Source organism: Monodelphis domestica, chromosome 5 (assembly GCF_027887165.1).
Source record: "Monodelphis domestica isolate mMonDom1 chromosome 5, mMonDom1.pri, whole genome shotgun sequence".
Taxonomy (NCBI): Eukaryota; Metazoa; Chordata; class Mammalia; order Didelphimorphia; family Didelphidae; genus Monodelphis; species Monodelphis domestica.
The window spans coordinates 62,390,994-62,679,351 of record NC_077231.1 but is presented as its reverse complement, the minus strand read 5'-3'; the positions used below and the strand labels follow the sequence as shown (position 1 = coordinate 62,679,351).

At 37.1% G+C, this 288,358-nt stretch overlaps 2 protein-coding genes and 1 pseudogene across 4 annotated transcripts; 1 reads left to right on the top strand and 2 right to left on the bottom strand.

The window, feature by feature from the left end:
• Positions 1 to 49,848: 49,848 nt before the first annotated feature.
• Positions 49,849 to 207,767, bottom strand: METTL25 (methyltransferase like 25). 2 transcript variants are annotated; one of them, XM_001364103.4, is made up of 12 exons: positions 207,503 to 207,767; positions 181,985 to 182,149; positions 173,507 to 173,613; positions 146,556 to 147,170; positions 144,745 to 144,892; positions 99,919 to 100,013; positions 87,210 to 87,239; positions 82,322 to 82,395; positions 67,673 to 67,766; positions 52,067 to 52,141; positions 51,370 to 51,441; positions 49,849 to 50,113 (listed from the first exon to the last, which is right to left on the bottom strand). In XM_001364103.4, exons 1-12 carry the CDS (start codon positions 207,765 to 207,767, stop codon positions 50,027 to 50,029), a joined length of 1,827 nt encoding a protein of 608 aa, XP_001364140.1. In that variant the 3' UTR covers positions 49,849 to 50,026. The 2 variants fall into 2 exon arrangements, 1 of the variants encoding a protein (XP_001364140.1); XR_472405.3 differs by lacking the exons at positions 49,849 to 50,113; positions 67,673 to 67,766 and having other exon boundaries at positions 51,369 to 51,441.
• Positions 127,708 to 129,902, bottom strand: LOC107650049 (actin, cytoplasmic 2-like; annotated as a pseudogene).
• Positions 207,521 to 217,556, top strand: CCDC59 (coiled-coil domain containing 59). 2 transcript variants are annotated; one of them, XM_007503108.3, is made up of 4 exons: positions 207,521 to 208,128; positions 211,011 to 211,233; positions 214,592 to 214,691; positions 217,358 to 217,556. In XM_007503108.3, exons 1-4 carry the CDS (start codon positions 207,951 to 207,953, stop codon positions 217,517 to 217,519), a joined length of 663 nt encoding a protein of 220 aa, XP_007503170.1. In that variant the 5' UTR covers positions 207,521 to 207,950; the 3' UTR covers positions 217,520 to 217,556. The 2 variants fall into 2 exon arrangements, with proteins under 2 accessions (XP_007503170.1, XP_007503171.1); XM_007503109.2 differs by having other exon boundaries at positions 211,011 to 211,301.
• Positions 217,557 to 288,358: the final 70,802 nt, after the last annotated feature.

Genomic DNA, 288,358 nt, shown 5'->3' with positions numbered 1-288,358 from the left:
ATCAATGCTTCCCACCTCTTGGCAGAGAAGTGTTGGACAAAAGGTATAGAATTAATTAAATATTTTCAGACATGGACAGTATACGGATTTGTTTGCTTAAATATATTTAATTACAAAAGAGGACATTTATTTGTCTGGGTAGGGGAGTTGTGCTGTAGAAATTGATTAGTAATAATAGTGATAAAAAAAGAAAAGAAAGAAGAAGTAGCAGCATAACACTTAAAATATGTAGAAGAGAGCAAAAGGAAGTTCAGAGGACAGTTTAGTTATGATTTTGTTAAGTTGACTAGATATAGGCTCAGGGTCTAGTAATCTGATTTTATTGATTATAGGGAACTCTTTAACAAGAAAACTATAAATGCAAGTTAGTTAATTTTCTGAATATTTTAGTGGTAGAGATTGGTCTAGAATACTGAGAGACTGAAATGCTTTGCTCAGGGTCAAACAGGCATTATTTAAGTTAGGCCTTCCTACGCCTTCCTAAATTTAAGACTAGTTCTCAAGTTATACCACTTTGCTTCATTACTATTCCTAAACACTTAAGAAAAACTGAACAAAGTAGAAGTTCAAAGTTTCATATATAATACTCTCTTTCTTGTTCTTTATGAAATATTAATGCTTGCTGATAATTAGATAATAATTAAAAAGAAAATTCTAATTAATTTATAAAAAAGATTCTAACAGTTTGGTGCTCTTCTAGCCTATCTGACTTTTCCTTCTCAACTTCTTTTGCTGGTTCACCATCTATATCTCATCTTTTGGTATGAGGGATGGTTGTCCCCTAAACTTTTGTTCTTGGCTCCCTTTTATTTTCGCTCTCTTCCAGTTCACTTGATCCCATCAGTTTCCAGAGCTACAGTTATTATCTCTACATCAGTGATTTCCAAATCTGAATATCTAGCCCTAAGCTCTCTATTGAACTCTTGTTCCATATCTCCATCTGCCTATTAGATATCCCCACCTGGACATCTGGCAGGCAACTCAAACTCAACATATCCAAAACTGAGCTCATATTCCACCCCAAACCCATTCTTCCTCCAAACTTCCTGTTTGCCCTTAGACTAGATTAGATCATTTCTAGGGAATCAGTCACAGCTGCAGTCAATCCTGGAAAGTGCCATGAACAAACCCAGCCTTTCCCCTTTCCTATGGTTAAATCCATGCTGCCAAGTAGCTCGAAGAAGATGAAAACTGATCACCAAAGCCAAACTGGTAATATCTGAGATCCAGAGTGACTAAAGGAATTTAGTTCCCACACAGGCAGGCCAGGAATTACTTATATTCAGCTCCCTAAGGTAAAGAAGCATCTCTAGTTTGTTATTGTTGTTCATTTATTTTAGTCATGTCCAACTCTTATTGATGTGACTCCATTTGGGAATTTGCTTGGCAAAGACACTGGAGTAATTTGCCATTTCTTTCTCCAGCTCCTTTACAGATGAGGAAACGGGCAAATAATGTTAAGTGACTTGTTCAGAGTCATACAGTTAGTAAGTGCCATATTTGAACTCAGGAACATGAATCCAAGCCCAGTACTAAGCTAAACCTCTACTTTACCAGTCTCTTGACTGGCTGAACCACAGCAATCAATATGGACTATAGCAATAATAGCAGAGCCATAGTCTTTATAATGGGGGCAAACATGAATTTTGCTTGCTTCTGGGAAGGTCACTGTTTGGGAAATATTCATTGAAGGGAGAGGCAGAGTGAATGGAAGAGAGGACCGAAGAAAATGTGGCCACTAGGTAGAGTTAGTTCCTATGTGATTGCCTCCAATTTTCATTACTTATTTTCTGACAAGGTGCTCAGTTCAGTTTCTGTACTGCTAAGTCTCCCTTTAAATTTGAGTTCCCTCTCACTAAAGACCCCTTGGTCTGCTCAAGGATGTTAGGGTCCTACCCAAAAGCAAAAAGAAATATTCCATCCAATCTTCTCATTCTCACTCCACTTTCTCTTCCTAGTTTAGGTTTGTCCCAAAAAATCAAGAAGTCACACTAACTTACATCCTGTCTTTAGAGAGGAAAAATAATGATGCTGTAGCTGCTAATGATGAGGATGGTGATAGGTAAATAACAAGTCACATTTTAAAGAAGTTAATGGTTTAGGTACCACTTAATAAACATTGCCTCTCGTGAGTCTCACAATAATCCTGCTAATGAAGTAGTCCAGATATTATTCCCATTTTACAGATGCAAAAACTGATATTTAGAGAGTTAAAGTGACTTTTCAAGGTGATGAATCTTGGAAATGGTTTGATCTTGGACTCCAACTCATGACCTTTGATTCTAAATGAAATGATCTCCCCTCCATATGGTGCTATCATTCTCGTTTCATAGAATCCATATAAAAATCCAAGACAATTCAGATTCTTGTTGGCTTGTTTTGGAGTTTAAAGAAATGACAGGACGAAAGATTTACATACACATGCATATTACATACATACATACATCCATATGTACCCCAGAAGGCTTGTTGCTTTGTGGTTAAGAAACCCTGAATGGTGCTACTGTGCCAAATATCATGATTTCCTCAGAAGGAATGTTTGCTTTGTTTGCTTTCAATCTAGAGGATGTACGTGGTTTAATAAGAACATTCTTTTATTTTCTTTTTAAAACAATGCTTTCCTTCCCCTCCTCCAGAAATGTTACAAGGACCATGTACATTTCTGTACCAAGTTGTTAAAGGCTCGTGCTCTCTTTACCTTTTTTTTTTTAAAGGATGTTTGGCTGACGGAATTCCACTGAATAAGCAGGCAGTTTTGCTTGAGAGAGGGAGGCATTTAATGGGGACTAACAAGCACATCAACCTTCAGGAAAATTTCTAGCTCAAAAACAAACATACAAACCCATCAACATGGCTTCAAGAAATTGAGAATACAAATAGCAACTCTAAAGATGCACAAGTATTCCTATAAATAGAACGGAATTAGATTTTCTATCCTACAACATGAGGACCCTTCCCAACTCCAATGTTCCTGTCTCCTAGACATGGATAATAGGTAGGTCTGTAGATAGATAGACAGACAGACATTTAGATAGGTGTGTGTGTGTGTGTGTGTGTGTGTGTGTGTGTGTGTGTGTGTGTGTGTGTGAAAAAGGGAGAGGAGGAGGAAGAGAAGGAGGAGAAGGAAAAGAAGAGGAGAAAGAAGATAGAAAGTAGCTTTAGAGGAGAAGGCATTAACAGAAGGGTCTCTACAGAGCTTGACACAGTGCCTAGAACACTCCATCAATATAGGCACTTCATCAATGCTTGTTGACCAATTCAGAGCTTAGAGAACTGGGAAAGGTCATTTCTAGAGAACTGCATTGGAACTGAATCTTGAAGGAAGTCATGGAGTCTAAAAGGTGGAAGTGAAGAGAAAGAATATCTGTCATAGTGGATAGTCAATGCAAAGGTGTAGAGATGGGAAATGGAGGGGTGGAAATGCATGAGGAACAGTAAGGAGACAATACAACTAAATTATAATGTATATAGAGGGGAGTGAGGAGTAAGAAGCCTGGAAAGAAAGCAAGACATAGAAAGAATCACAAAATGTAAAATAAATAATTTCGACTACATCAAATTAAAAAGCTTTTGTACAAACAAAACCAATGTAACTAAAATCAGAAGGGAAACAACAAATTGGGAAAAAACTTCATAGAAACCTCTGACAAAGGTTTAATTACTCAAATTTATAAAGAGCTAAATCAATTGTAAAAAAATCAAGCCATTCTCCAATTGATAAATGGGCAAGGGACATGAACAGGCAGTTCTCAGCCAAAGAAATCAAAACTATTAATAAGCACATGAAAAAGTGCTCTACATCTCTTATAGTCAGAGAGATGCAAATCAAAACAACTCTGAGGTATCACCTCACACCTAGCAGATTGGCTAACATGACAGCAAAGGAAAGTAATGAATGCTGGAGGGGATGTGGCAAAGTAGGGACACTAATTCATTGCTGGTGGAGTTGTGAACTGATCCAACCACTCTGGAGGGCAATTTGGAACTATGCCCAAAGGGCGACAAAAGACTGTCTGCCCTTTGATCCAGCCATAGCACTGCTGGGTCTGTACCCCAAAGAGATAATGGACAAAAAGACTTGTACAAAAATATTCATAGCTGCGCTCTTTGTTTTGGCCAAAAATTGGAAAACGAGGGGATGCCCATCAATTGGGGAATGGCTGAACAAATTGTGGTATATGTTGGTGATGGAATATTATTGTGCAAAAAGGAATAATAAAGTGGAGGAATTCCATGGAGACTGGAACGACCTCCAGGAAGTGATGCAGAGTGAAAGGAACAGAACCAGGAGAACATTGTACACAGAGACAAACACACTGTGGTATAATCAAACGTAATGGACTTCTCCATTAGTGGCGGTGTAATGTCCCTGAACAATCTGCAGGGATCTAGGAGAAAAAAAACACTATCCATAAGCAGAGGACAAACTGTGGGAGTAGAAACACCAAGGAAAAGCAACTGCCTGACTATGGAGGTTGAGGGGACATGACAGAGGAGAGACTCTAAACGAACACTCTAATGCAAATTAACAACATGGCAATGGGTTCGAATCAAGAACACATGTGATACCCAGTAGAATCACATGTCGGCTACGGGGGGTGAGGGGAGGAAAAGAAAATGATCTTTGTCTTTAATGAATAATGCATGGAAATGATCAAATAAAATACTATAAAATTAAAAAAAAGAAAAAAATTGTTTCTACATCTAATTGGTAAAATTAAATTCCATAATAAAAAAAATAAAATGAAAAAAAAAAGAAGCCTGGAAAGATAGGAAAAGTCTAGATCGTGAGACATGTCCAAGGACTAGAAACAATAGCGAACAAGTATTATGCTAGATCTGAGGGCTAGTGTAGATGAACTATCAGTACCAAATCTATAATTTTAATTTGGTATTCATTTGATCAACTTTTAGCACTAATGGAAAAGTACAGAAACCTTTCATGCCTTGGGGATATCCTCAGACTCACTTTACAATTTATAATTAATTACCTATCAATTGGGCGGCTAGGTGGCACAGTGGATAGCCTGGAGTCAAGAGGACCTGAGTTCAAATGCTGCCTCAGACACTTACTAGTTGTGTGGCACTAAGCAAGTCACTTAACTCTGTTTGACTCAGTTTCCTTCTATGTAAAAGGAGCTAGAGAAGGAAATGGTAAACACTCCAGTATTTTTGCCATGAAAACCCCAAATGGAGTGTTATAAGGAAGAGAGGATTTTTAACAAGAGAGGTGGTCTGCAGGGGACAGATGCAGGGGGATAAAGATTCTAGAATGTGGAACTAGGGTTTTGTCTGTCTATCTCTGGTTTCCTTTCCTGTAGTTGCTGATCTACCCTGATTTCCCATCCTACCTGCTGTCTTGCTGTTATCTGCTGTGTTTTCTGGTGATCCTGAACATCTGCCTATCTGACTGTAAGGCTAGGTCTGGACTCCTTTTGGATCCAGTACCTATCCTTGAGCCCTGCCTAACTGCCACTGGCCACCAACTCTAATACCATTGGAGGGGGGAGAGGGTTAGTGCAGATTTAGGTAGAGCAGGGACTGGGGTTTTCTTTAGGTCATAGAAGTGAGGATTAGTGTAGATAAAACTCTATGAACATTCCCTGTGAAGGAACAGGGAAATTTTAGTTAGTTGATATTAGTAATAAGGCCATCCTCATTCCCCTTTATCCTTTTCTTTTAGAACAAACACAACTTCCCTGTTATCAAGTAGTCTGTGTTTCTGTTGGCCTTCCCAATCTACAGTTATCCATCTGATATTGACCCAAGTCTATTCATCAGATCCCCTCCCCAATACCACCACCCTATTACAGGAGGCACAAAGGCTGACGTGATTGAAATGTCTGAATAACAAATAGCAAAACAGAAAGCAGAGGAACTCTCCACAGGTCTGTCACTTACCCGTCTGCTGAGGCTCTTTTCACCAGAGTATGACTGCTGGGTACACTACAGATTCTTGGAGCCACAGGTGAAAGCTAGGTGGCAGGTGGGCACCGAAGGGAGGAAAGGCACTCTGAAAAAAGATCTTGGCAAACTCACACTAAAGATATTAGTCTTCTCTGAACACTGTATATACCCTATGCAAATCAGTAAGTTGAAATCTATCTATGCAGATAGGTAAATACATAATCTAGAGAGTGTTTTGTAAAGGACCTTAGAGATCGTTGGGTACAGCCAGTTCTGCTGTATCACTTGTCTTGAAAATGTGAATTTGGCCCTACACAATACATATAGTAGAGAACATTTTGAGTATAGCAAGAATTTTGAGTTTGGTTCTATGGAATTTCTTCCTTGAGAAACAGGGAGAGACCAGAGAAAACTACGTCCCTTCATGACACCCCCTTCCTCCTCTTCCTCCTCATCAAAACATAAACACTAAAGAAACAAATTCCTTGGAATCTTTCCATCTGGTTTTCATAGAAATTTAATTCTCTCCTATTATGATGAGCTTGGTTTTCTTCTGGTCTCCTGAAAATTAATATAATTCTTAGTCTGGGGCAGGGTAGCCACAGATAAGGCTCCTAGAGGAAAACTACCTCATCTTTTGTACAGACTGCCATAAAACACTATTGCTTTGATCTATTTTCCTATTGAAAACTTCACTGTCTACCTTCAGCTGCACAAGCAACCATATTCCAAGAAACTCCATTAACCAGTAAAGTAGATTTCCTGAAGATTTTTTCCCCTGGCCATTGTTCTAAGGTATTTTCCCTCCTCTATATGACTTGGAGTCTTGGCAACTGGTAAGTTCGGTAGCTCTATGAATATCCATAATATTCAGAGATCCAAGAGGCTATAAATGCAGTGTTCATAGTAGAACACACTTCTGCACATCAGCAGTAGTGGGGTTGTCATTAACAGCAGAAGCAGCGGGGCCAATGATGCACAAAGCAATCCTGGGATTTTTCTCCTATTAAAGAATTTGATTCCAGCTCTTCTTCCCTGATACACATACATGTAACTAAAACTTATCAGGTAGAAATTACAAAGTAGGTCTCTGTACCGATAGAATGATTAAGCTTGTACAGGTCTTGGTGCATAAGGAGTTTTGTGGCTGAATCTCTATTTGTGAGTACTTGATTTCCTCTAAATCAGGACATTGAGAAGAACAAATGAGGTAGGTGTTATTATCTTGTTTGTAGGAGACTATAAAAAATAGACTCAAATACAGGACTACAATCCCCACAAGCCTTTGCTCCACTTCCCCAGAATGCCTTGTAATCTCACCTGGGCCAAGATCGAGAAGGTATTTAAGCTGATTCAAAGGCTTTTGAAGGTCTCTCGGGTTTGGACTTCCGTTTGGGGCAGGCCTGGTTTTTTTCATAATGTAGGATGAGGTTGTGTCTAGGCCACTCTATGGCCTGGACACGTGTTTCTTATCCTGTATTTTCTTTAATCCTTAATCTTCAATAAACCTCTAAAAAATATATAATACTCCTTGCAGAGAGAAACTAATTTCTACCTTGCCTCAGTCTCCCCATATTCCCTAAATTTTAATCTTTACAGTTTGGCGTAACCACTTTGGGAAAATGAAATATCTCAATCTTCTGATTTCTTTTCTGATCTTTAGTTCAACTTTTAATATCTAGTACCTAGAAAAAAAATTTTTTTTGAGCCATAACTCTCTGGCCAAGGTTTTCTACCCTTGCAAAGCTGCTACAGGCTCTGGACCTGTTGCGTTTGCTGCCCACCCCACCTGGCTCTGCCCCGTAGCTTCCTGCCTGCAGCCGTGATCGTCCTCACCTGGTACCTGGTCCTGGCCTTGCCCACCCCCACAGCCGCTCCAGCTCCTGCTCCTGGCCTCTCACTGGCCCACTGCCTGCCTATTTCTGCGCCCCAGACCCATGAGCGCAACCCCAGTTGGCTCATCACCCAGATCCTTGGGGCAGATCGCTCAGGACTCATTGCGACCAGCTGGTAACAGTATTGGCCACATGGTTGGAGGGGAGAGAGGAGAGGGAAAGGAGACCGGGCAATTTTCCCTTAGGCTAAGCCTCCATGTGGATGGGGGTATTGGCCACAGGGGTATCAGAGAGGAGAAAGAGAGAAAAGACTAGAGAGAAGAAACAGATCTTTTCAAACAGAAACCTAAAAAGCAATGGGTTTAAAAGGATACCTTTTGACTGTTCTGGTAATAGCATTAACTTCACCTGCGTGTCAGGGAGAAGATTCAACTAACTTTGAAGGGGAAAATGGGTGGCCCAGCAAACTGGGAACCAGGCCCAGAGACGGGAGGTCTCTAGTTAAAATCTGGCCTCAGATGCTTCCCAGCTATGGGGCCCTGGACGGGTCCCTTGAACCCCACAGCCTAGCCTTTACTACTCTACCTTCGGACAATAGACATTTAAATGGATAATTAAAAACAAACAAACAAAAAAAAACCCCACCCAAGGAACTTTAAAGACTAAAGGCTATATTCTAAGGCATTTCAGACTCCAATGGTTTATAAAAATCTCTGTATACTATTGCATTTTTTGTTTAAGGTTTAACTTTGTGATCTTAAGTTCATATATTACTGGATTCAATATTATTCTGCTTGAACTGAAGGTTGATTGAATTTATTTTGAATGTACTTAGTTTTAAAAATTCTGTTGTTTTCCCCCTATAACTGTGTTGAACAAATATTATTGTGAATAAGCCCATATATGAAAAAACAGCTTTTTTCTATTTTGCTGAGGATAGATGGACTTCAGAACTGGTTATAATTGTATTAACAACCTTGAAAAATTTAATGTGCTAAATACCTCAAATGATTTAAAGGGTTTTTTAAATATGATTTTTGTAATTTTTTTAACAATCTGGTTATTTTTGCCTGCCCTAAGGCCCATTAGCTGAAGTGAAATACATTTTATAACCCCCAACCTTCCCGCATTTCTAAATATGTGAATGGAAGTTGGGGCAGTTAATCTCAGGGCATTTGTACCCCTATAAGACTCCAAGAAAAAGGAGCACCCCTTTATTTATGCTCTTCAGCTCACTACTTTACTTGCACCAGAATGATATATAGATTTCTTGATTATGTTCTTAACCCTAGATGAGTTTTACTTTGTTTAAAAAAATATATGTTTATTACCAAGGTTGAAAGATTGCTATATTTGTAAATGTGACAAATATCCATCAATTCATAGGTTTTAAATGTCATACAGCAACTTATGTGAAATGTGAAAGTGTGTTTGTTTGCTATTGTAGTTAATTGGGCTAATGAGAATTCTGGGGATTTTGGTAACTACATAGTTGTACTACTGTATTTTTAAAAAATGAAAAAATTGTTAACCTTGTTCAATTCATTTGCCTTCTACTCACAGTGATCATGGCCAGATATTAAGAGGAAATGGATCTCATTTTTGGTGAGAAAGTCTTGTATTTTATATTTTCTTAACTGACACAGAGTGTCAATGATTATAAGCTATATTTTTGAATTTTTAAAACTCTTTTATTATATTTTTCTTGCATGTGCAATATACTTTTTCAGTTTTTTATTTTTCTCTCTTTTTTATATTTGAAGCACATGTCACCAGCATTAAGACTTTCTTTAACTTTTTGATTTTTCAGTAATATATGTTTAAAATATATTTGCTATAATGTCAATGCATGCCCCCAAAAGCTTGTGACTATAAAAATGATGCCACTAATTATTTAAAAAATTATGGGACTTTGTTTAATGATTCTGTCTGATTCCAGGACAAGAGATACACACAAGAGCCATTGCAAAGAGCCAAAGAAAACCCAATCCAGGATGGATTGATGCACTTATAGGCCAATACAAAGGTCTTGAACCTAGTGTGAAGACTCTAGGTCACTGTGTTTAACATGTTATTATGACATAGGCTTTCCTTGTGTCCACACTCACTCTGAAAATACTCACTGATGAGTATCCCCAAAACCTTGGCTCCTATAATCTGGTCCCCTTTTCTGCCTTTCATAGTGTGGTACCTTTCTGTAGTCCCGGCTACTGACTGGGTAAATGCATCATTACTTCGATCATTTTGATGGGGCCCTGATTCAAGGACCTGTTATACATTTATTTTTCTTTTACTTGGAATTTTTACACATAAGACTTTGATAGCCTATATTTTCATCCAGAAATTTTTCTTTTCTTTTTGATTTTTCTGATGTCTTTTTAATATCTCTTGCCAGTTGATTCATATACCTCAGCCATGCATCCCTAAGTGATCCCGGTTTTTTAATCACCCTCTTAATGGGGGGAATGTAAAAAAATATTATTATTTAAATTGCAAAGTTTAAATTCCTTTTGAGAAGTTTAGGTAAAGAAGATGCTACCTCTCTGAATCCAGAAATGAACTGTTGGAGAAGCCACTATGAAGAAGCCTCCAGACCACAGTTGCACAAAATTGAACTTTGGGTGTGGTTGATTGAACATTTATTTGTATCTGTACTTTCATGCCAAAGGGGACTGCCCCCTAACTGGCTTTTTGTCAATGCATTCAGCAATTATTGGTTTTATTCTTTTGTTTCTCTTATCCTCAAATTATTGTAATCTTTAAATTGATTATGTTTTCATGATCCTTTGGAAAAAAATTAATTTTTTTCAAATGATCAAACGGGGGGAATGTAAAAAATAGACTCGAAAACAGGACTACAATCCCCACGAGCCTTTGCTCCACTTCCCCAGAATGCCTTGTAATCTCACCTGGGCTGAGATCGAGAAGGTATTTAAGCTGATTCAAAGGCTTTTGAAGGTCTCTCGGGTTTGGACTTCCGTTTGGGGCAGGCCTGGTTTTTTTCATAATGTAGGATGAGGTTGTGTCTAGGCCACTCTATGGCCTGGACACGTGTTTCTTATCCTGTATTTTCTTTAATCCTTAATCTTCAATAAACCTCTAAAAAAATATAATACTCCTTGCAGAGAGAAACTAATTTCTACCTGCCTCAGTCTCCCCATCTCCCCTAAATTTTAATCTTTACAAGACTGAAGACATCTAATAGGTACCCTGCTGATCCGTGTCTATCTGTGAGTGGTAAGAAGGATGCAGAAGGCCAGTGAATCATTCAAGTTATCATGGATTTCTGCCTCCTAATAAGTGTTCCCAAAACACCTTTGACTAGATTTATGAGACTGTAGCTCTGAACCCCCCCCCCCCCACCTCTCCATCAGTGACAAGAAATTGAGGAAGAAGCAATAGAAAAAACTTCTGGTGCCAAGATGGTGGATTGAGGTAGCAACCCTACTAAACTCTCTCAAATCCTCCTCCAAACTTTATACCAAAGCCTTAAACCAAATTTTGGGGCAGTTTTCCAGACCAGAGCAGCTTGGAAGATCAGTCTGTCTCTCTGGAATATAAGAGAAGTGAAGCCTGAGCAGGCAGCAAGACCAGACTGCACCCATCAGGACAGACAAGACCCTAAACCTTCAGTAGTGAGTCCCCAACCTGAATGAAGTCTCCAGCAAGGCTAAACTCCTCTAAGTTGACCACCAGCAAAGCCCCGCCTCTAGGTGCTGATCAGCAGTGTGGCTCCATCCATGGAGCTGTACAGTAGGAAGGCTTTGCTCTCAATAAAAGCTAGCAGTGAAGTCTCCCACAAGTGCAAGGCAACAGTGAGGCCTCCCAACAGTGTAAGCCAGCAATGGTATCTGCTACTAATGTAAACCAATAGCTAAACCCCAAGGCCTGGTGCAAGCTAGCAGTAAAGCCCCAAAACTCTTCACAAGAAGTAAGAGACAACCCTCTCTCAAATTAAAAAGAACAGTCTCAATTTTATTATACACTAAAAAACAAACGCAAGCAAAATAAGCTGGTAAAAATGAACAAAAACCAAATATATATATATATATATATATATATATATATATATATATATCACTCTAAATAGTTACTATGGTGACAGGGAAACTCAAGATACAAACTCGAAATAGGACAAAATTGCTACAGGTGAAGTACTGTGAAACAAAAATGTTAATTTGTCTCAGGCCCCCATGATCTCATGGAAAAGCTCAAAAATTATGTCAAAAACAAAATAAGAGAGAATAATTAGGAAGAAAATGAGAATACTACAGGAAAACCATGAAAAAAATAAACAGATTACTTAAGGAAGCACAAAATATGGGAAGAGATATCCAGAAATTTGCTGAAGAAAACAACTTCTTAAAAAGTAGAATTGGCCAAATGGGAAAGAAGGCATACAAATTCATTGAAGAAAATAATTCTTCAAAAATTAGGATTAGGCAAGTGGAAAGTAATTGACTCCATGATGCTTCAAGAAACAATCAAATAAAATCAGAATAATGAAAAAAAAATAGAAGAAAATATGAAACTTCTTGCCAGAAAAACAACTGTGAAATAGATCAAAGAGAATTAAGAATTATTGGACTGTCTGAAAACCATGAGCAAAAAAATAACCTGGATATCATACTTCAAAAAATTATCAGAGAAAACTGTTCTAACATCCTAGAATGAGAAGTTAAAATAGATACTGAAATAAAACACCAATCACCTTCTGAAAGAGATCCCAAAAGGAAAATCCATAAATATTATAGCCAAATTCCAGAGCTCTCAGACTAAAGAAAAAATATTACAAGAAGCCAGAAACATTCAAATATCTTAGAGGATTACACAGGATTTAGCAGTTTCTACTTTAAAGAATCAGAGGGCTTGGAATACAATATTCTGGAAGGAAAAAGAGCTAGGATTAGAACCAAGAATCACCTACCTACCCAGCAAAACTCAGTATATCCTTCAAGGGGAAAATTGATATTTAATGAAATGGAGAATTTTCAAGAATTTCTAATGGAAGGAAGAACTACATAGAAAATCAATAATGAGTTGGGCACGCAACTAAGAAAACTAGAAAAATAAGAAATTTTAAATCCCCAATTAAACACAAAGTGGGAAATCCTGATTGAGATGAGCAAAATTGAAAGTAAGAAAACAAATGAACTAATAAATAAAACTAGAAGCTTATTTTATGAAAAAAATTAATAAAATAGATAAACCATTGGTTAATTTGAAAAAGAGGAAAGAAGAAAACCAAATTACAGGTATCAAAAATGAAAAGGGTAAATGCACCACCAATGAAGAGGAAATTAAAGCAATTATTAGGATCTATTTTACTTGATGTCAACAAATCTGGAAATCTAAGTGAAATGGATAAATATTTGCAATAATATTAATTGACCAAATTAAAAGAAGAGGAAATAGAATACTTTAAAAACCCCATTTTGGAAAAAGAAATTGAACAATCAACAAATTCCCTAAGAAAAAAAATCCCCAGGGCCAGATGGATTCACAATAAATTCTACTAAACATTTAAAGACCAATCAACCCCTGTACTATATAAATGTAACTGTGAAAATATGGTTTGCCAAGACTGTGAATTGCCAAAACTGTAAATGTTTTGGCCAAACTGTAAACATATTTTTTAGTGTCTTGATTTAAAATCTAAAATTAAGTGGCCGCCATGGGAAAATTCCCAAATATGAAAATACCCAAGTCAGCTGGGTTGGCCTAAGCCTGAGCCTAAGGGAGAGCGAGTCACTCTTTGTCACTCACCACAAGATAGTCTTTAAGCAAGCTCCAAACCTCTGAACTCCAACTCCAACTAACTTCCAATCCAAAAAACTCTATGAACTCCAACTAGTCCAAACTCTAATTAATCTCAATTTCAAACTCCCCTTCCTTTAAAGAAATTTTCTCTTGTGTCACTTCCCCTAAATTTTCACATCTACCAATCACAGTAGATGCTTTTTCCCAGAACTGCCCATTCTTAGTTCACATCTTCTTTTGTTCTCACCTTCTCTGGTTAGATAAAATCTACTGACTAATTCACACCTCTTTTGTTAAGCTTGCCTTTTGTAAGTTGCTTGACCTTTTAGGTACTAATTTAACCTTTATAGGTACTGACCACCTTTTTGAATTAGATCTAAAAATAGACCTAGCTTAAGGTTTTAGCTTCACTCTAAGTATGAGTTAGAGACTTTTTCATTGTTCAATCAGGAGTTTTCAACTTTATCTTCCCCTAAGGCACTGTCTGAGTAGGGTGGAGTAATTTTAAAAGTTCTCAATACATTCCTGATCAAGTACCTCCATTGTTAAAAATGGGGAATAGCTTAATCAAATCTTCTAAAGTACAGATTGAGCAGTTTTAAGATTCACATAAACTATGTGGCAAAATTTCTGGAGTCCTACCAAACTACTTTTACCCACAAATGTGGTACTTATACCTAACTTAGGATGAAACAAAAAACAGAGAAAGAAAACTATAGACTGCTTTTGCTAATTAATGCTGATAAATTTATTTAAAATAAAATACTGCCAAGGAAATTACATCAATATATCATAAGGATCATATTCTTTGACCAGGTGAAATTCATACCAGAAATTCAGAAATGTCTCAATATTAGGAAAATCACCTGCATAATTGACTACCTAAATAACAATACCAACAGGAATCATATGATTACTTCAATAGATGCAGGAAATGCTGTTGATAAAATACAACACCTATGCCTATTAAAAACACCAGAGAATATAGGAATTAATGGAGCTTTCCTTAAAATGATAAGTAGTATTTCTCTAAAACCATCAGCAAGCATTATCTGTAATGGAGAGAAACTAGATGATTTCCCAATAAGATCAAGGGTGAACAATGATGCACATTGTCAGCTCTATTATTTAACATTGTACTAGAAATGCTAGCAATAGCAATGAGAAAAAGAAATTGAAGGAATTATAAAAGGCAATGAAGAAACAAAACTCTCACTCCACAAATGATATAATAATGTACTTAGAGAATCCTGATAACTCAACTTAAAAACTAGTTAAAATAATGACCAACTTTAGCAATTTGAAGGATATAAAATAAAACTACATAAATAATTAGCATCTCTTTATATCACCAACAAAGCCCAGCATTGAGAATTGTAGATACTATAACCTACTTAGGTGTCTACCTGCCAAGAAAAACCTAGGAATATATGACCACAATTACAAAACACTTTTCACACAAATTATGTCATTTAAACAAATGGAAAAATATTAATTCCTCATGAGTAGGTCAAGCCGATGCAATAAAAATTACAATCCTACCTAAATTACTATACTTAATCAATGCCATACCAATTTAATTGCCCTAAAATTATCTTTATAGAGCTAGAAAAAGTAATAAAATTCATCTAGAAGAATAAAAGATCAAGAATACTAAGGGAAACAATGAAAAAATAATGGGAAAGGAGGTGACCTAGGAGTATCAGATGTTAAACTGTATTACAAAGCTAAAATCATCAAAACAATGTTATTAAGAAATTAGTGGTGGATTAATAATTAATAATCTACCTAATCCATAAGAGCAAATGAATATAGTTATTTAGTGTTTGATAAGCCCAAAGAAGTGATAAAAATAAGTTCAGAAAAACCTGGAAACATTTACATGAACTGATGCAGGGTGATGTGAGTAGAACTAGGAGAACATTGTACACAGAAATTGTAATGTTATATGATGAGCAATGGGAATGATTTAGCTCTTCTTAGCAATACAGTGATCTAAGACAATCCCCAAGGATTTAGGATGGAAAATGCCATCTGTCTCCAGAGATAGAAGTCAGATACAGTCAGATAGATAGAGTCAGAATACAGACTGAAGCATACTACATTTTGCTCTTTTTAAAAAATTATTATTTGAATTCTCTTCCACAAAATGACTAATATTGAAAAATGTTTTTACATCATTGTACATGTAAAATCTATATCTGATTGCTCACCATAGAGAGGAAAGGGAAGAGGAAGGAAGGAGAGGAACAGGGGGAAATGGACTTAGAATGAAAAAAAAAAGTTAAAGAATTTTTTTTTCATGTAATTGGGGGGGGGGGGAAGCAATAGAATCCAAAACCTCCTTCCCACCAGAAAAAAATTAAACTAAATGCCACCCCATCCCCTACTCTCACTCAGCCTTACCCAAGCATCTTGCATCTCTGTCTAGTCTAAGTGTATAAGAACTAGAGAATGATTAATTGATGGGATGGTAGTGAAGATTTCTTAAGGATAGGAGAGATGGGCATATTTGAAGGCAGTAGAGAAGGAGATTGTAAAAAAGAGATGGACCATTAAGGGAGAGGATAATTGAAGTGGTAATCTTTTGGAGATGAGAGAATGAAAGGGAAAACAGCCTCAGTTTTCTCAGTAAATTCAGGGCTAAGTTCCCTAAATGAGAAAGAGTGGTAAGGGGGATATAGGAAAACCTTGAGGGCATAGGGGGAGATTTGGAAAAGTTTTTTGGAACATGAGCTAGGAAATCAATTTGTTATTGTTGAATCATTTCAGTAGTGTCTGGCTCTTCATAACTCCATTTGGGTTTTCTTGGCAAAGATATTGGAGTGGTTTGCCATTTCCTTCTCCAGCTCATTTACTGATGAGTAAACTGAGGCAAACTGGTTTAAATGAGTTGCTAGTAAATTTCTGAGGCCAGATTGGAACTCAGGAAAGTGAGTCTTCCTGACTACAGGCGCAGCTCAGTATTTACTGTGCTATTAGCTGTCCTCAGGGGATCAATTAGGGAGGAATAAGGGGATTGTCTTGCTGCAGTGAGATACCAGCTGAACTTAGATAACATGGATTTTTAGTGTACATTTGCGTGACTTCCTCCAGTTCTGTTCAGCACCATCTGAGTAGGATTGTAGGACCCAGATGGTGGAAATAATCCAGGACTGGAGTCTGGCAAGCCAAGCCAAAAGCAAGGTAATTGGAGGGGATAGGGAGGAGTAAGAAGGCACTGCCAATAGTGATAATCAGGAAAGTTCTGAAATAGAAAAGACCTCCGAGGTGAGATTTGAAGCAAAGTTGGGATTCTAAGAGGTGGGTGCAAGCAATTCTAGGCATGGGAAATAGCTAGTAAAGGCTCGGAAATGATGATCCATGGAGTGGCATGTTTCAGAACAGCAAGAAGTCCAGTTTGGTTGGACTGCAGAAGATCTGAAGGAGCTTAGTGCTTAATAAGACCAAACGACATAACACGGGTGAAGTGCTTTGCAGTCTTAGAGCTCTATATTGATGCTATCTGTCATTTCTAAATATTCTCAACTGAGGCTTGTCCCCCAGGGGTCCTCCCTCTTGGACCTTAAGGCTCAATCATCTGCAAGGGTCAGGGCTATTCCCTGTTCCCCAGGGCTGACCCAAAGTGGCCTGATTGGAGGCAAAAGGGAATGCCTGAGGGTTTTTGAACAAAGAATTGACAAGATCAAATCTGTGCAAAAGGAGGATTATTCTGGTAGCTGTTTGAAGAATGGACTGTGGGGAGAGAGAATGCGGGAAGGAAGCTTCTGTAAGAAGCTAGTGCAGTAGGCTGGGAAGGTGATAATGAGCTTTCCGTTGAGATTGCCAATGGGAAAAGATTGGAGAGGAAGAGCAGGAACGATTTTGCAGAGTCCGCTCCAAACTCAATTAGTAGCTACAGGAGTGAATAGAAAGGAGAACGGGGACTCATCCACACTTTTTTCAAAGCTCCGAAGAGGTGCAAAGACGTCTCTATCCTAGCTTCAGGCACAGAAAGATGGGTGGGAGGAGACAGCAATAACACTTCAATGATCTCAGTATACTCTGCCACGTGAGAGAGAAAGTCTGTTTTGTAGCCTGAAAGAAAAGAAAAAGCTGGAGGCAGTTGGGTGGCTCCGTGGAATGAGAGCCAGGCCCAGAGACAGGAGGTCCTGGGTTCAAATTTGACCTCAGACACTTCCCAGCTGTGTGGCCCTGGGCAAGTCACTCAACTCTCATTGCCCAGTATTGATTCTAAGTCGGAAGGTGAGGGTTTAAAAAAAAAAAGAAAAGAAAAAGCTGTCTTAGAATGAGAAGGCTGCAATTTTCACGCCTCTTGGACTGCTGTTTATTATGCTTTCTTCTATTTCTAATGCTTATTACGTTAGAGGCGGAAGGGTTTGCCTTAGCTGGAACTTTAGCTTTTTTTCTGAGCAGAGGCGATTGCCGAGTACGGCAAGAGGACAGAGAGTGGAATCCCTACTCTCAGGGAAGCCTGCGCCTTTTGGACCATGTGGGGGTGCTTTTGTCGTTGTGGGGCTTTGTGCTAGGATTTTAGGGGGAGTCTCCCGCACGGCAGCCATGTCTGCTCTATTCTTCAGTGTACCTGCCTTCTTGCACCTTTTTCAGAATTCAGTTTACTCTCTTTCCTACACCTTAAATGAACCGAATCGGTGTTAGTCACAGCGCAGGGCTGCTTAGCCATCATTTGATTAGTGCGATGAACCTTTTGCTTAGATGTTTCCCTGAATTCTGGGTCCTCCCCACTTGGCAGTAAAGCCCTCTTGGGCTGCTCGCTGTCCATTGTCATAGCCATTGGCCCATTTCCTTGTGGGTAATCGGGACTGATTTCTGCCACAGCCCATTTTCCTGAGGTGAGCAGCTAAACTCAGAATTCCTATACATTTATTTCTAGATGGGCAATATATGCTGGCAGATTCCAAACCGCTGAAATGCTAATGTGAAATACTTTTCAAGAGAACTCATCAGGAATTTGCAATGGAAAGAAGAGGTAAAGCTCTCTATCTCCTGACTTGGACTTGCTTTTCAGCTGTCAGACACCCCCCAGAGTTATTAAAAGAGCCAATTTCCTTGCTCTTTTATCCATGATTTGTGGAAGTTGACAGCTTGGGTGTAAAGGCAATTTGAACTTCAGCCAAGCACTCTGATTTGTTGCCTGAGTAGATTTACTCTGTCTTGATTTCCTTGATAAATTCTGGGCAAAACTCGATACCAGCTGGCTTGACATCTTTATGAACATGAAAAGGTCCCCTGGGTTTGGGTGCAAAAGAAACCTGATTCAAGGGTAAATAAGAAAGATGGTGTACATCCGTATGCCAAAAGTCATAGGGGTTTATATATTTTTCTGGTAAAACATGATTTCTAGTCTAGTTCCTTTTGGGAACAAATGAATCATCAGTGAGCATTTATTAAACACCAACTATGTGCTAAGCACTATGAGATGTGGATTTGGGGAGGACTTGGAACTCCTTCTGTTGAGTAGATCACAACCCATCTATAGTATAGTTGATCACTGATTTAGAGCTCGAAGGGAGCTTAGGGGCCAACTAGTCCATTATCCTCATTTGACAGACCAGGAAACTGAGATCCAAAGAGGTTACACGACTTGTTCTAAGGGAACATGGGGATTTATTGGCAGAACTGGGACAGGAGTCAAGGTTTTCAGACTCCACATTCAGCACTACTTCCACACGTGTTGACTGCATCCAGGGTTAAGTGGCTTGCCTATTGAGCGTCAGAGACAGGACACAAACCCAAGTCTCCCTGCTTTTCCTGCGCAGATCTAACACTTTATGGAAGGCAACATGGCGCAACAGAAAGAATGCTGGCTTTGCAGTCAGAAGACCTGAGTTTGAATTCTAACATTGTTATTCATTTTCTCTTATCTTTGAAAATTCAAATAATGGAGGGTGGCTAGGTAGCTAAGTGGATTGAGAGCCAGGTCTAGAGACAGGAGGTCCTGGGTTCAAATCTGCCTCAGACACTTCTTAGCTGTGTGACTCTGGGCAAGTCACTTAACTGCTATTGTCCAGCCCTTACTACTCTTCTGCTTTGGAACCAATACACAGTATTGATTCTAAGATGTAAAGTTAGGCTTTAAAAAAGAAAATTCATATAACCTGTCTGGCTTTGTTTCCTCACTCTGAATGAACTAGGTGACCTGTCAAAGATACTGACAGTGTATGATCCTGTGACCCTATGCCAGGATGCCTCTTAAAATGAAGATATGGTTTATCATTTCCATAGTAAGAAAGACATTTTAGAAGGTATTAAAAATGTTATATTTGACTTTAAAAAATGAATGCTTTTCTATAGAATTAATCACATAATAATGGGAGCCAAATGCAAATGTTTCTTCTTTTATACTTCCAGGGGTCTTAGTTTTCTTAAAGATCCCTACCATTTATAAAATGACACAAATCATATCACTGATGTTTAAGGTGTTCCAAGAAATGATTACAATACTTTTTTTTTTTTGATCCCAAACTATGATTTTCATTGGTGGGGAGAACTGCCAGTGAGTCAATTCTGTGAACTAATGTGGAATAGCACATTTTTTTCCCATGTTTAGAATGACTCCAGTTCTAACTAGGTTGGTGATTTATGGTATATGGTCAAGTTTCTTCAGTTTATCTGAATAGGATTCTTATGCACTCAACTTTGAATGACTTAATGCATTTAATCTAAAGCTTATGATTAGTGAGACATGATCTCACCTTATTAAAGTGGATAGAGTAAAATGATGTGGGGCAGCTTCAAACCTTATATTTATACTCTTACTGATCAATCAACCAATTAAATCAACACATTTGAATAAATACTTTTTATTTCTCTATCAGTAACCTGATAGAGGGTCAGAATTTAAAAAGGATTGTGGTGGGGCCAGGAGCTCTCAGTTAGGTTAGAAAATAGGAATTTGCAGGAAGATACTGAGAACTTTTTAGTATTAAATGTCTTTCAACAGCACTTGGCAAATGGTTTATTTTGTTTTTAAAATGAGGATTGATACTGTGCATAACAATATTGTTCCTTTGAAAGAAGTTCTTTACTTAAAATTCAACTTATACCCTTAATGTCCAATCTTAGGAAATAGTCCCAGGCTGAATCTTCTCATTCATTACAGCTAAGATCCAACTGAAATATCCTTCATGTATAAAACAATAAAGTCAAATTTAAATAATCTATTTTTTTCAGAAATGATTACTATAAAATTAAGTTGCATCTGGAAGATTATTTATAATATTTATGGGATTCTTATCCCTGACCTAATTAGGTTAATCTTTGAGCAGTCCAGGGAAAACTGATCTTTCTTTACAAGTGTCTTTCGTGAACAGCTGCAAATGCACTCCAGATAAAAGGATAGTAATCCCCTTCAGACACACTGCAGGGATGCTTGCGGTATAGTCTATAGATATCTTCAACAAATGAAGCCTGATGGGTTTTTTGGCCCATTACAATTTTCATAGCAAAGGAACACTAAGAAGCTTTTGTTTGCCTTTAATACTTAGCAATGTTTAACCTCAAGGTAGAAGCCATTCTCCTGACATCAGTGGATAGATATATGGGAATCCTTTTATTTACCCAGGTAGCCGCAATTTTAACATTACACTGGGAACACTTTTCTGATGATCTCATTGAAAATAAAAGTAGATATCAAAATTCTTTGGGAAAAGCCCTGAAGAAAGAACTTTTTCTGACTACAGGATTTCAAATATTTGTACTATAAATAGTTGCATTCTTTTCATTCATATTTTTTTCTTTTCATTCTTCCACAAAATTTAAGGAAATGTTCTAAGATGTTCTAAGAAAGACTGGGTCTGAATCCTTTTATCAAACATTTACTAGCTGTGTGATCCTGGGTAGTCACTTATCCTCTTAGCTTCACTCTTATTATCTGTAAAATGGGGATAATAATAATAATAATAATAATAATAATCCCTCCCTTATAGGGTGATAGCTAGTCAATGAGATAATCTGTAAACCTGAAAATGTTATTTAAACATTAGCTGCAAGGATGAAGAAGATGATGATGATATCATAGTTCTTTTGTGGTAGTGAAAGCATTTACAAGTTTATGGCTCAAATGTGCTCTCCTGTGTTGGTGCTCAAATCCTTTTTCAAAAATGATTTCTTATGTAATCTGGATGGCTGTCAAGATCTGACTTTTCACAGTCAAATCTGGATTGCTTGTGGAAACATCAAGCCGGGCTCTGGAGCAGCAGTTGTTATACTTAGAATGTGTCTGCATTTCCTAGATTAAAACTGCTCTTTCCCTTGTTACCTGCTGTGGTCAGCCTGATCCTTCAGAGGGAGTGAAACCACACTTCCTTTTTGAAATCCAGCAGTGGAAAAAGGCAGCACACAAAACAAAACAAAACAGCAACAACAGCAAGAGTGCTCATTAAAAAGAGAACAAGGATGTGGGCCTTTTTCCTCGAGGATTTAAGTTTGTCTCATTCCTCCGTTTGGTCTTCCTCGCATGTTCGAAATTGCTTTTCGTGAAAATCAGAGACTTGCTCTGAAGCTACCAGAGCACCATGTTGTCCTTTTATAAAAATCAGTTGCTATCTGGAATTGTTTTATCTTTCCCTCAAAACACATTACTTGGGTAAGCTCGGCTTCATGGAACACCACATTGAAGATGGAGCCTCTAAGAGCCTTGCAGCAGTTATGCTGGGCTGTGGCCTCTCCTAGAGAGGAATTAACCAACTCCTGGTTAATCTCACTGGACAAAACATGAAGTTGGCTAATTAGCCGGCATGCCAGTAGATAACTCATTCCACCTTATTCCAATTATACATAGACCAAACAGGAAGGAATCTTAGTTTAGGATTTGTGCATTTCCCCCCTCAATTTTCAGTTGCTTGACCATAGCTTTCCTCACACAAGTAAGGGGGTCTTTCTCCCCCCGAAGACTTTAATACATGCTGCTTTGTTCTCCGTTGTATTGCGTTAACTCTATCAGACTGTGCTGTGCATTGGAAAGTTCTAATAAAAACAGTATGACTTTTTTTTTAAGCCTTACATTGACAGAACATCTGCAAACTTAATGAGGCAACCCATTGAGATAAAGACATCAACTAATAAATTCCCACACATGCAGCCAGTAGCATCGCTGGCCAAGTACAAGCCATCTGGGGAAGTTTGGAGAGTTTCAGCCAGTTTTGTCACAGGTTAAACAGAGCACATGTTCTTCACAGCAGACTTCTCCTCCAACAGGCCTCACTCATGAATACAAGCCATTGAGTCTGATTTTAAAAAAAGACCCCAAACATCCTGGTTCTGGAGGAAGGACATTGGGTAGTTCCTGGAGAAAATAGGGCGAAGGTAAATGATTCTAACACAGCTTGAGGTAGTAAGTAGCACAATAGCCTCGTGGACAATCTTTTCCCTAATTGTCATTGCCTCCGCTGTCAACTGAACTGTTTCATAGGAGTCTTGTCTGTGGAGAATGAACCTCTGGAGGGCAGGGACTTTCTTCCATCTCTTTTTATTTTCCCCTCAGCACCTAGCATAATACTTTGCACATACTTACAGCCTAATAAATATCTCCTGAATGACAGACTATATAATATTCACAGACATCCAGCCCCCAGTGTAAACTTTCATCACATTTCTCCAGGACTTTCACCATCAGCAGGCCTCCCTCCTCCCTCTCTCCTCCTTCTCCAGTCCATCCTTCCCCCACTTGGCAAATTGATGATGTGAAAACTAAGGAACTTTTAGTGTGGGAACTAACTCTGACTCCCATGGCAACTGCTCTCTCTGCCTCTACCCTGCCCCTACAACCCGCAGTAGGTCCTGAGGAGTTGCCTGACATACAGGTTAAAGTTCTGTATCAGAACTTTCCTGATTATCACTATTGGCAATGCCTTGGTCAGTAACCCCAGAGAAGAAGTTTTTCAGTTCATCTCCTCTGGCCAGGCTCCCAACTGCCTTTCCTGGGAACATTCTGTTTTGCAATGTTCACCTTGATTGGCAGGTCAGGTCCTTTACTTCGGTTTGCATGCTTGGCTTGGCTTGTAAATCCTCTCTTCCTTCATGCCTCTTCCACATTCCCCCCTTTTCTTCTATAAAAAAAAATGCACCTTGCATTTTTTAATGATACTTACTGTTATTATAATTCTATCTATCTATTCTTAACTCTGTACTATCTTAAATATTTTCTTACCCCCTTCCCGCATAACAAAATCCCAACTTATCTTAGCTATTCTATCTACCTAGATGCTGTAAAGATTAAAATTTAGGGGAGATTGAGGCAGGTAGAAATTAGTTTCTCTCTGTAAGGAGTATCATATTTTTAGAGGTTTATTAAAGGTTAAGGATTAAAGAAATGCAGAATAAGAAAGCACATGCCTAGACCAGAGAGGCCTAGACAAGATAACCTCACATCATGAAAGAGACGTGTCTGCTCCAAAATGGAAATCAAAAAGAGCCTGAGACTATTCACAACCAGGTTTAAATAACCCATCTCTCTCTCGGCCCAGGTGAGAATTCAGTGAAATTAGAGGGCATTCTGGGGAAGTGGAGCAAGGATTTCTGGGGATTGAAGTCTTGGATTTGAGTCTATTTTTACAATGCTAAGCTAAGAGTGGTATAGGAAAATGGTTTAGATAAGGGATTTACATGAACACGGTTTTTACACAACAAATCCTGTAAAGTTTTAAAATCATTTCAACAATATCACTAACATTGAGAATATGCAATTGTCCTATTTCCTATTATATGCATATATAATATTATATATTAAACCAAGAAAATTCTTCTAATACTAACAAATGCTAACCTACAATCATAATGCAATCTAACTTCTCTAGTTAAGAACATCTATGTCTACTTCCTTAAGACTTGAACAAATACACTAGACAGTCACTAATGTTAGTCATTAGAATGTATTAATAAATTAGTCTAAAAAAGTTAGCTTGTTAGTAACTTAGTATTTACATGTGTACATGGGTTGTACTTAGTACAGATCTACATATGTACATCATTCTACATTTCTGTGCAAACTCATGCAGAAAAGAAATATGTTAGTCTGTTTGAATTTTCCACAGAAAGTTTTATCAGTGTCTTTTTGTTATGCAACTATGTATGTTATTACCCATTCCATGAGATATCTTCCTAAAGTGTAATTCTATTTGGCATGTATATGCATATATGTGATGGTAACATGTATGATGTACTTTTACATAACTTCATGATCAAAAGTTCCAAAATTTCAAAGTTCCAAAATCCTTCCATGTCCTTTTATGCTGCTTGTAGAACTCTGTCTTCTTCTCTGGTCAGCATGCCACTCTACATGTTCCAGTCTTGATTGAAGATGTGTTCTTCAAATCAGGATCCACCGGAATAATCAGGAGCCGGGAACACATGAACATGTATGCAAGTTAGGATTTTACATGTGCATGCAGGTAAGAGTGAAATTTACATGTGCATGGAAGTAAGTTGAAATCTTCATGAATGTTAGTCAGAATTTATCAATCTTCATGTTTGCAAGTAAGATTTACATGTGTTCTCTTCATGCATGTGGGTAGGATTTGCATATGTACATCTTCATGAATGCAAGTAAGCTGTACATGTGTTTTTCATGGATGGGTGTGAGCATTATGCATAAGTTCTCAAGATTTTGTTAAGAATAGTAATTTGAATTTTGTTTCAAGGAGGTTTATCATATGGTTACTGTAATTGTTTCTTGGATAGTTACTGTACCTAGTTCTTGGAGATAGAATGTAGAAAATTATGCATTCATTTGCAATAACATTGTTTCTTACTGTTCAGTTACTGTGTGGCTGGCTGGCAGAGACAGTATAAAAATTATATATTCTTGTGGCTGCTACTCTTTAAAGGCATAGTTTTGTTTTGTTTTTGTTTTTTCTGTGTTGTTGGCTGCATATCTTACTGGAACTATACTTCAGAGGTGCTATCCTTTTATCCTTTTAGCATGTGCACTGCTCTCTTGTCTGTATTCTGGTGGCATGTACTCTCCTGTGCTTTCCTTTGTTTTCGGTAGGGACTGTTATTGCTTATAGATTATTTTCCTAGGACTACTCAATATTATGGGTGTGATGCAATTCCACATATGAAGCATGGAACCATCTCTTTGATCAACCTTTAGAGATGTTGGGGTTGTCATTACAACCGTTGTTGGTCCGATCCATCTAGGTTCTTTAGGAGATGCTCTATTAAAGTTCTTGACATATACCTTATCACCTGGTTTTATCTTATGCAACGAAAAATCTAGAGGTATCCTTTGCACAAGCAAACCTAGTTTCCTTAGTTCTTCAATCCTATGTTGTATCTGTTTTAAGTATTCATGAAGAACACATTACCCTCTTAACATGGACAAGTAAGGTGGCTTTACTGTCCTACCATGCCAAAGAGGCTGACCATATAGCATTTCAAAAGGTGATATATGTTGGTCAGTCCTAGGCCTGGTTCTAATGTTGAACAAAGCAAGAGGCAAAACATCTGTCCATTTTAAGTGTGTTTCTCACCAGAGTTTACCTATTTGTGTTTTCAATTCTTTGTTCATACGTTCAACCTGCCCAGAACTTCGGGGTTGATAAACTGAGGTATTTGCACTTAATCCCCAAGTTCTTGTAGATTTCTTGTAGAACCTGGGAAGTGAAGTGGGACCCCTTGTTTGAATCTAAGGTATTGGGAATGCCATGTCTTGGTATAATCTCCTTTAATAGAAATCTCACTACCGTGACAGTATCATTCTTCTTGAATGGACATGCTTCAACCCATCTAGTTAGTCTATCCACAATCACTAATGCATATTTGTATCCCTTGTCTTTAGGCATGTTGATATAATCAATTTGAATACACTGGAAAAAGCATATAGCTGAGTGGTCTGCCTCCTATGCTATACTCTTAAAATGTCCTTCATTAGATCTTCTGCATGTTTCACATGCCTGACAAGTTCTAATGGCATGTGTTGTAATTCCTGGTGCTGTCCAATACCTCTGTATGGTATCCAGAATCCCTTGTACTCTGTAATGTCCCTTTGCATGAATTATGGTGCATAGATGTTGATATAACTTTTTAGGGAGAATAGGTTTACCCCATTTAGCAACCCAGATGCCTTAGATCAGTTTAGCGCCTAGCTGCTCTTTCCATGACTGTATTTCTTCTCTGTCATAGGCTTCAGTTGAGATTATGCCTTTCGATCAGAGAGAAATTCAGCACATGGTGGGGACTGAACCTAGCAGCGTACTTCGATATTATGTCTGCTCTGTCATTCTCTAGGGATATTCTGTCCTTTCCATGAGTGTGTGCCTTACAATGGATTATGGCCACCTCTTTAGGAAAGTCTACAGCACTTATAATACGGTCTATCAGACTGCCATATGCAATTGGTTTCCCAGCTGAAGTTTATACCCTCTGTTTTTCCATATGTATGATGACCACTGCACAGTGGAGAAAGCGTAGTGTGAATCCAGAAAAAAATATTAGCTCTTTCCCCTCTAGCTAATTCTAGGGCCATGAGCAGAGCTTTGAGCTCGGTTCCTTGGGCTCTGACATGACTTGGCAATGATGCATGCCAAAGTGTTCTGTCATTGTCAACTACCACTGCCCCTGTGAATTTTCTCCCATCACAAACATAGGAGGATCCATCTGTGTATAATAACTCTATTTCTGGATCGATAAGAGGTATATCTTTAAGGAATTCATTTGGCCTATGCATAAGATCCACTATTTGATTACAATCATGCAATAATTCACCCATTGGCAAATCAGGAATCAGTCACTGGGTTCAATGGTGCACATCTATGAATTGTGATGTTATCATTGCCTAACAGAATGACTTCATACTGGAATATTCTTGCATCAGTGAATGAATGCATATTCTGCGACTGCAACAGTTTTTCAATTTGGTGTGCAGAATACACATGCAATTTACATCCCAGTACTATATCATAGGCCTTCTTGACCATTAGAGCTGTAGCTACTATGCTTCTGGGGCAATGCACCATGCCCTGTGCAACCGTGTCAAGGATAGAACTGTAAAACACAATAGCCCTCAGATTTAACCCAAAATACTGGGCTAACATTCCAGAAGCGGTGCCTTTTGCTTCATGGACATACAAGTGGATTTCTTTCTTATAATCTGGTATTGCCAAAGCTGGAGCTGATAGAATAGCTCTTTTCAACTGTGACAAACCATGTAAATGTTCTTTATTCAATTGTAATGGTTCTTTAATGTCTTTCTTTGTCAAATCAGTTAAGCACTTGGAAATAGGAGAATATCCCACTATATACTGCCTCGAGAAACCAGCAACTCCTAGAAAAGCTCTAAGTTCTTTCTTAGTTCTAGGGACATCTAGCTTCTGTATGTCTGCTATCCTTTTATTATTGATTTTCCTGGTGCCCCCCTCCAGGACAAATCCTAAATATTCCACTGTTGGAAGGACCCATTGAATCTTCTTTTTTGAAACTTTATGTCCCCTCTTATAAAGTTTTATCAATAATTTCTTCGAATCTTCCAGACAAGTTTTTGGGTCAGGAGATTCTAGCAACAAATCGTCCACGTAGGGTATCAATCTGCGACGTTTGAAAGTTATAGTAGCTTTGCAACAGTTGACAAAATATTGAAGCCAACTCACAACATCCTTGCACAAATCTAGTATAGCACAGCTGAGTTTGTCCCCATTGGAAAGCAAAAATATTTTGAGAATCAGGGTGCAACGGTATAGTAAAGTAAGCGTTACTCAGGTCTAACACTGTGTACCACCTAGCTTCTGCAGGTATCTGCATTATAATATCATTTGGGGATGGTGTTACAGTGTGTCTTTTCCTTATAAAATTATTCACAGCCCTCAAATCCACCACAAATATCCAGGCAGGAGTGCCATCCTCATTTAGCTTATTCTTTTTAATAGCTAAAATTGGGCTATTGTATTCATATACCTTAGGTCTCAATATACCTTGCTCAAGCAAACTATGTATGATAGGTGTTATCCCTTCTTTTGCTTCTCTACTCAATTTGTATTGCAGTATCTTAGGTGGTATTTCCTTCCCCAACCTCAATACTGACAGGAGTAATCGATTTAATCCGATCCACATCATTCTGATGTTTTGCAAACACCCCCTGTGGTATATCTGTGGGTATGTCTTACATAGAAGTCACAACTTGAATCTTTTCAGGTTCTTCTTCTAGTTGTTCTAAGTACAACAATGAATCGTGCTTCAGTGAATTCTTGGGTAGATGCAAATACATTTCCCCAGATTTTTCACATTGTAATGCTGCCTGAATCTTGCACAAAAAATCTCGTCCTTAAAGTCTGTCTGTGCACGATGGAATCAACAAGAAGGTATGATCTATGGTGAGAGGACCCAATTTAACTATAGTGCTTTTGAGCTCAGAGACCTGTTGAGTTTTTCCCGTTGCTCCAGCTACAGAAACCATACACCCTATGGTGGTATCCCCGGACATGTCTTTAGGACAGATTTTGAAGCAGCAGTATCTAAGAGAGCCTTGTAGTTTTTCTTTCCCACCTTAATCCATACATATGGTTCTGGCCTGTGTGTAGCTAAAGAGTTTATTGCCATCGAATTCCTACTCATGTCTTTGCTGCCCTCTGCCAGATGTATATGTAACCCAGTTAATTCTTTTTGATTTGATTCATTCCCTATGAAGTCTTCATTTGAGGCTATATTCCCTACTACATAGGAACCTGAACCTAAGTCACAGCAGTTACTTTAGCTAGATTCCCCTTTGCCCCTTAGAACGTTGGCTTCAAGCCTGTCTTTTGAATCCATGGTAGTTTTTTCCAGTTGGTAAGAATTCCATTCCATAACCCTCTTCAAATTTAACTGTCACTTTACCTCCATTACTTTGAATAGGATAATTATTTTCAAAAGTAATTTCAGCTTCATTTTCAGTCAATTTTTTATATCACTCATTGTTGGATGGAAGGTATCAGCTTCTGGATTCAAATTAGATGTATTTTCTAAGGGTACCTGTGTCATAAAGCTATTTACAGAATCAACTGAGTTTGGTGAGATTTCATGATACAAGTCTGTGAATGGTTTCAAAGCCTTTGTCTTTTCTTCTTTAGCAACAGTAACCTCTAAGGAATTGAAATTATGTGTCTCTGTATCTGTCACAAACTGTTGCTTGAGTCCTTGTGACTTTTTTTCTTTTGCATATTTCAATCCCATATCCCAATCTACATTGGAAAAATTTTCTAAGAAGGATTTGATTTCTCTACATTCTTTTCCTGTTTGGGTACTATATAGTTTTTTTTCCAAAATCTCTTATCTCAGTTGCAATTTCTGAGATAATTCCTTTTATTTCTATTTCTGTCTCTAATCTGTCTCTGCCTTTCACTTGCTTTAATGCATGTACTATCATTTACAGATTCACTTTCTTGCACTGAATTTTCACCATTTCCCAAGTTTTTCCCACTATTTTCAACTGCAGCCTCATCTTCACTATTTCTTCTATTTCCCAGTGTCACACTAAATATCTTATGGGTCTGACTTCATACCTCTTTCCTAACCATATCAGAGTACTTGGGCTTAGCTCCAGAGTTAATTGCATTTTGCATTTCATGCAAGTCTGGAGCTTGCTGTGAGGACTTTAATTTGCAATGTGAACAACAAGTAGAATTCTTGTACCTAGTTTTTGTTTATTCTGTGCATTCTTGTTATTACTAATCTCATATTTCTTCTTTAAAAAACATTTCTAATCAAGTGACCTTTCCTGTGACAAAAGAAACATTCCCTAGTTTCTCTCTGCACTGGTTTTTCCTTGTAACTAGGTTTCTTGTTACTATATATTGTATAAGTCCTAACCATGTTCAGTCTTTTGACTTCTTCAATCTCCTTGTCTTTAAGATGTTTCTCTGTCATTACTAACTTTTCCTTTAGGTCCTGAACTTGCTTACTTTATTCTGACTCATTCTCATGTAAGTAAGTCGATGCCTCACACAATTCTAACAGAGAGACTGAATCATACTTGGGGAAATAGTGTTTGAAAAAAGTTTTCAAATTAGGTGTGCAACCCCTGTAACATTTAAAATGGTGGAAGATATAAATTGTGATAGATATAAGAGTGGGTGAGTAAATTTGACCGCAGAAAATATGTTTCACTACAGTGTCTTGGTTTTTAAATCAAATATAAGGTGGTCGCCAGGGAATATATTCCCAATCACAAATATGCCCAAGTCAACTGGGTTTTATAGAGAAATTAATTAATAATACAATGAGTAATCAAAGAAAGAGAGAGAGAGAGAAAGTATAAGTATGAAGGGCCTTAAGCCAACATGGCCTAGACCTGAGTCTTAAGAGAGAATCAGTCAGTCAGTCTTTTATCACTCCCCACAAGATCTGTCTAAGCAAGGATTCTAGTGACACCAGGCCAGCTCCATCTCAGCTGACTTTACCAGAGAGAGCTCCAGCAAGACCTCCTTAGAGATTGTCCTCCAAGAGCTTCCCTTCTCCAGAGCCTCTCTCAAGAGATTCTTCCCAAGCGATCCTCATAAGCGATTTCTCCAAAAGGATTCCCCTTCTCAAGAGATTCTGCTTTTTCTTATATAGGGGTTTTTCTCCTATGTCACCTCCCCTAAGTCTTTACATCTACCAACCACTGTAGATGTTTTCCAAAGGACAACCCATTCTAAAAACACTGCTGGGTCAACTTAATCCCTTTAGTAAGTTTGAATCAGAAAAAACACTGGGGGGTCGACTAATCCCCTCAGTAAGTCTGAACCAGAGAAAACACAGCTGAGTCGACTAATCCCCTCAAGAGAAAACCTCTAAGTAAGTTTTCACCTCTTTGCTCCTGGCAAGTTTACAAGTTGCCCGACCTTTATAGGTACCTAGCATCCCATTGTATCAATTCTAAAAACAGGCATGGCTCAAAGAACTCCCTGCCTCATCATAAGCATGGGTCCAAGTACTTTCCTTGTTTAGCAAGGAATTTTCTCCCCTAAAGCAGTATTAAGTACGGGTGGAGTAGAGGTCCTCCCATTTCTGATCTTGCGAGTTCTCACAGTCAAAATGGGGAATGTTCCCAGTAGAGAATTGTTCCAATTGAGAATTCCCCATTGGGGAAAATTTTTAACATTCACAAGTCTGAGAAATTTCAAGATTTACACCCCTTAGAAATTGTCTATGGACGTGGCTAGCAAACTCCTCGCTATCAACTTCTAGATCTAAGATTGAATCTGCTATCTCTGACAGACGGTCTATGTATGTGGCAGGATGTTCTCCTTTACTCTGCAAGACCTTGTCAAACTTAGCTCATGCATTAGGTTTTGAACAGCATTGTTTTATGGCCTGTAGAAAATCCTCCCTGCATTTTCTTAGGTAGGACATGCAAGTAGGATTAGCAAAGTCCATATCTACCCTTTGTTCCACAGTTGGCCAGCTAGTTAAATTGCTATCCAAGAATTGCCTCTGTTCATGGGGGCTGAACAGTTCTGATAATAGGCACTCAACATCTTCAAAATCAGGATCAAAGATACTGAAAGCTCGTTTCAACTTCTGAAATTTGAAAGGATTTTCTACAAATTTTGGGAAACGACACTTTATGGATTCAAGTTCCTGTGTTGAGAATTGTCTATGGGCTTTGGAGTGTAATACACCTGCATTACTGGACAATTTAGTGACCTCTTTTAGTGGACCTAGTTTTTCAGGTTCACAGTCAAGCTTATTCTCATTGTCACCTTCATGTTCCTTAGGTACATTCTCTATTTGCCCATTGTCCTTGCCCACAACTTGATCTAGCCCTTTTCCCTTAATCAATTGCTCAAACACAGCCTTAATCATGCTTTCTATGTTGTTATCAACAGCCAATATCTTTTCTGCCTTAAGGGGAACTACAAATCTAAAGATCTTCTTAAGTTGGGTTAGAGTCTGCAGGACAGCCATAAAGTTCACATACACTTGACCCAGGACCTGTCAGAGTATAGGATGTTTGGAAAGGCAAATGCAAAACAGACTTTGTCACGTTGCCAATATAATCAATAGATTCCATTATCATATGGGTCATTCTACTATACAATATGTGGTAGATCCAAAAACAGGCTATGACAGTCACAATCACAACTCCACAAATAACTTGTCTAAACATTGTTCCTTTCTTTCTTTACTACTCTGCCTTTCAAAAGGATTGGGGGGTTCAGTCAAACTTTGAAGTGCCAATTGTAATAAAGAGATAATCTGCTGGAGCTATTTCTGGTTGCAGTAAATGGATACTCTGGCAGAATAGAGAGATGCTAGGAGAAATTGAGGAAGCCTAATTGAAATGGAGATACTGATATGTCTTCAGAGAGATAGAGAGAGAGAGAGATGCTGCTAGAGGGGTTACCTACTGATCGCTATTGATGACTAATAGTTCAAGGTATTTCCTACCCTTTCTCCTCCCTTCACCTCCCAGTTTCCACCCACACCCTTCTGCTTCCCCTTCCCCTCCCCTGGTCTTAGTCAGCCACCTTCTAAGTAACCCAGGGGAACCATGAGATTTCAGAGAAATATTCTTTACTCTTCTTCTCTCAAGTAAAGACATTTAATGGGAAAACAAAACAAGGATGGAAATTGAGGTGAGAGCAATGAGGTTGTCCCTAATCTATAATGAAGGTTATGAGGATTTGGGAAAATGTCAGTCCTGTCACAACTGTGACTCAGAGACAGTCAGAGAGATGGAGGACAACTGTTAAATCTTCTTTCTTCTTCCAATTACACAAAGCTACCAACAAAAGTTAATTTCTTCTCAGTCTAACTCCAGAAGCCCCCCACCCCCACCCCCAAGGGTCCTTCAGCCTGGAACAGAAGCTAACAGGGATCACTTCTCAGCTTCTTCCCCCTTGAACCAAAAGCCAAAGAAGTCTCTCCCCCAAATCAAGAGAAATAGTTCAAAGTTAGAAATCCCAGCTTCTTCTCCACCACTCTGTCAGAGCCACTCAGGTCACTCCCTTGGTCAGAAAAAAACCCAGAGAAGAAAATTTTCAGTTCATCTCCTCTGGCCAGGCTCCCAACTGCCTTTCCTGGGAACATTCTGTTTTGGAATGTTCACCTTGATTGGCAGATCAGGTCCTTTACTTTGGTTTGCATGCTTGGCTTGGCTTGTAAATCCTCTCTTCCTTCATGCCTCTTCCACAGGTGTGATTTGAAACTGAGCCTTCTCCATTCTGCTTTGCTTCCTTTCTCTCTACAAATTGATGTTTAAATGCATTGTCTATCCCTTAATCTGTACTCCCTTAAATTTAGTCCTAATATTATGGCCTCATCCATTCTTCTGTGGACTATTTTAATAATCTTATAGTTTGTTCTCCTGATTCAAGTCTCTCTCCTCTCTGCCTACCAAACTCATCTCTAAACACAGAGCCAAGGATGCCACTACTCTGATAAATCATTATTACCCCCCAAACCAAAAGTGTACACTTTCAATCCCTCCACATTCCACCTTTTTCTTTCCTTCTTTCCTCCCTCCCTCTTTCTTTTTCTTTCCTTCCTCCCTCTCCTTTCTGTTTCTTTCTTTTTTTCTCTACCTCCCTCTCTTCCTTCCTTCCTTCCTTCCTTCCTTCCTTCCTTCCTTCCTTCCTTCCTTCCTTCCTTCCTTCCTTCCTTCCTTCCTTCCTTCCTTCCTTCCTTCCTTCCTTCCTTCCTTCCTTCCTTCCTTCCTTCTTTCCTTCCTTCCTTCCTTCCTTCCTTTCCATCTTGGAATCAATACTCTGTACTGGTTCCAAGGCAGAAGAGCAGTAAGGGCTAGGCAATGGAGGTTAAGTGACTTGCCCAGGGCCACCCAGCTAGGAAGTGTCTGAGGTCTGATTTGAACCCAAGACCTCCCATCTCTAGGGCTGGTTCTCAATACACTGTCACCTAGCTTCCCCCTCCACCTAAATTTCCAGTCTTCTTTCATATTACTTCTCTTGAAAAACACTTTAGTCAAATTTGCCTGATAGCCATTCTCTACACATAATCCATCTCTAATTTCTTTATCTTTGTACACAGGGACTCCAGGTCTGGAATGCATGCCTTCCTTATCTTTGGAATTACTTCCTTATTTCTTGCAATTAATTCCTAGTTTCTTTGAAAGCAACTTTAGATGCTACTTCTCTTTTATTGCCACCCCCCTCAAGTCTCCCCTGCATTTTAAATATTTTATTTTGAAATTAATTTATATTACTTTGTAGATAGTGTGGAAGAATGTGTAAAACAGCACATTGTATAAGGTTGGAATCTTGCCTTATTGTGTATTTAATTCTGGGCAAGTCATTTAACCATTCTGAGTCTGTTTCTTCATCAGTGTAAAGGGAGGGATATTTCTAAATGCCATCTCTTAGCCAGAATGCCTTTATCAGGTGAGGAACTCTCCACATCAAAAGCACTTCGACCACGTACAATAGGAAGCTTGTTACAATTGGTTGAGGAGACTTGGTCATGCTCTATGGGTGTTGTACAAAATCAGCAAGTTGATTTGAAACTGGGCATTCAAGCATCTAGTGCTTTAGTGGGGGAAACATTCTAGATAATTCCTTGAGAAGAAATGACTTGGAGGGGCTGAAGAAAGGGAGAGTATCTCAGCTTCTTCTTTCCCTGCCTTGGCCAGAGGAGGACAGTGTTAATTTCAACAGGTTGGAGGATTTGGGGATTCCCCTCGGCCTTTGGGTCTTAGCATCTGCAGAAATAGCCAAAGTACCACCTTCATTGGGAACCAAGGACAAATGAGACACACTGAGGAAGAGGCCAGTAGAAAAGTTTTATAAGAAGCACAAAAAGAGGAGAAAAGAACTTCTAGCAACCAGAAGCTATGTGCTTTTTTTTTTTAAAACCTTATTTGCTCTCTTAAGTTTGAACCCACTTTCCTCTGGATTCTCTGTACTGGTAAGAAAGTGTAGCAGAGAATTTTGGGAGAATATATAGTGCCAACTATTCTTACCGTGCCACCTTAGTAAGACAGCTTTTTAAAAACACTGACTAAATCTGGCTGACAAATTGTATCAGGTATAGAGGTAAACAATTCAGAGCTCAGGATCTACTATCCCTCCATCTCTCTCTCTTTGTGTCTCTGTCTCCCTCCCTCCCCCCCATCTATCTAGATACCTCTAGTCCCTCAGAATGACCTCTAGACTCTGAAGGGGAGCCATAGCAGCTGAGCCCAGGGGACTTAACCTCTGCCAGTCCAAGTTGCAGTTGGGAGAGTAAGTTCAAAATTTCTCTATCCTATATCTATAAAATGGGGATAGCAGAACCTACCACACCAGGTTGTTATGTATCATTGAAAATCTGTTACCCTAAAAAAAGAACTACATTTCCCAGGAGCCCACTGACTTCTTGTCATTATGTACTTCCTATGGATAGGGGATATTAGGTGGGGACATGGAAGGTCCCACTGTAAACCTTAAAATTCCTTAGACTTATAAATGTTGGAAATTTCACCATTGGGAAATTTCATACTTGGAAAATTTCTTACTGATAGTCTATTGGAATGTGAACCCCATTGGCATGGGAGGTTCCTCCTCCTCCCTTCTTAAGATTACTTTAGGACAGAAACCTTTTGCTGAACAATGGAAAGGACTTTGACCTATGCTTAAGCATAGAACAGGAATTTCTTTGAGCCATGATTGATTTTAGAATTGATACAATGGAGATACTTGGAATCAATCTCCACTCTACTCAGTCCTAACAGGATTGAGGAAGGGCTGCAGCATAGATCAAAATTTAATTATTCCAATCTCTACCCTACTCAGGTTAACAGGATTTAGGAAGGGCTGTAGCAAAGGATCAAAGATTTAATTAATTGAAAATATGACCTTCAACAGACATGTGCAAAGCCAGAGACCTCTAGGCGGTCCTGGGTTAAGCTAGAGCCTCCATTGGCACAGGGAAATTGATGGACAGTGATTGGTAGATGTGAGAACTGAGGGGAGGGAACTTGGATGGTTTCCTTAAAGATAGAGGGGTCTGAAGACTCAGGAGGGTGGTTGAGGAGTTTGTTGGAGTGGTTGGAGTGTGCTCGGAGAAGCTTGCTCTGAAGGAAGCTGAAGGTGGGGGCCTTTGAGACTGTTTCTCCATATTGGTCACGTGAGTAATAGGGACTGATCTCTTTTCTTTGCCCCAGCTATCTAAGGGCTTGGGCCTTTTGGCCCAGCCTAAACAGAGAGGGTATTTAAGCCCTATTCCCTTCTCTCCCCTTTCTTTCTTTCTCTCTCTCTCTCTCTCTCTCTCTCTCTCTCTCTCTCTCTCTCTGTCTCTCTCTCATTCCTTTCTTCCTCCTGTTTGTAATTAAACTCTATAAAAGGCTGACGGCTGACTTGAGTTTTCATTTAGGAATTACATAGCTGAATTCCTTGGCGACCTTAAGTTAATATATATCAGTCTTTTAAAGTGATTTCCTTGTCACACCACCTCTTTATTTCCTGCCCTGAGCTTGGTGGTGGTAAGGCAGGTGTTTGAACTGGCTCACCAGCCATGGGCATGTGGCCTTTATTTTGTATCTTCTTTATTTCTTGATTTCTAATGATCATTAATAAATCTCTTAAAATATAATATTTTTATTATTGAGATTTAAATTTAATGAAATAATGTGTATAAGTACTCTGTACACCTTAAAGCTCTCTAACTGGAGTTTACTCCAAACACTGATCATCATCTATCTGTCATTTGTGTCATCACCATCATGCTCACTCACCCCTAGTCAAATATAAGGTCCTTGAAGACAGGGACCATTTTATTTTTATCTTTGGATCTACCATATTCTGAACATAGTATAGGAATTAGACCTGTAATACTGGTGGAGTGAACTTCTGGGTAAAGAAATCCTACCAAGGAAAGGTAGCATTGTCGCCACAACTCATGCCTTAACTTAGAGGATTGCCTAAAGCATTCAGAAGTTAAGTGACTGGCCCAGAGTTACACAGCTAGAATGATAAGTAGGACTTGAATCTGGGTCTTGTTGGCTTCAAGGCAAGCTCTCTATTATACCACAAAGCCTCTAGAAATTCTGAATATAGTAGGTTCTTAATAAATATTTGTTGAGGGGACTTCTGGGTAATCATGGCTGCAATCTAGACCCCACACGCTTCCTCTCCCTGGCACCGAACAAAATAGACTACATCAAAGGAGCATAAAAATCACCTTTGGTGGAACAGGACTCCCCAGTACCCCACAGAGGCGAAGTTACGTGGGGTTTGAACATTTCCACACTATAATAAGAAGGAGGAAAAGCTTGCACAGAAACGTGAACTGAGCCGCCCTTCCCCCCCCCCCCACCTCCCCCACCAAACCAGAGTGAGCTACCTGAGCACTCACCGGGACAGCGAGTAAGTGGGGAATGTCTCTGTCTGGGGGGGGGGGCACTCCAGGGTCCTTGGGATCTGGGGACTGCCAGGAAAAAACGTCTCAGGGCAGTTACACGGGAGAACCTGGCGCTGAGTATGGGGGTCCGCGGAGCTGTACTTGGGGCGGTTGCGCTGAACATCTGGGCGGAGCTAAACACCAGGGGTGGACCACGTGCTGATTATCTGGAAGGAGCTGAACACCTGGGCAGTTTGGCTGTGATCAGGGCCCCAGCGCTCTAAGAAACCTCAGAGGCTGGGAAGAACTACTCTGAGACAACCTAAATTCATAGAAAACCCGCCCATATCACCCAGACCCCAGACCAAAAAGGAAAGGGGAATAAAACCACCAAAAGGGATGACTCACATGGTCCAAAATCAAGCCTCCAGGAAGAAAGGGAAAAAGGTGACTACTGAAAACTTTTATGGTAGAAGTAGCCAAGGAAAAGAAGAGAATGAGGAGGAAATCCAAAAAAAAAAAAATCAGAACATGCCTCCCAAAACAGAAACTATCAACAAGCTCTGGAAGATCTCAAACTGGAACTTATCCAAAAGATGGAAACCTGGAAAGAAAAATGGGAGAAAGAGATCAGCAGTCTGACAGATAAGACTACTCAATTGGAAAAAGAGCTCTAAGCATCCAATAGAAAGGCAGACAAAGCTGAAAAGCAAAACCAGTCCCTAATGACCAGAATTAAGCAACTCGAAGAAAGTGAGATCATAAAACAGCAAGAATCAATAAAGCAAACCCCAAAAATTAATGAATTAGACGAAAACATAAAATATCTCACTGAGAAGGTCACAGATCTGGAAAACAGAGGGAGAAGAGAAAACCTCCGAATTATCGGTCTCCCAGAAAAACCAGGGATAAACAATAAACTCGATATTATTCTACAGGAGATGATGAAAGAAAATTTCCCCCATGTTCTGGAGCAAGGGGGCAAAATAGAAATAGAAAGGGTTCATAGAACACCCTCTATACTAAATCCCCAAAAGACAACCCCTAGGAATGTAATTGCCAAATTCAAGAGCTTCAAAAAAGAGGAGAAAATCCTACAAGAAGCCAAGAAGAGGAGCTGCAGATATAAGGGGGCTCCCATAAGGATCACACACGACTTAGCGGCTAACACACTAAGAGACCTCAAAGCATGGAACACGATATTTAGAAAGGCAAGAGAGCTGGATCTCCAACCAAGAATCAACTACCCAGCAAAACTGACTATATACTTCCAGGGGAAAGTATGGGCATTCAACAAAATAGAAGATTTCCAAGCATTTGCTAAGAAAAGACCAGAATTTAGTGGAAAATTTGATATTCAAGCACAGAAAGCAAGAGAAACATGAAAAGGTAAATATGAAAGAAAGGGAAAAGAAGATAAATCTTATCTTTTTCTTTAAGTCAAACTCTCTTCTATAAGGACTACATTTACATCAAATTATATATATTAATATGTGGGGAAAATGTTTTGTGTAACTCTCAAAAATTGTAGCATCATAAGGGTAGTTAGAAGAAACATGCATAGGGAAAGATTGGGGCATCAAGAAGATTTGGGGAAAGTGGGGGCAAAGAAAGGAAAAGGGAGGGGGGAACCATTGATAATACTAAGATTTACTTCAAGAAATAGGGGGGTACTTAATAGAATAATCTTTCCCATATAAAGATACACATGGGAAGGGGAGGGGAAGAACTCTTATATGAGAAGGAGAGGAAGAGAGCGTGAAGTGGAATTACTTAAACCTTACTCTCAGTGAAATCAAATCTGAAAGGAAAATTAAGGAGGGGGAGGGGGAGGGAGCATAAAAAGGGAGGGGCTAGAAAGGGAAGCATCTCAAGGGAGGGGACTAGGGGGACTGACCTAAAGTAAATCACTGGTTCAAAAGGAGATAGCTAAAGAAGAAAGGTCAGAACTAGGGGAAGATATCAAAATGCCAGCGAATCCACAAATGACAATCATAACTTTGAACGTGAATGGGATGAACTCACCCATAAAACGTAGACAATAGTAGATTGGATTAGAACCCAAAACCCTACCATTTGTTGTCTTCAAGAAACACATATGAGGAGGGTTGATACTCACAAGGTTAGAATTAAAAGTTGGAGTAAGACCTTTTGGGCCTCAACTGATAGAAAGAAGGCAGGAGTTGCAATCATGATATCTGACAAAGCCAAAGCAAAAATAGACCTGATCAAAAGGGATAGGGAAGGTAAATATATACTGCTAAAAGGGAGTATAGACAATGAGGAAATATCACTAATCAACATTTATGCACCAAACGGTATATCATCCAAATTTTTAATAGAGAAACTAGGAGAATTGAAGGAGGAAATAGACAGTAAAACCATATTAGTGGGAGACTTGAACCAACCACTATCAAATTTAGATAAATCAAACCAAAAAATAAACAAGAGGTAAAAGAGGTGAATGAAATCTTAGAAAAATTAGAGTTAATAGACATATGGAGAAAAATAAATAGGGACAAAAAGGAATACACCTTCTTTTCAGCACCACATGGCACATTCACAAAAATAGATCATACACTAGGTCACAGAAACATGGCACTCAAATGCAGAAAAGCAGAAATAATAAATGCAGCCTTTTCAGATCACAAGGCAATAAAAATATTGATCGGCAAGGATACATGGATAGCCAAATCAAAAATTAATTGGAAATTAAATAATATGATACTCCAAAATCAGATAGTTAGAGAAGAAATCATAGAAACAATTAATAATTTTGTTGAAGAAAATGACAATGGCGAGACATCCTTTCAAACCTTATGGGATGCAGCCAAGGCAGTACTTAGAGGAAAATTCATATCCCTGAGTGCATATATTAACAAATTAGGGAGGACAGAGATCAAGGAATTGGAAATGCAAATCAAAAAACTTGAGAATGAACAAATTAAAAACCCCAGAAGAAAACCAAACTAGAGATCCTAAAAATTAAGGGAGAAATTAATAAAATCAAAAGTGATAGAACTATTGAGCTAATAAACAAGACTACAAGCATTAATCTAATTTAAAAAAGGAAAGAAGAAAGGCAAATTAACACCATCAAGGATGAAAAGGGGGATCTCACCTCCAATGAAGAAGAAATTAAGGCAATCATTAAAAACTACTTTGCCCAACTATATGGCAATAAATATACCAACCTAGGTGATATGGATGAATATTTACAAAAATATAAATTGCCTAGACTAACAGAAGAAGAAATAGATTTCTTCAATAATCCCATATCAGAAAAAGAAATCCAACAGGCCATCAAAGAACTTCCTAAGAAAAAATCCCCAGGGCCTGATGGATTCACCAGTGAATTCTATCAAACATTCAAAGAACAGCTAACTCCAATACTATACAAACTATTTGACATAATAAGCAAAGAGGGAGTTCTACCAAACTCCTTTTATGACACAAACATGGTACTAATTCCAAAGCCAGGCAGGCCAAAAACAGAGAAAAAAAATTATAGACCAATCTCCTTAATGAATATAGATGCAAATATCTTAAATAGGATACTAGCAAAAAGACTCCAGCAAGTGATCAGAAGGGTCATCCACCATGATCAATAGGATTTATCCCAGGGATGCAGGGCTGGTTCAATATTAGGAAAACTATCCACATAATTGACCACATCAACAAGCAAACCAACAAGAACCATATGAGTATCTCAATAGATGCAGAAAAAGCCTTTGATAAAATACAACTCCCATTCCTACTAAAAACACTAGAAAGCATAGGAATAGAAGGGTCGTTCCTAAAAATAATAAACAGTATATATCTAAAACCATCAACTAATATCATCTGCAATGGGGATAAACTAAATCCATTCCCATTAAGATCAGGAGTGAAACAAGGATGCCCATTATCACCTCTATTATTTGAACTTGTATTAGAAACACTAGCAGTAGCAATTAGAGAAGAAAAAGAAATTGAAGGCATTAAAATAGGCAAGGAGGAGACCAAATTATCACTCTTTGCAGATGACATGATGGCCTACTTAAAGAATCCTAGAGATTCAACCAAAAAGCTAATTGAAATAATCAACAACTTTAGCAAAGTCGCAGGATACAAAATAAACCTACATAAGTCATCAGCATTTCTATATAATTCCAACACAGCTCAGCAGCAAGAACTAGAAAGAGAAATCCCATTCAAAATTACCTTAGACAAAATAAAATACTTAGGAATCTATCTCCTGAGACAAACACAGGATCTATATGAACACAACTACAAAACACTTTCCACACAACTAAAACTAGACTTGAACAATTGGAAGAACATTAACTGCTCATGGGTAGGACGAGCCAATATAATAAAAATGACCATCCTACCCAAACTCATCTATCTATTTAATGCCATACCCATGGAACTTCCAAAAATTTTTTTTTACTGATTTAGAAAAAACCATAACAAAGTTCATTTGGAAGAACAGAAGATCAAGGATATCCAGGGAAATAATGAAAAAAAAATACAAAGGAAGGGGGTCTTGCAGGCCCAGATCTCAGACTATATTATAAAGCAGCAGTCACCAAAACAATCTGGTACTGGCTAAGAGACAGAAAGGAGGATCAGTGGAATAGACTTGGGGTAAATGACCTCAGCAAGACAGTATATGACAAACCCAAAGATCCCAGCTTTTGGGACAAAAATCCACTATTTCATAAAAACTGCTGGGAAAATTGGAAGACAGTGTGGGAGAGACTAGGAATAGATCAACACCTCACCCCCTACACCAAGATAAATTCAAAATGGGTGAATGAGTTGAACATAAAGAAGGAAACTATAAGAAAATTAGGCGAACACAGAATAGTATACATGTCAGACCTTTGGGAAGGGAAAGACTTCAAAACCAAGCAAGAATTAGAAAGAGTTACAAAATGTAAAATAAATAATCTGGAATACATCAAATTAAAAAGTTTTTGTACAAACAAAACCAATGTAACCAAAATCAGAAGGGTAGCAGCAAATTGGGAAACAATCTTCATAAAAACCTCTGACAAAGGTTTAATTACTCAAATTTACAAAGAACTAAATCAATTGTACAAAAATCAAGCCATTCTCCAATTGATAAATGGGCAAGGGACATGAACAGGCAGTTCTCAGCCAAAGAAATCAAGACTATTAATAAGCACATGAAAAAGTGCTCTACATCTCTTATAATCAGAGAGATGGAAATCAAAACAACTCTGAGGTATCACCTCACACCTAGCAGATTGGCTAACATGACAGCTATGGAAAGTAATGAATGCTGGAGGGGATGTGGCAAAGTGGGGACATTAATTCATTGCTGGTGGAGTTGTGAATTGATCCAACCATTCTGGAGGGCAATTTGGAACTATACCCAAAGGGTGATAAAAGACTGTCTGCCCTTTGATCCAGCTATAGCAATGCTGGGTTTGTACCCCAAAGAGATAATAAGGAAAAAGACTTGTAGAAGAATATTCATAGCTGCACTCTTTGTGGTGGCCAAAAACTGGAAAACGAGGAGATGCCCGTCAATTGGGGAATGGCTGAACAAATTGTGGTATATGTTGGTGATGGAATACTATTGTGCTAAAAGGAATAATAAAGTGGAGGAATTCCATGGAGACTGGAACAACCTCCAGGAAGTGATGCAGAGCGAGAGGAACAGAACCAGGAGAACATTATACACAGAGACTGATACACTGTGGTACAATTGAAGGTAATGGTCTTCTCCATTAGTGTCAATGCAATGTGTCTGAACAATCTGCAGGGATCTAAAAAAATACTATCCATAAGCAGAGGATAAACTGTGGGAGTCAAAACACCAATGAAAAGCAACTGCTTGACTACAGGGGCTGAGGGGATATGACTGAGGAGAGACTCTAAATGAACACTCTAATGCAAATTCCAACAACAGGGAAATGGGTTCGAGTCAAGAACACATGTGATAACCAGTGGAATCGTGCGTCGGCTATGGGAGAGGGAAAGGTGGTGGGAGGGGGGGCGGGGAGGAAAAGAAAATGATCTTTGTTTCCAGTGAAGAATGTTTGTAAATGACCAAATAAAATAATGTTTAAAATTAAAAAAATAAATAAATAAATATTTGTTGAATCATACAGGGATAGAGAGAGACTAAGCCTTAGATTTCATTGGGAAGGGGCAGCTAGGTGATGCAGTGGATTGTGAACCAAACCTAGAGAAGGGAGGTCCTGGGTTCAAATCAGGCCTCAGACACTTCCTAAAATTGTAGAGAACATGTTTGCCTGCATTGTTAGAGATAATTCCTCTAACAATGCAGGCAAACTACAATTTGAAATCTCAGAGTTGCTTAGCAAGGTAAAGTATCTTGCTTGGGTGTTTAAGGAGATAAGACCTGAATCCAGGTCTTTCTGGCTTCAAGGCCAATCCTATATCCCTGGTGTCAATCTGCTCTGTTAAATAAAAATAAAAAGAAATAGTAGAATCAGACTCTTCCCTTAAGTTAGCAAATGTGCTCCCATCTGTTAAATGTACAAAGAGAGATGATAGGTCAACTCCTGTTTAAGGGATGATGGCACACTAAAGTGCTCTTGGTTATACTGTTTTTCATAGCTTCAAAACAGAGAGAACAAAAGAGGGAGAATGACAGCTCCAAGGAGCCTTAGTTTGGTTTCTAAAGATAACATTCTTCAGGACTGGCTTGTAGCTCCCATCTGAATAAAAACCATTAAGGATGACAGGTAGGAAGAATTGCTGAAAACTTCTATTCACAAATAAGAACACCATCAGAAATCCCTTAGATAGTCATGTATCTAATCCTGTAGTGTACTAAGACAGTGATATCAGACTCAAATAGAAACTAACCTGGTAGTCTGCATAATGCATTAGAAAACCAAATATTAATGCTAGCTATGATTTATTGGGGGAGCTAGGTGGTGCAGGGACCTAGAGTCAGGAAGATACATCTTCCTGGGTTCAAATGTGGCCTCAGATGTTTACAGGTTGGGTGACCCTGGGCAAGTTACTCAACTTCAGTTTGCCTCATCTGTAAAATAGGGAGAAGAATAACACCTACTTCCTAGGGTTGTTGTAAAGATCAAATCAGATAATAACTAAAAAGTGCTTAGGACAGTTGTTGTTCATCCTTCATTTTCCAAGAGAAGCAATAACACCATGGGGCGATGTTTTGACTTGCATGTGAATGGGATTTAAGTGAAGCAGAGTGGCACACTCATCAACCTTACTCTTTCTTCCAGGGTCATCAAAGTTCAATGGTAAGACAGAGTCAGGACAATTGGTGATGACCCAGCACGCAACACATGACCTTGGCATCTTCAATGTCTGCCTCAGCCGCCTTCATGACTATTGAAGCAAGTTATTCTCATCTTGTTATTTATGATGTTGGTGAAACAGATTTCCTTCCATCCTGTTCGCCACCATTCTCTCTGTTTCTGTGTCTCCACTTAGGTAGGCTGCCAACATCTGGAACATTTTCCATATTAATGCCTTTCCTTTCTTAGGACCAGCTCAGAGGTGACTTCTTATAGGAAGCTTACTTTGGCACCCCGACTAGCCAGGAGGAAAATGATAATTTCCTAAAATTTCTCATCACACATACTCTCAATTTTCATCTTGGCATTTTTGTCACTCTCCCTTCTTTCACAATTATTTATGTGGCCTATACTACAGGCTTAATAAATGCTACTTGATTGATATTCTGGACCTTCCTCATAAGCAGACCTCGTTTACAACCCAAGGGTGATGGGTGATGGTGGTTTGTTGGTGGAAAGGTCTATGAACTTAGATGAGAAAACAAATTAAAATTTTATTTCAATAGTTTTCTTTGTAATTCTATGTTTGGGTTTATTTATTTATTTATTTATTCATTCATTCATCTGTTTATTTATTTGCATTTAAAGACGCCATATTGAGAAATGGACCATGGATTTCACCACACACAACCCTAAAACAGATCCAGAATCCCTTCAGAAGACTCTGTGCCTTCCTGAGAGAAGGACCTCTATCAGTTATTTTGGGATTCCTAGTGACTATCTAGTACATCTCACACATGGCTGTTTCTTTGTCAAACTCATGGTGCATTGCATATAGTAAATAAAGTACTTAAATGTTTTTGAACTAAATTAGCTCACACATTAGCAAGGACAGTACTACTTATTAATACAAATTAACCTTAAACTAGGACCCAGAATACAATGTTTTAGTCCTGAAAATAACAGTAGTCAGTAGTTTACTTGTACACATGGGCAGTTCCCAGCTTATACAACTTTTGGATTTTGTTCCAGAAGTTTATTTGAAAGTCACTTGTTTGGAACTCTGAACATCTTTTCCCCTGGAAACCAAGTTATAAATGGTAGGTTCCTGTGCCAATCCACAAAACCCAATTCAACCTATGCCATTGAACTGCTGAACTGGTTGGGGGTTAGTTGTCCTGAACCCCATGAACTCAGAGCCTAGGAGAAGAGAAGGAGTATAAAGAATGAATGGGACCCGGATGGAGAGGCTCTGTAGATCAAAAAGCTTTGCTCATGATGACAGTAAACAGCTTTATCAGGCAAAGAAGAAGGGGAAAGGTAGGAGCTAAAGGGCTGAGGACTTTTGTGTAGGTTGCTCTAGTCATCAGAGCAAATGGTAAAGGTTACTCGGAAGCAGATTGGCAATAGTAACTAATTTCCAAAAATTGTCTGAAAGTCAGGGATTGCCTGTTAAAGATCCATTTAAATGTTTTAGTCGAATATTGCCTTTTATTGCTTGGGGAAAATACGCAGAAAGTTTGGATTTTTAGTTTTTAAAACTACATACCTAGCTTATAGGATAATTAGCTATGATCATGAAAAAAGCAATTATTAAGTAGTTAATATGTACAAAACACTGCACTAAACACTAGAGATATAAATTAAAACAAACAAAGATTGTCCTTGCTTTCAAGGGGCTCATATTTTAAGGGAATAGATAACAGAGCAATAATCAATGTTCATATGATTCATTGAACCCCATAATTTTGGACTAAGTAAAAACTTGCTCGGTGCTAATGAGTATCTTTTTTTTCCCTCCTTTTAAACTCTGGTCAGACTTTGGGGAAAATAAATACTTCCTCAAGTGATTTAACAATTGTTTTACTCTTTGACAAACAACTTATTTTCTGACATAACATGCAATACCCATGTAGGGATCCGTAAAGAGAGGTCCTGAAATCAGGAAGACTCATCTTCCTGAGTTCAAATCTGGCCTCAGACACTGAACTAGTTGTGTGACCCTGGGCCACTTACTTAATGCTGTTGGCCTTAGCTCCTCAGCAGTAAAATGAGCTGGAAAAGGAAATGGTAAACCATGTTAGTATTTTTGCCAAGAAAACCCCAAATGGGGTCACCAGAAATTGGACACAACTGAAATGACTGAACAAGAACAAAAAACAAAAGAGCGAAGTGATGGCTGCTTTCAACTTATAGTCAAAAGAGCTCCTGAATAAGTTAATGCTAGGAGATGATGCGTAGGTATTTAAGTGAAATTTTATGACACTCTAATTTCCCTTTTTGGTGAATATTATGTGAATATAGGGCTCGAGCCAGGGACAGAGCTGAAAGGTTTGCACAGATGAAGATTTCCTAGGGAAACATTTTACAGGAAGAGAGGGGATGCCCTTCTTTGCTAAAAACAAACTAAAAACACAGTTCAGTGGAGTACCAGCTCTAACTTGAATAGGCTAGATAAGAATATAATGAGTCAACTCTTGGTTTTTGTATCTCTCCCAGGGCCTAGCACATAAGACATTAAAATGAATGTTTATGGAATGTAGAGTTAATTAAAAATACACTGAAATTAGGCATAAATACCTTCTTTAGAAGGTGGTCAATGTTTCACCCTTGGCCAACTGTTTACACTAACTGAATTCACTAGTTAATCTCAAATGCTATATTTTTCAATTTTTCTCATTAATTGACAGACTAGAAGGATCCAGGCCAGGTTTGCTTCAAAATAATAATAATGATGATGATGATGACAATAGCATTTACGTAGCACTTTAAGGCTTGCAAAGTGCTTTACATACATTGCCTCATTTGATTTTAAAATTACTTTATTCAACTGCAAATGCATAAATGTGGCTGGTCCAACAAAGTATGACTTTTCTATGTGATTTTAAGCAACCTGAGTGTGGGCACTGTTGTATTTAAATGCAAAAAAAAAAGGCTTTTTCTTAGTATTGTCTTAAATCTGTTTAAATGAATATCAGTAGGGATATCTACATGAAGTCAATGTCTTAGTTAAGCAGGGATATCTGAGCATTTTTCTGCTGTTTAAAGTAGGTCACTATTTCTGCTAAAGCAAACACTGGTGACGATGGTACAATGCTCCTGAAATATAACCTTTGCTTAAAAAACTATTTTTCTTGCTATTTTTCCATTGCTGTCACTTTGAAACGCCACCTCCTCCTTTCCAAAAACTCTTCTCTCTTGTAAAATAGAATTTAAGCAAAATAAGCCAACACACTGACAGTCCACTACTTCTCTCCTGAAAGAAAAGACGCATGTTTTAAAAGCAGTCCTTGTAATCAAGAATAATTGCCAAATTGATGAAAATAATCATGCCTATCAATGCTGTTTTTAATTTACCTGACAAGCTGGCCTTTTGAAATTATTTTCTTGGTTCTGCTTACTTAATTTGTTTCACTTTATATAAGACTTTCTTAACCCTTTTAAAAAATTCTTCATGTTTGTCATTCTTTATGTAAATAACTTGATTTATTCCATTATCCCCCAAATGAGGGGTATTCACTTTGCTACCACAAGAAGTGCTGCTATAAATATTTCCGCACGTATGTCTCCCTCTTACTTCGACCTCTGTGGGATAGGAGCCCAGTAGCAGTGTAGCTGGGTCAAAGGACATATAGAGTTTTGTGATTTTTATAGCATGGTTTCAAATGGCTTTCCCAAATGGCAGGCCCAGTTTACAATCCTACCAACCCTATCATAGGGTGCTTGTCTCACCACAACCTCAGTAACAACCACCATTTCTTTGGTTTTTGTTAATTCATGAATCACTCTTTGTTTCGTTTGACTCACTGGAATTAGAACAGGCTTCTAATAATGCTTAAAGGTAGGCATTTTGCAACTCAAAATGAGCAATATACCCAAGAAGCCTCTAAGGGGCAGACTTTTTTTTTTTTAACCTAACCTTCTATCTTAGTATTATTTCTAAGACAGAAGAGCAGCAAGGGGTAGGCAATGGGAGTTAAGTGACTTGCCTAGAGTCACACAGCTAGGAAGTGTCTGAGGCCAGATTAGAACCCAGGGTCCATCAGGTCTGGTGTGCTGTCCACTGTGCTTGTACATGCCCTTGTACATGGGTAATTATCTCCATTAGACTGTAAGCTCCTTCAGAGCAGAGGTTCTGTTTTTGCCTTTCTTAGTTATCTCCAAGGCTTGGCACAATGCCTCATGCATTTTTGTTGTTTATTAGTCTTTTTTTTGGTCCCATCTGACTCTTTGTGACCTCAGTTGGGGTTTTCTTGGTGAAGATACTAGAATAGTTTGCTGTTTACAACTCCAGGTCATTTTCAGATGAAGAACTGAGGAAAACAGAGTGAAATGACTCATATAGTTATTGAGTGGCTGAGGCCAGATTTGAAATTGGGAAGAGGAGTTCTTCCGAGTCCAGCCCCGGTACTTGATGTAGTTCATAAATACTTGTTGATTACTCATATAACTCAGATGAAAAGAATGAAAATTTATAGGCTGTAATCTAAAAATGTTATCTATCTTTTATATCTAGTCTTGTGCCTAAGTACAGATATACTTTTAATGTAGATTTCCCCTGCTACAAATTTTCAAAATTGTTCCAAAGTGTGGGAGAAAATGCTGGAAGTCTGAATCACTCTATTAATTCATCACTTTGCTGTTTTTAAGTCAATGAAAAACCCAAGATTTTGACAAAGAACAAATATCCACAGCACAAAAATACTGTAAAGAAAATAGAGATAACATTATATTGTCATATATCATATTACTGTACAACTTTTCTGGGTCAGTACAGTCAATTATCCCTTTAGCAGATGGGGGGACAAAAGGTCGATAATAGAAAGGGAATCAGAATTCTATTTTTTCATGGTTTATTTATTTATTTATTATTTGTTTCTTTAAAAATCCATGTAGAAATCATCACTGGCAGCTGTTATTATTAATGCCAGACTACAAAGAGATGGTTAGAAAAGCAATCATTGCATCAGCTCTCCAGCCTGGTTCCGTCTAACAACTTGCTTCCACTTGAAAGCATGGCTATTTCTTCAGAGCAATAACAGCATAGCATCTGGGGGATTTCACAGGATCAAATAACTTCACGAGTGCAGACCAGGCAATGTTGTCCTGTAAATTGATATGAGCTTTAGATACATAACAATGTGTTGACTAAAAAGGAAATAACGGAATAGGCACGTATTTTTGTAATGTAAAAACAAGACATACATAATTCCATAAAAAAGAGAGGGAAAAGTCTTCCTTGAATAATATGACCTTGTTTCATGAAGTATACTGCGATAAAAATACAGGTATTTGTGGCTTAAAGTAATTAATTATTTCTTATTTATTAACTGGTGATATTTCCCATTTCTATCACAAGTGGATATAAATCTTTTATAAGTTACAAAAAACCAATCAGAATTTCTCATGACTTCTAACAACTCACTTTCAATCTGTTCATCTTTTGTCCATAGCATTTCCCCAACTATTATACCGAAGTCCATGGAAAGAGTTATGAAAAGGAAAACGAGTGCCCAATAGAGTAGGTGTGATCGTCCCAACCCCCACCTTCCATCTTGAGAATCAAAGATATTCTTTGATTTACAGTTAGCTGGCAGCTGAGAAAAAGACATCATTATTTAAATATTTTAAAATTGCCTTTTCCATAAAAATACCAGTTAGAACAAAAGCAAACATTTATTACAATCCGTTTGTTCCAAGTAGGCTGTTCAGGAGAAGAAAGCAAAGCTTTCCTTATGATAAAGTGTAACTGTTAAAATGAAGGGTTTATAGTGGAAAAACAGGGCTGTTCCCATGAATGTGTTTAATTTAAACAGGTCACAAAACTTTATTTTGACCATAGCCCAGAGCAGAAGCTGCAAAAACCACTTCCCTCAAAGCTAACCAAAAGGGCCATTTTCCCCCATTCAAACAAGAACCATACAATTATGATTTACTAAAAAAAGAATTGCCATCAACACTGCTCAGAAGGGCACTAATACTCTGCAAAGTAAGTAAGCAGGGAAATGCCAATAAATGCGCTAATCCGTGTGAAAAGGAGTTTGTAAAGGGCATCTTCTGTCTAGCCCCCACTAATTTTAGCCACACAATATCTTGGTATATGGTGCTTTGTGTGTTTACTGTCTACTGACTAGTAATTACCATACAATTAAAAGAACATAAACTTTACTATTGCAGCTTTGCTGCAAACAACATCTGGTGGACATATGTTGAAAAAGAGATGGAATGAATACTTAAACTTTGCAAATATGATGAAAATAATTGTACTGGAAGTTTGAGGGGAAAGGCACAAGGTTAGCAATCAACTGGATAGTTTATTTCATCAAGATATTTGTTTGATATTTTAAAAAGTGCAAAAATACCTGTTCTTTAAGATAGCAAAGTCGATCCATAAGTATCAACGTCTCTATGCAAGGGGCCAAAACAACTTTCAACTAAAAGAAAGATTGGATACGATTATTATTGTGGACCAGACAAATGCAGACCAAATAGATTTTCCTTTTCCTTGTCCAGCTGAATAAAATATTGATGGTAAAGTACATATCTAGCTATCCATCTATATATGGCAAATGCCTATCATGTATCTTCTGAAAAAAAGGATAAAGTAGACATCAAAAGTTTTCTGAACACATAGGGAAAATGTATACTATTTAATTTGCTTTGAAGTATCATCATGCAATATATGACAGGAAACATTGAAAGGGGCACTAAGGATGAAGTTCATTAAAAGGAATGCTTGTGAAAGAACTGCAGGAAGATAAATATGGGTTCAAAGAATTCTAATATTTCTTTCCGCACATTTATAAAATCCCTTATAAGGAATCTTCCATGTGTTCTCTTTATTCTTTTATTGACACCTAATATAGTTTTGAAGTAGGACATGATCCAAAATTCAGTGTTTTTTTAGAATCAGGGTCTTACAAAATGAGTTAGACTGCCCCATCGCAAAATGCCATAGTGTCTTATTCTAGTCCATCTCACGCATACATTCACACACACACACACACACACACACACACACACACACCCCTCCCTTAATGAATTAATTCTGAGACTTACCATATTAAATGCTTCCAGTTCATTCATTCTGGGCTTGTACTTCTCATAGTAATCCATTATCTTTTGGTCTGTAAGCTATAACATAAAATACAAAAATGGTTCATAGCTATAACAAAGTTGCAACATTAGATAACTGGAGTAATTCCTGAAACAAAGTAGGCATTAAAGAAATGAAATTAAAACTTTCAATATGAATGATTTTTGAAGTCTAAAAATAAGAGCGCCTTCCTCTATACAGTTATCTATAGTTATTTTTTTTTCTACTTTGTCCTTGAGGGACTTTTTTCAAGTTTACTTTGAATCTCCAATACTTACCCAAATGTGTGACAAATAGCACAGTACTTTCCACACAGTAGGTGCTTAATAAATGTTTGTTGACTAGTAAGAGCTCAAATAAACATTTATTGATTAATTGAATAATGAGAAAACTAAAAATGTTTTATTCATTTTTTCCCCAAATTGTTGTAACTTCACTTTCCAATGACTTCACTCTGCCTTCAAATAGAACTTTACTTTGTAACAAAAAGGTAGCATTAAGCAAAAGAAATCAGGATATTGGCCTTGTCTGAAAATGTTTGTTGCATTCTGTAGTTGTAGCCTACCATAGTCCTCTCTCTTAAGAAGCATGAAGCAATTCAGCTGAACAATCTTTTTTAATCTTCTGCAATGACACAGTATTATTCAGGATAATATTATCCATTATTCTTTTCTTTGACTTCAAAATCACAGAATCATAACCCCCATTTCCTCATGTTAGAAGGGTCCTCAGAAGGTACTTTGCCCAAACCCCAAATGACTGAGATTCCTCTTTTAAAACCTTCCTCTTGGGGGCAGCTGGGTAGCTCAGTGGATTGAGAGCCAGATGTAGAGACGGGAGGTCCTAGGTTCCAATCTGGCCTCAGACACTTCCCAGCTGTGTGACCCTGGGCAAGTCACTTGGCCCCCATTGCCTAGCCCTTACCACTCTTCTGCCTTGCAGTATTGACTCCAAGACGGAAGGTAAGGGTTTTTAAAAAAACAAACAAAAAACAAAAAAAACCCTTCCTCTTTAAACCAAATAGAGAGGCAGGCTTTGCCTTAAGTCCAATTATTTCATCATTGTGCGTATTCCTTCTATCAATAAATTCTTCACATTGACCTTAAAATACTATTTAATTTTAACCAGCAATGATTCAGCTCCTACTCTGAGCTACCTTCATCATGACCTACAATCACTTTAACCCTTTAAGTTATTTTCCAGACCTTCACCCCTGCACTCTTCCCTTCCTCAACTTGACTCCTTGGTGAACCAGTTCAACTCCATGCTTTCCTTTCTCTAGAGTTCCTTACCCTTCTTATCTTATTGCTATCTTGCTCCTCTAAGCACCAGCCTTGGATTACTCCAACCATCTTTTGCCTTTACTCCTACTGGAGAAAATCATAAAGCTAATGGTCCACTGGACACGTATGTTACAAAATTTCTACGTGGCCTTCATATGACAAAGCCATGCTTTTGCATCTTAATTGAATCACTATTCCACTTTCCCAGGAGCAAAACATTTTCAGCCCTCTTATAGCCTCCATGCCTCCCCCCACCCCAATATGCTCTGAGTGGAGTACCTTGTCTCACATTTTACTTAAAGTACTGATGTCATTTACCATCTTTTCCCTTTCAACTCACCTCAAATCAGTCCCATGCCACCTATCACTACTTTTTCTTTAACTTGTCTCATAGATTTCCTTTGTTATTTAAATTCCTCTATGTGCATGAGAGGGGTTTCATTCCATTCTGTCTTCTCCAGCAGTGTCCCCTATCACCTTCCCTCTCACTCATGTGAAGATTGGATTTAGCTATTTCCTGTTTGTAACAATGAAGATACTTAGTTTAACAAAATCAGGAATTTCTTAGGAACTCTAAATTACTCCACCCTATTTAGACTGTACTTTAGGGGAAGATAAAATTGTAATCTCCTGATTGAACAATGAAGGTACTTAGTTTTCACCTTATAGTGAAGCTAGAACTTTAAGCTAAGTCTGTTTTTAGATCTTAATACAAAAAGGTGTTAAGTAACTATAAAGGTTCACAAAAGGTGAACTTAACAAAGAAGTGTTATGTAACTCTAAAGATATAATCAAATCAAAGAAGAGGAGAACTAAAAGTATGGGCAGTCCTGGAGAAAAGCCTTTGATATGACTGGTAGACGTGAAAATTTAGAGGAGGAGACACAAGGGTGAAAGGTCTATATATTTGGGATTTTTGCTCTCTCTGGCACCTTTTTGGCGGTGGAGAGTTAGCTTAGAGTAGTGTGCTAACCTGTTTACTGGTTAATATCCCGCTGATTACAGACATGTCAGTGCCTCCTCAATCCTCAAAAACAGTCACTTGATCTGTCCATCTGAGAGAGCTGTCATCTTATATCTCTCCTTTTGGGGGCAAAACTCCTTGAGAAGGCTGTTGAGTGTTGGTAACTTCCATTTCCTTTCCTTTCATTCTTCTTAACTTTCTGCAGTTTGACCTCAAATCTCATCATTTTAAAATAGTTGCTCCCTCCCTCCTTTCTTCCTTCCCTCTCCCTTCTTGCCTTCTGTTTTAGAATAATACTAAGCAGAAGAGTTGGTAAGGGCCAGGTAACTGGGGCTAAGTGACTTGCTTATGGTCAAATTGCTGGGAAGAGTTTCAGACCAGATTTGATAGACTCTCATTTCCAAGCTCAGCTCTCTATCACTGAGCCACTCAGCTGCCTCTAGCTACTTTCTTAATTGCCAAATCTGATGACCATTTGCTAACCCTTATTCTGCCTGACCTCTTTGTAGTCTTTGACACTACTGATCATACGCTTCTCCTTTCTCTTTTCTTAATGACACTGCTCTTTCCAGGATCTACTCTTGTCAGATTGTTCCTCAGTTTCCTTTACTGGATTTTCATCTAGATCATGCCTGTTAACTATGGGTATCCCAAAAGACTCCATCCTGGGTTCTCTTCACTTCTCCTCTTATACTACTAAGCTTGATGATCACACCAACACCCATGTGTTCAATTAGAATGTCTATGCAGATGATTCTCCTATGAATTTATCCAGCTGTAAACCTCAAAATTTCTCAGACTTATGAATGTTAGGGGTTTCCTCCATTGGGGAATCTTCTACTTAAAAAAATTCCCTAGCAGATAGTGAGAATTCTACTTAAATGTGAGGGCTCCTTGCCTTGGGAATATCCCTACTCCACCCTACTTAGGAATGCTTTAGGACAGAGAGCTCCTTGAGAACAATGAAAAGTGCTTTGACCCATGCTTATGGAAAGGACAGGAAGTTCTTTGAGTCATGACTGTTTTAGAATTGATACAATGGGATACTAAGTACCTATAAAGGTGGGGCAACTTATAAACTACTTAAACCTAAAAGGGTGATAACTTATTCAGAGGTTTTTTCTTAATGAAATTTGTTGACACAGCAGCATTTTTTCCTGACTTACTAAAGAGATTAAAACTACTCAGTTGTGAATTCAAAATGGGTGGTCCTTTAGAAACATCTACAGTGATTGGTAGATGTAAGGACTTAGGGGAGGTGACAGAGGAGATTTTTGCCCTTAAAAATAAGAGCTCAGAGAAGAGCTGGATCTGATTCTGAGGGAGCTCATTTTGAGAAGACTCATTCAGGGATCTCGATTTCTGACTCTCATCCTGAAGGAGAGTTCTTTGAGGAGCTCCTCTGAAGGGCTCTGTCCCTCTGGGGTAGGAGCTCTGGAGGCTCTTGAGAGAGGCCCTTTGAAACAATCTCTGGCTGGAAGACTCTTTGAGGAAGGATGCTGGCCTGGTGTTACTAGAATCCTTATTTAGTCAGACCTTGTGGTGAGCGTTAAAAAACTGACTGATTTCTCTTTTAAGACTCAGGTCTAGGCCATATTAGCTTGAGGCCCTTCATACTTATTCCTTTCTTACTCTCCCTCTCTTTCTTTGATTACTCATTGTATTGTTAATTAAAATCTCTATAAAACCCAATTGACTTGAGTATTTGAATAATTGGGAATATTTCCCTGGCGACCACCTTATATTTGATTTTAAACCCAAGACACTGTAGTGAAACATATTTCTGCGGTCAAATTTGCTCACCCTCTCTTATATCTATCACAATTTATATCTTCCACTATTTTAATCACTACAGTTTAAGACCTCAACCATTTTAAATCTCACACAGCCTAACCTTTCTGCTGACCTCTAGTCACATACATTCAACTGCCTACTGGACATGTCCTGCAGATATCTTAAACTCACAATGTCCAAACTCTTATCTCTTCCCAACTTCTTTCTTACTTTTGAGGGCACCATTATTCCTCCATTCATTGAAGCTTGCAACCTAGGTGTCATCTTCTACTCTTTACCACTCCATATGTAAGCTGTCACTGTGTCCTGTGTCCTACCTTGTAATCTTTCCTGTATAAAACTCCTTATGGCCCCTGCTGCTGCCATCATTCTGATGCAGGCCTCATACCTGGACTAAAGTAATGTCCCGCTGGGAGGGTCCTTGCCTCATCTCTCCCTACTAATCCATCTTCCACAAGATCACAGAACTAGAGCTGTAAGGAACATTGGAGAGCATCTGGCTTAAATCCTGCTTTTTTTACATGTGAAGAAATTAAGGCCCTGGGAATTTAAGAGATACAGGCCTGGAGACAGAGAGAAGAGGAAAAGAGGGAACAACAGAAAGAAAGGGAGGAAGGGGGTGGGGAGAGGAATAAGGAGGGAGAGGGACAGAGACAGAGAGAGAGGGCTAGAAGGTGGGGAGGGAGAGTGAGAGATCTGAAAGCCAGTTAGGATTCATTTCTCTGTACAGAGGGAATATTTGAAATAATGAATGTGTGAATGAGAATGTCAGTTAGAGAGGGTTTAGAAAGAGAAGAGTGCCAAAGACAGAAACTTGGGTAATGCCTACCCAGAAGGAATTAGCAGTAGAGAAGGGATGTAAGAGAATCAGGAGAGCGTAGAGTTTCAGGGAGGTAAAGAGGGCAGAGGGTATGAAGGAAGCTATGGTCATTAGTCTGAAATGTGGCAGAGAGGTTTTCAGATGAAGCCTGAAAGGATCAGAGGATTTGGCAATCACGAGGTCAGCTGTGACTTTTCAGATAGCACTCTGAGTAGAGGAGTGGAAAAACTAAATTACAAAAAGCTGAAAATAGCATAGATGGGGAAGAATTAGAGGTATTATTGAGAGAAAATTTTTTAAAAGTTTAGCAGTGAAGGTGAGAGTTAGAGTGTAATGATACGTGGATGAGAACTGACCCAAGGAAGGCTTTTTTTTTTTTTTAATGTTAGGAATATGTGTAGGCATTGGGAAGGACAGGTTAAAAAAAAAGCAGAATAAAGCTATATTGGAGCTCTAGAGAGGAGATGATTATAGAGGAAGGATGTGGAAGAGGTGAGAAGAAATGGGATGAAAAGATACAACTAGAAGGATGAGTCTTACAAAGAGGCAAATATCTCCTGATTCAGAAAGCAAAGAGAAAGTAAGTAATATAAACTATTTTGAAAATTGAAAGAGGAGATGAATTGAATTTATTCAACTAAGAAGGGTTTATAAGTGTTGGAAGGTTGGGGTAGGGAAGAGACTTGAGAAATGTGGAAACATTTTGGAACCATCCTCATATTAGATGAGCAGGGGAATTAATAAAAGCAGATTATTCAAATAATAATGGCTTGAAGTAATGTTATTTTTATGGAATTAAATGTTTTCCTTCTTCTGTTATTGAAAATATTGTATTGATTAAAATAAGTTGACAAAAAGAGCTTTTGTTTTTCCTTTCCTGAAGTAGAAAAGTCATAACCTGTTTTTCTCTTTCATTTCTCCTTATTCTTTCAATAACATTATCTTAACATTATACTATTTCCTAAGACTATTAGTTACCATGGAAACATCTGTAAACAATGTAGTTAACTCAGTGAAAGAGATGAAGACTTTGATATGCAAAGTCTTTATTCCCTCTGGCATAGCCCCATGCTTGATGAATATTTGTCTATTCTTTAAAGGAAACTAAATTTAACTTTTTATGTACTTCCCCCAAATCATATTTGACACAAGACTTTTGATTGCTTAATTTAATTTTAGTGTTAATTTTCCTTGGGGATAGAATCACACATATCCTTAGAAGATTGGCTAATTAAGGACGAATTTCTTGGCCATTGCAACCTATGGAACAAAGAAAAATGCAAGTGACCTTCAATTCTATGCTGCTCTCTTCCATTTTATAGAAGTGTTAGGAAGGGGGAAGGGAGGTAAGAATCTTACATATATATATATATATATATATGACACGTGTATGTATGTGTATATATTAAGGCACTATGGTGTAGTGGCTAGATCTCCAAATGAGAGTGATCTAGGTAAAGAGCTATAGGAAATTTGGCATTAGTTCCAACAAAAGTGATGGAGAGATTCCTTTATTAGGTTGGCCAGAATGGGTCACTTCTGATTTCATGATTCTATAATCGTTCCAAAAGCCTACAGGCATATACTAATGTAACGGAACCAAGCTGCCCTTTCTTCAAGGTTGCTATTTGGTGAACTGTCCAGGAGCAGAAGCCATAAGCAATGTGTACAGAGCAACTGAAAGTCTAATTAATATCACCCTTATCTCTGATAATCTTCTATTCTTATCCCCACCTCCCCCCAACCCGTGGGCATATCTTCTTGTTTTATTAGCATTTTACTTGATTTTTTGATAAGTTCTCCTACAACTCTACTCTAAGGATTGAAATCCACTGGAGGTTGTATATATTAAATAAAATTAATTTATTGATGGGCTGCTCAAGATTTCTAACTAGCTAGTGGGCTCCCTCCTCAGTCTAAAAAAGGGCCACAGAACTTGCCCAATAAAGTGAGTAACTAAGCAGCTAGGCTGGGCAAGAGACTTCCTAACAAGCAAGCCAAAATATGTCCCTTCTGACATAGATGCCATCCAGTCCCTCACCAGGGCACTTCAAGTTCCCTAGGAAATGGCCTCAGAGACTTCAACTCCTCCCTTAGCACTTCATCACAGGAAGAGGTAGGTCCCAGGAGGACACCAACACATCCATATCTCTTTGCTAAGTGGCTGGACCACATAGGTTAGAGCTGACTGATGAATATGGAGCAGGTCTCCAGTCTGCCTGTTACAAAAGCCAGCCCAGTAAAGTAATATATCTTTAATCCAGTTATTCTTCACAAAGACAAAAAGATCTAGCCAAAAAGAAGAGGGGACACAACTCATTTTTATAGCCCGAGGGGAAAGACTTTAAACTTTAAAATCAAAGTTTTTGGAGGGGCAAAGAGAAAATGATTTCCCAATCCATTATTTATTTTCCACACTATGAATTCTTTCTTCCTTTTGTTTTTGCTTACTTGAATGAATGTTTTTCCTTACTATGAATCCATAAAGGGCTGGAGGAATCTAAAAGAAATAGAAAAATATAAAAACTAGGTGTTTATTGACTGATGAACAGACATCATAGGCATATTTATTTGTTTGATGGGTTGATTAGAGCAGGGGTTCTTAAGCTTCTTATGTGTGGATTATGGACCTACATGTTGAAACCTTTGAGCCCTTTGTCAAGTAAATGCTTTCAGATAATTCAAGAAAATGCTAAATTTCATTTTGATTTGTAATCCCCTCGATCCAAGTTTTTAGGTCCTCTGAAATTTATCTGAGGATCCCTGAGGTATTCATGGGACACAAGTAATTTCTAGTTCAGTGAATAGAGATTCAAGACCTCCTGGAGATGGTCATTAACTAGATTTATGATTTTGGGCCATTCATTTTGTCTCTCTTTCTCAAGGTCTTTATCTATAATATGGGGATAATACCTGTTCTGCCTACCTTGGAGTTTTGCTATCTCAAATGATAGGTTGTATAGGCAAGAAATGTGAAAAATATAATGCCATAGAATATTAGGTAATGTTGTTATCATTATTATTACTTTGTTGTTCAATTGCTTGTTGGTTAACTTGTTTTAGTGAGATATTCTGAATATTTCATAGATACTTAGGAAATGTTAAGGGAGAGGGATTGGACTTGCGTTTTATTGGCAGAGGGGAAGGTGAGAATACTACTATCAATAAAGAATGGCACACACTCTGCAATTTATAACCTTAGAGAAATGCCTGAGAGATTAAAAAATGAATTTCTCAGATTCATAGAGCAAGCATACTTCTGAGGATTTGAAGTCAGATCTTCGCAGGCTCAGTCATCCTTCCATATACTACATCACACTATTAATCATGAAATCAAAAACGTTCTCGGGGCATCTAGGTAGTACAGTGGGTGGAGTGCTAGGCCTGGAGTCAGGAGGACCTGGGCTCAAATTTGGCCTCAGCCACTACCCAGCTGTGTGTCTCTGGGCAAATCACTTAACACTCATAGCCTAGTCCTTGCTACTCTTCTGTCTTAGAATAGACACTAAGACAGAAGGCAAAGAGTCTTTTTTCATTTTTCGTTTTTGTTTTAAAAAAAAAAAAAGGTCTCTGAGACAAAGACAACCTTCTGGAGAGGATCCACATGAAAATATGGAGCGAAATTATAGGGAATCAGAAGGCATGAATGGCTCTGAGCTGAAGCAAGAAATCTCCATGAAAGTAATCAAGTAGTTCAAGTAAAATAATAATAATGATGATAAATCATATTTATTTGGAGCTTTAAGGTTTGAGAATCACTTTCTACATAAGCTCAGCAGATAAGTTGTGCTAATTCTATCACCTCCTGTCTATAGAATACGAAACCAAGTTTTATAGAGGTTAAATAGCTTGTGCAGGCCCAATAAAGTCAGAGGTAAAGATCAGAGCTGGAACTGGAACCTGAGTTCTCTTGACTCAAATTCTTTTTTTTTTTTATTTTTATTGAAGATCTTGTAAGTGTGGCACTTTTTTTTTCACTTTAAACATTATTTTATTTGGTCATTTCCAAACATTATTCATTGGAAACAAAGATCATTTTCTTTTCCTCCCCTCCCCCCCTCTCACCACCTTTCCCTCTCCCATAGCCAACGCACGATTCCACTGGGTATCACTTGTGTTCTTGGTTCGAACCCATTTCCATGTTGTTGGTATTTGCATTAGAGTGTTCATTTAGAGTCTTTCCTCAATCATATCCCCTCCACCCCTGTAGTCAAGCAGTTGCTTTTCCTCGGTGTTTTTACTCCCACAGTTTATCCTCTGCTTATGGATAGTATTTTTTAGATCCCTGCAGATTGTTCAGGATCACTGCATTGACACTAATGGAGAAGTCCATTACCTTTGATTGTACCACAGTGTAGACTCAAATTCTAACCATCTTTTCAGGATATCTATAGTTCTATCTTGTGAAGAATTTGTATTCAAGCTAAGGAGAAATGTCCAGGTCAGTCAAAACTTACTTATTAAATAGTATCTAAGCACCAGGCACTGTTATGGTGCAAAAATAGGGCGCTGCTTTAAAGGAATTCACTATCTACAAGCAAGATATACAAAAGAGAAATGGGAGATAAACTCAAAGGGCCTATTAGTAGGCAGAACTTTCAAGAAATCCTGCAGGGACTCTCTGTGGTGGCAAAGAATTAGAAACTAAAGGGATGTCCTTTGATTGAGGAATGGCTGACCAGATTGTGGTATCTGCTGGTGATGGAATACTATTGTGCTATAAGGAATGATGATCTGGAGGCTTTCCATATGAATTGGAAGAACCTCTAGGAACTGATGCAGAGTGAAATGAGCAGAACCAGAACATTGTACACAGAAAGGGAAACACTGTGGAACAATCCAGTGTAGTGGACTTTGCTTCTAGTAGCAGTGCAACAAGCCAGGACACTCCTGAAGGACTTATGGGAAAGAATGCTAAACACATTGAGAGAAAGAACTATAGGAGTAGAAATACAAAAGCAAAACACATGACATCACTTATCATATGTATATATGGGTAGCTGATTTGGAGTTTAGGCTTTAAAAATTCACTCTACAGCAAAAATAAATAATATGGAAATAGGTATCAAGTGATAACAATCATATAACCCAGTGGAATTGCTTGTTGGTTGGGGGGGGGGGGGAGAAGAGGAGAGGGAAAGAAAATGAATCATGAAAATATGGAAAATACTTAAAAATTAAAATTAATTTTAAAAAAGGCAAAAAAGAACAAGTTATGTTAGACAAACCTAAAAAAAAAATCCTGCTGAGGGTGGTATTAAAACTGCATCTCAAAGAAAGCCAGGAAAGCCAGAGGATAGAGGTCAGGAAGAACTCCTGATATGGGGACAACCAAAAGCATGGAGTTAAAAAATAGAATATCATGCATCAGTTATAAAATGAAAGTCAGTGCCACTGGATCAGAGAGTACAAGCAGAAAGGGAAAGAAATAATAAAAAGTAACTTAAAAATATGAATAGTTAGCATTTCCTTAGTATTTTAAGGTATATAATGGTTTTTACAAATATCTTATTTGATTTTCTTAACAACCCTGAGAGGGAGGTGCTATTTTTATCTTCATTTTATAGGTAAGGCAGAATTTGAACTTGTCTTTTCTTTTTTTCCATTAAAAAACAAACAACTCTTACCTTCCATCTTGGTAACAACTCTAAGACAGAAAAGTAGGTGCTAAGCAATCCGGTTTAAGTCACTTACCCAGGGTCACACAGCCAGGAAGTTTCTAAAGCCAAATTTGAACCCAGACCTTCCCAACTCCAGGCCTGGTACTTTATCCACTATGCTACCTAACTGCCTTAACTCAAGTCCTCTTGACTTTACCACACCTTCTAGCAGTATAAGAAGACTGGAAAACAGTTCGATAAAACACAAAATAAAATTTGTGGCTGAGGGTGAAAAAAAAATAATCATATTTCAGAGAAAGACTACGGATTAACAGTTAGGAATAGAATCCAATTTGGAGTGTGTATATGTATACATGCGCATATATGCATCTATGACTTTCACATGTATAGCTCAAGTAACTTTTGTTTGCTTCTACCACAGAAATTGAAGCCGGTATATGAGATCTTGATGTCCTCATATTAGCAATGTAGTTTTTACCAAACCTGTGGTCTTACAAGGTATGAACTTTCTAGGACAGAGAATTCCCAGGGGCTATGAGGTTAGTGCTAATGGGGAGAAGAAACACTTTGTGTTAACTCTGATCATTGGGACAGTCATCCCAACAATTCTTTTAGGTGCCAGGAGGTAACTTGCATAGGAAAGATCAGAAGACAATGAAGAACTCTCTAACCAAGGAGTGGCCAAAAAAGAGTCTAAAATCAGGTTTATTAGAGACGTGATACAGATTGGACAAGATAGCCTTTAAGGTCCCTTTCAAGCTTGAGCTTCTATGTAACTTTATTTGATTCCCTTCTTCCTAGATTACTTAAGACAAATGTTCTAACTCTTAGTGACCTCCCATTCCCACACCACACAAAAAGAGAAAAGTAAGGAGTATTGCTTCAGGAGAGGAGAGAGATGGAATAAGAAGAGAGACAGAGAATAAGAAAGAGTAAGATCTTAAGATTTAAGATTATTTGAAGAGCAAAGCACATTGATTTAGGAACAAGAAAAGTGGACACTGAAAGGAAGTTCTCTGATTTTTTTCCTCTAGATTCCAGTCACAGAAGAAAAAGGCTAAGAAGTGATTATTTTAGTTACCATTTATAATATGAGTGAGATGGAAATTATGAAGATTTTTGTGGTTATAGCTAAGTATTAGAAAATTTTGCAAATGTTTGCATCTTTATCAGAATGACATTAAAATGGACTATGGTGGCTTTATTCTATTTGTAAACACATTGCAATGGTGTAGCTGGTATACCAAAATGAGTACAGTTGGGTTTAACTTCTTCAGAGTCCGAAACACTTCTTTCTCTAATAGTCTATAATTTGTATCTAATTATTAAAGGAGCTAATTCACTCAAAAGATACACAAATAAAGGATCATTTTGAATATCAAGCTGTCTCTGTTTCTAGACATTCATTCTCAGACACACTTTTTTTCAGAATGTTCAGAGGAGGTCACTTAAACCAGTAATATTTTGGGTGCCCATTTAAAAAGAATGGGATTCATAATGGAAATGTTGGCAGTCCATCTCTTAACAGAACTGCTAGAATGACAAATACTCTAAGGGAGAAGGTGCGAAGCTATCTTTCATAAATGACTTCGGGATCTATCACCTTGGATTCCTCTTTGAGGCTGGCCATCAGCCATATGTAAATCTAGAACATGCAGAGCTGGCCTACTCAGAATGATAATGATTTGTTGGAGAGTGTTCTGTTTTACTGGACTTGTCTTCAAGTAATTTTTCAGGGCAAAGAACCTGTCCAGAAGCATGTTAGAAGATTTTCTAGACACTTTCCTTGTTTACATCATTTTGAATGTTAACAGATGTTCACTGCAGGCTCAGAAACACATTGATATATATTTGTTCAACACAGATTCATTTGTATAAATGTAACAGTTTGTAAATATTAGGACGCTATAACACCAACTTAATCAAAAGGCTTCTGAAGGCACGTTGTCTTCTTCAATGATTAGAAACTCATGTGAGCAGTGATGTGATTTTGTTTATGCAGAAAGCTGGATTGTAGAATCCCTTTTGAGTATGGCTGTGGTTAAAACGTTTACTTCTACACTGTAATGTCAAGGACTAGAATAAATAAAATGGCTCTATTCTAGCATCTTATGCATTCCTGACCATTTACCTACCCCCTCTTGTTCTCTTTTTAAAAAATCTACTCTCTTTTTGTGTACTTCTTTACTTCTTTTCATTTGCTTAATGATATTTCGATATCTGTGTTTTATCTCTATCCTGTCAACCTTGGTCCTCTCATCTCCTTTATCTTCCTTAATGTTTGTGTCATCATTTTCCCTCAAGAGCAGCTGTTCTTAAATTTGGACAAAGTGAACCCCTTCTCAGAATAATGCTTTCGGATGCCTAAAATGAACTACATAGGATTACAAAGGAAATAGATCACACTGGGATACAGTTATCGAAATGTTAAAAAAAATTTGGAGATTCTATATTAAGAAAACTTTGCTCTAGAGAAATAAAATAGCAAAATCAGTGAAAAGTTCAGCTTCCATTGCTATAACATGGCAGTAAATGCTTTTATAAAATTATTCTTCGGTACCGAGCTTTAATCTTGCCTTACCTTTTCCATTTCTCCTAGGATGGCACTAAATATATTACAAAGAATACTTTCACCCTTCTAAGGTATATACCTTATGGCTAAAGAGAAGCATATATACATATACATATATATGATTTTTTGTGTGTGCAAAATGGGGCACATTTATTAGTTAAAATATCTAACACTTGCTAAACACTAACTGGTTACATTTTCATAGGTAGTCAATTCACAGAGCAGAGCTGGATAGAGAAATGGACATTTGCCTTATAGCTTGTGATGCTAAACAATCACATTTGGTCATATTCTAAGTTTTGAAGAACTGTATTTGAGGAAATATGATCAATGTATCTATATGGATGCTTCCTGATAAAAAAAAAAGTTCTACCTAAAAATCTTTATTTAGGCTTATTAGAACACAGATTTAGTTTAGACATAATTTCTACCAGGGCATCAACAAACTATGGTCCACAAGGGCCAAATCTAGCCTACTTCTGTTTCTGTATGGCTCTTTATATAAGAATAGTTTTTGAAAATATTTTAAAGTTTACCTTTATTTAGGTTCATTAAAACTTTGAATAAGTTTTATTTATTCTTTCAAAAGCCACATAAAAACAGGCTACAGGGGGATTTGGCCTCCTAGCCATTGTTTGCTGATGTAATTCTTGTTCAATCTTCACATTTTACAGATGAAAAAAACTGAGGCCCAGAGAAGGTAAGTGACTTGCCCAAAGTTAAAAAAAAATACTTATTAGTAGAGAGGATATGAATCCAGATCTTTAGGCTCCAAATTTAGCATTTTCCAGACAACTTAAAATCAGAGACAAAGGGAATGATTATTAGAACAAGTAATTTAGTATGAGATTCACCTAATAAGTTCCACTAGTGAAAATAAGCATTTTTTTATACAGAGAATGAACTGCCCAGGGAGCTCGCTTCCCATTTGTGAAGTGACTCAGAGCACAATAGGCTACCTATCAGGATTGCTGAAGATGAGATTCTTTTACTGGGTTAGATGAACAGAACTATCTGGCCTCTACACTCTTTCCATCTCTTAGATTCTAGTAGATTGTTATAAAAATTTCCAGATAACTTTGCATTTTCCATCAGCAGCTCTCCTGACTTTTGTGAGTCCAAGAACACCAAGCCCCCTGCCTAGTACCCTGCGGTCCTTCCCCTCCCCACTCTTCGCCTTCCTTTTGTGTGTGGTCTTCCCCTATTAGGCGGTGGGCTCCCCAAAACAGGGCAGGGGTTGGCTTCATTGCTTAGTACAGTTCCTGGAACATAGTTAATGATTATTTGTTGAATTGAGTTGAAACGAACCTCGCCATTCTATAAAGAAAGAGGCATAGGGAACCTTTTGGAGGTGGCTGGGACATGGCCAATGACAGTTAGACACTAGACACCTACAAGTGCATTACTTCCAAGTAGCGATTTTACCAAATACATTTTACGTGAGCCCCTCCTTTCTTTCAAGGAGTATGTTCAAGGAAACACAGTTCAAGAAAAAGTATAATCCCATTCTGGTATGGCTCTCTTATTTCTTAATTTCTTGTTGTCATGAAACAGTTACTCCCCTTCCCCCCCATTCCTTTCAGTGATCTTCAGAATCAAGGCTCAGAATAACTAAGTACTGCGAGGGAAGTTTTTTCCCAGCCTAGCCCTGAGCAACAATCACTGCCCACGATCACATTTTAGTTTATATTTTCCTTGTTCAGTTTTTTCAGTTGTGTCTGAACCTTTCCGATCTCCTTTGGGGTTTTCTTCTTAGCCACTATGCAAGGAAACTGAGATAAATATAGTTAAGTGATGTGCCAAGGGTCACACAGTTAGTAAGTGTCTGTGGCCAGATCTGAACTCAGATCTGAGCCTTTCTGAGACCAGGCCTGATGCTCCATTCACTAAGTCATCTAGCTACCCCCTTAGTTTATATACCTTTTAGATTATCATAATATTTCAAATACATTTTAACATTCCAGAAATAGAATAAGACATAGCTTGTAAATGGAATGCTACCCATGCTAGAGTAAGCAATCCTATCTACTGACCTTTTTTTTGGTTGTCATACAATGATCTCAGTTATTACCCTGGATCTTTCATGTAGTTTTTGATTCTCAGGATTCTCTCATTCAAAAACAAATTAGGTAGCTACATAATTAATTTGTTTACTTAGAGAAGAGAATTTCCAGTTTTTAAATAAATAAGTAGAATATAAAAAATAAAATGATAATATATTAAAACAGAAATTTTTCCAAGTTAAATCAATTTGTACATAATTAACTTTTAATTCCCATTTTCATTCACAAATACAGTGTGATTTTGAGATGAAACTTAGTTTCTTTTTAGCTAAGAGTCCTCTGAGTGTTCATAGGATGGTACACTACCTCTAATAAAAGAGATGGAGGTTTGCTCTCTACCTAATTTAATGTTTCTCAACCACAGGTGAAAAATGTAAACACAGCATTCTGTGATACCTTACTTCATTCATTATCTTGTAATTCAGTAAGACATTGGGTAATCAGGTACCAACCTTAGATTCATCTAATTCAAGCTTCTTTAGAGATTTTCTGACATAATCCAAAAAGGAAGCAGACTTAGAATAAACTTTTCCAACATGTTTATCACTGAAAGACAAAATTGAATCTTATTGTATTTGGTTTATTATAATATATGCATATTTTATATTCAATCAACAAACATTTATTATTTATTTTTAGGTAAAAGCATAACTAGATTTGATTTAAATATAGTAATAGTCTCATTTAAATAATTTTTATTATGTATTGAAAATTATTTTGAATTTGATTTTGAGTAGCTTTTTAAAATATAAAAATGGTGGATAATGAGACAAAATCACTAGTATTGTATTCTAACAAAAATCTGATATTTTCTTGGAATAATAATCTTGTAGGAATTTCATTCTGTTACAAAACACACTTTAAATTTACAGGTTCAAACTCACAGTGCCCATTTCATTGCAACACCTGCAAATAGTGGCAAGAATTCAATACATAACGGAAAGGAATTTTTCAATGCCTGCAAATGACCAAGTCCCATATGCCAAGTTTGGACTTATTAATCTTATTCTATAAGCCTTGAAGATCTGTGTGTGCATGATTTATGGGAAACTGAATAAGTATCCTTATTTAAATGATGTAACTCCAGAATACAACCCTCAATAATTTGGTGTTTACTTTCAGAAATAGGATCTAATGGCAGAGATGAAAGCTAAGATCACCAATATAACCACTGAGAGCTTATTTTAATTTGGAACTGTATTTTTTTAAACCCTTCCCTTCTGCCTTGGAATCAATACTGTGATTCTGAGGCAGAAGGGCAGTATGAGCTAGTCAATGGGGGTCAAGTAACTTAGCCAGGGCCACACAGCTGGGAAATGTCTGAGGCCACTTTTGAACCCAGGACCTCCTTCATGTAGACTTGGATCTCAATCTCCAGACCTTTTTCATATATTCACAGTTATAAGGACATCTCCATTCTGTTCTTATGCAGAGGTTTTTTAAAAATTCCAAATGAATAAAAGCTTTTGGATTTTGATTCTGTTATTTCATGTAAAAGTTCCCTATCTTTGCTAACTTCTTTACATCTTATATCTGATGAGGAATATTTTCTTTTCCTTGCAAGTCATTTAACCCTTTGTGCCTCAGTTTCTTCATGTGTACAATGAGATGGAGAGGGAATTCTCAAATCACTCAAGTATCTTTGCCAAGAAAACTCCAAATGGTGGGTCAGGAAGTAGGACACAACTAATGGATGAAAAAAAAGTCCTGTTATTGCTTTTCTAAATCTCATCTTTGAGTTCTGATGTTGGGATTTTGCTCTCAAATGGCAAGAGATCAAGGTTCTTTGTGTTTGGTTCTTAGCTTGTTGCCAGCTATAAGTCAGTGATTGTGGGACTTTTATTTTATGAGGTTAAACTTACAGAGAAGAGCTGACACTCCACCTCACCTGGATGTCTTTTCCAGTTAAATAATATCCATGAGACAAATGGTCTTGAAATAATTAATGTGCTTGGTAAGTGGATCTATTTATAAAAAAGTCATATGAATTATAAACCCAGGTGCTACTGACTTATTTTCAGGTTCATATTTTATACTTGTGGGCAGATGAAGAAAATTCAACTCAATCTACTATGGGCAGAATAGTATACAAGATCCAGGGGAGAACAATAAGGATGATCTAATTATAGTCTCCTTCTTCCTGGGTCTCAGTGGAAATGACAGAAAGATAGGGTTACAATATGAGATAGGCTTCCTAACAAGTAATGTAATTATGCCTCAAAAATAACCATAATGAAAAAAAGAAAAAAAGCTATGAACAAAAGGGACTGTACAAGGTCTGAGGAATAAAATACTAAGTTCTAAATGAAGAAAATCAGGAAATGCTTCATGTAGAAGGTAACATCTGAGATAAACCTTAGAGGATGGGAAGAATTTCACTAAGTGGACATGAAGCTGGGGATGAGATGACTTCCAGGAATAGTTTGGAATACTATGAGCAAAACCACAAAAGATAGGAAAGCACTGAATGTATACTGGAAAAAGAGTGGTTAAGTTTGGCTGCAGCAAGTGCTATATATGGGTAGAGTAATGTGAAATATGGCCAGAAAGGTAGGCTGATGATGTGAGAGTGAAGAGAACCTTGAAGGAAAGACAAGTTAAGAAACTTGATATTTAGTTGTCAGGCAACAGGGTCTCATTGAAGGGGTTTGAACAGAGGAATGATGTGATCAGACCTATATAGAAGGAAAACTATTATGGCAATATCATGAATAATAGTTTGTTTGAAAATATATTTTAAATTTTATTGCCCTCTTCTATAACCTTCTTCTGTTCAATTTATTTATTTATTTGAAAATTTTATTTAGTCAATTTAGACTTTTTTTCCTTGATTACAAGAGTCATGTTCTTTCCCTTCCCTCCTCCTAACCCCTCCCATAGCTGACACACAATTCCACTGGGATTTACATGTGTCTTTGATCAAAATTTATTTCCATGTTGTTGATGTTTGCACTTGGGTGATCGTTTACAGTCTACCAATCATATCCCCATTGACCCAGGTGATCAAGCAGTTGTTTTTCTTCTGTGTTTCTGCTCCCACAGTTCTTTCTCTGGATGTGGATAGTGTTCTTTCTCATAAATTCCTCAGAATTATCCTGGTACAGAAGGTAATCACATTCGATTGTACCACAGTGTATCACTCTCTGTGTATAATGTTCTCCTGGTTCTGCTCCTCTCACTCTGTATCAATTACTGGATGCTGTTCCAATTCACATGGAATTCTTCCAGTTCATTATTCCTTTGAGCACAATAATATTCCATCACCAACAGATACCACAATTTGTTCGGCCATTCCCCAATTGCAGGGCATTCCCTCATTTTCCAGTTTTTTGCTACCACAAATAGCATGGCTACGAATATGCTTGTATAAGTCTTTTTCCTTATTATCTATTTGTGGTATAAACCCAGCAGTGCTATGGCTGGATCAAAGGGAAGACAGACTTTTATCACCCTTTGGGCATAGTTCCAAATTGCCCTCCAGAATGGCTGGATCAATTCACAACTCCACCAGCAGAGCATTAATGTCCCAACTTTGCCACAATCCCTTCCAACATTCATCACTTTCCTTTGCTGTCATGTTAGCCAATCTGCTGGCTGTGAGTTGGTACTTCAAAGTTGTTTTGATTTGCATTTCTCTGATTATAAAGGATTTAGAATACTTTTTCATGTGCTTATTAATAGTTTTGATTTCTTTACCTGAAAATTGCCAATTCATGTCTGTGAATCTTAAAAATTCTCAGACCCTACTTCAAAACACTTGGTTAAGACCATTCCCCATTTAAACAATGAAGGTACTTGATCAGGAATGTGGGAATTCTACTTCACCCATACTTAAGCATGCCTTAAGGGAAGATAAAATTGTAAACTCCTTACTGAACAATGAAAAAGTACTTAACTCATACTTATAGTAAAGCAAAAGCCTTAAGCTAAGTCTATTTTTAGGAAGGTGCTAAGTACCCATGAAGGTCAGGCAACTTGTAAACTTGCAAGTGGCAAAGAGGTGAGAACTTACTCAGAGGTTTTTTCAGGTGTGAATTACTCAAAAGTTTAGTCTACTTAGGTGTGAATTAAGAATGGTCTGTTCTTTGGAAAACGTCTACTGTGATTGGTAGATGTGAGAACTTAGGGGAGGTGACACAGGAGAAAATTCTCTTTAAAAGAAGATGAGAAGTTGAGAGCAAGGCACTCTCTCTCAGAGATTCTCTGGAGATGGAGCTGGTCAAAGCTGAACTGGTGGGTCTCTGAACACTAGAGTCTCGCTTGGGAAAAATCTTGTGGTGAATTGATAGGAGACTGACTGATCTCTCTCTTAAGGCTTAAGCCTTAAGGCTGGCCTAAGCTGGTCTAGCCCTTTTCCTACTATTCCCTCTTACTCTGTTTCTCTCCCTTTTCTTTAATTCTTTCATTTGTATTAATTAAAATCTCCATAAAACCCAGCTGATTTGGGTATTTTTCATATTTGGGAATTTTTCCCTGGCAACCACTTTACATTTTGATTTAAAACAAGACACTGTCTTGAACCCATATTACTGAGGTCACAATTTAGCCAAACACTCTTTTATTTGCCACAGTTTATGGCTCCAACTATTTTAATCATTACAGTTTATGGCTGACCACGAAGTTGGTGAAAAAACCCTCAAAAGTTTCTGTGAAATCTATTTTCTTTCTCTCTTTATTACTTGCTCTATCAGTCAGTCTTTTAAATCGTGCTAACTCAGCTTCAAAATACAGCTGCAAGAACGGGTGAGTAAAAAAACATTTTGATTTCTCCTTAAAATTAAATAGAATACAGCAGTTTCAAATCTTAGCAACAGGGCCCTAAGGTCCTGGCTAGGAGAGCTGTTTCTAAATATCCTTTCCTTTAGGGAACAACTGCCTAAATTAGGATTAAGGGAAATCTGGGGAAAGTTTTGGCCTTGTCCTGCTCCCCACGTGTTTACTTTAGAAATATGTGGTTACAGCCAGTTCACAACATACTTAACAACTGGCTATTCAGCTCCATGACCAACCTTGTAAAATTCGCATTCGTTGTCTCTCTGAAATTTCTCATACCATGGGGCTTATGGCAAAGTATAATCGACACGGTACTCCCCCTTGGGATTTTGATTGTTATAGCTGTAATATTGTATTTCTTTACAAAACCCACTTCTCAGTCAAACCAACCAAGTGTTCCTTCTACTACTCAACAAATGCAGAACTAAATACTCGGCTTGAGCTTATGGAGGAAAGTTTGGGGGAGATCATAGCTTTTATGAGGAACATTGTAAAAGAGAGTTAAGAACATTATCAGAATCTTGGGACATTAACCCTCCTAGCCAACCCAGTGCTCCTCCTGCCAACTTGGCCTTATAACCCCCTGCTTCTAATCAACCCATCCATCCCCCTACCCCATCGGCCTCAGAAAACTCTACTCATGCTTCCAACCCTACACAATCCACTCTAAGTTCACACCCCACCCATGCTTCGGATACTAATGCCTCCACTTCACACCTTACTCATTCCTCCAACCCTAACACCTCCCATACCCTTCCTACCTCTGATCTTTCTGGCACTATGGGACAACAACAAACCCTCTCCCTCAATGTGCCCAACTCTTCTCTTTCTCACACCTACTCCATTGAGAATGGAGCAAGAAGCCTAGAAACAGAAACTGGAGTACTGAATAATTCAGATAGGTTATTTCCTTTAAGGGAAGTACCTACTTTTAATAAAAATGGAAACTTGGTATAAGACATCATACACCTTTTAGCTGTGAAGATTTAAATAAATTTAAGGAAGATCTTCCATCATTTGAGGAAGAAACAATATTAATTATTAAAAAAATTAGAGAACATATTCAGAACTTTTGACCCCACTTGGATAGATGTTGAGAATTTATTAGAGACATTTTTAACAAAAAGAGAGAAAAATAATATCGTCTCTCTAGCTAATCAAAAACGAGGTAAGAAAGGAAATTATTGGCCAACTGAAGATCCACATTGGAACACCAATGTTGAATTAGATCACACAAAACTAAACGAGACCAGAGAAGCATTATTGACAGCCATGAGAGCTTGCTCTGATAGACCTGAAAAATGGTCAAAATTTGAAAGAACCCGACAAGAGATTAATGAAACACCCTCCCAGTTTATGGACAGACTTATTGACGTAGGAAATACATATATGGACCTTGATTTATCCAGAAAAAGGGATATTAGGCAAATACGTAGGCAATTTGTTGAGAATTGTTGTTCAGTGGTAAAAGACTACTTTAAAACTAGCTGTCCTAATTGGGACTCTATGGACCTTGAAGAACTGCGGAGAGTAGCAACTTATGTTTATAATGGTTGTGTAAAAAGACCCAAGGAAGGCAATACATTAGTGGAAGACTTAAAGAAAGAAATCGAAATGTTAAAAAAACAATTGAAAAATAAGGGAGAAACTGTAGCCCCTTTGCGGGAATTCACAAATAAATCAGTAACCTGCCACTTCTGTGAGAAGAAGGGCCACAAAATGATGGAATGTAGAACCTTTCTTAAGATGATTGGAAGGAATACACAGTTTAATAATAACTTTAGAAATAATAACTATGGAAATGATGATAACAGTCATAGAAACCAGAATTTTAGAAATTTTAGAAATTATAATAATGATTATGGAAATAACTATAATGACTATAGAAATAAGAACTTTAGAAACCAAAAGAAGAAGGGAGGTCTCTAGATAAGGTTGGAGTCTTCCTCAGCTTTTGTAGCTGAAGCCAGAACCCACAGGCTGGAAGAGGGTTTCTTCCACTCCCTTCGTCTGGGCTAATTTTGTTAATTTCAGAATCTTAGCAGTAGACAGAAAGCAAACATGAACAATTGTAATCTTCAGAAGCCTGTGTCTTTGGGCTGAACGGAGTAGAGGTACTTCACTCCAGACTGGGCTGAATTGAGAAGAGGCACTGGATTCCAGACTGGGAAGCCAACACTCCTACCACCTCCAATACTAGGAAGGAAGTCCCGTTGGCAAGAAGGAAAGTGCTAGTTACAAGACCTAACTGCCACTCCCAGTTGCACCTTCCCCCCACCAAATGTCAGTCTTGTTTCCTTTCCACAAAAGAAGATCTCTTCTTTTCATTTTAAAGTAGAATTTTGATCAAGGAGTAATGAGTTAGTCACCACGATGTGGCTAATGATTATAATCATAATGTTTGAAGGAATATAGTGACTGTTGATTCTCCCACTGGAATAAAATAATCCTCCTGATTGGATTTTGCTAGCATTTTACAATCTTCTATATGTTCCACTCTGGTGATACATCCTGATAAGCTATGGATTTAATTTGAGATAATTCCTTTTTTTTTTTCAGATGTAGAAAGGCTACATTGCATTTAACATGTTAATTTTTTCATCTACCAGTTTTGTATGAAATAGTTTCTTAGACACAGAAGGTATAGAGACTTCAGATTCTTATTATGGAAATTCATTATGGGAGTTTTGACATTATGTTAGGTGCAATCAATACAAAGACAAAAACAAAACCATCTCTCTGCTTCTCAAGTAGCTTATATTCTTTTGTTGTGAACAACATGCAGATAAACATGGAAATACAAATCAATTGACAGAGAAGGAGAAAGATTTAATAACTAATATTTGAGAAGGTGGTGCTACCAGAGATAAACATTAAAGGAAGATGATGACTCAAAGAGGTAGAACTGAGAAGGGATGAAAAAATATATGACAATGGAAGAAGGAGAGGTAGCTAGGTAGTACTGGATATAGTTATAGACCTGGAAACAGGAGGTCTTAGATTCAAAATCTGGCCTCAGACACTTCTTACTTCAATGACTGTGGGTAAGTCACTTAATTCCATTGCCTAGCACTTATTGTGCTTCTGCCTTGGAACTGACACTTAGAATTAATTCTAAGAGAAAAAGTAAGGCTTTATAAAAAACTGAATGCCAAGTTAAGGGAAAAACAAGTAGGCCATTATGGTCACAATATGGCATAAATGAAGAAGAATTATATAAAACAACTATGGGAAAATGTGCAGTTACATTGTGAAGGGTTTTAAATGACAAGATAAGGAGTTAATATTTGATCCCTAAGGAAATTGAGATTTATTTAGCAAGGGAGTAATATGTTCACTTTTGAGATGATTATTTCGGAATATATGTGGAGATTAGATTGGAGAGGGGGACGGAGTGGAAACAGGGAGACCAATTAAGAGTCTGTTGCAATGTTCCAGGAAAGAGAAGATGAGGGCCTGAACTTGGTTGGTGTCTATGTACATGAAGGGTATGGGATGGGTAGCTGAGATGATGTGCTGTTAGAACTAATAAGATTTGACAGCTGATTGAATATGATAGCTAAAGAAAAAAGAACAGAAGTTGACTTTGAGGTTGTAAATCTGAGTGACTGGAAGGATAGTAGTGCATTCAGAAGAAATATAAAAAGTTTGGAGAAGAGGCAGATATATGGGCAAAAATAATAAATCTCATTTTGGATATATTGAGCTTGAATTGTCTATGGCATGACGAGTTTGAGATATACAACAGGTAGTGGAAGATACAGTCTTGATACCTTGACTTCTAATAAGTTGAATCAAATGCTCTCTAAAAGTCTTTTGGAGATCTAATGTTCAATGATTCTAATTGTTAGTTGAACAGTGGGTAACAAGTAAGGAAGCCAAGAATAAATGAGAAGAGAAGAGGAGCAAAGGCAAAATGTTGGCAAATGCTCACCTTACAGGAACAGGAATATTGGATATGTAATGTATGACCAGAAAGAGGTCACACAAACACACACTAGGGAACTGGAGAGAGGGGATGAAAGAGCTGAAGAAATGGAGAGAGGAAAGAGATCGATATTCCCCTCTCTTCCCTTTGGGGAAGATAGCATAATTTGTCTTCCAGAGGGATAGAATACGTCCCCTCAGAGATTGAGTTTTTAGGAGGTGGAGGTTAAGGACTGGAGGATAACTGTTGTTGAGAGGCAGGGTAAATTTCCTGCCTCTGGATCCTCCCAATATCCCAACTGCCACTTTTCCCCTTTGAGACCTGAGTTCAATCTTCAGCCCTGGCCTTGAGCTAGTTCTCCTCTTTGGGGAAAGTTATGATGTTCCCCAAATCTTCAGTCCCCTTCTTTGGTGTCAGAAAGCAGGCAGACCTGATCTAAATGGTAACACTTTAATTTTGAGGACACACAAGGCAGGGAGAGTGAGGAAAGTGGGAAAAACAGGAATCCCTATAGATTTGCAAATGACCTTCCCTACCCCACCCCACCCCCACAAAATCCTGAGGGGTTTAAGCTGTCAGCCTGACCTTCCTTTTGGTCAGTTGATGGTTTGTACTTCCTCCTAAGGTAATCTGGCTATAAGTTGAAATTCAGGACAATTTGGGGAAAGAGAGATCTTCTCAGTAGATGGCTTCCTATAAAGTCCCAGTCTATTTTTGTCTTTATCTTAAAGGTTGGTGTTTCTGTCAGGTTATTTCTTATTAGATGAAAATATATTGCAGTCAACTGAGTGTTGATTGAGGAGGTTGTCAAAAAGGTTTTTTCCAATAAAAAATTAATAGAACACTTAGTATCAATCACCACTTCCAATGCTTCAATTTCATTAATTTCAAGTCAACATTTACTGAAAACCTCCTCTGTGCTAAGCATTGTGAAAAGTGCTAGGGTTACAAAGAAAAAAATAATGAAATATTTTTTTCCCTCGAGGGGCTTATATCCTACTGAGGTAAAACAACATGTAGACATATCTGGTCCAAGAAGGATCTCACTGGCATTAAAAAAATAAAAAAATTGTACACATTGGAGGGGTTCAATATTGAATTTCCATTCTTCTTTAGATCATAACTTTCAAGATGAATCAAATGTTTAAAAAATCCTTCTCTTCCATTTAAGATTCAATCCTGTGCATTGGTTCCAAGGTAGAAGAGTGGTAAGGGGTAGGCAATGGGTATTAAGTGACTTTTCTAGGGTCACACAGCTAAGGAAGTGTGTGTGACCAGATTTAAACTCAGTACCTCCCATCTCTAGGCCTGGCTCTAAGCCACTTAGCTGCCCCCTCTAATAATGTTTAAGTTTTTTTTGTATGTTTTCAAAATCACTTTGCCACATCTAAAAGATTTTAAGTTATTATTTCTTAGTTTTTAATGTAGAAATGTAGATTAAAACATATTATCATTTTATAGTTGCTTGAAACAAATGTTCTTAAAATTTTCACATAGGAATGTGGACATTCATATCTACTTTAAGTACCTTAAATATGTTGCTCTCACTTGATGGCAGAGGCTACCTGGACCAGCTTCTGTGTGTGAAGCATGTTCTTCATGGCATCCCTGAGAAATGATCATTCAGGCTTTGCTTGAAGAGTTTAAAGTGCTGGGAAACTGAGTGCTTTTTTGGAACAGCTGTAACCACTTTTGACAGGACTGAGAATAATAATATTTTGTTCCTATTGGACATGACTAACATATCCTTTATTCCAACTTTTTGATGGATGCCTAGAGAAGAAGTTTGAGAAAAAGCTTTCTGAACTGTGGGGAAGATGCCCTCTTTCCCTTTGATCATGGTCCCTGGGAGTGGGCCAATAGGAAGTATCTCAAAAACAGTTCCATTGAGATGAAGTATCTCAAAAAAGGGCAAAAGTGCAACCTTCTCAGTCTTAAGGAGGACCTGGAGAGTAAGCACAGGTCAGAGAGCAAAAATGAACTTTTCTGAATGTCTGTTATAAAAAACTAAGCAAGATCTCTGGGGGCCAGGCTGGAAGTGAAAGAATAGAACTGATGGCTGGAAGTAACTCGCAGCACTATAGGAGGTGGCCTGTAGCATACTGTCCATCTCTACACTTCTTAGAGAAGCTCTGGTTAGTTAGCCAGCAGAACAAACATCATCTCACCTTCTGAGGGATAAAGTGTACCTTTTAAATAATTTCTCTGCATTTCTAGGGCAGCGAGGTGGCAAAGTATATAGAGTACCAGGGCCTAGTCAGGAACATTTCTCTTCTTGAGTTCAAATCCAGCCATAGACACTTACTAGCTGTGTGACTCTGGGCAAGTCATTTAACCTTGTTTGCCTCAGTTTCCTCATTTGTAAAATGAGCTGAAGAAGGAAATGACAAACCACCCCAATATCTTTATGCAGATGGGGTTACACAGAATACAACACAACTGAAAAATGATTGAACAACAAATCTTTTCTCTGTGGAAGAGGGAAAAGTTTGTAGTATAAAATAGCTCCTAAAGCCCCATATTTTGAAAGATGGTGTATTTCTGACAAAACAAAACAAAAACAAACAATCCTGATCAATTTTGGTGCAGGGGAAAAGGTATACAAATGTTAATTTGTAAATAATGCTCTTAAAAAGGCATTTTCAAAAAGTTTGTGAATGGTGTGAGAACTGACTGGAATTTTTGGTACAACAATAAAACAAAGAAAGAACCTAGGATATTAAAGGAACAAAACTAATGACTGAGAATTTTGAGAATGGGGGAGCAGGTGTACACTGTATATAAAGAAAAAAGAAAACCATAGTAATTCAAGGGCAGAAATTCAGTTTTCCTATTTATCTTGAAATATTTTATGATATCGTTTATTTTTGTACCCTATTTATGTACTCCTGGATAAAAATCTTTAAGACTATAAAAGTAGACTTAAAAGGTCAGAGAGAAGAAAAATTGTCAATTAATTCACTGAAAATCACCTCTTCTAATGCTGAGTTCCAAATGATGTCTGAACCACTTTTCAATTTAAATGCACATTTATTCACTTCAAAACAGTCTTGCTTTTCCTCATTGTGGTGTTGGTTTTCATTTTACAAGACAGTTCTCATGGTCTATGTGTTTTTTTCCAAACTTTTTTCTTATGCAGTAAACTAAAAATAAGAAATTAAACTAAATAACTCATGGTTATAGGAACCTTACGTGACTCAGATGGCTGGATATAATGGATTCATTAAAGATGATGGTGTTCTTCATTTCAAGTCAAAAAGTGCACAAAAACCCCCAACATCTTTCTATTACATATTAGACATATTTTTTTCCTCTCCACTGTTCACAGTTCACAGAGTTCACAGACGATGAAATTTGTTTTTTGTCATGTTTGTTAAATTTCTTTTTCTAAAACACAAATGCCTTCATTTGGGTGATATTCAGATAAAATGATGTCAAATTTCAATTATGATTAGGGGCAGCTAATGGGTTGGTGGGTAGAGAGCCAGCCCTGGAATCGAGAGGGCCTGGCCTCAGATACTTCCTAGAAGTGTGATCCTGAACAAGTGTAAACCTTAAAATTTCTTAGACTTAGGAATGTTGGAAATTTCACCATTGGGAAATTTCATACTTGGAAAAAATTTCCTACTGATAGTAAGAACTCTATTGGAATGTGAAACCCCTTGGCATGGGAGGATCCTTCTCCTCCCTACTTAAGACTACTTTAGGACAGAAACCTTTTGCTAAACAATGGAAAGGGCTTTGACCTATGCTTAAGTATAGAACAGGAAGTTCTTTGAGTCATGATTGATTTTAGAATTGATACAATAGAGATACTTGGAATGACAGAACCAGGTCTTGGAAAATACAATCTCCACCCTACCTAAAGTAACAGGATTTAGGAAGGGCTGCAGCAAAGATCAAAATTTAATTATTTGAGAATATGACCTTCAACAGACATGAGCAAAGCCACAGACCTCTGGGCGGTCCTGGGTTAAACTAGAGCCACCATTGGCACAGGGGAGACATCGACAGTGATTGGTAGATGTGAGAACTGAGGGGAGGGAACTTAGATGGTTTTCTTAAAGATAGCAGGGTCTGAGGACAGGGGGGAGGAGAGTTTTCTGCTCGGAGGAGGTTTTGCTCTGAGAGGTTTTGCTCTGGAGGAGTCTGAGAGGAGAGAGGTCCTGGAGGGAGAGCTCCTGGAGAGATCTTGAAGGAGGCTGTGGAAGAAGAACTCAGGAGGAGTCAGGAGGAGAATTCTCTGGAACATTTCTTGAAAGGAGACTCTCTTGAAGGTGGAGCCTGAGGTTGGCATGAGAAGCCTTACCTAGAGAGATCTTGGGTGAGTGATAAAAACAACTGACTGATTTATTCATTCTTATTCCTTTCTTACTTTCTCTCTTTTTCTATTGATTAATCAGTGTATTATAAATTAAATTTCTCTATAAAACCCAGTTGGCTTGGGCATATTCATAAATTGGGAATATATTCCCTGGCGACCATCTTATATTTATATAAAACCAAGACACAGTAGAAACATATTTCAGCGGTCATAATTGTTATATATTTCCCTTGCTCCCAAAACACAAGTCACTTAACACCAACTGCCTAGCTTTATCTCTCTTTTGCCTTGGAATTGATAATTAGTATTGACACTAAGATCAAAGGATAAAGGTTTTTAAAAACTTCAATTATGCTTAATAGAAACTAATATTATAACAATGTCCAGATCTAAAGTCTTTGGTCTCTTTTGAATCATGAATCCTTAAAGAAAAGACAGTTTGAGGGAGTGAATTTAGTTCCTTTGAGATTTAATCATTAGAGAGTTTAATGGAAGCTAAATTGAGTGGAAATATCTTATTTATTTTGACCAAATCAAGTTTTATTGCTCCAAAGAGAGGTATCTCTTTTGTTTACTGCAGACTAGACTGGGGTCAGTCTCAGTGGGAGTAGTTGGGGGACACATTTTTTTTCCAAGGATACACTGGCATTAGCATGGCTCTTTTTCTATCTGGTTAATCTAAAACACTAAATTTGAACTTTGTTCTTTGTTTTACTTTGCTACAAGAATTTGTTAAGCTTCTGGTTCACAATTTTAATAAAATGTAAATTGGAAATTGCATGGGTCAGGGAGTTGTCTGTTTCTTAGGGGGAATCAGTCCCTCAAAATCTCTCTCTAGGCAGAAATGCTTGGATGTTAATAAATTGTTTCTGACAGATTTTGACTACAATGCTAAGTTTAAAGGGTTTTCTTCCACATCCCTTTCAGACCAGACACATCCTTGATAATGAATTTTTCTGCTGCCTGTTCCTTGCTAATATACTGTATATTACTGATACCAACCATGGAACTCTACAATTGAACTGGATGTGATATTCCCAATTATATTGTTTTATATTTATAATTAATACAGTTAAAAACAGCTTATACTGTTTTAGAATGACAAAAGAGTAGCATAATAAAGTGTTTTTACTCTATTGTTCAGGTAGAAATAGAAAGCATTGTATTCAGTGAAGGGAGAGGTCAGAGTGGACCACAGACAAAAAATATAGAATAAAAAGTCATACCCTCAGCTTTCAAAGGAGAGAAAGCAAGCCCTGATGGCCTGTCATAAAAGGCAGAACTTGGAAAGGAATTGAATGTGCCACCTCCTGGAGTGCTGGGAATCATATCTAGCTATTAATTGTTTCTTTTGCTACCCACCTGGTCAAAATGGTCTTACTCTAGGTTTACATAAGAGAATGCTTTATGAAGGAGATGGCCTTAAAGGATGCAGAAGATTTGGATGAACTGAGAGGGTAGGGTTTGATCTAGGAATTGGGAACAAGACTTCTGGCAGTGGGAGTAATTGTAACCACGCTCATGTTCACAGTGACTTTTATTTTTGAATTTATTACGTTTCATACTCTTCCAACAGTTGTCTTTTTGAGAAATAGAATTATGTTATCCAGCAAGTCAATGGCACAGAGTGAACTAGAACCCAAGTCTCTGGACCTCCTCAAGCCTGGGACTTAGTCCACTCAGGCACACACTAGGCACTATTCACACTCCTACAGAAGGTGGGAGACTATGCTCCTAGTAAGGGCCCTTCTTCTATTTCAGTGGTACAAAAATCCAAGAAAAGAAAGAGGAGCTTCTATGACAATAAAGTATAAGAGCCCCTCTTACTTCTCCTTATTTATTAAATTTTGAAGTACTGCACAATAGGAAGGTAATATTATGCTCCTCATTTTAGTGATGAAGACTATCAAAGAGAGCAGTTTAGGGACTGTCTGCATTTTTCAGGAGCCGATGGAACAACTTTAACATACACGTGACTTAATTCATTGATTAATTTGATACCCCACAAGTTCATCTGTAATAGTTATTGGCTTCCTGCATCTACAACTGAATGGAATTGTATGAAAATGCCCTTACCATTGAGTAATGCCATAACATTCTTTAATAATCTCTTGAAGGACAGCACGATAGAACAACGATTCAATGGCTACCTAAAAGAGAAAACCAAAATATAAGTAATATATACACAAAAGGAACAAGTAATTTAGGGAAAAAAATAAAAACAAGAATAATGGGGAGATGGTGGCATGTGAAGACATAAGGGGTATAAGTCTTCCACAAATATCCCAGGTAAGCAAAAGCAGGAACAGCAACAACAAAAAGTTCACAGATTAAGGATTTAAGGATTAAGCCTATTTGGCAAAACAGTATAATCCTATGGGGAAGAGGGGGAATGGAACAGAGAACTCTTAAGAATTTCTGGCAAAAAGGCTTTAGATTTGAGTAGAAACACTGAAATACAAACGTGGGAATAAAGAGAAGTACAGAGAAGGAAGGACAAAGGCTAGAAAGGATTACAGAAAATTTATGGCTTTTGCATAAATAAAACTAATGTAGATAAAAATGGGAAGGAAAAGAGGCAATTGGGGAAAAAATCTCTACAGAAAGTCTGAAACGAGAAACATGAGCACAAGTACCACTTCCCATTCTACAAGATTAATACAATGATAGGAAAAAATCAGTTCTCAAAGGAAGATTTCAAATTTCAACAGCATATGAAAAACTGCTCCAAAGAATAACAGCTAGTATTTCCATAGCACTTTAAGGTTTGCAAAAATGCTTTGCAAATATTACCACATTTTATCCTCACAATAACTTTAAGAGATATGTGTTACTATTATTCCCATTTTACAGAGGGGAGAACCAAGATAAACAGAGACTAAGTGATTTTCCCAGGGTCACAGAGATATTATGCATTGAGGAAAAATTTAAACTCAAGTATTCTTGACGTCAGCACTCTATCCACTGTGCCACCTCTAGTTGCCTTTTTTGGGAATTAGTGGAATGATTCTGGATAGAAATTTAGAAATAGGCCCAAAAGGTTACTAAATTTTGCCTATTCCTTGATCTTATAAATATCACTACTAGGGCTAAATATCACCAAAAAGAAAAAAAAAGAAAAGAAAAAAGAAAAAGACCCATATGGGCAAAAGTATTTATAGCAGGTCATTTTGTAGTTATAAGAACATTAAACTTAGAGGGTGCTCATCCACTGGCAATGAGTGAACAAATTTTCATTTGTGAATGTTGCTACAACTTAAATAATTAAGGAATTTTTTAAAAAACCCTTACCTTCTGAATTAGAAACAATACTGAATATTGGTTCCAAGGCAGAAGAGCAGTAAGGGCTGGGCAACTGAGGTTAAGTGACTTGCCCAGGGTCACACAGCTACAAATTATCTGAGGTCAAATTTGAACCCAGGACTGCTTGTCTCCAGGCCTGTTTCTCTATCCATTGAGCCACCTAACTGACCCCTAAAGAGATGTTTTCAGAGAAACCTGGAAGATTTTGTATGAAGTGAGGCAAAATAAAGTAAGCAGAACCAGAAGAACAATTTATTTGCCAATAATAGTTTAAAGACAAACAACTCTGAAGAAATGATGAACCAAGATCAATGTAATTAATGGCTATGATTCTATAGTGTGCTGATGATGGATTCATGGTACTCACTTACTGGTAAAGAGGAGATAGACTCAAAATGCAGAATGAAACATTCATTTTTATTTATGTCCCATGGGGTAATCCAGTTTTATTATATTTGGTTTTGTATTGATGTTTGCTAAAATACCATAAAATTAAATAAAATTAAAAAGGGGGAAGGAAGGAAAGGAATGAAAGGAGTTTTGAAAAAAATGTACCAAAAGAATCTGACAGAAAGGATAGCTTTGAAAGTTACATATTGAAGTTATTATATATTTTAAGAGAAAAGCAATCTATTCATAATAGAGATTTACAGTGTCATGTCTGATCTTTTTGGGGGGTTCTACCATGTAGATGAAAGTATTCATTTTACTTGATATTTGAAAGTTTAAAAACAGTATTATAGGGGGCACTAGGTAGCTCAGTGAATTGAGAGCCAGACCTAGAGACAGGAGGTCCTAGGTTCAAATCTGACCTCAGTCCCTTTCCAGTTGTGTGACCCTGGGCAAGTCACTTAACCCCCATTGCCTACCCCTTACCACTCTTCTGCCTTGGAGCCAATACACCATATTGATTCCAAGATGGAAGGTAAGAGTTTAAAAAAAAACAAAACAGTATTATAACAACAAAAGAAGACCAGAGGAACTGGCATATTACTGGCTGTTCTCAATATTAAAGGAGCATTTAAAAAACAATACTTTTTTTCTATTCCAAAGTTGAAAGGGCCTTCTGTAGTTAAGACTCAGTGGAACTGTAATTGTGAGAAAATAAAGCAAACCATAAAAGATAAATCAAGGAGTGAGACAAAAGTAAAGAAGAAAAGTCATTGGAAAACCAATAAACCAAAATGTTTTATGAATTTCCTAAGGTTGTAGAGCTATTTTCTTTTCACATCATTCCCTTTTTCAGAGAAACATGGGCAAGCAACATTGTGTAATGGAAAAAGCAGTGGCTTGGGATTAGGAAAAGTCCTAGGCTTAATAATTGGCTAGAAATGTGGCTATAAGTGAGCCACTGAACCTCTCTGAGGTTTAGTTTCTTCTTCTGGAACATGGGATAATAACATTTGCACTGCCTACCCTGAATAGTTCTTGAGAATAAAGCATTTTGTAAATTATATAGCACTTTATAAAGGCGATGTATTGTTATGATAAAGTAGAGCACACAAAATTTTATGCCTTTAAATGTGAGGTTTATAGATGAAAATAAAATATAAACTGAATAAGTAATATTATGAAGAAGGCACAGGGAAAGATTTTTTTTCCCTTCAAAATTCCTTCTGGGTTGAGGAATTGTAGTAAATTATATGTCAATGACTTGGTATCATATTTTCCTATATATCTAGATGGTTAGATACAATAATCTTGTTTACATTAAACTAGCCCCGTCCATAAAGAAAAACTCTGAAATTTGCAATCTGTTATTTTATCTGTGGTTAGGCAACAGTAGTGAAATTACACAATAATGAAAAATGCAACATAAATATGCTCAGGAGTCTGATATATAAAATGAATGAAAATCAGGCTGCTTGTGGACACTCAGTAAACAGCTTCTGTTTCATTTTTATTCAATTTTTTTCTCAAGACGTGGCATGAAGTTAATCACAAATTTACACTATGCAATACTGGGCTAAACCCTAAATATGTAATTTGGACTCTGTTATTTTATATAAAAGATCCAGTTGGCATTTTTCATGTTAAAAATGAATTACTAAATTCTATGTTCTTTTACCTTTACTACCTTAGTCAACTACTGTTTTCATTTAGTGATACATATTCTTAAAAATCCTTACATATGCCCACCTCAGAAGTAAAAGCAAGAATTATTGTAGATTCTAAGAAGAGAACACAGAATCACAAATCTTAGAATTGGGAGAGATTTGATAGGTAATTCATTTCAACCTATACCTGAATAAGAATCTTGCCTCCCACAGCCCCAACATTTAATCATACAGACTTTACTTGAAGACCTTCATTTGTAAGGAGGTCATTCATCTTCAGAGGGTGGGGCCCGTTCCCATTTTGGACAGTTCTAATTGCTAGAGAGCTTTTGATTATATTGAAATATAATGAAGACTGCCTCTTCTATAGTTTTACCTCACTGCTCCTACTTTTGTGCTGGATGGGCAGGCAGGAGTAGAACAAGTCCATCTCTTTCTCTATGTGATAACCCTTACTTGAATATTTCTTGAGGTGCTTAGAGAAGGTATACGGAGCCTAACCTCAAGTCCTATCCAGAATATACATGTTCAATTCATTTTAATCAGTCTTTATATACCATGGTTTTCAGGCTCTCATTCAGCTCGCCCTCTCTTAGATTTGTCCTTCCTTGGGTTATCCAGAGAACTGAATATAATTCCCCAAAGGTGGTTTAATCTTGTTATATTCTCAACCAACATTAAAATCTCTGCATCTTTTTTTCACATGCCATGCTTCATTCATCCCATATTGCCAAAATAGTTGTTTTTAAAGCTAATTTCAGAGCTTTACATTTATTCCCATTAAATAAAATAAAATTTAGCCCGCTTTCCTAATAATAGTTAGCTAGTTAGGGTCTTTTTGGATTCCTTCTTCAACAACCATAGTAATCCCATGTTACTTATTCTAATGATCTGATTATAAAATTTCAACTACCTTTGCCCCAGTTAATTGTTCTGAATGATGGCATTAGTATGGATATAGCAGCCTCCAATTAGAAGCATTAATGGAACTGCTAAAATGTGGGTATAACAAAAACATTATCTGAACATTAACTGAAGAGTTACCAGGGGTAAATTCCAAGCCATATAAGATCAAGGATCAGACAGTTACTATGTAGACAATAAACCATATTTTTTCACTAAATATGTATGTATATATAAGGCACTAATCTAATAAAGAATTATCATAACATTGGTCAAGGTTTTTTCCCCTTCAAAATATAATTTTAATTAGATATCCGAATTGCTTTTGTATGTTTCATTGTGTTTTCACTGAATTGGCAATATAAGTGAAGAGAGATTTATAGATTTAAGTTTCTAGTTTAAAGAAGAGAAGTAAAACACATAATACCAATGTAAAATGTAATAATTAAGACTGGTTTTTTCTAGGGGAAAAAAGACATCATTTACTTTTAAAGTGGGCTTAAAGAAAATCCCAATGCAGATAGAGCAAATAAAGTGAGCTGTGGTGCAGACATAACAGATCAACCAAGCTAAGACTTTTGTATTTTCTGATTATACTTTTAGAAACCAACAGGTTCATCAACAGGTCAGGGATGATGAGCTCTCAAAGAGAAAAAAATATCTTGGTCATCCACTGGGTTATAATAAACAATACCACTTACCCCTTGGCCGACTGCAACACGTTCCAAAGCCTTTAAAAAGAAGAAATGAGACTTCAGTTATATTTAAACTTCTCTTACAAGATATTATAAACATACCATATAAAGGCTTGTGAAACTGACATTTTCAAAGATTAATTAGGTGATACATTATAAGCTTATACACTCGAAAGTGTTAGTACCATTGAGCCATATTAATCAACACACTTGTATTACTTGATGCTTATTAATAGGGTACAAAGCGATGGGTATATTATTATACACTCAAACTTTTAAATAAGTTTGAAAGTAAAAAAGAAAGGAAATGTTCTTGAGTTCCTTCCAATACAACTGAAACTATATTTTTTGTATAATATTCTACAACGTTTTCATTCTACACTAAAATCCATAGATTTAGCTGAAGGGCTTGTTTTAGGATAGGATATATTTGTTGTTTTTTAAAATTTAAGTTCACTTAATTAATTTAGAATATTTTTTCATGGTTATATGATTCATATTCTTCCCCTTCCCCCCTTCCCCCAGAGCTAACAAGCAATTCCACTGGGTTTTACATGTGTCATTGATCAAGACCTATTTCCATATTACTGATATTTGCACTAGGGTGATCATTTAGAGTCTATATCCCCAATCATGTCCCCATTGACCCATGTGATCAAGCAGTTGTTATTCTTCTTTGTTTCTACTTCCACAGTTCTTTCTCTGGATGGGGATAGTGTCTTTCTCATAAGTCCCTCAGAATTGTCCTTGATCATTGCATTGCTGCTAGTAGAAAAGTCCATTACATTCAATTATGCCACAGTGTATCAGTCTCTGTGTACGGTTCTGCTCCTTTCACTCTGTATCAATTCCTGGAGGTCATTCCAAGTTTACATGGAATTCCTCCAGTTAATAATTCCTTTTAGCACATATACAAAGATTGACCAAGTACTAGGTCATAAAAACATTGCAAGCAAATGTAGGAAAGCAGAAATAATAAATGCAATTTTTTCAGATCATAATGCAATAAAATTCATAATAAGGGCTTGTGGAAAGGCAGATTTAAAACTAATTGGAAATTAAATAATCTAATTCTTTAAAACTGGTTTGTCAAAGAACAAATCAAAGAAACAATTATTGATTTCATTAAAGAGAACAACTATATTTTTTATTTTTATTGCCCAAGATGATAAAGAAATGAGAATCACTTTCCATCACATGTCATACTTCTGTCTATAATATTGAGAAATTATCTACAGATAATAAAACATGTTTCTATAGACTATTTTCTGGCATTTCTATTATACTCCATTAACTAATAAATATTCTTAAAGTTCTTTACTATTTAATTGGAAATGGTTAGTTGATTTAAATTTGATTTCAAGATCAAATAAACTGTCAGTAATTTACATTTAATTTACAGTCTCCTTCAGATATTTTCAAGATTACAGCTGGATGCATCAAAATTGAGCTGTAAAGAATCTAGAAGGCAACCCTTCCTAGACTGCTATAATGTATTAGCTTACATCCTTCCTACAATATATTGTTTGCATGTAATATTTACTTACATGCTACCTACAGCAATAATAACAGCAACAATGCTAATCTTCATTTAATGGTGATAACAACATTTGTTTTCTGGGCTAAGAAAATACCTGTAAAATTTGAGGACAAAGGAAAGAGTCACTTTAAGGTTTTAATAACTAAACAATCGTTCTCTAATTGAAAAAATGGTATCACTGCTTGGCACAAATACATGAAAACTACTCATTCCAGTAATCAAAATATTATGTTAGAGGAGAAGTCAATAAACAAATGCTTTTCAAAGAAGCCTGTTGGGCTGGAGATGGCAGCATACACTATATAGTCTCCATTATGGGGAGACTAGGCTGGAAGATAGCTGCAGTTTGGGAGTTCTGAGCTACAATTGGGCTAAAGTCAATTGAGTCTGCTCAAAATCTGGCCCCAGTATGGTGCGCTCCAAAGAATGGGGAGCCATCCAACTGTCTAAGGGGGAGTGAACCGGTCCAGGCTGGAGACAGAGTAGCCAGAGCTTTGGTGACAGTCAGAGACGGTGTCTGTTGGACCTGGGGGTGGCTACTACATTTCAAGACTGGGTGAGAGGAGACCCAATCTCAAAAAAAAAAAAAGAAAACAAAAAATCTTGATAAAATAGGCTCCAAAGCATTTTTCTTCTAAATAGGCTGATGACAACCTGTCAGGGAGCAAAAGGAGATTAAATACCAGAACAAGCTGAGTTCTTGCTGGGTGTTCAGTGCCATGCTGTGTGCTGTGATCTTTTGCTATCTGGGCCTTCTCTACAAAGAAGTTATACCAAAGTTGAAAAGTCAAGGCTGAAGATCTATACCCCCTTACCCCCCAAAATGAAATTCAGTCAATTAGCACTTATTAAGCACCTACAATGGGCTAGACACTGTGTTAAGTGTTAAGAGATAGTAAGAAAGGCAAAAGGGAGCCCCGAGCTCTTCAAGGAGCTCACATTCCAAAGGGAGGGCACCATGAAAATAATTATAGATAAATAAGACATGGATGGGGGAAATTACAGATAATCATTGAAAGAATGAACATGGCTACAGACAGTGGTGTGAAAGTTAGTGCATTTTTTTAAGCCCTCACCTTCCTTCTTAGAATCACTACTGTATATTGGTTCTAAGACAGAAGAACTGTTAAGGACTAGGCAATAGGAACTAAGTGACTTGCATTGGGCCACACAGCTAGGAAGTGTCTGAGGCCAATTTTGAATCCAGGACCTCTCATCTGAACTCAATCCACAGATCTTCCCCTTGATTGGCAAATGTTTTAACAACTGCTCCCCGAAAAAAGAAACATAGGAAGGATACCTTACTCTGCATCATTATTTTTTTCTCCATCATTTTCTTATGTTTATATAATCAAAACAAGAAGAAATCAAGCCTTGACTCAGCCAGTTTCAAAGGTGTAATTTGGTCATGCTCAAAATTTAATAACTGGTTCTTGAATTGGTAAGAGTTGGCTCCAGGACACCTTTGGTCACAGATGACAATGGAAAAAGTTGGTTTTGAAATTTTGTTTTTGTTTTTTTTGGTTTTTGGTTTTGTATTTGTTGATATTAGGTATGAGCTGAGTCTCTATGATAATCAATATCTTCAAAGGAAATGGAAAAGCATTTTGTGTGTGTGCGCGCGCGCGCGCGCGCGCGCGCGTGTGTGTGTGTGTGTGTGTGTGTGTGTGTGTGTGTGTGTGTGTGTGTGTGTGTGTGTGTCCAAGGGAGGAAACTCCCTCTTCAAATGTAGATCAGCAACTCTTGGGCAACTTAGAGTCATAAAACATTGCTATGAGGGACTGAGGTAGCTAAGTGGCTTTCCCAAAGTTGCCCAGGCATGACTTAAACTGAAGTCTTTTCCACTTAAACTCAGGTTGATTGTTTCTCTATTTACAATGCCATTGTTTCTTGAAGACCAACATTACAAATATTTCTGTAAAGAGGTATTTCATAAACATTATACTTTAGTATATGAAGTAGGAAGCTTCAAATAGTTTCTATTTTATTAGTCTGGTTATTATTTATAAAAATATATAGATTGCATTAAAAAAACAGAGAATTACAGATTTCTTTTTAGGACTAGAGGAGCACTAGAAAGGTCAACTATCCTATCTCATTGCATTTAGGAACAGAATCTATACATGAAGATAAAAAAGAAACTATTTCAAAATCTTATTTTATTTTGAAATTCCTTTAAAAATACTTTTTAAAAAAGTGAATTCTAAATCTGTTGCCTAGTTCTGATGTTCAGTAACAAGAAAATTCTTTACAACTAAACTGAATCTTTCCTGCTACAGTTAATCCATTTTCTCTTGTCCTGTCTCAGAAGAAAATTGAGAACAGCTGGTCACCATCTTCAGTTTAATAGCTGCTCAAAGACTATTGCCCCTTAATTGAATAACTTCAATTGTTTAAGATAGTTCTCAAACATTTTAACTTCCAGGTTCTTGAATCATCTTTATGACTCTTCTATGAACTATCTCCAAGTTCTTCATATTTGGATATGGTGGTGGAGTGCAAACTAAAATTCAGTGTTCTTAGAAGGGTCTGACCAATACTGACAGTAATTTGAGTTGGCCAGAAAGTCAGTCGACAACATTAACAGGTATATCTTCTTCTCTAAATGAACACGACAGAACATTTTTCATTGTGATCTAACTAATAAAATAGGGCAATGGATGTGATACACACTCCCTTAAATTTTCATTAATGGAATTTGATATGTTACCTTGAATTGACATTAACCACGGTCTGCTTGTGGACTAGGTGGTCTGAATGTTTTGCTCATTTTAGCGGCTAGAGCAGTCTGACTTCATTTAAAAACAAAATAAAACAAAACAAAATTTATTACTCTCCAGTAAAAAAAATAACTCTGGTGTTGCTACAACATGAGAGGCAGAATACATGGCATCACAGGACATCAGGGCTTTTGAGGGGCAACACTATCCTCTGGTGGAACAGGACCATTTATTTCATTTCCAGAAAGATTTATTATCATTCAAGTTGATAGTGCTTGCTGGAACAGTGTTGTTACTCCCATAAAGAGGGAAAAGAAAAATGGGTTTTGTGGAAAAGGTGTTTTTGTTGTTGTTATTGTTTGTCTCTTTGAAAGCAGACACTGTAGGTTAATTTGGGAGCCCTTTTTCTTTTATCAGGAGGTGCTAGGGGAAGCTAGGTCTCAAGCACCTGGCCTGGAGTCAGGAAAACTCACCTTCCCAATGTATAATCTAGCCTCAGAGACACTTATTTAACTCTGGGCAAGTCACTTAACCCTGTTGGCCTCAGTTTCCTCATCTACAAAATGAGCTGGAGCCACTCCAAGATCCAAGAAAATTCCAAATGAGGTCATGCAGAGCCAGATATGACTGAAAAGGATTGAACAAGAACAAAGCTGGGATACATAGTCAAGCCAGAATAAAAATTAAGTGAAGAATTGTGGAAGTTTATATACCAAATAGCTTTATCTTTTTTGAAGATTCTTCCATCCTTTACTATCTGTTCCCAAGCTGCTTCATGGTGAGACAACTCTTAAATGTTTGACTTCATTTTTATAATGGGGAGGGGGGGGGTAGCAGTTTGTTAAAATTTAAAGTATCATCCAGATCTTACTAAGGATACTATGATCCTATGAATAAGGATTTTTTTTTTTAATAACCCTTACCTTCCGCCTTAGAATCAATACTGTGTTGGTTCCCAGTCAGAAGAGTGATAAGGGATAGGCAATGGGAGTTAAGTGATTTGCTCAGGGTCATATAGCTGGGAAGTGACTGAGGCCACATTTGAACCCAGGACCTCTTGTCTCTAGGCCTAGCTCTTAATCCACTGAGCTACCCAGCTGCCCCTGGATTTTATTTTTAAAAGGAAGGAATACTTCTCCAATTTTTTTGACTCAATGCATAGTTCATCATATAGAATTGTATCACAGACAATTTAAGGAATGTATTTAGAATAGATAGCATATTGGATAATTGATGCCAAATATAATGCTATGCCTAGGGGAGGTACTTAGAAATGATTACTATGGGGAGGTTAGCCTCATCTTGAATAAGGCAAATTGTCTTAGTAGAAACTGAGTCAGTGCTATAGATGAAGCTTTATAGGAGTGGTCAGAAGGTATTGCAATAAAAGGGAACTGGATTAAGCCCTGTTACCTTGGATGTTCTCGCCAGGGTGTGATAGTATGACTAGACCCCTTTGGAATGAAGTCACAGGGTAGAGAGGCAAACTATTGCTGGAAAGAGATGAGTGACATGAGCATAAAAGTTCACAAGGACCTAAGGTTGGCAAGGAATGCTAAGAATGACAAAAAAGAGTCTTTTAAAAACTATTTGGGGATAACAAGAAGATCAAAGAATGGGTAGAATTACTGCAAGTCACTGATAATGATAAAATGATGGGAGAGAATGTAGAACTCATCAACTTTTATTTTGCTTGTTTTCTTTGCCAAGCAAAATAAATCTCTGGACTGGGAAGAATAGCACAAAAAGAGTTGTTACGGAGTTAAAACCCAAGAAAAGAGCACTTTGTTGTCCTTTACGAGTACATTACCAGGAAGGCCCAAATGAACTCCATCCAAAGATACTGAAAGAACAGGCAGAACTAATTGCTGAGCTGCTCTTAGTAATACATGAAGGATTATGGAGAAATGAAGTGGTTATTCAGGGTTGGTATAGGGCAAATGCTGACCCAATTTTCAAAAAATGGGAAGAGAAGGGAGTCTGCAAATTATAGGCCAGTGAATGTGACTTCGATAGCTAGAAAACTACTAAAGCATATTATTAAAGGGATGGCTAGTGAAGAGGGAGAAAAGTGAACTGGTGATCATAGAGAAGCTGCCAAAGGTCATGCCAAAGGAACTTTATTCTTTTTTTGGAATAGTTTCTAGACTGGACAATCCACTGAAATGCTCTTTCTCTCTTCTCTCTCTCCCTCCTGTTCCTGCTCTCCTTTTCTCCCTCTCTCCTTTCTCCCCTTCCTCCCCTCTCCCCTCAGAATAACTTAGTAAGTCCCTTTGATAAAGTTCACTCCCAACAAGGCCTTGGCCTCTTGGGGTGGCCTAGTCAGGACATCACTTTTTCTTTCCTTTTCACTTTGTTAATGTGGTCATAACAGTATTTTTCTATAATCAAGCAATAGGAGCTAATGAGAATTTTGCCTATATGCTATGTGTATCAGGTAACACTTACTCAATGATCAAAACTTAGGAGACCCAATAGGGCAAGTCAGATGATGGAAAAACTTGAAGGAGGTTAAAAGGTGAACTAATACTCAATGGTGTAATAACAAGAGGCCAAAACCTCTCTTTTTATGACGTCACAAGTCCAAAAATTTCTCCAGAGGGTAATCAGGAGACAAAAGAGCTGGATAGAATGCATATGGTGTCACAGAGCTGTTCCCAAATGCACTGGAAACCAAAAGAGTTATCAAGGAAGCCAGGCAGGCAGAGCAGGGCAGGTGGGCAACCATGTTCCCATTGTAGACTTTAAAAGATCTTATGGAAAGAGAACCAATCTAACATTTGTTAAAATGAAATTAGAGAGTACCAAGAATTGAGAGTTTTTTGTTTGTTTCTTGGTTCTGACTTTTTTTTTCTTTTTTGATGTTCAGGATGAATGCTCTGGTATTAGCTGATGTTCTGGGTAGGTTTCCTTTGCTTTGGCTTAACCATGAGATAAAGGGGTTACAGACTGCCTCTTATCACAGGAGTTGCTTTGTTCCAAGACTGCCAGGGTATTATATATGGAATGCCTTTAGGCTGTAGTGCTGACAAGCTTATTTTTAGAAATTATAAGAATTTCAAAATGTGTATACACTGTAGTCATTAGAATTATTTTGTGCTAAAAATGGAATCCTAATGAGGAAAATATCTGATGTTCTTTTATAATTTATAATTAAGCGGTTTTTCTTTATAGTCTAATCAATTTTAAAATTATTTTGGCTTGATTGAAGTAACTTTTTAGTATTTAGTTTCTATTTAGGACTCAATATGAACAATCAATACGATGGTATGCACAAAGATATCCTTTTTTTACATTTTAAAAAATCCATCAACTATTAGTAAAAAAAAATTAGACTTGGGAGGAAAAGGCAACAAATAAAAATAAGCAAAATTTGTTTCATTTTCTCAAGTGTATCTGGGACAATAAAAAATGTCAAGGTCCATTTGAATGAATGACAGAGACTGATATTAGTGGGGATATGCTCTGATTTCCATAATGCATAGTGTTTTGCATATTCACCTGTAGAATCTAGTTCTAAAAGTTAGCTAACTCCATAAGGTCATCTTTTTTTTTTAAACCCTAAACTTTTTTCTTTACATTAATTCTAAACAAAGACTAGGCAATGGCAGTTAAGTGACTTATCCTGGATCACATGGATAAGAAGTGTCTGAGACAGCATTTGAACCCAAGACCTCCTTTTCTAGCCCTGGCTCTCAATCCACAAGAACCTCTTAGCTCCCCATCATAACGTCCTCATGATGAAAATAAGCCAAGATAAATGCTAAGAGAATACCCACCGTAGCTTCCCTTGAGGAAATTAAATCATCTGGAACAGAGGCACTATGTCTTTGGGTACTGAAAAAATTGGCAGAGGGCAGTGCTGAAACATTCTCACTGATAGGTAATTGAAAAAGGAAGAGGTCCTGCCAATTTTCAAGAGGAAAGGGAAGAAATTCTGTAAACTAGAGGCTATTGAATTTAAGCTGAATGCCTGGGAAAAATTCTCTAATAGATCATTAAAAAGATGGTTACTGAACATCTGGAAAAGACAGAAGCAATTACAAAGAACAAGTCATGTCAGATTAATTTTATTATTTACCTTTGAGATAGAGTTACTAAACTGGTAGACCAGGGCTTCTATGAATACATTTTGTCTGGTTTTTGCAAAGGATGTGATAAAGTAATTTATATTATTCTTTTTGCAAAGATGGAGAGACATAGAGGACTAGAGAGTAATGGAATCTGACGGGTTCTGAATTGGGGGGATGGCCAGATTCAAAGAGTAGCGAGTCTGATGGTTTGATGCCAGTTGGCAGGAAGTTTCCAGAGAAGCACTTTGGGCTTGTCCCTGTACTCTTCGTTTTCTTACGAGAGACCGAGATAAATGTACACACAGTATGCCCGTTTATTTGTGCACAACAAAGCCCTGTTGCAGAGCTGACACACTGGATGACAACGTCAAATTCCAAAAAGAAACTGCCAGACTAGAGCACTGGGCTGTATCTGACAAGAGAGCAGTCAGAGGGAACAAATACAGCCTTACAATTGGGTTCAAAAAAGTAAGTTTATAAGAACAGAATGGGGATGAGGGGAACTGATGATTAGATAGGAGTTTGCCTGAAAAAGATCTGGAGATATTGTTAAACTGCAAGTTCCCTGAGTCATCAGCATGAACCCAAAATAAAACAAGACAGAAACAATGAGTATGACCTTGGGCTGCATGAGGAGAGGCACTGATTCCAGAAACACAGAGGTGACCATCCCATGGTACCTTGCTCTGGTCAGATGAATTTAAAATATTACATTCAGTTAGGAGCATTGGTTCTGGGTTAGGAAACATGTGGTGAAGAGCTTTTCATCCCAGCCATAGGAAGATGGATTGAAAGATTTAGGACTATTTCAGTGGAAGAAGAGAAGATTCAGGAAAAGGGGTGGGACATGAAAGTTGTCTTCATATATCTGAAGGGCTGTCACATAGAAAAATGATTGGACTTATTCTGTCTGGCTCCAGGGGGCAGAATTGGGAATGGCTCATAGTGTTAGGGGAAATATCCAAGAGTTGAATGGGCTGGCTTAGATAGAAGCAGATTTCCATCATTGGAGGTATTCAAGGAGAACTCCACTGATGATCAATCTAATACCTCCTAAGAAAATCTGTTCAACTTGGAAAACTCTAGTTATTAGTAAGCTTTTCCTCACATGAGCAAAAATCCTGTCTCCCTTTCACTTTAATTCATTGGTGCTCACTCGTAGGGCTAAGCAGAAAGAATCTAGCCCCTCTTCTACATGACAGCCTTTCAAATACTTGAGGCCAACTGCCATATATCTCCAAGGCTACACATGCTCAGTTCTTTCAACTAATCCTACTTGTAATTGTTCCAGTTGCTGAACATCTTTGGTGAAATGTAACATTCAGAAATGAACACAATCCTCCAGGTCTGGCTGGATCAGTCCAACAGAACCTCACCTCCTTCCTTCTGAATTCTGCCTTTTAAAGCAGCTTACAAATACATCAACTTTTTATTTTTTAAATCCTTCTCTTCTGCCTTAGAATCATGACTATGTATTGGAGGCAGAAGAGTGGTAAGGTCTAGGTAATGGGGGATGTGACTTGCCCAGAGTCAAACATTTAGGAAGCATCTGAGGCCACATTTGAACCCAGAAACTTCCCTCTCTAGGTCTGGCTCTCAATCTGCTGAGCCACTGTGCTGTCCCCCAGACTTTTTTTTTAATAAAGGGCCTCTTATTCAGCAATGAAAATTATTAAAGTTTCCTTGAAAGATACAACTAATGTGACTCGGTCTGACCATTCTAGAAGGCAATTTGAAATTATGCCCAAAGGGCTATAAAAGAATGCATATACCCTTTGATCTAGTAATACCACTAATAATAATCTCCTAAAGAGATTTAAAAAATGGGAAAGGACCTGTTTTATGAAAATATTTATAGCTGCTCTTTTTCTGGTGGCAAAGAATTGGAAACTAAAGGGCTGTCCTTCAATTGAGGAATGGCTGACCAGATTGTGGTATGTGATGGCGATGGAATACTACTGTGCTGTAATGAATGATGAACAGGATGATTTCAGAAAGAGCTGGAAAGACCTAGGTGAGATGGATAGTGCCAAGCAGGAGCTCTTCATTTTATTCCTTCCATTTTGAATTATGCTCAATAAACTCTAGGATCACAACATAGTGAAGATCCAGAGAATGTGGAGATTATGATCATGGAGAACCTTTAAAAAGGGGGAAGGTTTTGGAGAAGGGACTGATTCTTAACCTTTTTTGTGTCATAGACCCCTTCCCAATTTGATATTATCCCTTTTCATAATAATGTTTTCTCTTGCATAAAAAAATGTACAATTACATTAATATAACCATATACAATACATAAATATTATATATGAAACAAAGTATATGTATAAAATATAAATATAATATACAAAACAAAGTTTATAGGTGCCTGTTCCTAAGCTAAGGATTTGTAATTTTGATGTTTCGAGGACAATTTAATTTTATCTCCTAGGTATCTCAGAACCTGATCAGTATTCATTTGGATGACTCAGAGCTACTGCTGAAATTGAGGCTAAGTATGTACAGACAGAGTGCCCTCTGCTGACCAATGGGGATATTTTAGGCCCTAAGAAGGCTTTCTTCCACATATATTCTTGAGGGAATAAGGGGAGAAATGTATGTTTTGACCGCTGGGTATGTGGATCTCAGGCTAAGAAAAGAAAATTAGCTGGAAAGGGAATATTAGCAATCCCACACCTGTACTGGGTTACTGACTCAAGGAAAGCACCATCTATTGGGCAACTTGAATACTACATGCCCTAGACAGCAAACATGGTGACACATGGATAGGCTTATGGTGCTCAGGACATAAACGAATTTGGGCTCCTTACACTACTAAGTGTCCCAAGGATCATAAGCAGCAGCAAAATAATACAATGTTATTCAAGCACTGATTATAATAATGACATGAAAACAACACTAAAAGGCATGAGGTTAAATTCAAATGAACTGTAACGATCAATGGTAGAACTGGACATCTGATGGCCAAAAACACCCCCCTCCTCTCAGTAGAGAAGATTCCATATGCCCTCAGGCCTGCCCACAATGTTTGCTGGTGTTGCTTACATGTTTTCCTTTATAGTAAGGGAAAGTTCAATGGGAAAGGGGAAAAGAAATTAAAGGAAAATGATGGTGAAGTAAAAACAAAAGGTAACATTTTTAAAAAGAAAACTGGATCTGTAGCTGGGGTATTATCACTATCTAGTAACCTTATTTAAAAAAGTAAAGTCTAACTTGACATAACCTGTTCCTGAAGTTACACTACTTATTAATGATCACCATATCCTTTTGTAAATGTTTATGAACCATCATTTTAATAGTATGTTCTAAAATTTTATTAGAAATTTAAGTTGTTTAATAGACTATACTTTGAATGTTCCATCCTTTTTAAAAAATGAGAATATTTATTCATCTCCAGTTCACTATTATTATTCATATTATTTATTATTTAAAAGATCAACTCAATCATCACATCCAATAGCTCTGTTAGTACCTTGAGCTGTAGTTTGTCTGTACCTAGTGATTCACACTAATTTGTATAGTTGAGTGCTACCAGACTTTAGGCTATGAGAGCCTCCTCATTAACCTTTCAATGCATGCTTTCAAATTTAATCTATCAAAATTTAGCATTGGTATTAGACTATGTATAATTCTTCTTTTCTTTATTATGTATTCTAAGATGGGGTGGATACTTCCTCCAAAAGTTTCTATCATTTTCAGTTGACCTCATCATTTCCTCTCTTTTCTGAAGAAATGTTTATTTTGTACATTCTTTGTAATACTCACTGTAGGTATCTAGGGAACAATATCATTATTATAACAGTGCTTGAATAACACTGTATCATATTGCTGTTGCTTGTGATCCTTGGGAGCCTTAGTATAAGAATCCCAAATTGGCTTATGTCCTGATATTAATTTTAGGTACTAGGTTACTGATCACGGTTGAATTAGGCATTTTATGCTCTAATTTAACCAGCAAATATTTGACCTTTTAAGTAGTTTCACAATCGTTATTTTCTCTCTGCTTCTCTCTTCACACACACACACACACACACACACACACATTCACAGCCTTAATGTGAATTCATTTAAAAATGTTTTAGAATGATGTTAAATTAATCTGGTGATTGAGACTTGACAGTTGATATTTTCTACTGAACATTAAAAATAACGTAATCTAGATTTAATTACAAATGATAACCATAACATCATGTGCACAATGTATAAAGTTAGAAGGTTAATCCAATTTTTCTCATAAATTATGATGTACAACAACATTTAATGAAAATACTCTAAAGAATCTGTGATATGAGTCATAACTTTAGGACAATAAGCCAAGGACAATGAATTCTGTAACATCTGGATAAAACTCTTAGTAAAGGGGGGAAAAAATAGAACCATACCAAGCATGCTGACATTCTGGCATTTCGACCACAGCACCAGCCCTCTTCCTTTAAAAACTGGCACATAGGAAACCCCCACATTTCCAGAGTGTAATCTAGAGATAGACGAAGAACAATACAGATTATTTAACTAAAATTCTTCCTCTTTCACTTAATGTAAATCATCTATTGAGAAAGTAAATCATCTATTGAGAAAGACAAACAGTAGTTAAACATGGTAGCAGTGATGTTTAACAGTTCATTCCAGTCCATTAACTAAAAGCATATTAGTGTTATGAAAATGGTATTTGCTCAAAAACAGCTGTTTTGTGTTTAAGCCCCAGGTCTGAAAGCGACCCATTTGCCAAAATTATTTCTCCAAGATTTAGCAAGGGCAATTTAGTACAGAAAGAATCTTCATATATGATGAAACTAAACTTAGTAAGCAATAAGTATTTTAAAAAATAATGCTGATAAACAGCCCATTATTGTATATTTTGATGTATAGATTAAATATATAGCATTGATATCTAATATAGAAAACATCCTGCTGCCCTAATTTTTTTATATAAATGACTTCAAATATTATTTTTTGGCAATCCATTGTTGAAACAATTTTCACTCAATGTTGCAAGCTATTTTATTTTTAGCTATTACATTTGCTTCCCAGAAAAGTCCAGCTGCAAAGATGTTTATTTCTTCATGTTGCAGAGGCTCCAAACTATGATTCAATTTGGTTCAGATGCATTAATGATAATTAAGCCAAAACAAAAATTAATATTCAGTGTTTAATACTGTAGATCTATGCTATGGCTAACCTACTAAAATTACATTGCAATCTTGATGTTCAAAGCTTCTATGTTGACTTTTTAATTACATAGTAAGCAATTAATATATGCTTGCTAATTGACTCTAAGAAGACTAGAGGCTACCTGTAGAAGTTTTGCTTTTATTAACCTTAGTTAATAAATTAGGTGTTTCAATATAAATGATTTCTTTTGTAATTCTATGTTTTTTATGTTATGCCTTTAAAAATATTATTCTGAAAACAGGTCCACAGCAAAACTAGAGTTCCATGGAACAAAAAAAAAGTTTAAGAAACATTGATGTTACTGAAATTTAACATTTATTTCAATTAGTTAAAAACATAATTCTGAGAAAGAGTCCAGAGGCTTCACCAGATTGCTGAAAGGGTCCATGATATACAGAAAAAACGTTAAGAACCTTCAATTTCTATTTATCATTTCATTAATGCTCGAGACCCTTGTATAATAATATGTGATTCATTTTTATTACATCTGTAAGGAAATAGGCTTGTTGTTTATTATCTTATTTTTTAATTCATTATTGTATAATGAAACCTACAAAAAGTTCTATTCCAATGCCTTGGAGTTGTGAAGGCAATCCTTGATTCTCAAAGGCCAAGGTAGCAACAGAGGGTCTCTCAGGTGTGAATGCTTTGAAAATTATTCCAGTAAAAGACCATATGTGCTTCCTGAAGATCAATCTAAGAAGGTATAGAGAGGATCATCACCAGCAGGCTCAATTTAATTCATGGCACTACTCTATGCTCTGGAAATACAAAGACAAAATGAAAACCCATTAAAGGTTCTTTCTATTTTTTATGAGGTGGAAGAAGGAGAGGAGATACAATATTCAGACAGACAAATAAATATAATTTGAAGTAAAATAGAGTATTAATAATTGGAAGGATAACGAAAGGCTTACTGAAGGAGCCAGCATCTGAACTGAGCCAAAAAGGAAGTTAAAAAAAAAAAAGTTCTGAATCTTATTTTTCTTTAAACCTTACCTTACATCTTAGAACGTGTATTGGTTCCAAGGCAGAGGTAAGGGGGGTTAAGTGACTTGTCCATGGTCACACAGCTAGGAAGTATCTGAGGCCAGGTTTGAATCCAGGACCTCCTGGTTCTTAATTTACTGAGCCACCTATCTTCCTCTTTATTATTTTTTTAAAAGCAACTCCTTTTTTATTACTATGAATGCCACAAACATTATCAAATAGGAAAATTCACTAAAAGAAAGGAAGGAAAAAAAGAATTAATTGCATATGAAACCACTTCTCCCTACTAAGCAGTTTATTTTTTATTTGTATATTTAAATTAAATGAGATAGTTCCAACATTCTCTTGCTATATTCCTTTCTGAACTTCTTTCTACTCTCTTCTCTTTATTAGTTTAGTGATTCCTTAATGTTCCTTTTTTTTTTAAAGTATTACCATAACTCCAATCCTTCAATCTTTCTCAGCTCTTCTCCCCAAAATAAAAGAAAAATGACTGATTAAATAGCTGGATGAGTAAATAAACAAATAAGAGCCCTCTTTACCCTTAATAAATTGGGCCACACAAAACAAACCCACAAAATCATTATACCTGGAAATAAATGTACTATAGTACAACTACCTCCCTGCCATAAAGTTGGAAACATGATTAATCAGACAAATAGGTGGTACAATGGATCAGAAGCCGGATTAGAGTCTGGAAGACCAGAAGATGAATCATGCCACATAATTACCAGCTATGTGACCCACAGCTTCTTATCACCTCAGATTCCTCATATATAAAATGCAATCTCTGCCAGTAATAAGGTTTTTTTCCTTTACAATGTTATAGTGATATAGACTGTTCTTGTTTTATTTCATTCTACATCAGTTCATACAGGTCTTTCCATGTTTCTTTGATTGGTCCACTTAATAATTTCTTATGGAAAAATATTACATTACATTCATGTATTATAATTTGTTCAGCCATTCTTGAATTGATGGGTAGCTTCTTCCCCATCTCCTGTATTTTGATGCAACAAAAAATGCTTCTATAAATGTTTTTGTACACACAGGTCCTTTCTGTTTACTATTTACTACTCATCTACTACATCTACTACTACTACTACTACTACTACTACTACTACTACTACTACTACTACTACTACTACTACTACTACTACTACTATATCTATAAAACTACTACTAGCTCTATTTACTATTCCTCTGCTTTGAGTAAAACTCAACATTTGGGGAAACTATGGCATTTGATGACTTTTAGATATCTAAAATCATTGGAAAAATAAATGTGTTAAAATGTGTCTGTTTCAGGGTGAATCTTTGGGTCATTAAAAGTACTTTCTCAAAATTTCTAGAACATAGTAAGCACTCGATACTTGGTATTTTCCCCCATTTATTTATTCGTTCAATCACTCTTAAATTCATGAAAAGGCCAGTGCCATTTAATGTCTAATTTAAGAGATGTTTTCTTTGTCATTCTTCCATTTAAGACCTGGGTTTATTCCTCAGACCAAGAGAGAGGATTGCCTTTTGGATATAGTTGTTGCTTCCCCAGGGTCTTGAGCTAATGTTCCTTTTTGGGGAGAGGTATAGTTCTCCCCAAATCTTCAGTCCTGTTCTTTAGTGTCAGAAAGCAGACAGACCTGATCTAAGTAGTAACAATTTTAATTGAGATCACCCAGGGAAGGGAGGAATGAAGGTATTGGGTGAGGAGAGTGGATAGCAAGAATCGCCATTTACTGACAGAGTGACCACCCCTAAATCTCAGGGGTCCAGGCTCTCAGTCTCAACCCCTCTTCTGGTCAGCTGCTGGGTTTGTCCTGAGCCAATCTGATTAGGATGATGGAGTTCAGGACAAATTGGGGACAGAGGGGTGGAAAATAATCCTTGAAGAGGATTGCCTCAGTAGATGGCTTCTTTCAAAGTCCAGTCTACAATTTTTGAGCTGAATAAGAGATTCAGGGGTTCACTAGGAAGTTGATGTCCAGGGGGATCCCCAGACTCAGAGATCCTTTTCTCAGGCTCTCAGCTGGAGGAGTGCAGTTGAGCTGGCAGTTTTAAGTTCCCACAGCTTCTGATCTCTCCCTGGAATCTTGGTTTTTTTCCTTCCTGTCCCTCCCCCATGTGGGCTGCTTCTTACTCCACTGGATTCAATTTCTCTCTTTTGTATTTTCCTCTCTTACGTTTCTAACTTCACATCATTTGTGTTTTCCTTTTTCTTTAATCATCATTTACCACTTGAGTTTAGGACATCATGACCTGTTGCCTACAGTATCTCAACTGCCACCTATCTGGTTTCTCTGTCTCAAGTCTCTCAGCATTGCAGTTTATTCTACACAATGCTGCTAAAGTAAATTTCTTAAAGCAAAGATCTGACTATGTGACTGTCCTACTTAAACAAATTCACTGGCTTCCTGTTGCCTCTAGTATAAAATATAAGCTTCTCTGTTATATTTTTAGCCCTACAAAATCTGGCCCCAGCCTCACTGGATGTTACTTTCCACCCTACACTCTTAAATATTAACAAACTGATTTTCCCTTTATTCCTCCCTCATGATCCTCCTTTTCCATCAATGTTCCCTTGCACTAGCCAACCTCATACATGGAATGAACTTTCCCTTTTGCTCATAAGTACCCCTCTTTTTCAAAATACTGAGACATCATTTTGAGTAGGATACCTTTCTTGGTTCCCTACTTACTAATATCACTCCTTTTAAAATGCCTTGCATTTAACTATTTTGTAATAACTATGTATATGTATTATTTTATATTTATGATGTATTATTTTTCTGTGTTCTTAGAATGGAAACTCTTTGACAGTGGAGATTGTTTCAGTCTTTGTACTTGAACCTAGCATAGAGGAGACATTTATTATTGCTTAATTAATGTTAAAAAAAAATGTGAAATTAGCCATGCAAATCAAATTAAAAGTTTGATCTCTAAATCTCTGGTCTGATTAGGTTCACATCTAGGCTTATGGCTGAGCCAATTTCAAGGAAAAAAAACCCAACAGAACAGTGATGGGTTGGCCTGGGTTATTTATCCCATCACTATGGTCAAGTATTAGGTGCTGAAAGGTGTGGGGGGAAGGATGGTTAATTCTGGAGTAGTTTATTTTTACACTTTAATTTGTTGCTTAAAATAGTCATTTAAAATAAATGATCATTAATTTACATGAAAAACTATTAAATGCACAATACTGTATTATTTAAACATGTTTTGGTAAATACTATTAACAAATTAGTTTCAAAGTAAATGAATCCTTCCATTGAAGACTCTCCCTCCCCCTTTCTTGCACCTTTTTTTTCTTTCTTTCCCTGAGTTCTAGGCTCTGCATATGTAGTTCCAGCTGTGGTAATTCCTAACTAAACTGAAAAGACTGTGAATGTGGTCCAAGGGATGAATCTTTATATTCTTTTGAGGAACAGACGACCAGTTAGCTAATTATTAGGATGCTGGTTATTAGCTGACAATTTTGTCTGGACCAAATTATGAGAAAAAAGAGAGCAATCTATTAGTTAGGAGCTTCACAGACCCTTTAGGCTCTCTAGTAGAAGCTGAAGTGTTGGGGGGCAGTTGAGTGGCTCAATGGATTGAGAGACAGGACTAGAGATAGGAGGTCCTAGGTTTAAATCTGGCCTAGGACACTTCTTAGCTGTGTGACCCTGGGCAAGTCACTTACTCCTCCACTGCCTAGCCCTTACGGCTTTTCTGCCTTGGAATCAATACACATGATTGATTCTAAGATGTAAGATAAGGGTTTTAAAAAAAAGAAGCTGAAGTGCTGCAAAAATGGCATCAGTTACTTGAATATAAACGATGTTTAATAAATGTTTGCAGAAGTATACCAATTAGCCTGTGAGGCAAGAAAGGGTGAAAAGAAAGAATTAATTTCTCCTTTTGGCTACAATTTTTTTTTTTAGAATATTTTCCTGGCTACCCCTCTATGAATATTCCTTTATCTATCTTACCAAATTCAAGGAATATATTAGAAAAAATTAAGTGTTTAAATTCTCAAAACCAAATAAATTTTATATTCAGGACACTTTTTCCCACTAACTTTGGTTCTAAATAGGAAACCAATGTTGCTCTGAGGCATCTAATTGTATATACTACACATGGTAAAATAAAAGAAAGTACAAAAAACATTACATTTCTCAAAATGTTTTAAACTAGCATTAAAAGTTTTATTGTGACATTGGCAAAAATTATTTACAATTTAAAAATATAAACTAAAACAAAATCTCACTGTTGATTTGTTTTGAGTTCAAGTATATTTTCTACATTTTCAGCCTCTTAAAATTACTAATATGAAGCATGGATAAAAATGAATGTATAATTTTCAAGATGTACTATAAAAGTATAGCAGATAAAAAAGGAAAACAATTATTTCTAATAAACTTTCAAAACATCTAATAATTTAACATCCAAATCTGTCTTCTTAAAAGAGATCTGCAGAGCACTATTAAATGTCTTCTCAAAGTTGAGCTATTCATGTTTCCTAACACTATGAAGTAAAAAAAATATATACCAGAAAGATATATAGTACTGTTACGGTGTGCCTACAATATGGCAAGTGAAAACACATGTCACATTATTTATATTATTAACTTAAATCATTGATGCATAACATAAATACTCTCTTAATAGAGCAAAAATTCTTAACTTGGGATCTCAGTTTTTCAGTATAATTCACCATATATTTTGTACACTGAAAAGCATTATTTGAGAAGAGATCCATATGCTCTACCTAACTGCCATAAAATACATTAGAGTTTTATTCAATGGCATATTTGATCCTTATCTACAAAGTTCTTAGGAAGAAAGCCTGTGAAATAGTAATAAACAGATGGTAATTTGACTATCGTGAAAAGAATCAAGGTAAATATGTCTTCAAATAAAGTGGAACTTCAGATTCCAACAGTATAGAGAAAGTTTTGCTCTTAGAAGATTATACCAAGAAAGTTCCTGCTCCAAACTTCCTCATTTGGAGAAATGAGTAAAAAAATCTAAGTAAGGACTGTGACCTCTTAAACTAGTTTTACAAAATATATGCTATTTAGTTTGGTGTGCATGAATCTATCAGCTGAAATACTTGCTAGCAAATTTGTAAACACAGATTGCTTCTATATTTAAATACAGTTCATTGACTCTACCAAATAAATGTAAAATTTGCAGCCAAAACAAAAAAGAAAATATCAAGACCCAAAGCTAAAAGTTAGCATAAAAATAGGCAAATGTTTTTATTTGTGTTTATGACAACATATGTATGTAAAATGATTTGTCAATTCCCAAAGATATTTGGTACACACACAAAATGATGAAACACACACACACACACACACACACACACACACACACACACACACACACACACACACCAAATAGGATTATAATACTACCAATCCTCCAATTGCTGATCATCTTAAAGATTAGCCTAGGACACTGATAGGTTATGTGATTAGTCCTGAGTCATGCAGCTAGTATATGTCCCAGCAGGAATTGAAGGCAGGTGTTCTGAGTTCAAGATTAGCTCTCTTTTCACTATGCAAAATTACCTCTGTGGACATCTGGGTACAATCAATGTCATGTGCTTATCATATTACTATATGATGGAAGCTTCTAGGGAGCTTTTGGCTATCTGTGAATACTTAACATGTAAAAAAAAATCAACTTTCATTTTAATATTGTCAAACAAAATGTGATAGAGTACAAAACAATCATTTTTACTGTGATATTTATATCTGACTCTAATTTATCTCAAAATAAGATACTTTCTAGACTGTTCCAATGGATTTACTATACAATAAATAGAAGAGACTTCAGCTCCATTTTTAACCTACAATTAAAACAGTCTCCCTTTTTTTCCCTATAGATAGCTACATGCATATTCTGAGTTTTTATCATATTCCTCTACAGGTATTCAAAGGACTGAAAGATTAGGTTATATATATATATATATATATATATATATAAAATGGAAGGGACTATTGATTTCAAGGTAGACAGAAACCATCTAACTGTGATGAGAACAAAATTTGGTTTGAAGCCATTACCTCACATAAAGCAAAAAAAAAAAGCAATAAATAGTCTGGGACAAAATTCTTAATCCTTTAGAGAGGTTATCTACTTCTAGATGAGCTAAGAGTCATATATCTGGATTTCTAAAAGGGCTCAAGAGCTGAATGGTTTATTTTTTTTCCCATTACAAAGCATCTACTCATTATCTTCTATTATCTAAACTATTTGCAACCACTGTGTTTTCACTCTGATTTGTTCCATATTTTATATGTGGATGTGTTTAACTGAGGGATCCTTTCTTGGATTTTGTCTCCTGTTTTTCTAGATGTCTATACTGGTCATTCTTCCTATATTGTCAGTAGTGTCTGTTATTTTGCCATCCTTACAAGCCCTTGTTAGTTGTATTCTATCCCCAACCAGGAGCCCTTCATTCCTATATTTTAAGCCATGGTCCAGAAACCCATATCCTATTCTTGGTCATCATGTTCTTAAAAAGAACTTTATTTCCCAGATTTTTCCATTTTCCTAGAAGCCTTCACCTTTACTGGATAGTAGTGATGAAGATTCTACACTATGACCAGGTGAAATTTATACCAGGAATAGTCTAATGGTTCAGTATTAGAAAAATCATCAGCACAACTGACCATCATCAATAACAAAACCAACACAAATGATATAATTATTTTAATAGAAAAATCTTTTGACAAAATATACTTATTCCTATTAAAAACACTAGGAAAAATGAGAATCAATGGAACTTTTCTTAATACCATGAGCAAGCATTTTCTGTAATGAGGATAAACTTGAAGCCTTCACAATAAGATCAAGGGTGAAGCAGGGATGACCATTTTCACAACTATTATTCAATATTGTGAAAGGCTTAGCTATTCCAGTCAAGACATTGATACAAGACAATTTCAAAGGACTCAAGACAAAGACAGAGAGAAGGCAGAAATACTCAAAATGACTTTGCTTCTGTTCTTTTTTTTTTTTTTACCCAGAGGAATGATCTTTAGATTGGAAAGGACAGAACAAAAGTGGTCTAAGAGGAAGTTGAAATACTAAGGGAGAAGATAGGAAGAGAGGACTGATTTGCTTTCAATAATATTCATTCATTTAGGCCCCAAAAATTAGATCATTAGACTTACTGAAAGGACTACCAGATATTAAGGACTGAATGACTTCTAGGATGTTCCAAAAATCAGAGGGAATAATTTTATGGGGAAAATAAGATGGATTCATCACTATTTATGCTGGTAAACTTCATTTTGGCTTCTTGAAAAATTCTAGAACATCTGATTTGTAAGTATTTTAAAAGGGTCATGATGACAATTTAAAGTTACCTTAAGACACATAAATGACAAATCACAAACTAACATTTCTCCCCCTCCCCCCATAGCATCAACAAATTGGTAGGATGAGGGGAATGCCATTCATGCTATATAAGTGGTTTTTAACAAGGTAATCAAAGCATGTTATCCTTATGTGTATGATGAAGAGATAATGGGTTACATAAAAAATTAGCTGTTACAAAAGTGAAGAAGATTTAGGACTATTAGAGTAATCAGTCTCAAGAACAGTATTTAATGGATTGACAGCAACTTGGAGGAAAGTTTTAGCAGAAGTTGCAGGCTATGTTCTATTTTAAATTGTGTTTTGTTCGAAATAAAGATTTGTGGATCAATGACTTAGAAGCATTTTCAGATGGCATACTTATCAAACTGAAAGACAAAACAAATCCAGGGGGCACAGACAACCCACTGAATTATATAAGAGGAGCCCAAAAAGATCTTAAAAGGCCGAATTTACTAAGATGAAATTTAAGAAGGATGAATATAAAGTCCTATAGTTGGTTCCAAAAAATGAACTGAAAAAGTACTAGGAGAGGGGGATGTGGGTAGACAAGTGATCCTGTGCAAATGATTAGGGGAGTCTTGATGGACTGTAAGCTTTATAGAAGTCATTTTGAGGATTCCTGATAAGGTTGTTGTTAGTTGTTCAGCTATATCTGGCTCTTTGTGACCTGATAAAGACTGTCCATGGGATTATCTCAGCAAGATACTAATGGTTTACCATTGCCTTCTCCAGTGTGCTCTCATTTTAACAGGTGAGGAAACTGAGGCAAAGGTTAAGTGTCTGAGGTCAAATTTGAACTCAAGATCTTCCTGACTCCAAGTGTGGTGCTATATCTACTCTACCATCTATTTGCTCCTCACAGAAACCAAAATAGTTTATTCAGTTTTAGGCTGCGTTAATAGAAGTATAGGAACCAAAATGAAGGAATTAACAGCCATACTGGATCCTAAGCAGGTGGACCACATCAGGAGGATTGTGGCTAATGCTGGGTGCCACACTTTAAGAAGGATATTGATCAAGCTGCTGCTGCTTGTCCAAAGGAGGAGAACAGGAAGGACTGTGGGGTCACTGAAGACCATGCCATGAAAAGACTGGGTGAAGGAATGATTATCTTGGGGAAGAGAAGGCTGGGGATAGGAGGGGAGAAAGGATGAGAGCACTTATCAAATACCTGAAAGATAATAGGATTATTGATTTTGAACAATAGGCATCTTCAAGGCCATCCATTCCAACTCACTAAATTTTATAGATGAGGAAATCATGAGCTCTTCTATAGAAGTAGAAGTCAATGTGTCTTAGCCCCAGAAGGCAGAGCTAGGAAAAATGGGATTAAATGCAGAAAAGAAGGTCTTAATTCAATGTAAGAAAAAAAAAAACTACTTTACAGCTAGAGCTGTCCAAAAGTAGAATGCGTTGATCTTTCTTTTGAGATGGCAGTTCCTCCCTTTAAGTGGGGGGGTCACATAACTACTTAACAAGAATATTATAGATGGGCTTCCTCAGCTTATACAGATGGGACTAGGTAACTGCCAAAGCCACTTTTAACACTTCATTTTCATGATTGTATTACAGATCCTTAACTTCTTTATGTAATGAGTAGATCATCATAGCGTTTCTATGTTGATCAGAACAGCAGAATTCAAGCTGTTTAAGAAAGAAAAAAGGCAATTTTGCAATAATTCTTGAAGAGAATTCTCCATATGATGATATTTTTCCTAATGAAGAAAGTTTCTCATTTATGGATCATGAGTTCTCCTTGGTGCTAGAATTTGTCCTGGAAAAAAGAAGAGATGAGAAGGGAAGCATATATGTGATTCCTGGGACAGCTCAGAAAGAGGGCTTTTTTAGGCTTCAATGACTGCACTGCAGCTGCTAAGGGGTGTGGAAGGGTAGAAGTATACTTTATTGGGGGCAGCTGGGTGGCTCAGTGGATTGAGAGCCAGGCCCAGAGATGGGAGGTCTTGGGTTCAAATCTGGCCTCAAACACTTCCCAGCTGTGTGACCCTGGGTAAGTCACTTGACCCCCATTGCCTAGCCCTTACTGCTCTTCTGCCTTGGAGCCAATACACAGTATTGACTCCAAGATGGAAGGTATGGGGTTATATTAAAAAAAAAAAAGAAGTATACTTTATTGAACCAGGCTAGAAGTGATAGTAGAAACACTCCATAGGGTCCTGTTGTGTATGGTAGAGAGGATTTGTCAAGGGTTATGTCCCTAACAGGTTAGGCCAGTGTTCTGTTTGCTTTGATTTTGATTCTTCACCACCACCACCACCCCCTTTTAGAGGTACTGAAACTCACTGATTAAAAAATCTCCCTTCAATATCCTTGTGGAGTATCCTATACTGCTACAGCTTGGCACAGTCCCACTTGTTAACTATTAGCTTGATATAAGTGTGCATTGGGGTAATGTCAGGGTCTGAGGAAAAAGGAAGGTATGTTGGAGAGAGGGGCAAAGCTGAACCTGAGAAGCCACAGCAATAGACCAGATCTGGGGGTGAGAGACAGTGAATAAACTAGGATGCCTGCCAGGCTGCGAGCCTGAGGGACTGGGATGGGATGGCCTATCCAGGAACAAGGAAGGAAGGAGGTGGGGAGGGTTCAAGGGGTAGGTAGTGAATTCCATTTTGAACATGAGGAGTTAAGATATCTACTAGACATTCAGTTGGAAATACCTAAAAGGCAGTTGGAAATGGAAGACTGGAGGTCAAAAAAAGGTGAAGGAAGAAGAGTTGGACTTGAGAACCATTGGCGTAGAGAATGTAGCTAAATTTATTGGAATTCATGAGATTATCAAGTGATCTGGAATAATGGGAGAAAAGATCAGGACCAGACAGAACCCTGTGGGATATCTATGGTTGGAAGGAATGTTCTATATACAAATCTGGCAAAGAAGACTGAGGAGGGGGCAGACAGGTAGGAGAACCAGGGGAGAGTAGTATCATAAAACCCAGAGAACATCAAGGTGAAGGACAGAGTGATGAGAGGTTCAATTGTGGCTCTGCCATTTTATTATCTGTCTAATTAAGAAAGTCCTGGTTAAGTCCAAGACTCGGGCTCTCTGATTTTAACTTCCTTATGTTTAAGATGAGAGGGTTAGACCAGATGTCCTCTATCTAAGGTCCTTTACAATTCTAACTTAATGATCCTATGAACATTACAATAAAATATTATGTAAACATATTTACAAAATAACTGTACATAATGAAAATTAGTTCAGATTTATATACTAGATTGATAAGATGTAAAAAGAGGAATTTCTAAAGCTTGTTCTAAATTGTTTTTGAAGTATCCTGTCAGACAAAAACTCCTATCAATTTCATATCTTCAGTGGAAAGTTCTCTTTAGTATTTCTTTTAAGTGTATATTTTCATTTTCTTTCTTATGATATGTTCAAAGTCTTTTCTTTTTATTTACTGTATTTGCACAAGAAGCAGATTTTTTTATGTTGGACAAATACAATATGCATGAGCATCAAAAATCCCATTTTTTTTTGGTCACAAAAAATAACGAGGTGCAAATTAAAGAAAGAAAGAGGCAAGAATATTTGAAAGCTCCATTTCTAACCACTTCTAGGCAGCACTAGAATACCCTAAGGCAAAAATAAAATCAGTGCCAAGACTGTAGAAAACACAACTGACTGAAGATCAGATACAGCTGTCAGTGTGAGGTAATTGTGTATAGGCTGCCAAGCACATCTAGAAATTTCTGTATGAATCCCATACTTATTGGCAAGGATTGCTTTGGGACTCAAGCCCAAATCAAACAGTGAAGGGTAATGTGATAGAGCACCCAAAGCTTAGACACAGCTGAATCCATCAGGCTGGTACCAAAGTCTACTCACTGGCTAGATGATTACAAAGAGCAATACCTAGGAAGTAGACACCACACAAACAGCTTCTGATATATATACATATATATATGAAGAAGCTACAATCAGAACTAAGAAAGGGGTCAACAGGAAATGAATTTATCTAGTAATTGCTAGTCTAACTCTAAAAATGTATGCATTCTACAAACTGGGTTATTTACAGTTGTTAAAGTGAGCATTTAGAACTGACATTTTACTATTCATTATGGTCAAGTTATTTTCCATAAAATCTCATGCAGGGGTAGGGAAACACATTAAAATACATATTGGTATATAGCACAGAAGTACAATTGTCCCAAATTCTTAGTTAATAGTCATATTCAGGAACATTGAAGGAATAGTTACTTATACAAAACCAAAACAAAAGCAATATTTAGGGGAAAAGAGGAATAAAAACATATATAGTTAGTTATACCTGTGTCTATAGAAGTGAGCTAGTCTTTGAAAAGAATATAAATCTCAGCTATACTCAGAATTTGTGGAAGGGACCTTACATGCTATTCTAACAAATACCCTCATCTTAAAGGTAAAGTAACTGAGACCCAGAGAGATTGATCAATCTTTTTCAGGTGACACTGCTCCTTAGTTATATAACTAAATTAAACTAGGGTTCAAACCCTGGTTTATTGCCTCTAAGTATTAATATTTATCTAATCATAACCGATTTTTACCATAACATAATACCATGTCGACATCAAACCATGTTTTCCCATTTGACTAACCTCTGCTTTTATGCTATGGTTTCTCTTCATTTCTCACTGAGTTTTGGCTGGCAGCAATTAATACTTTGTCACTAAGTTTTCACACACATCTGTACCTTCAGTTTCTCAATCAAGGATTTGGAGAATAAGAAATTAAAAGCAGCAAAGGACGTTAATTTATTTTTTAATAGCTATAAGACTTCATTTTATGGGAAATGATCAGCCTTTTGGACGCACTCTTTGATGCTGTTTGGAAGAGTGGGTCATGATGTGCACATGTTTTGGTTTTTTTTTTTAATCCTTACCTTATCTTATAATCAATACTAAGTATCTGGTCCAAGGCAAAACAGCAGTAAGGGCTAAACAAACTGGGGCTGAGTGGGGCCCAAAAGTCAAACAGCTAGGAAGTGTCTGAAGTCAAGTTTAAAACCAAGACCTCCCGTCTCCAGGCCTGGCTCTCTATGTTCTAAACCATCTAGTTGCCCAACAAAATGCTTCCTTTAAAATTAATCAATCTAGCATTTCCTGATCAGGCATGAAGTGTCTATGTCCTAATCTCTAGGAGATCAAAAATAAGTTGGAGGCACAAGAACTCCAGGGGTCCATAAAGTTATTATCAAGGTATTAAAATTCTATAAGGACAGGTGACACAACTGAACAATAAGGCAGAATTACACACACACACACACACACACACACACACACACACACACACACACACACGAATCTATCTACACCTAGCTATATGTATACAGACAGAGCTATGTACACATACAAAGTAATATCTCTGTTCAAGGAAAGGATTGTTCCAATGGCACACTTTGCTACTTTGCTACAGAGACTTTGCTACTGAAGATAGAGCAACAAATATGGGTTTTGAGATGCCGGAAAAGGACCCCTTAGTACAAAATGCAATTAAATGAAGGAACAAAAAAAAATCATTACACACTTACTATTTGGTTTATTTTCTCTGATTTATTGCAATCTTTTCCAATAATTTGTTTGACCTAATTTTCATTCCTAAATGTACCCTGCCCTCCTCACCAAGTCATCCCTTAAAACTAAGGATAAAAAAGGAAAGAATGAAGATTAACAAAATTCTCTAGCATATCAGTGAAGTCTGACAATATCTGCAATGTTTCCCATACATACTGTGGACCTAGCTTAGTGCTCAGTACTAAAGTACATAACATTATCCCTGCTCTTTTGAGTACATTCTAATTTCAGTGATGAAATTTCAATGAGACTAATAAGCATTAATTGACTACTGTGTACTGGGTACTGTCCTAGATTATTACAGATATATATATTTAAAAAAAAAAGTCCTTGCTCTCAAAGTTTCCCAGAAGGGAAAAATATACTATAACAGATAAATAAAATTTATATAAAACAAATACAGAGCAATTTTTGAAGGTGGCACTAACAACTGGGACAAGACTAAGACTGGCCTAATACAGGGGGAGACCTGGGGCTAAGCCTTGAAGGAAGTGAGGGAATTTAAGATATGGAGCTATAATAATTAAAATTGGGTGGCCAAATATAATAGTTAAAAATTTGGCTTGACAAAAATAATAAAGAATTGTTGTGGTCACCATTTATAAAAGTTAAACTAGGAGTCAGTAGACTGTAAGTAGCTCTTAATAATTTAATTTAATATAAATATAAGAAGGGAAATGTATGAGGGAAGTAGAAAATATTTCCTAGTCTACCACCCTAGAGCTCCTATCTGAAGAAGTTCAGCTCGCTCCCTGACAAAGTTCTGATCTCCATGTGGAAGTCCAGTCTCCTCTTCAACAAGGGTCTCACCAGCATAAGCTTCTTCCTTCAGCTTGAGTCACAAAGCCGAATCTATGCAATGCAGAATGTTTCTTCTGCCTGACTCACCAATGCCAAATGTATCTTCGTAAAGTGCCTTGTACAATGAATCGCTAAAAAAAAAAAAAAACCTCTTCAGCTGACTTCCTCCTAAAATGCCTCCTCAGGAGTACTTAGGCTGGCTTTTTATAAGCAGTGTCTCCACATCACTTTCTGCGGCTCTCCCACTTCACAGGAACCAATCACAGCCTCCCAATTTGCCTGGTGAAGGGGCAATGCTTGTGGTCTTTGTAGGTGTGAACTTTTTTCTAGTAAAAGGCTCTTATTAACCAAATGTGAAAGGAGAGGTACTTCAAATATTTGATTGATTAACTTAAAATAAGCAAAGAGAGTTTTAAATTCTCTTTCACAGAGCCTGGGAGGGAGAACATTCCAGGAATAGAGAGTAGCATGTGCAAGAGCAAAAAGGAAAGGTAAGAGAAATGGGCCAACCAGACATGAATTTGAATCTTGCCCCTGACACTTGCCAGTTGTATGTGACCTTAGACAAGTCCCTGACCTTCTCTGAGTCTGTTTCCTAATCTGTTACAACCCTGACCATCTTCTTGCCATTTGCCCCAATATGACACCGGTAGACCCCTCTCCACTTTCTATCCTCTCTCTATGCCATCTCCATCCTCTCTACACACAGAGTAAGTTCCCTGTGGGCAGAGGTTCTTTCGATGATCTTATGAAATTAAAAAAAAAAGAAGAAGAAGAAGATTTGGACTCAGTGGCAACTGCAATGCTTCAGGAACAGCAGCAGTCCATGGCCAGTGTATATGCACTGGGAGCTTAAAGACACATTGAGGACAGACACCCTGACAAAAGGCACCTTTGGGAATCTGAAATGGCAGTGACCCTCTGAGCACACTTTGGGAGCATTATGCATGAGGACTCCACAAAAAGGAGAAAAGGAATCTCATTAAGTCAGGAGATAGGAGTTCATCTTTGCTCCACATCATTCTCTCTATGCTGGAGCCCACTTTTCCATGGATGTGGTAGGGAATCTGTGGGGAGTATGTCTCAGATTTTCTATTGACTCCTATAGTAGTAAATCCCTCTGTAAAAGCTACTTAAGTCAAGCCATCTACTACTCAATGGAGAGTGTTAGAGAGGGGCTTATGAGCAACAGTATTAGGAACCTTCAATACCTTTGGGAAAGCCCTATAATCACAAAAGGAAGGGTAGTCAGTTTGGGCTGGGGGACCATATCTGTCACTCTAAGTGGCATATTGGGGAGAAAACTCAAAGTGGGGTTTATATGTATATACATATCTTCTTGAAGGCAGCGGTAGTGCCTACTCTTATCTTTGTTTCTCAGATCATTTTTATCTTACATATAACAGGGAATCAATACATGATTACTGATCTGCCATTTAACTGAAGGAATAGCAGACAAACTTACTCACTGATTTTACTTATTTTTACTTTTTATAAGCTGGTATTATGTGCCTGGAAGTTATAGTTATAATTCACATTTCTATAGTGCTTTGAAGTTTCAAATAATTTCCCTCACAATAACCCAGTGTGGTAGATAATTCAATCATTATTGTCCCTTTTTTCCAGAGAAGGAATTTGAATCTCTTCCTTGAACCTTAAGAGATTTGTCCATTGTCATAGGATGAAAATTGAAATTTGACCTAAAATGAATGCCAAGTCCTTACACTATACCACAATGCATGGCATAATTTAAGTTATTTAATGTCCTTGGAGTTTTAACTCATTCAATTTATCTTCTGAGGATAAGGACAAATCTAATCTCATCTGTATGAATAGCTCCTGTGAATTAGGTTGACAGCATTACACATGTCTCCCCATTACTGTATCAACTTATAATTTGAGCATAACAATCTGTGGATTTGGAGGAATCTGTAGTAGAATCCAAGAATTATGAAGTCCTTGGGGTTATTTTCAAATATATTAAAGGCACTTTGCTTCTTGGTCAGAAAAAAAAAAGGGATAAGGTGAGGAAAGGGAAAAAAGTCTGGCTAAAATAGGAAAAAAGAAACAAAAGACTGAAATAAAGCTGGCCTCAATAACAATGAGATTCAATGCATTTTTTTCACAAAGGGGTAAAGCTAGCTATATGTAAACATACTAGCCCCAGGAAATCATAGCAGCAAGATGTTAAGAGGAAACTTTTAAAAAGTCTATTTTTTTTTTCAAAAAGAACAGATACAGCCCTAGGCTAATTTAATAATCTAGATAAGCAGCAATATGTACATTTAAAAAACAAAACAAAACTACAACTGGATATGCTGGAGACCTTTTAAAAAATTCTAATTCTGAAACACAATTCTATACATTTTATAAGAATGAATATATCTGAACACACACACACACACACACACACACACACACACATACACACACACACACACACACAAAACAACAACAACCCAGCTGAAATTACTTAAAAAATCTGATATGGGCTTTAAAAGTTTGGAAAAAAGTTACCCCATATTAAAAAAATACGTTGGGTGTACTTTGTGAAATGCCTGAAAGTTAAATAACTAAAGATGCCTCTTAAAAGTGATGGGATCTTTTATACAATCCCAGATAAGCAATAAAAAAAAATATCACCATGCTTATTTTCTTTTAATAACCCTTACCTTCTGTCTTAGTATGAATTCTAAGACGGAAGAGAGGCAAGGGCTAGGCAATTGGGGCCAAATGACTTTGTCCAGGAAGTATCTGAGGCCACATTTGAATCCAGGCCTTTTTGATTCCAGGCCTAGTGCTCTATATCCACTGTGCTACCAAGCTGCCCCTCACCATGTTACTGAGCCATAATTTGGTACAAGAGATAGGTAGAAAATCTAAGAATCTTAGTTCTTTATCTTTACTTTAACTATTAAAAAATTTGATTCCGGAAGTATGATGATGGCAGGGTTTAAAGGGAACTCTAGAAAGATATTCCAAGTATTTACCGAAAATCTTATGACCCCTTATTCTTCTCTGGACTATCTCCCAAATCAGTTGGTATAGTATCTTGTGAATAGTATATGCTCAATAAACATTTATAAAAGAATGAATAAAATATGCCATATTAAAAAAATATCTTTTCCTCTGATAGAATAATAAAGTGGATATGAAAGAAAACAAAGAATGCCTGATTAGACCAGTAGAATAGGTTCAAATGATTAAACCACATTATTGGATTTGGTTGTATACTAATAAATGAATATAAGGACAGGAGCTAGATATGTAATTTCATTGGCATAGGGTACTTCTAGGTAAGGAATCTCCCTTCTCCCAGTATAGGTTGTCATCTCCCCTGAAATTTATTTTCTTAAAGAGGTGCCTAGAGTACTGACTTGGTAATTCACTTGTCCAGGGTTACAAAGTCAGTATGTCTCATAAGCTGTATTTGAACCCAAGTACCCCAGACCTTGATGCTGTTTCTCTAATAACTACCCTGCAAATAGCTGAAACCAAAATAAAATAAAGCCACCCAGAGTCATCATCTTTGAGACTTTTATCAGGGAAAAAATTTCTACTATATTAGAAGCTTCCATTAAAAATGAAAGAAAATAAAAAAGAATCATGCATTAATATAGTAAAGAAAAGAATATCAGACATTAAAATTTTTTTAAAACAAAACAGCTTTATGGAGACCAGCATGAACCTATAAAAATGTCATTTGTGTCTAGCAAATTAGAAACTTGGTATGCTCTCTTAACAATGCTGTTCTGGACGTAACCTCAATGTTCCTATTCTGACTTTTGTACATTTATCCTCTTTTCTCTCCACAGGAATATCTTGGCTGAAATAAAAGACCTTGTACCCATAATTTTATTATGGACTAGTGGCATTTGATCACCTCTAGGAAGTGGCAGTAGCTGTACAAATGTTCTATACCACTGTTTAAAACCTATCATACTGATACAAAGAAACAGAGGATAGAACTTTACACAATGATTTGGGAATTGTAAACTAGAGGAAGAGTTCAGTAGGCATAGGCTCAAGCAAGCTGTGAGTATCTACACTGGCTTCTCACCTAGCACTAAGCAGGGTGTGAAACATGTCCAATGGCTTAAAAGAACCCAATGAGATGCTTTTTGGACACCTTCCTATACAAGCTAAACTCTTTTCTCCTGCATATATATGATTATTAGGGGGAGATACTTCTATTACTACATATATACAAGAATTGCAGAACAAATTGTGTGAACTCTATGAATCCAGAACTGCAGTACAAGTAGGGCCTATAGACTTTTCACTTCATGACCTAAACCCAGGAGACAAGGTATACATAAAGAACTTCCAGCATAATGGAGCAGCTCAGCCTTCCTGGGAAGGTCTGTTTCAAATACTGTTAATCACTCCAACAGCTATAAAAATTGAAAAAAAGGACTCTTAGATTCATTGCTCACATGTAAAAAGAGCAGCTTCTATTGAAACTGATTGACTATACCCTATAACTCAACTAAGTTGATCTGAATTTTGGTCAACACTCTCCTCATGGGGGTATCTTAAGGGGGATTGTATAATTGCCATAAAACTAAAAAAAAATCTTTTGAGAAAGAAACCTTTAAGGAAAGAGAGCTTGAAAACTCTTTGGATCTAGAAGATGAATTGTTTGAAGAAGGCACCATGAAGATGGCTGAAGAAAAACCTCCACAGCATCAGAAGATCCAGCATGAACTTTGGAGTATAACTTATTGAACTTCAAGGGATTGAACACAAGTATTTTGAATGTAATTGCCACAGGGGATTGCCCCTTAATTGGCTTATTGTCAATGCACCTAGCAAATTATTGGTTTGCTCTCTCTCACTCTTATCTCCTTTATTTCCCTTTTATCTCTAATTATTGAATATTGTATTCACCTTTAACTAGAAGATCTTTACAGATACAGGATAGTTAAGTAAAATGATTCATTAGGGAGACCAGTCTCCCAAAGAATCACAGGGAGAAAAGTGAAGGGAAATTCTTGGTTCTCTTTGTCTATTCTGAGTTTACACTTGTGAAAAAGGGAATCCTTTATTCTCTTTGCCTAGTTGGAGTTAAAACTTTGGTTAACACTAACTTAAGTACCTCACTAGATTGTGAAGACAGGATTAACTCTCCTTTGTCTACCTTTTGATTGAATCAACATAAGTCTGAACTAGGTAGAGGAGCTCACAAACCACTTAGTGAATTCACATCCTACTTAGTGCTAGGTGAAAAGCCAGTAAGATACTTGGAGAGAACCACCCTTTTTTTCTAACCCAATCAGCCAGAAACTTTTGAGTTCTTTTAAGAGTTCAAATACTCAGAAAGTGTGAATCCAAAGATGACAACTAAGAAATGTGTGAATCCTAGGAGGAGAATTAACACCTTTAGAGGTGAGAAGTCATTCCCACAGACACTGCCCTTGGGTAGTGCTGGACAATTTGGAAACTGTGATTGGCTCCTGTGAAGAGGGGCAAGGACAGGAAACCACCATAAAAGCCATGAAATCCTTCAGCTGGGGCAGTCTCATGAAGTTGAGTCTCAAGGAGAGTATCTCCTGGAGATAGTCTGCAAGGAAACTTCACTGGAGACTGTGGCATGGACCATGACTTCAACTTAGACTCTGGCTCCTGGACTACTTCATTGGGTGAGTGTAACAGTCTCATGAAGTTGAGTCTCGTGGAGAGTGTCTCCTGGAGATAGTCTGCAAGGAAACTTCACTGGAGTCTGTGGCATGGACCATGACTTCAACTTAGACTCTGGCTCCTGGACTACTTCACTGGGTGAGTGTAAAGGCTGACTCCCTTCCTAATTTCCTAAGAGACTAGCTTCCATCTTGGAGGAGGCTACAAGGTTACTCACTACTGGCCCTCCTGACTGAGGACTAGTATAGGTATTTTCTCTAACCTCTTTCACATTTCTCTGCTTTATTGTTTCCCCTCTATTTTGGTAAATAAACTTTCGACTTGAGATATAATAATTTTTGCAACCACATTATTTCATATAATTTAAGTCCAACCATTAAATTTAACATTTACAGGTCTAACTGTTGCCTGAGAGAGGCATGTGGAATCTTTCACAATGGGTCCAAGGCTTGAGACAAAGCAGACTGGGTTGTTGGAAAGGGCACTCAACTCAGTAAATTAGAAGATATTCAGAACCTAACAGATGAAATTCAAGCCGTTATCTATTCTTGTTGTCATTCTGTTGAGCTGATGTTAACACATAGTGGGAATAGAATGTTGAAGTCACCACATCAAGTCACTCCAATTTTTAGTGGAGGTGCTAATAAGCAGAAAAATGGAGGGGGAGGAAGAAGACCAGGATGGACAAAGCACTGGGGATTCACAAGTGGCATTAACTGGACCTGGTATTTATTACAATTACTGGCACTGACCCTAAGAAAGTTTTTTGCCACATTAGCAATTTTGAAGTTGTTTTAGACTAAAATATTAATTAATATATGTGGAGTGCCTATAAAGTAGTGAAACAGAATATGGACTCATATGTCAGAACTAATTCATAACAGATGAAAGTTGTCTTTCAAATTTCATATTTGGAGACTTTCTACTTAGGATAACAGAATCATTCCTGGATGTAGAACAAGCAAGTCTGACACCTTCATTTTACAGATGAAGATGTTAATAGCCCAGAAAGTTAAGTTACTTTCTCAAGGAACATAAATAGTAATGGTCCCTGACAGGTCTTCAGCCTAGTATCAGCACCCTTTCTGCTCTCCTATTTTTATTCCAATAATGGCTTTTACTCATCTTTGAAATTCTCTTTGAAGACAGTTTACAAACAACACAAGAAAATCAATCACATTAAGTGGAACCATGGCAAGTTGTATGGAGTGATGGCCACATAACCAGGAAGATCTGGGTTCAAACTCCATCTTTTACACTGACCAGATAGGCAACTACAGGCACATTACTTTATGTCCATGAACTTGTGTCTTCCTCTAGAAAATGAAGATCATGATACCTGAATGACTTACCTTATGGTATGGTGTGGACTCAAAGGAGATTCTTTGTGTATATGCATATATAAATACACAAAATAGATATACATATAAAACTTATATATTACAGATACATATAATGCATGCATACATTACAATACATACATGCATATAGATGCTTGGAATATAAATCAAAATAGATGCCAAAATTTAGTAAAGCAGTGACATCATCAAAGGAATATCACGTCACAAAATGACTACTCTGAAGGTGACACCATACTTTTGGATGTATAAATTGTAGTAAATTTGTTAAAATTTGTTTTTTGGCTGCATTTGGTTTATCCTACCTTCCCCCACCCCCCCACTCCAAAAGCATGATATTTAAATGAATATTTATTTTTAACCAAAGTGGAAGTATACCAATTGATTCATGAATTTCCAAATATTGATAAAATGCCATGTGTCATTTGTTATTTTCATAATATAGGTAATATGGTTTTAATTATACAATATTGCCTATACAATCAGGCCAGTGCTTAATCAGACAGTTTCCATAAACAAGACAGTTTTTGGATTGCATGGGACTTATTACCTTAGAATGTCCTGAGGAGTATTTGTAGCCCTTGATGTACTCTTATTTAAATTACAGTCTTTTTAAAGAATGGATACATAAACTATTTTCCAAGGAGAAAAACTAGACTGATTGTGCTGTAATGGTAATCTTAGAAATTCATCTCTCTTTCTGGGTGGCCTTTTATAGTTATTCTTTTCTCAAAGGTTGCTAATATTTATACAAGTTAAATTTCCTAGATTGTCATGCATTTGTCTCAAGGATTTGATCTGCATATAGTGGGTTTACTTGGCTTCCATTAATAATAATATTGCATATAATATCATATACTATTTTATATATATTACATATGTCTATAATACAGCACTTTAATGCTTACAAAGAAGTGTCATTTCATTTGATCCTCATAACAATCCTGTGGGCATTGTTGTTGTTGTTTAATAATTTTCAGTTGTGGTGGATTCTTCATGACCACATTTGGGGTTTTCTTGAAAAAATACTGGAGTAGTTTGCCATTTCCATCTCTATTTTATTATACAGATGAGGAAACTGAGACAAATCAGGTTAAATAACGTTCTTGGGGTCACCCAATTAGTAAGTTTCCGAGGCCACATTTGAACTCAGATCTTCCTGATTCTGGGCCCTTCACTGTGTCGCATGGCTAGCCCTTCTGTGAACTAGGTGTTCATTTTATCATCTACAATTTTACAGAAGAGGAAACTGTGTTAAGTGACTTGCCTGGGGCCACACAACTAGTAAGTGACTGAAGTAGACTTGAGCCTCTAGACTTCCTAATCAAAATATGATCTTTTCAACAGACTGTGGGCCCTAATGATCCCTTTTGGCTGTATCTGTTTATTAACAGCATGGTTTATATGAAAACAAATAAAAATGAAGATTTGTAAAAACATGAACAGAGAAGGTAAACTTGATTCAGAACCATGCAAGAAAATGACTCTCAGTGCTAAAATTGTACTTAATGCAACTGACCTAATTCTGATATTTTTTAGAATCCCCACCTTTACTTCAAGTTCTGTTCATATGGCATCTCTTGCCTTCCCAGATCTTATATGTATAATCACTCTCCCTCTTCTAACTCTCCATAATGGACTCAGCTGCTTGTATGTTATAACCCACAACAGAACATGAACTCCTTTAAAACAGAGACTGGTCTTTTTTTTTCTTTGTATTTCCAGAATACAGTACATTATCTTGCACACAGTAGGCACTTAATAACAGCTCACATTGAAATGAACAGTAGTGCATTAAGATTACTTGCATGTTGAGGGCAGCTGGGTGGCTCAGTGGATTGAGAGTCAGGCCTGGAGATGGGAGGTCCTGGGTTCAAATCTGGCCTCAGACACTTCCTAGCTGTGTGACCCTGGGCAAGTCACTTAACCTCCATTGCCTAGCCCTTATTGCTTTTCTTCCTTGGAAGGGAAGGGTTTTAAAAGGAAAAAAAAAAGAAAGAAAGATCACTTAAGCACTGGTCAATAAGAAGACTGAACTGGATAAGACAAGTTAGGAGGCTAATGAGATGGTTACAACAGGAAGCAGCAAGGGCCTGAAGAGGGGTGATGTATACAAGACATCATGAAAATGGATACCATGGCACTTGGCAAATGATCAGAGAAGGGTAAAAAATTCAACCAAGTTTACCAAAAGGGACCAGGAAAATGGGTTCTGATTAACAGAAATTGAGATGGAAGAATTAGGTCTGGGATGAAGATAAGAGAGGAAGAAGGATGTTTGGGACAAAATGAGTCTGAAGTCTCAGAAGACACCCATCTAGAAGCTGGAAATTTGGGGCTGGTGCTCTGGAGAAAGACATAGAAGTCCTCTGCATAGAGATGATCAGTGGATTTATCTTGGCTACAGATGAGGCTACTGCGAGGCTCAGCTTAGAGAGAGGAAGAAGAAGGTGCTACCCTTAAAAGAGAGAAGGCAGATGGGGATCCAAAGACAAAAAAGAGTCAAAGATGTAAAAGATGACCATGGAGTGTACTGTCAGGTTAGACAAGGGAGGAGAACTGAGAATAATGTCAGGCTCCATAGTATCAAATACTCTAGAGAAATCAGAGAGAATGAAAACAGAGGGAAAAAACAAACAAACCATAGTTGGTAATTAGAAGATCAATAGAGGCAGTGTGGAATAGAGGCTAGTGAGTTTGTCTTAGAACCAGGAAGAAGTAGGTCCAAATCCAGCCCCCAACACATCCTGGCTATAAGACCCTGGGCATGTCACTAAACCCTTTGGTGCTGCAGGCAGCTTTTCCAAGGCTGTAATTAGAAAAAAAGTTAGAAGTTACCAACTTTCAACCATTGGTAAAAGGCCCTTCCTTGACTCGGAGTTCCTTATATCAATGAAATCAGAGGTAAAGTCCTTATCCTAGTAAGAGCATCATTAAAACCCTTCACAATCTGTTTAGAAGGGACAAAAGCCAGATTATGACAGGCTGTCAGTGAATGAGAGGAAAGAGAATAGAGTAATAGACCTAATTTGAAAGTAGCTAGTCATGAATTTTAATTTGAACCATAAGCCTGATGCAATTAAATTCAAGAAATATTGATCACCTGATGTGTCCAAAGTACTGTGCAAGCCTGTTCTCTGTTCCTATGGTACTGACAGTCTGGGAGAAAGATATGATACACACTCAGGAAAATTAGAATACAAAACTCTATATAAGTATGTTACAGAGCTATTCAAAAAAAGCATTATGTGGGGTCCAAGGAGAAAAAGATAAACTTCTGAATGAAAAAGAAGTAGAATTATTACCAGATGACTAAGACTAAGCAGATTGGGAAAGGCTTCAAGGGAGTGCGATGCTGCTCAGAAGATCCAGAATGAACATTGGGATGTATTGATTGAACTGAAGGGGGTTGAACACATTTATTATGGATGTAAACTCTTGTGCCAAAGGGAACTGCCCCCAATTGGCTTTCTATCAATGTGCCTACCAAATCACTGGTTTTGTTCTCTCTCTCTTTTATTTCCCTCTCATCTCCAACTATTGTAATTTCCTTTTAGAAAGTAAAATATTGTATGCACCTTTAGCTAGAACAGTGGTTCTCAACCTGTGGGTCACGACCCTGGTGGGGGTTGAACGACCAAAACACAGGGGTCACCTAAAGCCATCGGAAAATACATATTTCTGATGGCTTTAGCCACTGAGAAATCACGCTACTTTTTACAGCAAGATCTCAGAAAGAACGGGGACCCTGCTGCCCAAACATTGTACTTTAGTTATCTATCAGCAGCCCTCCCCCTATGAGGGGCAATGGATTTACCCTGTTGCCTGGAGACCAGACTCAAACAGAGACCCAGAGAGAGCACCCGGGCGCTGGCTCCAGAGGGGTTAAGAATGAATCCTGGAGAAGATAACGGAGCCGTGTAACCCCAGCAAAGTGAAGCCTCAGCTTGAGCTGGAGAGAGACGACAGGAAGAAGAAGGCAGCATCTATGGACCCCTTCCCCAGGCAGGACTCACCTCCCGCCCCAGCACTCAGGCTGCCTCCTGCTGGATTAATATTTCTCAACATTAAGTATTGTTTTTGTGATTAATCACTATGTTTAAATTATGTTTGATTTGTAGCAATGAGAATACATAATGCATATCAGGTATTTACATTCCGAATCATAACTGTAGCAAAATTACACTTTTGAAGTAGCCACCAAAATAATTTTTTGGTTTGGGGTCACTGCAACATGAAGAACTGTATTGCGGGGCCACAACATTAGAAAAGTTGAGAACCACTGAGCTAGAAGATCTTTAGAGGTATAAGCTAGTTATATTAAATGATTCATTGGGGAGACTAGTCTCCCAAAGAATTACAGGGCGGGGGGGAAAGGATTATGAAAGGGAATTCTTTATTCCCTTTGCCTATTTTAAGTTAATCAAACAAGAAACTCCTAATTAATACGTTGTTAGTCATCAAGTCAAGAAAATACACAAGTCACTTAGAGAGCTCCACCCTTTTAACTCAATCAGTCAGAAACTTGTGAATTCTTTGATAAGAGTTTATACCCTCAGAGGATGAGAGGTGGGTCCCACAGACACTGCCCACCTGGGCAGTGCTAGGCAATTTGGAAGCTGTGATTGGCCCCTGTGAAGAGGGGAAAGGACAGGAAGTGACATGAAACAGGACTATAAAAAGTCCAGAACATTCTATCCTGGAACTTTTCCTTTGGAGTCTCTGCTCCTTGGGGTTTCTCCTTTGAAATTCTTCTTTGGAGGATGGCTCCTTGGGATCTTCTCCTTCAGACTTCTGGCTTGGAGGGATTCCTGCCTTGGTGGCTCTGCAAGAAGACCTTCTCTGCTTATTGGCACTTCATTAGGACACTCCCTTCAGCATGAGTTCTGTCTCTCCAGACTCTTTTCTTTGGATCATGCATCAGCTTGCTAGTAAGTGTCTTGGATTTCCATGTGGAGAATGGAACTTTGGTGGGAACAAGCTGAATTTCATCGGATCAGCAATTAGGGTAGGTTAGGAAAATCTTTACCTCTTTCCCTCCTACATTTCATACTTCAATTCTTTCTCTTCTCTGTTATAAATAAAAGCTAACAGTTTTTTGTTTATTTTTCTTGGCTCAGGGATAATATTTTTAATTTGGTGTCCACAATATTCAATTTATAACTCTCTTATTTAGGCAAAACCCTAATTTAACCCGTATAAGTGAAATCCCTATAGTATAAAATAATATCATGTTCTACCAACTAAGACATTAATTAATTATGTACATTTTTTTTTCAGTTTACTTGCAGCACTTTTATTTTTCCTTACACAATGACATGTTGGGCATTACAATTTTTAACTCTTATGATAACTTACAAATTTTGGTATTCTACTGTCATGTGAGAACATTAAGGCAATGTACAAAAATCTTACATAAATTAACTAGATGCACAAATTTACAGAGGTTGTAAATGCAACTTTTTTGCAACTCAAGGTTGAGTAACTTAGCCCCATGACTTAGGGGGAAAACAGTGGGTTAAAGAAAAATGAAAAAAACAATTCCTAAGGATTCATTATGTATTCCTGCTAGGATGATGGCAAGATGTAACATACATTTAATAAACTCTTGCCAGCCTTAGGAGAGAAATTCTGCAAGTCAACTCTTTTAGATGCTGGAAATCTGACCTTAAGATACCCTGTACAGATCTGATGCTTTATAGAACTAAACTGTACAGCTGTTGAGTGTCAACCAGCCAGATATTGCCATGTTATCAGGTCGATTCTCTATAGAAGTTAACTCAGCCTTACCTGTCAAAATGAAGTGACCTGTATCAGGGTTTAGATCAAAGATATGTACAAGGTATGCTAAAATGTACACCAAGGGAACAACTGTTAACTTGAATACGAGGTCAAATCAGTAATGGTTCAACAATCTAAAAAGTGCCAATATTTGTCTAATATCAGATACAAACTTCCCCAAGGACAAGTTTCTTTTCAAAGAAGGCTTATTCCAGTTTCATGAGGCTAACATGAGGTGTATATTTGCCAACACAAATTTTTACTTTGTGAATACTCGTGCAGCAAATGCTACGCATCTGCTAGCAGTCCATTTAGAAGCATTTGCGATGGACAATGGATGGGCTAGATTCATCATATTCCTGCTTGCTGATCCACATCTGCTGGAAGGTGGAGAGAGAAGCCAGAATAGAGTCACCAATCCAGATGGAATACTTACATTCAGGGGGAGCAATGATCTTAATTTTCATTGTGCTAGGTACCAGGGCTGTGATTTCTTTTTGCATTCTGTCAGCAATTCCAGGGTACATGGTAGTACCACCAGACAATACTGTGTTGGCATATAGATCCTTTCGGATATCAACATCACACTTCATAATAGAATTGAAAGTGGTCTCATGAGTGCCACAGGATTCCATTCCCAGGAAGGATGGCTGGAAGAGGGCCTCTGGACACCTGAACCTCTCATTGCCAATGGTGATCACCTGGCCACTGGGAAGCTCATAGCTCTTCTCCAGGGAAGAGGATGAAGCAGCAGTGGCCATCTCCTGCTCGAAGTCCAGGGCAACATAACATAGCTTCTCCTTGATGTCCTGAACAATTTCCCTTTCAGCTGTGGTAGCAAAGCTATATCCTCTTTCTGCCAGTATCTTCATGAGGCAGTCTGTCAGGTCATGACCAGCTAAATCTAGATGAAGGATGGCATGGAGAAGGTCATAACCCTCATAGATGGGCACAGCATGGGTGACACCATCACCAGAGTCCATAACAATACTAGTGGTACGACCAGAGGCATACAGAGACAACACAGCCTGAATAGCAACATACATGGCTGGAGTGTTGAAGGTTTCAAACATGATCGGTGTCATCTTCTCTCTGTTGGCCTTGGGGTTTAAGGGAGCTTCTGTAAGCAGAACAGAGTATTCCTCAGGGCCTACACAAAGCTCACTGTAGAAGGTATGATGCCAGATTTTCACCATGTCATCCCAATTAGTAACAATGCCATGTTCAATCGGATATTTCAGAGTCAGGATACCTCTCTTGCTCTGGGTTTCATCACCAACATAACTGTCCTTCTGCCCCATTCCCACCATGACACCTTGGTGTCTTGGGTGTCCAACAATGGAGGGGAATACAGCCAAGAGCATCATCCTCAGCAAAGCCAGCTTTGCACATGCCAGAGACATTTTCAATGACAAGAGCAGCAATTTCTTCTTCCATTTTTATTCAATCTGAGGTTGCAAACTGTCTTAGTCTGAGAAATTAGAGCCAGGGGGAAGGGAGGAGGGCAAAAATTGGGGAAACGTCCAAAGTAGCCTATAAGTGCTGCCGGCTACCACTGAGTGAGCTATGTACTACATTTGAAGGGATAGAAATTCTTAATTTGCCCACTGAAACTTCTTTATTTTTCCATCTAAATGTCCTATACTACACAGAGGGAGATTATAGCAATTTATTATGAATATACTTACACTTAGAAAAAAGATAGAAAGTAAAGAAATTTCATTTCTTTTACATTCTGAAATTTTAGATATTATTATGTATCCTTGAATCCACTTTTGTTCAGTCATTTTTAGTTGTGCCTGACTCTTTGTGGCTCCATTTGGGGTTTTCTCCATAAAGACACTGGAGCAGGTTGCTATTTTCTTCTCCAGCTCATTTTACAGATGAGGAAACCGAGACAAACAGATTCAAGTGACTTGACTGGGGTCACAAAGCTAATGAGTATCTGAGGTCAGAAAGTTGAGTCTTCTTAATTCCAGGCTCAGCAGTCTATGCACTATATCACTCTTGATCCCATTTTTGACCCCATTACATTTCGTTAATTTCATGTCCACTGAAAAATCAACAAAATCAAAAATAACTTCCATACTCTTTAATATCAAAAGTAACTATAAAATATGGGAAAGAAGACAATGTTTAACTGACAAGAGCAACTTTATATATATATATGTGTGTGTGTGTAAATATGTATATAATTCCCAAAATTATGAAAAGAATCCTAGTTAATAAGTTTAAATACAACGCTTTTTCTTAACAATTTCAATGGCTATTTCCAAACAACTTAGACTGAGTAGGTTTTTTTTTTTTATTTCATTTCTTTCTTTGCCCAAAAGTTGTAGTTGGAAAGGAATTTTATTAGTTTCATTAAGGTTTAAAAAAAGGTGTCCTTCGTTTTGTGGGTAGTCACTAATTGAATTGTTAGTATAGTCTAAATTTAATGAGGTTATAGGAAATGTAAAGAAATCCTGAGAGAGAAACGTTATTTATTTTTCCTTAAATAGGTGAACATTGTCACTACTAGTCTTGCAATTATTTCTATGTTATTCCTCCAAGATCCTTTTGAGTATCATTAAAGATTTGCTATGATGTGATTTTAGACAACTCTTGATTATGCTACCTAACAGTATAAAAGTAAAAGTGATTATATTAGCAATAGTCTTAACAAGTGTATCTTTTACTTTCAACAAAAATGTGATTTTTATCATGGAAATGTGTATATGCACATATGTCTTTCACAGCATAAAATGGTCACTAGGGCTTTCCCAATGGTTTCATGTCATGGTTCTCCCTTGATTAGTCCTATATTATGCAAACTATACTATAAGACACATTTGTTTTGTTCTCTCATTCTCAGTCATCTTAGGGATATATCTTCTAGAATTTACTCCACTGTTTGGTGATGAATACAATTCAAAATGAAGGAAAGAATGCTGAATAAAACATTAACTGGGGGAAGGGAAAGAAGGGAGTTTTCTTCCTCTATCTCAAAACTTGTTTTTTCACAGTCTGTAAAAGCCAGAGCAGACAAGGGCACAGGCCGTAAAAGTAATTCGGGAACTTTTATTCTTTAAAGAGACATAGTGTTCAATTCCAAAAGAAAAGAAACATTGTTCTGCCAAGACTGGATTAGTTCAGTATCCAATATATAACTAGCCAATACTTCAAGTAGAAGAACCCAAGTTCTACTAATAAAGTAATAATATAATAAAAAGTAAAAAATATCCTAATTCTAAAAATAGGGGTAAGATTTTAGAAAGTTCCTTAAGAAGACTTTGTAGATTTTATTAGTTCATTATATTATTTTTAGTGCTTATATATGTAGAATTATTTAAAATGATACCTTTCTATTATGTTAAATAAGCTACAAAATGTTCTACATATTCTTTATTGTTAATGAGTGGGGCTTAATTGGAAAGATCCTGGTTTGTATTTTATAAAGACTTTAAAACAAATTAAAACTAGAATTTCACCAAATCACAGAATTTTCCAGTTAGACGGACCTTAATTTTTAATGCATTTTACATAACCTCCTGTTCTTGGAATGCCTCTCCCTCTACACTCATGTTCATTTTATGTATGCAACTTTCATATCCACATTTACATCTCCAATTACTACCAAAGTCTTTCAACACTTATTTCCAGGTGCCTGCTAGCATAAGCTACAGTCAGTGTAAGTAAGTACACTGATTGTACTAGCAATAAGTCTAAAACTGAAATCTTTATTTTCCCTCTAAAAAACTATTCCTCTCCCTGACTTTTCTATTTCTGATGTTGGCAGCAATATCCTCTCAGTTACTTAGGCTCAAAATCTTGAGTCATTGCTGGTTTATCCCTCCCCTCCACCCCCATCATAAATCCATTTGGTCACCATTTTGTACTTGTACAATATTTCTCATATTTGAATATTTCCAATAAACCTAGTTCATATCCTCCTTCCTTGGCTTTGTGATACTTAATGCTCAGAGTTCTATTCAACTGACTGATCATTCTTTTTGAATTTCCTTTGGTCCATCTCTTTCTTCCCAACTACTGAGAAAGACCACTCTATAAGGCTCTGTCCTGGCCATTTCTCTCTTTTATTTCTACACTCTGTTCCTGGGCAATGTCTTCTATAACTATGAATTCAATTGTCAATTCTTTAGGAATAACTCCAAAAATCTATGTAATTCAGCATAGAATTCTGAGTTCCAGGCCCACACTTTTAATTGCTTGTTGTACACCTGAATATTTTTATTGTAAAAACTCAATATGTCCATAAATGAATACATAATTTCTCCCTAAATAAGGCATTTATCTCAATTCTGTTTTTGTTGATGCCACTTTCATCTTCCCAGGCCCTCACACTTGGAATCTCAGAACATCTTTGATTCTTCCCCTAATTGTATACTACCTAGTTGTCAAATCCTTTTGGATACATCTTTACTACCTCTTGCATCTATTCCCTACATTTTATTAATATGATCGCCATTATATTTTAGGTTAGGTTTTCATCACTTCTCCCTGGATAGTTTAATAATCTTAAAGGTCTAGCTCTCTCCTCTTCATTGCCTATCTCACAAAGTAGACAAAATAAACATCTTAATGAGTCTGTGTGACGAAGTAAATTCTCCATCCAAAAATGTCCACTGGACCAAAGGATAATTGAATACAACAAGCTTTTGCTGAATGCCTACTTTGGAAAGATACTACACTGGGTACTAAGTATAAAAAGATAACCCCCCTCCCCCCGAAGACTTTACATTCTATAGAAGAAATGCAGCATTAAGCAGAGAAGTAAATACAAATGTAGCATGACAGAGCAGAGAAGACTAATAAAATAGGGGAAATCAGGGAATGATTTTTGTAGACAATGGCAACTGACTTGAGCCTAGAAGGAAGCTAAGGATTCTAAGAGATGGTAGAAAGGAAGAATGAATACAATCCAGACATGTAACACAATCTGTACAGAGGCAGAGAATAGCAAGCAGGCAATTTGGCTAGAAAATAGGAGGCATGAAGAGTAGTAATATGAAAAAAGTCTGGAGAGGCAGGCTGGATCCCAATGGGCATATATAATTGTATATAAATATAATGCAAAATCCTGATTCTAACATGTAAAGACTTTCTAGTCTTCTTTTGCCCTCTATTCCTTCTCTTCTAGTCAAATCATATTACAAGTTAGATATCCAATGATATCTTGCCTTTATACACTGAGGCAAACTGTTCTTAATGCCTATAAAGAGTCTCCAACCCTTCTCAGCTCATAGAATTTGGCTCATATAATGCAAAGGTTTAAAACTTTTAAAATGTAATTGAGGAAAAAATATTATTTTAAAAAATTATTTTGTCTTCCATGGTCCTTATCAGGTACTCTTTCTTAGATTTCCTCTACCTTCAACTGTCTCTCTCTCATCATCTTTCTGATGGTACTTTATGTAGGAAAAAAAAACAACAAAAAACTTTTGGAGTAGTGAATAGAACCCTGAACTTAAGAGTTGTGAAGATGCCGGTTTCAACTCAGTCATAAGTATATGACCAATGTGTGCTCTTTGCTTTCCTAATCTCTAAATTGTTAACACCAAAATCACAAGGATTTTGTGAATATCAAAAGAGATAATGAATGCAAAGCACTCTGTATACCTTAGAATACTAAATTTAGTTAGGTATGATTATGAAAAACTGAAGCATCCTGACATGTGTTGTCCATATGAAATGTTCACCTTATTCTCCCTGTTAGTTTATAAGCACTATAACCATAGCATTATGTATTTACCCCCATCTCTCTCTATCTGCAGCATCTTGTCTTATATGTGTCTTACATATAATAGATACTTAATGGTTTTTTTTGAATGGAAATTTACTTGGCACTCTATATAGTAACAGATTACTTATATGGGTATATACAGGATCCCTGTAAAGAGAATACTTCCAAATCAATTCAAAGTGATTAAATACAAGGTAATATGTGGAAAGAGAGCACTAGCAGATGGGGGAATCAAGGAAGACTTCATGTTGGAGGTGGCATTAGAATGGAGGAGCATCAGTGAGACATGCAATATATAAGCTGAGACCCAGACAGAAAGGGCTTTAAAAATTGAACAGAGGAATTTTTATCTCATCCTAGTTTGTAGGAACTATTAAAGTTTATGGAGTAGGAAAGTGTTATGGTCAGTTCTCAAGGAAAATTTGTTTGGCATCTCTGTGAGCGGTAGGAGAAAAAGATGGATGTTTAGGAAGAAAGGAGAGGAAGAATGGGAAAAATTAACTCACAAAATAGAGATGAACATTGAAGAGCTTTTAAAGGGGAAGGGAAAATGGGAGTGAGGGGAGAGTGGGCAAAGTTTGATTTTACTCACACCTAAATTGGTTAAAATAGGGGGAATATGTATATGTATATATGTGCATGTGTGTACACACACACACACAAATTGGTAACAGAAACTTCTCTTATCCAATAGAGAAGTAGGGGAGGGAAGGGATAAGAGAAAAGGGGGGCAGAGACAAAAGAGAGAGCAGATTTTAAAAAAAGGCAGTGGTCAGAAGTAAAATGGACTTTAAAGGAAGGACAGGATAAAAAGAAAGATAGGAGGATAAAGAAAAAAATAGTATGGGAGGATACACACAGTTAGTTATCATAACTGTGAATGTGAATGGGATGAATTCATCCATAAAATGGAAGTAGAAAACAGAATAGAGTAGAAAAAAATCCAACAACATGCCATTCATAAGAAACTCACTTGAAACAGGGAAATACACAGAATATTTAAAAAGGGACTAAAACTGAATCTATTATTCTTCAGCTCAAGTAAAAAGAGCCAGGGGTAGCAATTACGACTTAAGACAAAGCAAAAGAAAAAATCAACTTAATCAAAGGGATAAGCAGGTGTGAATTTTAAAACTACTCCACCCTCTATCTGATTTAGCTATTTCCTGATCAGTAACAATAGAGATACTTGGACTAACAGAATCAGGTCTTGGGAACCCTGAATTTCTCCACCCTCCTTAGTTTAACAAGATTAGGAAGGCCTGGACCAAACTCAAGATTTAATTACCTGAGGAAATGGCCTTCAACAGACATGTGCAGAAAAAGCAGACAGACCCCTGGGCGGTCCTAAGTCAAGCTAAGCTATTATTGGTACAGATGAGACACAGGAAAGTGATGTAAAACCGTCTATATAAGGCACATCACTTCCTCTCTCTTCCTCTTTTCCTGGAGAGGCGACTCTGGCTGGCAGTGTGCTAGGCGTTCCGACATCTTGGAGTGGTGGCAGCTATTTTGTCTGGGTTTGGCAGTGAGTTTGCTCTGGAGCTGTTTCAAATTCAAGCATCTTAGCTTAGCCCTTTCTTTTTGGAGTTTAGCCTGACTCTTTCCTCCTTCACATTCCAAAACCTTATCTCCTAATCTTCTCGCCTGGTGCTAGCCAGGTAGGGGGTGGGGGGGAAGGAGGAAAAAACCTCCTTAATCTCCTCCACTATCAATTAAATCACCATAAAATTTCCAGCTGACTTGGGTGTTTCATTTAGGATTTTATAAATAAAATCCTTGACGACCAAAATATTTATTACATTCCGTCTCAACCATAATTTTAACCCTTACACAGGGAAACTACAACTTGCTAAAGGGTACCACAGACAATGAAGTAATATCAATACTAAACATATATGCTTGAAAAGGCATAGTATTCAAATTTTTAAAGGAAAAGTTAAATGAATTCTAGAAGGAAATATACAGTAAAACTATACTACTAGAGGAATCTCAAATTTTCCTTCTCAGAGATAGATAAACCTAAAAATATAATAAATAAGAAAGAAGCCAAGGATATGAATAGAATATTAGAAAAGTTAGATATGATAGAACTCTGGAGTAAAATTTATGGGAATAGAAAGGTGTATACCCTTTTCTTAGTGGTAACAAGATATTATTACAAAAATTGACCAGGTATTAATGCATAAGAAGCTCAAAATCAAATGTAGAAAAGCAGAAATATTCTAAGTATCCTTTTCAGTCCATAAAGTAAAAGAAATTAAATTCATTAAAGGGCCATGGAAACAGCAATTAAAAATTAATTAGAAATTAAATCATCTAATCCTAAAGAGTGGATAGGTAAAGGAATAAATCACAGGAAAAATTTGAGGACAATGACAATGATACAATATAACAAAATTTGTGAGAGACAGCCAAAGTAGTACTTATGGGAAAATTTGTGTCTCTAAACACATATATCAATAAAAGACAGAAAGAGCAGAACTATGTGCAACTAAAAAAAAATAGAAGAATGAATTTAAAATTCCCAGTTAAAAATCAAAATGGAAATCCTGAAAATCAATGGGTAGTTTAATAAAATTGAAGATTAACAGAAGAAATAGAATACTTAAATGACCTCATCATAAAGAAATTGAACAAGTTATCAATGAGTCCTATATGAAAAAAATCTCTAGGATCAGATATATTTATATAAATACGATTTTACTACCTAAACTACGGAGAGGGAAATCTGAGAATGAAAACTATTATTTCCTTCATGAATATTGATACAAAAATGTTAATAGAAGCTCTTTTTAAAGTGGCAAAGAATTGGAAATCAAGGAGAGATTCATCAATTGGGGAATGACTCAACAAGTTGTAGTATATGATTGTGATGGAATACTATTGTACTACAAGAAATGACAAACAGTATGGTTTCAGAAAAACTGGGGAACACTTATAAATGAACTCATGTAAAGTGAAATGAGGAGAACATTATACACAGCAACAGTAATGTTGTAAGTATGATCAACTGTGATCTGATCAAGACAATGATCTCAAACAATTTCAAAGGACATAAGGTGAAAAATACTATCTAACTCCAGAGTGTTTAGATCTGATGATTTGATGAAAACGTATGATATAATCACTCATTTATTTGGGTATATATTTTGGGGTTTTATTCACAAAATTTTATAAAAATTACAAAAAATTGCAAAAAGGAATAATGTATAAATATGTTTTGTGTGATAATACATGTATAAGCCAGGAAAATAAAAAAAAGAAGGGAGCTCGGGCCACCCATCTCTGTTTCCCACCTGGCTGTAGTTTTTTGAATTTCTTTGGACTTTTCCATCATAACCCTCTTTCCTCCAACCTTCCCAATTGGATTGTAAGCTTCTTGAGGGGTGGGACTGGCTTTTTCATAAATGCATCTCCAGTGCTTAGCACATAGTCTAGCATATAGAAGAGTCTTCATAAACATCGACTGACTACTTCTACTATCCTTGAAAGGTTTCTAGGATGGTTCAAGCAGCAGACCATGTTGCATGGCTATTCACTGCACAAGTGAGCCTTCCTCAGAAATGGCAATGATAACTCATTTTTTGTTGTTGTAATTTATTAAGGAATTAAATTTAAAAAGAATTAAAGTATTAAAAATACTTTCAGCAGTGCCATCTTGAATACAATCTCATCATGGATTCATAAATGCCCATTTAGAGACTGTAAATATTGTAGATTTCTTATAGGGAAAGGGGAGCCTTGGGACTCTTAAGCCACATAAATAAAAACTCTCAATGAACTTATTAACTTCTTTTAAAAGCTTATAAATATAATAAAAGGAAATGAAAAGGATTCCAAAAAAGGCATACTTTGTTTTAAAAGGAGTGTTACAAATAAATTAAGTTTTGGAGAAGTGAGGACTACTAAACTGAGTGTTATATAGAGTACCTCCTGAGGCAAAGTTATAACTGAACAGTCATTCCTTGTTTGAATGTTCTGTCAAAAATGTGAAAATAATAGTCTTTGAGAAGTACTGTAGAATGTAGAAGTATTATTTGGCACTGGATGACCCTTCTTAGATGTTCAGGTAATTCCTTATTTATTAGTTTAAATAATGTTTAGTCAATTAAAAATTCCTTAATTTGCTTTTATGCCACAATTTGCATAGTTACTATACTGTGTGAATTTTATTTCATTAAGATTTAAATGTGGTTTGTCTTATTTTCCTGCAAACAATTAATTTAAAAAATTGTATCAAACCTCTATCAAGTTCTTTGAGAAAAACAAATAACTTCAAACAATTGGCATAATGAAGAAAAATTTATATCTATATAACTTCTTACTCTTTGTAACATGTTAAAAGATAAGGATGATAGCTTTCTTCAAAGTCATGTAAATTTCATCCATCAGTGTCATGGCAGAAAAGAAGGCACTTAATAATGATAGGTGTGAAGTGTGTGTGTGTGTGTGTGTGTGTGTGTGTGTGTGTGTGTGTGTGTGTGTGTGTGTGTGTGTGTGTTTAAGCCATAACAGCTTGCCTTAATTTAGTTATAGCCTTCTTGTCAACTTTGGTCAGCTTTGATGTCTCAATATAATAAAGATGGGTAAAGCTAGAAGTCTATTTTGGTCCTGGGCTGATGAGCTGTTGCATCCTGGGGGGAGTCTGGAATCGGTTTTCTAAGTTCCTTAGGCCTGGAACCTCAATGCTCTCTAAATCTGTAGGTAATCAGGTCCTGAAGAAACTGGCTCATGCCATTTGGTTCCAGAAAGTTTGATTTTTATCAAAATAGTTATTTGATAAATGAAAGCAAAAGCTATAACTGCCAGGTTATGTCTAGATATTTTTATTGTCTGCTTTAGGCATCATTTTCCCTTGGACAGGCTGGTGGTAACAGTGATAAAAATCTTTCTTTCATTGATGGTTCTTTATCAACATTTCATGACAAGACTCATCTTTCTGCTTATCCCTCTTATTATAGTACTTTTCCTCCTTTCAGAAGATTCTTAGAGAAATCAGTTGCCAAAGCTTGCCATTTCCACCTCTGTGAACATGTGTTGTATGCTACTGTGTTAATTCAGGCCGCAAAGTGTCTCCCCTGGATTACTCCAACAGCCTTCTACTTGAAGTCCCTGTCTTAAAATCCAGTTCATCCTATGACATTTCTGCCAAAGTGGGCATCCTTAGGCTCAGAGCTGATTAATGCCACTCTTCTGATCCATCAACTCCAGTGGCTCCCTACAACCTCTAGGGAAAGAAGATGAATCCCTAAGATTAGCTTCTAGCTTTGAACAACATGGTTCCGGCCTCTTTGGAAGTTACTTTCCTGCACTCTGTAACTCAGTCGAAATGTCCTTCTCTCCAGGTTCCTCACATAAGACACCATCTCCAGGCTCTGTGCCTCTATAGTGACTGTACATTCATTTCACAGGGCTTGCAGACTGAGAATCTGGTATGGCAATATCCACTGTCAAGTCCGGGTAATTGGGGGTCAAGTTGTGACTAGGCTAAGGTCTCAAAGTAGTAAATTAAATTTCTTGAATTCTCAAGTCTCTTTTGAAGTTGAATTTGTAGTAAAAGAGATTTACTGTCTTCGTTTATGAAAGGTAGGAAACTTCTGATGTGTAAGTTTGATCTCAAGTTGTATACGCTGAGTATTTAGTTGCCTGTAATGACATGTAGCACAGTCACTATTTTCTAGCACAGTTTGTATTATGTCAATGTAGGCTATTTAAGGATAAGCCTTCTGTTATTTCTGGAGGCCATGACCCAGTCCCAAATTGCCACTATGGCCCTTCATTTCCATAGAAGCACAGGACTGAAAGGTGAGAAACAGTCATTACATTCTCCTTTAATTTAAATCTTTTCAAATGTTACTAAATTTCAGCTATTATTTAGGTTAATTGGTGACTATAGTTCTAGGCACTATACTTAGAATGGGTGATTCGAAGAAATGCCAATAACTAGATTTTTAAAAGGTCTATACAAAGTAGATACAAGGTACTGTCAGAGGGCAAGGCACCAGCAATGGGGCACCCAGGACAAGGCCCCTTGAAGCAAGTGAGATTTGAGTTGAGTCTCAAAGACAGCAGTAAAAGCAGGAGGTGGAGTGAAAGAGGAAGAGCACTCAGGAAGGGGTTTGGGGCAGTAGCAAGGACCAGGAGAGATAGAGTGCCCTGGAGGAGGAAGAGCAAGGGCAGTGTGGACAGAGCCCAGACTGTGTTGAGAGGGAGAGACAGCAAAGACAGGAAGGTCCAACTTGTGAAGCTCTTCAAATATCAACAAAGAACTTTATATTTATAAATATTCTATTTTGTAGAGTATACTGAGTAGAGAGACGTGTGTGTGACGTGCTTAGACCTACAATTTGAAAATCCCTTTGGCAGCTGAGTGGAGAATGGATTAAGGGCTCTTGCAATAATCTAGGCCAAAGGTGATGAGGACTGGAAGTTGTGTGGTGGCTGTGTGAGAGCAGAGAAAGGGAGGACCACAGTCACGAGAGCTGTTATGGAGGCAGAAATGACAAGACCTGTAAATGGATTGGCTATGCAGAAGTTAAGGAAATAAGACTGGGAGCCTGGACTGGAAAGATGCTGGTACCGCCCTCTACAACCATAAGAAAGTTCTAAAGAGTGGAGATCATCAAACCTGTTTGGGAGAAGGCTACTCTCAGATGACTACAAGCACATTTCCCCTATATAAACCCTACAGTTTTTTCTGGGATTTTGTATTCTTTTGATGAATTACGAATATGGTACAGTTTAGCCCACTTTGATGACTATTAATGTTCATTGTTGAATAATTTTACTGGTTCTAAGCCACTTATCTACATGAGCAGATGGTCATAGTATAATGCATGAATTTACTGGACATGAAGGTAAGCCTAATTTCTTAGCTTCAAATCATAAAGGTTTCTTTCCAATCATCAGTTGTAAGAATTCAAAATGTCACATTGTAATTATCACCATCAATGTTAAATATGGTAAAGTTAAGTCAAGTCTGGAAAAATATGTATTCTAAAAAGCTTGCAAATGGAATCATTTCTAATCTCTGTTTCTAGGGGTTACTTCCAAGAGCTTTTAAATTATAAATATTTAAAAGCAGTTTTTAAAACACATGTTATAAATTCAGTATTCCATAATGGCTCAGTGAGTTTTGAGGTATTTTTGGAAATTTATATTTTCACGACAGACCACCTCCATGGTCTACCACAGTCTATTGTGTAAACACATTCATGTGAAACAACACATATTGTTTACATAGCAAATATCTTCATAAAATGTAGCGGTATGCATACCAAGAAAAATTCAACTATACTGTGGTAGACTATTAATAACTCATATTTACATCCCAAAGGATTTCGTTGCCTGTTTCAAAGTTTAAAACAGCTGAGAAAACAAAGTTAAGAGAGACTAGAGGCAGGTGGGTATGAATGAAAAGGGAACATGGTACAAGGTGGTGATCATACAGTTTTAGAGGGAAAAGGAGTAGAAAAGATTATACAGTCCAGAGGTAAGAGCCTAAAGCATGAATGTCCTCTAAAATACATGAATAAGTGCTAAGTCAATCGACACTTGAATACCTTGAGTGGTAAACTCAGCTTTCAATAGCAGCCTGTCACTAAAAAAAAAAAATCCTTACCTAGAAGTTTTAGCATCTATACTAAGTATTGCTTCCAAGACAGAACAATGTTAAGGAGTAGGCAACTGGGGTGAAGTGACTTAGCCAGGGTCACACCGCTAGGAAGTGTATGAGGACAGATTTGAATCCCTTCTCCAAGACTGGATCTCGATCCACTGAGCCACATAGCTGTCTTAGTCCATCACATATTTTTGACAGCTCTAAGTCTATGATCCCATGAAATGTCATCATTGGGGGTGAAGAACTAGTTGTCTTTCCTCACTAACTTTCTTAGAGGCGTCTGCTTTTAATACAAATTATCATCCATGATATAATGAATAGAACACTAGGCTAGCAGACAGGAAACCTGTGTTCTAATCAGTTAGAACAAAGGTATTTATTAAGTATTTACCATAAACTAAGCACTGTACTAAGCACAGAGGAAACTGAGAAAGTCAAAAACAGTTCCTATCCTCAAGAAGCTTCAATTATGGTACAAGTTCTGTCAATTAGTTGAATGACTTTGGTAGAAATCATTTTCACCCTCTCCTCTTCGGGCTTCAATTTTCTTACCTGCAAAATGGAAGGCTGAACTAGATAAACAGTTCTTAACCTTTTTGGTGTCTTGGACCCTCCTGGCCATATGGTGAAGCCTATAAGCCCCATCCAGCTCTGAATTTTGGTTCTAGTTCCAGAGAATAAGAAGAAAGGAGAATTGACCACATGTGTGAAAACCTATTTACACTGTAAATGAATGAGGTAACAGATGTAAAAACAATATTCATTTGATTTCATTGGAATGATGTGTTGTTGCAACTGATGTTAGGAAAGATGTTTTACTTTATAAAACTATTGATAACAAGGCCCCATCAAGAGATATTTTCAATGTAATTGGTGGATTTAAAAATGAAAACTATAATGGGAGAACTGCATTGTCCTCTATACTGATAAAACCCAATGGATGCCAGGACAACACTCAAGTATTAATTAAAAATGTGATCTTTCGTGCAACTTGGACATATTTGATGTCTTTGTCACTTGTGAGAAGTATGGGTGAGGAGCCACAGATAAGTCATCAAGCTGTGACACTGTTCTAAAAGACCAAACAGACTACTGAAAGAAATTTCTTTGTAAAGTGGTGCAATAAAGAAGGTCAGATACTATATTAAATAGCACTTCTCTATTTTGCAAACACTTGGAACCTTCATACCCAAGTATTTCAAAGGATGATTGACTTCAAAGAAGAAATTGCCATTTTTCAAAGCAGTAAACATAAAAATGGATAAAAATTACTTATAACAAAAATGACCCCTTAAATATGATATTTTTGAAACTAGGTATTTTTAAAAATCTATAAACTCTAAACAAATCAATATAAAGTTCTCAAATTCAGAATGCTCCTGACAGATAAAGTGACTATGAAAAACTCAGAAGTATGGATAATAAATTTGCAGAAAAATGTTTTGATATATTTTCCAATTGAAAAAAAGCTTCACTAAAATGAAAAAGAAGAAAAGTAATCATTTGATAGGTCCATAGAAGTTGTTTTTCTTTTATTTGAAAGATGAAGACATGTATAGATAAATATGAATGGTTAAATAACCCATTTCCCATAGAGAAATATAACCAATTTGGTCTCATGAAATCTAAAAAAAAAGTTAATACTTTCTTTAAGATAGCATGTTGTAACAAATGTTTGATCCTAAAAATATTAATTACATTTTTGCTGTGGGTGGGTAAAATGTTCTTTGATTTATCAGTGATTTTATTCTTTATTATTTTACTATTTTCTAAATTTTAATATTAGTTGTTATGCTAAGTTAATGTGAAATATCAATTCTGTTGTAGCTGTTACAAAACAACATATCAATATGGTTGATTGGTTGAATTGGTTGAAAAAGATTAATGAATGAGAATATAATTTATGATACCACATATTGAGAAAATTTATACCCCAAAGTGTACACATTATCTTGATATTATTCTTATGTTATGAATATGGAAATTGTAAATGTTACCAATATAGAAATATCACTTTGTCAAGTTTTATTGCATTTTGAAATAGACTTGCATACCATTACAAATATTATAAAAAATTCTTGTTGTTCTTCATTTTATTAAAGCAACTGAGGACTAAGTGGATAGTGACCTAGACCTGAAGTCTGAAAAACCCAAATTCAAATCTGACCTTAGATACTTTCTAGTTACATGACCCTAGCAAGTCACTGAACTTCTGTTTGTCTCAATTTCTTCAACTGTAAAATGGGAATCACAAAAGCATCTATACCAAAGCATAGCATTACTATAAAGAACAAAAGTAATCAAGTGATATAGGTAAATTGCTTAGCACAGTGAGCTTGGCACATAGGTCCTTAACAAATGTCCCTTCCCTTATCCAGCCCCTTATCTTTTTTATTTGGACAAATTTGACTTTCAAAACATATTTTGTGAAAAATAAGCATAAATATAATGATTTGGGGAAGTGGGGTGGGGGGAGGTAAAAAAATGGAAGCACAACTATATAGTTTTAAAACCACTGATTTATCACTATTCTTCCTAACCAACTTTATTTTAAACTCGGAGTTCTTTAACTTGTAATAAATACTTTCTGACTGGCCAACTGATACAAAGTTTTGTTAGATAAAGCCAAATATTAATAAGATAATATAAATTTTATATATACAAATATTTTACTCTGCTTTTAAAATCTTATTAGAGCAATAGATTGAGAATTATTTTTAATGAATATGCAAAAACCCAATATTTCCGTGAAAATTAAAAAAAAAAACCTCAATGCCTTAAGATACTAAAATAAAACATGTAACTTTCTATCAGTGATGGCATTATCTTGGAGAACCTTTGCTTTACTAAGTACAAAAATTGGCGATGAGTAACCCCTCTCTTCCTTAGAAAAAAAAGTTGAGTTTTAAATATTTTAAGATTATAACAAATATTAGTATTAATATAAAATGTTCTTATGACAAAAAGGAATAAAAGAAAATACTGGTAGTAAAGTGTTAAAATTTTTAAATATTTAAAAAGTGCTAGAAAAATAGATTGTATCCCAGATTTGATTTTAAGATAAGTCAAATAGAATAAAACACAGCCAATAACTCAAACTAAAATAACAACCTGTAGCTATAAGCATCTTTGAATGGGACACAAAAACATGACTGACCTTGGAACTGTTTTTCATATTTTTCAGATAATAGGTGGTAGCAACAACCAACACTACAAACTCCTTTGATTTCAGACTTGGATGTAAATATTCGAAGAGTGTTTGGAGCAAGATCCCCACATGTATGCAGACCCACCATGATGCAATCCTTTTGCAAAGAAAATAAAGAGGAGCATTACTTTATTGTTAGTAAAAAGGAAAGTTAAAAAAAAAGAAGCTATCCAGATGAATAAATTTAAATATTAAAAATTATATAACTGTCAACTTCTGCGAGTACCAAATCTCCCTAAAAGAAGTTTTTAAAAAATTAAATACTAAAATAGGCAATACATTATATATAAAACTTGACAATACTGATCTGTTAACAATATGGAATAATCCTGTTGGGATCCCTCCCACCCTCCCACCCTCCTAATTAATAATAATATAGCATCACACAGTGGAAAGAATCCTGGATTTGAAAACAGAACACTGGGTTTCAGTTAAAGTCATTTTAACAAGATCTCTTTCTCATTCTATATCCATGAGCTGATGATCTTAGATGTGAAAACCATGATCCTATGATGATAAGTCTAGCTCTACTATGTCTATACTCCCAACCACTGGCATTTATATAATAACTCACCAGACTACAAGCCGAGCCATAAAATGAAGCAAACTAGATGACTTAAATATAGCACTTATCATTGAAGAAAGTTTCATATTTTCTCTGCTACCCATAGTTTTAAGACAGATGTCCAGGGCACCTAGAGGTTAAATGATTTGCCCAGGATCACAGAACTATCCTATCATATAGAAAGTGGGATTTTAACATAAAATCTAAAAATAATATTGAATGTGAATTTCCACTCTTTGTTAAATTATGTGAAATATGTAAAAGTTATCCCACCAAAATACATTTTCCTTGTGATTGCTTAATTAATTTAAGGCTAAAGGACTTAAATATTTTTCAAATCCCTCTTCATTATACTCTGTCTGTCTGTCTGTCTCTTGTTTTAACAAAATACCCTCACTTTACAAGTGTGGAAACTGAGGACCAGAAGAGCAAGTCAATTATCTAATGAATTTGCAAAGTCATTCCGTATCTAGTTCTCATTCTTTTACTGTTATTCCATTGTTTTCAGTCCTGCAGAATCTTCCTGACCCAGCTGAGGTTTTCTTGACAAAGAGATTAAGGCAGGGGTTCTTAACCTGGTATACAGTGGGTAGATTTCATGGAGGTTGGTAAACTTGAGTAGGAAAAAAAATTAATAGAATAGGTTATTTGTTTTATGTATTTAAAAATGTGATCCCACAAAGGGGTCCATGAAACAAAAAAGGTTAAGAACCTGAGTGAAAGGCTGGGGAATAACAAGGACTAGTAAAGACATTTATTTCAATAGTCCAGGTGAGAAGTAAGGAGGGTCTGATTGGGGACAAGGCAGTATAAATGGAAAGGGTCCACTGAGAGAGATATTTAGGTGGTAGAATAAACATGGCTTGGCAAGTGGGGAATGAGTGAGAGGAAAGAATCAAAGATTATTGAAGTTTAAATCCCAAGTGGCTCTCTGACAACTGAGATATTTTTGTTCTCCTTTCAATTTGATTTAAGTGACCTGGAATCGATTCATTCTCCATGGAAGGTCCTGAACTTGGAATGTGCTCCAGTCGACTGTGGTTTATCAGACTCAGGAAAGATTAATTTAGATGTCTTTTACTCTGCTTTTAAAAAATTAACCTGATGACAATCCTACATAAAGCTTATATACTCTACTGTTTTTTTTTAAACTGCACAAATTTTAAAACAAATATCAATTTTAATATTTACCTACCTCCAAATCTGTAATGATGTCATGAAGTTCAGATTCTGCAGTGATAAAAGAGGTTAAAGGTGAATAAATGCTTGATTCATTTGACTCCTTTGCTTGGTCCTTGCTGGGTACTGTATTTTTCCTCCTTTTATGCTCTTCAGAAAATTTCTTGTAGTCTTTAGTGGCTGGAGAAGTAAGTTCTATGGCATCAATAGGCAAAACATTTAAAAGAGGACATTTATTTTCCAGAAGGAAGTTGCCATCACTTTGTGGCAGAGGATCAGAGTGATTTTCCGTTTGCCTTGTGTCTGTGAAACCTGGCAGAACTGTATCTGAGATAGAGCTTGTGTGCTGAGTTGTAAGACTATTGTTGATACTTAAGAGCTTTTCTTTGATATTTGCTTTACATTTCTGTTCATCTAGGGTTGTATTTTCTTCTGCCTTCTCTAAAACCAGGCTACTGATATGAGCTCTTGACCTTGTTTGATAGACTCGCCAGTGTTTCTTCAATTTCCTGTTCCTTTCCTTAGCTCCATGAGTGTTGACATTTGAGGAATCGATTCCATAAACCTTTAAGCCATACTGCATGGACAAAAAGGAGCTTAGATAGCCTTTACCAGAGCCAAGGTCAATGACCTAGAATAAAGAAAAGTAGGAATCAAGAAGAGCATGTATTATCCCAACAAACAAGGGATTTTTGAACCAAAAGTTAAAGTTCTCAAAAAGAGAGTTTTACATATATGGATTCAATAACTTAAGTATTTTAATACTGAGAAATATTTGATCACAGTGAACTGTGAGTTCTGGTTTCAAGTAAAAAACTAATAAAAGATTTAGTTATTAATGTACAATTTCATAAAAAGCAAATAGTTAAATATAGAAACATAAAATCTTTATTTAACTTAACAACAAATTTTAGTCATTCCAGCCTCATATAGTTAATATATATCAGTGCTTAATATATACATATGTCAGTGTCACATTTATAAAGGATTGTCTAATTCAATGATGTATATAATTTGAATCTGTTACCCTAAAAACTATGATTCCCAGCACCCTACTCTCTTCCTGTCATTATATCACCACAGATAGGAGATAAATTTGGTGGAGTTCCATCTCTCTCTTTTTTCCTTCCTTAAATGGCTTTGGTGGAGTGGGCTTTTTGAGCAGGTAGAAAAAACTTAGTAACATGGTTCTATTTTGTCAGATATAAACTTTATAAAAAATAATACTTGAAGTATTGCACATTTAATTTAAATGCTACAGACAGAAGTTTTGTTCTTTTGTTCTTTCCATATATGATGAAAGTTCTTTTATTCTACTCGTCTTTAAAAAACAATACCCTTACATTCCATCTTAGAATCAATAATGTGTATTGGTTCCAAGGCAGAAGAGTATTAAGGGCTAGACAATGAGAGTTAAGTAACTTTCCCAGGGATTAACCAGCCCACAGTGAGAAGAAGTAGAAAGCATAGAGACAGAAAAGAGAAACCATAGAGACAGGAAGAAGGAACCATAGAGGGACAGGAAATGAGGTAGAAAAAGGGGATTTGAGGGAGTCGGTTGCTAACAGTGAGGGTTGGCAGTTGCGGGGAAGTTGGTTGCTAGCCATGTGTTGGGTTGGTGGTTGGCATTTAGTTGCTAGAATATAAAGGCAGGCCTGATCTTACTGAGAGGGCTTTTTGACCTTTTCTGGGTTGTGTGAATTTTAAAACTATTCCACCCTAATCAGACCATTCTTTAGAAGATTTGATTTAGCTATTTCCTGATCAATAACAAGAGAGATACTTGGAATAGCAGAATCAGGTCTTGGAAACTCTACATTTCTCCTCTCTTCTTATTTAACAAGATTTTGAAGGTCTGCATCAAACTCAAGATTTAATTATCTAAGGAATGGCCTTCAACAGACATGTGCAGAAAAAAGGACAAATTTCTGGGCTGTCCTAAGTCAAGCTAAGTCCTCATTGGTACAGATGAGACGTAGAAAAGTGATGTAAAAAATGTCCATATAAGGCACGGCACTTCCTGTCCCTTCCTCTTTCCCTGGAGAGGCTACTCTGGCTGGCAGTGTGCTAGGTATTTCGACATCTTGGGAGTGGTGGCAGTTATTGTCTGGGTTTTGGCGGTGAGTTTTGTCCTTGACATGATTTAGGTTCAGGCATCTCAGCTGAGACCCTTTTTGGAGTTCAGGTTGATTCCTTCCTCCTTCACACTCCAAACCCTTACTTTCTAGATCTTCTAATCTCCCCCCCTCACGCCAACCCCCACCCCCATACCAGCCAGGTGGGGGGGGAGGGGGAGAAATTCTTCACACTTTCCTTCTTCCTTCTTCTTAATCTTCTCTACTATATCAATTAAATCACCATAAAATTTGGCAGCTGACTTGGGTATTTTATTATTTGGGTTTTTCATTAGTATTTTTATAAATAAAATCCTTGGCAACCTAAATTAATTATATATTCAGTCTCAGCCATAATTTCACCCTTTACAATTGGAAGGTGGCTGGTCTTCATTGACAGAACTAATTGGGGTTGGATTAAACACTGATGGGGTTGGTTTTGATTAGACAGGAATAGGTTGGAACTTTGTGGGGCGGTTGTTATTATAGGTAAATATAGGCAGTTTTAGGTAGTAATTACAGGTAGTTATAGGTAATTATAGGATAACTAGTAAAGACATTAGGAAATTTTCTTTCTCTACCTCTTTCCTATATTTCTCTCCTTTACTATATTAATTTTACTCTATTCTTTTACTCTCTCTATTTTAATTAAACTAAATTGTTAATTGTTAAAGGCTGCTAGAAGTTTTCTTTTCTCTGGCTTAAAGGGATAATACTGATTTACAACTCTACTATATTCTCTTTAAAACTTAAAATTATTAGAAGCTGCTCTCTTATTTTGTCAAAACTCCTAATTTAAACCTTACATTTAATTGGCGAGCCAGGTAGGAGTCAACCCCTCAATCTTCTGATCATTTTCCTTTCTTTTTACTGAAACTATCTCTAAGTCAAGTTCCTAGCAGTTAATTCTGTTACAGCTGTTGATCCTTTATGTTAAAAAGCACCATCTATTGACAGAAAGTAGAACTACAAAAAACAAAATTAACAATTAACTATGATTCTGAGTAGTCTAGTTCAAATTGTGATACTGTTTCTTGTCTATCTAAAATGGCTTATTATACAACAGAATATTACACAGTGACCTTATATAGCACTATTCCTAGCCATACTTATAGTGACAGGAGGCTTAGAATTCTGCCTATTCCGCTTCAGGAAGAAACAGAACAATAGTTTTGCTGAACTAAAAGCTCACCTCGAAGAAAAACTAGAAAATAACTTGAGTGACCTTGAAAAGAAGCTGGAGAAGAGTCTGGGGAATCTCAAGACTTATATAAAAAAAATTGAGAAAAGCTTGAGAAATCCCCAAAGTAAGAAGAGAGATTTATCTCTTAACATTCCCTCATCATTAGAGCTGACTCAGTCTCTGTCCAGCCCTGCTCCACGCAATTTTGCTCATACTAAAACCACCTAAACTCCTTGTCCTGTTCTAACTATCTCTAAATCTACTCAAACTCCTCCCACTCAACCTATTTCCCTGCCTACATCCATTATCTGTTCTATGGCAACTCAAAAAAAAAAAACAACCAATAGGCAGAAACCAAAAATAATTCAGTTACAGGCCTATTCCCCTTAAAAGAAATACCAACCTTTAATAAGAGAGGAAATGTAATTTCGCTAAGGTATCATACATCATTCACCCCCCTCCCCCCACAAGATATTGAGGGATTCAAGCAAAATATCCCTTCTTTTGAGAATGATCCAATTGGGATTATTAAAAAGCTAGAGAGCATTTTTTTTGCACACATGATCCTGGAAGGATATTGAAAATTTGCTCCAAGCTTTTTTGACAGAGAGAAAAATAAAATCATCTCTCTTTTCAATCAGGTTCAGGGAAGAACAGTTCATTGGCCTCCATAAGACCCAAAATGGAACCCCAACAATGAGCAAGATTACACAAGACTATGCCAGGCTAGAGAGGCATTATTAACCGCAATGAGAGCTTGCTCTGATAGACCTGGTACATGAACAAAATGAAAATCTTAAACAAAACCCCAATGAAAATCTGTCCCAATTGATGGATAGACATTGAGCTGTGTTAAAAGGAAGAGATAAATTTAGTAGAAAAATGAACATTTGCAGAGGACAGAGGCATGAGACCAGCAGGGTAATATTCTGGAATGCTGCAGGGAGGAGTTAAGCTGAAAACTCAAGAGACTGTTGAGTCTTTCTGTCTCTCTGAATTTGAAACTTGAAAGAGTGGATGCCAAATCCTGAGGGTTTGACCCTATCCTTATTGCTGCCTGTGTTGCTGTCCTTATGCTGAGTGTCCTGGAAGAAGATTTTAAGAGCCTGTCACTATCCTGTATCAACATCAAACTGTCAGTAAGAAGAGGTCTGAGACCATCTGGACGTGGGACCTTTTCTCTGGATCCCTGCCTGATATATTATAGACTGTAAATCTTGAAATTTCTCAGACTTGTGAATGTTAAAAATTTCCCCATTGGACTGGGAATATTCCCCATTTTGATGAGAAAACTCCTTGCTATGGGAGGACCTCTACTCCACCCATACTTAAGACTGCTTTAGGGGAGAAAACTCCTTGCTAAACAAAGAAAGTACTTGGACCCATGCTTATAATAAGGCAAGGAATTCTTTGAGCCATGCCTGTTTTTTAGAATTGATACAATGAGATGCTAGGTACCTAAAAGGGTCGGGCAAGTTTTCTCTTAATGAGATTAGTTGACTCAGCTGTGTTTTCACTGGTTCAGACTTACTGAGGAAATTTGTTGACTTAGCAGGAATTCAGATGGGTAGTCCTTTGGAAAACGTCTACAATGATTGGTAGATGTAAGGACTTAGGGGAGGTGACATAGGAGAAAAATCCCTATATAAGAAAAAACAGAATCTCTTGAGAGAGAAATCCTTTTGGAGGATCTCTGATGAGGATTGCTTGGGAAGAATCTCTTGAGAGAGGCTCTGGAGAAGGGAAGCTCTTGGAGGACAATCTCTAAGGAGGTCTCGCTGGAGCTCCTCTGAGGGGACTCTGTCCCTCTGGAGGCTCTGGAGAGAGGCCCTTTGGAACAGTCTCTGGCTGGAAGGCTCTTTAAGGAGGACTCTGGCTGGAACTCTCTCTGGTGAAGTCAGCTGAGAAGGAGCTGGCCCGGTGTCACTAGAATCCTTGCTTAGACAGACCTTGTGGTAAGTGTTAAAGGACTGACTGACTGATCTCTCTCTCTCTCTTAAGACTCAGGTCTAGGCCATGTTGGCTTAAGGCCCTTCATACTTATTTCCTTTTCTCTCTATTCTTTAATTCCACATTTGTATTAATTAAAATCTCTATAAAACCCAGTTGACTTGGGTATTTGAATAATTGGGAATATTTCCCTGGCGACCACCTTATATTTGATTTAAAACCAAGACACTGTAGTGAAAACATATTTTCTGCAGTCAAATTCACTCACCTTCTCTTATATCTATCACAATTTATATCTTCCACCATTTTTAACTCACTACAGTTTACAACATCACTCCTTTAACTGTTACAGTTTAAGGCCTTCAACCATTTTAAATCTAACAAGACTAGTATCTCTAGTAACAACCAAGAAAGGATTTTAGTGCAGGATATATAGAACAGGGACTGTGGTTTTACAGCTTAGCTAGGACAGGGAGATAAGAGTAGGAAAACAACTCTCAGAAGATCCTTCATGAGAAGGCTGTAGATTTTGGGAATACTTAGCTAGTAAAATTAGCATCAGGGATTTTCCCTTTTCCCTCTTAACCTCTCCCTTTGTAAATAAAGTACACTTCCCATTTACTGTGACTTTGGTTATCTGTGTACTGATCCCAGAATAGGCTCTATCTGATCCAGCCTGTCTGTTAGGCTCTTTCACTCACGGTGTAGAAACCTTGATACTGGCTCAAAGTAATTCAGATAATCGCATCTATACCCAAATCGCATCCACTCCCAAATACCCCTACAACAGTTGGGAGGTAGATATATAGACCTGGATCTTGCCAGAGAAAGGGATGTCAGACAAATAAGGAGATAGTTTGTGAAAAACTGTTGTAAAGTGGTCAAATATTATTTTAATACCAATTGTCCAAACTGGGATACAGACCTTGGAGAACTGAGGAGAGTAGCAGTTTATGTATTTAATGGCTATGAAAAGAAAAAGATGAGAACGGTGACGTAATAGAGACATTAAGTAGAGAAATTAAAAGTTTAAAGGAGGAAATCTAAAGAGAAAAAGCAAATCGAGCAGTGGCCATAGCCTCATTGCAAGAATACATAAATCAACCACCAGTGTGTTAGTTCTCTGGAAAAAAGTGGTCTTGTAATATTAAACTGTAGAAACTGGAACCAGGTACTCAATAACATAAATTTTAGAAATAGTGGGAACTCTAGGAATATCAACTTTAGAAATAATAACAATTATAGAAATAATATCAATAATAGGAATGCATTTAGAAATACTAATCTGAATGGAGGCAAATGATACATTACAATAATATATCCGAAATGGGGCTTGTCCACACAACACTCAGTATGAAAATCCCCCTCAATGAGAGAAACCTCATTGAAATGGCCAAGGACCTTCATGAAGGTAGGGAGAAGGGACTCCAGAATCAGAGAATGAAACCTTTGATTTCCCAGACACTGATATCTTAATACCAGTTATCCCAGTTCATTCTCCCCTACATTGTAATGAACTCATGTAACCTTGAAAGTTAGAAATACTTACTATGATTGCCTCTTAGACACTGGAGCTTCCAGATACTGCCGTGCAAAACTCTCTGTCTTAGAAGGTCCTGAATTAACTCTAACTTTTTAAGCCTTTTTTCCCTAGTGTATACAGAGATACTTATATTGCTTCCTTATATGGGATTTACAAATAAAATTAAGAGAACTTCAAGAATCCAGAGCTATAGCACAAGCTGGACCTATAGACTTTTCTCTTCATGATCTTAACCCAGGAAACAAAGTAGATATAAAGAACTTCCAGTGCACAGGGTGTAAGAGAGGAACCTAATCCAGTGGTGCAAGGAGCAGCTCACATGGGGAAGGTGCAAGAAGAGAAAAAGAAACCCCGAGATTCCAGTGAGAGAACAGAACCTGAGAGAACTCAAAAACTGCCACCTCCTCCATTCCTTCAGCTGAAAGCCAGAGGAAGGGGACAGATTTCCTAAGCTGGGAAGCTAAGATCTCTCTGGGGATCAACAGGTTTCCTGTGAACCCCTGAACATCTCTTGCTCCACTCTTAACAACAACACATAGCTCTCAGAGGATATTGTGGATGGGACTTTGGAAGGAAGCCATCTACAGAGATTCTCCCTAATGTATTCCTGGACTCCTGAATGAAGCTAGTTAGCTAGGAGTAGGGACCACAGGTAGCTGGCAGAAAGAGGGATCAAGACTTTCCCCAGCCTTGGACCCCAAGACCTTAGTGGGCAGATATGCCAGAGGGAACAAGAGTTAGGGCATCCTGTTCACCCTCCTACCTAATTGATACCCTTCCTACTCCTCCCTTTTAAGTCCTAATAAATTTATAAATTAATCTAGAGCTAGGTCTGAGTCAGTTACAAGTAGCAGTAAAGGGGACTGAAGGTTTCGGGAGATCATACCTCTCCCCAAAAAAGAGGGTTAACCTTTGGATCCCAGTCATCCAAACTGCCTAATCTAAGGAACAGCATCTCTCCTTGGTGGGGTATAAATCCAGGGTTTTGAAGAGAACTGGCAGTTGGTGTTCCTGAGGTGTCCAGAGGCAGAAGATTTCATCTAGCCTCTTAAGAAGAAATTGGTTTACAGGGTTGGGGGAGGAAACAGTAGTTCATACTACTAGGGCTTTTCCTTCCACTTCTTGTCCTCTACCTCACAGAATCATTCTCTGAGGAGACATATTCTGACCCTCAGGGAGACAAGACTTGGTTACTTTCTCCAAAGGGAAGAGAGGGAAAGATCAATCTCTTCCCCCTCTCCATTCTCTCAGCTGTCTCTCTCTCTCTCTCCCTCCATTTCCTGTGTGTGTGTGTGTGTGTGTGTGTGTGTGTGTGTGTGTGTGTGTGTGTGTGCGCGCGCGCTCCCTTTCTGGCCATATATTACAAGGGGCAAGTCAGCCAGACTGGGAAGGTCCGTTCCAAGTATAGTTAACCATTTCAACAGCTATAAGAAACCTCATAGATACATCGCTCCCATGTAAAATGAGTACCTTCCATAGAAATTGATTGACTGTGTCCTGCCACATGCATTGAAGGTAAAACAACAGAGACAATGGAACACTATTTTCACTAACATTGAACTCCAGAATTTTTATTTTTTAAATAGGATATTTTAATTTTCCTCATACCTGAAGCATGATACCACTATTAGTAAGTTTTTTGATTTTGCAATAGAATGAGTTTAGGCATCCATTAGCCAATGGGTAAGTGTTTATATTATAGAACTTGTACTTTGTTTTAATATGTGTACTGGCATGTATTCTGTTTAGAAATTATTATTATTATACTTTAAAAGGACTAGAGAAAAGTTAAAATAAGTAAATGATAAGTGTTACAAAGTGTTATAAGTGTTGGTCAACCTCAGGGGGGAATTGATGGTATACTTTTTTATGTAGTATCTGTTAGATTTAAACTGATATCTCTAGGTTCTTATTTTCCATAGAGTATAATATTTGTATATTCTAAGATTTAGGATTGTACTATTTGTCATTATAATTTGTAATTATTTGTAATTGGGAATTGCATTTTGTAAAATTTAAGATTTGAAATCTTTTGAGAGGAATTTTAGTATTAACTCCCTGAAGCAAGAAAAGTGAACTGTTTTAAGAAGATGCCATAAAGAAACCTACAGTGCATCACAAGATCTAAAGTGAACTGTGGGAAGTATTGATTGAACTGAAGGGGGCTGAATACATTTAATGAATATAAACTTCTTATGCCAAAGGGGATTGCTCCCAATTGGCTTTTTGTCAATGCGCCCACCTACCATTGGTTTTGCTTTCTTTCTCTTTTATTCCCTTTTCCTTATTATTATTATTTTAGTTTTCTATTAGTTAGTGTAATATTATAGGCATCTTTAGAAGATGTTTAGAAGTATAAGTTAGATATGTTTAACTGTTCTATTGGGAAGATTAGCTACCCAATGGATCATAGGGGGGTTGTAAAAAGGAGTTCTTTATTCCTTTTTTAATTTAACGAGGGACCTAGAAGTTCTCTTACCATAGAGATGTATAGGGATTAACCAGCTCACAGTGACAGGAAGTAGAAACTCATAGAGACAGGAAGGAGAAACCATAGAGACAGGAAGTGAGATAGAAAAAGGGTATAAAAGGGGTCAGTTGCTGACAGGGCTGGCAGTTGCGGGGAAGTTGGCTATTGGTTGTGAGTCAGTCATGGGGGGTTGGTTGCTGGTGGTGAATTGGTGGGTGTAAGATATATATATATATCTTCTGCCTGGTGAGCTGAGCTGAAGGGTGATCAGCTGGACTTTCTCTAACAGCAGTTATAGTTAAGTAGAGCCAGTTTTAGGTAGTAATTATAGGTAGTTATAGGACAACTAGCATAGATATTAGGAAATTTTCTTTCTCTACCTCTTTCCTATAGTGCTCTCCTTTACTATACTCATTTTACTATGTTCTTTTACTATCTCTATTTTAATTAAACTAAGTTGTCATAATTTACAACTCTACTGTATTCTCATTAAAACTTAAATTATTAAAAGTTGCTCTCTTATTTTGTCAAAACTCCTAATCTTACCCTTACAAGTCTAATAACTTTTTGTATATAGTTCCAAACTTGTTTTCAGAATGGCAGGACTAGTTCACAACTCAGTAAACAGTATATTAGTACCTTCCCCCTCAACATTTGTCATTTTCCACTTTTGTCTGCTTAGCCAAGCTGAGGGGTATGATGTAGTTCCCTGAAGTTGTTTTAATTTGCATTTCTCTAATTATTAGTGATTTAGAGTTATCAGCATATGGCTATTGACAGTTTTATTTCTTCCTCTATAAACTGCTTATTGATAACCTTTGACCATTTATCAACTAAGGAATGATTTTATTATGATATACAATTCTTCCATTTGGTACCTTTGTGACACTAGGCAAGTGATTTGAACAATTTGGTTTCACCTTGCCTATTGCTTAAGTGAATATTCCTTCCTATGAGGCTCATGTGTTCACTAGTTTCCCAAAATGACAAGAACCTTGGGGGAATATGGCCACTCATTTTTCAAATTTGTAATAAAAAAAAGATGACAGTCAAGAATCATTTGAAATGCACCCTTGATTGAGAGAACATATTTCAAAGGGTTCAGATATGGAATTGGTAGAATATCTTCTTCTAAAATTATAGAGGGAAAATCAGACCAGAAGCGATAGTAAGATCTTAGAAATTGAATAATGTCACTTTTGTGGTTAACAAAAATACTGGACAAAAAATTTGGTGCCCATCAATTGGGGAATGTTTAAACAATCTGGGTACTGAATGCCATGTAAAATTATTGCACTGTGGGAAATGACAGATTTTAGGAATTCAAGCTTTTTATGAACTGGACAATATAACTCATCTGTAATAATATAGATGAAAAGAATACTAAAAGGTCACTGAACTAAGATGAAGATGAAATGTAACAATCCATCTTTATCTTAGAGGTTGGATACTTTCTTTGAATAGAGCTGAAAGACTACTACATTACATGTATTACCACATGTTATTATGAAGTTCTTCAGTTCTCCTTAGCTATTTTTTTCTTATGGAATTCTGTGGAGCAGTGTCTAATTCTGGAAATGACAAGTATGAAAAACAAAAGGCATTGATAAAAATATTTTTCCTTTTTTCAAACATTTTATTTGTTGTTAGTTACATCAAAATTCCCAGGAATTTTCTTCTCTCCCCTCCCTGTGCTAGAGAAGATATCAATTCATAAAAATAATATACATATATTAAACAATGTCTTTTATGTTTCTATTTATCAATTCTTTCTCTGGAGTTAGATATTCACAGTTATTCTTCAAACATGAATTATGTAGCTATATAGAATATTCGCTTGGTTCTACTTATTTCATAATTTCATGTAGGTCTTTCCATGATTTTTTGAAATTGATCTTATCATTTCTTATGACACATGAATATTCTATCACTTTCACAGGCCAACTTGTTCATCAATTCTCGAACTGGTGGACTGCCTTTCAGTTTTCAGTTCTTTGCTACCACAAGGAGAGCTACTATAAACATTTTAGAACATATAGGTTCTTTTTCTTTTTTCCCTGATCATCTTGGGAAACAGACCCAAGATAAAAAAAATTTTTATGAGATGAAATGCTGAAAATACACAGGGAAATAATTTCTGTGGGGAGAAAAGAAGAAAGTCATAAAAAGAAACTCACAAGTATTCATAGGGAAATCACTGGCCAGCTTTGATTTTTTTAAAATGCAGAGAAGATAGATGCAAAGATAGATGTGAAGAAGAATACACAAGCAAAGCAATGCACTAGAGGAATAGTAGCCCCAAAGTGTATAAAGAAAGCTGAGGACAACAGAAAGATGGTTTATTGTTTTTTTAAATCTATAATGGAGCAAAAAATAAAAGAAGGAACAGATGGATGCTTGGTATGGGGGACAATTATAATTGACAACAGAGGGAAGACAGATCTGCTTGATTTTTACTTTGCTCCTGTTTTCTCTGCCAAGGAATTGACTTGGACTGGAAAGGACAAACTGAAACATGGCTAAAAGGGAGTTGAAAGCCAATATAAGGAGGAGCTAATAGGAGAAAATGCAGTTATCCTAGGTGAATGTCATCTGTCCTAAATGAACCTTTGTCCTTGGGGTCCTAAAAGAAGAATTCTGAGGCATGGCTAATGTTACCTGCAAGATCCTGGAGGAGAAATGTCAGACCAGAATTTTGGAATGTATTGATTTTTTTAAAGGGGTATAGGCAGGGAAGTGAGTGTGATCCATAAGCTAGAAGTCCATGAAAGAGATGTTTTATAAAATTCCAGAATGTATAATTAAGCAGATTTGTGACCCTCTCTGTGAAGAGAGGATTTAACTCATGTCTTTCTCCTGAGCTCCAGTTCTCAAACTCAACTGAGCACAACAAAGAATTTGTTATTTTTTCCTCACAAACTCATTCTTCTTCCAAACATCTCCATTTCTATCAAGGGCAGTTAGATAGTGCAAAAAATAGAATGTTGGGCTTAGGATCAGAAAGACTTGAGTTCAAATTCTGCCTCAGATGGTTACTAGCTAGGTGATCTCAGGCAAGTACTTTGTAAAAAAATAGACTCGAATACAGGACTATAATCCCCATGAGCCTTTGCTCCACTTCCCCAGAATGCCTTGTAATCTCACCTGGGCCGAGATCGAGAAGGTATTTAAGCTGATTCAAAGGCTTTTGAGGGGCTCTTGGCTCTTCTGGACTTCCGTTTTGGAGCAGGCGTGGCTCTTGCGTGATGTGAGGTTATTTTGTCTAGGCCTCTGGCCTAGGCACATGTTTCTTACTTGTATATTCTTTAATCTTTAACCTTTAATAAACCTCTAAAAAATATAATACTTCTTGCAGTGAGAAACTAATTTCTACCTGCCTCAGTCTCCCCATCTCCCCTAAATTTTAACTGTTACAACTTAACATGTTTACCTCAGTTTCCTCTTCTATAAGATGGGAATAACAATAGCACTTATCTTCCAGGGTTGTTATCAGGATAAAATGAGGTAATAATTGTAAAATGTTTAGCATAGTGCTGTCTAAATGTTAGCTATTATTATTATTATTATCTTTCTGGTCACTCAGGTATACAACTTTAGTTATAGAAGAAGTTCAGTGACTTCCTTTTCTACTCATCTTCAATAACTCCACTATCTATTCAGGTGAAAATCTTTTCCATTTTTCTCCATATAAATCCAGAATCGCTCACATTTATCACCCCTTGAGTTCAAGTTCAGAGCACCTCACTTGAGGTTTGCAGAATCCTCCTTAAGGGCCTCCCCAACTACAGTCTTTTCCCATACCAACACATTCCTTAGACAGTGGCCAAAATAATTTCCTCAAACGCAGGCTTGACCATGTCCTCCCCAGCACAGAAACTGGTGGTACCTGTTAACATCAGGATCAAATATCAAAGTGTTTCTGCCATTTAAAATGCTTTTCAGATTTGCCCTTCCTATATTTCCAGTGCTGTGCTGTTTGACATTTTTTATCAAGGATTTTCTAGGTAGTGTCTAAGACTGTGCACCAGGCCTGGAGTCAGGAAGACTCATTTTCCTGAGTTCAAATCTGGCCTAGGATACTTACTAACTGGGTGACCCTGAGCAAGTCACTTAACCCTGTTTGCCTCTGTTTCCTCATCTATAGACTAAGATGGAGAAGGAAATGGCAAACCACTCTAGTATCTTTGCCAAGAAAATCCCAAAGGGGTCACAAAAAAATCAGGCATCATTAAAAAGCAAGTGAATAACACACCAAGGACTTGGTGAAGAGCAAAGATGGCATGACCATCCCAACAACTGGGACCCAAAGCCACAAGCGAGATCTAATAAATGGGATGACAATGGTAAGACCTAAAAACATTCTCAGAACACTGAGCCAAATCTAGTCAATTAAAATTTAATAACCATAATTGTTAAGTCTTACATTTGAGTTAAAAAATATAACTTCAAAAGGCAAGATGTGAAAAGAATGGTTAAAGAGCAATTTGTCTGGAAAGGTTCTGGGAGTTTTAGGGGACTGTTCAATATAAGCCAACAGTGAGAAGGGAAAGCCAAAAAGTTAATTCTCTCTTGGCCTTCACTGAGGAAGCACTGTTTCCAGGAATAAAGATATTATATTCCCAAGATACTCTAACATGTCTGGGCCAAATCTGGAATATTATGTTCAGTTCCGAGTATTTAAGAAGGACACTGATAATCAATCAATCAATCAATGGCAAGCACCTCTTATGTGCCAGGAACTTTGCTGGGGATATGGAAAGAGGAAAAAGATAGTTCCTGCTCTCAAGGAACTCACAATCTAATGCAAGGAGACAACAAACAAATATATATAAGCTATACACAAGATAAACAAGAATAATAAACAGGGAGAAGACACTGGAATTAAGAAGGCTTGAGAAAGGATCCCTGCAGAAGAGATTCTGGCTGGGTTTTAAGGAGTCAAGGATGCCTGTAGGCGAAGATGAAGGAGAGCATTCCAGGGATGAGGAACAGGCAGAGAAAGTAAAACAGAGAAAACTTTAGTTTTTTTTTTTTCCAAAGGGAAGCAATGAGAATGGTGAAAGGTCTTGAGTTAATACCATATGAGGACTGTGTGAAGGTTTGATCATAAATCCTCTTCTTTGGATGAAGTCTATGCTAGCTATCCAATTGGTGTTCCTCCTTGGGGGTACTACTCTTCCCCTCCTCCCATTTCTCATGTTTATTCCTTTCTTTCTAGCAGCCAGGATCCTAGTTAAGAGCCCCAATACCTGCTGCCTGGACTATTCAAAGAGCCTCTAAATGGCTCCACCTCCCTGTCTCTTCTCTCCCCACTGTACGCAACATTCTGGCTTAAGAAGATGAGTTATGGGAAAATGATCTCTTATTCTGAAGAAGGATAAAACTCATTCTTTTTGGTGTGAGGGGAACAAATGGGAGGACAGCTACAGAAAGGTCAATGAAGATTGGTGCTAAAAAACTTAACAGAAACAAAAGCAGATCCAGTGGTTTGGGGAGACCACTAGGCAACACAGGATATGGAGAGACAGCTGAACCTACAGGTGGGAAGACCTGAGTTCAAATATGGCCTCAAATACTCACTCCTACTTTTGTGACCCTGGACAAGTCACTTAACCTCTCTCTGCTTCAGTTGCCTCATTCATAAGATGGGGACGACAATATTCTCATTGTTGAAAGAATAAAATGACATAATATTTTTAAAGTGCTTTGTAAACTTTAATGTTAGGTATTATCTGGAATGTTGTGAGTTCACCCTCATCAGAGGTCTTCAAACAAAAGTTTAATGCCTGCTTATCAGGTATGTTGTAAAAGGAAATTATTTTTCAGGTATGCTTTTGGAATCCCTAGATCAAGGGGGTAGGAATGTATACCTCATCCCTAGACAGGTAGAGGGGCAGAACTTAATGGGTATCAGATGGCACATATAGCCTTTGCTTGGAGACCTGTAATGAGGGGACAGGACTATCTCCTATTCCACTGAAGGATAGCTCTAATGGTTTAGAAAGTTGTTCCTTACAGAGTGAAAATCTGCCTCTTTGTGATTTCCACCTTCTAGCTTCTTGTATCCTGGCTGGTGCCAAGCAGAACAAGTCTAATCTGGTCTTTCTCAATGACCCAAAGCAAACACTCGATGACCTTTCTCTTTCAACTCTCCCAGATGGATTTCCCCTCTGACACATATGTACTAAGGTTGTTCTCCCAGTCCCAGCTGATCCTGTCAAATTTCCAACCCTAATGGAATACCCAGGCTCCGAAATATTTTGGGCTTGGATCAACTCTCCTCTGGGCACCTTTGACTTCTTTTAGGATCTGGTCATATGTCTTCCTGCCTTAAAGATCTTTTTTATTCCTTAGCTAAGAACTTGGACTCCAAACTGGGACTGCTTATCTAGTCCAAATCCAACTTTAAAGGTTGGAAAATGAAGTTTCGGAGAAATGAAAAAAACTGCCAAAGGTCCCAGAACAAGTAAATATCATAGCCAGAAGGAGAACCCAGACCTCGAAGGCTTTTAACATGAAGCTGCCACCTTAACCTAGTCAGAAAAATCTGGGTTCTAGTCTTGACAGGTCTATTAACTTGCTAAGTCGACCAAGCAGATTACCTTCTACATAGGAATCCCAACTTCCCTCTGGTGAAAATAAGGGAGATGGACTATGTCTCTTCCACCCCTTTCTGCTCTATAAATTCCTTTTGTTCCTTAGACCCTAACATATCTAGATTTACCACGTCTTGTTTGGTGTTTCATCATGATTTGAACATTTTATACTATACTGTAGATTAAATCCTAAACCAACCTTATCCCAAGACATAAACAAGATTTCTTGACCTCACACTTAGAGAGGGAGAAAAGAAAAGAAAGGTAGGGTACACGCGGGATATCTGTCTTGTAGCTTCTACAAGAGGAGGGCCAGACGCAGCTCCTACCCAGAAATCGGAATCTGGTCTTGCCCATCTCTGCTCTCCATGGTCTTTAGGAGCTTCCTCCCCCGAACCAAGGAAGGAGACTGTAGGCTCTATTTTAACCTCTTCTAGTACAAGAATCTCCTCTACATCCTGAAAAAGGGGAATTTAGCCATCACTAAAATACTGCCAGGGACAGAGTTTGCTAATGCCCAGGCAAAGTCCATTCTGATATTAAGTCAAACTCTAAGGATGAAATCTCCCTCTCTATAACCCTGTTTCTACCCCCCCACCCCACCCCCACCACCCCCTGCAATCCCTCTGTCTCTCCCTGGGTCTTACTCACACAGATACTTTTTTAGGCATTCTTGGGCCCTACAAAGTAAAAGAAGATGTTATATACTCCTACTCTACTTGGGGTGTACTAGCAGTCATGGGATATAGAGTTGGCCTGGATGGATCCAAGTACCTGCTGAACCCCCCAAGGGACTGTCCAAGCCTCCCTCTACTACAACTCCTTTCCCTCTTGCCTTGTTCCTCAGTCACTGTCTATGAGATCTCCTCCTAATCTGTCCTGAAAAGAGAAAGATCATCTCAGACATTTGGCAATGGAACGAGGGTCCAACAACCTAGCTTCTGTTTCTATCTCTACTAAAGACCAGCTATGCACCCAGCAAATTACATCATCTCCCTCTGCCAGAATGACCTCTTCTGTTAAACAGGGTGTGCAGGGGCCGGGGAGAAGGGGTATACTGCATTAGCAGTTCTCAAACATTTTTAGTCTCATGATCCCTTTATACTCTTAAAAATGATTGGGGGTGGGGGGTAGGGCAGCTGGTAGCTTGGTAGATTGAGAGTCAGGACTAGTGACCAGAGGTCCTCGGTTCAAATCTGGCCTCAGCCACTTCCTAGCTGTGTGACCTTGGGCAAGTCACTTAACCCCATTGCCTAGCTCTTACCACTCTTCTGCCTTGGAACCAATACCTAGTATTGATTCTAAGGTGGAAGATAAGGGTTTAAAAAAATGATTGAGGACTTTCCCTCAATGAGCTTTTGTTTATGTGGGTTTTTATTGTTCAGTCATTTCAGTTGTGTCAGACTCTTTATGACTCTATTTAAGGCTTTATTGGCAAAAATACTAAAGTAGTTTGCCAGTTCCTTCTCCAACTCATTTTAAAGAAGAGGAAACTGAGGCAAACAGTTAAGTGATTTGCCCAGGGACACAGAGCAAATAGGTGTCTGTGGTTGGATTTGATAAATAAGTCTTCTTGACTCCAGACCTGCTACTCTATCCACTGTGTCACTTTGCTGCCCTTATGTGACTTATATTTATAAATATTTAACATTAGAGAAATTAAGATATCTTTGAATTATTACAAAAACATTTCTTACTTCATGGACTCGTGGGGGTCCCTGGACCACACTTTTAGATCCATTGGACTTAATGTTCTATTAAGATCTTTATTCTACTCACATTCCATAATAGGTCCTAGATGAAGGAGATGGCCACAGATGTGGAGAAGAAAAGTCTTGGCCTTCAGAGGATGAAGATTGGTTACTGTCTTAAAATAAGGAATGAAAGAAATGAGTAAGTCACAGATGACTAAGGTTCCATGTCACCTGGCAGAAGGCCTGTACTAGAGACTGGGGAAAAGGATACAATTAGATATATAATCTTGGGAAGCATCAAATATTAACAACAGTTGAATTATTGAAAATTGATGAACTATTTGAGGAAGAGAATATTGAAAGACAAAGCAGAAGGTTTCAGGACTGAGCCTTGGAGAATTTAATGAATTTCAACTCAACTAACTGAATAAGCATATATAAAGGGGCTAACGTGAGAGGCATTGCCCACCCCACCCCCACCCCCATTAGCAGCTTTGCTTTGCTTGTTTTCAGTTCTATGAATGTCATGCCTCCCTAAGGAAAAACCAATAACTTGAAATTTCATCACCATGCATCCTGGCTGAGCATGTGATACTCAAAACCATCTTAGCTTTCTCAATGGCCTCTCTCCTCTAATAGGAGGGCTCAAGGATGCAGCAATAAACCCTTCCTGCAATCTTCCTTTAAAAAGGGCACAAGGAGCAGCTAGGAGGCTCAGCGCCAGGCCTAGGGACCAGAGGTACTGGGTTCAGATATGACCTCAGGAACTTCCTGGCTGTATGACCCTGGGAAAGTCACTTAACTTGCATTATCTAGCCCATACCACTCTCCTACCTTGAATGCACAGCATCAATTCCAAGATGAAAGGAAAGGGTTTAAAAAAAAAGAGGGCACAGAACTTTCCAGTTAAGTTCTCATTTTCCATCTGCAGCTCTGCTTAGTTTCAATTCCACAAATATCATACTCCTGTCCCCTTCAGTTTCATTCTGGGCATTGTCTTCTTCCATTTAATTGTAAGCTCCTCAAGGGCAGGGACTCTTCTCCTTATATGTATCCCTAGCACTTAGCACAGTGCCTGGCACATAGGGAGTACTTAATGAACATTTACTGAATAGAACTGAATTGGAGAAAACAAACAAACAAACCCATTGAAAGATGGGCTCGAATAGTAAATAATGAGCATCAGTCAGGAAGGCCTAGGTTTAGATTCTGCCTCTGACAACACTAGCTGTGTGATCCTGGGTAAATCACTTAACTTCTAGCACTTTAGGCAGTTCTCAAAGACTAGATATAGCAGAAAAGGTGCCAGCCTAACTAAGAAGTCTCCTCAGGTGAGAGGACCCAGTACCAGTGAAATCACATATCAGATTCCTCTCCTTTATGAGCAAGTCATGACACTCAACACTGTAAAGATCAAACCAAAAAGTCCCTGCCCTAGAAGGCTTGCTCTGTCCTATTCAAAGTCTGTGCAATGTCTACAGGTGCAATTAATAATATGCTAAAGTAGGATGCTGAATTGCCAATTAATTAGGGAAGCTCTTCTGGAAAAACAACAGATACACTTTCCAGGGGGAAAGAACAAATTAGGAAGAGCTGAGTTTTTAATATAAATTAGCAGAAGAAACGGGCAGCGAGGTGGCAAAGTGGATACAGTGCCAGGCTTGAAGTTAGGAGGACTCATCTTCCTGAGTTTAAATCTGGCCTCAGACATTTACTCTCTGTGTGACATTGGGCAAGTCTCTTGACTCTGTTTGCCTCAGTTTCCTCATTTGTAAGATGAGATGGAAAAGGAAATGACAAACCATTCCAGAATCTTTGCCAAGAAAACCTCAAATGGAGCTACAAAGAGACAAACATGGCTAGAAAGTAACTTAATAGTGTGAGGAAAGGCCCAAGATTCTGAGTGAGTAATGGTAACTATGTGAGGGGCAGAACAGAGAATCAGCTGGAGCCTTGTAGTAGGAAATGTCAAGGTTAAATATTAAGGAACTGCTTGGTGGAAAAGTTTATATCATATGGTAAAGATATTGATTTTGGGAAGGTCAACAAAGAGCCAATGAGAAGTTTTGAAAAGAGTGATGATGTGGTCAGAGCTGTAACTGAGAAAAATGATCTCAGTGGTATGGTGCTGGAAGCAATGAATCTAATGAGTGTAAAATTTCAATAATGCAGCCAGAAAATGCCTTCAGACACATTATTCCCTATGCTCAGGAACACCCTTCCCCACAAACTTTACCAAGCAGTCTTCTGGTCTGTGTTCAAAAACCTTCTCAAACCATACCTCTACAAAGCCTACAACTGCAACGGGAAATTAAAACAGCAACTATCATTTTCCTTTTCTATTCAAAGTTTTATTCTCATTTTCAAAACAAAAGAAGAAAAACAAATAATCTAATTTTAATGTTAGAAGGGACTTCAGAGGTTTATCTAGTTTAATTTTCTTCACAGAATAATTCTTTCTGTAGCATACCAGACAGAAAGACATTAACTATCTGCTTTAACCTTTCTGGCAAAGGAGAATTTATTATAATTCAAGAAATCTTATTCTACTCTAGGATTAGATATAGCTATTGGAAAATTCATCCATATTCTAAGTTAAAGAGTTGTTTCCCTATAATTTTCACTCACTATATATTTTAAAAAAACCTTACCTTCTGTCTTAGAATCCACACAAAATATAAGTTTCATGGTAAGGGCTTAGGCAACTGGAATTAAGTGATTTGCTCAGGATCACACAACTAGGAAGTATCTGAGGCCAGATTGAAACCCAGGATCTCCTGTTTCTTCATCTCTTCCTATCTCTAGACCTGTCTCTGATGAGCCACCAAGCTTTCCCTGAAGCAATAAATATTTAAGATTGCCTCTTATCCTCCCCAAATTCTTCTTTGGACTAAATCTTTTTTGAGGCTTAAAAAAATTCAACAAAATGTATTTAATTATAGAAAATCCTCAACTTATGAATAGGTTGGACTCCAAAAGTTTATTTGGAGGTTGGTTGTTTGGAATTTGGAATCTATTTTCCGACATTAACAAAATTATAAATGGTGGTTAAGTTCCCAGACCAGTTCACACAGCTAATTAATCCACATTATTGTTGAAAGGTAAAAGCCTGAGTCCTGGTTATCTGAAGCAAAAGGCCTTCAAAGGGCCATCCCTCCTTCTTTCCTGAGAAGGGGCAACTCTAGGCAAAATCTTATCTACACCTGTTTTCCCCTCTTTACTTCATGCCTCAGCTGCCCTCTATGAGGTGTTTGGAGAGGTCCAACACCTCTGGTGTGAGGGCTTGCTGAAACCATTTCTTTTTATCCACTTTTTCACCTGTGGCTCCAAGAAGGTCTCAGATACACAGTAGCCATCTTGGCAGGAGGGTTAAACCAGGATGAGAGTAGCTGATAGACCTCAAACCTGTTGGTGACTTAGTGGGAGAAATCTAACCCAGCTATGTTAAAATTTCCCCAAGTGGAGTGAGTAAATGATAACAATTTGTTCTAATGGTCATAAAGATGGCTGAAGCAGGGGCTGTGGAATTCTTAGAGTTTGATTAGAAACAGAAGATGCCCAAGTCATCCACTGCATCCTAGGTCATTGCCAGTCATCCTGGCTTATATCTTGTCACTGGACTTTGATGATTTTGGAAAAGAGAATGAGGCTTAAAGCTAATTCAAGTGCAAGTTAAAACAGAACCCTGTGATGTCACTGGTTTTTGAAAATGAAGGATGAACATCAACCCCTCAGTGATGCTGCCATACACTGATGAGAAGTGGAGGAAAATCTATCCTTCTCTATCTCCATAAGTGCTGAAAGCAAACAAATTAATTTTCTGACGTAACTTCCATTCAGAACTTATTTTCTCAGTGCAGTTATCTCAATAAGTTATTTGAAGGAAAACAATCTGATTTGGTAAATTTCCACTAATATATGAGACCTTTTTAAAGGAGAATACTTATTAACCTGATTCAAGTATATATTTGATAGAATTTCAGATCCCATAGCCAAGTGAATTGTTTTAGGAAATGCTTTACGTAGGCATCCTACAGAAAGTTGGCTGGCCTTGCTTGGGAGAATAAACCTATTTACTTTCATCTAGACTTCTCTATTTTGATGTGAGCTCATCACCTTTCTTGTACAACCTGACCTTCCTTCCGAATACCCTGTCTTTGGTGATTGTACCGCTATTCTCCCAATGACTCAGATCAAAGCATTAAGGCCATCTTTTACTTTTGATTCCTCTACCTTCTCAAACATATGATCAACTGTTATATCCTACTGATACCTCCAGCCTGTGTTCTCACCTATTTTACTGCTCCTACTTTTCACTCACCCCATGAAATCTTCATTCAGGCTCTTATTTTCTTTTCTCCGGACCAAAGTAGCAGTCTCCTCTCTTCTGTCCATCTGCTATCAAAGCCATGTACCTGAGGTACAGCTTGACTGTACCTCACTCTATTGTGCTCAAAGTCGCTGGGTGACTCTCTACTACCTACTTATTAACTAAATCAAAACTCCCTAGTCTGGCATTTAAAGAAATCTTTTAACTTTCTCCTGTCCCTTCCTCTCTCCATATACTTGCATAAGCCAGTCCTCATATATAGAAGTTTTTCTGGCTCATTAACACCTCCTGAAATCTAAGTCCCACCACTCAGCACTCTCTGGGATCATGTAGTCTCATTTTCACTCAGAATATTTTAAGCCCCGGGTCTGTATATACCCCCACACTTTCCACTTGTGGCTTTGAGAAGTGTAAGCAAATCTGCATTCACACTGCCTCTTGGAATTATGTCTCAATGGATTGACTCTACTCACCATCTTTGTAACTTCAGATCAAACATAACTCCTTTATTTTTATTATTGCTTGCTTCATTATCAAGCAAACTCCTTGAGGATAAAGTCTATTTTGATTTTGAATTTTTAATTCAAAGACTGAGCAGAGTGCTTGGCATGTTGTAAGTACCTACCAGGTGCTTTTTATTCATCCAGGCTTTGCTTCAAAGCATTGCTTAGACATAGCTTTTTCCATGACACCTTTCCTCATCCCCCAGGTTCAAATGCTCTTCATCTCCCTAATTTCTCTTTCCACTATTTGAGCTCTTCTGTAAACTCCTTGAACACAAAAACCATGTACTCTTTCCCAGTCTGCTGCAATGTTTTGTAACAGCAGGCACTTAATAAATGCCTTTTAAATAGAATTGAATTAAAAGGGTGATGATGTAGATGGAAGGTATAAACAAGTAATAAGTTAAGAAATTTAGCAGTGCTGCTCAGGACACTTTCCAGGGGACAGAGAGGTTTGCCCCGACTCAGTAATTCTAGTCCTTTAGTGCAGAAGGGTGATGCATCAGGCCATCAAGGCAATATCTCTTAATCCTATCAAACTCCTCCTTTATTTGATATTTAGTAAGTAACTTACTGATCTTAAAAAGCAAGTCATTTAAATATTTGTGTCTAATTTTTGTAATCTCTAAAAGAGGGGGTTATATCAGATGACCTCTGAGGTCTCTCCTGGACGCTGTAAATCTATGATGTTAATAGTATGAACCAACTAGGCAATATAAATAGTCTGGTCTGCCTCATAGCTATATTACTCAATGAAAAATTAAGTTAATATTCTAGCCTACCAATGAGTTTGATTAGCATGTATCAATTCACTAGAGCAAGCAAATAGTCAATAAATGTTTATTAAGTTTCCACTATATATCAGGCACTGTGCAAAGTTATAAAAAGTGGTAAATGATGGTCCTTATCCTCAAAGCACTCACAATCTAAGGGGGAGCAGAAAGATGGTAGCTGATCTCATGAGTTAGAGGACTTGGGTAAGACTCATGGATCTAATGCTAAATATCAGAATGACCTTGGGGAGGGTTAGGTTCCCTAGATTTCAGTTTTCAGTTGTACTAGATTTTTAAAGTCCTTTTGAGGTTTAAATGTACAATTCTAAAATCATTCCTGGATGAACTAACATCAGCCTTTTGACCCTGACTCAAAACTCTGGACAAGGCTCTGGAGTAGAGATGGAAAGATTGAAAAATAGGCCAGCCTAGCCAATCAGAGACCCCTACCTACCTATATTAAGTGACTACTTCCTTTCAAGAAACAACCAAAAGTGTGTACAAGTATAGGGTTTTTCATTTGTCTTATGAATATATCTATTAAGAGATGAATTCTTTCATGAGTATATTTTATTTCTAAAATAAACGTAAAATGATTTCGGAAGTTTTTAAGTAACAAGGGAAAATAACTAGAGTTGATAAAGATAATTGAGGCTATTTTTTGAACTAGTTATATTTCTTCAATATTGTCTTATGATTTTATAAAACTAAGGGACCATCTGTAATATTTATAGCATGCATAAATTTTCCTTCATTTCATTTTTTTAAATAATATACTATAAAATATCACTAGAGAACCATATTCTATACTATCCGTTCCACAAGTATGAACAAGTGAAAGAAAAGGAATTTTTCTGTTTTTGAGTGATCTCTAACCTTGCATCATGAAGTCTTTGGTTATTATAAATATGAGATTTATTTTCATAATTCTACATGCTTTAATTAAATTATATATGCAACATATATATGTTTACATACATACAGCTATATATATGTGGTTTTGTAAGTATAGCTAAATAAGTCAATCAGGGAAAACTCCTAAAAATTTATAATCTCTCACCTCAATTAAAAGGTAATCAAACCAAAAGCCTTTTTGTTGTTCTTGGTGTTCAATAACTAAAATAGATTCCCCCCCTATAATTGAGAGTCTATTTTCATCGTATTCCTAAATATGAACAAATAAATTCTAGTCTAGCATATATCAATGAATAATGGAATAAACTTAATATAAAGCAGTCTTGTTTCTTGTCTCCTCTTTTCTGCTATATTGTAGTGCTGTTTTTGATTTTAAAACATTCACTATTGAGTCATAAAGTACTTGGCATTAAAAAAGAAATTCTTGAGTACAAGATGCCTGAATCAATAAAGTTAGGAATATACATTAACTCAAACTACATATTTTTTGTTGAAGGGATAAGAAATGTAAATATCTTCAAACACAAATATCAAAAATAGTTTCACAAGTATCAAAACCAATAAAAGTATTGTAGCATTTTTACTTAATTTATTTGAGCCCTAGAGCCTAAATAGGATTAAAAGTTCTATAGAGGTACATTAACTTTTTGTTTGATATTACCAAGCAGGAAGTAATAAGCACAAGACCAACATGACTTTTTTCTCCTAGAAGGATAGGTGAGATTAACTATTCACATTAAGAGCACAAGAAATGGAGTCTAACTTTAGGTCTTTTATAAAAACTATAAATATTAGAGGTGCTTATATTTCTTTAAAAAATCTTAAAATTCCTATATTTCTTAAAGAAATAAAATAATTAAAATGAAACAGTATAAGAAATACCAAAGATTTCTGTCACATGAATTCTGGGAAACAATGCTCTTTCAAGGTAACAGGATCTTGGGATCCTAGAATTCAGATCTGGAAGGTTACTGTAGGATTAAAAATTAATATCCAAATACTTCAAGTATTATATTCCTATAAGAATGTATTAATTAATAACATAAAGAAAAAGGAAAATGATAGCATTAGCAAAGAGAGAGTTGGTTGGACAGCCAAAAGTGGGAAGAGAGCCAGGAGGAGAGCACAGGAAGAAGAGTTAAAAGGCGGGGTTACAGCAAACTTTCATGTACAATATGTAAGAACTCTACATGGACAAAGGAAAAAGGATTCTGGGAGATGAAGTCCAAGGGTTCAAGATTTCTAATTACACATTACTTAGAAATCACTGAATCCAACCCATTTCTTTCACAGATGAGGAAACTTTGTTTCTTCCTCAGTGAGAATTCTCAAACAATTAATAGGACAGCAGATAAAAGATGTTAACAGAGATTCCCATAATCATTAGTGTAAATAGTAACTATCTCATTTTTGAAAGGATCAAATAACAAAACAGATCATTAATCAAAACATAGTAATGCTTTGCAAACCTTAATGAACTACATAAATGTGAACTGCAATTTTTAATACTGGGCCGATCATTAAGTCAATAAGTATTTACCGAGTGTCTACTATGATCTAGGCACTGTGGAAAGAAAGACAGCTTGTAATATAATGGGGGAAGATAACATGTAAATAAGTGTGAATGAGAGACCCATCTATCTTCAGATCTGTGTATATTATAAATACACATATACAACATGTATGAGTGTGTATATATATATTATATATGTATATATATGCATATACACACACGGGATAAATAGGAAATCCTCTAGAACTGGGAATGGATGGAGATGGGTTTTAGTTGGGAGCTCAGGGAAGCCAGGAGGCAAAGATAAGGAAGGAGAGTGTTCCAAATGTGGAGGACAGTCAGGGAAAATGTGCATAGCCAAGATTTGGGGTGTCCTGTGTGTGAGATTGCAAGAAGGCCAATGCCAGAGGGTCAGAGTATGGGAGAGGTTGAAGTATAAGCCTGGAAGGCTGAGGGGGGAGGGCAGGCAGGGGGATTCTGAAGGGCTGTGAAAGCCAAACACAAGATTTTGTATCTAGTCTGGAGGTGAGAAGCAGCACTGCTGTTTATTGAGCAAGGAGCTTCAAGAAATCACTTGGGGCCTTCTGAGAGCTAAGATGGAGGAGTAAGGAAAGGATGCTCCAAGCTGGGTAAACCCGCCTCCAAACCATCACACATTAAAAAAAAAAAAAAAGAAATCACTTTGTGGGAGATAACTGAGGCTGCTGCAGGAGGCATGTGTGAGGTGACGAGGGCCAACCCCAGTGACAGAGAGGGTATGTGGGAAAGAAGGTGCCAAAGGACAGATCTTGGCCATAGATGGGGAGAGAAAGGAAAGCATCCCCAATGAGGCTAGGTTGTATGCCTGAAGGACAGGGATGATGGTATTGTCCTCTATGGTAATTGGGAAGGTGATGTGGGGAGAGAGGGAGGAGTACAAATTTTGAGAGGATTCATCCTTTTCTCTGATATATTTGGGTAGAAGTTTGATAGATTGCAGGAATTCTGTAATAATATTAATAGTAATAACTTCTTTGAAGATGAATAGCCATAATTATAATGCATTGGGAGTAAGGCACTCATAATTATGAAATATTTTCTCTGCATTTTATGGATGTTAAGCTTCAACTATCATTTAGAGCAAGAGTTCTTGAACTGTTGTGGATCATGGACCCCTTTGACAGAGATATCAGACTCTATCAGAAAAGGTTTAAATGCAAGAAATAAAACATTAAGGATTACTTAGACAAAAATCATATTGAAATAGTTATAAATTTTTTTAAGTTTATTGACTGAAGGTCAAGAACCTGTGATGTAAAGGCTCCATAGAGTCAGAAGATTAAAAGAAAATGAAATATTAACATGGCAGATTTTTGACACCCTGAAACAGACAGATGACCTTACCTGTTTTATGCCACAGAAGTTTGTAAAACATCCTATAAGTTCTGACATCACCTGAACTTCATGAGACTTTTTGGCATTCATAAAATCATCTGACTTTACCTTATTACCTGACAAAAAAGAATAACATTTATGATCCAGATACAAAAGAATCAGTTTACTTTGAATTATCAGGTATTTACAGTTTATAGTGTCACTCACATCATAAAAGTTCTGTTTCACTTGGAAAATTGATTAGCTAATAATTTAGTGGCTATAATTACACATCTGTATCAAATCTGAATTAATAAAACTAGTAATGCAAGAAACACTGACAGTAGTAAGAAAGTTGAAGGAGATTAAGAATATGAAAACAAATGTATGCCTTTTCTATATGATGTTTACAAAAATACTAATTTCCTTTGTACTTTCCCAGAACTGCTATCTATCTCAGAACAGGCAAGGCATAAAGGTTTGCATGAAGAACCAATCCTGGAACACAGCCTGCTGATTGCTGGGTTCCTTTGGATGGATGATAATGTCATTATTTCTGCTTCTATGCTTATTAGCTCAGATTAGATCCCTTCTGAATCATTATCATCTGATGCATGAAAGGATAAGTATGAATAACATTTCATCCTATTGGGGATAAAATGGGTTCTGCCATTGCAATTTCTTTCCTAAAAACTGTTTTTACATTTCTATTATAGTATATGTCATGTTTACTCCAATTTCTCTACATTTCACTCTAATAATAGTAAATTCAACAATATCATGTTTTTCCACATCTGCTGAAGCTTTTTCAAACTGAAACTTGTCTCTTATACTATGAGAAATAAAAGCATGCCAGATTAGAGTCCTTAGAGATAGAAACCAAAATGATATTTTTCAGAGTGAAACCATATTCAATAATATAGAAAAGCACACATACCCTTATACATAAAAACATATATTTCTAGGTGATGTATCAAATTGGACTGATTTTTTAATACTAAAGGAAAAGAAAAAATGATACTTTCACAAACAAAATATGGAGCTTTGGTCAATAATAAAATAATGATTAGTCATCTAAAAACTCCTAAATTTAATGAATATTGAAGGAACAGTTTATCCTAAAACTAGAGGCACAAAGTATACCGATTAAGTAACCAAAAAAGAGAATGCTAACCATATCTGCTTAACCTAATGGATACATAAAATTTAAATAGGTAAAGTGATGCTTACATAACAATATTACTGAACCTGAAATGGCATCATATTTCTTCTCATTTTTTCCCTTTACTTAGGCAAATTTTTCTAATGTTTTCTTCACTTACCTAATTTTTAAAACAATCATTCTGCTTTATGCATAAATGCATAATTTAAAATTGTGACAGGTTTTAGAATATGTATTTACAAATAAACTTTCACAGTATTTTTAAAACTAAGTCTTAGGTTGTATTAGAAGATTCCACCAATTCAGTTATCATAATCCAGTGACTGGATTTGGAATCAGAGGAACTTGATCCAAACTATGCTTCTGCTGTGTATTTGTAATGGCTTTGGGAAGGCATTTAAGATCTTTGTCTCAGCTTTCACATCCTTGAAATGACTCTTCTTGATTGAATTTCTTTACTGCTGACTTAGTAAAGAGTATTGTATTAAGTGAAGACAAATTTCATAGTGAATAACTACATTAATCAAAAATTAATGTTGGGATAAGGATTGGATCTATGATTACATTAAAATAGGGAGTCCCAGGTAAAGAAGTTCCCTTTATTAATACAAATCAGTAACTTTCAGGCAATTTACATTCTTAGAGGATTTTTTTAAAGCAGAGAATGTCAAACTTGGGCAAAACTATTGGGTGCTTCAACACCAAATTGAAATATAATGGGAAAATCATTATTATTAAAATAAATAAAAATAGCCAAATCAACAATGTTAATTTGTGGTTTTCTAAGTCAATATATAGCCCACAGGAATCCATTTCTATTTGAATTTGAAACCACTAGTCTAGAGCACTGAAAGTTTAAATGATTGCCCAGGGTAACAAAGACAATGGTTAACACACTTAGGACTCCAACCCAGATCCTCCAGGTTTAAGAACTAATTAAATTGTCACTAAACACAAACAACTATGGACTATTGTGAATTTTAGATTACTCCACCCTACTTAGTCTAACAAAATCAGGAATGTCTACACCCATACTTAAGGATTAAGTATTTAGGATGGCCTATGACGGGGCGTGTGCTAGCAAATGACAAATAAGAAACAACTGACAGACCCCTGGGCTGTCTTAAGTCAAGCCTAAGATATCACTGGTACATGTGAGACGCAGGAAAGTGATGTAAAACCATCTATATATTTCACGTCACTTCCTCTCTCCGGGCTCTTTGGTGGTGGAGAGGTCTCTGGCTGGCAGCATGATGAGCATTTCGACATCTTGACATGGGGGAAGTTATTGTCTGGTTTGGCGGTGAGTTTTCCTTGATACCCTACTGGGAAAAACTGAGTAGCTAGTTCAGGTTCAGGCATCTTAGTTGAGCTCTCTTAGAGTTTAGGCTAATACTTGCTCCTTTACCTTCCAAACACTATCCTCTTAGAGAAAGCCTCTAATCTTCCCCCTGGCACAGGCCAGGCAAGAGAAATCCTACATTTTCCCCTCTCCCTTCTCCTTAATTTCTTTCCTCTATATTAATTAATTTCCAGCTGACTTGGGTATTTTATTTGGGATATTCTCTGGCAACCAAAATTAATTTAGATTATGTCACAACCCTAAAATTATCCTTACACTATACATATATTTTTATTTTTAAGAGTTGAACTTTTTAAGAGCAAATTATTCTTCTTAATAAAGATAACTGAAAAATTATCTTTAATAAGACTTCTACTTCCATTTCATTGACTATATTAAATCCTTTTGACTATGTATATCAGGACAAAATGTGGTAAGGTCTCAAAAAGATGGGAGTAGCTGATGAGGAATATGTATGTGTGCCAAGAAGCAATAGTTAGAACCAAATAGGGTACAAATAATTGGTTTCAGACTGGAAAAGGAGTATGACAAGGCTGTATATTGTCACCTTATTTATTTAATTTATATGTAGAGTACATCATGAGAAATGCCAGGCTGGATGAATCAAAAGCTACAATTAAGTTTGCCTAGAGGATTAGCAACAATCTCAGACATGCAAATAATACCACTCTGATGGCAGGAAGTGAAGAAGAATTAAGAAACCTTTTAATGAGAGTGAAAGAACAGGGTATAAAAGATGGCTTGAAGTGTAACATAAAAAAAAAAAACACACAAAAAAACCTAAGATGGCAACTGGTCTCATCACTTCCTGGCAAATAGAAGAAGTGGAAGTAGAGTCAAATTTTAGTCTTGGCATCACTGCAGAAAGAAATTAACTGCAGCCAGGAAATTAAAAGACACTTGCTCCTTAGAAGGAAAGCTACAGTAAATCTTGACAACAAATTTACCAACAAAAGTTTATAGTTTTTCCAGTAGAGTTGGAATCTGAGGCAAGTATCACAGAATCGATGTTTTTCAATTGTGGTGCTAGTGAAGACTTTTGAGACTCCCTCTGGACAGCAAGGAGATTAAATCAGTCAATGCTTAAAGAAATGAATTCAGACTACTTATTGGAAGGACAAATAGACTTTAGCCAGACTTTTTTAGACTTTAGAAGACAATAATATTGTCTTGGAAAAGACCTTGATGTTGGGAGAGATTGAAGACAAAAGGAGAAGGAAATGGCAGAGGATGAGATGGAGAGATAGTGTCAAGAAAACAAGGTACATGCCCTTGGCAGTCCTCAGGAGATAGTGAAGGATAGAAGGGCCTGGCATGCTGAAGGGACCAAAAAAAAATCAGACATGACTGAATGAACAACAACATCAAAGATAAAATATGATGTGAGAAATATATTTATGATCTGATAGCAAAGAGACAAGGGCCTGGAATCAGGAAGATCTGAGTTCAAATGCTACCTCATACCCTTACTATTTGGGCAAATCATTTATACTCTCAGCCCCAGTTTCCTCAACTATAAAATGAGGATAATAACAGTACCCACTTCATAGGATTATCATAAGGATTAAATTAAATGACATTTAATGACATTTGTAAATTTTAAAGTGCTATATAAATGTTATATTATTTAATATTTCCAGTATTAAAATATTAACTTGAAAATTATCTAAAGCAGTAGTGTCAAACCCAAATAGAAACAGGAATCACTAAAATGTCAGTAATATATTGATTTAGAAAATCATATATTAACATTATCCATATTTTATCATATTTCATTTATTTCTCAATTAGATTTTTTAAAAACCCTTACTTTTTGTCTTTGTCACAACTCTAAGACAGAAGAGCAAGTTAAATGACTTGCCTACGGTCACACAGCTAAGACATGTCTAAGGTCAGATTTGAATACAGGTTCTTACAATTTCAGGCCTGGCACTTTATCTACTGTGCTACCTAGTTGTGCCCCAATTACATTTTAAGCTGATTTCTATTGCATGCGGAAAACAGCTGCATGGCCTACCATATGTTTGACACCTCTGTTCTCTATATAATATACCTCAGAAAATAAAATCACATTTAATAAATTTGAACCCAAACCATCAAGTCACTGATTTCAAGGCCTTACCAAAGAGAAGACCATGATACTGATAAAATACTTAAGGACTCATATACACTTACATTCTAATGAACAAAGTAATGGTTAAAACAAAAAACACCCCAAAAAGCCACAATCAAAAACAGAACAAAGTGATCTGAAATTTATACACAAAAAAGAAAATATGATGTCATGAATCTCACAGGGATGTGCTGAGAGGGAATTCATGTTGAAAACGTGAGATCCTTTTGCTCCTATAAAAATGACTGTTGGTGAATATATACCAAACCAGGTGAATATAACAGTAACCTGACTGAGTATCTGATATTTGTATTTTTTCTTTCTTTATTTTTTTAAACCCTTACCTTCCATCTTGGAATCAATACTGTGTAGTGGCTCCAAGGCAGAAGAGTGGTATGGGCTAGGCAATGGGGGTCAAGTGACTTGCCCAGGGTCACACAGCTGGGAAGTGTCTGAGGCCAGATTTGAACCTATGACCTCCCGTCTCTAGATCTGGCTCTCAATCCACTGAGCTACCCAGCTGCCCCCTGATATTTATATTTCTGCCAAAGGAAAGTGACAGAACTCTGAAAGTGGAGACAGGAGTCTGTCCCAGAGGTGAAGATAAATGCTTTTGTCCCCTTAAGTAAGAGGGAGGAAGGAAGAGAGTGACTGAAGGAGGGAGAAAAGGAGGGAGAGAGAGAAAAGAGATAGAGGGACAGAGAGAAGGGAAGAGAAGGGAAGGATCCGATGACTACAGGGTAAACTTGATCTGTTTCAAGAGTTTGGAGGAGAGAAGAATGTCATGAGAAAGAAAAAGGGATGAAGACCAGAGAGCAAAGTGCTGCTAAGAACAGATAAAACTCTGGTCAAAGAGGGGAAAACTATGCACTCTGGAGGAGAACATTTACCCTGAGGAGGAAATTCCAGTTAACTCCTAATGGTCAAAATCAGGTTCTGAGCAGCAATTTCCCATATCACCTCCTCTACTACCTAAAAGTGAAGTTATCACTAATGCAAGTCATGAATCTATCAAGCATCCTACTTTTTGGCAGTTAGTATTCTAGCAGATGTCCATTACATTGAAATCCCCGATTACTACTATATCAAACCTCTGTGCCAAGCTTGTGATGTCTCCTTCCTTTTTCTGTCCAGGTGGCCTGTGGGATAGTCCTGCCACAGCACTGCTTCCACACACCCCCATCCCCACCCCCAGCCTATGATGCCTCAACCAAATTCTCTCCATGACGCATCTTCCATCTGGTTTCTAGATTTCCTAACATAAGTATATATCCTTAATATACAATGCTACTCCACCTTTCCTTTTATCTATCCTATTGCTCTTAAAAAGGCTTCTGGAGAAATATCCCAGGCATGGATCCCATCCCAGAAAGCCTCGGTGATTCCTATGAGGGCAAATTTGCCTGCCTGGGGGATCTCCAGTTCATCTTTTTTATTTTCCAAACTTCTTTATTTGTATATAGACATCTGAGGCCTGACTCAAATGAAGAATCTAGGCAAATATGTTTCTACTGGCCCTTGTTAGTTTCATTCCATTCCTGGTTAAAATCCTATATTTCAAGCCATGATGCAAGAATACAAATCTCTTTCTCAGACATCTGCTTCTTCTTTCTTTACTTTTTTAAAAAACCCTTACCTTCAATCTGAGTCAATACTGTGCATTGATTCCAAGGCAGAAGAGCTGGGCAATGGGGGTTAAATGACCTGCCCAGGGTCACACACAGCTATAGCAAGTGTTTGAGGCCAAATTTGAAACCAGGACCTCCTAACTCTAGGTCTGGCTCTCAATTGACTTGGGTCACCTTGCTGCCCCCAGACATCAGCTTCTTAACTAGCTATTTTCTTCCCCAACCTGACTTTCTCCCATGAATCACCTACCCTCAATCAATCTCCTTAATACACATACGAATCTATAATTTCATCAATCCTTAAGTTCACTTCAACAATAGAGATCACCACCTCTCTGTACCTAGCTATCTTGTGTGACTCTTGTCCATGATCCCCAAAGCTGACCTCAGGAGACCAGTCTAATGGGGTGATGGCTGCCCTCTCTTTCTCCCATCTGTAGCTGGGTCCAAAAAGAGGCCCTAAAAACATTCTCCTGAAGTCTTCGGTTCCTCCTGCAGGATGACATGAGTCCTAGCTGTGCCTCTGGCTGCTCTTTCTGGTACGTTTATCTCCATTTAAACGAACAAATGTGGAGAAGTCTCAGCAGAGCATCTATAATCCCCCAGATACGTGGCCAGGGAAGAGAGGAGATTTCTCTACTGTTTATAGTAACCTGCCCAAGAGGCATCTCATCATCCTCAATAAGAACTCAACAACCCTTGTAACCCAACAAAGTGGATGGGTAGTGCAGGGGAGAGAACTGGATCTGACCTAAGGAAGACCTGACTTCAAATCTGGCCAGAGTCATTAGCTAGGTGATCCTGGGCAAGTCATTTAATCTCTCTCAGCCTCAGGATCCTCCATATGGGGATAATAATAGCATCTACTTCACCAGAATATGACTATCAACTGAAATGACATTTTTAAGGTACTTTGTAAACCTTAAATTGAAGCACTGTCTAAATGTTAGCTATCAGTTTGTCACTATCACTATTATAGAACAGTTACTACTGCTACCACCATTGCTGCTACTACAACTGCTAGCTCTACTTTGACCATTTCTACTATCACTGTTACTTTCTCTGGCTAACCACTCTCTTGTGACACCTGTGGATTCAGATCATCCTTCCTTGGTGCACAGTAAAGATTCTTCTTCCTTAGGGAAAAGCTTCCTACCAGGAGCTTAATTCACCACTGAATCGTGGTCCTTCTTTCTTTCATTCTTTTTTTTTTTAAACCCTTACCTTCCATCTTGGAATCAATACTGTGTAGTGGCTCCAAGGCAGAAGAGTGGTAAGGGCTAGGCAATGGGGGTCAAGTGACTTGCTCAGGGTCACACAGCTGGGAAGTGTCTGAGGCCAGATTTGAACCTATGACCTCCCGTCTCTACATCTGGCTCTCAATCCACTGAGCTACCCAGCTGCCCCCCTTTCTTTCATTCTTATTTTCTTCTTGACACACTTTTTTTTTATTCTTGAAAAAATGTGACTCAGTGGAATGGTGGTTCATCTTTGATACTAATTAGCATTTGTATAGTGTTTTAAAGTGGCAAAATCCCTCTCTATATATAAAATCTCATTTGATTTTTATAATCTTAATATGCTATTATATTATCTCAGTTTGGGAAATTGGGAGTCTGAGACTAAGGAAGCTAAAGTAACTGGCCCTAGGATCAGGCAGGCTTTCTTGACTCCAAGCCCAACATTCTAACCAGTGAATATACCCTGTATGGACATACCAACATGTATAAAAGGACAAAGAAGGAAATTACTAGAAGTAGACACGATGCTCCAAACTTGGCCACATCTACCTATGCTCTCTGGTTTCCAAGATATTTTGCCCTTCCTATAATCAGAAGCAATAGAGAAAGGACTCTTAATCTGCCATGGACAGTTCATGTCTAGTGAAGCTTCTTATGGTGGATCCCTTCTCAGAATAATGTTTTGTTTTGTTTTTAAAGTAACTGAAGAAAATGTTAAATTTCAGTCAGAGGTTAGTGATAAAAGAGACGGCTCAGAGTTTCCAGGGACACACATATGAGGAGGTGAAGACAGTTTAGAGGTCTATTAATGAGAGTTTCTTTCCTAGGCAGGACCCAAGTAAGGAAGACATCAATCTATTGGCTAAGAATTAGAACTGTTTCTTCAAGACACATGATATCCTGGAGTTTATGTTGAAGCAAAGATCTGAGAAAAATACATCTAAATTTAGAGAAGCCATTTTACCTCTTCACCTAAGTAATGAAAAATAATTTAAACCTACCAAGTCTTTGATGTTGATTTCCTTTAAGTGTTACAAGCAAATGTTCCAAAGATGTACATACTCCAAAACATGGAAGAGAATAATATTTAGCTGCTAAAGCAAAGGCCTCCACATTTACCAGCTTCTGAGAATTCTCACAGAATATGTTGGGAAAATCAGTAATACCTGCAGAGATAGAGAAGGAAGTTAGAGGTTAATGATCAGTTGTCTTGCTCTAATAATATGAGATTAAAGAAACATAAGTAAAAAATTAATAGATCTAAACATAAAAGTTTGATTTATAGAACAAAATACAAAATTTTAAAATCCTTATTTCACTATAAAAATAAAATCAAAGTTCTATTCTTATTTATTATTCAGACTTTTTGGTTATTTCATAGCCTCATGTGCTTTCTCAATACCAGAGACAATTAGATATTTTAACCCCAAATTATAGTTTGGCTTTTTCTTTTCTTTCACTGGTTTCAGGGGACTAAAATGGTTTAATATTTAGCTAAGGAGAAATGTGGTCATTAAATTTATGAACTGTCCTGGCTGACCTACAACTGTGAATTTATAGGATTAAAAAAAAGTACAACTGTACACCACTAAACTCTGTCCACACCAGATTTAGAACAGTATTATCACCCCCACTGGTACAGATGTTACTGTAAGGCATTTTCTCTCTCATTTAATTATTATAGACAATTTGTGGGTTTTCCCCCCCTTTTTAAAAAAAAATGCCTTGTCAATCTGAGTGCCAAAGAGGACGCTTCGTATGATAAAGCTGTCATTGCCAAGAAGAACACAGGCAATTTCCATGGTCATTTTAACTAGAATCAAACAAATCCAATACAGCAACAGTTAACAGAGTTTCCAAACATGTGTTTACTTAAGTGTAAGAAGGCTGACAGAAGTGCTTTCCATTTGCTTTCCTGATCTAATTCTACTCAGGCCAAGTTATTCCTTTGCAAGAGTGAAAAAGGATCCCCCAATATTACTATAGCAAACTAAATAAAAAATATTTTATGTTTTTCATGAGGGCTGGACCTCAGTTCATTCTTTGGCAGATACTTTTTTTGTGACAAACAACAATGGATAGCCAAATGCTTCACCTAAAAAATAAGGGATGATCTACTGACCAACTGGACTCTTTTGGTAGTATTGTACTAGAAGAGATCTTTATAATTTACAGTAGTAACAGCTGACATTTATAGAATGCTTTAAGAGTTATAAAGTTCTTTATTGGTACATTATCTCATTTTCTCCTTACATCAACCTTGGGAGGTAGGAGCAACTAAGGCAGACAGAAGGTGAATTGCTCACGGTTTCACGTGAGATTTGAACTAAGAATCTCCCAACTCCAAGTGCATTGCTCTATATCCATGCTGAGGTATGAATAGTAATATGAGTTTCTGGAATATATAGGAGTAGTAAGTATGGCAAAAGTTATTTTGCTAGAAATGTTACTTTTTTATATGGACAGGGAAGAGAGAGAAAGAGAGGAAGACAGACAGATGAAGAGAGGAGAAAAGAAGAAAGAGAAGCTCCTTTTCTTTCTCCTCCTCTTTTTACTTCTTCCTCTTCCTTTCTCATCTCATTCATTAGCCATCTCTTCCACAAAACGAGTAAATTATTTTTGCAAAATTGCATATTAAAAATCCATATGAGATTGTTTACATCTCAGGGGTGGGGTGGGAGAGAGAGTGGGAAGGAGGGAGAGAACTTGGTACTCCCAATTTTTAAATGAATATTAAAAATTGTTTCTACATGTAATTGGTGGAAAAGAAAATATTTTAAAAAGTGGCCTGGGCAAAAAAGTCGCCATCAAATTAGGAGTGGAGCACTGAGGGCCTCATGTCAGGAATTGCTAAGCCTTTAAAGATATAAAGAACATTTGGAAGTTACATGTATAGAAAAAAATCAAGGTGGTAGCCAAGGATGATCACAGAAATGGAAATATAACCTTTCTTAACAAAATAAGAAGTTTTATATTTTAAAAACTGAAAATCTTAGACTTATTTTTTCCTACATTAACTAAAAAAAAGATAACACCACATATCTATTTTTTTTTTTAAGTTTGAGACAAAGTCTAGTGCCACGTGGAATAGTCTATCTTAGACAATTCTACTGATTGGCTACATATGTGTGGGGCATCACCACTTACTGGTGAGGGGCATTGAGGATGCCTCTGCAAAAGACTTAAATATGGAGCATTTACATTGCTTTTTCACTAGTGGTTTTATTCCTCTCCTTGATATGTGCAGAGCCAAGTTTCTCTCTCAGAGGTTAACATTTAGATTAACTTATGCCAGGTTTGTCCTGGTGACTGCACATTCTGTCTCCCAAACGGCCTATATACTTTTGCATACAATCTAGCCCAAGATGTTAAATTGTACCTTCTTGGCAATGAGTTTTTCTCCATTTTTCTCATGTATCTCAGTACTCTTTCTTGTTGCAGATGAGATTTCAGATATATTAACTTAATCCCTGTGCTGCTGGGAGCCCAAGTAGAGCACTGTGTAGAAGAAAAAGGTAGTAGGTTGCAATCCCATCTCTGGCACTTACTACCTCCCTAAAAGGAATGAATTAGTCTAATTAATCTCTTAAATCATTTCGGTACTAGATCCTATACAATATATTAATAGATAGATAATAACTAGATCCTATACAATATATTAATAAGCTCTGAATTACAGCAAACTAGCAGGTGTTCTAGTCAGTCAGTCAGTTACCAAGCATTTATTATTCATTCAGCATCTTCTTGGCTCTATACAAAATGCTAGGGATAGAAGGAAAGGTAAAACCAGTTGCTACCCTCAAGGAATTTACTAATGAGTTTGCAAGGAGTTTTTTAATGGGGGAGACAACCTGTAAACCATCATGTTCATATCAGCCTCCAGTAGGAGATAAGATCAGAGGCAAGCCCTAACTGAGCGTCTCTAGATAAAAGGCTGAGGTGAGGTGGAGCATCAGCAGAGGGGCAGTCAGTGAAAAGGCACAGAGAGAGCAAATGGGCTGTCATATGTAAGAACAAGTAGGCCAGGGTAACCTGACTGCAGACAGGCAGAGGGAGAAAAGTATAATAAGACTAGACAGGCAAGAAGGGGTCTTTGGATTCTGGAGTCAATTCACAGCTATATGAAATAGAGACAAAATGAGAGGCATGACAAGCGCAGGTTTCTGGCATGGCTGGTATCCTATGAGGCACTTCACTGGTGTTGGCCATTTTACCTTTGTTAAGAGCTCCCTGTAAATTTGTTGGGTATTTTCATTATTTGCCTTTAATACTCAAGTTTTGTGGGGCAATTATGCCCCCAAAGTACAGTGCAAGTCCTTTAGGCTCTAAGCAGTGTCAAGGTCGCAGCAACAACATTCACAATGCCATCTGATACAGTAGAATGCAAAATTCAGATTAAGAAAATGTTTTAATTCATTAATGCACTGCTGGTGGAGTTATGACTTGATCCAACAATTCTGGAGGGCAATTTGGAACTATGCCTAAAGGGGGATAAAAGACTATCTGCCCTTTGATCCAGCCATAGCACTGCTGGGTTTGTACCCCAAAGAGATAATAAGGAAAAAGACTTGTACAAGAATATTCATAGTCATGTTCTTTATAGTGGCAAAAAATTGGAAAACAATGGGATGCCCATCGATTGGGGAATGGCCGAACAAATTGTGGTATATGTTGGTGATGGAATACTATTGTGCTCAAAGGAATAATGAACTGAGGGAATTCCATGGGAACTGGAACGACCTTCAGGAATTGATGCAGAGTGAAAGGAGCAGGACAAGGAGAACATTGTACACAGAGACTGATAAACTGTGGTACAATCAAAAGTAATGGACTTCTCTAGTAGTAACAATGCAGTGATCCAAGACAATTCTGAGGGACTTATGAGAAAGAACACTATCCACATCCAGAGAAAGAACTGTGAAAGTAGAAACACAGAAGAAAAACAACTGCTTGATCCCATGGGTCAATGGGGACATGATTGGGGATATAGACTCTAAACGATCACCTTAATGCAAATATCAATAATAAAGAAATAGGTCTTGATCATGTAAAACCCAGTGGAATTGTTCACTGGCTACGGGAGGGAGAGGAGGGAGGAAAAGAGCATGAATCATATAACCATGGAAAAATGTTTTTTAATTAATTAATTAAATAAACTTTTAAAAGTTTTCATTTTAAGAATTTTAGTTGCTGCATAATTTTTAAGGCACTGGATTTCATGTGCTATTAAAAAGTGAATATTGTCTGAAATCAATGCTTTTTTTTTTTTAATTGAGATTTTAGCACAAAAGTTTACAGAACTCTAGGAATTGTTGGTGAGAAAAATATTTTGCATGCTATGGATTTTATTTTGTATACTGTACCTTATTTCATGGTTACTGTATTGGGAAAATGCATATTATCAAAATTAATATTTTTTTGTAAAGAAATGTTTGCGGAAAAAAATGTATTTTCAGCAATCTCTATTGAAGGACTATAGTTTAGGGTAGTCATGAGAACCTAATACCCCATTTTCAATATGTTCAATGTATTTGCATTTTTAAAATTTCATTTTGTTTTCTAGGAAGTATTTTTTGCAGTGAAAAGTTGAAGATTTATTGTATTTATATTCATAAATATATACACATATTTATGTATAGACATGTGCAAGGTCCATTAGTTTTTTGTTCCAAATTCTTTTCTTCTCTTCCAAACCTCTCTCTCCTCTCCACTACCTGAGATGGTAAGCAATCTGACAGAAATTTTACATGTTATGCTTTGATTTTTAAACAAATATCATTCATGCCTTGTAAAGGGAAAAGTATCAAAGATGTAAGTATGTTTAAATAAAAGTATAACAATATGAATGTTTACCATTTTGGGGAGAGAGAAAGAGACTAGTTCACAAATTTGTGTGGAAATGTAAAGTGCTCCAAGATGTATACCTCTTAGTTTAGTATCAAATGCAAAAGACATTTAAATTATATAAATTCTATAGTGAATTATTTAAGACATTTTGAGTAGCACATTGAGTTTTTTGGACATCATACAGGCTAGATGTACTAATGCAGCCAAAAGTAATAAAAATCACATAGAAATGTTTAGGCATGATATAGCAGGGACAACTCAGCAAGCTATTAAGTAAAAGGCTCAGGTTTAAGGGCTGTCTCAGCTCCCCAGGTTCCAGGGCAGCAATTTTGTAGAGTGTGATAGAGACAGAGTATTAAATCTCTATGTGCAGAGGGACTACTATACTAGTCAGTCAAGGGACAAGGTTGCCAGCAGAAAGAAATGTGATGTTTCTGTTGGATGGATGAAGGTTCCAATCAATATAACTGTTCTAGCAGTCTAGTTGCTCCTTTATACTGAAATTATTAGCAAAAAATTCAACCCTATATGAATTCAAAGTCATGTTTTATTTAGTTTCTAATTGTGATTATCCTGGAAATGTGACAAAGGGTTTCTCTAATTCCAATTATTTTAGAAAAATGATCAAGGAATTCAGTCGTACAAGACAAATATTTTTTCAAAAGTCATCACTTTATAAAAAAAAAAACTAAACTGGTCAAATTCTGTAAGATAAAATCCATTGAGTAATACTATTTGGCAGAATGCAAGCTCTCTGAATGGGCCTTTTCTAACTTTGGAAACGCAAGAACAACAGACTTATTATAATTTTCTTGTTTTATGGTAAATCAGTCTGGGGCTATTACTGTCCACCATTACTGATGCCTCATGTAATAGTAAGAGGTGTCAAAGAAGTCTCCTTTTTGACAGCAGTTTTAGACTTTTAATATCCTGAAGGAGGATGTTTTAAGATATATGCATATATACATATATATCTGAAGGAGAGAACCTCCTTCCCTATTTACTCTCTCACAAGTTGGTTATATTTGTAGAATATTATGGCTTCAAATAGAAATCCTTATGTTATTCCACTCCAATTCGGTCAGTTTAAAATGATCCAAATTTCATGTTGTGAAGGGCATGCTTAGTGATGGTTAAAATCAAATCAATTGCTTTAAAAGTATTCATTTTGTTGACATCTCCAATGGAAATTACCAAGAAAAAGCAGAAGGATCACTGGATATGGAGTCTAAAGAATAGTTCGTGTCCAGGCTTGACCACAGAGGAATAATAAAACACGAGTTAAGAAATAAGTTCTGTTTCATCACCTCTAAAATGATAATAGTAACAACTGCACAATATTATTCGTAGGGTTCTTGTAAGAAAGATGTTTTAGAATTTCAAGGTATTACTACCAGGCATTGGACTAATTACTCATTCCTTCAATCACATTCCAAAGTTAATGTAACTTCTGGCTTTCTTATAGTTAGATTTTTGTCTAACAATTAGTGAGCTGATGTAGTCCTCAAGCATTGCCAAATTAACAGCCTTCCTATAAATGAAACTATTCAAGATATGCCAGAGGCAACAAGAACTCCCATTTCATGACCGCCTTCCTTTCATTGTTTTGCAGTGCTCACACTGAGAATAAGCGAAGAGATCACATACAGAGAAGATGACTGCCAACTTAAATGCCAATAACGGTAGCAGAAGATCAAGTACAGAAATTCCAAGAAGAACTTGATATGATTCTCCAAGTTACGGCTGCATTTACTTTAACTCTAGATATTACAATGTTGAGGTAGGTACAGGAAAGAAGAGTGAAAATTAATGTAGAAAATACAGGCTAACAATAACCTCAAATTTATAAATCATAATGTTTTCTTTAAGAAAACAGAAGGAAAGAATTGGTCATGGGATGTCTTGAACAGCATAGCAAAATTGTATATGATTACAAACACTTGCTATCAATGAGAGCAAAGACAAAAAAACAATAATAAATAGAAAGAATAAAGATGAGAAGATGACTGTAAGTGATTTCACTCCAACTTGTCTGAACTCTTCTCAAATGATGATAAAACACATTAGAATGCAATATAAATGATCAGATATAGTCACACTGGTGGCTATTGATTTTACTTAATTTGCTAAGAAATGCTGAAATGTTTTAACCATTACAACAGAGACTTTAATTTTTTTTTTAATTTTGTGTTGGGGTGGGGGTGTTAAGGGGAAAAATAAATGAATATGGTATAAAAAGTATAAAAATAAAAGGCATCCATCATATTTCTAAACCAGTTCTTAATTCCAAAATAACCAAAACCAAAACCTGTGGGCAGGGAGATAGATGAAATAAAAGATATTATGACTGATAATCACCATTTATTAGAGAATTCAATGAAAGCCAAAGAGTCATACACCAAGGAAGTCAAAAGAATCCAGAAATTGCCTTTGTAAATATTTAAGTGCTTGCAAAGGAGTGCTACAAGACATGTAAGAGCAAATAAGATTTAGAATACAAATTCATTTACAAAACACTACATATGAGAGTGGCATGAAATTATAAATAGCATCCCCTCCCAAAACAGAAGTAGTAAGGGAGAAAACTGACTTGCAGAGAACTACAGACATTGAAATCTAAGTAAGTCACTGATTCTTTTTGATAATTGCAAATGAAAATGAAAGGGCAAAAAACAAGCATGAAATGGAACAGTTTTTCTATATGGTCACAACATGTGAATTTGACATCTTTTAGATGAGATTAGGAAGAGAGGCTGGTGGGTCAGGACTGAACATGAAGAAGAAACTCTAGTGGGAAGTGACTATGACATATACAAGTGGTCATAAAGGCATTCAGGGACTTATCTGCAAAACATCTTGGGGAGAAATTTATAAAAGAATGGAAAAGATAAGTAAAGATATTTTTATTTCTCTCTCATCCAAAAAGCAAACAAAAAAAGATAGTGGAGACTACTGTATTAAATTATTTTCTCAGTTCTTCAAAATTCAAGTGGTATATAAATGAAAAACTTTTGCCTGAAAAAATTTAAAGTAATCAGAATAAGAAAAAACTTTCAACTGGGAAAAATTTGCATTAAATATTTGATAATATTCTACTATTCAAGATTTGTAGCATACTAACACAAACACGTAAGACTATAAATAAGAGGATATAAAAAAATGTGACCTACTAACTATATGGAAGACAGCTCAAAATGAGTTATCACAAGAGAAATGCAAATCAAAACAAATCTGAACTTTTACTTCACTGACAGAAAACTGGCAAAGATAACAAAACAGGGAAATAGTCAATGTTAGGGGGAGTACTTCAAATAAATAGGCACACTACTATGTTGTGGATAGAACTATGAATAGGTCCAAGAATTCTAAAATACAACTATGATTATAAAAAAAAAGTAACTAAAATAGTCATATGTTTTGACTCAAAAATCTCTGCTGTCAGGTATGTGTCCAAGAGATATTGAAAACAGATAAGCTCTATATGCACCAAAATATTTATTGTTACCCTTTTTGTGGTAACAAAGAACTGGATCAAAAATAAATGCTTATCAATTGATGCATAGGGAAATGGCTGAACAAATGTTTGTACCCAAATTTAATGGAATATTACTGTTACCTTAAAAATTACAAATATAGAAAATTCAAAGAAGTATGGAAAGATATATGACCTAATGCAGAGTGAAGTAAGAGATACAGGAAAATTATATGTATAATAATTAAAACAACACAAGTGAAAAGAACAATAAAAAAGAACTACACCAAATGAAATTCAATATTGTACAATTATGAAGGCTGCACTTGGCCAAGGTAAGAAAAGGAACTTCCATGTGCTAAGGAAGGAGGCTGCAAGAGAGCAGGGAACCTGGTCACTGTTCTAGGTCAAGATGAATGCTAGTACTTTTATCTGAAGAGGAACAGGGGCCCTTCCTGGGTAAAGATATGAACACAGAACAGAAAAGCATTGACCACACAACTCCCCAGATCACACTACCTTAGAAGCACCAAAAATTTGCAGACTCACAAAACTAACTCTAAAAACAAAAAAACAAAAGCTTGAAACAATGTCCTGCCCAACCCCATGTATGCAGAACCCACCTTTAACACAAAGCTCACAGTGAAGAAATATATTGGGAAAATGAGGAAACAAAAAAGCTACTATGGAGGCAGTAAAGACAAAGACACAAATTCAGAAGACAATAATAAGAAATCAGCTACAAGCAAAGCCTCAAAGAAAATATACTAATTGGACACAAGTCCAATAAGAATTTCTGGAAGAGTTAAACAAAGAGATAAGAGTGGTAGAGGAAGAACTAGAAAAAGAAATGAAAATGATGCACAAAAATTACGAAAAGAGAATTAACAGCTTGTTAAATAAGGTAAAAAATACTGAAAAAAATCATCACTTAAAAAAATAGCATAAACTTAATCTAAACGAGGCATAAAAATTCAATGGAGAAAAGAATTTCATAAAAAGAAGAATTGGCCAAATGAAAAATGAGGTACAAAACTCACTGAAGAAAATAATTCTTTAAAAATTAGACCTAAGCAAGTGTAAGCAAATGACTCCATGAGACATCAACAAAAAATAAATCAAAATCAAAAGAATGAAAAAAAAATAGAAAAAAGGTGAAATATCTCTTCAGAAAAAAATTGTTCTGGAAAACAGAAGAAATTGAGGAAAGATAATTTAAGAATTATTGGATTACTTGAAAATCATTATTTTAAAGAGCCTACACATTACATTTCAAGAAATTATAAGGGGGGACAACTAGGTGGCTCAGTGGATTGAGAGCCAGGCCTAGGGATGGGAGGTCCTATCTGATCTCATGAAGTTCCTAGCTGTGTGATCCTGGGCAAGTCACTTAACCACCATTGCCCAATCCTTCCTGCTCTTCTGCCTTGGAACCAATACATGGTATGATTCTAAGATGGAAGGTAATGTTGTGGGGTTTTTTTTTAATTTTTTAAAAAGAAAGAAATCATGAAGGAAAACTGCCCTGACATTTTTGATCCAGAAGGCAAAATAGAAATTAAAAGAATCCACCAATCGCCTGCTAAAAAAAATCCTAAACTGAAAATTCCCAGGAATATTATAACCAAAAATCGAGAGCTCCTAGGTAGAGAAGAAAATATTGTAAACAGCCAAAAAGAAACCATTAAAATATTGTGGAATCAGTCTGAATCAAACAAGACTTAACAGTTTTCACATTAAAGGAGCACAGGGCTTAGAATTATGTCCTAGAAAGCAAAGTATCTAGGATTACAATCAAGAATAATTTGCACAGCAAAACAGTATTATCCTTCAGGGGAAAAACAGGCACTTAATGAAATATAGGACTTTCAAGCATTCCTCATAAAAAGGCCAGAGCTGTATAAAAAATCTGACATTCAAATATAAGACCCAAGAGAAGCATGAAAAGGTAAATAAGAAAGATACATCATAAGGGACTCAATAAGATCAAACCGTTTATATTCCTATGTGGGAGTATGACATATGTAACTCCTAAGAATTTTAACATTATTAAAGAAGTTAAAAGGAGTTTACATAGAGAGAGGGCATGGGTGTGAGTTGATTATGTTGGAACAATGTCCCAAAAAATGTAGGGGTGAGAAAAAAGTATGCACTGGGAGAAAGGGAAATAGAAATGCAGAATGGGAAAATTTTTCTCATATAAAAGGAAGAGTGTTTAAGGTGGTGGGCAAAATAGAGTGAAGGGAGGTAGGCAAGGCTTGAACTTTACTCTTCTTGGAAACACACACACACACACACACACACTGAGTTGTATGTAGAAATCCATATTACTCAACAGGGAAAAAAGAGAAGAAGAGGATAAGATAGTGGAGTGGGAGGCAATGATAAAAGGGAAGGCATATAAAAGAAGATAGTGGTCAGAAGCAAAACATAGACTTTAAAGAAAGAGAAAGAGAGCAAGAGTAGAATCAACTGAAGAAAATAGGGTAGAGTGAAATGTACAGTTGATCATCATAACTATGAATGTGAATGGGATGAATTCATTCATAAATCAGATAGCAAAATGAATCAGAAATCAGAATTTAACAATATGATATTTACAAGAGGTACCCCTGAAACAGAAAGGCAGAGTTCAAATAAAGGACTGGAGCAGAATCTAGCAAAAAAAAAGACAGTGATAGCATCATAATCTCAAAGAAGAGACCCCTGAAAGACTCTGTTGCTGAATGTAGCACCATCAGTCACCATCATCTAATGACTCTTCTAAAGTATATATAATGGCAGTTGTCACAAAAGAGACCAGGAGATGTTTAATAAATCTATATATACATGTATTTTCTAAACCCTTGAGAAATGCCCATTACCATGCCAGGAACTACAGAAAATAAAGGAAAAGAAGAAAACAGCCCTTTCTCCTAAAGATCCTTAAGAGCTTCAAAGAACCTTAAAGCCCATTTAGTAGAATCCTTTCATTTTACAAATGAGAAAACGGAGGCCCCTGAGAAGATGGGACTTGTACTCAATTTGAGTATAACTCACACAGACTATAAGTCACAAAGTGGGTATCTGAGGTATAACTTAAACTCAGGTTGCACCAAAACATGGATTCTTCCTATGAAAAAAAAAAAAGAGTTCTATTAACACAGGCTCACAATTGGGGGTAAAAAAATTTCCACTGCAGAACAGTAGATTTTCTATTTCAACAAAACAATTTAATCTATACAGAGAACAATTTGAATGGAGAATTCTTCAAATGGTAGGCTTCACAAATATATACTGTACAACAGTTGCATCTTTTTAGGACAGGATTTGTATTTGGATCTTCCTGGCTTCAAGGTCAGAACTCTCTCCACTATACCATGCTGCTTCCAGTGAGTGATCTTGAAGCATTAGTTTTTTTATACTTGCTTAGAATGATGTTTAGCCAAGAGTTAAAATACTTCTTAGCAAAAGTTTTGAACACTATTGATGGCCTGACATATACTCTATAAATGTTTATATTAATACCTAATCTCCTAATCTACTTAAGGTGTGAAACAATACATACTATTGCTTTAAAAAATATAACTTTTTAACACCCAGCTTTTTCTTAAGATACTTTTTGGCCACATTAATCTGGTTTAGTTCATCACTGCAAGTCAATTCAGTCAATAAATCATTTCAGCATGTAAACTATTTTCTCAGAAAAGCATGAGATGTGTTTTAAAGGATTCACATGTCTTTGCTATGGCAATGTTAACCTCAACTAAAATGTATTAAACAGATTCAACCATACCAAAGTATTTTGAATTTAGCCAAACTATTCACTAAACAATTTTATAAATGTAGAGTCAACTACATATAGTATTTCTTCCACCCAAAAAGGAGAGATGAGAATGTATTCATTATACATGTGTTATATTTAGTCACAAAGCTAAGAGAATCAATACAGAATGTCAAGAGAATCTTGTAGCACCAATCTCAGAGACAATAACTGTTCTCAGTCAGGTGGATTAGGTGATAGCCTGTCTAAAGGCTTTGACCACCTATGGTTGAAATCCCCAGCTGTGCTCCCTGATCTCTGAATCAGGATGATCCCTCTCCTGGGAGGAAACCCACAAGATATTTTTTCTTAGTCTAATTAAAATATTAATTTAAAGGTAATCTTAAAGCATATCCTATTAGGAAACAGAAATTGTTTTGTTTGGCTGAACAGATTATGTTTTATATATTTATGTATAGATTCATCCAAGTTCACTATATTTGTTTCCTACCATACTGCTCAACACTATGAATATTCTCTCATCCTGTGACTCCATTCTCATCAAGGTCCTTTGAATATGCCATATTCATTCCCAACTAAGCATCTCCAACCATGCTAGTCCCCTTGAATAGAAGACTAAAAAAAATAAAACTGTTCAAGGATATCTAAATTTAGTTTATTTTCCTCTTAATTCCTTTTCATGTAGCAAACATTCAAAATTGCCTCTGCTGATTTTAGATAATACTCAAAACAGTAAGACTTCCAAAAAGTTTTCTTCTCTTGATAGAAAATGGTAGTTGTCCCCTTAAAGTCCTTTTTTCTACCTTTTTTTTTAAGTAGAGGCTAACAGTATTTTCTCCCTCAATCCCTATCCTAGATGCCAGTTTCAAAGCTACAAGTTTGGTCATCAGGAGACGATAGATTGTCATTTTTCACACTATAGCATCACATAAGCTAGAAGGGAACTAAGAGACCATCTTGTTCAAACCCTTCCTTTTATAGTTAAGGGAACTATGGACAAGAGAGGTAACATCACATGCGTAAGGACATGAAGGCAGTAAACAACATAGTTGAGAGAAGAAGAGTCCTGAAACTCTAAATCTAGTTCATTTGTCAGCCTCATCTTTCACAGTCACTGCAGTGCTTTCAATGTGAGTGAGTGTGTGAGGCATGAGTCCATCCTCTTCAGAAATCAGCCTCCCCTATGATGTCACCAGAAACTTAAGACCTTGCTCCTTCCTCTCCTATATCCTCTAAAACACTCCCTCTAAAAAATGAACAGGGTAGCTTTTAGCATCCCAAAGTGTCTCAAAAATCATATTTCTTGAAACAGTCAATACATTTTTGTAATATAGTAGACTTCAAATAAAGCAGCTCTGGTCCCTGATGATTAACTTAATCAAGGTACTGCCAAAAGCTCCTTCCTGAAAACAAAATGCCTTGCACCAATTAGGCACATAACAAATGATTAACATAAAATAATTAGATTTATAATAACAAATTAACATAAAAGAATTATGCTTGTAATAATCATATTATATAAAATAATAAGCAGAAATAAGTTATATCTAATTTATGGACTCCATTAGTATGAATACATTGAGCTTTTCTCATATAGTATTCTTACTTAGAATTAATTTGTTTCACCATATTTTTTTTCACTTCTCTTAAATTTCATTTTTCATCTGGAAATACATTTTCTAAGAAGTGGGTATAAGGAATTTGTTCTATTATCATTAAACTGGCCTCTTGGCTATTGCCATTAAACAAAGTAAGGGAAGTCTGCAAAATAAATTTGAAGAAAACTTAAAACTTTTCTTCATTGCCTGATCATTTTTTTCTAACTATATGCAGTTTCTTAACCAACTAAGTCAAGTTTCAGTGTTGAGGTCACCTTTCAGTTCCACGGGGAGAACAAATACAATGCCAATCTAGACAGTTTAAATTGGGTATATTGCTTTTTCCCTGTGATCTAGCATCAAACAGGAAAGAAACCATGGTCATTCTTTTCTGCTTCAGTCTAGACAGAATTGTGATGTGGCTGCTGTTGCTTAAATATGAAACAGAAATACAGCATCATTTCTAAAGGGGGGGGGGGGGCGTGTGAAATCAGAAATATTGAAAATAAATAAAATCTTTGGCTTAAATCAATGTGAATTTAAACAGCTGAGATCCTAGTGACTCCTCTAACATTTACACCCAGAGCATAGCAAGGGGAATTGCATTGGAAAGAAGTAAAGTGATAGTGTAGAATAAGGTCTGAAAGGCAGGCTAAGTTAAGACTATGAAAGAGTCTTAAGTGGATTTTATATTTTATTCTATTATAGTCAGCTACTAGGAGCTTTTAGCCAGAGAGAGACAATCAGGCCTGTGAATCACAAAATATCAAAAGCACTGATAATATACAATATCCATATAGCATTTTTTCTTTTACCAACAGCTTTAAAATAATTATTTTAGACATTAAAATGGAATTTTTAAATTCCATTTTACCATCTGGTCAAAAGATAAGTTTATAATAGTAAAAAAAAAATACCCTTAATATTGTGTTGTGCCCAGTTTATATTTGTGACTATGGCAAGGTTGTTGCCTTTTTTTTCATAATCCTGGAAACAAGCATTTTCTCTAGGAAGACACTAACAAGGTCTCTCTTAATCCAATGAATCTACATTTTGAAGCTTATATTCTTTGTGATAAAAAAGATGCTATTATTTCTTCAAATATATTGTGACCAGGAAGCTATAAGGAGGGTTAAAACTAGCAAAAAAGATTAGTAAAATACAATTGAGGTTATACATTTTGTACGCTGCTTTATAGCTTGAAAGAGATGTTGACTGAAAAGAAACTCAAATGAATATATTTCTAAGGTGAATTGCTTTTCAAAATCTGCTCATTATAAGAAAAGTTATTAATGACCAAGAAGTTTTAGAGGCTTACACATGTAGTCACAAAGACTGATGACACTTGCAAAAAATTCTATTTATACAAAGCTTGCCCAATTACGAGACATTTGAGGATAATAAAATAGTGGGATAACCATCTCCTAAAAATAACTGGTGACAAACGTTTGAATAATTTGTGTAGAAGGACTGAAGGATTTGTAAAAACATTGCCAGTTTAAAGAATGATAAAAAAGATCTTAGCAAACAATTTCAATTCCTCCTAATGTAACATAAATCCCCTTAGATACATTTAGAGAATTAAAATAATGAACAATAAACAGTTTTGAATTTTAAGAGGACTACTAAATTTGCCAGGGAGATTGGAATTTTAATAGTGAGAATTATAAAAATTGATTAATTAAATAAGCCATAAATGAGCTCCAAAAGAAAAAAAAATAAATGAATGAAAGGACTACAGTAATTGAAATGCATCTATATCTAGACTTCTGAAAAATTATGGCTACTTAGATTCAGCAAAGGAGATTTGGGAAAGAGAAAAAGAACCCATATGTTCCAAAATATTCATAGTAGCTCTCTTTGTGGTAGCAAAGAATTAGAAACTGAGGGGACGCCCATAAAGGGGAATGACTAAAATTGTGGTGTATGACTGTGATGGAATACTACTGCACCATAAGAAAAGACAAACTAATTTTTTTTTAAATCTGGAAAGAACTACACAAGATAATAAATGAGTAGAACATTATACACAGCCACAGAACTAATACTAGAAGAATAAACTAAGAAGTTTCCTCCTGAAAGTGAACAGAAAGATAAAACAGGAAAGACTAATGAATATAATAGCCTATGTGATGTGGGGAGGGAGGGAAGGAAAAGGTTGGGACACTAGTGGATCAAATCTATTATGTAGATAGGAAGAAAAGTAAATTAAACACCCAGGAGATCTGTGATTTCATTTGTGTAATGCCTTCTTTTTCTTTATATATTGAAATGCTTGTTTTGTTTGGCCTTTTAAACATTTGGAATAAAAAAATTAACAAGTTCTTAAAAAGCAACCCACAGAGGCTTTCTCAAATTCCACATCCCACCCCAACCCCCAAATCATGAAGATTAAAATATTTGAAATGTGAATTCAAAAGACTTGGAAGAAAGCTTAGCTGTAATGATTTTAGGGATCAGTACTAAAGATCCCAGATCATTTAAAATATAAGAGGGGTAAAGAGAATATTCATTGAATTCATGGTCCCTCCAAGTGCCAAAATTGATTGATAAGTGATAAGGAACTGTAAGAGGGAGAACAGGAAGAGATTTAGCCTAGAAATTATTTTAGGAGGAGCAAAAATGACCAGCTAAATTGCAAACAGGACTGGAAAGGCCCATCCTTTAAATTTAAGTGCCAATGCAAGTGATAATAGCTCAGCTCAAATACCAAGTCCTCCGGGAGGCCTTCCCGTTTCCCATCCAGTGCTCTGTCTTTTCCCCAAAAGAAATGATGTTTTTATTTTCCATGTTTTGTATGCATTTGTATGTATCCATTGGAGCAGCTAGGTGGTGCAATGGATAGAGCCAGTCCTGGGGTCTAAAAGACTGATCTTCCTGAGTTCAAATCCAACCTCCTACATTTACTAGCTGTTTGACCCTGGGCAAGTCATGTAACTTTTGGCCTCAGTTTCTCCATCTGTAAAATGAGTTGGAGAAGGAAATGGCAAACCACTCTGATGTCTTTGCCAAAAACATTCCATGTGGGGTCATGAAGAGTCAGACATAACAGGGCATAAGGGAACAACAAGGATAAGGACAGAATGCATGTGTAGTTTGCCTCCCCTAAAATGTAAGTTCCCTGAAAGCTGGGAGTCAGAGCTGTATCCCTAATACCTGGAATGGTGTCTGGCCCCTAGGACCCACTTAAGAAATGCTGACCCATGAACTGGATGACTTCTCAAATTATAGATAATTAAATCCGGGGATAGGGTAAAGTTGCCAACAGAGACAGCACGGCATGGTGGAAAGAGCCCTCGCTACAGTAAGAGGATCCTGGGTTCAAGTTTTGTCTCTGAGGCTCTCTTACACCTGTGGTCACCCCAGGGCTTTACTTTCTTCACATACAAAGTGAAGGTGTTGGAATAGGGCCCCTCTGAGGCCCCTCTGTCATGATCCCGGATAAGGTTTGTGAAAACAACTCTGGTACTTCTTGGTCTCCATCACCAAATTGTTTCCTGAGGGCCCAAATGACCCACGAAATTTAAATTCATTCTAACTTATTCTGCCCCCTACTCCCCGCTCCTCGTGAGCCCTCATGGACCCCCATTCTTTTTCAGGGCAGCCCGGAGGGTTGGGTTCAGTTAGCTGCTCTCCTCAAACTCAAACCAGGAGGACAGTCTGAAAGGAAACTCGAATGGGCTCTGAATGATGGAAGGAAGGAAGGAAGGAATAAGCCTGCTCCTCGCTTTCCCGGCTGAGCGTAGACAGAACTGTGGAGATGCAGAGAGCCGGTCTCTGGGCTGGCAGCCGGCTTCCATGGTGGTGGAGTGGAGGTGACTTCCATCAGAAGCGTGGCGGGGGCTCCCTGAACCCTTGGCATGTGGAGGCCTCGGAGTCTTTTCTAAACAGGGGTTCTGTCAGCCCCACCAGGCACGGCTTCTCTTAGAAGTCTGCAGGGCTTCCCTGGGAGGGAGGAATTGCTGAGCTGGCTTCAGCTTCTCCCTCTGCAGACCTTCTCCCTCTCCAGAGATCATGGATGATGATCTTTCCCAGCGCCACTGACACATCCATCTTCCTTTCTGTTCCTGCCCCAATGCCCCAAACCTGGGCTGGCTAGCTAGTAGTCTGTGCCCTGGGCTGTGCTCTGAGACTGTCCTCTTGCGGTCCCAGCTGAAGTCTCGGCCTAATCTTCCTAAAACATCACTTTAGTCAGTTTAATTCCCACTCAAAAACCCTCAAGGACTTTATATAGGATAAACCAAATCCAAACATTTTTAAGAGACTTAGAGGGAGCCTTGTTGCTCTTTGGTAGTTTTGAGCTGTCTCTGTCTATTCATGAGCCCATGCAGGGTTTTCTTGGCAGAGATCTTCCAGGGGGTCCATTTCCTGCTCCAGCTCATTTTATGGATGAGGAAACAGGCTGACAGAGTGAAGTGACTCATCCAGGGTCACCCAGCTAGGAAGCTGGTTTTGAGCTTGGGAAGAGGAGCCCATCTGGATCCTTGATGTTGCCTGGCTGCCCTAGAAGGGCCCTTAGAGATAATGGGTCTAGTCAGCTTCCCACCACCTGTAGGACCGCTTTGCCCACACCCTTATCCATGTCCATCCGGCTCAGGATTAAGCCCTGTGAAGTAGAAGGAAGGTCAGTGCCATTGAGGAGAGCCTGTTGCAGGAAACAGCTCCCTCTGGTAAAGCAGGACTTGGGCTGAGCTGAAATTTCTATCTTAGAATGGAGCTGAAGTATGGGCTGGGCAATGGGGGCCAAGGGACTGGCCCGGGGCTCCCATCTCCAGGCCTGGCTCTCTCTAGCGGGTGGACAGGTGCCTGTGGCAGATCGCTTTCTAGAGCGGTTTCCTCTTCTGAGCCCCCGCCAGCCTTCAGGTGCTGTGTAAATGGGCCTGCTGGTGGCAGTCGCTGACCCTCTCCTCCTCAGGCTTTCCCTCAGAAGTCCCTCGAGCCTTCCTTTTCAAAGCTCTCTTCCAGCGCAGCCTCAGAAAGGGGGCTGATGTGTGCCCATCTCTGAGGTTTGGGGCATCTCAAGGAGATCACGAAGAGGGCATGAACACGACAGGAAGTCCAGAGTTCAAATGTGACCTCCTCCCCTCCCAGATGGAGACTGCACCGATCACTGCACTTCTGTCTGCTGCCCTGTCCTCTCACCGATCAAATTAGGCTAATAACACCAGCTGCCGGATTGCTGGGAGGACCAAACAAGATCCTATTCATAAACTTTGCCAACCAGCCTATAAATATGCCCTACATAAACTGGCTAATAGCAGCAGTAGTAACAAGGAAATCAGGTGCATCAGTCACAAGTATTTCAAAACATTCCCCTCTACATTCTTTGTGTTCCGGTCAAACTGGCCCATTACCTTTAAGGTTCTCTCCTCTTGCCATGCACTCATGCACAAAGCACTGAATGCCGAGAACAGACTTCTCTCACTTCTCTGTTCAAAACTTCCTTTCTTTCAAAGGTCAGTGAAGGGACAACCAAGTCTGCCCCAGGTCCCTGCGGAAACGGGGCGCACCCCCACAACCTCCCTTCCTTCCACACTGACTCCCCGCCCCCCTTCCCCAGGACAGCCATCCCGCTTTGCACACTTTGGTCCCCACAGGTTCCAGGAGCTTCCATTCTCTGCAAGACTAAAGGGAAGGGCAAGTGGGGCCGGCTTGGCTGGCTGCATACAGGGATAGGGACCAAAATCGAGATCCTGAGGGATACAAGGAATCTCCGGGGACCAACTCCCTCCACAAAAGCAAGTCACTATGCATTTTTTTGTGCCAGACCCACAGGTAAGAAAGCCCCAAGAACTGGGCTACGGAGCATTCTGGAGGAGAGACTAGCAAACCACACCAATAGCTTGCTTTACCAAGAAAACCCCAGATGGGGTGGCAAAGCTCATGGGAGCCCGGAAGTGACCTGACAACACTCTTCCAAAGTTAGGTGACAACAGCGTGTCCCTCCCCCCCTGCCAGGGAGTTCTGGGATGGATGGGACGGATGGTTTTTGGGCCCATGAGTGCCAATTACTGTGCCAAGGACTGGGGGTATAAATAAGAAAAAGAGGGGCAGCCGGACCCAGCAATCCAATAAAGAAGTGGAGAGGGAAGGTGTGTGCTGGCGGGCACCAGAGGGAAGGTGGGGGAAGGGGCACGAGGAAGATGGCTACAGGGATGAAGAGGATCCAGGCAGCTGGTGGCCAATGAAGAGGTGCCTGTGTGTGCTGAGCCCATTCCCCAGCACAGTGCCTAGAGGCTTGCTGCCAAACAAACCAGCACTATTCCAGTACCAATGCTATTTACTTAATAAGAATGAGAAAGTCCCTAGCAATGCTAACGATTTAAATATAGATATCTATACATTTCTGAGGAACTGGGAAAAGCTTTCATATATAGTTGGGCTTCCAGGAGTCTTAGTTAAAACTATGCCATTACGGGCCCTGAACAAATCCCAGGTACTTATGTTCTTACTTGAATTCTTTCTAATTTTCTTCTAAATTTGAAGAATAACAAATTCATTTTTCTAGCAGTTTCTATTGTCCATTGGATAGAAGGAATCTTTAAGATTCTGTCTAGCCCAGAGGATCTCCTGAGAGAGAAAAAATATTTAAATGACTACACACAAGCCGTTTTAGAGGCAACTTCATGTTATAAAACACATGATTATGCCAAACATCTGTTAATGTAATAGGTACTGTGAACTAAGTCAGTAGAGCTCAGAAAATAGTCTGCAATTGAACTGCTGTTCCCAAGCTAGCAGGAAACCATATTTATCCTAAGTTCCTAATGAATATTTTGAAAATGTATTGTCAAGAAGACAATGAACATATCTGTTTTAAATCATAACATTTGGGGCCTTCAGAAACCATTCTCCAAACTATTTCAACAATCTAAAGTCCTTCTAAGGGAATGAGTCTGCTATGAAGGTAATTTCCTTCTTAAGTGAAGTTATTAGGATATGTATAAGACTTCTCTAGTTATTTATCTCTGATTTGCTGTGGCTCACCTGTTACTGAATCTCTAATTTAACTAGACGGGTCCTGGAATAAAAGTCAGATAGTTTATCCTTGGTCCTGAAGAATATGTCTTTATAGCTAAGCAAGCCCTGAGTTGTATTCCACGTATCCAGGAATTCATGAAAACTACCTACTAAGATCTAAAAGCGATGTGATTGCTATCAGTGGAAGGAATGCCAGGACCAAAGAATTCAGGTGTGGTTTAAAAAAATTTTTTTTACATGTTGATATAACTTTTAATAATCATTTTCTGATCTATGTTTTCTCTCTCCCACCTCCCCAGGACGGCAGGTAATATGATACAGGTTGTTCATGTGCATCTTACAATCCACATTTCCCCGTTCCTCATGTAAGAGAAGACAGATATTGCTTACACTAGAGAAAAAATCATGGAGGAAGTGAAGAATTGCATGCCTGCATATGCATAAATCAGATGAGTTGTGAAGTAAACTGAAAGACATAGTTTTAATGACAGGCATGTTTGGTTTCTAAACCTTCCTTAATAATGCCTCTTCAGGTAGTCTTCCACCCAACCACTTCTATACCATTTGTCTATAAGACCAAAGTGTTATTCTCAGTTATTTATGAAAAAAAAAATTTCTTTCTTATGGTGTAGTCCTAGACTATTCTTATTGGTGCTTTTCTATAATGATGTCCTCACGTCCATAACCTTACAGCAACCGTTTCCTAATAAGACCTTTTTGGCATTTTAATGATGAGATGTCTTTGAACAGAGTCCAAAAATACACCCTAATAATAAATTCTGCTCTATAGTGAATGGTACTATAACTATTCCCAGTGTGTAATAATTAGCCTCCTAAGTTTATTTTTAAAAGATAGGAATCTTGTCTAACTTCTCTAACATCCTTCTTCAAGGCAACTAGGGACTTCATGAATTGGGAAAGAAGTAAAATACAGGCTCCCTAACAGAGGACCTGAAACCTACTTCCATAAGATGAATGAATCATATAATGCAAGAACATGTGGATGCATCATCCTTCAAATAGAAGAATTATAATTGGATTTGGCAACTAACATGTAATTCCCAGACAATATAGTCCATTCTTAAACAATGTATGTATTTATTTGCATATTTCCCCTTCCCCATTAAAATGTTAAGTTTTTCAAAGGCAAGGACTGTTGTGTCCTTGAACTTAGCACAATGCCTGGCATATAGTGAATGCTTAATAAATGTTTGCTGATTAAATGATTGACTGTTTTTTCTTATTATGCATTAAAAACCAGGTTATTCTTCTACTCCATTTAGACTGGTGAACTTTTACTAGAATATAAGTGTTGCGACTAGTTCTGGGCTTCATAACTTGACAGGATGTAGAAAATTCGAAGGAGTTTCAAAGAGCTCCTAAAATTATTAATGGGTTAGAAAATAGGACTTCTGAGGAAAGGCTAAAGGAACAGAAATTATTTGTCCTGGAGAAGACTGGGGGGTATGTTAACAGGCTTAAAGTTTATGAAAGGTTATTATATAAAGAATGGTAACCAGCTGTTTTCCATCTCCTATGAACACAAAGAGAAAACAGACCATAGCTACAGCATGAAGAATTTAGGCTAGCTATACAAGGAATTTCCTGACAATGTTTGAATTGAATACTGAAACAGAACACCAAGTAAAACTGGGGCAGTATTTTCTAAATGTCTTTGAACCTGCAATAGAAGTTGGGTGGGAGTGGGAGGGTAGGATAAGGTATGTGGCCAGAGGCAATCTCTGAATTTTCCATCAGGATTGGAAGGGATCTCAGAAGTCATCCAGTTCATCTCAAACCTGAAAAGGACCCTAAACAAATGGGTCATCTTAGCCTCTGCCTGAAACTCTCTTGTGATAGGGGGCTTATTCCCTTCCAAGATGGCGCATTCAACTTAGTATGGCACAACCCTGCAAAAAAAGGTTTTCTGCCACTGCAGGCCAACATCTGTCCCTGCAACTTCCACAGTGTTCTTGTTTTTTTCCACTGGGGCCAAGCAGAATAAATCAAGCTACTAAGCTGCAAAAAAAATCCTTAAAAATACATAGATTGTAATCATGGCCTCCTCCCAAGTCTTGTTTGTCAGGCTAAATATTCTCCATTCCTTCCACAAACCCTGTACAATGGCATGTTCTCCAGTTCCTTCACTCCTTCGATCACCCTCCATGGAACACAGTCTGTCTAGTTAAGTCGATGCCCTTCCTAAAAAAACCTAACAACCAAAACTGAACCTGAGATTCTGGATGGGGTCCAAATGTGATCCTGATATCGATCAGAGTACAAGTAGGGACCATTATGGAATCTAATGGAAAGCCAGGAATGCAGCCTAAAATTACAGGAGCTTTTTTACTTCTCAAGTCAGATGGTTGGCTTATGCTGAACTTCTTGTCCATTAAAAATTCCTTGGTCTTTTGTTGTTGGATTTTGGGGATGACTTTTTTTGTTTCCAAATATACATTCACTTCCTCCACATTCTCATGCATGTCACTTTCCCTGGTGACAAACAACAAAAGAAGTCAGCAAAAGAACCAACAAGTAGCAAAAGGAAAGGGAAGAATGTAAGCATTTATGAAGCACCTACTGTATTTCAGTTTCTGTACTGTCTTACAATTATTCTTTCACTTGACAGAGAGAGATAAAAGATTATATCTGATAGCACACTCAGTATTACACACCTACTATCCTTAGATTCTCCAGAGAAAAAAGCAGCACATTTGTTCTCAAATCTACTCCAGGATAAAGCCTATAGCATTTCTGTACTATGTGAATATAATAATAAAATACATTTTACATAAATAAAGTGAGATCTAAAAAATTGGAGAAATTGTAATTGTTCATGGATGGGCAGAGCCCATATAATTAAAATGACAACCCTACCTAAACTAATCTACTTTTTCAATGTCACCTCAATTAAATTAGCACAAAATTATTTTATTGAGCTTAGAAAAAATAACAAAATTCACATGGAAGAACAAAAGATCAAGAATAGCAAAAGAATTAATGAAAAAAATGTAAAAGGAGAAATAGAAGTACCAGAATTTAAAGTAGCAATTATAAAAATTATCTGGTACTAGCTAAGAAATAGAAGGTGGCTTAGTGGAACAGGACAGACATACAACAAAGAGGAGTAAAAGATTATATTAACTTTGTATTGGACAAAAGCATAGATCCAGGTTTTGGGGATAAGAAATAATTATTTGGTAAAAATTGCTGGGAAAACTGGAAATAGGCAGGAAGTAGGTATAGACCAATACCTTACATTATTTCTTAAGAAATGCTCAAAATGGATACATGATCTAGACATAAAAGGAGATATCTTAAATAAATTAGGACAAGGAACATATTACCTGTCAGATTTATGGATAAGAGAGGAATTTATGAGTCACAAAGAGATGGAGAGTATTGTGAAATGTAAAATAAGATAATTTTGAGTACATTAAATTGAAAAGTTTTTGTACAAATAAAATGTCACCAAAAATAAGTCAAATGTATGTGGATGATTATGATTAATTTTTCAAAAATTCATTTTAAACATCACTTGATTCTTAAATTTCTGTCATTAAGCATTTTTTTCAATCAATGGATAGTAATATCTTACTCATGGAGGACAGTGAAATGTGTTGATATTTAAATGGGCTTTGGATTATGCACAATCCGGGGTAGAATCATAACTAGGACAGTTGAGGTTTTGAACAAGGGCACTGACATGGGAAATGAAGTCTGCTTCATGAGGGGTGGGCATGTTTAAAAGCATCCACTGAACTAGAGATCAAGTCGGGTAGAGTTAGGGACAAGGTGAGAAGACAAAGGAATGGGCCACAGGAAAGAGGTAGAAGGGAATACCTCTTCTTGTCCCAGCAGGCTTGTGCTTCCTATGAAACTGTCCTCTGTATCATACCTGTCCCACCCTCAAAAATATTTGGATTTAACTGAAAATATGAAGGAATTCCTAGTTACAATTCTTAGGTTAGAGACCAAAGATAATTCTGAAAGACTTTCCCATGAAATGTGATGTAACAAAAGATATTGCATCTGAAGTCAGAGAACCTGGGTTCACATCTAAGCTCAATTCTTTCTAAATGCATATCAGACAAATCACTTAACTTCTGTTGGCCTCATTTTCCCTATCTGTAAAATGTAAAAGTTGGGTTGGATGATTTAAAAAATGTCTTCCAGTCCTGAAAACGATCATGCTACAAACCACAGTAAAATGCTTAATCTCAGGAGAATGCAAGCTCCCATAAGTACTCAACTAAAATCCCAACTTCCACAGGAAGCCTTCCCCAACCACTAAGATTCCTGCCCTCCCTTAATTATTTCCTAATCATCCAATCTATTCAATCTATAAAAAGCTTGTTTTGTTTAAAGTTTGTTTACACATTGCTTCCTCCCTTAGATAGTAAATTCCCCGAGGGTAAGGCCAGTCCTAACCCTCTGGGTGTCTTCCTAAGTTAGCACTTAATAAATATTTACTGGCTGATAGGAGGGTGGAGCTGATTTTTTTTTTCTATTTATCCTAAGCACAGTTCTAGAGAAAAGAGATCTCCAGGCCCACCTATTTTAATCACCTCTCCTTTCACCTACTAAATATCTGATATGGGATTGAAACCTAGGTCATCTACTTCCAGAGCCAGTTCTTTTCACTGTTTCCAGTACTCTAAAACAGTGCCTGGATCTGAGAGACCATTAAATCGGTTGCTATTTGTTTAGTGTGTGTTTATTTTTAATTGAGTTGCCAGGTGGGAGATTAATTTACTAAAGTACTTGGGCATTTGGGATTCGAACCTCCAATCCAAGTAAAGTGGCGTGCTTTCTATTAAGTCATGCTACCTTTCCTCCAGCAGGCAGCGCTGCTCACCTGAGTTTCCCCCAGCTTCCTCCAGGGGGCGCTCTTCCCAGCGCGCAGGCGCGGCTTTTGCATGGAGTCCAAATGATCTCATCACTTCCATCACTTGGTCGGGGGACCCCTCCACAAAACGGTCCCACAGCATTCCCGTGTAAAACTCCACCGTATGGGCGTTGGCGATGGGCAGGGCTTGGCGAAGAAACCGCATCAGCTCTCGCAGTTTGCCGCGAAGTACGTCCAGATCCCCGGACGCCGGGAGCAGACCGGCGGCAGCCATGACACTCTCGGTCTCTGGCTGCAGGTGGCGCCCAGGCGGCCGCGGGGCTGGGTTCAACCAAGGGGGCGGAGCACAGGCCTAACGAGTGGCGTGCCGAGCCTCCGACGCGTCACCCGATCTATTGCCTCTGCCTGCTGACGTCCTTGGCTTCGCGACTGCAGCTGGACCCAGAAGAGCAGGAACATGGCTCCGGCGAAGCGCTCCCGTGTGGTCCGGCCTCGAGGGGCCCGGATCGGAGGAGCTCAGCCCCAGGGTGGACCGGCAGGAAGCCCCGAATTCAAGAAGAAGAAGAAGAAGCTGCAAAAACAACGGATGTGGCGGGCGAACACGCAGAAGGCTTTTTCTGGCAGCGTTCGCGAGGGTGAGTACATACGCGGCCTTTAAGGCCTCGAAGAGCCCGAGTGTGGGCGGGAGAGGCCGATTCCTTGCTGGGAATCCGGGCAGCCATAATTAATGACTGTCGCCAACCTGTGGGAGATGGCACACGCGGCCCACCTTGGAGTCCGGGATGGACACCTGGAGTCAGGATCCGCCGCTGATTTGCGTGGGCTGTAGGACCCAGCGCTTGGTATAGGACCTGGTGCACAGTAGGCGGCGAATTAATGTTTGTTTGCTTACTTTTCCCTTCACTTATCTGTTCTCGCGCGCATTTCCTTAAGACTAGAAAATGCCGAACTACCATGGTGGAGGGAATTTTCTCTTTGGGGCGTTCCCTGTACTAGTGCAACTACTGGTACTAACCCTATGAGATGTTCGTAAAGGGCTTAGCACAGTGCGGGGCACCTGGAAGGTGTTTAATTAATGCTCAGTACTTCTTGTTAAAAAAAGATAATGCTTTCAAATCTGGCCTCAGACACTTCCCAGCTGTGTGACCCTGGGCAAGTCACTTGACCCCCATTCCCCCATTGCCTAGCCCTTACTATTCTTCTGCCTTGGAGCCAATACACAGTATTGACTCCATGATGGAATGTAAGGGTTTAAAAAAAAAGGTAATGCTTGTAAAGGGTTAAGCACCACGCCTTGCACACAATAGGCGTTAGATAAACATTTATTACTTTCTCCCATACTCAGGCCTCTTCTTACCTAACACCTTGAAGAGGCTCTGCTTACACAGTGGGAGAACGGAATCTGATTTGGAATCAGGAAGATCAGAGCTCGGTTTCAGCCTCCAACTCGTTATGATCTATGCGATCCTAGGCAGGTCACTTAATCTCTGTTTACCCCAGTTTCCTTATCTATAAAATGGGGATAATGATAGCACTTACCTGTCAGGATTGCTATGAAAATCAAATTGGGATAATAATTTTAAACCCATAATACAATGCCTGGCATATGATAGATGTTATGTAAATGTTAGTTGCTGTAATTACTCTTATGAAATATATAACATATATTATGCAGCATTATAAAATAATGTAAAATGAAACTGCTATGAAATAAAACGTAAAATATGTAATAAAAGTACTATTGCAAATATACAAGTAGCAATGTAAAATACTAATATGAAATATTTATAAAAACAAAATGATTAAAATACAGTTGAGCGTAAGAAATGTTAATATGTGGTATTCTAATGCAATATATGACCTTCAGGGATCCTTATGTATGATTTAGTGGCCCATTTCACTTGAGTTTGACAACACTGGTATTATGCATAAGATTTCTTTTTGCTAACTTTCCAAAGGCCTTAATATTATCTACAAGTACTATATACAGCATTCTCTATGCGGCTCCACTGCAGACAGTTGGCTGGGGAAAGCACATTACCTTAAGAGGAATCAAGCTGTGAAAGTAACCCTCTAGATTTTACAGGCACAGTTAGGTGCTGGAGAAGATAGAGCACTGGCCTGGATTCAAGAAGTCACGAGTTCAAGTTTGTCCTCAGACACTTAGGAACCCTGTGATCCAGGGCAAGTCACCTTTACCTACCTCAGTTTCCTCAGTTGTAAAATGTTGATAATAATAGCACCTACTTCACAATGATGTAATGGAACAATTACATTGATGGGAAGCCAGTTGAGGAAAGAGAGGGCAGGATCAGCATTTTTTAACATAAACCTGTATGTATCCTGGGGTCCTAAGTCCACTAAAATGAAATAATTTTCAATTGATATTTGCTTGATTAACTAGATTTTCACCAGGCACTGAGCCAGGCATTGCGGAGTTAAAAGGAGATGCTGACAAAGGAAAATGGCTTTGCCTTAGTAACTTAACTTGCATGTAGAGGTGGGAAACACCATGATAAAGGCTATCATTTTACACATATAATAAACATCTCTGAGGAAATTTAGATACAGGTTAAATATCTTGTACAGAGTCATATTGGGAATAGGAGTAGAGTTGGGATTCAAAGTCAGGTTCTCAGATTCCAACTCTAGTATTGTCATTCCTTCATGCTCCCTCTCTCTTCTGAAATGTACTGCCTGATCATGGACAAGCTGTATCACCTGGCTGCACTTCAACTGTAGAATGGGGAAAATACTATCTGTAGAACTTGCTTCCTAGAATTATTGGGAAGAAAGCACTTTATGAATTTTAAAGAGATGCACAAAAGAAGACTGTATCATACATGATTGTCTCTGGAAGCAAAATTAGGTCTTGGTAAGGTCATGCATCTTGGGGGGGGGGAGGGGGGAATTTGGAAGCCATTTTCAAATATTTGCTAAAACTTGAGAACCAGTGGGAAGAGTTTCCCTCCCTGATTGTAAACACTCATAATCAAGGCAATGTGGCTAATAGATAGAGCATTGAATTTGGTATCAACCACTAAATTCTGGTTCCCTGGTGAGGAAAGTCATTTAACCCCTTAGGACCTCAGTTTATTATTGGTCTAGATTATCTGAAGATTTTCTTAGCTCTAAATCATGTCATCCTAATATCTGAGGACTCAACAACTTTTGGTGCAAATAGGGCTTTATTCTGATTCTGTAATGTAGTAAAATAATGTAAAAACTAAACATTGTCTCATTTCCTTAAGTTCCTTTGATATGCACAGAGTATTGATAGCCTCATATCTCCTTTATATAACAAATTTAAAAAATAAGTGGCTAGCTGCTTAAAGAGCACGACATCCTTCTTGTTTCTTATCGTGCTTATGTAAAATTGAAACTATACAACTATACAAAAGTTATGTTTAATTGATAGTTTTTAATTTGATTGAAATATTAGATTTATAGACAACTTTAATGTTTATATTTATTTCCTTTATGTTAACTTGTTGCTCTCATTTTTTTTTCAATTTAGGACAAGGATTTGCATTTCAGAGAAAGCAAAAAATTCAGCAGGAGTACAAAAAATTATTAAGGAAAGAAAAAAAGGCACAAATTTCACAAGAGTCTCAGTTTACTGAAAAATATCCAGAGCATTTAAAACATCTATATTTAGCTGAAGAAGAAGAAATGCTCAGGAAACAAGATAAAAAAGAAAAACAACCTTTGCCAGAAGAAAAGTCTAGCGTGTCGATGAAGTATGTTTTCTCTCTCTTGTTTAAATCCTGGAAATTAAAACCAGGCTTTGTTGGCTATTTTGACGAAGGTATAGTGAAAATTTATCAAGGAATTACATTTTTCTAACTGATTTTTTTTAATTACCATAATCAAATGAAAATGTATTTTTAGAATATTTGATTGAATTAGGGAATAGAATTGCTTATAGGAAAGAGCATTGGACTATGAATAAGATTTTAACCACCAGTGATGCACTCTAATGACCTGGGAAAGTCAAGTCTGGATAAAATGCCAGGCCTAGAGACCTGGGTTAAAATGTGGTCTCAGATACTTCCTTACTATGGGACCCTGGGCAAGTCATTTAATGATAATAACCCTTGTCACTCTTCTATCTAAGAACTGATAACTTAAGGCAAAAGGTAAGGGTTTAAAAATGAAAAAATAAAGACCATATATAAAGTTCCTTACAGTTTAAAATTCCCTGAATCCAAATTATATGTCATAAGTGACTAGAATGGTAAAAGAACTGTACAGCCTCACTTTAAGATTTTTCTCATCCCTCCACAACTGTTTTTTTTTTGTTTGTTTTTTAATTGAAACAGATCAGTGATAGTTAGATGGTTCAGTGGATTGAGAGTCAGGCCTAGAGATAGAGGTGTTAGGTTCAAATCTGGTCTCAGACATTGACCCTGGGCAAGTAACTTTACCTCCATTGCCCAGCCCTTACCACTTTTCTGCCTTGGAACCAATACATGCCATTGATTCTAAGATGGAAGACAAGGGTTTAAAAAGTAAAATTGACACAAGTTATAGCCCTTCTTTGACTATAAAACTGCTATCTGGTGAGAAATGCTTAAGTATAGCAAAATGTGAAATGGGTGAGAAAAACATTCTTTGTAAAGTATCATAGAGGGAGTTGTGTAATTTAAAATATAAAACATAATGTGACAACTTTCCTAAAAGTAGTAAAAATTGTTTTTTGATTTTAGAAAAGGAAGTCATTTCTCACTAGCTAAATAAATAATAACACCATTGAGGTGGTAGCATTTGAATTGGACCTTGAAGGTTATTAAGATTTTCAGCAGGTTGGATAAATGGTAATGAGAAAGGAAAAGCATTTCCGATGAAAGGAATAGCCATGTGTTTGGCTAGAGTGTAGATCAAAGTGACTCACTGATAACCATGCAAGTTCAAAATGAGTCAGTTATGTGATATAGCCACCAGAGAAAACTGTGATTTAGAGCATCATTAAAATAGGGATGGCTTTCCAAAGTGAAGTTAGAGTCCCGCTGTTCTCTGCCTTGGTTATACTACATCTGTGTTCATTTCTGACCAACACATTAGGAAGGATACTCATGAGCTGTAGTGTAAAAGTGAGGGTAACCAGCATGATCAGGGGTGTTGGATTCATGCCAAAAAGCAGGGGAAGGAATTGTATTTAACTTAGAAAAGGAAGAGACTCAATGTAGAAATAATAGTTGCCTTTTAGTATTTGAAGGGCTGGGATGTGGAAAATGAATTAGACTTAATTCTGTTTAGTTCTAGAAGTTAGAAATAGGAACAATGGGACAAAGTTACTAAGAGAAAGATTTTGGCTTTTTTTTTTTTTTAAGAAAAAAAATTTCCTTGAGCTACTCAGAAATAGAATGAACTGCCCTAGAAAGTAGTGGTTTACCCTTCCTTGGATGCCTTTTAGCAAAGACTAAATCCCGTTGTTGGGAGTTTAAGGGAAATTCTTTTGGTTACTGGTTGGACTGGATGGGCCCCTAAGATAGAGGAGTGTTAGAACACATTACAGATAGTTTGGAATCAGATTCAGGAAGGCCTTGAAGATGTAGATTTGCTCTGCAATTAAAGTAGAACTGCATCAATTCAGAATTTAAAATCATTTGGGGAAAGACTTCTCTGAATTTTTTTCCTTGACTTAAGCAAACAAAGAATTAGAATGAGCTAGTTAATAGTAAAAAAAAATTATAAATTCTGTGGGGAATCTTTTTTTTCTTATTCCCAGTTCCTACCACAGTGTCTTGCACATAATGAATAAATAAATGGATTTATGGGTAGATTAGAGAAGATATGAATAAATAGTATAGTAACTTGAGAACAGTAAGATCAATTTAAGGATTTGTTTTTTCTGCCATAGAGAGTGACCTATAAACTAGATGATATAATGATTAAAACACTGAGCCTAGAGTCAGGAAGATCTGAGTTCAAATCCAATCTTAAACTATTAGCAATGTAACCTTGGGCAAGTCACTTCTTTCTGCCTCCGTTTCTTAATTTTAAAATAGGAATAATAATAATACCTCTGCCTCCTAAAGTTGTTAGGATCAATATTTGTAAAGCATAGCTTATTAGCACAGTGCCCTCATAGTAGGTACTTAATAAATATCTGTTCTCTTCCTCATTTCCTACACTCCATGTATATTTCTAGGTCAAGGTAAATGGGAATGTTAGAGAAGCTAAAAATTTGTTCTGAAGAAAGAAACAAAGTTCTGCAAAAAAGGATTGGTTGAGGGTTTAACTTTGGAGAGCAGAAATGTTTCTTCCCCTAAGCCTAAATAGAAAAAGAAAAGAGGAAGTTTTGATGTGGGCACATCAGTAAATTCAAGAATTCTAACTAGATTGTGTCTGCCTTTTTAGAGTAGTAGGAGTAAAGTCATTGACCCCAGGAGAGATTAGGAATTGAACTAGAGGAGAGGTATGGCATAGCTACCATGCAAAATATGCTAAAGATTCAGTGGAAAAAAATAATTGTCAAGCAGTGACAAAGGCCTTTTGAATAGACTGAATATTCTTATTTTATTCTATTGGATTTTGTTTCTTGTTCAGTAGACTGTTGGTATAACAGATTGCTTATGTTTCTATTTTGAGCAAGGCAGTGATTTGAGCAGGCTGAGGGATATACAAAGATGAGTGGAATGGTGCTCTGCTTGATGAAATTATGGACTTTGCAGGGCAATGAGACACAAAGAGAGCCTAAAAAGGGAACAAGTCAGCAGTAAGGATTGGTTTAGTGATAGAGCTAGAGCTTGGCATCATGGGTAAAAAGCCAGTCTATAAGCTAAGAAAGCCATAGTTCAAGTTCCACCTCTCATATACTGGCTTTATGACCTTGGGCAAAGAACTTCTCAGCTCTCTAGATCCCTACTTTTAATATACATTGGGAATCTGCCTAGTAGTTTGTTAATCTAGCCAGTTCTGATTTCTCTTTGTCCATGAAAGTAGTAAGATCTGTCTTGAATATTTTATAATCTTGACTTTTCATGAAATGAGACTCTTAAAATTTATTTGAGTTAGCAGCATTTGACCCATTGCTAGGTTTAATGAATATCTTTTTTTGGCCTTCATAACTTTTTTTATTTTTGTTTTTTATAGCCCTGTTGCCACTCCAAGAAGAAATAAGAAAAAAACATCAAATCAGAAAGCAAAAGAAGAATATGAAAAGGTACAAGCTAAGCGTGCAGCTAAGAAGCAGGTAAAACCTTTTTTTCTTACCTTTAAAATTATGTATCATAATATGTAGTTAAATGTTTTCACAGAGTTAATTTGCATTTTGGCCTTTCATTCACAATATTATTTTATCTATATGACTGTAATGACCTTCAGTTATTCGTATTTTAATAAATTAAAGAAATAAGATCTCATAATTTGTCAGTCTCTTTAACTTTAAAACTGATCCATTAATATAGAGAACTCTAAGACTAGCTCTTATGATAAACCATTTTGACCACTAAGAAAAACCATAGTCTTTGCTGTTGTCTTTTCTTGCTATACATTGAGACAAAGTTATGAAATGAGGGACATAAAAGTGTTTAATTGTTTATTCTTATAGCCTTTTCAGAAGAGTTTATTTTTAACTTAGCAACAGGGATCATAAACTAAAATAGTGTCAAACTATTAAAAATTAAGAGTACGAAAGTATGATTTTCTTAATGCCACAGATTGTCTTTGTTTTAAATACTTCAAAGTTGCTGCTATTATGCCACCTCCAAAAGTATTACAGCCTTCATCAAAGCAGTTCCAAATATGACAGTGAATAATGTTGCCAAAATTAATTTGCTCTGTCTTAACATCTCTTTATAGCATTCCATTATTTCACTTTATTTTTGTTTGTAACTGATAAATCTTTTAAACTTCATCATCATGCCAATGAAGAATAAGACATTTAAATTTTGTATTTGATAAAATGACTTATTTATAGTCCATAGATTTTTGACTGGGGTGAAATAGAAACAGTATTTTTCTATGGAGCTATTGAAACTTAGATAAATGGGTACATTGTGCTTTCTTCCACCCATCTGATATTAACCATATTCTGAAATATGATACCAGATGAAGTAAATGAATGTTCCACTATAAAAATTCTTACATTCCTTTTTCACTTCACTTATCTGGAGCTAGAAGCTTTCATGTGTATAAATGTTGACTTATTTGCTTGGAATTCAGTGTTTCAAAGTGGTAATGTGAAGGTTACTAGCATTACGAGTGATAAAAAGTAGAATGTTAAAAGAGTCTCAATGAAGGATCCAAATTGATTTTAAACATTATTGTTTCTTTTGATTTTGTGGACAGTTTACAAATATAAAAGGTTCTCCATGTCCCTACATTCATGATTTTATATACAAACTAGGACAAATTAAGTCTCATCCTCTGTGAAATTTCATTTTACATAATCCTGGAGCATTTGTCATAATGGCGAAAGTAGAACACATGATAAATTTTTTTTTTTAAATGGAGTTAAGGCTGCTGAAAAGAGTGTTACAAATCATTCTATTTTAAAATCTTAGTGTAATAGGATCTTTCATAACTCGTATACGATGATATTACATGTATACATGAGCTATATTTAAAGGTTTTATATCTTTATCTAACTGGAAGTTTTTAAGTATCCCTTTTAAATACGTTGGGTATTTATGAACTAAAGACATTTATTAAAACACTATGTGTGCTATGTGCTAAGTCTGGGGATACTAGTAGAGAAGGTGAGACAGTTGGTGCTGTCTAAGAGCTTATGAAGAAAGTATATTAGAGAAAGTTTATTTACAGGATGAAGGAAAAGGCCTCAAAGTCCTAAGGAGCTAGTTTGGGGAGAGCAGGACCCCTGGCTGATGATTGCAGCAGAGTCCAGCAGGTTGTAGAGGAAAGGCAGCTGGGAAGGGCTGATCATCTCACCTCCAGCTCCCTCAAAGGAATATAGAACTGATGAGCCACACCTCATCCAGATAGCTTGGCAGCCAGCAGCTGGCAGAAGAGAAAAGACCTTATCTTTAAAATTCATTATCTCAGGAAATAGAAATAAATGAAATTGTCATTAAAAGCTCATTTCAGAAGTCTTCAATAAAAGAACTCATTTCAGGGTTTCAGGGTTTCAGTGTGCGTAGAGCCCCTCTATTCACACAAGTTAAGATCTCTGCAACTTCATAAACAGTCTGAGAGTTGCTGTAACCAAAAACATTCATCACCCTTCAGTCAATTTAGTGTTAGATTAGATGGATTCTTAGACAACAGACAGAGTCTATCACTGAAAGCTTTCCCAGCTCACTATGATTGGTCACGGTTTGTGTTCTTTGGAGTAGCCGTCCAGAAGCCAGGGTGACTTCAGAGCCATTTAGAACAGTTCTGGGTAGGATGATTAAATAAATGAGCTCTTAGGTTTTTTGCAAAAATATCATCTTAGTTCTTTCTGGGTCATAATACAGAGTACATAATAAACAATGATAATAGCTCACAAGTCTATCTTATTTCACATACATTACCTCATGTGTTTTTTAACAACTTGGTGACATGCTGGGCAAGTATTATCCTCATTTTATACCTGCTAAAGCTAAGGCTCCAAGTGCAAGGTTACTCAGGGACCAAAGTGATGCCCAAGACTCGCCCAACAACACTGGCCTGTAAGAAATGAGACTCCCTGGAATTAAGATAAAGTATCTTATCTTCTAAAATACAGTACCTAAATTTATTCACAAATAAAGAAAACAATTATGTTTGGGAAATGTTTGCATGTGTACAATTTTATTACTCAGTACTTAAGATATAAAGCATATCAATGAAAAATGTTAAGGTTTTTTTAAGCAGCTCTTTAAAAAATTAACTATTCATATATATGCTACTAACAATTAAGATATTTCTTAATTTCAGGAGTTTGAAAAAAGAAAACAAGAGAGAGAAGAAGCACAGCAGCGCTATAAAAAAAAGAAAATGGAAGCATATAAAATATTGAGCAAAAAAACGAAAAAAGGACAACCAAATCTGAACTTACAAATGGAGTATCTTCTAAAGAAAATACAAGAGAGAACCTAAAACACATTTTGTCCTTTAATAAATATTAAACAATATATTTTATGTTGTCTATGGATTCTTTTGAATTAATATACTTTGCCACTAGCAGCTCTGTACTTATTGTATAACAACAGATCAAATCAAGCACATTGGAGGTATTTTTACTTTTGTAGAAAATATTTTTAATAGCCATCAGCAAAGAGTTACTTTTTTTTAACCCTCACTTTCTGACTTAGAAGAAACACTGGTTCTCAGGTAAGGGCTAGGCAATGGGGGTTAAGTGACTTTCCCAGGGTCACACAGCTGGGAAGTGTCTGAGGCCAGATTTGAACTACATTCCACATACATACTTGTCTTATATAGTAAAAGAACATTCAGACAATCTTAAATTTTATTTTCCTTTTTTCAATTATCAAATAGGCAGAAGTTGAGGGAAAATAAAAACTAACATAAATGATAGTTTCTTATAAATATTTAGGACATGGAATTTTATTAAGTGGTATAAGTGATCATTTAAGTTTTAAAAGAATGAATTTGTCACAACTAGAGGCTGTAATTGGCATCTTTTATTTTGTTATACATGATGGTTCTAGTGAAGAACTTAATCTGTGATCAGTCCTGCACATGAAAAAACTACACTTCACACCTACCATTATTTTATGGTCAAAAACACCCTCTTCCCTTCAAAATACTTTATATCCCCTTCTACAGGCCCCTGCAGCCTTCCCCCAGGTACTTTTGGATAGCTTGTTTTTTTAGGGGTTGCTAGGATACTGTTCACTGCCACAATACTCCAGGGTGTTTGATGCTCAATTTGCAAAGATTCTACATGATTATTCCTTAGAAAATGTTTTCATTTTTTAAAGATTTGTGATTAAATTTGAAATGATTTTAATCTTTTATATTTAATATTCTCCAAAATCTATTCCAAAGTAGCCAGCTATGTGTCCATAGAATTAATGAATTTTTGAGCTGTTAAAAGCTGCACAGAAGCTGCTACCTCAGTGTTTATTTTTATTCAGTTTATTTCTTATGTACATATATTTGTACATTTGATTAATCAGATTAATTTCTGATACTAAAGTGATTCCTCAAAACTTTACCAGAAATAGAAGAGAAAAAACACCAGTAAATTTTGAATGATTTTCATTCCAGTTATCAGAATTGTTACCAGAACCCTTATTCGCTAGCTGAAATAGTGTCATAAACTCAGATCTCTTAAATATTGGAAGCTATATCTGAAAAAAATCACCAACAAAGTATAAAAACACTTCTTGAAAACACTCATTTTAATACTTATAATCAAAGACATATAGGGACATGTTGACAAAAAATCAGCTAATCTACATGGAGAATTTACATGGAGAAGTTTAGCTTTAGGGCAAAACTTATTCGTGGACATTAAAAAAGGTGAATACTCTCTTGGCTGTCTGGATCATTTCTCATCTTTGGTCCAAGAATTTCCATTCTGAAGCTACTGCAATCTCCAAATAGGTCCCAGAAAAATATTTGTATGTCGTACTCTGGGACAGCTGAAAATGCCCAGACTGGGGGAGTACATCCTTATTCCCAGCCTATAAATCTAGCTCTGAAGGAATAAAACCCCACCTCTCTGACTCATACCTCCTACTCAAAGTCCAGAAAACTTAGGAACTGAGAGATCTCCTTTTGATTCACCAAAAAGTACTTTCCATCAGTTCTAATTTCAAAAAAAAAAAATTACAACTAACCCGGAGTTTGAAATCCTGCCACTTATTTGCCCCTTTGAGTTCACCAGAAGCCATAACCCCTCTCTTAACTAACATTAGCAACTACCACCACCAAAGGGGAGAAAGGAGAATTGAACAGTGTTGAAAATATCCTCATCCATTCTCATGTGTACATCTAATATAATTGCACAAACATAAGTAATTACTAAGTGCAAAAACTTCCAGAGAAGTGAAACAGGCAAGGTGGGGGAATATACCAGACCTAGATTTCTTTGGGAAAAAATTCCTCATCAAGAAATTCCTTCTAAAAAGAAGTCAGCACTTGGCTGCAATGTATAATCTCAGTGACCAGGGACGCACAGTGTGTGTCAGAAATTGGGTCACTTGGGCTCTAAGCCCAGTTCTCAGTGTTCTACACTATTCTTCCAGGCATTAGTGCTGGGGATACAAGGACAAATGAAATCATCCCTTCCCCCATGGATTTTTCATTCAGTGGGAGGATATACAGATGGATACAGAGAAGGAAATCAGCCTATTTCATGTTTCTCCTGTAGTCCATGCTTCAGGTAGCCAGGTCTAGGATGCAGGTTTGAAGAATTCTGTTGAGCATTTACTTATCATCTATTACACAGAGCATCACGCTAGGCACACGCAGATACAAAGATCATGTTAGACATTTCCCCTTACAATCTAATGGGGAAATAGGGTACATAACTATAATAGAGAATAATACACAGTACATGAATTTATTTTAAGAGTGCAGATAAAATGCTATGTAAGAGCTGAGGAAGGAAAGATTGTTTCTATTAGCAGGATCCAGGAAGACAATTTTACTAAGTAAGGATTTCAGAAATAGGTCAAGCATTTCAAAAATAAGCCACAAAAAGGAGTCAAAGAATGGGGGAGTCTGGGTTGCCTGGAAGCTAGGGTTTACTTGTTGCAAAGAGAAAAGCCTTGCATTAGTCATCAGAACCTAGGCTTGAATCCTTCGTCCTTCCACCAACTATCTGTTATCTTAAATAAATTGCTACACTTCTCTGGGCCTGACTTTATCTGTAAAATTAGGGAGTTGGACCAGAAAGTCTCCAGGGCCTTTTCCAGTCCTAATTCATAATCCTAGAGTCATTCCATGGGAATATATATTTTTTTCTGAAATGAAAGTATTTTTTTAAAAAGAAGAAAATGTCCTATGTTAAAAAATGTTTCACAATAACAAGGCATAATCTGAAATTAGAACTATTTCTCAAGTGACATTGTGATGAATATAATGATGTCAGTGTTGTTTTTTTTAATTTTGTGATATGTGAAATTAATCCTATTTGGGTTCTTCTTTATAATGGGACCTATTACAATATTATCTTATAAAGACATATTTGTAAATCTTTATAATATGTTATAAAGCTACTAAAAAAGAAAAAAAACAGGGTAGACAAGTCACTTGACCTCTAAGAGAATAAGTTGCAGAGAAGGTACTGACCTGTATTAGGAGAGAAAATCCCCTACTAGTAGATGGGGGAATCACAAAAATCTGATTTCAAATTCAACCTTAGTCACTTACTAGCTGTGTGACCCTGAGCAAGTCCTTTAACTTCATTTGCCTCCATTTCTTTATCTATAAAATGGAGAAAATAATAGCACCTTCCTCTAAGATTTCAGGTTCACATGAGATAATTGTAAAGCGCTTAACCCAATGCCTGGCACATAGTAAGAGCTGTTGTTGCTGTCACTACCTGCATAAAATCACATGTCCCATCCCAAAATGAAATTGAATGGCTCAAATAATAAAAGACTGAGCTAGTCAATGTTCAGCAACCGGCTCACTGGATATTACATAGTACTTGACATGCACTCTAATGCTTGAAATTTTAAAATCTCCATCATTAATTTTTTTCATTACTTTCTTAAGTCTTGATAACAAAATAAATGAAGTCCTATTTTGTAGTCTTTACTTATTTCCAAGATGTAAATGCTCACACTGAAAATTTAACAATCTGCTCCCAGAATTATCTCCTCTATACCCCCTGAGAGTTATATGTATTTAAAATGGGAAGGTGCCACTGGACACAGTACAGGCAATAGCTATTGAAAAGATAGGTGTGAAAGAGGGTAGTATCATAGCTTTGATTCTAGGAAATGGGATGAATGCCAAAAAAAGTCAGAAGAAGGAAGAGGGGTGAGGACAGGAGTTCAATCCCTTGCTGCATCCACAGACCTTGACTTTGGCTCATCCAATTCTTTTGGTGCCACCAAGCAACCCAAATTCAAATAATATTAGGCAGTCCATTCAATAACTCCATGAGTCACAAAATGAGCAGGTTGCCAACAAAGTCATCATAAGCTTTCTTGGACTCTTCTCATATTCCCAGAAGGGAGCAAGAAATAATGATAATGGCTCATAATCATATATTATTTCCCATATCCTCTTATCTCATGTCATTCTAATAGCACTTGGATATATGCTAGGCAGGTATTATCCAGATTTTGCATATGCTGAAATAGGCTCAAAGTACAAGGTCACCTAGGTATCAAAAGACACACAAGACCTTTCTCCTGGGTCTTCTGATATAAAGCCTAGAATTCTTTTTGCTCAATACCACTGGCCTAGAAGAAATGAGATACCCCAGAACTGAGATAAAGCATCTCATTTTCTAAAATACCCAAATTCAGTTGCAAATATAGAGACCAGTTTATTCTTTAATTTTTATTATATTTATTATTCTTATTATTTTAATTATTTAATTGATTAAAAGTATTATTTAATTAAATTATTATTTAAAACCCTTATCTTTTGTTTTAAAATCGATACTGAGTATTTTGGTTCCAAAAGGGTAGGCAACTGGGGTTAAGCAAGTTGCCCAGGGTCACACTGCTAGGAAGTTGTAAAAAGGAATTCTTTAATTTTTTTAATTTAACAGGGGACCTGAAGGTCCTCTTTCCATAGAGATATGTAGGAATTAAGTAGCCCACAGTTACAGGAAATAGGATCCCGGGAAGCCCCTGTTGAGCCAGCATCAATTACAGGCTGTCAGTTGCTGACAGTTGGGGAGTCAGTTGTGAATACTGAGGGCCAGCATTTGCTGGGAAGTTGACTGCTGGGCATGAGTTGGTAGTTGGGGGTTGGTTGCTGGTAGTGTGGGTTGGTGTTTAGTTGCTGGAATATAAAGGTGGGCCTGAGCTTACTGAGAGGACTTTTGGCTTTGGACTTTAAAGGGCTTTTTGCCTCTGGGATCTCTAGAGAGCAAGAGGTCTGTCTCACAGGAAGATCAAACTGTCAATTAGCTACTGACAGTTTGGGCTATAATAGAGAGTAGGAGTGAATGAGTGGTGGCTATCCATTATTTTAAGGAGTTAGGTAGTTAGTGAATAATTTATATAGTGTAGGTTAGATAGGCCTGGTATTTGCCAGGCAAGAAGAAGCTGTCCTCAGAAAACAGTTAGAGGTAGTTATTAGGAATTTTAGGTAGTATTAGGAATCTTACATATATTTATTGGGTATAAGATTAGTAATCTCCATTTCCTCTTTTCTATCTTTCCTTACTTTACAATATTATTTTACTATCTCTATTTTAATTAAACTAAATTATTAATTATTAAAAGCTGCTAGAAGTTTTCTTTTCTCTGGCTTAAAGGAATAATATTAATTTATAACTCTACTATATTCTCTTTAAAACTTAAATTATTAATTAAATTAATACAAATTAAATTAAATCTCTTATTTTGTCAAAACCCCCATTTTAACCCTTACAAAGTATTGGAAGCCAGATTTAGACCAACTCCCATCTACAGATCTGAGCCTCCTAGATGCTCCAATCAATTATTTTTTTAATCACATTTTAAAATGACATTTTACGCCAGTCATAAAATCTGATTTCTAAAAGACCAAAATATTAATCATGTCAGTGAGAAATGTTAACATTTTTTTTACAGTAGCTCTTAAAAAATTCCAAACTATTCATATATGTCCTTTTCATGATTAAGGCATTTGTTAATTTCAGGAGTTTGAAAAAAGAAAGCAAGAAAGAGAAAAACAACAATGCTACCAAAAAATGAAAAAAGAAAAAAAAGAAAATTGAAGCATATAAAATATTGAGCAAAAGGACTAAAAAAGGTCAACCAAAACTGAACTTACAAATATTCCACAAGCACAAAAAGTATGTCATCAGATTATACAAATATGCAATTATGAGGAGGAGAGAATCTGGGCAGAACAGCATGGAGTTTGTGAGGAATCCTGTCAAGAAGTTTTTGATAAATCTCTTGAATGGGAATAGGTATTCCATTGTTAGACTCAGCATAAACTTTTATTTTCAGGGTCCCTGCAAATTTGGCCAGACTGTGACCTCCATCACAAAACCAATTAAAAGAGAGTTAGTGGGAAATGATGTTAGGGAATTAAATACCAATCAATAAACTGCACTTTGTAATTGGCTATGAATTAAGAATCATTGAGAAAAAGTACAATTGAAGAAACAGAGCAAAATATTTTTTAAAAAAAAGAACTATAAATTAAGTATTGCTACAGAGGAAGAATGAATGCCTGGAGAGTCTTGGAGGAAAGGATGGTAAATCATGCTGAAATTTAACACAATAGCCCAAAAGGCCAACATTTGGCTCCACTGGTGAAGACAACACATAATGAAACGACTAAGATCTCTCACTGGATTGCTCTATAGAGATTACATCTGCAATACTGTGTAGTCTTAGACACTTCATTAGGCAAAGGGCCAAATATGATGAAGATGGAGGTAATGGGAATAGACAGGGATTCCTAAGTAAAACAAGTAAAAGCTTTTCAGTGTAGTCATGTTGATAAACTGGCCATTCATCATCCATCTCACCCTCTCCCTCTTGTCACCACCATTAAAATTTTGTTACTTTTTAAAAAAAATAAGATGGATTTGTAGAATTAAAACTCTCTATAAAAAAAAAAAATATATATATATATATATAGTGACAATCAAAAGAGCATAGACCTACAGCTGGAAGGGAACTTTCAGGCCATTTAGTCCAACTCCTCTATTTTATATTTGGGGAAACTGAGGCCCACAGTGGTTCATTGACTTACTCAATATCACATAGATGTTACATGTCAGAGATGGAATGTGAACTAGATGGTCTGCCAAGCTCCATGCATGACCATCCTTAAGTGTTCAGTGTGACATAATGGAAAGTATATTGGATTATAGTCAATGGATAAGAGTTTGAACCCTGCCTCATATACTTGACCAGCTGTGTGACCAAAACATTTAAATTGTCCAGATCTTCAATTTTCTCATAGAAGCTCATAGAATGTAGGAACAATTTTCATTTTTGTATTTCTATTTCTACTGCCTAATGCAATGCTGTGTATTATATATATATACATACATACAATATACTAATTTATCTATTGTATATTGTAGTTGCTTTAACAAGAACTTACTGCATTCAATGTCTTTCTCTCCAAGATGGACCTAATGCTTAAAACTCTCTACCTCATTGGGGAAAGCACTGTATAAATCTTTAAATATCATACACAATTTTTGACATTGTTACTGCAAATCTGATGGCTACATTTAAAAATTTTTTTTAATTAAATTTTAAAATTAAAAAATCATTGCATTTTTGAGTGATTCACTATTTTATATCAGCTTGTGTAGGACAGCAGGATTTTTACATTTTTTATATTTACATTTTACATTTTTTACATTTTAATTTGATATACTCCAGTATACCAGTGACATGCTTTCTTTCAGGTTCCTCAATGGAAGTGATAATAGCCCCTGTCTCCTGATGTGAAGATCAAATACAACAACATATGTAAAGTGATTTACAAATCTTAAAGTACTACAAACAACAACACCAAAAAAAAGAAAAAAAGAAAAAACCATCATGCTATTGATATTTTAATTTAAAATGTGGTCTAATTTTGGAAAATTGAATAAAATATTAAATGCACCATGAGAACTCACCATAAAAAAACAAGTTAATCTGAGTCTAAAATGAACTGGTTATCCATATGAATACCCACCAAATGTCTCTGCTCTATAATTAAGGATGATCAAAGATGGAACTTTTTCCAGGAATACACTCATACAATGAAGTCTCTAAGGGACAGTCCAAACTGCCTTGTTTTTCTGAGATGCCCACACATTGAGTATTTCTCCTAGATGTGGGCCACCATGTGGATCAGATATATCTAAACATGACGGGCAAATAGATTTGAATGAGATTTTCCTGTTGTAAGATTTAAATTTAATTAATTTAAACTTAATTTAAATTAATTAATTTAAATTAATTGTCCAATACTTAAAGTATTATTTTTATAAAGTTTATTATCTGACAAAATAGAACCATATGACTCTTTTTCTACCTGCTCAAAAATCCCTGCTCCACCAAAACCACAACAGGAAGGGAAGAGAGAAAGAGACGAACTCCACCCGATTTATATCCTGTCTATGTCAGCATGTAAGGACAGAAAGTGAGTAGGATGCTGGCAATCATAGTTTTGCTGGGGATCATAGCTTTTTGGATAACAGATTCAAAATACAGACTGTCCTACAAAAAGTTATACGAGAAAGTCAAAGGCATTGATTTAATGTAGGAGGCAAAACTGTTTCCTACTGCAATGTACTAGCCACTCGTAGTTGTTAGAATCCCTAGTTTCCACTAAAATTTCATTTTTTTTTTGGTCATCTTTACAAAGCAATTCCTCATCCTTCTAAGTGTTAGTGCCTTCCAGGAATTTATAATTAATTATGTATATTTTTATAATTTTGTATTTTAATTGACTTTTATTAATTGACTCTTAAAAAATGTACTGATTATAAACTTTTTAAAAAGCCTTTACTTTCTGTCTTAGTTACACCTTCAAGACAGAAGGGCATGGTCTAGGCAAACAAGGTTAAGTGACTTGCCCAGGGTCACACAGCTAGGAAATGCTTGAGTCTAGTTTGAACCCAAGACCTCCTGTCTCCAGACCTGGCATTCTATCCACTGTGCCGCCTACCTGTCCCCAGTAATACACTTTTAGTCTTAGTCTTCATTACTAACATTTTAAACATTTATCAATATTCTTAACATTTAACTCAAGACAATATTTTGTACAACTGCACACTGGCATAGCAATAAAAATCTATATCAGATCTATATCAATCTATATCAAATATCTATATCTATAATCTTTATCAAATTTCTTTCCTTCTCAATGAAGAGGTTGGGAGGTAGAGAATTTGGATCTCAAATTTTAAAAAATGTTAAAAGTTATTTTTACATATAATTGGGACAAAATGTAAATATAAGGGGTGGGGGAAGCACTTCTAAGTTTACAAAGCACTTTCTATTTCTCTTCTTTCATTTCATTCTTACAACAATCCTGCAAAAGAGGTATTGCTACTATTCTCAGATTTTAGCTGCAAAAACTCAGATTTAGGGAATTTCAGTGACTTTCTTGGGATCACTCAGATTATAACTAATAATAACAGGCTTCGTTCCCACATCTTTCTGCCTCTAAGTGAGGTGCTTTATTACTCTACCACACAGGTCCTCAATTATCTTTTTGTCCATTGTTGGTTAAGGTTATAAGAAATGTAGCAGATACAATTAAATAAGGGAAAATGTCATAAACAATTTCTCAAGTCTCTGAAATGGACAAATTTCCCCAAATTATATCTGAAACATTTAAAATTGTACTTTTTTTTTTTAACCCTTACCTTCCATCTTGGAATCAATACTGTGTATGGATTCCAAAGCAGAAGAGTGGTAAGGGCTAGGCAATGGGGGTTAAGTGACTTGCCTAGGGTCACACAGCTGGGAAGTGTCTGAGGCCACATTTGAATGAAATAGTACTTTTAAAAAGGTCTAAGGAGCAATAACGTGGAGGTGCATTGCCATAAATTACACTTATTTTTGTCATTTTTATTTTGCTGGGAAAACCCCTGAGAGCAAGCGTAAATGTTTTGCCCCAGACCGCACACCACAAGTAACAAAGCTAAGGAGAGAACTCCAATTTTTCCAACTTCCAGTCTTGGGAAACCATGCCCAATTGCCTCAGCATTAGTAAATTAGTAAACATTAATAAATTAGTAAAATGAAACAGTATCAATAATCCTTTTTTTTCTTTCTCTAAAAGATGCTATTAACCACAAAATTCTTTACTATCCTATCTCACAGCACCCATAAGAGAGAAATTCCAAATGTCATTTTAAATTTACAAGTGGTAAAATACAAAAAAAGTAAAATGTGAAACTAAGACCTTTTTTTAGGGTTAAGGAGCAAACCAGTTGTGGAGCCAGGAATAGAACTTTGATTTTTGACTGCGTTCCCTACTGGCTTTCATAACTCTAGAAATTCTACCTGCTAAATTCTTAATAAAGAAAGATCTTGTTATTTACTTGTTTAAAATATATTTATACATGTATAACCCAGTGGAATTACTTGTCAGCTCTGGAAGGGGGGTGGGAAGAGGGGAGGGAAAGAAAATAAATCATGTAACCATGGGAAAAATATATGCATGTATCACGCAAAATACATATGCATATATTTTCTGTAGTCTATATTATAATCCATTTATAATCTTAATATATATGAATCTATTAATTGATCAATAAGCAAGGCTAATGCCACTGAATCCTAGAGTGATCCTTACATCTAAACAGACTGAAAAATGATGAGATTTTACAACATATTGGGTACGTGTGTTGAATGAGGAGTTAGGGATTCCAGTCTGGTTGGGGGGGGGGACTATGAAGATAATGATGTCCTTGCAATAAATGGGGAAGTTCAAAAGAAGAGAGGCTTGGGGTGAGAGGGCAGAGAGATGAGGAATATTTAGATGATACTTTCTTCCAATTCTTCTTCCTAAGCAGTCACATCCAAGGTCATTGCTCAATTTCACACTAATTCTCTATCCTCATGGTGAGAATCGATGGTCTTCTGATGGTCTAAGCTGAGAGTCATCTACACCACAGAGTGAAATTTTTGGACTTGGGGATCTTCCTCCATGAAGTTTTGCATCCTGAGGTCTCACATCTCTCCCCATTCCCCTTGCCACCATATTTAACCAATTTAATTTATTTTAAAATTGCTGATTTGGTGGTATTTCCATGGCACATTCCCCCCCCCCCCCCCCCCCCCCCGGTGTTTGCCCTGAGTTGTGGCTCTGTTTTCATTTACTCATATTTTATACAAAATAGTTTATGAAGAAAGTCAACCAACATTGCATATTTTAACATGATTAGGTCCTCAACAAATTTGGGCATCTTATCATCAAATGGATGCTGGTATATTGTCCTTCACAGCATTCTAATCTTATGCTTCAAAAGAATCACTTTTAGAGAACATAGAAAATAGAACTCAAACAAAAGCCAACATTTAATGATTTGCTTTTTTAATTCAAAGATATTTTATTTTCCTAATTCCATGTAATAATTTTCAACATTCATTTTTCAACATTATAAAATCCAAATTGTCCCCCTCCTCTCCTCCTCTCCTCTTGGAAATGGTAAGCAACTTGATCTGGGTCATGCATGTATTATCATGCAAAATAAACTTCCATATTGGCCAAGGTTGTAAGAAAATATTCTTAGAAAACCAAAACCTCAAAATAAAATCATAAATAATATGAGATAGTATGCTTTGATCTGCACCTCACTCCAATAGTTCTTTCTCTAGAGGTGGGTGGCATTTGTTGTCATCAGTCTTTCAGAATTGTTCCAGATCATTGTGTTGCTGAGAATAGTTGTTTCACCATTGACCACTGTATAATATTGCCATTACTGTGTTCAATGTTCTCCCATTTCTGCTTGATTCACTCTGCATCAGTTCATGTAGATCTTTCCAGTTTTTTTTCTGAAATCCTCCACTTTATTATTCCTTACAGAACAATAATATTCTATCACCAACATGTGCCACAATTTGTCCAGCCATTCCCCAGTTGATGGACGTGCATCCCCTCAATTTTTAATTCTTTGCCATCACAACAAGAGCTGGACAGCCAACATTTATGAAATGTCTGCCATGTATAAAACCCCTTTCTAAGCACTGAGATGGAAAAGTAACTAAGAGAGTTCTTACCTTTGTGTAACTTACAGTCCAGGAGCTAAGGACACTCAGGAGGTTGGATGGCTTTCACCTTAGTAAGGAAAGAAGGTTTGATTAAAGAAGAAAATAGAAATTTGTCTATCTGGCTTGTGATTCTGAGATTCTGAGGATTCAGGGGAGGAAACCATGATCTTCCCTCCACAAGATATATTTTGAAATACATTCGTTGAGCACTGACAATTTCAAGATGTGGGAAGTTGTCTCAGACTGAATATCCCAATTAAGGTCTGATAAATGCTTCCTTAAATTCAAAACATGATCAATTTTTTGCTCAATTAATTCAGAATTAAGGTGAGGCAGAAGAAATGGGGAACACCTTAAATAGCAGCTCTTGAGATTTTTAAAGTTTATTTTAACTAAACTAAAACCAGGAGGCAAAAGAATTACAGCATTCCTTTTCCAAAAACTGACTTGGACCCTTGCAGTATGCTTCTGGAAACTCTTAGTTCCTTAGAGGGTAACACCTCTCTCAGATCCTCCAGACAGGAAATCTGCTTTCAGAAAAGAATTTGATTTTTGTTCAAGGAGATTATCATTAATTCTCAATATGACATTTATTGCTATAGGAATTTCCAAATAGCTAAAGCCTTAAACACATATGCACACATACACACCCATAGAAACTGAAATTGGGACAAATAGGGATATTAGGGTGAGTGGGGATAGAGGTCATGCAGAGGCCAAGGACTTAAATATTCAGTTTTTGAAGCAAAAAGAATTTTGTATTATGATTTTAACAAATCTTTTACAAGAAAATGATTAATTGGAACATGGGGAAAATAGAGCATTCTCTTCTAAAAAGGGTGACATTTATCCTTTCTCTCAGATAGAAATATTTTATTTGAACAAAGGCTAGACAAATTATGAAAGGCTTGTCTGACCTGAACGTAATCTTTCTGGGGTTGGAAAAGAGAAAAAAATGGCCTTTTTCCTGAGACTTCAGGCTGGTCCTGTTTTACAAATTGCCTATTCTATACTGCCACACAAAGATGCCTGCTTGCAAGTTTTCCTTCTCTTGGCAATCAGAGATAAAGAAAGGGTGACATCGTGTGTTGTTCTAAGGAGTATCATGAAAGAAATTCTATCTCTTTTATTTCTTGGTTCAGGCTATCCTCTGCAGGGAGCAATCCCATTGAGGATGAAAATAAATGATCCAGAGAAATATCATAGACTGAGGAAAAATAGAATTAAACCCTGATTCCAGAGATTTGAAATCAAAGAATGCTCCCCACCTCTTGACAGAGAAGTAATGGATTAAACTTGCAAAATGGCACCCATATTGTTGGCCATGGTCAATGTGAGAATTTATTTTGAATGTCTGACACAGAATAATAAGCCATCAATAAATGCTTGTTGACTTGTTAACTCCATATTTATACATGGGCTTTGTTTTTCTCTTTTTGAGGGAGTGGTGTTGAAAGGATGTGGTAATGAGAGAAATAAATGTTTGTTAATTGAAAAATAATTAATCTTAAAAAGAAAAATTAGATTAACAACAACTGAAGGAGGGGAGATTGAGGTGGGGACAGATGAAATCATGTTTATATTTGCATTTCTATCCTGCTTTGTCCTTGTGTATAAAAACCACATAAAAGGAGGTGGTTCTATTACATTATCTGTAAGTTATCTGTGACTAATTCTCGCCCTTCTCACTTTGGCCTCTTAAAATTATTGTCTCCCTTTGAGGTCTAGCTTGAACCATATCTGCTCCATTAGACCTTTCCAGATCCACCCCCAGTTATTCATATCCTCCATCTCCAACCTATGATGTCACTTCATATTTACTTTTCCATGTTTTATTTACGGTGTACTTAGAGCATTCCAAAGACCATCGGTTCATACGGGTTTGGACCAGTTCTGGGGTACTTTTCTCAAGACAGTCATTTATTCTCTTCATTATACTTCCAACCCCCAAATTTGAGTCCAGGGAAATATTCAAAATAAATTTAGGCACAATAGTATTCCATCACCAACAGATACCACAATTTGTTCAGCTATTCCTCAATTGAAGGGCATCCCCTCATTTTCCAATTTTTGGCCCCCACAAAGAGCTCAGGTCTTTTTCCTTTTTATCTCTTTGGGGTACAAATAAAGTTTAGATATAGATTGTGTTTGTGTATCTCAAATGTGTATATCAGAGCCTCCATCACCTACAAAGGCACTCATTGGACAATATGGATATTGAATATGGGAAAGCTTTTATTTCACCCCTGGAGACGCTGTAGAAGACACAGTGGAGGCACGTGGGACCCATGAACAGGTACAAAAATGTATCAGGCACTCAGATTTGACCTCCCAAGGAATCCTTTCCCATGAACTTGTCTGAATAACTACAAAGGACCTGCTATGTGCCAGGCACTGTGCTGAGAGCTTCACAGATATTATCTCATTTGATCCTGAAAATGATCCTGTGAAGTAGGGGCTATTATTATCCCCATTTTATAGCTGAGGAAAATGAGAAGCTAGTAAGTGTCTGAGTCTGGGTTTGATAGAGGCTCCTGACTCCACCTGGCTGATTTGTACTATCTGAGTAATTTCTGAAAATAACTGGTCAGTAAGGTGGAGGCCTGTCCCTTAAGCCTTGGTTTTGCCTTTCAGCACCAAGCTGGCCCTTCCCTATTGTGTTTCTTTATTCTCCAAGAATCATGATGTTAAGGAAATCTCCCTCTAGGGGGACCAGACCCACAAACTCTTGAACAGGGGAACTTGAAGTAATTTCCTAATCCTGAGAAAAGTCTGTGCTGACCTTTCAGGCCAACTGGACAATAGAGAACAGCTTGCTATGTGCTTTTTGTGTAAAATTATTCAACTGCTTTGGAGAGAGGGGAAGGAATAATCTCCCCTTATACTACCTATACTACCTCTCCAAATATATATACTTTGGGGGAAGGAATAATCTCCCCATATACTACCTCTACAAATATATATACTTTGGGGGAAGGAATAATCTCCCCTTATACTACCTCTCCAAATATATATATATACTTTGCTAGATTCTGAAAAATCAATTCACCAATGATTAAGTACCTATTATATGCCAGGCTCTGAGGATACAAAAGTATCTTCAATATGAGGAGGATACAAACAATAACAAAAAAAAAAGCTTACCTTCTACTGGTGAAGACAGCTCACACCTTAAATAGAAGTGTTTTTTTAAACCCCTATTTTCTGTCTTAGAATCTATACTATGTATTGGTACTAAGGCACAAGAACAGTAAGAGCTAGATAATAGGGGTTAAGTGACTTGCTTAGGGTCACAAAGCTAGGAAGTGTCTGATGACAGATTTGAATGCAGTACCTCCCATCTCTAGGCTTGGCTCTCTAGCCACAGAGTCACTTGGCTAACCCAAAACAAAGGATTTAGATCATGGCCCTGTCTTCCAATCAGTAAGTCAGAGGTTGATGATGAGATAGAGTACTAAGACTCTTGAGATCTTGCAAGATAATGGAATTTTCCCAAGGATGAGCTTTCTGGGAAGTGGCAGAAAAGTTGCTTAAGTCTGTATATGTCAGTATATGTACACAGAATAAAAAAAATCAGAATATGAACAGGATAATAGATAGTTAAATTGCTGTTTCTCTTTTTTTTTTTTGAAGAGGGCTATTGGCATCATGGGGTGATGTCTTGCCTTGGAAATAGATTGGATTTAAGTGAGGCAGAGTTGCTTAAAGTCATCGGCCTCACTTGCTCTTCCAGAATCATCAAAGTTCAGTGGCAAGTGACTAAAGTCAGAACTGGGCTTCAGTGGAAGACCTTGGCATCTTCAGTGTCTGAGCAAACTCGAAGCTCTCCATTGAAATTGTTCTAATCCTTCCATTCTAGTGGTCACTGGAACAAATTGCTCTCATCCTCCCAATCTAGGGGGCATTGGAACAAATTGTTCTCATCTTCCCAATCTAGGGGCCACTGGAACAAATTGTTCTCATCCTCCCAATCTAGGGGGCATTGGAACAAATTACTCTCATCCTCCATTCTAGGGGCCATTGGAACAAATTGTTCTCATCCTCCCATTTTAGGGGCCACTGGAACAAATTGCTCTCATCCTCCCAATCTAGGGGGCATTGGAACAAATTACTCTCATCCTCCATTCTAGGGGCCATTGGAACAAATTGTTCTCATCCTCCCATTTTAGGGGCCACTGGAACAAATTGCTCTCATCCTCCCAATCTAGGGGGCATTGGAACAAATTACTCTCATCCTCCCAATCTAGGGGGCATTGGAACAAATTGTTCTCATCCTCCATTCTAGGGGCCATTGGAACAAATTGCTCTCATTCTCCCATTTTAGGGGCCACTGGAACAAATTGCTAACTTTGAAGTCAATTAATTTATAATCAGTAAACATTTATTAATCACATGCTATGACATACACTGAGTGTAGGAGTCAGGACAAACAACTTACAAGACTATAGGTAGTATTCTAAGACTGAGTTACAAAAGAGATGCTCACCTGCATTGGTAGAGAAATCCTCCTCTTGTGGGAGTTTCCTATAATAATGAAATCACAGGAATAGTCCCTATCTCTTATACTATAGAAGGCATTTTTTCTAAAGGAGGAAACTGAGACAAATGGGGTTAAGTGACTTGCCAAGGGTCACACAGCTAGCAAGTGTCAGATTTGAACTCAAAAAAGATAAGTCTTCCTGACTACAAATCTGGCATTCTAGTCCTTGTACCACCTAGCTGCCTCACTATCTGATATTAATTACATTTCATCTCTCTCAATATGAATGTATGACCTATTCTGTGTCCAGAAGATATATGCTAGGATCTATTCTTTTTTTTTTTTCTCACAAAAGAAAATGAGCCTTAGGGTCATCATTTTGTTGTTGTTGTTGTTTTGTTTCTAAAACAATGTGAGAAAACCCATTTGCACTCTGAAATCACAGCACTAGCAGGGAGAGCCAGAAAAGAAGACAAAGCAGCTGGATGATTGCAGCTGGGATGTCCTATTTTTCTTTTAGTGCTAATCCTGTAAAAGTGCCTGTCTTAACTTAAACATTCAATTATAGGCACTTAACATAACTAATAATGTCAATGATAGGAATAATTAAAAAATGTGGCTACGAAAAGAACATTTTCCATTGACTCTACAAGGTACAGAAGGTTTTTCCATGAGCATATTAATTGCACAAAAGGGCTAATAAATATTTATTGACTACATTATAGTGGAGTATATGACATCTAATTATAATATATTATTTTCCGGTAGGTTTAAAAAATAATCCGCCAGTCTGTAAGGTTTTTCTCATTACTTCTTACACTTAACCTACATCTTCACATAGAAGCTTTTTTGACTTTTGAGTTGATTGATGTGACAAGAGGAATTAGTCTTGGACTAGTCATACACCTTTTAGCAGTCAAATTCAGTCATTGTAATAAAAGCCACTTACATTTACATAGTAATTGAAAGTTACAGAGGCATTTAAATTAATTATCACATTAGATGCTAGCAACAACCTGTTGATGGGCATGATCCCAGTTGGGTAGTTCAACTAGGACCATGCCTGTGCTACAGAAGAAGAATCTAATTGGTTAAGTGATTTGCCCAAAAGATTGAGTTAGTCTTGAATTGTTTCTGCATACAATTGTTAGAGAATTGTTCTGAGCACACTTTTTAATTTCTTGTGACCTCCCTTCTTTCTATACTTTCATGGATCTGTAATCTCATCAAAGACTGCATTCTCCAAGAGGTTCAGATCCCAACCCTTCCATGCTTTCGCGTCCTGGGAGGCTCTCATCCCTCTTTCATACACTCTTTACTGAGAATATAGCCAAAGTCCCTGGGTATTTCCTTCTCCTGAATCCTTTGACAAGAATACCCATGGAACATGGGGACTGTCTATTGGTTATCCCTCACTCTTAGAATATGAACAACCCTCTTCCTTCTCTAATCATATAACTCTCTGCTGATATATTCTTTCTGCTATTTATCCCTGTGATTCTTTACAGCTTAACCATGTCTACCACATACCTCTCCATTGGCTTTTTGGTGATTTAAGTTTTTATTCTTCAGAGATTATCTTCATGGCCATATAATATCAGCAGAAAAATAACGCTGTTGAAAAAATGGACTTTTGTTTTAGGGAGGGTTTTGGGGTTTGTGCAATTCACTTTTCCATTATTATTCATCTGCGCTATGTACTGATGGACCAATACCATGTGTTTTCCATTCAACTATCTATAACTATTCTTCATTCACTTGGTCTATCGAGGACCTGGAAAATTTATCCTGTACAGTCTGTCTCTTACTAATGAAATATGAACTCCTTAGGGGTCAAGGATTGCTTTGTTTTTCTCTTCATATCTCCTTAAACTAGCATAGCTCTTAGCACATCATCAGTATTTGATAAGTGGTTCTTAAATGAATGACAAGGACCATAGCTCATGGAAAAATCCTAGAGTTACCTTCTGTACATCATCCAGAATTTCTATAATACTAGCGGATATAACAATATGATATGGACCCTTATATGATATGAATTTTGGAGACTTTTCACTCTAGAAGATCTTCTGCCCCTATAATTCCCTTCTAAGATAAGGAAACCCTCCTTGAACCATATTTTAGGGAAGTACCCAGATCAATCATGATGTCACCCTTCTCAGTTTATCTCTTTACTCTCCACATTCCTCCTCCTTATTATCCTGGAAGATGATTTGATCTCAGCTATTTTCTTAGCCTGGAAAATCCCTCTAACTTTTCAGCTTTTTTTTTTTTATCAATAAATACTGTTTAGAACCTTCATTTAATTTTTATTTTTAAAAAATCTTTACCTTCTTTTTTGAAATTAATACTTAGTATTGGTTCCATGGCAGAAGAAGGTAAAGGCTAAGCATTTGGGATTAAGTGACTTGCCCAAGGTCACGTAGCTAGGCAGTGTCTGAAGCCAAATTTAAACCCAGGACCTGTAGATCATCTCTAGACCTGACTCTCTATCTCCTGAACCCCTTGGCTGCCACTAAACCTTCATTTCATAGGAAGTACCTAGGTCAGTCATGCTCACTTTTTCTTCTCTGACTTTTCTTCTTGAGTCCCAGTTTTTTTCTCTCTCTCCATCCTTGAATCCTTCTTTTTCAATCTTATTTGTATGTTGTCTTCCTCCCATTAGAATGTGAGCTCCTTGAGGGCAGAGACTGTCTTGCCTTTTGCTTTTAAGTGTATTCCCAATACTTAATACAATTCCTGGTATAAAGTGAACATTTAATACATGTTTGTTAATTTGACTCAAAAGACTGACTATATGAGTTATAAGATTATGAATTAATGTTGATCTAAGTGGAAAAGCATATCTGAGTTCACTGATATTATCTGACAGCAGCTAGACGGAGCAATGAACAGATGGAAGGGCCTTGAGTCAAGAAGACTTGAGGACCAGTCTGGCCGCCAACACTTACTAGTTATGTGTCCATGGGCAACCACTTATCCCCTTTGAGTTTTAGTTTTTTTTATTTGCAAAAAATGGGAATAATAAGACCAGTAGAACTTCATCTCACAGGGATCCAATGGAATAATGTATCCAAAAACATTTTGCAGACTTTTGAGGGCTCTAGAATGATCTTATTGTCAAAATATATGGCAAAATATGTGAACTGTGTATCATGCTGAGCATCATTTGACTGAATGATCTTTTATCTTGTCAATTGTCCTAGTTGAATCACTGCCTAACAGCAAATTCCTAGAATGATTTAGAACTCCTGAGAAGAGAGGGTCTCATGCAAACCACTCCATTTTACCATATGCCTTACAAAGCTAATTAGGGAATATTCAGTTGTTAACAGCTTTAGAGATGGCCAATGTCAGAAAATTATTTGGGAAAGAAGAGCAATATTTTCTCTTCCCTTGTTAAAAGAGGATCCTTATTATTTGATCATATGAGTAAATGATAAGATTAAGGTCAGAGTTTGCAAGACATGCATAATAACTCTTATGGGGACAGCTAATCACGAAAGTGAGAAATTTCAGCCTTATTTGAGGGTTCTTTTTGATCAGATATGACCCTGGATTCTTAAACGTGGATGAAAAGTTCATTTTTCCATGTTAATAAAGATTTGAGTCTGGTCCCAGCAACAAACCAAGCCTCCTTTCTAAGAACCAACCAGCATGACTAAGCACTCATTATCAGTAGGCTGTTAATGGCAAAGAGAGAGAAAAAAATATTGGATTAAAATGATTTTAATGAGAGAATTTTCATTAAGTTCTTTAACTTAACTTTTTGTGTCATCATAGTGTCATAGAATTTCATAGTTGTTTCCCCCATTAAATTGTAAGTTCTTGGAGGGCAGGGACTGTCTTTTGTCTTTTTATGGTTAACAATGCTTAACATAGCACCCGGCTAATAGTAGGGACTTAATAAACATTTATTAATTGATGGTTGGAAGGGTCTTCATTCAGTATTTAGCTCATCTTTTTATCCAAATGGAGCTCCCCATTATAGTATAACTAACTCTACTCAAATCTTTCAGAGAACTCACTACCTCTCCAAACAACTCATTCTGTTTTTATGTAGTGGGGACAGAGAAAGGAATATGTATTTATATGGTGCCTACTATGTGCCAGACAAGGCACTAAACCCTTTACAAATATTATCTCCTTCAATATGCACAACTCTGTAATGTAGTTGGTATTATTATCCCCATTTTAGAATTAAGGAAATTGAGAGAGGCAGTGACTTGCCTGGGGGGCACAGCTAGTAAGTGTCTGAATCTGGATCTGAACTCAGTTTTCCCTACTGCATAACAATAATTGTTACTGCAAACCTAAATCTTTCTCTCATCTTTTGCTTCTGCTCCCCGCCTCCCCCAGGCCAAATAGAACAAGCCATCAAATATTGGAAGACAGCAGCATCTCTCTTGAATCTTTTCCAGAAGAAGTATACTTAATTCCTTTCAGTAACTCCTCAGTGTGACATGGACTCAAGGCCCTTCAAGACATTTTTCAGCTTATCAGTGTTCTTCCTTAAACTGTATTCCCTAAACTGAATAAAACACTCTGGGAAGTATAGTAGAAAAAGTTCTGGACCTTCCTAGCTTTCAATTATTAGCTCTGTGACCTTGGTCAAGTCACTTAAGTTCTGTCTACCCTAGTTTTTTCCATCTGCAGAATGGGGATAGAAAAAAAAACCCTGACTCCAAGAGTTATTGTGAAGATAAAATGAGATGATATTTGGAAATTATGCTATGTAAATCATAAATGCTAGTTGTAGTCTGACGCTTCTTTACTCTTCTAAGACATACTACTGTCAATGGTAGCTAAAGTTCTTATGTTTATGTTCTGCTAACTTGAAATAGGGTCTTTCTGCATTCCTGTTGCAGATCAAACTCTATATAAAAAAGAAAAGTTTGATTATGAATTCCTCTAGAATGGTAAGAATAACATATAAATAATGCTAGGCTAATACACAGCCAGCAGAGGGAGTCTAAGGCACTGTTTTGTTTGTGATGGAGTTGAAGTTTTCCATGTTCCAGTGCTGATAAAAAATAAATTAGAGAATTCAAAGGACTCTTTCCCATCACATTTCTTTTCACTTGGTCTGAATTTTATGCATTCACAACAGAAAATTGATCAGATAACTCTGGTCAGGTTTACATATCCAATATGTGTCAGCTAATTTCACTCCCCAATCCGTCCCTCACTTCTGAAGTATTGGATTTGGGGCATGAATACATTTGAAGAATAAAGAAGAGGGAGAATAAAATGGAATTAATTCTAATAGCACATTGAATATGAAGTCCTGCTTCTGCTTTGAAGCCAAAGATACGAATGAAATACCAAACAGATGATTCTGTGGAACATTTGACAAATGGGTGCTATGTCTAGTCATTTTTAATTTTGGTCCTAGGCAGATGATTTCCTAATGCTAGCCATGGAATCCACACAATAACAGATGGATAAAAGATCATAATAGACCATAATACTTTTGAAGTGCTTATTTCCTGTAAACACAGGAAATTCAAAAAGACTAGCAGAATGATGAGCTAAAATGGGGTTGACAACCAGTGATTGGGGTTTTATAAATGTTAGGGGCTTTGAATATAAGGAGAGAGCTCTGGTCTTCTAATAACCTTTAAGTTTATAGTCTGCTTTTATTTAATATTTCCAAATATCAGAATATTGTGGAATGAACGTGCCAGTGTAGGAAAGAGGGCCATCGACCTGGGACCTTTAGAGTAGATTTAGTCAAACCTTCTAGCTTAGAAGTTGAGTAAACTAAAGCTCATGGAGGTAAAGACACTTAGGATCATAGATCTAGAACTGAAAGGCATGTGATTGGATAGTGAATCCATCTACCTCATTTTACATATGGGGAAACTGAGGCCAAGGGCAGTCAGGTAACTTTGTTGTTGTTATTCAGGTATTTCAGTAACGTCCTCTTTGTGACTTTGTTTGGAGTGTTCTTGGCAGAGATACTGGAGTAGTTTACCATTTCCTTCTCCAACTTATGGAGTGGTTTACCATTTTTCTCTCCAGTTTATTTTACAGATGAAGAAACTAGGGCAAACTGGATTAAGTCCCTTATCCAGAGTCACACAGCCAGTGTCTGAGGCCAGATTTGAACTCAGGAAGATAAGTCTTCTTGACCAAGCACTCTATGCACTGTGGAGTCATTTAACTTCCCAAGGTCAAACAGGTATAGTAGCATGCTAGAGCCAGCTTGTACTGTCTTGAGAAAACCAATTATTAAATTTTCAATATGAACATTTGCACTGTAGAAATCTATAAATGCTACAAATTGAGCCTTGATTTCTTGTTTTGTTGATTGTCTAGACTTAAGAAAGCAATGGAGAAACTGTTACTAATATAAATAGAACTGAAAATTGTGCCTCATGTAGTTTTCCCCTAAACAACCAATTGTGAAATATCTACTGCATATTTCTGAATAGGTAGTGAGTATCATCAGACCCAGATCTGAAGCCAGGCCTTCTTGGAAGACAACATTTAAGAGGGTTTAGCTGAGTCATACACAGGTCTCATGGTCCTTAGGGTGCAATGGCAAAATAGATGGTAATATTTTTTAAATGTTATTTCCACTGATAAAATCATGTCCATTTTTGATGTTGAACCACTTAACAATGTCAAGGCTTTTGTGGCAAAACTCTTTCTGTCCTGGGTCTCCAGTGGCTACTAGGCAGGTAGAGGCTACAGTGCCATCAGAATCAGTTGCCATGGCTTATCTTCTCAGGATGATGGCTTCAGAGACTAAGTTGAGAGCAAAACCAGTGGTCTTGGGTGAGGAGGGGCTATCACTCTTAGGCCTCTTGAACTTATCTTTGCATTGGTGGCTATTGTTCACTTGCCAGTTGTAAGGAATTAAATTTTTGGGTCTAAATATGTGAGAATTCCAAAATAATATGGTGGTAGCCAATTTAAAATTATAGCTCAAGTCAAAATGACTTTTAATGACTTTTATTTACAAAAAAGGTGGAAAGAGTGAAAGTAGAGAAATACAAAAAGAGGGTAGAGAAGATTTCTAGCTTATCACACTAAATATTGCTCTGGTGCTCAGCTCAGTCAGGCAGGGCTTGTTAACCCTCAACCTGAGGACCTGGAGTTATACCCATGTAGCTTTCTCCAAGAGGGAGTAAAGGATAATTTTATAGTTGTGACTTAATATCTAAATTAATTATTGGTCACCATGGGATATCCCAAATAATAAAATACCCAAGTCAGCTGGAAGTTATGGTGATTTTAATTAATATAGAGAGAAGGAATTAAGGAGAAGAAAGAGAGAGAGGAAAGAGTTAATTTAAACTGCTCCGACTCAGGTTGAGCCAGGCAGGAGTTAAAAGGCCTTGGCCAAAAGGGATTCCCCTGAGCCCGAGGGAAAAGGAATTCAGTCTTATCACTCATCATGAGACTGTCTCAAGGAACCTGTCTGAAGGAGCTCCTCCAGGCTTGAGTTCAAGGATCGAACTGGTGCCCAGGCCGCTCACAGGAAGTGATCAGCCAGATCCACCTCTCTGGGGAAAAAGAGAGTGAAGAGAGGAAGTGATGTGCCCTATATAGACGGTTTTACATCACTTTCCTGCATCTTATATGTACCAATGGTAGCTTAGCTTGACTTAGGACAGCCCAGGGCCAGCTGTTTCTGCACAAGTCTATCAAAGGCCATCCTCCTAAATACTTAATCCTTAAGTTTGGGTGTAGACATTCCTGACCTTGTTAGACTAAGTAGGGTAGAACAATATAGAATTCACAAGACATTCCTGATTCTGTTAGACCAAGTATCTCCATTGTTACAATCAGAAGATTACAACTTTATCTTCCCCTAAAGTACAGTCTGAGTAAGGTGGAGTAGTTTTAAAGTTCACAAGGGGAAGGTCTCTCTGGAACTAATCTCTCTCCAGAAGCCAGAAAAGGAAGGGCAGCTACTCACTTACCCAAGAGCCAGTCCAAGAACCAAGGTCCCAAGTTGAAGCCAAGGCCCAAGTTGTAGCTCCAAGCCACAGTCTCAGTCCAAGATCCTCCAAGTCCAAGATTCAAACTGAAGATGATCACAGCTGAAGTTCAGGACTCTTTGTAGTCACTCCTGTCCCTTCTCCTCTTTACAGGGGCCAATCATAGTCTCCAAATTGCCTAGCACTGCCCAGGGGAGCAGTGTTTGTGGTATCCACTTCTCACCCCCTGAAAGTGTCGACTCTTATCAAAGGATTCACAAGTTTCTGATTTATTGTGTTAAAAGGGTGGTACTCTCCAAGTAAGTGACTTGTGAATTCTCTTACTTGATGACTAAAAAAGTGCTAAATAAGGGTTAAGTATGAGTTAAGTATGGGTTACGTAAGTTGATTAAAAATAGACAAATAGGATAAAGAATTCCCTTTCACACAGTGTTGTTGACTCCAGGGGAAGGTAGTCCCTTTACAATGATTGCTCCCCTCAGTGGGCCTTAAGTTGGAAGAAATGCCATTGGTTTATGGGTCACTACTATTTTTGTGGGTCATTTGCTCAAGCCTTAGGACATAGCTACCTGAGAAGAAGTGATGTTTGAGGTGGGGATGATGGTTTGATTTCCCTGGCACATGGTATTTCCACTGTCTCTGAAGGTTTCTTATAATTTCTTCTAGACATGAATCTTTTTGCCTCATCTTCCTCACTTGTAAAGTGAGTATTGTACTCAATGGCATCCACAATCCTTTCTAGAATTATGATCTTCTTTCTATTCTATGACAGATCAGATTTTAATTAGGATTTAAAATACAATTATCTGAAACCCATCAAAGATCACTCTAGGGGGCCACAGAATATTTAGGATGGGGCATAGTAATGAGGACACCATTTTCCAGAAGAGGAAATGATCACTAGAGGCAATGGCTTGACATCAGACCCAACAGAAGGAGAATCCCTTTTCAGTACAAACAAATTGGGTGATGGCCAGAGCAGCTGGGCCCTCTAATTGTTGGGGAAAGAAATGGAAGCAGTTGCCAGCTGCAAATGAACTCGGAGGGGTCAGCCATGTGTCCATGCCAATGACAACAGTAATGGGAATAGCTCCACAAGTGTCAAAACACCCCCATGATGATGTCACAGCAGTGAGAGGCTTCATTCCAAGATGGACACTCAGCAGTGGCTCAGCCAATCACCAGGGGCATCTGTTTCCAATCTGTTCAAATATTAGGACCAACAATTATATACCATTCTGGAATATGAAATAACCTCACCAAAATATTATGAAACCAGCAGAAAATTGTTTTTAAAACAGAAGTAGATTATATTATAGAATTCATTCACCCCTAAATGTGTCAGGAATCTCTGTATTGCAAAGATCACGGAATCACGAATCTAGAGTTTTGAAGGGAACTCAGAGGCCATTGGCTACAGTCCTATAGTATGTGGATAAAGAAATAGAGAGGTTAAGTGACTTTTCCCAGGTCACACAACTTGTATGTGGCTAAGGTAGGTCTGAAGTTGGGTATTTCTGACTCCAAATCCTGTACTCTGTCAACTATACTCCCTGAGGTACTTGTTTTGTGATTTCATGGATTTAAAAAAAATTCCTTTGGACAATTTTGACTTAGACAAGAGAGGAAATGTAATCATGGTGGATAGATGAGGGGAAGTGATATTTGCACATGATATGTATGTGTATATATTTCCATATACATCAAGTTCTAGCATGAAAAGATTTCTTGGCTGAGTCTACAGAAGTTGGAGTCCTATATCACTTCTTGTCTATTAACCAACTATTGTCAATAACTAGGTAAATGTTTATTAAGTTATTACTATGTGTTAGTCAGGCACTCTGCAAAGTGCTGGGAATACTAAGAGAAGTAAAACAAAAGCAAAAAAAAAAAGACATTCCCTACCCTCAAGGAGCTTACATTCTAATGGAGGAAAACAAAACACAAAAGGAAGTTGAAAGCTGGTGTGAGTGTGTGGGGGAAAGGGGAAGAAATCTATATAATCTAGAGCATGTAAAGGATAATTTTAGTGTTGAGAACTAAACTATATTAATTATTGGTCATCATGGGATATCCCAAATAAAATACCCAGTCAGCTAGAAATTTATGATGATTTTAATTAATATAGTGGATAGAAATTAAGAAGAAGGGAGAGGGAAAAGGTGTAGGATTTCTCCTGCCTGGCTTGTGTCAGGGGGAAGATTAGAGGCTCTAGGAACACAAAGTTTTGGAGAGTAAAGGAGAAAGGAATCAGCCTGAACTCCAAGAGGGCTCAGCTAAGATGCCTGAACCTGAATTAACTCAGGGGCAAACTCACCGCCAAAACCCAAACAAATAGCTGCCACCACGCCAAGATGTCAGAACACTTAGCATGCTGCCAGCCAGAGCCACATCTCCGGGGAAAGAGACCGACAAGAGGAAGCCCCGTGAAATACATAGACGATTCTACATCACATCTCCTCTGCACTAATGGTAGCCTAAGCTTGACTTAGGACAGCCCATGGTCTGTCAGCTTTTTCTGATTTGTCATTTTCTCTATCAAATGCCATCCTCCTAAACACTCAATCCTCAATTATGGTTACAGACATTCCCGATTTTGTTAGACAAAGTAGGGTGGAGTAATGCAAAGTTCCCAAGACATCCCTGATTTTGTTAGACTAAGCAACTTCATTGTTACAAGTCAGGAGATAGCTAAATCCAATCTTCGCAATCCCCTCTGATGATCATTAGGAGACTAGTTTCCCCATTGATCATTTAACATAATCATCTTGTAGTCCGAAAGCACTTCTCACTACAGATGTATGTAATATTCAATTTCTAAGGGGAAATTACAAGTTACAATAGTTAGATAAAGAGGGAAATAGAAGAAAGACAGACAGCAAACCAATGTTTGCTGAGCACATTGACAAAAACCAATTAGGCGGCAGTCCCCTTTTGGCATAGGAGTATACATCCAAATAAATGTTCAATCAAACTTCAGTTCAATCAACCACACCCAAAGTTCATTCTTCTTGATGTAGTGTAGGTTTTTTGGCATCTTTCTGCAATAGTTCGTTCTCTGGATTTAGGAGTTAGCAAGCGCTTTCCTTGAAGATCTTTCTTGAACAAAAATTTCAAAATCTTGGATTTTTATTAAAATACAATCCCCCTCCCCTGAAGTGGGTTTAAAAAAATCCAGTTCAGCTCAGTATGCAATGTTTGAGTTATGGGGTGTATGAGTCAATTATTAAAAAGAAGAGAAAAACAAAACCAAAAACATAAGGAAAAAATGGAAGAAAGTTAAACTTTTGGGAGAAAAAGAAAAAAATTCAAAATCAGAATAAAAATACCAAAATCTATGTATATAAAATGTTGAGTAAGCAAGAACAAATTCATAATAGGCTCTTGTACAGGTCCAATTTAAAGTAATTTCTATCCCACAAGTCTATAGGACAGAATGCAGTGATATTTCACTTACCCATTTGCAACCAAGACTACAGGAAGTTGCCATACTATAAGAAGAAAAGGAACTAGAATTTTATTTTGATAGGGAAGTGCCATTCCCTGGTCTGATTTTACCTTCATTCTCATGGATAGAGAGAGTCAGGATGATAGCCAAACTTTTGTACTTGTCTGTAAGTATTTTCACAAAGAGTGTGGATACAAGGAAGGCCTACATCTTAACATATGTCAAGTGTTGCAACCTCGAGCCTCACACTAGGTTCAAGCCCTTTGTATTGGCTTAGAAGTGCATCAATCCTACCTGGATTGGTTTCTTTCTTTTTTTGACCTGTATGCTCTTTCAGCACTATTCAGGTTAAGTCTGTGCTCCTTTTTGATCCCGTTTCCTAGAATCAGACACAAAGATTAATCATAGTCCCATAACAATTATCAAGAAATGGCAGGTTCCCACAGTCTAAAGCTGTTTGGGTATGTATTAATATTATAGCAAGTATATATATATATATGTATATATATATATATTTTTTAAATGAATTATTGTGGAATAAAATTAATATTGATTGTATGTACTTTAAGTACAAGAAATGAGAAAAGGGAAAAATCAAATATTCTAATCAAAAGAAAAGAAAAGCAATAATAAAAATAAGGGAAAAGAGAAAAGAGGAAAAAAAATTCAGGAATTCAATGTGTTAAAAAGACAGCTTCCACTTATCAATGGATTATTATCTCCAATGCATGTATAGGATACAGTCAATCAATTTCAATAGAAGATGCTCTCTTTACATGTGAGCAATTAATCCAAGAGTCCTTCTCTCCAATCTTTATAGATGTTGGAGTAGGTAACAATATTTGGAATGACCCTTCTCAGGAAGGCTGAGTTGCTCCAGTACACTGGAAATTCTTAATATACACCTTGTCTCCTGGGTTCAGGTCATGAAGAGAAAAGTCTAGTGGTCCGGCTTGTTCTGCAGCTTCAGATTCATGAAGTTCACGCAGTTTGTGCTGTAATTCCTGTATATAGGAAGCAATAGTAGTATCTCCCCCTAATAGTGATGTATATACAGGGGAGAAAGGCTTAGCCTGTATAGGTGGATGTCCAAAAAGCATCTCAAATGGTGAGATGTGTAGGTCTCCTCTAGGCCTGCTTTTAAGCTAAAATAGGGCCAGAGGAAGAATTTTGGGCCATTTTAAATGTGTCTCAGTGCATAATTTGCCAATCATAGTTTTAAGTTCTCTGTTCATTCTTTCAACTTGTCCTGAGCTCTGGGGATGATATGGAACATGGAATTTTGGACTTATCCCCAAGAAAGAATATATCTGATTTAGGACAGAATCCATAAAATGATTTCCTCTATCTGAATCAATACATGCTGGCAGGCCAAAGCGAGGAATAATTTCTTTTAAAAGTACCTTAGCAACAAAAGCCACTCTGGCTCGGGTCACAGGAAATGTTTCCAGCCATCTGGTCAGTTGATCTACTATATAGACAAAATTTATAATGTCCAGTCTTTGGCATTGTTATGAAATCTATCTGTAGGTACTCAAAAGGTGTGTAAGCCAGAGGATACCCACGATAGGTTTTGACAGGAAAGGCATGTTGTTTATATGCTTGGCAGGTAGAGCAGGCTATACATACTTTAGAGGCTATAGTAGTTATACCAGGGGCTATCCATACTCTCTTAACAGAGTCCACGATGCCCTGGGTGTTAAAGTGACCATTTTTATGAATAGATTGGCAAATTTGATGATAGAAACTTCTAGGGAGCAGGGGTTTTCCTTCAGATGACACCCATACTCCATTAATTTGTTTTGCTTTGAATTTTTGCTTCCATTTTTCCACTTCCTTTTCATTATAGGAAAGTGGTAAATTTAAGTCATCAGTGGTTGTTAATGTTAAAATTAATTCAGGCCCTTCTATGGCTGCTAGTTTTGCAGTGGCATCTACTTGATCATTTACCCTAAAGAGGAGATCAGTGCCACCTGTATGGGCAGAGCAGGGATCAGAGAAGAAAGAAGAAATGAATATAGCTGGCCTGGCCATGTTATGTGAAATGGAGTTTCTGAAAAGAACCAGCTAATTAGAGAAAGGTGCTAGGGGAACAGAGGGCTTGTCCATAATGACAAGGCTGCTGGGTTATGGTGGACTGTGGACTAGGTTTACTTCTAGGTGATCTGGACCTCAAATTAAGGGGCTTAGTTTCCTCATTCCCATCCTCTTTGGCTTGTTAACAAATTCTTGTTTCTGGGGATGACGCTATTAATGGTAGAAGTGATTACTCATTTCTAGGACATCCAAAAAGGAGAGAAAAGAAGGACCCAGGTTACAATATGATTCAAATATAAGGAAGATAGTTTATTCCATCACAGACATGAATATTAAACATGGATGAACCATATCAAGCATTAAGAGAGTTGTCATAATTCATAGGACTCAGAAACTTGATTTATGATGACAACTTGCAATTGGTTGGGATGTTATTATTTAAGCACAGTCTGAATTGCCAGTCAGACAACTGATCTTTCACCCTGGCCCAGCAAACCGGCTTGATATTTCTAGCGGCCGTTCTCTCTGATACAGCAGCTTCCTTGCCATCAGTCCACTTCTACTATTGCTACCCAACTTCCATCCTAACCCCAACCGTAACTAGTGCCACTTTACAGGCTCTTTTAAACTCACAATGCCCAATCAATATCCTTAGAGTTTCCAGAAATTTTCAAAGAAGCTCTGTGTGCCTGTTCCCTGGGATGCCCCTAAAGACTCATTCAGCTTCATTATAGCATATGTATTTTGGTGTAAGTTTTATTACTATATTTTATTTCTATACTATATAACACATTCTTCCTCCATTGACAGTGAACCTTCTATTCCAGAAAGGGGGGGAGCAATTAACCAAAACTGACTCACATGGTGACCTTATTTGGCAGTATAAGCAATGTCACACACCATAGTATTTCATTTCTCAAATGAAAGGAAGGACATTTGTTTTTTCTTCTCTCTCTCTGGTCATATATTATATATTTATAAATACATATCTAGCTATCTCTATCTATCTATCTATCTATCTATCTATCTATCTATCTATCTATCTATCTATCTATCTATCTATCTATCTTTATCCATCTATCTATCTATCTATCATCTACGTATCGATTTATTTATCTATGTATCTATTTATCTATCCATCTATGTATCTATTTATCTATGTATCTATGTATCTCTCTATTCATATATCTATCTGTCTATCATTATCTATCTATCCATCTATCACCTATCTGTCAGTCTGTCTTTCTGTTGGTCTGTCTGTCTGTCAGTCTGTCTCTCTCTATCTGCCCATTGAGACTATAGGGAGTTTGAATAGACAGATAGTAGTTGGCCTTTTCCTGAAAAGCTTGTCAATGTGGCTCAGAATGAAATGATGATATTAACATAGTGCACAGGAAGTCAACCTCAAAAAGAAATGCAATAATTCATACTGTAAATGCATTCAGGAAGTCACTTAATCTTAGATCCTAATAATTTGTCACATATTCATATTTTTAATTTCTTGGAGAAGAGACAGGGAAATGAGGATAACAATCACAATATTTTTTTCATAGTCTGCATAAGTAGAAGAGAAAAATATTTTGGGAATCTTATGTACTGTTGTGACATTCTAGAATAAAATATAATTATAAAATATCTTAAATTATATTAACTTAAATGTTTTTATTTATGGAATGATTAATAACATGCCATTTATAATAATTTTAAGAGACATATTATTTAAAATCATTTATTTAATTAATTAATTTAGAATATTTTCCCATGGTTATATGATTCATGTACTTTCCCTCACCTCCTGCTTCCCCCCCTCCCAGAGCCAACAAGCAATTCCACTGGTTTTACATGTATCATTGTTAAGAGACAGATTTAAGAATGATTTTTAAAGTTTTAGGTCATAAATGGCTCCTTTTCCAGTGTGGGATCACTTATGAGTTATCCCTCCCTTTCTCTCCCTCTCCTCCCTCCTTCTCTCTGGATTTTCTTAACATTGCTTTCTCCAGTTCCTCTTAGAACCTAGCTTTTCTAGGTGGGGTGTACCCCAGAGATCTGTCTAGGTTTCTCTCTAAACTTTTTTGTTCCTAGAGATTTCAGGCTTCAACTATCACCTTTATGCAGGTGACTTCCAGATGTGGCAATCTGACCAGACTCTCCTTCAGTTTCACATCATCATATACTCACTAGACAGCTCCTACTGGAAACCGTGTTGGTATCTTGAACTTAACATGTCTGAAACACAACTCAGTGTCTTCCTCCCTCTCCACTTTCTAACTTTTCCATTTCTGCTCCTTTCAATCACTGTTCCCAGGCCTGGAATTCACTAGCTTGTAACCTTCCCTCCTTGGAATCCCTAGCTTCCTTTGAAATTCAAAACTGAATTTAGTTGCCACCTCAGAAAGGAAACCTATTCCTCCCGTGCAGCTGCAGACTTCCCCATAGAAACTGCTGCATACAAACATTATGTTTAATTCTAGATGCAAATGTTCTTTTTCTAATAGCACATGTTATTTGAGAGACATGACTCTGGTTTTTGTCTCTGAATAATCCGAGCTTAGCACAATGCTTGGCACAGTATAGACATATACTTAGATACTTCTCAAATAAAACTGAATAAATTAATAATAACTTACAATGAATACAATAACTGTAATAAAACTTTTTAAATATATATCCAAGTATGCCAAGCCAAATGGTACATAATTTGATATTTTGTTTATATAATTGGTCCTCTTTATTAAACAATGTAATGTAGCATAATTTTATTTTTATTATCATGTAAAACACATTTCCATATTGATAAGAATACACTCATGCAAAACCAAAATCCCAAAATAAAACTGTAAATACACTGATGTGAAAGATAGTATGCTTTGAACCACATCCATCCAACTCCAACAGAATTGTTCTTCTATTTTCAGATTTATTGTGACTTTTTCTGGCCATTTGGACTCAACGAATGGCCCCCAACAACACCTGCTGCCTGATTTTACTGGGAAACCAATGACACTTTTTTTCTTTTAAATACCAGAGCTATTATCTAATTCAATCTTCATTTTATAAATATGTATTTATAAAAATATTGCTTTCGTTAAAGGCACAGAAGTTGACATGAAATATTACTGAGAGTTTTGTAAGAAATTTCAGTGTTCCTTTAAACTTTCATGGTCTTCAGTATAAACAATTCAGACTTCACTCTGATGCTGAACACCTGCGATCTGTTCTTTTTCACCCCCCTGGTGAATGCCACAGATTTTTAAAAGCTTTCTGGTAATTTTCCTGTGTAGATGAGAATGTACCTCCCAAGTGGTAATTCTGTGGTTTCTTCTCATTGCATGCTATTTAACCTTTAAAAAATTTGAGATTGAAGCCACTTGATCAGCTTTTAACCACTTGAAAAAAAATCTTCACTTTCTCACAATTTTTTATCCTTTCAGTTAATTTTTTTTCACGTTAAATATTAGATGAGAGAAGATTAAAAACAACATGGACACTCATTACCATTAAAAGGCATTATAATAAAATGTATCAGAGGAGTTTTCTGTTTATTCCTTGAAATAAACTTGCCCAGATCTTCCACTATCTTCACGCCAAAATAGATTTTGAATTTTGGAATTTCCAGGAAGCGGAGAGGTATAGCAGATAGAGCACTTGTACTAAGGAACACTTTGGATCAAGCCCCATCTCTCTTGACAATATAGCACTGTGACCCTGGATCAGACATTTAACCTTGTCAATGCCACAGAGAACACTGAGATTATAAATTGGAGGATAGCTAGTGGCCTGCATTGGGAGGTCAGGGGTAATTTCATCACCCAGAATTCCCTACAACAAATCAAAGAACTGGACCAAAAGGACACACGTGAACTGTGAGATCAAGGGAATGGTATAGATAGAATGAGCACGTGCCTAACCTTATCAGGGCATCCTCTCACCGTTTCCATGGATACTGAATGCCTTTGTGGGAGAGTGTGCCTCAAAGTTAAGGGGGAGGAGAATGTTTTGTTACTATTATTTTTTCTGTAATATCTTAGTAATGATCATTGATTTGATCTAATGATTGAAGCCAGCTGACTGTTCATGGGAAACTTGCTAGTGGATAGTGTGTACCCCTGGGAAATACAGGAACACGTAGAGTAGCAGCCACTCTTGGGGGACCTGGTCTATGAAGGAGAGTTTTCTTTCAGGTTCAATATCTGGTTCACTAGGGCTCTTTGGCAGGGAATTTTCTGTCCTTTACCCTGACCCTCCCCACGTTGCAGGGCTATAACGTGCCTCTTCCAAACTTATTGAGGTAGCAACAGGATTCAGGGTGCTGAAGGTAACCACCCAGATAAAAAAGGTAGCATAAGTTCTGAGTCTTGGGTTTGCATGCTACTTTTCACTACAAATCACCCATGTGACCTTGGGAAATAATTTTTACCTCCCTAGATGCTACCTTTGAAGAGAAATAACACTTTCCATGAAATCTTGGAAGATGTTAAGAAGGAAACTCTTCTCTAATGAAACCATAAGAGGAAGATCTTGTTCATAAACATGGGAATGATTTAGGACAGTGGAAATGTACTAGCTCTGTAGATGTAGAGTTCTTGTCCTGGGTTCAACTACTATAAAAATTAAAATTAATATATAATACTTAAAATATCATATTTTATGAGATTTATTAATGATCATTAGAAAAAAAAAGGAATAAAAAGGTAACAAAATAAAAAACCAAGTGCCCAATGGCTAATCTACTTATTCAAAAACCCCGCACCACAGTCACAACCCAGGAAGCAAAAAGACTGAGACCAGGAACTCCATTCAATATATCTCTCTATCTACATCACCACATAAGGGCAGGAAATCAGTGGGCTCCTAGGAAATGTAGTTTTTAGGGTAACAGATTTCTAATTGCACATTCCTGACTCTGAAGTAGCTACTTGTATATAAATTGAATTTCAATCCTCAAAATCAAAGTTTTTTTATAGCATTATAAATATTCACACAGATTTTTTTTACAGAAGTTTTTACTTTTTTTAATTTACAGAAGTCTTTTCATATTTACATCTATATACAAATGATTTCCTGTACAGTTCTACAAATATATACAGATCTAATAAAAGAATTTAACTCTTACAACTTTGTAACTATTCACAATGTAATATGTATATATAGAGAATCTGTATGTTATTTCCATTTTTACACATTTTGCTCTTCTGTGTATATTATATATAAACTATGATAAAAAGTTTATAACTTCAAAAAAAAACTCCACAACTTCCCTGTAATCATCTCTTCATCTGTAAAATGAAGTTGGTTGAATTAAATGGTTTCCAAGGATTTTTATAGCTCCAAATGTATGAACTTATAAAGTCAGTCAGACCTAGATATAACCATGAAGATGGAAAGGAACCATCAGAAGTTAATTTCTGACTGATATCTAAGTCAGGACATAAGCTAATAATGCTTATTAAAGGCAAGATAATGAAGATAAACAACAACAAAGGTAGGAATCTGTGAATGATAACTGAATGTCCATTGGGAAGGAGTAATATTTATTAGACAGGACAGAGGGATGTAGCATAATAAATGCAATACTTATATTCTGAATCAAAGCTTGAATAAGATTTTGCTAATAGTCTAGTTTATGCTGCTTGCTGAACCCCATATGCCATGGACAATGAATGAATGAATGTGTTTACTATTTCTACATTACCTTGTGAGTGGACCTCTATATTTGCAGAATGGAAAGGGAAGACCCAAAAGAAGAGTCTGGAACTCTGAGGAGTATATAAAGGAAGATTATAGAGATTGGAATAGTTAAGCTCTAGGATCCTTTTTTACTTTTACTTGTTCATCCTTGGTTTTCAAAGAGAACCAATGATGTCACAGGATGGTCTTGACTTGTGAAATAGATTTAAATGAGGTGGAGTTGTACAAAATCATCAGTCTCACTCTTCCAGAGTCATTGAAGTCTGGTGTTGGGATAAATGTCAAGAAGACCACCAATAACCTAGGATGCAATGGAGGACCCTGACATCTTTGATGTCTGATGAGCTCGAAAAACTCCACAATGTCTGCTTTCAGATACCTTTGTTAGATCAAACTGTTCTTATCTGCCCATTCTGCCTGGGAAAGTCTTCCTACGCTAGGGGTACACATCTCCCAAACTCACTGATGGGTTTGAGGTCTACAGATTACTCTAATCCTGGTTTAGCCCATCTGTGAAGATGATTTGCACTCTGTAGCTTCTTGGAACCACGGGACTGGGAAAGGCTGTGGGGGACAAGTGAGGAAGGAGAGGAAGCCATCAAAGGAATAGGGAAGGTGTATATAAATATAAATATAAATAAAATGTGTATAAATGATAGCAATCAGAACAGAGTAGTGGATCTAAGACCATGGGTGGAGTCAGGAGTTGGAGATTATGAAGTGTAAACCTTAAAATTTCTTAGACTTATAAATGTTGGAAATTTCACCATTGGGAAATTTCATACTTGAAAAATTTCCTACTGATAGTCTATTGGAATGTGAACCCCCCCTTGGCATGGGAGGGTCCTTCTCCTCCCTACTTAAGATTACTTTAGGACAGAAACCTTTTGCTGAACAATGGAAAGGGCTTTGACCTATGCTTAAGCATAGAACAGGAAGTTCTTTGAGTCATGATTGATTTTAGAATTGATACAATAGAGATACTTGGAATGACAGAACCAGGTCTTGGAACTTCCAATCTCCACCCTACTCAGGGTAACACGATTTAGGAAGGGCTGCAGCAAAGGATCAAGATTTAATTATTTGAGAATATGACCTTCAACAGACATGTGCAAAGCCACAGACCTCTGGGCAGTCCTGGGTTAAGCTAGAGCCACCATTGGCACAGGGAAGACATGGACAGTGATTGGTAGATGTGAGAACTGAGGGGAGGGAACTTGGATGGTTTCCTTAAAGATAGAGGGGTCTGAGGACTAGGGAGGTTGGAGAAGTTTTGCTCTGAGAGGAGGTGCTCTGAGAAGCTTGCTCTGAAGGAAGCTGGAGGTGGAGGCCCCTGAGACTGTTTCTCCATTTTGGTCACGTGAGTGATAGGGACTGATCTCTTTTCTTTGCCTCAGCTATCTAAGGGTTTGGGCCTTTTGGCCCAGCCTAAACAGAGAGGGGGTATTTAAGCCCTATTCCCTTCTCTCTCTCTCTCTCTCTCTCTCTCTCTCTCTCTCTCTCTCTCTCTCTCTCTCTAATACCTTTCTTCCTCCTGTTTGTAATTAAACTCCATAAAAGGTTGACTGCTGACTTGAGTTTTCATTAAGGAATTACATAGCTGAATTCCTTGGCGACCTTAAATTAATATATATCAGTCTTTTAAAGTGATTTCCTTGTCACAGAAGATGCTGGAGGTCTTTGCAGAAAAGTGACTCAAAACAAAGGCAAATAGGAACTAGGAAGTACAGAAAATGGAGATGGTGATCATCTCTACCACCACAACAAGAAAGCAACTATGGGAGCAGGTAGAGGGCAACATGGATATTCAGAATCTGAGGGATATTTATAGGTCCATGAAATTTATAATGAATCATTAAGATCAATCAAGATTAATAGGGAAGGAAAAGAACTATATGATTGGCATATCTCTTCAGACAAGCTCTCTTTCTTTTCTTCCATCTTTTCCCCTTCTCTTCCCTCCCTTTCTTCCTGTCTCTTTGTGCTGGAGGGGGACATAGGAAGATTTTGGAGCAATTGAGTCCTTAATGTGATTATTCCCTAAAAGTCTTCCCTTTGAACTCTTTTTCTCTTGTGATAATCCCAATCATCCTCCTGGCTTCAATTTATACATCTTTGCAGTTGACTCCTGTCATAAATTTAAATATTATCTAACCTTGCCAATGCTTCCAGTGACTGCTTGCTTATCTTCATGAAATGTAAACATGTTTTGATCCAAGAGTGTTTTAATGTATGCAAAACCCAGCATGTTTTGAAAAGCCATATGTTTACCTCTATAAAAATAACATATTTACTTTCAATATGATTGGTTGTGAGATTAAAAAAAACAACAACCTATCATACAGCTTAGATAGAAAACAGTTTACAGTCTGGAGGATCTGGCTCTTTCTCCCCAGTGCAGTCTGATGTGCTCTGACCCAGTAACCCCTGCCTTAGGGCTAAGGAACTTCCTCTCCCTGATGGTGAAGCCTCCTTTGGTCAAGTGGTCTCACACACAGAGCTTCTGCCACTCCAGACTAGGTCTTAAGCTGAGATCATTCACATCCTTCTTATCAATAGAATTAGGTTATATGCATGCCTTCTTAAAAGAACATTCCTTTTTTATAATCTTCTGCTCTTGCCAATAATTCACATTATATATTGGAATCATAAAAACCTCCCTTTTGATACAGGTCCCAAATCTATACCATCAGTCTTGGTCTATCTCCTGGACTGCAGACTCCCATCTCCAATGGCTTCCAAGTCATTGAATGTCCTACTCTCCTTCTGGCATAACAAACTCAGCATATATACAACTAAGCTCACTATTATTTCCCCAAAAGCAGTCCCCCCTTTTGATTTGAGTACTTTTGCCTGTGAGGATATTGTTTATCCAAGATCTCCAGGAGGCGGTTCCCTATCTTTTGCTTTGTCCCACTCCTTCTCCTTTCTTATATCCAATGTGTTGCCAAATTCGGTTGGCTCTATCTCTGCAATATTTCTTTCATCCATTCCCCAGTTCTAGTCTCACCATGACTACTCTTCATTACTGTTTCCCTAAACTATCCAGTTAGACTTCTAACAAGCCTTCTCATGTCCACTCTCCCCCTGCTCCAATACATCCTTTTTTTAAAAATATATTTTATTTGATCATTTCCAAGCATTATTCGTTAAAGACATAGATCATTTTCTTTTCCTCCCCCCCACCCCCCCCACCCCCCATAGCCGACGTGTAAGTCCACTGGGCATTAGATGTTTTCTTGATTTGAACCCACTGCTTTGTTGATAGTATTTGCATTAGAGTGTTCATTTAGTCTCTCCTCTGTCATGTCCCCTCAACCTCTGTATTCAGGCAGTTGCTTTTCCTCGGTGTTTCCACTCCCATAGTTTATCCTTTGCTTATGAATGGTGTTTTTTTCTCCTGGATCCCTGCAAATGGTTCAGGGACATTACACCACCATTTATGGAGAAGTCCATTACGTTCGATTATACCACAGTGTGTCAGTCTCTGTGTACAATGTCCTTCTGGTTCTGCTCCTTTTGCTCTGCATCACTTCCTGGAGGTTGTTCCAGTCTCCATGGAATTCCTCCACTTTATTATTCCTTTTAGCACAATAGTATTCCATCACCAACATATACCACAGTTTGTTCAGCCATTCCCCAATTGATGGGCATCCCCTCGTTTTCCAGTTTTTGGCCACCACAAAGAGCACAGCTATGAATATTTTTCAATACATCCTTTTTTAAAATTATTATTTTTTTGAAAATTTTATTTAATTAGTTGATTTTAGAATATTTTTCCATGGTTACAAGATTCATGTTCTTTCCCTCCCTTCCTCCCAACTCCCTCCCTTAGCTGGTGCTCAGTTTCACTGTGTTCCAATATATTCTTAATGTTGCTTTCAGGAAAAATTAAAAAAAAACACATTTTTTTTCTCATCCATGGATCTGGCCATGTCATTGCTTGCTTCACAATCTTGTTTTCCATTGCATACTGGCAGCAAAGTATGGCAGTGCATAAAACATTGTTCCTGGAGTCAGGAAGACCTGAGTTAAAATCTGTCCTCAGACATGTACTCTGCATGACCTTGGGCAAGTCATTAACCTTTGTTTGCCTCAGTTTCCTCATCTATAAAATTGCCTGAAGAAGCAAATGTCAAACCACTCCAGTAGCTTTGCCAAGAAAACCCCAAATGGGGTCAACAAAGTGAGAGTCAGACCCAACTAAAACAACTGAACAACAACAAAAGACATCTTTGCACTCCTCCATGGTGCTTTTGAGTTGTTCCCTACACTTGGAATGTCCCACCTCCCCTTCTTTACCTGTTGAGCTCCTATATATTCTTTAAAGCCCAATGCAAATGCCACTGGGAAGACTGCCTTGATTTCCACATCTAGTCTTGACCTTCCTCCTTGTAACTCTTTAATGTTGTTTTCACTCTAGCAGTGAGTACATTGCCTGATCCATAATAGGTGTTTAGTAATTAAGTTAGTTATCAATTGATAATGTAAATTAAATTAGTTATTAATTGATTGATGTAATGTGTACTATAACTGTCAGTGTCTGTCATCTTTTTATTAGGTTGTAAGTCCCATAAAGCCAGGGACCTTATATTATCTACATTCTGTATTTCCCCGAGCATCTAGCACATAGCAGGTACTCCATAATTTTATGTATGTGTGTAAGTGTTGTGTAACCTTGGAGAAATTATCTAACTTCTCTGGGCCTTAATTTCCTTCCCTGGAAAATGAGAGTGTTGGAATGAATCTTTTTAAATGCCTTCCCAGTTGTGTGATTTTATGATTCAGTAGAATGTAAAATTATTGTGATCGTCGTATTCAATTTTCTTAATTTACAATAAAAAAAATAAAATAAAAACGTTAATATCTAGTGGCAGGCCTGGGTTTAAAACTTAATCTCTTGATTTTAGAGCAAAATGGTACAGGAGAAAGAGCATTGGCTCTGAAGTCAGAGGCCCTAGGTTCAAATCCTATCTCTGATATTTAATATTATTAAGATTTTAGGTAAGTCAATTAACCTGCCTTCCCTTCAGTGTCCTCACCTGTAAAATGAGGAGGAGAGCTGGATTCATGGCTTCTGAGGTCCCCTCCAGTTTTCCATCTATGTGCCTATGAGTCTCAGGTGGTCTCCTTTTTCTACCATATGCCATACTGCATACTTTAATTAGGACAAATGAAAATGTGTGTCTATGTGTTTAGTTGTAAATAACAATGGAAAACAAGAGTTTACAGCAACAAGCTCTCTTTAGTAACTGATAGGGTTTTTATGTTATATTCAGTTCTCTTTTAATGCTCTTCTAAGAATCAGAGTTAGAAGAAACAAAATGCTGAGATTTCATCCAATGTCTCAACATATCTCAAATTTTCTCACCATATAATCACAGTATTTAATCAAAAGCTAATTTCCTGCCAAAATGACTTGTTAAGGATTCTCTCATTTTAACTTCTTCCTCTGAAATTTAATTGGACTCAGTGGTCAATTTTTCCATCCACCCACCATCAGATTAAAAGTTTTTCAAACTAATTATTTTTTTCTAAGTACAATAACTTGAAAGATGGCAAAAGCAAATCAAAGAATCAATTATCCTGAATGTCTTGATATGTTTAATTTGTCTCAGAACAATTGTTAAACCCCTATAATCTGCTCTCAGGTTCAATTTAAAGTAAGGACTAATCTGGGAAGTCATATCTGATTTCAAAACTAGTTAGCCAAGACTATCCATTTCCTTGAACAACACAGAGAATCTTGATTTCCTCCTATTTCTGTTAATAGTTTTTGTATAGAATCAACTCCTTTCTTAACTACGTGTAATATATGTGAAATCATGGAAGGGAGTGAAGAAGACTAGAAGCATAGGCTGTATGATACAGTGTAAAGTAATCTTGTTGGGAGTCAGAGGAGCTGGGTTCAAATCCCAGATCACTTTAACTTTACAAAATTTCTCTTGGTTTTTCATCTCTAAAATTAGGGGAGTGAACCAGACAGAGAACCCTGAGGTCACTGCCAGCTTGAAATCCCTCGTCTCTACCTCCTTTCTCTGTACCTTCACACAGATTGTCCCCTGAAAATAAAATGGAACTTCCTTCTGACCATTGGCTCTTTTAATTCCATACTTTCTTCAAGGCTCAGTTCAAGCCTCACCTCCTACAGGAACCCTTTCCTGAGCTTTCCCCAATTAGTTTTCTCTTTTTCCTCAAATTATAGTATGTTTACTGATTTGTGTAAATGTACCCACCCAGTAGAAATGAAGTGCCCTGAGGATTAGAGCTGCATCTTCTTTTTTTCTTTAGATCTCTAGCACCAGCGCTACCAACACATAGCAGGAAGATACTTTAAAATGCTTAAATCCTTTGAAGTGTCAGCTCTTTAGGGAAGGGGGCTCTGTTTTTGCTTTTTTTTGTTTTTTTTTTTTTGGTATCCTCAATGTTTAGCAGAGTCCTTGGAACTTAATAATATAATAGGCACTTAATAAATGCAGATTTACTTGTTGAATTGAATCCAATTGAGTTTTCAAAGCCATGATTTTATGTTTCCTTAAAAGATCTTTTTTTTTTTAAAAATTCAAAGATATTTTATTTTCCCAATTACACGTAATAATAATTTTCAACATAATTTTCCAAAATTATGAGATCCAAACCATCTCCTTCTTTCCTCCCCCACTTAGGGATGGTAAACAATTTGATCTGGGTTGTACATGTATGATCAAGCAAAAAAGATTTCCATATTGGTCATTGTTGTAAGAGTATACTCAGACAGATCCAAAGCCCCAGTACAGAGCCATAAATGACTCCACCAGTTCTTTCTCTGGAGGTGGAGAGCATTCCCCATCCCAAGTCTTTCAGGATTGTCCCAGATCAGTGCATTGCTAAGAGTAGCCAAGTTTTCACCGTTGATCATCATAGATGCGATATTGCTGTTAGCATTTATGATCTTCTCCTGCATCTTTTTATTTTGTTTTGAACCAGTCTGTGCAGTTCTCTCCAGCTTTTAGAAGATGATCTTGAATGGAGGCTGTGAATTTGGACTTTTTGTCAAGTACATTGACAATTTTTTCTTTTTCTTTTCTTTTTTCTTTTAAATCTGTCTTAGATTCAATTTTAAGTTCTAAGGCAGAAGAACGCTAAGAAGGAGACATTTGGGGTTAAGTGTCTTGCCCAGGGGCATATAGCTAGGAAACTGTCTGAGGTCACATTTCAACCCAGATCCTTGACTCTGGGACTGGCACTCTATCCAGTGAGCAACCCAGCTGCCCCAAACTCTTGGTTTGGCTTGTTTCATTGACCTGGTGGCAATAGAAAGATTGATTTTGGTTCATAGATTAATAGGATAATGGATCAAGAACTGGAAGGGACCTCAGAGGCCAGCTTGTCCAAATCCTTCATTTTTTGGTGAAGAAACTGAGCCTTAGAATGAGTGAATAACTTGTCCAAGGTAATACTGGTAGTGTCAGAGGCAAGATTTGAGCCTGGGACACCTGAATCCAGAAGTAGCTCTCTGTCCACTGACCTGGAGATCTGTCCAGGTTGTTTCTCCAGGACTGGTTATATCTTTGTCTCAATAAAACTGAGTGGTATCGAAGGGTCTTGTTAAAATGGCAAATGTTTTATTGGGATGCAAGGTTGATCAATAAAGGTGTATAGTGGGGGCAGCTGGGTGGCTCAGGGGATTGAAAGCCAGGTGTAGAGGAGGAAGATCCCGGGTTCTAATCGGACCCCAGATAATTGTTAGCTGTGTGACCCTGGGCAAGTCACTTAACCCCCATTGGCTAGCCCTTACTGCTCTTTGCCTTAAAATCAATACATAGTATTGATTCTAACCAGAGCTTTAAAAAAAATAAATTAAAATATATACTGTGCACTTACTATCTTCCTAGCATCATTTCATTGTGGGGGATAAAAAGGACATTTAAGAAAAGAGGCATATGATTTAGTAGAAAAATCACAGACTGACCCAGGTCTCCTCTCTGATGCTGGTTCTCTATGAAATTATAGTTAAACTGTTCAATAAAAGGGCTAATGTCCTAGAATGCTATTCTTCATTCAGGATGGCTAAAATGACAAGTGAGGGACAACACTGGGGAAAAATTCAGCATATTAATCATCAGCAGGTAGGGCAATCTTAGAAGCATCTTTTTTAATTAAGCAATTTTTATAGCCAGAAATCTCCAAAGAAACTGGCTCTGCAAGGTGCCGTGGCAGCATATGAAAGACACAAAGACAGGAGGAAGTCTGGAGACAGGCTTGCTGTGAGCAGACCAAGTGTGAGCTGGATGAAGAGAGAGAGAAACAGGAAGGAGAGAAAAAACCAACCCCCCAAAGGACTGTTCCTTTGAAATCCCTAGACTGGAAGTAAAGGCTTATTTCTCACTAATCCACACTTCAATTTGTTTCTGGACTGGACTTGGGATGTTAAAGGAGGGGAAAATCAGATGAACTCCCTACCTTCTATGAATATCAATAATATACTTTCCCTACAACTTTTAGTCTTTTCTTTAAAAAAATAGACGTTCTTGATATATTTTATTATTATGTCAATCAACAAGTATTTATTTTAATATTTAACTCTTACCTTTGCTCTTAGTACCAGTTCTAAGATAGAAAAGCAGCAAGGGTTATGTGATTGGAGTTAAGTGACTTGCCCAGGATCACACAGCTAGGAGGTGTCTCAGGTCAAATTGAACCCAGGTCCTCCCAACTTCAAGTCTGGTGCTCTATCTACAGTGCTACTTAATTGTTTCTCTCAAAAAGCATTTTTGGTTTTTGGTTTTGTTTTTAGGAAGGAAGGAAGGAAGGAAGGAAGGAAGGAAGGAAGGAAGGAAGGAAGGAAGGAAGGAAGGAAGGAAGGAAGGAAGGAAGGAAGGAAGGAAGGAAGGAAGGAAGGAAGGAAGGAAGGAAAGAAGGAAGGAAGGAAGGAAAGAAGGAAGGAAGGAAGGAAAGAAGGAAGGAAGGAAGGAAGGAAGGAAATAGACATTTAAATGTGAAATCCTGAGCTAAATGCTTTACAAATATTATCTTACTTCATCTTTGCAATAATCTTAGTAGTTAGCCGCTATTATTATCCTTGTTTCACAATTGAGGAAACTGAGGCAGTCAAGTGACTTGTCCGGGATCACATAGCTAATTACTGCTTGTGGCTGCATTTGAACTTGGATCATTACTTAGCTTTCTTATTAAATGTCAGGAACTGACTCAAAAATTGTGGAGATAGAGAAAGACAAAAACTTGGTTTTTGAGGAATTCAAAACCCCCTTTTCAGAGTCATTTTTTTTATCAGAATGAAATAATTTTGATTTTTTAATAGAAAAAATTATTTAATTAATAATTGAGAATATTTTTCCATGGTTATGTGATTCATGTTCTTTCCCTACACTCTCCTACCCCCCCCCCCATAGCTGATGCAGAATTCCATTGGGTTTTACATGTATCATTGATCAAGACCTATTTCCTTATTATTGATATTTGCACTAGGATGATTGTTTAGAGTCTATATGCCCAATCATATCCCCTCGACCCATGTGATCAAGCAGTTGTTTTTCTTCAGTGTTTCTACTCCCACAGTTCTTCCTCTGGATGTGGATAGCGTTCTTTCTCATAGATCCCTCCAGGTTGTTCAGGATCACTGCATTGCCACTAATGGAGAAGTCCATTACATTCAACTGTGCCATAGTATATCAGTCTCTGTGTACATTGTTCTCCTGGTTCTGCTCCTCTCACTCTGCATCAATTTCTTGAGGTTGTTCCAGTCCCCATGGAATTCCTCCAGTTCATTATTCCTTTGAACACAATAGTATTCCAGCACCAACATATACCACAATTTGTTCAGCCATTCCCCAGAGTAATTTCTTATAATAAAGAAAGATAAAAGAGGAATCAAGGGAAAAGTTTTACATACTAACATTAAAAAGAAATGACTATTATGGGTAGCACTTCACACCCATAATTCTCCATCTCCATAAAGAAGGTGAGGGTGGAGAACTGTTTTCTCATCTTTCTCTTCTCTGGAGTCAAGTTTAGGCATTATAAATTTGCAGTATTTGTTTTCAATTGTTTTCTTTTTCTTTCCATTTCCATTTACTTCTTAGAGACTTGTCTAGTCACTGAGAGGTTAGGTCATTTTTCCAGTATCACGTTGCCAAGACTGAACATGGATCTTCTTATGTCCCTTAATCCTCATTGCCTAGCCCTAGCCACTCTTCAGTCTTAGAATTGATACTAAAACAGAAAGTAAGAGTTAAAAAACAAACAAACAAAAAATATTTGAGGATGAATTCATCCATAATTGGAGAAGATGACCCGTGGTTCAAATGTTCAGGAGGAGTCCAGGGAGTCATTGGCTTACCAAGGTTACCTCAAATGTGAATATGTATTCAGCTGAAAATAGCTTTGTGGCTTGAAGTTCCAGCACTGTAGTTTTGTTTGAAGAAATGTTCTGGAGTAAAGATAATACTGATAAGATTTGTTTATTGTCTCAGGTTGCTGCAGAGACATGTTGGCATTCTTGTGTATCACTTTATATAGCCTGGAATACTTGTTTATGTCATAATAACTAGTACGCAGTAGCATTGGATTGGATATTTTCTTTTTTTCTTTATTTGTAATTGAAAATTTTTATTTAATTAATTAATTTAGAATATTTTTCCATGGTTCCATGATTCATATTCTTTCCCTCTCTCTTCCCTTCCTCCACTGTAGCCGACACGCAATTCTACTGGGTTTTACTTGTGTCATTGTAGATATAGATATGTCCAAACAACATTTTATGCAATGTTTCAATACAAGGTGCATAAATCCATCAAACTGTCACTTTTATATCTGTGGCTCTCATTAGACAATAAAAACAGAGGCGAGTCCTTTGCTTTAAAATTAAAAAGTCCATTGTGCTCTAGTATATGGGAAGGTCAAATCACATGCATAGGAGTGCCATAATAGCCATTTACCATCTCATTGCTTTTGGTCCCTTCTATGCAGAGAGCTCTAGGACACAAATATAAACCTAAACTGCTCCTTTAAGAATTTTGTTTCATCCTATTAAATTCTATGTCCCCCCAGTCAGACTCAGGCATAGCTGTTGTTAAATCAATTTTAGAAGTACTAAAGAAATTGTATTGCAATTCATCATCTTTTAAATTTATATTTTCATTCTCTCCTTTTTCCTGAGTACAATCAAAGCAGGAAAGTACTTTCCAGAGACTAGTCTTCTGCCCCCAGGGACCAGGGTCATATGTCAGTTGTACAATTGGGTACAGAGGTAATGCTGGGGTCCCAAACTATCATTCCTGAATAGTCATGGCAATGGGAATTATTCTACCTAATTATTCTCTTAGAAAACTTTTGAACTTGCTCACTTTCCAGGGAATAATCCCCCTCCCCACAAAAAGCAGCTTTTGTCTAATACTTAGCTTAGCTTAGAAATAATCACTAAAGATATGGGACCTGGATGGCTCAATTAGGACCAGGCTTTATTATTCCAGGGGCACCTGGGTGGCACAGGAGATAGAGATGTGGGTTTGGAGTGAGCAAGCCCCAAGTTTAAATACAGTCTCATTCACTTCCTATTCATGTGACCCTGGACAAGTCACTTAACCCTGTTTACCTTAGTTTCTTCATCCATGAGTTAGAGAAGGAAATAGCAAAACTCACCTAGTATTTTTTTTTTTGCCAAGAAAACCCCAAGGTAAGGTCATGAAGAGTTGGACATACCTGAAACAACTTCACAACAAAAATATCATTCCAGAGATATTAATGATTCATCCAATGGTGGTTGGGTCCTTTAGTAGAATCTAAAGAAACCCCTTTTTCTTCTTTGAAATTCTTTAAAAATAGTTTTAGTTAATTGTTTTAGTAGAAACTTGAGAAGCAGCCTGACAGAATAAATTAGACTCTGGACCCAGAGTCAGGGAGATCTGAGTTCTACTACTGACCCATATTGGCTTTGTCACCCTTTGACTCCTCAGTAGTTTCAGGCAATCACATAAATTGTAGAGAAAATCCTGATCTCTTTCATAGTGGAGTTACCCTCATTAAAGAAATCATAGATCCAATAAAAAAAAGACAAATTTAATTTTGAATATTGATACAAACAATGACATCTGCCTTGCTTAGTAAATGTCATAAATTATATAACCATGGGCAACTCATCTAATCTCCAATGGTCTCAGTTTCCTCATCTGTAAAATGTGAGTTTTGGTCTTAGCCTTTATGGTATCTTCCAGGTCTCAATTTGGGATCCTCTCATCCTAGATTTAAATAAATTAATTTCCTTGCTTAAGGTTGTAGAACACTGTTACAATATTTCTTTCTGGTTCTCTGTGATGACTGTTAATTTATTTGTATTAACTTTTCCTCATATGAGCATATTAAATATGTATTCCATTCCTTCACTTTTTTCTCATTTTGCATTACTTCATAAAGTCTTCCTTGATTTCTTGTTCTTTTTCATACTTGTCAATCTTAATTGCATTATTTTATTGAACCAACTTCATTATTGGGCATAATTTATTTAACAATTCCTCCGTTGTTGGATGTTTAGTTCTGCATGCACTCTTGAGCTCATAAATTGACTTGGAGTCTCTGAATTATGAGTATTCAAAGATTTCACTTATCTGGTTGCTGTTAGCATCCCCTTAGAGGCCAATAAATATGACTATGAACTTTTATAGCATTCTTGTTCTGGAGAGAATGGGGCAAGGGAGAACAGAATGTGAAATTGAAGCTGAAAATGATGATGGGGATGGGATAAATAGCCATCTTTGGTATCTAGAAGAATAAGTAGTGCCTAGCAGATTAGATCCTTTTTTATGATCACACTTTACATAACAGTAAACACCTATTGGGTGTGGGGATGATCCTGTATATGCAGCAGAAAAGGACTATGCGTTCTATATCTATAGCAACAATTACCCAGGTAACCACCTGAATATCTAATAGGGAGCCTGTATTTTTTAAATGGGAGCCTGTATTTTTTAAATGAAAAGTGTTACCTTAGACTTTAGAGGTAATAATGCATGAAATGAGTCTTTGATTCAAAGTGCTTGAGATAGGTATGAAGTCAGATCTGAAAAACATCAAATAAATTATTAGGGAAAAAAATTCACCTTCTTTGTTGCAATTAAATTTGCTAAGTAATTTTCCATGTTGCTTTTTATTTAAATAGTAGTGAAAGGGCCATACTAGAATTAGGTAATTCACCAAATAGGCATTTTAAATGGTTCAGCGCAGACATTATTCTACCCATAATTTCTTTTTCCATTGAGAAAACTAAAATTTAAAGATAAAAGATTTGGCTTGTTGGGATGAATCAGAGCCATTGCCAAAGCTCTGTTTGGTCTTGAAATTGGAATGCACTCTATGAAGGGGGTCTGTGGGAAGTCCCTGTGGGAAGCTATGGGTGGAGTGCTCTCATTTCCTTAATAAGCATAGCTGGGGAAGGAGTCCTGATCCAAATCCTGGGGAACCAGAAGGGCTACACATCAAGGTGACTGGAATGGCAGATTAAGTGAAACAGATAAATTAGAGAGGATACGTGAACAGAAGCTAGGATGGAAGAGTCAGAAACAGAAACTGGAAATAACTGGTTATAATGGTGGAGACAATCAATAGAGAGGAATGCTAGCTCATTGATTGCCTCATGGCAAAAGTGAACTATGGGAATCCTCTCTCTCCGATGGAAGTTAAAGGCAAGATGTGGGCATCTTCCATTTAGGCGATGTTCAATTTAATTCAAATGAAGAAACATTAAGCACCTGCTATGGACAAGGCATTATATTAGGTGCCAGAGACAGGAAAAAAACACGAAACAGCTGCTGCCCTTTGGGTGCTTCTATTCTATTGGAGGATATAATACAACTCATGTAAAAATCATGAAATAACAAAAATATTTTCATGAGGGAGACAGTACTAAGGACAATGGAGTGTGGAGGGGAAGGGGAGGATAAGAAAGACCTCATGCAGGTGGTGTCTGAGTAGTGAAATATATTTTCATTCCAGACATGGGGGATCACTTGTGAAAGGGCACTGAGATAGGAAATAGAATGTAATTCATAACACTAGTTCCTAAATTACATTGGAAAATAGAAAAATCAATTGGAACCAAAAATACAACGTACAAAGGAATATGTTTCTAAAAACCAAAGCACAGGGACTTCCTAATGTTCTTGAGGACATTCCATTTATATTATCTTAGTGTTGGGGTAAGAAAAAGCCTTCTGTGAACTCCTCCTTTAATAGGAACTTTGATCATCTTTCTGATCTACTTGGAGAATGCCAAAATTTGCATCTGAGCAAATGGAAATCTAATTCCAATGAATATTCATTAAGTATGTACTCACCCAAGGCTGTGTGCTTTTCTTGCAATTAATTATAAAGGTATTGGGCTTACCCAAATGACTTGTACCTCTAGGACTCATAATATTTGATATATAACCAGGATGCTTGATATGACTTTTTTCTTCTGCTTTACTCAGGACCCATAAACATCTAAAACTTTTTGTTGTTGTTTTTATTGTTATTTGGTCATTTCAATTGTGTCCAATCTTTTGGCATCCCATTTTGGGGTTTTCCTAGCAAAGATATTGGCATGGTTAGCCATTTCCTTCTCCACATCATTTTACAGATGAGAAAATGGAGGCAAATAGGGTTGAGTGACTTCCTCAGGGTCATACAGCTAGTAAGTTTGTGAGGCTTGATTTGAGCTGAGGGGCATAGGTCTTCCTGATTCCAGATTGAGCACTTAATCCATTGGGTCACCTAGCTGCCCACGCAAATGGAACTAGAGAGGCCAATCAAGGGATCCCTATTTTCCTTATTACCAGCCTCTTGTTCAAAGTAGTAAGAAATATAATTTGATCTCATTGATCAAACTCTTCTCTTGCTGTTCCTGAAGAAAGACCTCCTGATCTCTGTTCTGAGTTCCCATGTCCTTCTGGAAGAACTCTTCTTACATCCTGGTGTACCTTCCAACTGATCTGGCCTGGGCTTCTCTCATGGAATTTCAGTGGACTGAGATGGTCTCTTTTTGGTTTTGGTAGCTCCTGTCTGAAGAATGAAGACATAGATGGTTGCAGAGTATACAGAAGAAGGCAACCAGGATGGTAAAGATGATTGTCCTGATGTTATCTAAGGATCATCTAAAGAATCTGGAGCTCTTTAGCTTGTAGAAGTGAGTACTTAGGGGGTTACATGACAGCTGTCTTCAAATATATGTAGAGGAAGAAGTAGACTTGTTCTCTTTGACTCCGGACAGTTGAACTAGGAAGTGTGATCACTTGTAAAAAAGAATGGGTGATCAAAGCAAAGGAATAAAGAGAGAAGTACCAAAGATGGCAATTTTGAGCTTGATGTCAAGGAAAAAAATTCTCTGCAAAAAGAGCTACCCAAAAGAAGAATGTCCTCAGAACCTGGGGGACCACTTGCCAGATATGCTATAATGGAGATTCCTTTTGTGTATGGAGCAGCTCATTGGCTCAGTGGATAGAGAGCTAGGTCTGGAGTCAGGAAGACTCATCTTCCTGAGTTCAAATACAGCCTCAGACACTAGCTGTGCGACCCTGTATGCCTCAGTCATCTATAAAGAGAGTTGGAGAAGGAAATGGAAAAATGGCTCTAGTATCTTTGCTAAGAAACCCCCAAATGGGGTCACAAAGAGTTAGGCATGACTGAAATGACTGAATAACAACAGCAAATGGGTTAGACTAGATAGCCATAAGGTCCCTTCCAAGTCTCAGATTCTGTGATCTATAAAGAGATGTCTTTGAACCACATGGTTTATGGACTTCTTTTAAAGTTTTAAACATTTGTTTTAAACTTTATCTTCCATCTTAGAATCAATACTGTATATTAGTTTCAGGGTAGAAGAGAGGTAAAGGCGAGGCAGTGGGGGTTACCCAGCTAGGAAGTGTCTGAGGCCATTGTCACTGCTCTCTCTTATCATTATTGTTTCAAATTTCTTAACCACCAACCGTATTAACTCCAAATAACCAAGGGACTATCCTGGACACATACCCACCAAAATCCCCAATGCATTTCAGTATGTATCAGTTCCTTGACCACTTCAGTTGAATTAATATATTGGATTTCCCATGCTCCACAGATGTTGTCCCTTCTCTTACTGTTTTCTGTAGCCTATACCCCAAGTTTAATACCAAGTCAGGTTCTTTTTTTGAGTTCCTGGTGAAGGATATCAAAAAACATTCCACAGTTGCTCCATGAACTCTCAATGCCACCAAATTATCTGCCTAGAATCTGCACAAATAACAATGTCTCTGGGATGTTCTATCTTTAAGAAGTAGATGAGATTAAAGAAAGCTCAGACCGTGCTATTTTTCTATCTTATATATTTATCATCCTATCCACTTCCACACTTCCAGAAGAATCCACAGCATGGTGAAAAGGTTTTGGAATATTGCCCTTGATATAGTAACTAGGTAAACCAAGTCCTTGACATGGTTCAAGTCCTTCCACAGAGCACAATTTCTCCTATAACTGAATCTCCTGGAGGCTATCTTGACCAGCAAAAAAGTATACAACGAAACATAAACAACAATAACAAAATATAGCAACTTCTAACTTCAGTTTATTTTGCATGCAAAAATGTGTAATGAAAAGAATTAGTGCCAAGTAATAGGAGAGGGCATGAAAAACAGAGACTGGTTGACTACTTATCAGAGATGTTGTTCCTATCAGGATACAGTGGAATAGATGATCTCTGAAATACTCCACTTCAGTGCTTCTGTATTCTTCACTGGGCTGTTATGTATCAATGTCTAAAAAATCCCTCACATCTTTTTGTTTTAGAATCAATGTTATGTATTGGTTCAATAGCAGGAAAGAGGTAAGCACTAGGCAATTAAAGGTAAATGACTTGTCCAGGATTGCACAACTAGGAAGTGTCTGAGGTCAGGTTTGAACCCAGGACCTCCCATATCCATATCTGGCTTTCTACTGAGTCACCTACCTGTCCCTATCAATGTCTTTTTTATTTTTATTTTTTAACATCATCATTTTTTTGAATGATCTACAAAATGCTGATAAAGAAATGATTTCTCCCCATTACAATTTTTGTAAATTTCATAGTTTGTTTGAAGATGCTACAGATGATCTGATGAGTAAAATTTGATTCCGAAATGACAATGTTGATAGTCATTTTCTGTTAGGGTATAGTCAATTTCATTTTATGTGATATCGGTTGCTATTCATTATATCTGGCAATCTTTCAGTCCCTTCTTATGGGAAGTATTCAGGATATGCAAACAACTACAACCTTTGTTTTCATTTGCTTCTTGATTCTGAATCATGTTTTCTGACAGTTTGTGCTATCCTCACTCACTGAAGTTAATAAATATCACTTCCTACTTGAAGGCATTTTCTTACCATTCTTTTCACTCTCACCCTTTCTCCCTTTTAGTTAGAATTTTCTCTCGCTCGAAATTACTTTCTACATACTTTGTATTTAAGTTTTTGTACATATATTATATGCCCACAGTAAAATATAAGCTCCTTGACACAAGGGGCAGTTTCTTTTTGGCTTTGTATCCTCAGGGTCTATCATAGTGTCTTGCTTATAATAGCTATTTATTAAATCTTTGTTCAATTAATTCAAATAGAATGGAATGGAATGTTTAAGCTCTTTTAAGCTTTAAGGAAATCTGACATACTTCAATGAAATTAGTTGATTTGCATTTCATTCTAGCTTCACTATTTTATATTCTTTGGCAAGCAATCTGATCTCTTTTTCATTTTCTTCATCTATAAAATGGGGATAATGAAATTAATTCTTTGTGCAAGGATTGACTAATTAGATGATGTAAAGCACTCTTACAAATAAGGAGTGCTTCGTAAATGACAACTATTATGGTAATTTAATCAGTAGAAGTGTGGTTGCCACTCATGGTATATTTACAGGTAACTGTGCTATTAGACCAAGGTAGTGCCTGAGTCTATAGCCTTACAAATAGGCTAGGTCAAGAGGGGTATGGCTCTTGCTACAAATTTGGGCCAACAGCGGTAGTTAGAAATTTTGATGCCTGAAATATCAATAATATGGAAATAGGTCTTGGTCAATGACACATGTAAAACCAAGTGGAATTGCACATCAACTTTGGGAGGGGGAGTAGGGAAGGGAAAGAACATGAATCATGTAACTGTGGAAAAATATTCTAAATTAATTAATTCAATAAAATTTTCAAAAAAAAAAAAGGAAATGTTGATGCCTGTAACTAGTTGGTGGAGCCAAAACATATAGCACTGAAGCAGAGGGAGATAGAGTCTCCTGAATAGGGTAAATGAAGTAGGTTACAACAGGTTGCAGAGAACCTCATCTGGGGTTTAGCAATGCTCAAGGATTAAGTATATCACCTTCCTATTTTAATTATTTCTTCTGCTGGCACCTATTTTGGCAATTCGGTGGTATAGGTAATAAAGGACTGGAGTCAGGCAAATCTGAGTTCAAATTCAAGCCTCAGACACTTACTAGTTGTGTCTTGGGGCAAATCATTTAACGTTTATTTACCTCAGTTTCCTGAATGGTAAAATGGAGATAACAACAGCACCTTTTTTATAAGGTTGAAGTGAGATAACAAGATAATAAAGTAGACGAGATAATATTTATAAAGTGTTTAGTATGGTGTTCGGCATATAGTAGGCACTACATAAATGCTTATTCTGCTTCCCTTACTTACTAGGTACTAATAAGTTCAGCTACTTGTTTGTTGTATGAGTGTAAGTGTTGTGAGAGTCCTCTCTCAGAAAATGTGAGGACCCTTAGCCAAAGTCCTAGTTGCCCTACCCTGGTTACAGCTCTGAGGATGGCATCTCTTGTGTCCACAGAAAGAATTTAGAGTAAATTTGGGGTTGGTAATCCATGCCGTGTCCACTAAAGTCTGAATATCTTGGGAGATGGATCAAATAAGGCAATCAATCCTATCGATAGTAATATTGACCAATCTTGTGATTGATCGATAATCTCGGGACAATAAAATTTGGATGCTTCAAGGTTCTTTAGGTAATCTAGTCTAATATTTTCTTGTTATAGATGATGAAATCAGACTTGTCCAGGACCACAGAGTTACTAAGAAACTGAGCCAAGGTCTGCTTTTTCTAAATGTTGTACTCTTTCTACTCTATTTTGTCATTATTCCAGTTCACATTTCTCTTGATCAAGTGTAAACTTCCCTGACTTGAACTATCCACCCTAACTCCATTCTCTCTCAGTCCCTGGGTTTCTGGTTTCCTGAGAAACTCTATTTCCTGACCTGAGCTGGCCTCTGCTTTACATCCATTTTGGAACCCATCTTTCTTTCCTGAGGGGAACAGTGTGCTTCAGACTGGCTGACTCCCCTAATTACCAGCATGTGTTGCACTTCCCCACCTCCTCTTGGGAGCAGGCATGCTAATACTGGGTTGAATTTCTGAAAACATCAAGCTTTATAAAGGAGTGAACACTCATAAGGTTGTACTTGCATTAACACTTTGGGCATCTGTACTGAATCCAGGATGTCAGGAGTGGCTAGCCAAGATTTCCAGAATGGGATAAGCATTGAAGTTTCACAATTAGCAGAAATTAGGAGAGGGCACGCCATTTTACAACCAACCTCCAGGAATTGTCTTCGTCTTGCATATCTCTCTCCCAAACAAAATCAATCTTTATTTCAGCCTTGGGGAATTCTAGACCTTTTTAAAAGAACAAGGTCATCCAAAGTTTGATGTGTTTGGATTTGGGAGAAATATTCTTTCCATTCAGACCTCCCTGTGTTATTTTTGGCCTTCTGAAATGCCTCCGGGTATGTGCAGGCTAGATTCAAGGGTGGTTGGTTGTACCAAAGCCTCAAGCTATACCAACATATAGGCTGGATTCCTGCAAAGTACACCTTCAGCCTTGGCAAAAAGATGTAGTATCATTTAAATATTTAATTTTAAATATTAATTAAATATTTAATTTCATTTAAATTGGAATAATTTAAAATGAGTTAGAATAATTCAATCATGATATAGAATGATTTTCCCTGGAGACGGTATCTAGTTTCACTTCCTCATGTCACAAAATAAAAATAAAAAGGAATCTATACCCCAAAAGGGAGAGGTCTTTCAGGGGCATGGCTCGGTTCTCCAGTTTAATTGCTGACTCTTCTGTCCACCTTCTGTCTTTTTCTTTTTACTATATGATTGGTACAATAGTTGGAATGATCAAATTAAATGAAAACCTAACGAACTCCATAGGGCTCTGCCAGCTTTTCACCAGGGAGAAAAGGAAGAGGGAAGGGAAACCTAAAAATAAAAAAATAACTAAACCCCTTTTCTTGCTTGTTTCTTCTAGCTGAAATTCTGTTTAATCCTTTCAGTTCATTACTATTTGATAATTTATACAATGTTTGTGCCTACACAAACACAAAACTGGTTGTATTCCAGCGCATGAATTTACCAGAGCATATCTGGTGGCTTGAAATCCTCCTTTCCCTCACTTTGGTCGCATAGCAACCACTTGGAATTGGGAGCTACTGCCAACTGACTTGTTATGGGACACCAGGGGCCAGTTATTCAAGTGTCATTGAGGTAGGTTCTCTTCTCTCTCTCTCTCCTCCCTCTTTCCCCTCACTTTATCCATCTTATTCTGTACACAAATATATGCATGGATGCATAGTTGCACATCAATTTGTCATATAGATATTATGTTATGATATATATTAGAAAATAAAACATAGAAAATGATACATTTTAAAACTAAGCAGTTAAGTGGTGCACTGGATAGAGTGCTGGATCTGGAGTTGAGAAGAACTGAGTTCAAATCCAGATTTGGACTCGCTATATGACCCTGAGCAAGTCACTTAACTGCTTTTTGTCTCAGTTTCTTTTTCTGTAAAAAGGGGATAAAAATCGAATCCATTTCCCAGAGTTGTTCTGAGAAGCAAATGACATAATAATTGTAAAGTGCTTAGCAAAATGGCAGCTGGTGCTGGCATGTGGGAGTAAATTAGAACACCAGAGCTGGAGTCAGCAAGACCCGAGTTCAATTCTGACCTCACATACATACAATGTGACATTGGCCAAGTCACTCAACCTGGTTTGCTTCAGTTTCCTCATCTGTAAATGAGCTGGTGAAGGGAATAGCAGAGCACTCTAGTATCTTTGCTAAGAAAATCCCAAAGAGAATCACTGAGTCAGACACAATTGAAAGGATCCAGCCACTAAGACAAAGCTCAGCACAGTGTTTGGCACATAGCACTCTTTAGATGAGTTATCGCTAGTTATTTCATTTAAATGAGTTATTATTAGTTACGTATTACATGTGACCTGCAGGATCGTCATGGGCACATTAGTGACCCCCATTTCCATTTGGATTTGACACTTTTGACTTAGAGCAATGGAAGTTTCCATGACTTGTCCAAGGGTTTACAGCCAATATATGTTAGAAGCAAAATTTGAACATTGGTCTAGGAAGACCTTTGAACCCAGCTCTGTAGCCACTATGCAATATTGCCTCATTTCCACACTGAAATTAGCCTCCACCTTGTTGTCCCTATCTGTATCTACATGCTAAGGACCTGCTGCTACACTTTGGGGAATAGTTGGTTTAGTTAAATATTAGGGAATTGAAAATCCTAATGTAGCACTCACAAGATGGACCTGTTGGAAGCTAAATTAGACTTTTTTTCTTTTTTTTTGCCAAGTTAGTAAATCACCTAGTCTAGAGAGGCTAAAGGCTTTCCCCCTTCCACCACCCACCATGTTTTAATGCTTGAATAATTTGGAACTTAAGCCAAACAGGTTAGAACCCAGATGTTTGCTTCAGTGTACTCGGAAGACATGGACTGTCAATGCTCTTCTTTCCTTTCACAGGTTAAGGGTTTAGGTCTTTGACTACATTAAAAGGGTACAAAGGGTGACCAAACTTCCATTTTCTTGGGTCCCAGATTTATTATTATTTTCTGAAAGGACTGTTCATTTTTGCACGATGGGAATTTAAGTTTTGGAAAGCTTATGGAAAGACAGGTTGGAGTGGACCATGCGATGCTCCATCCTTGTTTGTGGGTGCTGGCTGGGCACTGATTTATGGCTACATCTGCTATTGAAGAACCTGCCGCTGTTGACAACTCCACCTTTTCGATTTGCAATCTGTCTACACCCTTCATTCCAAAGGAGCTGCCCATTCCCAATTACCGCGCACCAGATTGCTCTGTCTGATCCCGCGTTTCCCAGCTGTCCCTGACTGGTTATTTTTCTGAAGCTGCTCTTCAGTGTATCATTTAAGTACTTTTTGCCCAATCTGCTTGTCATCACCCCTTTTCAGTTTGCCAAGCAGCAGCCTCTAGCTATTCAATCTATGGAAGCCATGTTTGGCTAGTATCACCACTATTTTGATCCTCTCTCCAATGTTCCTGGACCTTACCACTGGTGATAAAGCCTTTCCCTTTGATTTTCAGGACTCCTACATTATGTAGGAGTTGAAAAGATGAGGGAGTTGAAAAGAATCTCAAGAGTCTGGACATGGAGTTTAATGCCTAACTACTGAGCAAACCATTCCATTGTTATTCCTGCTTTGGAACCAAATAAGTCTTGAAGATCTTTTGCTTTTTAATGGCAACCTCATGAACAATTTTTGTCCCTTCGTGTTGACGTGTCATTCTGGTTTGCATAGCAACTTGTTGATTCTCTATTTTCCATCCTACAGACACCATCCCCTTACTACACTCTCTTATTGGAACCAAAATTATTTGTTCCTAATGTTTTCTACCATAGCTCACCTCTTTTTTAGTTCGTTTGATTGTGTACTTTGAAATTAATTGTTTTCTAAGCAAATTCCCATTTGTGCACACATATGTATACATGCATATATGTAAATATGCATAGATATTTATTTATGTCTTTTATTTTTTACATAGGAGTAGGAGATTTAGAATCAGAGTGCACATATATGTATACATGCACATGTATAAATATGCACATACATTTATTTATGTCTTTTTTATATAGGATCAGGAGATATAGAATCAGAGTGCACACATATGTACACACATATGTAAATATGCACACATATTTATTTATGCCTTTTGTTTTTTACATAGGAGTAGGAGATTTAGAATCAGAGTGTACATATATGTATATGTGCATATATGTAAATATACATATATTTATTCATTCCTTTTATTTTATTTTTTTTATGTAGGATCAGGAGATTTAGAATCAGAGTGCTAAAGATTTGCACCAGAGAGAGCAAACGAGGGTAGCAGGACTGGGAGGATCTAAGTTGCTCAGGGGAGATGTAGAAATTAAATTGAGGGAAATAGTATAATTAGAAAGAGACTAAATCAATGATTTTACTTGTATGAAGAAGTCCCTGTATGAAAAGTCCCTTTATCAATATAGGTCAGAACCTTTTCTAAAGCATATAGTCTTAGAGAATTGCCTGAAATGCTGAGAGGGAAAGCATATGTCCCAGATCTTCCTGGTTTTGAAGTCAGTTCATTACCCACTATACCACACAGCTTACATATGTAGGCAACAAAAATAATCATAGGTTGTTTTTTTGAGAGATCTTCTCTTCTACTCCAATCCCTAGATTGCCACTGGTATTTCTAGGCATCCACCTTCATTCCCCCCACCCCCAGTAATTAAACTATTTCATGGAAAGAAAACAAAACAAAACAAAAAACTAATGATACAGAAATGGCATCTGGCAATGTATGGGACATTCTGCTTTCTTGGCTCCTTGCCTTTCTGCTTAGAGGAGAAGGTAAGAGTCATTATTTGTTCTCTAGGCCCATTAGTGAGCAATTTTCCATCCTGAGTTTGGCTTCCTTTTAGTGACTTTTACTGTAATATTTGGGTAGTGGTTTTGCTGATTCTATATTTTTCAATCTTTATAAATGCAAATAAATTTTCTGATGTTTCTCTGAATGCTTGATATGACCATTTATTAGGGCATAAAAATGATGTCCAATCCATATGCTACAATTTCCCCCAGGCATTTTCTAACCAATAGTGATCCAGTTGGATGCCCATTCTTCACTGCTGTAATTAGAGGATTGGCCAGTGAGCACTTAGTCCTTAGAACATGTATATTGTACTCTGCTGCCAATCCCCTAAACTCAGAGGATCAACCATTCACCATGATTGGTCATGTGATGTACTAATGCAATAAGGTAAATTGGGATGCTCAAACAATAAGACAAAAAGTCCCAAAGGAAGCTTCAATGTGATAGCATTTGGGGTTGGTTTGGTAAGCTTGCTTCTAGAAATGTAGATAGTGGGGCCAAAAAGTAAAAAAAAAATAACAAAGTTATGGGTAGAAAATATCTCATATAAAGCCTCTACTGTTTATCCAGGATGAGGTCATTTGTATAACACTTGGGCTTTGGATTGCCTCTCCTAACTCTTCCTAGCGAGTTGGGTCCTCAGAGTTCATCTGGCAATTATTCCCCTTTAGGGTCCTATAAGAAATACTTAAGCACTAGGGGATTACATGATACTGCAACTCATGAATTCCCAATCATGTCTTCTAGTCAAATGCCAGTTACTATCTCTTCAATATTTATTTGATCAGCTGATTTTTTCCTCAATATCAGTTGATCATTTAATATAAATAAGCTTTTACAAAGGAATATCTACTGATAAGATACAGCAGGAAACATGGGATAAAAACTTCTCAAACTGGATATAAACTCTATTCTACCATAATTTAAAATTGTGAATAGGAAATGTTCTTCCCCTCATTCCGCCTTTGTCCCATCAACCATGTTTATATCTGGGGTTGAGATCCCCAATGGATGAGTTCCCCCCTTGGTTGTAGGACTTAGTATCTTGGTTACTGGGTCAATTCATGGTTGGGTTGACTCAAGCATGTTGCTTGTCAGAATTTTAACTCCTACATACAATAGACATGCTGTGGACTCTTAACTTTCCTTCCTTTCAAAGCGTACAGGGTTTTAGATTGATCTCTTCCATCTCTGATACTGATACCCTAAGATCAGGAAAGAATAAACAGGAAAGTTAATGAGCTAGAGGAGCCAAGTGTCTATCCTCTCTCTCCTTTTGAGAGGCTTACAATATTTCTTCTTCTTTCTCATTTTAAAACTGGAAGTAAAGTGAAAACTCTTTTCTCTGTTGCAAGCTTTTTTATGCATATTCAATATTAGCAGACAATTAAAGTAAGCCATCAGAAAACATTCTGAATAATTGCATAAGCACAAAATTATGATGGGAAAGGCTCTTTTATCTGCATTTCTGGAAATAGGCTCAGAAAGCCTCTATGTGGACTTCCAGCCAAGCATATTTTAAAAGCTCTTAGTACTGATTTCTCATTAGCCAGTCATTCCATTACTCTAATAGAGAGCAATATTATAGGAGGGGATATAGCATACTGTGTAGACCTCAGATGGTACTCCACATAACTGTGGGTAGCTTAGTCCCCCAACTTCTCATGCCTCTTTATTTTTCCATCATTGGGTAACTAAGCTCTCTAAGACTCAGAAAAAGTCTAGTGGTATGATCTGGAGTATACTCCAAATTTCCAAAAATATCTCCTCAATTTTTCAAGTTAATTAGCTCTCTTTAGCTCCACAATCATTGTCCCCTATGCTCAGAGGATTAACCATTTTCTGTGACTGGCCATGTGATATATTAATGTAATAAGGTAGCAGGGAATACTCAATAAAACAAAACTTCCAAAAGGAACTTTCGATGTCATTGCATCTTGAGTTACTGTCTTTCTCTTCCTCCCTAGAACACACAAGCTCTTCTCCTCTCCTTTAAGTCAGTTTGAGAATGAAAAGTGATTAGGCATGTTTTTAAAATAGCAGGAATTCTTAATCTAAGGCTATGAGAAAATAGAATTTGGTTTTGAATTCTGCTTGTTCTCACCAAGATGACAATGCAAGCAGATGTAGTGGTATCTCCTAGCCTAGCTTGCTTCATCCTGGTATGCAATTCCCACTATGCTCTTCATCTCTTTGTCCACTACACTTTCAATGCATCCAGTTTGTGCCAAGTCCATGAAGAGCCAAACAAAGTGATCTCAAGTCCATGAACAGCCAAACAAAGTGATCTCTAGTTTAATTCTGCTTTTGCTTGCTCATGGCCATCAGAGCACCATGTCTCTCCCTCATGGCCTACCACATGGCAAGAAAAGTTTTGAGTCCTGTGAGTGGCTTTTCCTTCTTCCCCCTTTTTTCACTAATCCAGGAAAAAAATATTCTGGGCATAGGTCTCTCCAAGGGCAAGAAAAATGTTAAATTGAGAACTCCTAGAAATGTATGCTTGCACACATCTCTCAGCTTACACAAGTCTATGATTTCTTTTCCTGTCTCGTTCCCTCACTTCCTCTCCCCCTCCACCCCCATCTTTTCAGGCCACTTTAGAAAGCCAGACAATACTCCCATTGCTTCTTCTGGGTCATTCAGTTGCAATTTCCCTTATAACTCTTTTAAGGTTCTTATACTTTGCAATGTTCCTGGGAATCTGTGTAGGAAAGGGATAACCACAATGTACAGACGATTAAAAGAATATTAATAAACTAGAGTAAATTTGCCTGTGGAGAGGTAAAATATGACTCCTGATTTGAATAGAAATACTGAAAAAATATCTCATATCCAAGAGGAACAGATAAAATAAAAGATGAGAGAGAATAGAGAATTAGAGCTAGAAAGAGTCGAGATGGCTTAATCTAATATTTTCATTTACTAGATAAGGAAAATATAAAAAAAAAAAACTAAGGTGGGGAGACCAAATGATTTGTCCAAGGTCATGTAAGTAGTACATACCAAAATCCTTGTTCAAACCCAGGTTTCTGGCTTCAAATCCCTCCCCTCTAGTAACCTAATTCCAGTGAAGAAATTCATTAACCAGGCAGAGGTGATATATTATGGGGGAATCTGTTGGTTAAAAATCATTGAATGGGGAAATATAATCATTTTTTAGGAATGTGCATTATATAAGACCCTATCAGAAGGAAGAAATGGATAAAGAGTTCAGAAAGTGGATGCGATAATTTGACATGAATGGGAGATTTCAGCTCTATAAAAAGTTGCTTCTATAAATATTACACAAAAATTCTTGATTTAATTCATTATTTAAAATATAGAAGACATGATAATGGCAACCATTTGGTGCTTGATTGTGATAAATAAAAATCCAAAGTATCAAGAACTCTTTGCTAGGAAGGTAGGGAGTGACCACTTCATTTCAAAATTTGTGATAGATAAGGAGATGGTCAGGAATCTACAGAAAATAGATTAATGGTTTAGATTTCATATGAGTTTAGAGGAAGGAAAAGTCATATTCTAGGAAGCAGGTAGGTGGCTCAGTGGAACAGAATTCTGGGCCTGGAGTAAGGAAGACATGAGTTCAAATCCATCCTCAGGCACTTACTATTTGTGTGACACTGGGCAAGTCATTTAATCTTTGGAGAAGGAAATGGCAAGCCACTCTAGTATCTTTGTCAAGAGGATCTCATGGACAGTATTGGTGCGCTCTGGTCAAAAGGGTCATGAAGAATTGGACACAATTAAACGACTAAACAACAACAACAAATCAAATCATTGAGACTAAAATTCCATTTGATAAGAGATGGAATGCTCCCCAAAATAAAATTCTGATAACAGAAACACAAATGATGTTAAAGAGGAAGGTACAGGAGAGTTTTCTGAAGAGCCTGTGGTGGTTGCAAAGGGAATTCATCAAACTCAGATTTCAAAAAAGATATGCACAAGAGATGGAAGTAAATACTGGTAACTTGGGATCATTTTAGAAGAATGATGTATCCTCGTACCAAAGCTGGGGTACTAAGGCTGAGGATCAGCTGAAGCATATGATGAAAGAAAACATTCCACATACAGTGAGTGAGACAACAATGATGCATGTCAGAGACAAGGAAGATCTTTAGAATTCCTTTTTTGTTTCTGCTTTTTCAACCAAAAGTGACTTTGAGTCTGCAAAGTATAGAACAAATACTAATTAACAGAACTGAAATCCAAGATAAGTGAGAGGATGGCAAAAATGTACTTAGCTGGTCTTGATGAGTTCAAGTCACCATCTTCTAATGAATGATGTGCAAGGCAGGCTATTGGGAGAAATAGTGGCTCTGATTACTAAGTGTCTGTTGGAAGTCTTTGGAAACCCGTGGAGAATGAGAGAGGTACAGCAGGACTGGAAAAGATCAAATCTCGTCTTGATTTTCAAAAGGACAAAAGAAAAAGACTTCAAATAATTGACCAATCCAATCAGTGAGATATGATTCTTGGCACACTTGTGTTATGTCTTTTAGGTCGATGGGTGGAAATTACACAGAAATCTCTTTGAGCATTTTATGAGGAAAAACTTCATATGAGAGGGAAAAAGCTGTCCAACAGCTGAATAAAGTACCTTAACGGGTGAGAAGAGAATTCTACATCATTGGATATCTTCAAGCAAAGTCTAACGCCAATTTATGAATGTTGTGGAAGGGACTAAGGACAACCTCAGACTGGTTCTTTTTTTTTTTTAATCTTTATCTTTTGTCTAAGAATTAATACTAAGTTTTAGTTCTAAGGCAGAAGAGCAGTAAGGAATAGGCAATTGCAGTTAAGTGACTTGCCCAGGGCCACACAGGTAGGAAGAGTCTTAGATTAGATTCATCAGACTTTCTTGAACCTCCAAGAATTTGTAATGGAAGATGAAGTGCCATGAGTGACAGAGAGAACAGTTTGCCTACATCAGAAAGTACCAGAGTGGAAGATAAAGTTTAAAACTAGAAAAATAGATTTGGGCCAATTTTAAAAATGAAATGGGGCCAGGTCTAGAGAGGGGAGTTCCTGGGCTCAAATCTGGTCTCAGATACTTCCTATGTGACCTTGGGCAAGTCACTTAACCCTAGCCCTTACCACTCTTCTGCCTCGGAACCAAAACTTAGTATTGATTCTAAGACAGAAGGTAAGAGTTATTTTTTAAAACTAAATGAAAACCTTTTTTAGTTTATCTTAGAAGAGCCACTGGAATTTATTGAGTAGCACAATGACACACCTAGTCATATTGGTATCTAAGAAAAATCCATTTAGCAGCATTGTATAGGATGGACTAGACTGGTAAGAAGCTTGAGCCAAGAAAACCAAGTAGGAGATTGTTGCCTTAAACTAAATGTGGAGTGTTGAGAGAACAAAGAAGAGTGATGTAATCATCACATGTGAATAGACAGAAAGGGTCAGAACCAAGAGAGACAGAGATACAGATAGCAAAATTGACAACTGATGGTGTATGTGGGTTGAGGGAGAATGAAGAACCAAGGATAATACTGAGATTATAAACCTGGAAAACTAAAGAATGCTGGTGTCTTTGTTAGAAATCCTGAATTCCATAAGAGTTGTAAACCTTAAAATTTCTTAGACTTATAAATGTTGGAAATTTCACCATTGGGAAATTTCATACTTGAAAAATTTCCTATTGATAGTGGGAACTCTATTGGAATGTGAACCCCATTGGCATGGGAGGTTCCTCCTCCTCCCTTCTTAAGATTACTTTAGGACAGAAACCTTTTGCTGAACAATGGAAAGGGCTTTGACCTATGCTTAAGCATAGAACAGGAAGTTCTTTGAGTCATGATTGATTTTAGAATTGATACAATAGAGATACTTGGAATGACAGAACCAGGTCTTGGAAAATATAATCTCCACCCTACTTAGAGTAACAGGATTTAGGAAGGGCTGCAGCAAGGATCAAGATTTAATTATTTGAGAATATGACCTTCAACAGACATGTGCAAAGCCACAGACCTCTGGTCGGTCCTGGGTTAAGCTAGAGCCACCATTGGCACAGGGAAGACATGGACAGTGATTGGTAGATGTGAGAACTGAGGGGAGGGAACTTGGATGGTTTCCTTAAAGATAGAGGGGTCCGAGGACTGAGGATTGTTGTTGGTTGGAGAGGTTTTTGGTCTGAGAGGTGGTGCTTTGAGAGTTGGCTCTGAAGGAAGCTGGAGGTGGAGGCCCCTGAGACTGTTTCTCCATTTTGATCACATGAGTAATAGGGACTGATCTCCTTTCTTTGCCTCAGCTATCTAAGGGCTTGGGCCTTTTGGCCCAGCCTAAACAGAAGGGGTATTTAAGCCCTATTCCCTTCTCTCCTCTTTCTCTCTCCCTCTCTCTCTCTATCTCTAATTCCTTTCTTCCTCCTGTTTGTAATTAAACTCTATAAAAGGTTGACTGCTGACTTGAGTTTTCATTTAGGAATTACATAGCTGAATTCCTTGGCGACCTTAAATTAATATATATCAGTCTTTTAAAGTGATTTCTTTGTCACAGAGTGTAGAATTTAGGGAAGAAGGCAGTTGAGTTTTGAACTCATTGAGTTTGTGATGTCTTCAGGAAATCCAGGTCATAATGGCCAATAGTCAATTGTACATTCATTTTTTTCACATACTCTACAGTCTAGTCAAAATGACCTTCCTACTGTTCCTCCTATCTGATAATCCCATGCCTAGCATTCACTGTCTTCTCATCTCTGCTTCTTAGAATTCCTATTTTCCATTAATGCCCAGCTCTAGCACTCTCTTCTCCCTGAAGCCTTTCCTGATTTCCCCTGGTTGCTAGAGCCTTCCCACCTCATTTTACCTCTTATTTTTTTTTGTATAACCTTTTTATTTATGCATCCTTCTACCTCCTATCTCTCAACCCAAGACCCAAGAGAGGAGGAATCATTTCTTTTTTGTCTTTGTCCCCTGACACATTTTAGACATTGAGTGTTTGCCAAATGATTGATTTAGCAAAGCTTCCTACAAAAGCTCACAAAGCATTTCTTTAACAATCCATTTTAAGATTTTACTAGAAATTGAAACCAAATTCTTTGGTCTGTACCTTGACCTGGTACTGTCTATTCTTCCAAAAATGTGTATATTATCCTGTCTCCAATCATACAGCATCTCTTGCATTCTCTCTGGTTTTCAAATATCCTAATAGTAACTCTCACAGTTGTCAGTGTTTCTTTTGAGCACCCTGGAGTGTAATTTCTCTGTGCTTAGAGATTTCAGGCCATGAAAGGATCAAAAGCTTCTCTGTGTTATTCAGTCCACAAGATACAGTTTTATAAATGTGATCCTCCAAATGATACACTTTAATGGCTACAACTCTAAAAAGACATTTTTATACAATAAGTAAATGCTTATTTTCTTGAGAATTTTCTCTAAACTTGGGCCTCTTACTTATTCTGACCACCTGGAAATACTCTTTGGAAAACTCACTAAGCTACTTGTGGGCAATGTAGCCAACTCAAACCACTTTCAAAGCCTTTCATTTGCTTTTTGCCAAGGCTTGAAGCATTTAGGAAATGTGGCAAGTCTGTTTATAGAGTGATCCAAATGTGAGTTGGGTACAATATTCTGAACACATGATTCAGTAGTCTTTGTCTGGATAAGGCAGCAAATGGTTTTGCCATGGGAGCCAAGGGTCATGGGTTTGTTTTTCTTTTGTGGAGGAGGGTTCCAACCTCCTGTTTCTTGTGTCCCATTTTTCTTAAAAGCCGAGGAATCCAAGAATATCAGTGCCCAGATCCAACATAAACACCAATTAGCTCCAAAGGGTAACACATAAGTAAATCCTAGAACTTAAGTGGCCACAGTAGTATTTTACAATCTAAGCCTCAAGTCCCTTAATAGAATAATATGTCCTAAGAAATTGTGAAATTCCACAAACTCAATACGTATCCAAATCCTATGTAAATCCTGTCCTTGGCTTATAATCTAGGATGAATGTATAGTCATTAGTTAAGTGAAAGATTTTTCCAAGCCTCTCCATCACTTTAATCTTGTCTGGACCCTAAAAGGGATAAATAAAGAAAATGAGAAGCAAAGGGAAAGCCTAGAGTTCCTTTGTGGTCTGAGTCAATTAAATCAATTTATTAAAAATCTGTAATATTTCTCTAGTCAATAAACTAATCAAAATAAGAAGATCCTCAGAAAGGATCCTGACACCAATTTTATATCTTTATTAAACTCCTGATGCCACCTATATTGCTAAAATTTCTTCTGAACCTTAATTAGTATTATGCTCCAAACAGCATGTCAAGGTCACAGTGATCCAAATGTAAATATCAAAATATATCACTATTAGCCAACTAGAGAGGAAATATTTTATGGCATAAAGAGTGCTGGACTGGAATTAAGAAAACTTGGGTTAAAATATTAGAATCAGAGGTCCTGAGTTAAGATTTTCCTTTGTTACTTATTAACTGTATACCCAATTTTTCTGGGGGAAGGAAATGGCTCATGGCATGTGTGTGTGTGTGTGTGTGTGTGTGTGTGTGTGTGTGTGTGTATCAGAAGAATGTCTTCTGATATTAGCACTAAATATTAGATAATGATAGATAAATAGATAAATGGAGAGATGGATGGATAGCTAAAGCATTTATCAATAATTACTATGTGCCATGTGCTATCTATAAAGTCTTGCTATACAAATAAAAGCAAGCAGAGCTTACATTTTAATGGGGGAAGATGACATATAAAGGAGAGCTAAGACTACATATATGATATGGATTAGAAGCATGGTAAAGGTATTGATCCAGGCAAGATCAAAACAAAGCTGGCTTACCAAGGTCAGGGTAGTTCCAGGGGATACATATAGTTCAAGATGGTAGAGGGAAGAGATAGCAGTGATGACTTGAGTTGAGAAGGCATGGCATAAAGATTCTCAGTTAAATAGTATGGTAGTTTTTAAAGAAGTAAAAAAAGGGGCTACTTGTTTTCAAAGAGCTTACAATTAATATAAATAAAAAATAATATAATAAATATATTAATTATAATGATTATAATTAATCTGGCTGGGGTAACAATATGTAGGAACATATCAAGCAAAATTACTCTATGGGTGGTTTATGATAAATGGGTGGTACACAGTCAGAAGGGAGTTTCACTGAGCATTTCCCTAAAAATTTGGATTTAAGACTATAATGGAACCTGGTTCTTCCCTCTAGAAAAGGACGACATGCTACCCACTTTTTGTTGTTCAAAACATTATTGGATGGTTGTGTTGTGGAATTCAGTGACAGCTTTCAGCTCAGACTGTTAATACAAAGTTTTGGCTCTGTCTATAGTTTCCATGGTACAAGCTGGTCCCCCACTTTGGTAATTTTTAGTTTTATTTTATGCAATAAGAGAAGTAAAAATTTTGGTTAGTTGGTTGACATGGTTACCAGACACACTATGATTAGATTAGAGTTGCTAAACTAATGAAATATAATGAAAGGTATTGGAAAGTTCGTGTAACCAAGCATAAAATAGCAAACTATGGGAATGACAGCGCTCTTTCAAAAAATAGAATGCTAAAATTCATCAAACTCAACCATTACATTTAAAAGTAGATTTTATTGATTTTTTTTGTTATTACATCACTTAAATTTCTTAAATACTACTCTTTTCTTTTTTTTCTGAGAGTCATCTCTTACAAGAAAGATTTTTTTTAAAAAAGAAAAAGAGAGGACTTCCGGTCAAGATGGTGGCTTAGAGAAAGCTCAAGTTCAGATCTCCGGAAACCCTTCCCTACCGAACTCAAACTATATGCACCTAGGGCAACAAAATTCAAAACGATCAACAGCATAGACCCCAGGAATCCTCCTCCTGGACCTGGTTCAAAAGGTACCCCCCCCAAAAGCCAGAACTGTAGATCACTTGGATCTAAGGGATAGGCAGAAGGAAGGTCCCAGGACCCATCCCCCCCCAACCCAGAGCGCTGAGTCCGAGGCACCAGAGGGAACCTCAGAGCCTCAGGGCCGGCTATTCTGAAGGCCTCTTCCTGAAAACAACCTGACTCAGACGAGGGGGCACCCAACACAGACAGCAGGGAAACAGAGAGAAACAGGGGGAGCTTGTAACCCCCTGGCTGGAACCTTCCATCCAAGTCTCAAGGTCCCTGCCTCAGGGCATACTCAGTTCAACCCAGGGAAAGCTAATCTTATCAGGAGCCCTCAGAGCTCCAGGAAGCCACGGCCCCGCCCCCCCTCAGAGTGCTGGCTCTTCTGACCCGGTAAATCACAGAAACAAACACCCCGCGGAAAGGGCCGAGCCAGGCTCAGAGTGTGGAAGTAAGGCAAAGGAGAAGCATCGGGAGGGAACTGAGGAGGGCAGTAACACGGAAACACCAGCAATTCCTGGCTTCCCCAGGAAGACAGAACAACAACTGCATAGAACAGACAATCTGCCTAGGGCTAAAACCTCTGAACACCAGCCAGAGACAAGAAAAGCTAGTCCTCCCCACTCAGATAGAGATGGCAAACTCCACAGAACCACAAAAGCCTCAAAATTCCAAGAAAAATAAGAAGAAGGGGGCAACTTTGGACACATTTTATGGAGCAAAAATACAAAACACAGAGGAGATAGAAGAGGAAACACACGCAAATGCTCAGAAACCTTCCAAAGGAAATGGAAACTCTCCACAAACCCATGAAGAATTTGAATCTGAAATGATCAAAAAGACGGAAGCCTTCTGGGAGGAAAAGTGAGAAATAATGCAAAAGAAATGCACCCATCTACAAAACCAGTTTGACCAAAGTGAAAAGGAAAACCAGGCTTTAAAAGTCAGAATCAGGCAACTCGAAGACAACGAGCAAGAATTAATAAAGCAAAGCCAAAAGACCAAGAAATTAGAAGAGAACATAAAATATCTCACTGACAAGGTGACAGACTTGGAATATAGAGGAAGAAGAGATAATTTAAGAATAATTGGACTTCCAGAAAAGCCAGAAATAAACAGCAAACTTGACACTGTAATACAAGATATAATCAAAGAAAATTGCCCAGAGATTCTAGAACAAGAGGGCAATAGAGCCACTGACAGAGCTCACAGAACACCCTCTACACTAAATCCCCAAAAGACAACTCCAAGGAATGTAATTGCCAAATTCCAAAGCTCTCAAACAAAAGAAAAAATCCTACAAGAAGCCAGAAAAAGACAATTTAAATATAAAGGAATGCCAATCAGGGTAACACAAGACCTTACATGTTCCACTCTGAATGATCGTAAGGCATGGAACATGATTTTCAGAAAGGCAAGAGAGCTGGGTCTTCAACCAAGATTCAGCTATCCAGAAAAAACTGACTATATACTTCCAAGGGAAAGTATGGGCATTCAACAAAATAGAAGATTTCCAAGCTTTTGCAAAGAAAAGACCAGAGCTCTGTGGAAAGTTTGATATCGAAAAACAAAGAGCATGGAACACCTGCAAAGGTAAATATGATGGAAAGGGAAAAGGAGAAAATTGTTATCTTTTTCTTTTACTCAAACTCTCTTCTATAAGGACTACATTTATATCAATCTATGTATACTAACATGTGGGGAAAATGTAATGTGTAAATAGGGGGAAAAGAAAGACCAAATAGAATAATCTTTCTCACACAAAGATTCACATGGGAAGGGGAGGGGAAGAAAACTGCTATAAGAAGGAGAGGAAGAGAGTTTTTACTTAAACCTTACTCTCAGGGAAATCAACTCTGAGAGTGAAGAACATCCAGATCCATTGGGATCATGAATTCTATCTTACCCAACAAGGGAAGGGAGA

Coding starts and splice junctions, on each gene's coding strand:
- METTL25 (XM_001364103.4), bottom strand. CDS start 207,767: ATGGCTGCCGCCGGTCTGCTCCCGGCGTCCGGGGATCTGGACGTACTT. Junction 182,150..207,502: donor GGAAGCTGGGGGAAACTCAG/GTGAGCAGCGCT, acceptor CTATCTCTGCAG/GTATTACTGATTTTCCCAAC. Junction 100,014..144,744: donor ATATGAAAAACAGTTCCAAG/GTCAGTCATGTT, acceptor GTCTATCTCTAG/ATTACACTCTGGAAATGTGG.
- CCDC59 (XM_007503108.3), top strand. CDS start 207,951: ATGGCTCCGGCGAAGCGCTCCCGTGTGGTCCGGCCTCGAGGGGCCCGG. Junction 208,129..211,010: donor TTCTGGCAGCGTTCGCGAGG/GTGAGTACATAC, acceptor TTTTCAATTTAG/GACAAGGATTTGCATTTCAG. Junction 214,692..217,357: donor AGCGTGCAGCTAAGAAGCAG/GTAAAACCTTTT, acceptor TCTTAATTTCAG/GAGTTTGAAAAAAGAAAACA.